Here is a 284,620-nt window from a genome sequence, read left to right as displayed (position 1 = left end):
CCTCTCACACACACACACACACTTACCAGATCTTCCTCCAGACAACTCTACTTCCTGTGAAAACGAAAGCAGAAGAAAGGGAGGGGCCGTTCTCAGAAGCCCTTTCTGCTTCCTGCTTCTTGCCCAGCCTTAAAGGGGCAGACATTTTGCAAACGGCTCAGGAGCTCTACAACATGAAGCCTAAAGGTATGTTCTCCCCCCCCCTCCACCCCCACCCCCGCTTCCAGAGTTTTGAAGAGCGGGAGATGAGGCTGCGAACCCAGAAGTCTCCCGCCAGAGCGGGAGGTTTGGGAAGCCTAAGCCCACCAGGGGAGGGCGGGATATAAATTTGATTAAATAAACAAATAAAATAAAATACATGCAGAACAGATACCTCCCCGCAATATGAACACACAAGCAAGGAAAATGAAATTGCAGAAAGGCCCAGAGTTAGGCCTGATTGGGGGTGGAATTTTAGCAGGAGCTGCTTTGCGTATTAGGCCACACCCCTCTGATGTAGCCAATCCTTCTGAAGCTTGCGGTAGGCCCTGTAAGAAGAGCCCTGGAAGCTCTTGGAGGATTGGCTGCATCAGAGGGGTGCGGCCTAATATGCAAAGGAGCTCCTGCTAGAATTCCGCCTCTGGGACGGATCCAATAAGAATATCACTTGTCTTCAGACCACACATGAAGGAGTAACCAAATTAAATAATCCTCTATATCATTATGAGTATTTTAATTTTCAATTGTTGTTTTTTCTTTTTTAAAAAATAAAACTCTCCTTGCTTGTTCTAGCCTAGGCATCTCCCTTACAGTCTAATTTTCTTCATGCAGGGAAATCCTACCCCCTCCCCGCAAGGAACTTAAAAAAAAAAAGACACATCTGTAGAGTAGTACAGTCGAGGCAACGTTTTATCATGTGATCTGCTGTGTGGTGGCTTTCGATATCCCGACAGCCCCTTGGCCCATTTATTTTATTTATTTACTTTCGATTTACATCCTGCCCATTCCAAAACGGACTCAGGGCGGCTAAGAGTCATAATAAAACCAAGGCCTCAGTTGCAGGTATAAAACGATAAAACATGACCGATTTACAATTTTAAACGAGATATCGGTGCTATGCAGAATCTTAAAGCGCAGGCTGATCAGATTGTATTGGATCTTCTATTTATCTGTTGGTGGTCCTTCTGGTGGCGTTGCCCAGCAGCAAAGAAGCGTTAGCCTTCTCCCCTAGTTGTTATTAAAAAAAAAAAGGTAGTCCCCTGTGCAAGCACCAGTCGTTTCTGACTCTGGGGTGATGTTGCTTTCACGTTTTCACGGCAGACGTTTTACACGGGGTGGTTTGCCACTGCCTTCCCCAGTCCTCTACGCAAGCTGGGGACTCCTTTGACCGACCTCGGAAGGATGGAAGGCCGAGTCAACCTGGAGCCGGCGACCTGAACCAGCTTCCGCCGGGATCGAAATTGTTATAGGCCTGTTTAAAAAGTTCGGTTTTACAAGCCATCTTGGAAGCAGCTAATCTCACTCTCCCCTCACACACTCCTGTTCCCTCTCCAGGGATTCTTCCGCAGAAGCCAACAGAATAATGCCACCTACTCTTGCTCGCGCCAAAGGAACTGCCTCATCGACCGGACCAACCGCAACCGATGTCAGCACTGCCGCTTGCAGAAATGCCTGGCCTTGGGAATGTCCCGGGACGGTGAGTCTTCACTTCACAGGGGAGGGCATAGAAATGCTCAGTTGTTCCAGAAAAGGGGTGGCCTAACTGTGGCTCGGGAGCTGTATATGGCTCTTTCACACATCTTGTGTGGCTCTCAGAGCCCCCACCGCTCCATCAGCCAGCCTGGAGAAGGCATTTCTCTCTTTATATCACACTGGCTCAGTGAATGCACCTCTCTCTCCCTCCCTCCTCCCCACATATTTTCCTTCCTTCCATCCTTCCTTCCTTCCTCCCTCCCTCCCTCCCTCTCTTCCTCTCTTCCTTTCTTCCTTCCCTCCCTACTTCCTTCCTTCCTCCCTTCTCTCTCCTCCCTCCCTCCTTTCTCCCTCTCTCCCTTTCTTCCTCCCTCCTTCCTTCCTCCCTCCCTTCCTTCCCTCTCCCTCCCTCCCTTCCTTCCCTCCTTCCTTCCTTTCTCCCTCCCTCTCTCTCTTCCTTCCTCCCTCCCTCTCTCTCTTCCTTCCTTCCTCCCTCCCTCCCTTCCCTCCTTCCTTTCTCCCTCTCTCTCTCTCCCTCCCTTCCTCCCTCCCTTCCCTCTCCCTCCCTCCCTCCCTCTCTCTCTTCCTCCCTCCCTCCCTCCCTCCCTCCCTTCCTTCCTTCCTTCCTTCCTTCCTTCCTTCCTTCCTTCCTTCCTTCCTTCCTTCCTTCCTTCCTTCCTTCTTTCCTTCCTTCCTCCCTTCCTTCCTCCCTTCCTTCCTTCCTTCCTCCCTTCCTCCCCTCCCTTCCCTTCCCTTCCCTTCCTTCCTTCCCTACTTCCTTCCTTCCTGTCTTGCAGCTCTCAAACATCTGATATTTATTCTATATGGCTCTTACATTAAGCAAGTTTGGCCACCCCTGTGGACGGTGGCTCAGTGGCAGATCATCTGCTTGGTAAGCAGGAGGTCCCAGGTTCAATCCCCGGCATCTCCAACTAAAAAGGGTCTAGGCAAATAGGCATGAAAAACCTCTGCTTGAGACCCTGGAGAGCCGCTGCCAGTCTGAGTAGACAAGACTGACTTTGATGGACCCCTGAGGATCTGATTCAGTATAAGGCAGCTTAAATGTTCCTATGTTCACCCATGTTCCAAAATATTATCAGATCAACAGAGTTTCCAGACTGTGTAGTTCATATACTGAGAATGTCCGTTTTCTTGGAACACGATAATTAAACAGCTTGTGTATTGGACGGCTTGAGACGCAAGTCCGTAGTCGTAGCTGTGTTTCGGTAGACCATGCCTGCTTCATGTCATTATAACTGGATGGAACCCAGACAGATTTGTGCACAAAAGCGAAAAAGACGGCTTTCTCCGAAAAGCGGCTCTCATGATATTCTTCTGAGCATTTATGTGCCGTACTTACTCCCTGGTTAGTGGCAGGGCTTTTCGGTAGAAAAAGCCTAGCAGGAACCTATTTGCATTAGGCCACACCCCATGACATCACTATAGTTTCACACAGGGCTTTTTTGTAGAAGAAGCCCAGCAGGAACTCATTTGAAAATTAGGCCACACCCCCTGATGCCATGCCAGCTGGAATTGCGTTCCTGCTCAAAAAGAAGACGACGACTGCAGATTTATACCCCGCCCTTCTCTCTGGATCAGAGACTCAGAGCGGCTCACAATCTCCTTTCCCTTCCTCCCCCACAACAGACACCCTGTGAGGTGGGTGGGGCTGAGAGGGCTCTCACAGAAGCTGCCCTTTCAAGGACAGAGTCTCAGAGCGGCCTACAATCTCCTTTCCCTTCCTCCTCCACAACAGACCCCCCCGTGAGGTGGGTGGGGCTGGGAGGACTCTCACAGCAGCTGCCCTTTCAAGGACAACCTCTGCCAGAGCTCTGGCTGACCCAAGGCCATTCCAGCAGGTGCAAGTGGAGGAGTGGGGAATCAAACCTGGTTCTCCCAGATAAGAGTCTGCGCAGTTAACCACTACACCAAACTGGCTCTCTAGTCCTGGTTATTCGTGAAATGACTGAATTAATTGTAGTCCCTGTGTGCACGCTACTGATTGGTGCTTTTCATGCACTATTGTGAGTGTAATGGATGGTATATTAATGTCTGTGAGCACGTCCGGTGGCCTCATAGCAATTTTGCTCAGTCGGTGGTGTTTTTACTAACAGTAATCAGGACTGAAAGGAACATAGGAAAGGCAACAAATTCCTTATTAAAATTGGATTTTATTCTATGGTATTTAACACTCCAAAGAAGAATTACTGAAGTAGTTCATAATACAGTAAAAGGGAGTAGAGTCAAAATAATGAAAGAGCTGCCAAGACAAGTGATAAATGACAGGAAGAAATACAAGAGACTAACAGAGAAGCTGCGTGCAGAGGGCACGAGATACAGATGGATACTACCCGAGGGTTTGGGCTTTGAACAACGTAGAAGAAGGGTTACAATAAGGAACGAGCAAGAGATGTACAGGTTTTTTTTAAGAGAATGAAGATGCTGCATCATAATGGAGTACAAGTTATTATCTTGGTATATAAATTGACTAAATTCACCACAAAAACGAAAAACAACATTTCATTGGATTAAAAAGAAAAAATGTAATATAATTTGTTTACAGGAAGTTCATATACAACAAAAGGATTACAAATTTTTGTGGAATAAACAATTGGGATTGGAATTTTTCTCATTGGCGGATCAAAAGAAAAGGGGTGTGGTCTTTTATATTAAAGAACAATTAGAACCAAAATTGATATTTAAAGATAAAGATGGAAGATATATAGCAGTGGAAGTGATGATGGATGCAAACAAAACGTTGTTATTAGGATTATATGCGCCCAATAGAGCGAAAGATACTTTTTTAAAAGACATTAATCAACAGTTGGATGAATTGTCATATGACCAGATTCTGATGATGGGTGATTTTAATGGAACAATACAAAATAATATAGATAGATTGGGCCAAAAGAGAAATGATAAAGAAGGAAGACTGCCAAAATCATTTTTTGAGTTGGTCAAACAAGAAAGCTTGGAGGATATTTGGAGAAAATTTAATCCTGAAGTAAGAGACTACACTTTCTTTTCAGCAAGACATAATTCTTTTTCCAGAATAGATATGTTATGGGGCTCTAAAAGCTTGGGCCTCATAACTAGAAAAGTGGAGATTCTACCAAAGGTTTGTGCAGATCATAACCCAATATGTTGGATTACAAAATTGCAAAAGAAAACAAGAAGATGGAGAATAAATGAGGACTTGCTACAAGATAAAGATATTGTGACTTTTCTAGAAAAGGAAACTACAGCGTTCTTTCAAATAAATGATACCGATGATATAGAATTCCAGATGGTTTGGGATACTTATAAAGCAGTAATGAGAGGACTATTAATCACATTGAATAATAAAGATAAGAGGGCCAAAGAAAAGCAGATGTTAGATATACAAAATGAAATAAAGAAAAAAGAAGGGGAATTAAGAAAAAGACCAGGGAAAAAGAAATTAATAAGGGAAATTACAATACTACAATCCCAAGTAAGACATTTGTTAAATAAAGAACTAGAATGGAACTTTAAAAGTTTGCAACAGAAATCGTTTGAAGGTGCGAACCAACCTGGGAAGTATTTAGCTTGGCAACTGAAGAAAAAGAAAGAAAATAAAATTATTAACAAAATTGTGGCAAATGGAAAAGAGATAGTCGATCAAGAAGGAATTAAAAGAGAATTTTTAAAATATTATGCAAATTATTTAAAGGTGTGAAAATCAAAAAAGAAAAAATGGAAGAGTATCTACAAAATATTAAGATAGCACCCCTGACTGAGTATATGAAAAAGATTTTGAATGACCCAATAGAAAAAATTGAAATTGAAGCAGCAATAAATGTAATGAAAATAGGCAAGGCTCCTGGGTCGGATGGATATACAAATAAATTTTATAAAACTCTTAAAGATGAGATAGTACCAAAATTGCAAAAATTGTTGAATACGATAAGAATAAAAGGGGAAATTCCAAATACTTGGAAAGAAGCTGTAATTTCGTTGATCCCCAAGGAAGATAGAGATGTCACAAATGTAAAGAACTATAGACCAATTTCATTACTAAATAATAATTATAAGATTTACACAAGAATCTTGGCAGAACGACTTAAGCAATATTTGATTAACTTTATAAAGGAAGATCAAGCGGGATTTCTCCCTAAAAGGCAAATAAGAGACAATGTAAGAACTGTTGTAAATATTGTAGAATATTATGAGAAACACCCAGAAAAAGAGGCGGCATTATTTTTTGTGGATGCAGAAAAAGCCTTTGATAATTTGAACTAGGACTTTATGTTTGCAGTAATGGAAAAAATAAATCTGGGAGAATATTTTATAAGAATGATGAAAGCAATATACACGGATCAATATGCAAAATTGTGTATAAATGCAGACCTTACAAAAGAAATGAAGGTGAGCAAAGGTACAAGACAAGGATGTCCGCTTTCACCATTGTTGTTTATAATGACTCTTGAAATTTTGTTAAGGCAAATACAAGATGATAAAGAGATAGAAGGATTGAAAATTAGAGGATTTTCTTATAAATATAAAGCATTTGCAGATGACATTGTGTTCATAACTGAGAATCCGATCCAAGTGATACCTTTGTTGATAGCTAAGATAAAAGAATACGGAGAAATGGCAGGACTATATATAAATAAAGAGAAGTCGAAATTTTTATGCAAAAATATGCAACCAAATAGAAAGAATTGCAGATTTTGATGGGATGTGAAGTTACTCCTAAAGTTAAATATTTAGGTCTAGAAATAACTATGAAGAATATCGATTTGTATAAAAACAATTATGAAAAGTTATGGTGCAAGATGGACAAAGATATGATGAAATGGAATAGACTTAATTTGTCTTTGTTGGGTAGGATTGCTGCAGTTAAGATGAATATTTTGCCAAGAATAATGTATTTGTTCCAAACTATTCCGATTGTGAAAGATAGCAAACAATTTAACAAATGGCAAAGGAAGATTTCTGAATTTGTATGGGCTGGGAAGAAACCAAGGATTAAGATGAAAATTTTAACAGATGCTAAGGAGAGGGGAGGTTTTCATCTTCCAGATTTAAGACTGTACCATGATGCAGTTTGTTTGACATGGATAAAGGATTGGATAATGCTGTTAAATAAAAAAACTTTTATTGTTAGAAGCTCATGGGAATAAACTCGGCTGGCATGCTTATATGTACTATGGGGAAAATAAGATGGACGGTCTTTTTTCTCACCATTATATTAGAAATAATTTACTAAATACGTGGATAAAATATAAGAAATATGGCGATGAAAAAAAGCCGCTTTGGATAGTGCCAGCAGAAGTAATAAAAATAACAGCTGAATCTGATGAAGAGAGAAGGATGTCATATAACCAACTGCTAAAGATTCAAGGTGATAAAGTTGAATTAAAATCTGCAGAAGAGTTAAACAACAAGTATGACTGGTTTCAAATGCAACAAATAAAAAGCTTGATGGAAAATGATATTAAATCTGTTGGAATTAGAAGTGAGCAAACGGAATTGGAAAGGGTTCTGCTTGGAGATAATGAAAAATTAATATCGAAAATATATAAATTATTGTTGAAATGGTCTACAGAAGAAGTAGTAAAATCTCAAATGATTAAATGGGCAATTAATATAAACAAGGAAATACAAATGGATACATGGGAATATCTTTGGAAGAACTCGATGAAAATATCAACATGTCAGAGTATTAAAGAGAACTGTTTCAAGATGATGTATAGGTGGTATATGACTCCGAAAAAACTGGCAAAGATGAGTAAAAAGATGTCGGATAGATGTTGGAAATGTTAGAAACATGAAGGTTCTTTTTACCATATGTGGTGGACTTGTGGAAAAGTGAAAAAGTTTTGGCAGATGATACAACAAGAAATATCGCAAATTTTGGGATATGGTTTTAAGAAAGTAGCAGAGACTTTTTTATTGGGACTACAAATAAAAAAATTTCCAAAAGAAGATAGAACTTTAATTTGGTACTTGCTCTCAGCTGCTAGGACATTATATGCGCAGTTATGGAAACAAGAAAAAATTCCAGAAAATTGGGACTGGATTGTGAAAGTTTTATCATGGAGTGAGATGGATAAACTAACAAGAATTTTAAGAGACTATGATTTGGAAGTGTTTAAGAGGAAATGGAAGAAATTTAGAGAACATATAGAAAAAGAGTGGAATTTGAAAGGACATTGGGCAATCTTTTAACAATGAATTTAAGAAAAAGGGAAATTGAACTTTGATGGGTTAAGGGTACCTTTATAAGTGAACTTAAGTATATAACATTGGCGGAAGTCTAGAAAAGGAGGGAGGGGGGATTAGAAAAAATATCATATGGGTTAGGGATTGTAACGATATAATTTGACATTGTTACCATATGTTATTAATAAATTGTTTTAAATACTGAAGTAGTTCATAAGAACATAAGAGAAGCCATGTTGGATCAGGCCAATGGCCCATCCAGTCCAACACTCTGTGTCACACAGTGGCCAAAAAAATTATATATATATACACACAGACACACACACACACACTGTGGCTAATAGCCACTGATGGACCTCTGCTCCATATTTTTATCCAATCCCCTCTTGAAGCTGGCTATGCTTGTAGCTGCCACCATCTCCTGTGGCAGTGGATTCCACATGTTAATCACCCTTTGGGTGAAGAAGTACTTCCTTTTATCTGTTTTAACCTGACTGCTCAGCAATTTCATTGAATGCTCATGAGTTCTTGTATTGTGAGAAAGGGAGAAAAGGACTTCTTTCTCTACTTTCTCCATCCCATGCATAATCTTGTAAACCTCTATCACGTCACCCCGCAGTCGACATTTCTCCAAGCTAAAGAGCCCCAAGCCTTTTAACCTTTCTTCATAGGGAAAGTGTTCCAAACTTTTAATCATTCTAGTTGCCCTTTTCTGGACATTTTCTCTCACCTTCCTTGGAGGTTTTTCAACAGAGGCTGGATGGCCATCTGACAGCAATGAAGATCCTGTAAATTTAGGGGGAAGGATTTGTGAGTTTCTTGCATTGTGCAGGGGGTTGGGCTAGATGACCCTGGAGGTCCCTTCCATGATTCTATGATTCTCACTGTCCCCCCCCCCCTTCGTTTCGGATTGCAGCGGTGAAGTTTGGCCGCATGTCTAAGAAGCAACGGGACAGTCTTTACGCCGAGGTGCAAAAACACCAGCAGAGTCAAGAGCAGAGCGGAGAAGCCAAGGAAGAGCCGGAGACCTTGTCTCGAGTCTACACCACCAGCGTGAGCAGCGGCCTCTCCGACCTGGACGACATCTCCATGCTCTCCGACGGCTTCCTTTTTGACTTCCCTTTGACCCCGGATGGGAACAGCAATTACTACAACCTTGACCTCTTGACCTCAGCCCAGCCGTCGCCCGACCAGTCCAGCGTTGACCTCAGCGATGCCAAGTTCATTAAACAGGAATCCATTTACGAGCTGGTGCTGGACCCCGCCTTCTACGCCCACGGCCCCCTCGAGAGCAGCCCATTGGTCTCGGACGTTTCCGGGACGGAGATCGGTAGGGTTGCCAAGTCCAATTCAAGAAATATCTGGGGACGTTGGGGGTGGAGCCAGGAGACCTTGGGGGTGGAGCCGGGAGCAAGGTTGTAAGAAGCATCACTGAACTCCAAAGGGCGTTCTGGCCATCACACCTTTTAAATGCCTCCCCTCCATTGGAAATAGGGTTGCCAAGTCCAATTCAAGAAATATCTGGGGATTTTGGGGGTGGAGGCAGGACCAAGGTTGTGACAAGCATCATTGAACCCCAAAGGGCGTTCTGGCCATCACACCTTTTAAATGCCTCCCCTCCATTGGAAATAGGGTTGCCAAGTCCAATTCAAGAAATATCTGGGGATTTTGGGGGTGGAGCCAGGACCAAGGTTGTGACAAGCATCATTGAACCCCAAAGGGCGTTCTGGCCATCACACCTTTTAAATGCCTCCCCTCCATTGGAAATAGGGTTGCCAAGTCCAATTCAAGAAATACCTGGGGATTTTGGGGGTGGAGCCAGGACCAAGGTTGTGACAAGCATCATTGAACCCCAAAGGGCGTTCTGGCCATCACACCTTTTAAATGCCTCCCCTCCATTGGAAATAGGGTTGCCAAGTCCAATTCAAGAAATATCTGGGGATTTTGGGGGTGGAGCCAGGACCAAGGTTGTGACAAGCATCATTGAACCCCAAAGGGCGTTCTGGCCATCACACCTTTTAAATGCCTCCCCTCCATTGGAAATAGGGTTGCCAAGACCAATTCAAGAAATATCTGGGGACTTTGGGGGTGGGGCCAGGAGGCTTTGGGGGTGGAGCCAGGAGACATTGGGGGTGGAGCCAGGAACAAGGGTGTGACAAGCATCATTGAACTCCAAAGGGAGTTCTGGCCATCATGTTTAAAGGGACCGCATGACTTTTTAAATGCATTCCTTCCATAGGAAATAATGTTTAGGGGCACCTTCTTTGGGGGCTCATAGAACGGGACCGCATGAAACTGTGTACTGGATGCTATGCTGCAAATTTGGTGCCTCTTCTTCAAAAAACAGCTCCCACAGAGCCCCCGATACCCGCAGATCAATTCTCCATTATTCCCTATGAGAATTGGCCTCTATAGGGAATAATGGAATGCCCAGAAGACATTTTCCTCCCCCTTCTTTCTGATGACCCAAAAGCAGGGGGAGGGCCTCTTAACCGGGGGATCCCCCGCCCCCACCTGGGGATTGGCAACCCTAGCGAGAGCAAAGATTTGCAACAGGGACTGGAAGCATCCTAGGGGACCAGGAGGAGCAGGAGCCTCAGCCAACAGAAGGAAGAGAGGCTTGGCTCAGCAGCTTTGCTGTGTGACTGAGAGAGCCTGGCAAAGAAAGCGCTGCTTTTCCCCCAAAAGAGGAGCCTCAGCCAATGGAGAGAACAGAGGTTTTGCTCTGTGGCTCCTGTGCGATTGAGCAAGCGTTGCAAAGCAAACTGTGATGCAGAAGGAGGCAAGATATAGGGAGAAGGAGGCGGGTGACAGGTAGTTGCTCGGGGGGCCTGATAGGAGTCCTCCAGGGGGCTGATTTGGCCCCTGGGCCGCATGTTTGACACCCCTGCAGAATATCTCTACCTGAAAAGACATGAGGTGGGGCTGGCTGGATCTTAGTACCATGTCATAGGAGCCTGACGCTGTCCATGTACTTCCAGAACGCCTAGCCCAGAACGTGATCAAATCACACCTGGAAACGTCCCAGTACACAAGTGAAGAGCTGAAGAGGCTGGCCTGGACGCTTTACTCACAAGAAGAAATCAGAGGCATGCAAAACAAGGTATGTTTTCTCTCCCCGCTTGGAATATACAAGCATGTCTGGGTTTTCCTGGGCTGTTTAAACCAGTGTGCTTTCTCCTGCAGTGTAGATCATGGGTCTCTCACCAGCTAAACAGAGCCAGCCCTTGTGGATTGGTGTAGTGGTTAAGTGTGTGGACTCTTATCTGGGAAAACTGGTTTGATTCCCCACTCCTCCACTTGCACCTGCTAGTATGGCCTTGGGTCAGCCATAGTTCTGGCAGAGGTTGTCCTTGAAAGGGCAGCTGCTGTGAGAGTCCTCTCAGCCCCACCCGCCTCACGGGGTGTCTATTGTGGGGGAGGAAGGGAAAGGAGATTGTAGGCCGCTCTGAGCCTCTGTCCTTGAAAGGGCAGCTTCTGGGAGAGCTCTCTCAGCCCCATCCGCCTCACAGGGTGTCTGTTGTGGGGGAGGAAGGGAAGGGAGATTGTAGGCTGCTCTGAGACTCTGTCCTTGAAAGGGCAGCTTCTGGGAGAGCCCTCTCAGCCCCACCCACCTCACAGGGTGTCTGTTGTGGGGGAGGAAGGGAAGGGAGATTGTAGGCCACTCTGAGACTTTGTCCTTGAAAGGGCAGCTGCTGTGAGAGTCCTCTCAGCCCCACCCGCCTCACAGCGTGTCTGTTGTGGGGGAGGAAGGGAAAGGAGATTGTAGGCCGCTCTGAGCCTCTGTCCTTGAAAGGGCAGCTGCTGTGAGAGCCCTCTCAGCCCCACCCACCTCACAGGGTGTCTGTTGTGGGAGAGGAACGGAAAGGAGATTGTGAGCCGCTCTGAGACTCTTCGGAGTGGAGGGCGGGATATAAATCCAATATCTTCTTCTTCTTCTCCAGGGGAACTGATCTTGATCACTTGCCGATCTTGTAGGGCTGCCAAACTCCCGGGCAAGCAGAGGAAACAAAGCATAAAGCTGCCATGATATTCAACCTCCAAAACATTAAACCAAGAGTCCAAAATTATACAGAAAGTACCAAATACAATTGTTTTCCAGTCAGTTAAGGCAATCCCTTTCAATCCCTCCAAGGAACGATATTTCATCAGGAATCCGATTCCTTCTTCTTAAGCAAACGAATGCCAGATACAAGAAAATTGATAGTGCAATATTATGCAGTCAGCAATCCATAAGGCGTCAGGATTGTACTACTGTTCCTGTTTCGCGTTCGCTTCTTCATACGGCACAAAAAAAATGCATATACATAGCAACTGGAAACATTCACAAAATCACAAAGGTTGCATAATTACATCAATTTCATTTGTGTACATCAGCTTGAAACATACCTTCTCACAATTAATATTCACACACTGGGTAAGAACGCCATACACAGAGTAACACTCCAACAGTGGTAAGATTACAATCCGGTCACAAGCTATATATATACACAGGTGTAGATAATTGACTTTCCTTGGAGGGATTGAAAGGGATTGCCTTCACTGACTGTACATAAGAACATAAGAGAAGCCATGTTGGATCAAGCCAATGGCCCATCCATTCCAACACTCTGTGTCACTCAGTGGCCAAAAAAAATTATATATAAACACACACACACACACATACATATGTATACACACTGTGGCTAATAGCCACTGATGGACCTCTGCTCCATATTTTTATCCAATCCCCTCTTGAAGCTGGCTATGCTTGTGGCCGCCACCACCTCCTGTGGCAGTGAATTCCACATGTTAATCGCCCTTTGGGTGAAGGAGGACTTCCTTTTGCCCGTTTTAACCCGACTGCTCAGCAATTTCATCGAATGCCCACGAGTTCTTGTATTGTGAGAAAGGGAGAAAAGGACTCCTTTCTCTACTTTCTCCATCCCATGCATAACCTTGTAAAACAATTATATTTGGTACTTTTGTATAATTTTGGACTCTTGGTTTAATTTTTTGGAGGTTGAATATCACGGCAGCTTTATGCTTTGTTTCCCTTGCCTTCCTTCTCTGTGATTCTCTAATTTGGTTACACAAACTCTTGGGCAGGCAGCCGTTCTGCCGCCCTAGAGGTCCCCAACCTGCTGGCCCAGAAAACCGACCATGCTGTTCTGAGTCACTAATTACCAGAGCACTGGTTCCAGGTTTAATCTTTCCCAGACCGCGGCTAGCCAGCCGCATAAAGAGAACTGTTTGCCTTGTGAGAAATGATATACACACGTAATGAATTTTTTTTTTAATCTATCCCATATATTACTTTCTACCCACCCCTCCCCCCGTTACTTGACCCCCGCCAGTGTTATATACTTAAAATCTTAATATTAAAGGTACCCTTTATTAATAAGAACCAAAATTGATATCCTCCTCCCTCTTGTACTTAGTCATTATCAAAAATTGTCCAATGTCCTTTTATTTTCCACTCTTTTTCTACGTATCTTCTGAACTTTTTCCACTCCATCTTAAATACTTCTAAATCATAGTCTCTTAAGGTTCTTGTTAACTTGTCCATTTCACTCCATGTTATAACTTTTACAATCCAATCCCATTTCTCTGGTATTTTTTCTTGCTTCCACAACTGCGCATACAATGTCCGAGCAGCTGAGAGCAAGTACCAGATTAAAATTCTATCTTCTTTTGGAAATTTTTCCATTTGTAATCCCAACAGAAAAGTCTCTGCAACTTTAATATACACACGTAATGAATTGAACTGAGCTTGGTTTCAGAAAAATTAGCTTTTGTCGGACAAAGAGAGTCACCATCGAAACACGCGTGTTTTTACCGGAAATGTCATGTTTTGTGTTTTCTGTATAAGAAACTCTGGCGCCGTTGTAATTAACGGTGTGCAAATTATTAATCTCAATTCAGTGGACCTTGTATTTACATGTCTGTATGAAAGTTTGTACAGCTCACAGAGCCGTTGTTTGTACGTTCGCAAAGAAATAGCTTTCTCTTAAGCCCACAGTGGGCTGGCGGAGGGATCCCCACGCGATATCGCTGGTGCAACGATGTCACTCACAAATGATGTCATTGCACTGGCCACTCTAGGAGCTTCCGGTAAACCTCTATGGTTTTCCTGGATGCTCTAGCAATTTGGGAGGAAAACTCTATGGTACTGTGGGGGTTTGGCAACCCGAAGATCTTGTAATGTCAGGAGACCTCCAGGTGCCACCAGGATGTTGACAACCCTAGATCAGGGGTGTCAAACTCTTTTGTTATGAGGGCCGGATCTGACATAAATGAGACCTTATTGGGCCGGACCGTGTGTGTACCTATTTAAGATTAGGCACCAGAGATGCAAAGTTTATAAAGAACACAGACAAGCACAAATATATATCTTTTTAAGAACTTAAAACATGCTTAAAACGTTAGCCCTCGTTGGTCTTAAAGATGCTTTCTTTGTATTTCTCCCATGGGATCCAGGAAACTGGGCAAAGGAAGCTCTGGCTGTTTCCTTCCTTCCCCAGGGGACCGAGAAGGGGGGGAGCCTCAGCCAATAGAAGGAAGAGAGGCTTGGCTCAGTAGCTCCATTGTACAATTGAGAGAGCCTGGCAAAGCAAGCTATTCCTCCCCGAGGAAGGAGCCTCAGCCAATAGAGAAAACAGAGGTTTTGCTCTGTATCTCCTGTGCAATTGAGCAAGCCTGGCAAAGCAAGCTGTGATGCAGAAGGAAGCAAGAGAGAGGGAGAAGGAAGCAGATGACAGCCAGTTGCTCGGGGGCCTGAGAGGAGCCCTGATTTGGCTCCCGAACTGCATGTTTAACACCCCTGCCCTAGATACAGGCAGACTGCGGGGAAACTGACTGACGGCCTTCCCCTGTTCTTTTCGCAGAGCTGCGAGGCTTTGTGGCAGGAATGCGCCCTGCAGATCTCGAACGCCATCCAGTACGTGGTGGAATTCGCCAAACGCATTGAAGGTTTCATGGAGCTCTGCCAGAACGACCAGATCATCCTCTTGAAAGCAGGTGAGAAGAAGCAACGGGAAGAAACCTGACGACTCCCCTTCTCTGAGCAAACGACTGTCGCTAGGATGTGCTGCTTTATTTTCCTGGCTTGAATTTTCCATTAAAAAAAAATCCCAATGCTGCTATCGTACATGAATGCATTGATTTTTACACTGAATACTTACTTCGCTGCTTTCACGTTCACCAGTAAGACCTGGGTGGGCTCCGGAGCCCAGCCCCCGTTCTTGCAAGCAGCTCTAGATTGTATTAAATTAACGAGAGCCGGTTTTGTGTAGCGGTTAAGCGTGCGGACTCTTATCCAGGAGAACTGGGTTTGATTCCCCCCTCCTCCACTTGCAGCTGCTGGAATGGCCTTAGGTCAGCCGTAGCTCTCTCAGAGTTGTCCTTGAAAGGGCAGCTTCTGGGAGAGATCTCTCAGCCCCCACCCACCTCACAGGGTGTCTGTTGTGGGGGAGGAAGGGAAAGGAGATTGTAGGCTGCTCTGAGACTCTGTCCTTGAAAGGGCAGCTTGAAAGGGACCTCTCTCAGCCTCACCCACCTCACAGGGTGTCTGTTGTGGGGGAGAAAGGGAAAGGGTGATTAACATGTGGAATTCACTGCCACAGGAGGTGGTGGCGGCTGCAAGCATAACCAGTTTCAAGAGGGGATTGGATAAAGATATGGAGCAGAGGTCCATCAGTGGCTATTAGCCACAGCATATTGTTGGAACTCTCTGTCTGGAGCAGTGATGCTCTGTATTCTTGGTGCTTGGGGGGGTGGGCAAAGTGGAGGGGCTTCTAGCCCCACTTGTGAACCTGCTGATGGCACTTGGGGATTTTTTGACCACTGTGTGACACAGAGTGTTGGACTGGAGGGGGCCACTGGCCTGATCCAGCATGGCTTCTCTTATGTTCTTCTGTCTGGGGCTGTGATGCTCTGCATTCTTGGTGCTTGGGGGGGCACAGTGGGAGGGCTTCTAGTGTCCTGGCTCCTCTGGTGGACCTCCTGATGGCACCTGGGGTTTTTGGCCACTGTGACACGCAGTGTTGGACTGGATGGGCCATTGGTCTGATCCAATATGTCTTATGTTCTCTGGTGGCCTTTCTGTCTGCATCAGGTTGCTTGGAAGTTCTCCTCATCCGAATGATTCGGGCCTTCAACCCGTTGAACAACACAGTGCTCTTTGATGGGAAGTATGGTGGGATGCAGATGTTCAAATCTCTTGGTAAGCAGATGGTTTTTTCCTTAGCTCTGGCAGCCGTGTTTTTTGTTGGAATGGGATGTTTACCCTTTTCTGTTTTGCCCTGACCTGGAAAGCCAAAGGCTAGCCCAGGGACGGCCAAACGTGTTTAATGTAAGAACCACGTAGAATAAACATCAGATGTTTGAGAGCTGCAAGGCGTGAACGTCAGAGGTTTGAGAGCTGCAAGGGAGAGGCGGAATGCAAGCGACTTTAAATGCCTTCTCTACGTCACCAGCTAGCTTGGCTTGGAGAAGCGATTTAAAGAGAGAAATTTAAAGAGAGAAATTCTTCTAGCTGGTCAAGGGGGCAATGGGGGGCTTGGAGAGCCACACAATATGTGTGAAAGACCCACACGTGGCTCCTGAGCCACACTTTGGCCACTAGCCTGATTTCTTCAGATCTCAGAAACTAATTAGGGTCTGCCCTGGGTAATATTTGGATGCAGGGGTAGGAATTCTAGCAGGAGCTCCTTTGCATATTAGGCCACACCCTCCCGATGTAGCCAATCCTCCAGGAGCTTACCAAAAAGAGCCTTGTAAGCTCTTGGGGGGATTGGCTACATCAGGGGGTGTGGCCTAATATGCAAAGGAGCGCCCGCTAGAATTCCACCCCTGGCCATACCCCCCTGATGTAGCCAATCCTCCAAGAGCTTACTAAAAAGAGCCTTGTAAGCTCCAGGAGGATTGGCTACATCCAGGGGTGTGTGGCCTAATATGCAAAGGAGCTCCTGCTAGAATTCTACCCCTGCTTAGGTGGGAGACCATCGAAGAAGTCCACAGTCACTGTGCAGAGGCAGGCAAAGGTAAATCACCTCTGAACATCTCTTGCCTTGAAGACTCCACAGGGTGGCTATTAGCCAGTGGTGACTTTACAGCACTTTCAACTATCACCATCTTTGCCCTTATAGAGGGTGTGTATCTGTTGTTGTTATAACATAGTAAGGCAATTGGGGAAGGAGAAGTTAATTCTTTCACGCCTTACTTCCTCGCAATCGGACTGTCATGCAAGACAAGGGCTTTTTTTGCAGGAAAAGCCCAGCCGGAACTCATTTGCATATTAGGCCACACCCCCTGGCTCCCCCATTGTTTCGCACGGGGCTTTTGTTGTGGAAGAGGCCCAGCCGGAACTCATTTGCATATTAGACCACACATCCCAATGTTACCATTGTTTCACACAGGGCTTTTTGGTGGAAACAAGCCCTGCAGGAGCTCATTTGAATATTAGGCCACACCCCTTGATGCCACCATTGTTTCACACGTGGCTTTTTTTGTAGGAAAAGCCCAGCAGGATCTCATTTGCATATTAGGCCAACCCCCCCTCGCACTAAAGCCAGCTGGGACTGCATCCTTGTGCGTTTCTGCTTTTTTTTTAAAAAAAGTTTAAAAACCAGGAACTCATTTGCATATTAGGCCACACACCCCTGATGCCACCATTGTTCCATGCAGGGCTTTTTTGGCAGGAAAAGCCCAGCAGGAACTCATTTGCATATCAGGCCACACCCCTTGACTCCACCATTGTTTCACGCAGGGCTTTTGTTGTAGGGCAAGCCCAGCAGGGACTCCTTTGCATATTAGGCCACATCCCCCGACACCAGGCTGGCTAGAACTGCGCACCTGCTCAAAAAAAGACGTTTTTCTCTTAGCCTGGCTCAGTTTCTGGTATCAGCTGCAAGAAAGGGAGTCCACATGAATGCATGAAGCTGCCTTATCCTGAACTAGACGACACCAGTGGTCCGTCAAAGCCAATCTTGTGTACGTGGACCAGCAGCGGCTTCCCAGGGTCTCAGGATGAGGTCTTTCATGGGCTTGGCTCTGGTCTTCTATGAAGGGAAGGCGTGGGTTCATTTGTGGTGAGAAGCGGAGGTGGTTTACCATTGCCTTCCTCTGCAGAGACCTCCTTGGTGGTCTCATTTCGAGAGCTGACAGGATCAGGCCACGCCGTGCCCCCTTCCCTCCCACATGGGTGGGCCGGCCCCTTGAAATGCAGGTGGAAGTGACGGGGGGAGCTTTAAAGGGCTCCGGGAAACAGCCAGCGGTTCCTCCTCTACCTTGCCAGCTTAACACTAGAAACAGTTGGAATTGTGCTGCCAAAAAGATCTCCCCGGGGCGGGAGGAGGAATGAAACTGCAGTCGCCCCCAGGGCTTTTTTTGAGCAGGAGGTTCCGGTTGGCTCGGCACCAGGGGGTGTGGCTGAATGTGCAAATGAGTCCCTGCTGGGCTTTTCTGCAAAAGAAGCCCTGTGTGGAACAATGGCGATGCCAGGGGGTGTGGCCTAATAGGCAAACGAGTTCCTGCTGGTCTTTTTCTGCAAAAAAAGCCCTGTGTGGAACAATGGCGATGCCAGGGGGTGTGGCCTAATAGGGAAACGAGTTCCTGCTGGTCTTTTTCTGCAAAAAAAAGCCCTGTGTGGAACAATGGCGGTGCCAGGGGGTGTGGCCTAATAGGCAAACGAGTTCCTGCTGGTCTTTTTCTGCAAAAAAAGCCCTGTGTGGAACAATGGCGATGCCAGGGGGTGTGGCCTAATAGGGAAACAAGTTCCTGCTGGTCTTTTTCTGCAAAAAAAAGCCCTGTGTGGAACAATGGCGGTGCCAGGGGGTGTGGCCTAATAGGCAAACGAGTTCCTGCTGGTCTTTTTCTGCAAGAAAAGCCCTGTGTGGAACAATGGTGATGCCAGGGGGTGTGGCCTAATAGGCAAACGAGTTCCTGCTGGTCTTTTTCTGCAAAAAAAGCCCTGTGTGGAACAATGGCGATGCCAGGGGGTGGGGCCTAATAGGCAAATGAGTTCCTGCTGGTCTTTTTCTGCAAAAAAAAGCCCTGTGTGGAACAATGGCGATGCCAGGGGGTGTGGCCTAATAGGCAAACGAGTTCCTGTTGGTCTTTTTCTGCAAAAAAAGAGCCCTGTGTGGAACAATGGCGATGCCAGGGGGTGTGGCCTAATAGGCAAACGAGTTCCTGCTGGTCTTTTTCTGCAAAAAAAGCCCTGTGTGGAATAATGGCGATGCCAGGGGGTGTGGCCTAATAGGCAAATGAGTCCCTGCTGGTCTTTTTTCTGCAACATCCCCCCTGGCTGTCCCTAACAGGAGACTTTTTGTGGTAACGTTCCCCTGCCTCCCACCCCCCCCCCCTTTGCTTTTCACGTAGGCTGTGACGATCTGGTCAGCGCCATCTTTGAACTGGGAAGGAATCTTTGCAGGCTGCAGCTCTCCGAGGAAGAGGTGGCCCTCTTCACAGCAGCAGTGCTGCTCTCGCCAGGTGGGTGATCTTAGCCTATAGGAACTTGGCGCCTCCATTCCTGGTCATGTGACCGGCGTACTTAGGCCAGGGGTGTCGAACTCATTTGTTATGAGGGTCGGATCTGACGTAAATGAGTCTTCGTCGGGCCAGGCCACGCATGTACCTATTCAAGATGAGGTAGCAGAGATATAAAGCAGCCCCATGGCTCAGAGTGTTAAAGCTGCAGTACTGCAGTCCTAAGCTCTGCTCGCGACTTGAGTTTGATCCCGGCGGAAGCTGGGTTTTCAGGTCGCCGGCTCGAGGTTGACTCAGCCTTCCGTCCTTCTGAGGTCGGTCAAATTGAGTACCCAGCTTTCCATCTTCTAAAATGACTTTTAATTGGTCAGTACAAAACCGTTAGATTCAGGTACTCTACCTTTTGCTTGATCATTGTGCCTTCGTGGAGAGCCAGTTTGGTGTAGTGGTTAAGTCTGCGGACTCTTATCTGGGAGAACTGGGTTTGATTCCCCACTCCTCCACTTGCACCTGCTAGAATGGCCTTCGGTCAGCCATAGCTCTGGCGGAGGTTGTCCTTGAAAGGGCAGCTTCTGGAAGAGCTCTCTCAGCCCCACCCACCTCACAGGGTGTCTGTTGTGGGGGAGGAAGGTAAAGGAGATTGTGAGCCGCTCTGAGACTCTTGGGAGTGGAGGGCGGGATATAAATCCAATATCTTCATCTACCTCACAGGGTGTCTGTTGTGGGGGAGGAAGGTAAAGGAGATTGTGAGCCGCTCTGAGACTCTTCGGAGTGGAGGGCGGGATATAAATCCAATATCTTCTTCTTCTTCGTGTTGCTAACCTGAAAAAAAGCACCATACGCTGTGATGTATATACAAGAAAGCCTGTCACTTTATTTTAAATTTTTACTGAATTAAGCAGATATTTTAAAATCTAGCTAGCCGCATAACTAATCAGGGTAAAGATTTTATCTTGTATTTTAAGAATATGAAAATGCAGCAAGCCGAAAATTATATTGGGGTTTACTGGCTGTGGACAGATGCTTAATTCCATTTTTATAGATATTTTTAAGCACACTGCTTGTTATTGGAAGTATCCAGCTTGCTGGGAGAAAGTGTAGAGGACTGGGGAAGGCAATGGCAAACCACACTGTAAAAACATCTGCTGTGAAAACGTTGTGAAAGCAACGTCACCCCAGAGTTGGAAAAGACTGGTGTTTGCACAGGGGGCTACCTTTACCTTTTAACCAGAGATATAAACTTTATAAAGGACACAGATGAACACAAAGATTTTTTTTTTTAAAAAAACCACTTAAAATAAAACATGCTTAAAACATTAACACTCGTTGGTCTTAAAGGTGCTTTCTTTGTATCTCTCCCATGAGATCCCAGGAATTGGGCAAAGGAAGCTCTGGCTCTTTCCTTCCTTCTCCAGGGGACCGGGAGGGGGAGGAGCCTCAGCCAATAGAAGGAAGAGAGGCTTGGCGCAGTAGCTCTGCTGTGTGATTGAAAAAGCCTGGCAAAGCAAGCTATTCCTCCCCCCCCTTCCTCCCCATGGGAGGAGCCTCAGCCAATGGAGAAAATAGAGGCTTTGCTCTGTAGCTCCTTTGCGATTGAGCAAGCCTGGGCAAGCAAGCTGTGGTGCAGAAGAAGCAAGAGAGAGGGAGAAGGAAGCAGACGACAACCAGTTGCTTGGGGGCCTGATTTGGCCCCCAAGCCGTATGTTTGACACCCCCGACTTAGACAATTGACTGGTTCAGCTGTCTTAACTATCAGCCTGAATCCCAACAGCTTCTTTTTGGGACAAAGTCTAACATGAGACTTCAGGGGCTTCCTGCTTGTCTCTCTCATGTCACTCCAAATTGGGGACTTTCAACAGTATCTGGGCACAACCGTGGCAACTATACGTCAGCGCCACAATTGCAGAGGGGCAGAGAGCGGTATTGCAGCTTTTAGCTCAGCAAAGATCAGGTAATACAAGAGGCCAATAGAGCTCCACTTGACTAGGCCGTTCTCATAGACTGGGGTGGCCAAATTGTGGCTCAGGAGCCGCGTGTGACTCTTTTATACGTATTGTGTGGCTCTTGAAGCTCCCACCACCCCATTGGCTGGCTTGGAGAAGGCGTTTCTCTCTTTAAATCGCTTCTCCAAGCCAAGCCAGCCAGCAGCATGGAGCATACATTTAAAGTTAAAGTTGCTTTCTTTCAATTTCTCCCTCCCATCTATTTTCCTTCCTTCCTTCCTCCCTCTCTTCCTTCCTTTCTTCTGGCGTTCATGTCTTGCCGCTCTCAGACATCTGACATCTCTAGTCCATGTCATATTTGACTGTAAAGCTTATAATGATCATCGAGAAGTACTCCCATTTTCCACGGCCATACCTTTTACCGGTAGCCAAAAATTGCAAATCCTTAAGAATCTTCTCAGCAATAGGAACCCTGAGGTTACATACAAATTAGCAAAATTTGGCAGGCTTGCCACAAGAATAAGGGAAACTCTAATGATTCAGTCAGGAAATGGCTAAATATCTTTGCCAATCTGTTGGCTGGGACTGCCATGTTTTGTTATATTTGTAGTTTTATAACAGTATTTTATACCTTTTTATGTATGATTTGATGGACAATCAGTTTTAATTTTGTATGATTTTACTGCCTTAAATGCCGGCTTAGGCAGTGAATAAGTAATTTATTTATTAAGGGAAGAAACAAAGAGGTCTAGACAGGGTTTTTAGTTTATCCTTGGTTTTAACATTAATTTTACATCTTCGGCGGTAGCGTCTTAAAGTATTCGTATTTTATGTATATTTTAGGTGGTATCATATTTTAGTATATAATAATTATTTATATCACCTTTTATCGGTAATGAATTATACTTTTATGTATTGTCTGCTGGTCTATAAATAAATAAATAAACTTTTATGTATTGTCTGCCGTTATAAATAAATAAATAAACTAAAAAAAAAAAAAGACATCTGACATTTATTCTATGTGGCTCTTTTGTTAAGTAAGTTTGGCTACCCCTGCTATAGACATTTTCCCCAAATGTGTCTTGCTCTAATGGCAAGTAGTTTTTAAAAAGTGCTCTTTTTTTTTTTGTAAAGCTGGTTTTGCAATCGAAGCGGTGCCAAATGATCCCTTTGGTACTGTATATTTCAGATCGACCCTGGCTGTCGGAGTCCAAGAAAGTCCAGAAACTCCAGGATAAAATCTACTTGGCTCTCCAACAAGAAATTCAGAAGAAAAACTCCAGTGAAGACAGACTGTCCAAGGTAATAAAACGGGGCATCGGATTATTGTGGATTCTAGGTCAGTTCCTGGGTTTGGGGAACCCTAGGTAAGTTACCTTCCTGTGGTTTCTCTGGGAATGAACATATGAAGCTGCCTTCTACTGAATCAGACCCTCGGCCCATCAAAGTCAGTATCGTCTTCTCAGACTGGCAGCGGCTCTCCAGGGTCTCAAGCTGAGGTTTTTCACACCTATTTGCCTGGACCCTTTTTTGGAGATGCCAGGGATTGAACCTGGGACCTTCTGCTTCCCAAGCAGATGCTCTACCACTGAGCCACCATCCCTCCCCTGTCTTAATGCTGTCTTATTGTGCACTTTGCGCGTGTGCGTACAAACTTAACCACTACATCAGTTTGTGGTGTGCCGACTCTTATCTGGGAGAACTGGGTTTGATCCTCCACTTCTCTGCATCCACATGCTGATGCTCTGAGACTCCTTGGGGCAGGGAAGGCAAACTCACATGGCACATGCACAGAGTATGATTCCATCTAAACATCTTTCTCAAACTCGGGGAACCCTCTCTCCATCATCTAATTCCTCCGAATTGTAGGAATATTCCAGAAATCACAGTGATGTGATTCCTTTCAGAAAACCCTCCAAAACTTGGGACCCACTAAAATAGCCAATGGCAAGCTACAAAGGTTGTACGGGAAGGAGAGTTTTCTGCTTCTGTCCTCCCAGTATGATAAGCAATCTCATCTACCAACAGCATTTCACTGAACGTGATCTCCACTTCTAATATCCCTCTACAGCCAGCGAGTGTTTTTCTTCTCCTAGTAGGTGCCCCTGTCATAAGAACATAAGAGAAGCGATGTTGGATCATAAGAACATGTGAACATATATGAACATATGAAGCTGCCTTCTACTGAATCAGACCTGTATTGTGAGAAAGGGAGAAAAGTACTTCTTTCTCTACTTTCTCCATCCCATGCATAATCTTGTAAACCTCTATCATGTCACCCTGCTGTCGACGTTTCTCCAAGCTAAAGAGCCCTCAGCGGTTTAACCTTTCTTCATAGGAAAAGTGTTCCAACCCTTTAATCATTCTAGTTGCCCTTTTCTGGACTTTCTCCAATGCTATAATATCCTTTTTGAGGTGCGATGACCAGAATTGCACACAGTATTCCAAAAGAGACCGCACCATCGATTTATACAGGGGCATTATGATACTGGCTGATTTGTCTGAACGACCATGTGCTTATTGCTTCAAATGGTATGTTTTTTGGAAATTGTGGGATTCTTTGTATGAATCTGTGGATCCAAATACTTGGTTCTAAGAAGCATTAAGCTGTGAAAATTTTGTGATATTGATAAACTTCAGGAATTGTGACTTTGCTAAGACATATTAGTGAACACAGCTCTCTCCAGGCTTCTCACCTGGGGATTGGCAACCCTATCAGGCAGTTGGCAGGAACATTGCCGGGGAAGTCGATCTCATTACAGAAAAAGTCAGCCACTCTTGCTATATAACCAGGGTCCTGCACGCCTTAGGGACCGCCTTTCCCTGCACATGCCCCAGCGAGCACTTCGGTCCAGGTCTTAAAACCTCTTGACAGTCCCCAGCGTCAGAGAAGCGAGGTTCAAAATGACGGGCAGGGCCTTTTCCGTTGCTGCCCCTAGCTGGTGGAATGAGTTGCCGGAGGAGGTTGGGGCCCTGCGAGAGCTTTCACAGTTCTGCACGGCCTGCAAAACGGCACTCTTCCACCGGGCATTTGCATGATGGAGAGCCAGTTTGGTGTAGTGGTTAAGTGTGTGGACTCTTATCTGGGAGAACCGGGTTTGATTCCCCCGTCCTCCACTTGCACCTGCTAGCATGGCCTTGGGTCAGCCATAGCTCTGGCAGAGGTTGTCCTTGAAAGGGCAGCTGCTGTGAGAGCCCTCTCCAGCCCAACCCACCTCACAGGGTGTCTGTTGTGGGGGAGGATGGAAAGGGAAATTGTAGGCCGCTCTGAGACTCTGTCCTTGAAAGGGCAGCTTCTGGGAGAGCCCTCTCAGCCCCACCCACCTCACAGGGTGCCTGTTGTGGGGGAGGAAGGGAAAGGAGATTGTGAGCTGCTCTGAAACTCTTCGGAGTGGAGGGCGGGATATAAATCCAATATCTTCATCTTCTTACATGATGGTAACATCTGCAGCGACGGGACTGGCCCATAAGAACACCACCAATGGCCTAACTCAGGGGTGGCCAACGGTAGCTCTCCAGATGTTTTTTTTTTGCCTACAACTCCCATCAGCCCCAGCCAGCATGGCCAACGGCTGGGGCTGATGGGAGTTGTTGGCAAAAAAAAAAACCATCTCGAGAGCTACCGTTGGCCACCCCTGGCCTATCTTATCATGCTACGGCGATCCTGAGACCTCTGAGCGCAGCTGGCCACCAGGATTCAATCGCTGCCTGAAACTATTATAGGAGCACATGCAAAATGTTTTAACCAATTGTTTTTAAGTTTTGACTGTTGTCTACTTTACCGGTCACACTAATGTGTTTGCGTCGACGTTCTGTTTGTGAGCCGCCCCGAGCCTGCCTTCAGCGGGGAGGGCGGGATATAAATTAAGTAAATAATAATAATAATATAGGGCTTCTTTTTGAGCAGCCAGCAAATTCTCTGACACGAGGGGTTGTCTCTCTCTCACTTTTTCTGCAGATGGTCTCAAAGCTGCCCTTCATGAAGACAATTTGCAACCTGCATTTGGATAAGCTAGAGTTCTTCCGTCTCGTCCACCCGGAGACGGCCACGAATTTCCCGCCCCTTTACAAAGAGGTCTTCAGCTCCGAGCTCCACTTCGGCAATCCCCAGGAGAGCTAAGGGTCCTTAAGAGGCTTCCGGGACCGAGCTGAGCTTTTTCCTGGAAGTCTGGAAATGGACCAAAACTTTGGAGGCTGGTTTGGGGCAAGGGAGGGGAGAGACGCCCCCCTGAGAGGTTCATTTGAAACCAAGTAACTGAACTTTGCAGGGCTTTGCAAGACAATAGCTATTGAATGTATTTGCACCTTGGCGGATCCACAAACGCTGACTTGTTCACACTGTTCTGGTGAAATGAATGTGAACCGCCGTTCGGTAAGAAAGATACCCTGGTAAGCAAGCGTGGCCACTTTTCCCGTCCTTAGTTCTACACGTATTCCAAGTGAGGCGCACCCCGTTTTCCTCGTTGCGTGAGCATGCCCACGAAAAACCCCACAGAGCCAGCCCGACACCCGCCTGCTGACGACGCTGTTCCCACCTCGTTTAAAACAATCTGTGTATTGTTGCTGTTGTGATTGGGATGTCTCTGTGTGCATGTTTGGTTTCCGATGGCCTCGGCGGAATGGAAACTGGCCAATATGGACTTGTTTCATCAGAGGGAGAGAATCTGAAAGGCAGGTACCGGAATGGCAAAGAAGAGAAGTGAGTTGGGGGAGTTTAGCAAATTCTGTACAAGTAACTAGGGCAGGCGAAAAGCCAAGGTCAGAGGGCTGGAACCTCTAATCGGACAGGGGAAGAAGAAATTGATCAGGGATCTCCTCCGCATTTCTTTCTTCGAAACAACACTGTAAAGAGAATAACAGTATAAAAGTATCTCCCTAGGATGGGGATAGGTCCCAGAGAGATTCAGATATTGATGCTCTTTAGGGGGGTCTCTTTTCTTTCCACATGGAGGGAGATTCAGTTTCCCAGTAGCTGTTTTGCATTTTTAAAAAACAAGAGCAAGTTCCTAGTCCTCATTGTTTGCAGAGAGGTCAGCAAAAGGCTCCTGGGTTCGGGGGGGGGGGGTGCACTTTGCGTTCTCCGTCCTGTTTTGCAAAAACCAAAGGTGATTGTAAGAACATACATAAGAGAAGCCATATTGGATCAGGCCAATGGTCCAGCCAGTCCAACACTCTGTGTCACACAGTGGCCAAAAAACCAGGTGCCATCAGGAGGTCCACCAGAGGGGCCAGGACACTAGAAGCCCTCCACTGTGCCCCCTCCCCCCCCCCCAAGCACCAAGAATACAAAGCATCACTTGCCCCAGACATATAGAACATAAGAGAAGCCATGTTGGATCAGGCCAATGAACCATCCAGTCCATCACTCTGTGTCACACAGTGGCCAAAAACCCCAGGTGCCATCAAGAGGTCCATCAGTGGGGCCAGGACACTAGAAGCCCTCCCACTGTGCCCCTACTACAAGCACCAAGAATACAGAGCATCACTGCCCCAGACACAAGAACATAAGAGAAGCCATGTTGGATCAGGCCAATGAACCATCCAGTCCATCACTCTGTGTCACACAGTGGCCAAAAAACCCAGGTGCCATCAGGAGGGCCACCAGTGGGGCCAGGACACTAGAAGCCCTCCCACTGTGCCCCCCCAAGCACCAAGAATACAGAGCATCACTGCCCCAGACACAGAGATCCAACAATACGCTGATGGACCTCCGCTCCATATGCTTATCCAACCCTCTCTTGAAGCTGGCTATGCTTGTAGCCGCCACCACCTCCTGTGGCAGTGAATTCCACATGTTAATCACCCTTTGGGTGAAGAAGGACTTCCTTTTATCCGTTCTAACCCAACTGCTCAGCAATTTCATCGAATGCCCACAAGTTCTCGTATTGTGAGAGAGGGAGAAAAGGACTTCTTTCTCCACTTTCTCCATCCCATGCATAATCCTGTAAACCTCTATCATGTCACCCCTCAGTCGACGTTTCTCCAAGCTAAAGAGCCCCAAGCCTTTTAACCTTTCTTCATAGGGAAAGTGTTCCAACCCTTGAATCATTCCAGTTGCCCTCTTCTGTGCTTTTCCCAATGCTAGAATACCATTTTGGAGGTGCGGTGACCAGAATTGTACACGGTACTCCAAATGAGGCTGCAGCATCGATCTATACAGGGGCATCATGATACTCGCTGATTGTACTTTTTTTTTTTGTCTGCCTTGGAAATTGCCACACTCCAGCTGCCAAGGGATTGCTCCAGAAAAGGAAACCGAGAAGGCAATGTGGAAATCAACAGACCCCCCCCCCCCAAGTGAAATTTACGGGAAGAGCTCACTGCGAAAGGCAGGGGTTTCTGTTCTCCTCTCTGCCTCTCCGCTGGATGCTGGAAGCCAATCCTTCAGCCTAGGTAGCCAATTCCGATCCTACGTTTATTCCTGCCATGACTAAAGTTGGGGTAAAATGGCACGGGGGTGGGCACGTCAAAGGGGATGACGCTGAGAACTTTTTGCATCACTTCTGGTGGGACGGACGCACACATACCCTGCCCCTGGAATTGTGCCAAGTCCACGTCCACGCGTTCTAGAGCCGGTCTTGCCATGGACAGTGTTGCCGCTCTATACCAAGGAGTCCTCAACCTTTTTGAGCCTGCGCGCACCTTTGCAATTCCGACAGTGCGGTAACCCCAAAATAGCTACCACAAAAATGGCTGCTCCAGGAGGCGGAGTCAGCTGCAAAATGGCTGCCGTAGTTGACCTTCAGTCATACAGTGAAGATTCTTGTTGCTGTAGCGGAAGCTGCCGCCAAGACGTTAACCCCACCCCCCCCCCCCCGCACATCCAATCAGAAGTCTTGCTGGGCATGAGCTCCACCTGGCCCCGCCCACTGGGTGGGGGCCAGCAAATTTGTAGATGAAGGCATGTCGCTCCTCCAGTTACCATGTTGGGGAGCCGCTACTCTGTATTCCTCTCACATTTTCTTCTATACTCCTGTCTGGCTTTTTCTACCCAACTCAACAGCCTGTGCTTGTAGGAACCATCCCAGTCAGTCATAGCCAGGGCTGGATTAACAATTAGGCCTGGTAGGCACTGGCCTTTAGGGGCCCCAGGCTGGCTCCCCGCCCCGCCCCAGTTTCCCCCCTGCTTGCAGCCCTCCCAGCCTGCAACCCACCCACTTTGCCCAACTTGCCTGGATTGGCTGTTGCTGGCGTCCGTCGCCAAGTTTGCGGGGTGTAAATCTGCAGTCTTCTTTCTGCCACCCACCCAATGATAACATCAGTTTTCCTCACGGTGTTGGGCTGAGGAAGCCGAAGGAAAAGAGCAACTGGATTTCCCCGTGTTGCTGTCCGGAACAGGAAAGTGTGATTTAATGTAATTCTTCGATCTTGTAGAGACCAGTGCCCTGCAGGGCTGGGGAGAGGCGACCGTACACGAGACACAGGACGAGACTCAGTTACTTCGTTTCATTCTCCTAAAAGCCAGGAAGCTGGAAAGATAGAATCCTTGCTTGCTGAATTCTGGGCCACGCCCCCCTGCAAATATCACCGTTCTGTGTTTTGAATAAAGCACTTTACGAATCTGGAGCGAAACCCCAACTAAGTTATAGTTTCAAGAAGGGCAATTTATTTGACGGTGGGGTTTGCCACGTTGTCATTTTCCTCGCTTGTGTCCCTGTTGCTTCAGGGGTCTTCACCACCCACCCAGATCCACAGATGTTTTGCTCCCTCTAGTAGACGATTTGATATTTCACTGCTATATATCCGGAGGTATGCCGGACATAAAATGATGTAATATTGAATCGACTGGTCGAGAGAGCAAAACACACGCAGAACAGAAAAGAACCCCAAAGCAACAAAAACCCACAAGTGAGGAAAATGAAGACTGCAGATTTATACCCCGCCCTCCTCTCCGAATCAGAGACTCAGAGCGGCTGACAATCTCCTATATCTTCTCCCCCCACAACAGACACCTGTGAGGTGGGTGGGGCTGAGAGGGCTCTCCCAGAAGTTGCCCTTTCAAAGACAGGGTCACAGAGCAGCTTACAAACTCCTTTCCCTTCCTCCCCCACAACAGACACCCTGTGAGGCGGGTGGGGCTGAGAGAGCTCTCCCAGAAGCTGCCCTTTCAAGGACAACTCTGCTAGAGTGATGGCTAACCCAAGGCCATTCCAGCAGCTGCAAGCAGAGGAGTGGGGAATCAAACCTGGTTCTCCCAGATAATAAGCACTATACCAGACTGGTTCATGATAATGTGAGAAAGCCCACTGTTTAAACAAAAATCCTACAGTGGTACTGAATTATTGTTATAGTATAGTAAGCACACAAGGACGGCATCCGAGTTCCTGGAGGGCCCAAAGAGAAAGAGAGACACTTTAATCGTGCACTTTCCCCATTGGTTTCGAGTATGAATAAAATAAACTATGCTGAGCGGCTCCTGATTTTAACGGCTGTGTAAAGTAATTATCGTATTGTTTAATCAGCGCTTTCAGTATAGTGGGGTCCGTTAGATGTCTCTCTTGGAAGAGCAGAGTTTTATGTTTTGTTCTTCACCTTAATTAGGATCCCCGTGTCCTTTTAATGAAAACTTCAAGTTAGAATTCTAATAAGAATCTCAACGGCAAGAGAATGAACGGTGGGTTTGAAACAGTACAGGACAATCAACATTTTTATTGTCAAAGAATTCCAGGAGCATGAAGCAACACGGGGGTTGGAGGTGGGGGGATGTAACATGTGACCTTAAATTTCATAGTTGAACTCATTTAGCGGCCATTCTCTTGCCCCCAAGGAACTCTGGGAACTGGGGTCTCTAATAAAAATCAGGGCACCCTGCTATACTACAATTCCCACAATTCCTTGGGGACGCCACGACAGGCGATCCAACTGAAGTATGTAGTGCAGAAAGAAGTCTGTTGTTTGCAAGAATACACATGGGATTCTGAGAAATCAAGAAAGCAGAGAATTCTTCAAGCAGAGAATTCTGCATCCTGAGAATCCTTATTTTAAAAAAAACCCTACAAGTTTTCATTCCTCATGGCTCTGAGGATGCACATGGGAAAGGAACCAGACAGGGAACCAGGCCTGACCCAAGGTAGTCAGGAAGACAAGACTTCCAGGGGTTTACAGCGAGAGAATCAGGAACAAAATGAAACCAAGCAATGAGGGATCATGCTTTTTTTAAAGTGATGATCAGCGTTAACTGCGTTATATATAATCTATATAATATTTTTTTTTGGAGCAATGAAAACTTTAGATGTATATTTATCACCTCGAAAACCCTCACGCTGTGTATGAAAAGGAAAAAAAAAAAGAATTGGTTAACGATGTATTTATTATTCTTGTGAATGTCAGTGCAAAAGAGAAATCTAAAAAAAAAAAGCTGTCTGTTTTATGTTGTTTTTATGTTCGGGGGAGAGAGAAGAAACGGAATGCATTTATTTAAACACTAACACACCCTTGGCGTTAGGGAATGGACGGGGTTTTTTTTGGGGGGGGGGGGCTGACCTTTTTAGACTTAGGATAACAAAACGGCTTCTGTTTGCATTGAATGTTTTGTCGTGTAAAGATTGTAATTTCTATTTTTTTAAAGAAAACAAAAACGGCCCCGAAATTTCCTGTAGGGGACCAGCTTGCTTCGATGATGCGAAGAGGCAAGCTGGGAAAGGTCTATTTAAAAGAGAGAGGGGGAGATGAATTTTTCGAAAACTTTTGAAAAGTAATATAATGTGTATTAAAATCGAACCTTAACGATGAGATGTATTCTATAGAGAGAGATGTATATTGCACAAGATCTCATGGGGCAAACACAATAAAGTGTTTTACAGGGTGAAAAAAAAATAATAGACTGGGTGTCTTTTCTCCTAGCAAATAGACTTTTAAAGCATGTTGCTAAAGGGTAAAGGTAGTCCCCTGTGCAAGCACCCAGTTGTCACAGACCCATGGGGTCACGTCAGGACGTTTTCTTGGCAGATTTTTTATGGGGTGGTTTGCCATTGCCTTCCCCAGTCAAGCATATTGCTACAGCTCGGGACATCCCAAATTCCCAGCAATTAATCCCAAATTGCAGCAATTATATGTCAACAAATGGGGGGGCCTGTGAGACTCACTGGGGGGGGGGGAGGAATCTCCTCTCTCCCCCCTTCGAGCGGCTCCCAGCATCCTCTGCTGTGACAAAGATGGTGAGGGGTCTGGAGACCAAGTCCTATGAGGAAAGGCTGAAGGAGCTGGGCCTGTTTAGCCTGGAGAGGAGGCGGCTGAGAGGTGATAGGATCACCATCTTCAAGGACTTGAAGGGCTGTCTTAGAGAGGATGGTGTGGAATTGTTTTCTGTGTGGCCCCAGAAGGTAGGACCAGAACCAACGGGTTAAAATTAAGTTTCCAGCTCAACATTAGGAAGAACTTCCTGACCATTAGAGCGGTTCCTCAGTGGAACAGGCTTCCTTGGTGGGCTCTCCTTGGAGGTTTTTAAGGAGGGCTAGATGGCCATCTGACAGCAATGAAGATCCTGTGAATTTAGGGGGAGGTGTTTGTGAGTTTCCTGCCTTGTGCAGGGGGTTGGACTAGATGACCCTGGAGGTCCCTTCCAGCTCTATGATTCTATGGACCCAACCTGCAGCCTCTTCTAGCATCCTCCACCATGGCAGCCAGACCCAGAGCATTCTCCCTCCCTGGTCCATGAACTGCTGCCTTGTATCGACAAGGACAAGGGCCTTCTCAGTAGTGGCCCCCGTCCTGTGAAACCAGCTGCCTGAAAAGGTGCATGCCTTGCAGGACCGCCCTAGATTCTACAGGGTATGCAAGGCTGCTCTTTTTCATGAGGTCTTTTGGGGATTGTGATCCACCACCCTGTGACCAGTAGGCTTCAGCTGTGTCTTTACCATCCACACAGCCTACCCTGCTGGATAGGGGATAATTTCAATGAGGATAGATGTTTAATCGCTTTATAAGGTTTATTTACTGTATATTGTTTCTATCAGGCGTATTTTGTATACTGTTAACCACCCTGAGTCCCATACAGGGGAAAGGACACATGAACATATGAAGCTGCCTTCTACTGAATCTGACCCCCCTCGGTCCATCAAAGTCAGTCTACTCAGACTGGCAGCGGCTCTCCAGGGTCTCAAGTGGAAGTTTTTCATGCCTATTTGCCTAGACCCTTTTTAGTTGGAGATGCCGGGGATTGAACCTGGGACCTTCTGCTTGCCAAGCAGATGCTCTACCACTGAGCCACCGTCCCTCCCCAACATATATGAACATATGAAGCTGCCTTATACTAAATCAGACCCTGGGTCCATCAAAGTCAGTCTTGTCTACCCAGACTGGCAGCGGCTCTCCAGGGTCTTGAGCTGAGGTTTTTCACGCCTACTTGCCTGGGCCCTTTTTAGTTGGAGATGCCGGGGATTGAACCTGGGACATAAATAAACCTTATAAACCTTACCAAGCAGATGCTCTACCGCTGAGCCACCGTCCCTCCCCAACTATAGCCACAAAATACCCCAGAGTACCAGTGGCGGACTGGGTCTAAAAATATTGGTTGCTAGGAGACATAGGGGGCCCACCCACAACTATAAGGCTATCATTTAATTTTTGTAAGAAATACTATAAAAGAAATACATAAGTGGAAAAAAGGTGCAATTAAAGTTTTTGCAAAATAAATATATATATTTAGCAATTACAGTGTACATATATTGTACATGTTACTGGCAGTATACGGTAGATCAGGGGTGGGGAACCTTTTTTCTGCCAAGGGCCTTATGAATACTTATAACATCATTCGTGGGCCATAAAAATTATCAACTTAAAAAATAGTGCTCTGCTGAGGAAGATGATGATGATATTGGATTTATATCCTGCCCTCTACTCCGAAGAGGCTCAGAGCGGCTCACAATCTCCTTTCCCTTCCTCCCCCCACAACAGACACCCTGTGAGGTAGATGAAGATATTGGATTTATATCCCGCCCTCCACTCTGAAGAGCAGCTCAATCTCCTTTACCTTCCTCCCCCACAACAGACACCCTGTGAGGTGGGTGGGGCTGAGAGGGCTCTCACAGCAGCTGCCCTTTCAAGGACAACCTCTGCCAGAGCTCTGGCTGACCCAAGGCCATGCCAGCAGCTGCAAGGGGAGGAGTGGGGAACCAAACCCGGTTCTCCCAGATAAGAGCCCGCACACTTAACCACTACACCAAACTGGCTCTCCTGGTTCATGATAATGATTCAGGCCAGCAAAATTAATGCAAATAATTGTTTTTCTATTTGAAGTCATGTGGGGAGAGCCTAATCTGGCCCACACACACACACGGCCCGCTGCCCTAGACAAATGCATAGGTTTTCTACAAAAAAAGCCCAGCAGGAACTCAGTAGCATAATGTCAGGCGATGGAGACTCAAGGCGGTATTCATTGAGACAATGTAATACTTGAATGGAAACTCATAGCTGGAAACAAAAGTTGAGACTAATACCTGGGAATGGGTGTCTCTTAGTCTTATGGAATCTACATCAAAGCGATATCTAAACAAAGACACTATTCTCAAAACAACAGGGAGTGAAGGTGCAAACTTTCACACGAGAGCTTCTGCTTCTCTCTTTGTCTCTGGGAAGATGCTGGCCAGCAGTGGTATGTATTAACGGTCACATTCATAAGAACATAAGAGAAGCCATGTTGGATCAGGCCAACGGCCCATCAAGTCCAACACTCTGTGTCACACAGTGGCAAAAAATTTTATATACACACATACACTGTGGCTAATAGCCACTGATGGACCTGTGCTCCATATATTTATCTAAACCCTTCTTGAAGGTGGCTATACTTGTGGCCACCACCACCTCCTGTGGCAGTGAATTCCACATGTTAATCACCCTTTGGGTGAAGAAGTACTTCCTTTTATCCGTTTTAACCTTTCTGCTCAGCAATTTCATCGAATGCCCACGAGTTCTTGTATTGTGAGAAAGGGAGAAAAGTACTTCTTTCTCTACTTTCTCCATCCCATGCATTATCTTGTAAACCTCTATCATGTCACCCCGCAGTCGACGTTTCTCCAAGCTAAAGAGTCCCAAGCGTTTCAACCTTTCTTCATAGGGAAAGTGCTCCAGCCCTTTAATCATTCTAGTTGCCCTTCTCTGGACTTTCTCCAATGCTATAATATCCTTTTTGAGGTGCGGCGACCAGAACTGCACACAGTACTCCAAATGAGACCGCACCATCGATTTATACAGGGGCATTATGATACTGGCTGATTTGTTTTCAATTCCCTTCCTAATAATTCCCAGCATGGCGTTGGCCTTTTTTATTGCAGACGCACACTGTCTTGACATTTTCAGTGAGTTATCTACCATGACCGCAAGATCTCTCTCTTGGTCAGTCTCTGCCAGTTCACACCCCATCAACTTGTATTTGTAGCTGGGATTCTTGGCCCCAATGTGCATTACTTTGCACTTGGCCACATTGAACCGCATCTGCCACGTTGACGCCCACTCACCCAGCCTCAACAGATCTCTTTGGAGTTCCTCACAATCCTCTCTGGTTCTCACCACCCTGAACAATTTAGTGTCATCCGCAAACTTGGCCACTTCACTGCTTCACTGCTCCCTTTGCTCCCTTTACAACCTAAACAAAGTTAACACTTCAAATGTCCCCCCTTTGATATGCATGCTAGCTACAATATAACAAAAGGCTGTGGGTTAGTATGGAGAGTCCATTTGGTTAGTATTCTATAATTTCAGTATGATAGAGTTACAGAGCCTGACACATATTAGACCACATCCCCTAATATTAGCATCACACACTCATTAGCATATTAGGCCACACCATCTGGGATAATCAAGTGCAAACTGAACTGTGACGGTAACTTTTCCAGGCCCTGCAGCAATTCTGGCCGGCCAGCCAGGCCCCAGGGAGGCTGCCGCACAGCACATCTGGGCCCTGTGACCCCTGCCTGGCCCTGGGGAGGCTGCTGCACAGCGTGGCTGGGCCCCACGATCCTCGCTGGCCAGCCAGGCCCCAGGGAGGCTGCCATATGGCTCGGTTCAGCCCAGCAATCCCCAAGTGCCACACCAAGTAACCTCGAGGGCCGCATATGGCCCTCGGGACAGAGGTTCCCCATCGCTGCTGTAGAGTTAGATCTACCTAAGATGTTGAGTAAAATTCACCCTATTTTTCATTCTAGTCTAGAATGAAAAATAGGAATGGAAAATAGGGTGAAACTTTGTTGGTCTTAAAAGGTGCTACTGGACTCCTACTTTATTCTGAATAAAAGTTCGTGGGTTTTAGTGTGCATGCACAAGAAAGCTCCCGTTCTGATGAAGCATGCTTCTAGCACGCAAAGCCTTCCATTTTGAATAAATGTGTGGGTCTTAAAGGTGCTCGACTCTGCTTTAATCTGAATAAAAGTTTGCGGGTCTTTGTGTGCATGCACAAGAAAGCTCCCATTCTGGTTAAAAGTCCGCTGGCCTTCGTGTGACGATGAAGTGTGCTTCCAGGACATGAAAGCGTACATTCCGAATAACACTTTGTTGATCTTTAAGGTGCCACTTGACTCCTACTTTATTCTGAATGAAAGCTCATGGGTGTTAGCGTGCGTGCACAGGGCAGCTTCCATTCTGATGAAGTGTGCTTCTAGCGCACGAAAGCTTACATATTCTGAAACTGCATTTTAGTGTATTTTTCTCCTAATGAAAAACTCTATGTACCTATATTGCATGTTAAAAAGTAAATTCGTTGGATGGGAAAACTTCTTTTGGCCCAGTGTCATTATAACCATAGTGTCATTAACAGACACTCTCACATTTTGACACACTACTGTGTTGTTGCTTTTGCGTCCTCGTGCTACTCAGATCAAAGGTTTGCTCCATTTGTTAATTTTACTATTTTGTCGTTGGATCTTATATTTGTACCATTTCGCATTCTAAACCCCTGCCTACCAGATAATTTCACTATTCTGTTCTTGAACCTAAGAACATATGAAGGTGCCTTATACTGAATCAGACCCTGGGTCCATCAAAGACAGTATTGTCTTCTCAGACTGGCAGCAGCTCTCCAGGGTCTCAAGCTGAGGTTTTTCACGCCTATTTGCCTGGACCCTTTTTAGTTGGAGATGCCAGGGATTGAACCTGAGACCTTCTGCTCACCAAGCAGATGCTCTACCACTGAGCCACCATCTCTCCCCTGAGCATATGAACATATGAAGTAGCCTTCTACTGAATCCGACCCCCCTCAGTCCCTCAAAGTCACTCTTGTCTAATCAGACTGGCAGCGGTTCTCCAGGGTCTCAAGCGGATGTTTTTCACGCCTTTTTGCCTGGACCCTTTTTAGTTGGAGATGCCGGGGATTGAACCTGGGACCTTCTGCTTACCAAGCAAATGCTCTACCACTGAGCCACCGTCCCTCCTTCTTGGATCTGAAATCTGTACCATTTTGCATTCTGGGCCACTGCCTACCAGCTAGACGTAGCTCTGCTCACTGTACCGGATTCCTCGTCTGATGGAAGTGTGCTTACAGAGCACACGAAAGCTTACGTTCTAAACCAGGGATGGTCAACGGTAGCTCTCCAGATGTTTTTTGCCTACAATTCCCATCAGCGGCCCCGTAGTGCAGAGTGGTAAAGCAGCAGTACTGCAGTACTGTGGTCTGAACTCTCTGCTCACGACCTGAGTTCGATTCTGGCAGAAGCTGGATTCAGGTATCCGGCCAAAGGTTGACTCAGCCTTCCATCCTCCCAAGGTCAGTCAAATGAGTACCCAGCTTGCTGGGGAGGAAGTGCAGATGACTGGGGAAGGCAATGGCAAACCACCCGTAAAAAGTCTGCCATGAAAACGTTGTGAAAGCAACGTCACCCCAAAGTCGGAAATGACTGGTGCTTCCACAAGGGACTACCTTTACCTTTAAAACGAGCCCTGTGGTGCAGAGTGTTAAAGCTGCAGTACTGCAGTCCTAAACTCTGCTCACAACCTGAGTTCGATCCCCGGCAGAAGCTGGGTTTTCAGGTAGCTGGCTCGAGGTTGACTCAGCCTTCCATCCTTCCAAGGTCGGTCAAATGAGTCCCCAGCTTGCTGGGGGGAAAGTGTAGAGGACTGGGGAAGGCAATGGCAAACCACCCCGTAAAAAGTCTGCTGTGAAAACGTTGTGAAAGCCAACGTCACCCCAGCCGGAAACGACTGGTGCTTCCGCAGGGGACCTTTCCTTTCCTTTCCCATCAGCCCCAGCCAGCATGGCCAATGGTTGGGGCTGATGGGAGTTGTAGGCAAAAAAAACATGAGGAGAGTTACTGATGGCCACCCCTGTAATCTAAACCAGGGGTGGCCAACGGTAGCTCTCCAGATTTTTTTTGCCTACAATTCCCATCAGCCCCAGCCATTGGCCACGCTGGCTGGGGATGATGGGAGTTGTGGGCACAAAAAACCTCAGGATAGCTACCTTGGCCACCCCTGTAGTCTAAACCAAGGGTGGCCAACAGTACCTCTCCAAGTGGTTTTTTTTTTTTGCCTCCAACTCCCATCAGCCCCAGCCAGAATGGCCAATGGCTGGGGCTGATGGGAGCTGTAGGCAAAAAAAAACACACGAGAGCAACCGTTGGCCACAACTGTAATCTCAACCAGGGGTGGTCCAACGGTACCTCTCCAGGTGCTTTTTGGGGGGGGGGGCCTCCAACTCCCATCAGCCCCAGCCATTGGCCACGCTGGCAGGGGCTGATGGGAATTGTAGGCAAAAAAAAAAAAAACACCTGGAGAGCTACCGTTGGCCACAACTGTAATCTCAACCAAGAGTGGCCAACAGTACCTGTGCAAGTGTGTGTGTGTTTTTTTTGCCTCCAACTCCCATCAGCCCCAGCCATTGGCCACGCTGGCAGGGGCTGATGGGAATTGTAGGCAAAAAAAAAACCCTGGAGAGCTACCATTGGCCACAACTGTAATCTCAACCAAGGGTGGCCAACAGTACCTGTGCAAGTGTTTTTTTTTTGCCTCCGACTCCCATCAGCCCCAGCCACTGGCCACGCTGGCAGGGGCTGATGGGAATTGTAGGCAAAAAAAAAAAAAACCTGGAGAGCTACCGTTGGCCACAACTGTAATCTCAACCAAGGGTGGTCAACAGTACCTGTGCAAGTGTTTGGTTTTTTTTGCCTCCAACTCCCATCAGCCCCAGCCATTGGCCACGCTGGCAGGGGCTGATGGGAATTGTAGGCAAAAAAAAAACCCTGGAGAGCTACCATTGGCCACAACTGTAATATCAACCAAGGGTGGTCAACAGTACCTGTGCAAGTGTTTGGTTTTTTTTTGCCTCCAACTCCCATCAGCCCCAGCCACTGGCCACGCTGGCAGGGGCTGATGGGAATTGTAGGCAAAAAAAAAAACCTGGAGAGCTACCGTTGGCCACAACTGTAATCTCAACCAAGGGTGGCCAACAGTACCTGTGCAAGTGTTTTTTTTTTGCCTCCGACTCCCATCAGCCCCAGCCACTGGCCACGCTGGCAGGGGCTGATGGGAATTGTAGGCAAAAAAAAAAAAAACCTGGAGAGCTACCGTTGGCCACAACTGTAATCTCAACCAAGGGTGGTCAACAGTACCTGTGCAAGTGTTTGGTTTTTTTTGCCTCCAACTCCCATCAGCCCCAGCCATTGGCCACGCTGGCAGGGGCTGATGGGAATTGTAGGCAAAAAAAAAAAAAAACCTGGAGAGCTACCGTTGGCCACAACTGTAATCTCAACCAAGGGTGGCCAACAGTACCTGTGCAAGTGTTTGTTTTTTTTTGGCCTCCAACTCCCATCAGCCCCAGCCACTGGCCACGCTGGCAGGGGCTGATGGGAATTGTAGGCAAAAAAAACCCCGAACGCATGAATAGCGGTACCGCGGGCTAAAGAAAACTAAGTTGGTGTGAAAGGCGGCAGCGACGCCTCTTCCCTTCCGAATAAAGCTTCGCCGGCCTCCGGGCTGCCCGCGCCTCTCCCCCCTCAGCGCCGCCATTCTCGTCCCTCGCCGGACGAGGCCTCGTTGCCCCCTCCCGGGAAGGAGGCCGCCCGCCCGCCTTCAGGGCTCTTGCCGCCCCGATGGGCCGCGGCTGCTGCTGCTGCCGCCGCCGCCTCCCCGCCCCTCCCCGGGAGGCGGCGCTCAAGATGGCGGCCGGAGCCGGGCCCGTGGGCAGCCTCGCCTCGCCGCCGCCGCCTCAGGCCGCCAACCCGCCCCCGCCGCCTCCTCCGCCGCCGCCGCCGCCCAGCTGCTCCAACGGCCTCCCCCACGCCGCCGCCGGCCCCACGCACAACCACCCCCGCCGCCACCACAGCGGCAACCCGCAAGCCCCGGAGGCCCCCTCGGGCCCGGCCCTCCAAGCCGCCGCCTCCTCCTCCTCGGCCGCCGTGCTCGTCGTGGCCGCCGCGTCGCCCCTGCCCGGCCGGGAGCCCGTCTACAACTGGCAGGCCACCAAGCCCACCGTGCACGAGCGCTTCGCCTTCCTCTTCAACAACGAGGTGCTCAGCGACGTCCACTTCTTGGTCGGCAAAGGCCGCGCCGGAGCTCAGCGCATCCCCGCCCACCGGTGAGGAAGGCCTTGAGGGGGACAGGGGGCTTCTTGCTGGGGGGAGGCTGATGGGGAAGAGAGGGGCTGAGGGGGGAAGGCCTTGAGGGGGACAGGGGGCTTCTTGCTGGGGGGAGGCTGATGGGGAAGAGAGGGGCTGAGGGGGGAAGGCCTTGAGGGGGACAGGGGGCTTCTTGCTGGGGGGAGGCTGATGGGGAAGAGAGGGGCTGAGGGGGGAAGGCCTTGAGGGGGACAGGGGGCTTCTTGCTGGGGGGAGGCTGATGGGGAAGAGAGGGGCTGAGGGGGGAAGGCCTTGAGGGGGACAGGGGGCTTCTTGCTGGGGGGAGGCTGATGGGGAAGAGAGGGGCTGCAGGGTGGGAAGGCCTTGAGGGGGACAGGGGGCTTCTTGCTGGGGGGAGGCTGATGGGGAAGAGAGGGGCTGCAGGGTGGGAAGGCCTTGAGGGGGACAGGGGGCTTCTTGCTGGGGGGAGGCTGATGGGGAAGAGAGGGGCTGAGGGGGGAAGGCCTTGAGGGGGACAGGGGGCTTCTTGCTGGGGGGAGGCTGATGGGGAAGAGAGGGGCTGAGGGGGGAAGGCCTTGAGGGGGACAGGGGGCTTCTTGCTGGGGGGAGGCTGATGGGGAAGAGAGGGGCTGAGGGGGGAAGGCCTTGAGGGGGACAGGGGGCTTCTTGCTGGGGGGAGGCTGATGGGGAAGAGAGGGGCTGAGGGGGGAAGGCCTTGAGGGGGACAGGGGGCTTCTTGCTGGGGGGAGGCTGATGGGGAAGAGAGGGGCTGCAGGGTGGGAAGGCCTTGAGGGGGACAGGGGGCTTCTTGCTGGGGGGAGGCTGATGGGGAAGAGAGGGGCTGAGGGGGGAAGGCCTTGAGGGGGACAGGGGGCTTCTTGCTGGGGGGAGGCTGATGGGGAAGAGAGGGGCTGAGGGGGGAAGGCCTTGAGGGGGACAGGGGGCTTCTTGCTGGGGGGAGGCTGATGGGGAAGAGAGGGGCTGAGGGGGGAAGGCCTTGAGGGGGACAGGGGGCTTCTTGCTGGGGGGAGGCTGATGGGGAAGAGAGGGGCTGCAGGGTGGGAAGGCCTTGAGGGGGACAGGGGGCTTCTTGCTGGGGGGAGGATGATGGGGAAGAGAGGGGCTGAGGGGGGAAGGCCTTGAGGGGGACAGGGGGCTTCTTGCTGGGGGGAGGCTGATGGGGAAGAGAGGGGCTGAGGGGGGAAGGCCTTGAGGGGGACAGGGGGCTTCTTGCTGGGGGGAGGCTGATGGGGAAGAGAGGGGCTGAGGGGGGAAGGCCTTGAGGGGGACAGGGGGCTTCTTGCTGGGGGGAGGCTGATGGGGAAGAGAGGGGCTGAGGGGGGAAGGCCTTGAGGGGGACAGGGGGCTTCTTGCTGGGGGGAGGCTGATGGGGAAGAGAGGGGCTGCAGGGTGGGAAGGCCTTGAGGGGGACAGGGGGCTTCTTGCTGGGGGGAGGCTGATGGGGAAGAGAGGGGCTGAGGGGGGAAGGCCTTGAGGGGGACAGGGGGCTTCTTGCTGGGGGGAGGCTGATGGGGAAGAGAGGGGCTGCAGGGTGGGAAGGCCTTGAGGGGGACAGGGGGCTTCTTGCTGGGGGGAGGATGATGGGGAAGAGAGGGGCTGAGGGGGGAAGGCCTTGAGGGGGACAGGGGGCTTCTTGCTGGGGGGAGGCTGATGGGGAAGAGAGGGGCTGAGGGGGGAAGGCCTTGAGGGGGACAGGGGGCTTCTTGCTGGGGGGAGGCTGATGGGGAAGAGAGGGGCTGAGGGGGGAAGGCCTTGAGGGGGACAGGGGGCTTCTTGCTGGGGGAGGCTGATGGGGAAGAGAGGGGCTGAGGGGGGAAGGCCTTGAGGGGGACAGGGGGCTTCTTGCTGGGGGGAGGCTGATGGGGAAGAGAGGGGCTGCAGGGTGGGAAGGCCTTGAGGGGGACAGGGGGCTTCTTGCTGGGGGGAGGATGATGGGGAAGAGAGGGGCTGAGGGGGGAAGGCCTTGAGGGGGACAGGGGGCTTCTTGCTGGGGGGAGGCTGATGGGGAAGAGAGGGGCTGAGGGGGGAAGGCCTTGAGGGGGACAGGGGGCTTCTTGCTGGGGGGAGGATGATGGGGAAGAGAGGGGCTGCAGGGTGGGAAGGCCTTGAGGGGGACAGGGGGCTTCTTGCTGGGGGGAGGATGATGGGGAAGAGAGGGGCTGAGGGGGGAAGGCCTTGAGGGGGACAGGCGGCTTCTTGCTGGGGGGAGGATGATGGGGAAGAGAGGGGCTGAGGGGGGAAGGCCTTGAGGGGGACAGGGGGCTTCTTGCTGGGGGGAGGATGAAGGGGGAAAACAGGGGCTGCGGGGTGGGAAGGCCTTGAGGGGGACAGGGGGCTTCTTGCTGGGGGGAGGATGAAGGGGAAAACAGGGGCTGCGGGGTGGGAAGGCCTTGAGGGGGACAGGGGGCTTCTTGCTGGGGGGAGGATGAAGGGGAAGAGAGGGGCTGGGCGTGGGGAAGGCCTTGAGGGGGACAGGGGGCTTCTTGCTGGGGGGAAGATGAAGGGGAAGAAAGGGACTGCAGGTGGGAAGGCCTTGAGGGGGACAGGGGGCTTCTTGCTGGGGGGAGGATGATGGGGAAGAAAGGGACTGCGGGTGGGAAGGCCTTGAGGGGGACAGGGGGCTTCTTGCTGGGGGGAGGATGATGGGGAAGAAAGGGACTGCGGGTGGGAAGGCCTTGAGGGGGACAGGGGGCTTCTTGCTGGGGGGAGGATGAAGGGGAAGACAGGAGCTGCAGGGTGGGAAGGCCTTGAGGGGGACAGGGGGCTTCTTGCTGGGGGGAGGCTGAAGGGGAAGAGAGGGGCTGGGCGTGGGGAAGGCCTTGAGGGGGACAGGGGGCTTCTTATTGGGGGGAGGATGAAGGGGAAGACAGGGGCTGCAGGGTGGGAAGGCCTTGAGGAGGACAGGGGGCTTCTTATGGGGGGAGGATGAAGGGGAAGAGAGGGGCTGGGGGTAAGGAAGGCCTTGAGGGGGACAGGGGGCATCTTGCTGGGGGGAGGAGGATGGGGAAGAGAGGGGCTGGGGGTGAGGAAGGCCGTGAGGGGGACAGGGGGCTTCTTATGGGGGGGAAGATGATGGGGAAGAGAGGGGCTGGGGAAGGCCTTGAGGGGGACAGGGGGCTTCTTGCTGGGGGGAGGATGAAGGGGAAGAGAGGGGCTGGGCGTGGGGAAGGCCTTGAGGGGGACAGGGGGCTTCTTGCTGGGGGGAGGATGAAGGGGAAGAGAGGGGCTGGGCGTGGGGAAGGCCTTGAGGGGGACAGGGGGCTTCTTGCTGGGGGGAGGATGAAGGGGAAGAAAGGGACTGCGGGTGGGAAGGCCTTGAGGGGGACAGGGGGCTTCTTGCTGGGGGGAGGATGAAGGGGAAAACAGGGGCTGCGGGGTGGGAAGGCCTTGAGGGGGACAGGGGGCTTCTTGCTGGGGGGAGGATGAAGGGGAAGAGAGGGGCTGGGCGTGGGGAAGGCCTTGAGGGGGACAGGGGGCTTCTTGCTGGGGGGAGGATGAAGGGGAAGAAAGGGACTGCGGGTGGGAAGGCCTTGAGGGGGACAGGGGGCTTCTTGCTGGGGGGAGGATGATGGGGAAGAAAGGGACTGCGGGTGGGAAGGCCTTGAGGGGGACAGGGGGCTTCTTGCTGGGGGGAGGATGATGGGGAAGAAAGGGACTGCGGGTGGGAAGGCCTTGAGGGGGACAGGGGGCTTCTTGCTGGGGGGAGGATGATGGGGAAGAAAGGGACTGCGGGTGGGAAGGCCTTGAGGGGGACAGGGGGCTTCTTGCTGGGGGGAGGATGAAGGGGAAGACAGGGGCTGCAGGGTGGGAAGGCCTTGAGGGGAACAGGGGGCTTCTTGCTGGGGGGAGGATGAAGGGGAAGACAGGAGCTGCAGGGTGGGAAGGCCTTGAGGGGGACAGGGGGCTTCTTGCTGGGGGGAGGCTGAAGGGGAAGAGAGGGGCTGGGCGTGGGGAAGGCCTTGAGGGGGACAGGGGGCTTCTTATTGGGGGGAGGATGAAGGGGAAGACAGGGGCTGCAGGGTGGGAAGGCCTTGAGGAGGACAGGGGGCTTCTTATGGGGGGAGGATGAAGGGGAAGAGAGGGGCTGGGGGTAAGGAAGGCCTTGAGGGGGACAGGGGGCTTCTTGCTGGGGGGAGGAGGATGGGGAAGAGAGGGGCTGGGGGTGAGGAAGGCCTTGAGGGGGACAGGGGGCTTCTTATGGGGGGGAAGATGATGGGGAAGAGAGGGGCTGGGGAAGGCCTTGAGGGGGACAGGGGGCTTCTTGCTTGGGGGAGGATGAAGGGGAAGAGAGGGGCTGGGCGTGGGGAAGGCCTTGAGGGGGACAGGGGGCTTCTTGCTGGGGGGAGGATGAAGGGGAAGAAAGGGACTGCGGGTGGGAAGGCCTTGAGGGGGACAGGGGGCTTCTTGCTGGGGGGAGGATGATGGGGAAGAAAGGGACTGCGGGTGGGAAGGCCTTGAGGGGGACAGGGGGCTTCTTGCTGGGGGGGAAGATGATGGGGAAGAAAGGGACTGCGGGTGGGAAGGCCTTGAGGGGGACAGGGGGCTTCTTGCTGGGGGGAGGATGATGGGAAAGAAAGGGACTGCGGGTGGGAAGGCCTTGAGGGGGACAGGGGGCTTCTTGCTGCGGGGAGGATGAAGGGGAAGACAGGGGCTGCAGGGTGGGAAGGCCTTGAGGGGGACAGGGGGCTTCTTGCTGGGGGGAGGATGAAGGGGAAGACAGGAGCTGCAGGGTGGGAAGGCCTTGAGGGGGACAGGGGGCTTCTTGCTGGGGGGAGGCTGAAGGGGAAGAGAGGGGCTGGGCGTGGGGAAGGCCTTGAGGGGGACAGGGGGCTTCTTATTGGGGGGAGGATGAAGGGGAAGACAGGGGCTGCAGGGTGGGAAGGCCTTGAGGAGGACAGGGGGCTTCTTATGGGGGGAGGATGAAGGGGAAGAGAGGGGCTGGGGGTAAGGAAGGCCTTGAGGGGGACAGGGGGCTTCTTGCTGGGGGGAGGAGGATGGGGAAGAGAGGGGCTGGGGGTGAGGAAGGCCTTGAGGGGGACAGGGGGCTTCTTATGGGGGGGAAGATGATGGGGAAGAGAGGGGCTGGGGCTGGGGAAGGCCTTGAGGGGGACAGGGGGCTTCTTGCTGGGGGGAGGATGAAGGGGAAGAGAGGGGCTGGGCGTGGGGAAGGCCTTGAGGGGGACAGGGGGCTTCTTGCTGGGGGGAGGATGAAGGGGAAGAAAGGGACTGCGGGTGGGAAGGCCTTGAGGGGGACAGGGGGCTTCTTGCTGGGGGGAGGATGATGGGGAAGAAAGGGACTGCGGGTGGGAAGGCCTTGAGGGGGACAGGGGGCTTCTTGCTGGAGGGAGGATGAAGGGGAAGACAGGGGCTGCAGGGTGGGAAGGCCTTGAGGGGGACAGGGGGCTTCTTGCTGGGGGGAGGATGAAGGGGAAGAAAGGGGGTGCGGGTGGGAAGGCCTTGAGGGGGACAGGGGGCTTCTTGCTGGGGGGAGGATGAAGGGGAAGAAAGGGGGTGCGGGTGGGAAGGCCTTGAGGGGGACAGGGGGCTTCTTGCTGGGGGGAGGATGATGGGGAAGAAAGGGACTGCGGGTGGGAAGGCCTTGAGGGGGACAGGGGGCTTCTTGCTGGGGGGAGGATGAAGGGGAAGAGAGGGGCTGGGCGTGGGGAAGGCCTTGAGGGGGACAGGGGGCTTCTTGCTGGGGGGAGGATGAAGGGGAAGAGAGGGGCTGGGGGTGAGGAAGGCCTTGAGGGGGACAGGGGGCTTCTTGCTGGGGGGAGGATGAAGGGGAAGAGAGGGGCTGGGGGTGGGGAAGGCCTTGAGGGGGACAGGGGGCTTCTTGCTGGGGGGAGGATGAAGGGGAAGAGAGGGGCTGGGGGTGGGGAAGGCCTTGAGGGGGACAGGGGGCTTCTTGCTGGGGGGAGGATGAAGGGGAAGAGAGGGGCTGGGGGTGGGGAAGGCCTTGAGGGGGACAGGGGGCTTCTTGCTGGGGGGAGGCTGATGGGAAAGAGAGGGGCTGGGGGTGAGGACGGCCTTGAGGGGGACAAGGGGCTTCTTACTGGGGGGAGGATGATGGGGAAGACAGGGGCTGCAGGGTGGGAAGGCCTTGAGGGGGACAGGGGGCTTCTTGCTGGGGGGAGGATGAAGGGGAAGAGAGGGGCTGGGCGTGGGGAAGGCCTTGAGGGGGACAGGGGGCTGCTTCCTGGGGGGAGGCTGATGGGAAAGAGAGGGGCTGCAGGTTGGGAAGGCCTTGAGGGGGACAGGGGGCTTCTTACTGGGGGGAGGATGAAGGGGAAGAGAGGGGCTGCAGGTTGGGAAGGCCTTGAGGGGGACAGGGGGCTTCTTACTGGGGGGAGGATGATGGGGAAGAGAGGGGCTGCAGGTTGGGAAGGCCTTGAGGGGGACAGGGGGCTTCTTACTGGGGGGAGGATGAAGGGGAAGAGAGGGGCCGAGGCGTGGGGAAGGCCTTGAGGGGGGCTTCTTACTGGGGGGAGGATGATGGGGAAGACAGGGGCTGCAGGGTGGGAAGGCCTTGAGGGGGACAGGGGGCTTCTTACTGGGGGCAGGATTAAGGGGAAGAGAGGGGCTGCAGGGTGGTAAGGCCTTGAGGGGGACAGGGGGCTTCTTCCTGGGGGGAGGATGAAGGGGAAGAGAGGGGGTGGGGAAGGCCTTGAGGGGGACAGGGGGCTTCTTGCTGGGGGGAGGATGAAGGGGAAGACAGGGGCTGGGGGTGGGAAGGCCTTGAGGGGGACAAGGGGCTTCTTATTGGGGGTGAGGATGAAGGGGAAGAAAGGGGCTGATGAAGGCTGGGGCAAAAGGGGCTTCTTATTGGGGGGAGGATGAGGAAGAGAGGGGCTGGGGGGTGAGGAAGGCTGGGGCAAAAGAGGCTTCTTATTGGGGGTTGATGAGGATGGGGAGGATGGGGAAGAGAGGGGCTGGGGAGGTGGGGAAGGCCTTGAGGGGGACAAGGGGCTTCTTATTGGGGGGGAAGATGATGGGGAAGAGAGGGGCTGGAGGGTGGGGAAGGCCTTGAGGGGGACAAGGGGCTTCTTATTGGGGGGGAGGATGATGGGGAAGAGAGGGGCTGCACGGTGGGAAGGCCTTGAGGGGGACAAGGGGTTTCTTATTGGGGGGGGAGGATGATGGGGAAGAGAGGGGCTGCGGGGTGGGAAGGCCTTGAGGGGACAAGGGCCTTCTTACTGGGGGGAGGATAATGGGGAAGAGAGGGGCTGGAGGGTGGGGAAGGCCTTGAGGGGGACAAGGGGCTTCTTATTGGGGGGGAGGATGATGGGGAAGAGAGGGGCTGCACGGTGGGAAGGCCTTGAGGGGGACAAGGGGTTTCTTATTGGGGGGGGAGGATGATGGGGAAGAGAGGGGCTGGGGGTGGGGAAGGCCTTGAGGGGGACAGGGGGCTTCTTCCTGGGGGGAGGCTGATGGGAAAGAGAGGGGCTGGGGAGGTGGGGAAGGCCTTGAGGGGGACAAGGGGTTTCTTATTGGGGGGGAGGATGATGGGGAAGAGAGGGGCTGCAGGGTGGGAAGGCCTTGAGGGGGACAAGGGGCTTCTTATTGGGATGGAGGATGGGGATGTTGGGGGCATGGCTGGGAAAAAGGGGGACTGTGTGTGGTTGGGTTGGATGAGGGATACCTGCTGGGGGGGAATGCCGGGGGAAAGGGGGCTTGTTATTGGGGTGGGGTGTGGATGTGGGGGTGATGATGATGGAGGTCATGGGGGTAGGGAAGATTGGGGCTATGTGTGTTGGGGAGATGAGGGATGCCTAATGGGGGTGGGGAACGCTGGGGCAAAAGGAGTTTTTTATTTGGGGGTGGGTTCTGATGAAGTTGATATTGATAGAGGTTTTCAAGATTCTGCATGGGATAGAGAAAGGTAGAGAAAGAAGTTCTTTTCTCCCTTTCTCAGAATAAGAAACCTCGTGGGTACTCCATTAAATTACTGAGCAGTCAGGTTAGAATGGATATAAGGAAGTCCTTCTTCACCCAAAGGGTGATTAACATGTGGAATTCACTGCCACAGGAGGTGGTGGCAGCTACAAGCATAGATAGCTTCAAGCGGGGATTGGTTCAACATCTGGAGCAGAGGTCCATCAGTGGCTCTTAGCCACATCGTATTGCTGGAACTCTGTGTCTGGGGCAAGTGATGCTCTGTATTCTTGGTGCTTGGAGGGGCAACAGTGGGAGGGCTTCTAGCCAATCCTTCAAGAACTTACAGGGCTCTTCGTGCAGGGCCTACTGGAAGCTCCAGGAGGATTGGCTACATCAGGGGGGTGTGGCCTAATAGGCAAAGGCGGTCCTGCTAGAATTCCTTACAGGGCTCTTCGTACAGGGCCTACTGGAAGCTCCAGGAGGATTGGCTACATCAGGGGGTGTGGCCTAATATGCAAAGGAGGTCCTGCTAGAATCCCTTACAGGGCTCTTCGTGCAGGGCCTACTGGAAGCTCCAGGAGGATTGGCTACATCAGGGGGTGTGGCCTAATATGCAAAGGAGTTCCTGCTAAAAAAAAATCCCTGGTGGACTATAAAGGAAATAAATAAAATAAAAGGACAGGATGGAGATTGTCCAGTAGGCTAACTCTGTGTGGCCCGAAACCAACCCGATCGGTTACTGCAGCAAATTAACCTGTTTCACTTTGCAGTTCAAGAGTTTGCTGAATTCAGAATCTCCATCCGTATCACTGGAGCTGCCTATAGACTGAGTGTAGAGGAGCAGTGGTGAAAGTAAAGGTCTTGCAAGACCGCTTGCTTGAAGAAATAGAACATAAGAGAAGCTATGTTGGATCAGGCCAATGGCCCATCCAGTTCAACACACAGTGGCCAATATATGTTTGTGTGTGTATAAACCGCACCCCCCCATATAGATAGATAGATAGATAGATAGATAGATAGATAGATAGATAGATAGATAGATAGATAGATAGATAGATAGATAGATAGATAGATAGATAGATAGATATAGATATAGATATATATACACACACACACACACACACTGTGGCTAATAGCCACTGATGGACCTCTGCTCCATATTTTTATCCAATCCCCTCTTAAAGCTGGCTGTGCTTGTAGCCGCCGCCACCTCCTGTGGCAGTGAATTCCACATGTCAATCACCCTTTGGGGGAAGAAGTATGGTACTTCCTTTTATCCGTTTTAACCCGACTGCTCAGCAATTTCATCGAATGCCCATGAGATCTTGTATTGTGAGAAAGGGAGAAAAGGACTTCTTTCTTTACTTTCTCCATCCCATGCATAATCTTGTAAACCTCTATCAATTAGGCTGCAAGTTGGAGGGAGAACCCCTTACTGTCGTGTAACTGTGCTCAGGGGTGGTGCAATAAGTGTCCAGAACTTTCCAGTGGACAGCGTTGGGAGTTACTGGACCAGCAGCATTGCTTCTCCATAACACAGAAAGTCGATGCCCCTGTTTGGTCGACAGACTCTTCAACAGTCACAATCTGCACAGTAATAAAGACAATACTACTATTTTGTCTTGTTTAGAATGCCTGAAGGAACGCCCTTCTTTTGTCCTTATATTAAACAAACAAATCATGCTTTAATGCTGTGTCAGATGGAAGCCCGTTGCGTTTGGTTTTAAGACAGTTAGGAGCATAGGTTTTAACAACTTGACATTTCCAGAAGACTGATTTTCAATACGTTTTTAAACAGCTTTGTATACTGTTGGGTCCGTGTAAGAAACTCAGGAGAGGAAGAAACGATGCATCTTTGTGTGAGTTAGGTCCAAATTCACCCTGGAAGCCAAGCTCCACCCTTCTGTTACAAAGGAGTTGCCACTTACAGATTATAACACCCAGCACAAAGGGGAATAACTTGCATACCGAGAGATCCTTAAAGCCAGAGAACAGAGCTCTGAGACAGATTCAGAAGTGAAAACGGGAGGCTGGAATCCGGCACAACAATCAGGAAATAGTTTTGCTGAGTGAAATATCAAAACCCGCTTAGGCCACCGGAAAGACAGCAAGCGCACATGAATTCCCAAACTACTGCAGGGATCCCCAGCCCTTTTGAGCTGGCAGGCACGTTTGCAATTCCGACACCCCACGGTGGGTGCTGCCGCAAGATGGCTACCGCAGAAGGCGAGGTCAGCCACAAAATGGCTTCTGCAACTTAACCTTCAGTAACACAGCTGCTGCCAAAGCAGTGTTTTTAAAAGATTGCCCAAGCAATCCAATCTCCAATGCCAAAGCAAAAGCTGCCCACTTTCTAGAAAAGAAGGAGACTGCAGATTTATACCCCGCCCTTCTCTCTGAATCAGAGTCTCAGAGCGGTTTACAATCTCCTTTATCTCCTTCCACAACAGACACCCTGTGAGCAGTGTTCCTTTTAAGCTCAGTTAGTGTGAGCTAGCTCACAGTTTTTTAGCCGTTGGCTCATGCATTTTTTGTCTTAGCTCAGGAAAAATGGCCCCAGAACAAACTCATTTATGCCGTGGCTCACAGCTGTAATGCCAGTAGCTCACAAAGTAGAATCTTTGCTCACAAGATCCCACGGCTTAGAGGGAGCATTGCCTGTGAAGGACGTGGACCTGAGAGAGGTCTGACGGAAGCTGCCCTTTCAAGGACAACCTCTGCGAGAGTTATGGCTGACCCAAGGCCATGCTAGCAGGTGCAAGTGGAGGAGTGGGGAATCAAACCCGGTTCTCCCAGATAAGAGTCCACACACTTAACCACTACACCAAACTGGCATGACACAAAACACTTGCCAGGAGCCATGACATTTGTGGGCGCTATGTTGTATGTGGTGGTCAAAATTATTCCCATTTAAATGATTAACGTCTTGGGAAACATGTTGATACGTCTGCGGTGTACGTGAGAATTATCATCTGATGCTGCGGTTTCTCTTGGCCAAGGGGTTGAGCCGGTTCAGCGGAGGTTGAACAGTTATGACAACATCTGTCATTCCGTTGCCCTTTGAAATACAGCGATTGCAAATCCTTGTATCGGGAGGGGAGCGAGCGGCAAAAGCAGAAATGGAGCTGGTCTTCAAGTGAGATGAAGCGAACGCTCATTGCAGTTTTGTTTCCAAATATCAGGTTTGTGCTGGCCGTGGGCAGTGCCGTCTTCGATGCCATGTTTAATGGCGGCATGGCGACGACGTCTACGGAGATAGAGCTGCCGGACGTGGAACCAGCTGCCTTCTTAGCGTTGCTGAAGTAAGCCTCCCTCTTTCATAGAGCTGGTGTCTTTCTAGCTCTGTGTGATCCCTGGACTAGTTTTCCAATCCAGTGCGCTTTCCTCTTTTTCTCTCGCCCTCCTGTCTTTTGTACTGATCAGCATCACTGTGAAGTTACCTTCAGGAGGAGCCTGGAGTGAGACGCGAACTGAGCTTTGCATCTGTGAATGCGTGGCATAGAGCAGGGGTGTCAAACTTTCAGGCCAGGGGCCGAATCAGGCCCCCCGGGGGGCTCCTATCGGGCCCCTGAGCAACTGGCTGTCGTCTGCTTCCTTCTCCCTCTCTCTAGCTTCCTTCTGCATCACAGCTCGCTTTGCCAGGCTTGCTCAATCGCACAGGAGCTACAGAAAAAAACCTCTGTTTTCTCAATTGGCTGAGCCTCCTCGGGGAAGACGCGGGGAAGGTATAGCTTGCTTTGCCAGACTCTCTTATTGCACAGGAGCTACAAAGCAAAACCTCTATTTTCTCTATTGGCTGATGCTCCTCCCTTAGGGAGGCAGGAGAGGAGGCAGAGTTTGCTTTGCAAGGCGCTCTTAATCGCACAGCAGAGCTACTGAGCCAAGCCTCTCTTCTTTTGGCTGAGGCACCCTTTCTCCTGGTCCCCTGGGGAGGGAGGGAAAGAGCCGGAGCTTCCTTTGCCCAGTTCTCCGGATCCCATGGGAGAGATACAAAGAAAGCACCTTTAAGACCAACAAGTGCTAATGTTTTAAGCATGTTTTTTTTAAAAAAAATAATAATAATTGTGTTTGTCTGTGTCCTTTATAAAGTTTATATTTCTGCTACCTAATCTTAAATAGGTACACACATGGCCCGGCCAGACATGGCCTGGCTTGACAAGGTCTCATTAATGTCAGATCCAACACAAATAACACCAGTGTTCCTGCTAAGCTGATGAACAAAGCAGGAGTCAAGTTGCTCCTTTAAGACCAGCCAATTTTTTTATTGAGAATGTAAGCTTTCGTGCACTCTCTAAGCCACTTCATCAGAGGAAGATCCCCTCGTCTGATGAAGTGTGCTTAGAGAGCACATGAAAGCTTACGTTCTTGGTTGGTCTTTAAGGTGCGACTGGACTCCTGCCTTGTTCAACTGCTTCAGACCAACACGGCTGCCCTCTTGGATCTACCCTCTAAGCTGAGTTAGCATGAGCCAGCTCACAGATTTTTAGCCTACAGCTCACAGACTTTTGTCTTAGCTCAGGAAGGATGACCCCAGAGCGCACTGATTTATGTAGTAGCTCACAACTTTTAGTGCCGGTAACTCACAGCTTTAATGCCAACAGCTCACAAAGTAGAATTTTTGCTCGCAGGACTCTGCAGCTTGGAGGGAACATTGTAATCGACACCCCTGGCATAGAGGAAAGGTGGGGACGTTGGAAGTTTTGTTTCCCGGAGAAGAGCGGTATGGAAAGCACGAGTGTTTTTGAGGCCTTGGACAACTCTGGAAGACTGGAATGAAATCTGTACCTGTAAATGGTGGATGGAGAGTTCTGGTGCCAAAGGAGGAAGGCTCTCTCAGCCTCACCTGCCTCACAGGGTGTCTGTTGTGGAGGAGGAAGGGAAAGGAGGTTGTAGGCCACTCTGAGACTCTGTCCTTGAAAGGGCAGCTGCTGTGAGAGCCCGCTCCAGCCCCACCCACCTCATAGGGTGTCTGTTGTGGGTGAGGAAGGGAAAGGGAATTGTAGGCCGCTCGGAGACTCTGTCCTTGAAAGGGCAGCTTCTGGGATAGCTCTCTCAGCCCCACCCGCCTCACAGGGTGTCTGTTGTGGGGGAAGAAGGGAAAGGGGATTGTAGGCCTCTGTGAGAGTCTGTCCTTGAAAGGACAGCTTCTGGAAGAGCTCTCTCAGCCCCACCCGCCTCACAGGGTGTCTGTTGTGGGGGAGGAAGGGAAAGGAGATTGTAGGCTGCTCTGTGACTCTGTCCTTGAAAGGGGAGCTTCTGGGAGAGCTCTCTCAGCCCCACCTGCCTCACAGGGTGTCTGTTGTGGGGGAGGAAGGGAAAGGGGATTGTAGGCCTCTGTGAGACTCTGTCCTTGAAAGGGCAGCTTCTGGGATAGCTCTCTCAGCCCCACCCGCCTCACAGGGTGTCTGTTGTGGGGGAAGAAGGGAAAGGGGATTGTAGGCCTCTGTGAGACTCTGTCCTTGAAAGGACAGCTTCTGGAAGAGCTCTCTCAGGCCCACCCGCCTCACAGGGTGTCTGTTGAGGGGGAGGAAAGGAAAGGAGATTGTAGGCTGCTTTAAGCCTCTCTTCTTGAAAGGACAGCTTCTGGGAGAGCTCTCTCAGCCCTACCCGCCTCACAGGGTGTATGTTATGAGGGAGGAAAGGAAAGGAGATTGTAGGCTGCTCTGAGCCTCTGTCCTTGAAAGGGCAGCTTCTGGGAGAGCGCTCTCAGTCCCACCCACCTCACAGGGTGTCTGTTGTGGGGAAGGAAGGGAAAGGAGATTGAAGGCTGCTCTGAGACTCTGTCCTTGAAAAGGCAGCTTCTGGGAGAGCTCTCTCAGCCCCACCCGCCTCACAGGGTGTCTGTTGTGGGGGAGGAAGGGAAAGGAGATTGTAGGCCACTCTGAGACTCTGGGATTCAGCGTATAGGGCGGGATATAAATCCAAAATCTTCCTCTTCTTCATCTGCAGGTTTCTTTATTCGGATGAGGTTCAGATCGGGCCAGAGACTGTGATGACAACTCTTTACACCGCGAAAAAGTACGCTGTCCCTGCCCTCGAGGCTCACTGTGTGGAATTCCTAAAGAAAAACCTGCGAGCGGACAACGCCTTCATGCTTTTGACCCAGGTATGTTTGCGGTCGTTCTCCTGTTCAGAAGTGTCGGTGGGGGCGGGGGGGCAGGTAGCCTTCCCCTTTCCTCTTCCCCTCTCTGCAGGATGCTCTATGACTGGTTCTAGGACGAGCTGTCCTCTTAGCAATACTCTTGACTTTCCTTGACATGACGCTGACGTGGTTATTCCTGGGGCTCGAAGGTGGGAGGACATTGGGATGGGCAACAGGCAGAGTGCTGCGCAGTGGAAGAAGTAGAGCAGGGGTGTCAAACATGCAGCCCAGGGGCTGAATCAGGCCCCTAGAGGGCTCCTGTCAGGCCTCTGAACAACTGGCTGTCATCTGCTTCCTTCTGCATCACAGCTTGCTTTGCCAGGCTGACTCACTTTCACAGACTGGGGCAGTGATGCTTTGGATTCTGGTGCTTGGGAGAGGGGGCATAGTGGAAGGGCTTCTAGCCCCACTGTTTGACCTCTTGATGGCTCGGGGGGGGGGGGGGGTTGGCCACTGTGTGACACAGAGTGTTGGACTGGATGGGCCATTGGCCTGATTCAACATGGCTTCTCTTATGTTCTTATGTCTGGGGCAGTGATGCTCTGTAGTCTTGGTGCTTGGCGGGGGGCAACAGTGTGAGGACTTTTAGTGTTCTGGCTGCACAGTTGGACCTGCTGATGGCACCTGGGTTTTTTGGCCACTGTGTGATACAGAGTGTTGGACTGGATGGGAAACTGGCCTGATCCAAAATAGCTTCTCTTATGTTCTTATCTGTTTTCTCCATTAGGCCTTGGAGAGGAGGGTGGGGTGGAGGCGGAGGGAGAGGTTGCTTTGCCAAGCTCTCTCAATTGCACAGCAGAGCTACTGAGCCAAGCCTCTCTTCCTTCTTTTGGCTGAGGCTCCTCCCCCATCAGATACTTTAAGCATTAGCACTCATTGGAATTAAAGGTGCTTTCTTTGTATTTCTCCCATGGGATCCAGGGAAGTGGGCAAAGGAAGCTCTGGCCCTTTCATTCCTTCGCCAGGGGACCAGGAGGAGAAGCAGCCTCAGCCAACAGAAGGAAGAGAGGCTTGGTGCAGTAGCTCTCTGCTGTGTGATTGAGCGAGCCTGGCAAAGCAAGCTATTCCTCCCGAAGGGAGGAGCCTCAGCCAATGGAGAAAATAGAGGCTTTGCTCTGTAGCTCCTGTGCGACTCAGCAAGCCTTCCAAAGCAAGCTGTGATGCAGAAGGAAGCAAGAGAGAGGGAGAAGGAAGCGGACGACAGCCAGTTGCTTGGGGGCCTGATTGGAGCCCTCTGAGGGCCTAGATTCATCCCCAAGCTGCATGTTTGACACCCCTGAGGGGCTTTGCCCGTCAAAAGTCGTTTTAGCAAGAGCCATCTTGCTTGTCATGTTCTTCAGTCAATAAATCTTTCTTATAAGAGACGGCGTGTTGAATGTAGGAGCCTTGCAGTGCTTGACAAAAGGCAGGGGCGCAGAGAACACGCCCGAGAGGCAGGTCTTTAGCGGTGGGCCGGATGTAACGTGGAAGGAGTTGCTCATTCATATTCCTGTGCGATTTCTTTCAGTAGAACTCTCCTTCTGCAGCGATGGGAGGGGACAACATGAAGCTCATGAGATCAGTGAAGAACTTGGGGGGCTGTCCCCAGAAACACCCTCCCCCCCCCCCCTTTGATTCTGCATATCTCATTTTTAGGCCAGACTCTTTGATGAGCCCCAGCTGGCGAGCCTTTGCCTGGAGAACATCGACAAGAACACGTCCGACGCCATAAACGCCGAAGGGTTCACAGATATCGACCTGGGTAGGTCTCTCCTTATTGACGGCTCGGTTACCACCATCTCATCTGCCACTTTCCTGTGGCCCAGTTGAGTTCTGGCTGCCCGGCTGCTGGAGTTAAGCGGGGCATCGGAATTCTGCGCAAGCACGGCTAATGCAGAATTGGGTGCCAACATGGCTTTCCAAAGAACCTTGGTTTTCGCTGAAACTTCAGATGGCGAGCAAGCAGTGCGCGGGCGTCGATGCTCATGTGTGCCACTCCCCAGCTCCAAAACCTGTGCGTAGGTTTGTTAATGCACACAAACGATAATTTATTTATTTATTTATTTATATTAAGATTTATACCCCGCCCTTCTCACCTAAGTGTCTCAGGGCGGCTTACAACATGATAAATTAGACAACTTCAGATTGAAACATTTAAAATACAATTAAACTATAGGTTAATAAAAACATGATAAAATAGGATAATTAAAACCGGCGGCCTATAAATACATTTTGTTCCATCCAGGATGTTTTCATTGTCAGTTAATGTCATAGGCCTGCCGGAAGAGGACTGTTTTACAGGCCCTGCGGAATTGCCCTAGATCCCGCAGGGCCCGCACCTCTTCCGGCAGCTGGTTCCACCAGTAAGGTGCCGTTGTTGAGAAGGCCCGGTCCCTGGTGGCCCGGGGACTACCAACAGGTTTTGTGAGCCTGAGCGTAGTACTCTCTGGGGAACGTGTGGGGAGAGACGGTCCCTAAGGTAGGCAGGTCCTAGGCCATATAGGGCTTTAAAGGTGATGACCAACACCTTGTACCGGACTCGGAACATTACTGGCAGCCAGTGCAGACTCTGGAGCCCCGGCCGAATGTGCTCCCATCTAGGGAGCCCTAATAATAGCCGGGCAGCAGCGTTCTGCACCAACTGCAGCTTCCGGGTCCGGCACAAGGGTAGCCCCATGTAGAGGGCATTACAGTAGTCCAGCCTCGAGGTGACCGTAGCATGGATCACTGTTGCCAGGTCGTCACGTTCCAGGAAGGGGGCCAACTGCCTCGCCCGCCTAAGATGAAAAAACGCGGACTTGGCAGTGGCTGCTATCTGAGCCTCCATCGTCAACGAAGGCTCCAACAGCACCCCTAGGCTCTTGACCCTGCCCGACGCTGTTAGCGAAGCGCCGTCAAAAGCTGGCAGGGGGATTTCCCTTCCCGGGCCGCAGCGACCCAAGCAAAGGACCTCTGTCTTCGCCGGGTTCAGCTTCAGCCCGCTCAGCCTAAGCCACCTAGCCACTGCCTGTAACGCCCGGTCCAAGTTTTCTGGGGCGCAGGCGGGTCGGCCGTCCATAAGCAGATAGAGCTGGGTGTCATCAGCATATTGATGGCAACCCAACCCATACCCCCGGGCCATCTGGGCAAGGGGGCGCATATAGATGTTAAATAACATCGGGGAGAGGACCGCCCCTTGAGGCACCCCGCAGTCAAGCGTGTGTCTCCGGGACAGTTCCTCCCCAATCGCCACCCTTTGTCCCCGACCGTCAAGGAAAGAGGAAAGCCATTGCAAGGCCAACCCCTGAATCCCTGCGTCGGCAAGGCGGCACGCCAGAAGCCGATGGTCGACCATGTCGAACGCTGCCGACAGGTCCAACAGCATCAGCACCGCCGAGCCGCCTTGATCCAGATGTCGCCGAAGGTCATCCACCAGAGCGACCAGCACCGTCTCCGTCCCGTGGCCCGGGCGGAAGCCAGACTGGTAGGGGTCAAGGACAGAAGCATCCTCCAGGAAACTCTGTAGCTGCAACGCCACTGCCCTCTCTATAAGTTTGCCCAAAAAGGGCAAATTCGATACCGGCCGATAGTGTGCCAATTCGGTCGGATCTAACGTTGTTTTCTTCAAGAGGGGACGGACCACCGCCTCTTTGAGCGCTGATGGAAAATGTCCCTCCAGTAGGGATCTATTTATGATATCCCGTATAGGATATCTTAGCTCCCTCTGGCAGGTCTTAATAAGCCAGGAGGGGCATGGGTCCAATTTACAAGTTGTTGGGCGTGCAGATAGGAGGATCCTGTCAACTTCTTCCAGGCTGAGGGCGCCGAAGCTGTCCAAAACACAATCCGAAGACAGGCACGGAGCCTCAGGTTCACTAACTGTGTCCAATATGGCAGGGAAGTCGGAACGGAGCGATGCGATTTTATCCGCAAAATAATCCGCAAAAGCCTCACAGCCAATTTCCAATTCATTAATATTTGGTCTGCCCTGTGGCAGCGTTGTAAGGGTCCGAATTATATTGAACAGTTGTGCCGGGCGCGAAGTTGCGGACGCAATCTCTGCCGCAAAGTAAGTTTTCTTTGCGGCCTTGACTGCCATCTCATAGGACTTCATAACCTCTCTATAAGATGTTCGAGTCGCTTCGTCTCGGGTACGCCGCCATTGCCTCTCTAGCCGTCTGAGTCCTCGTTTCAGCCGCCGCAACCCCTGGTTATACCAAGGTGTCGGCCTTGAACGAGGGCGCAGAGGACGCCTAGGCGCGATCTCGTCGATGGCCCCGGTAAGCCTATTATTCCAAGACTCCACCAGGTCATCGAGGGAATCGCCAGGGGGCCAGGGATCCCGCAGAGCCGTCAGGAACCGTTCCGGGTCCATCAGGCTCCGCGGGCGAGCTAAAATAAGCTCGCCGCCCAAACGCGTGAGCTGGAGGCTAAAGCACCGTGACCCAGCTCACACGAACTTAGCTTAGAGGGAACACTGCATACAAAATAAGTGCTAGAGAGCGTTCAGTGGTGTAGCCCTGGTTGAGGACAAACCAGACAATATTGTGCTTCCATTCCCTGTTGGTCATAAGAAGAGTCAGTGGTCTTATCTAGTCCAGCATCCTGTCTCACAGCGGCCAACCAGTTCTTCTGGAGGGCCACCAACAGGCCAAGTCCTCTCCTGATAAGAACATAAGAAGAGCCCTGCTGGATCAGACCAGAGGGTGATCTCGTCCAGCATCCTGTTTCACACAATGGCCAACCAGTTCCTCTTAAGGGCCAACCACAGGGCGTAGAGTCTGAGGCCTACATAAGAGCCCTGCTGGATCAGACCAGTGAAGGTTCATCTAGTCCAGCATCCTGTCTCACACAGAGGCCAACCGGTTCCTCTGAAGGGCCAACCACAGGGTGTAGAGTCTGAGGCCTTCATAAGAACATAAGAGCCCTGCTGGATCAGACCAGTGAAGGTCCATCTAGTCCAGCATCGTGTCTCATACAGAGGCCAACCGGTTCCTCTGAAGGGCCAACCACAGGGCGTAGAGTCTGAGGCCTTCATAAGAACATAAGAGCCCTGCTGGATCAGACCAGTGAAGGTCCATCTAGTCCAGCATCCTGTCTCACACAGAGGCCAACCGGTTCCTCTGAAGGGCCAACCACAGGGCGTAGAGTCTGAGGCCTTCATAAGAACATAAGAGCCCTGCTGGATCAGACCAGTGAAGGTCCATCTAGTCCAGCATCCTGTCTCACACAGAGGCCAACCGGTTCCTCTGAAGGGCCAACCACAGGGCGTAGAGTCTGAGGCCTTCATAAGAACATGAGCCCTGCTGGATCAGACCAGTGGTCCATCTAGTCCAGCATCCTGTCTCACACAGAGGCCAACCGGTTCCTCTGCGGCCTTCCCTGATAAGAACATAAGAAGAGCTCTGCTGGATCAGACCAGTGATTGCTCATTGCCCAACATCCTGTTTCACACAGTGGCTGACCTGGTCCTCTGGACGGCCAACAACAGGGCATAGAGGTCGAGGCCTTCATAAGAACATCAGAAGAGCCCTGCTGGATCGGATCAGTGGTCTATCTAGTCCAGCATCCTGTCTCACAGAAGCCAACCGGTTCCTCTGAAGGACCAACCACAGGGCAAAGAGGCTGAGGCCTTCCCTGATAAGAACATGAGAAGAGCACTGCTGGATCAGACCAGTGGTTGATCTTCTCCAGCATCCAGTCTCACACAGTGGTCAGCCAGTTCCTCTGGAGGGCCAACCACAGGGCACAGAGGCTGAGGCCTTCCCCTGATGTTGCCTCCCGGCTCTGGGATTCAGAGGTTGACTAAACACGGAGGTTCCCTTTAGCCAGCATGGCTAGTGGCCACCAGTACGCCTCTCCTCCATAATTCTGCAGATCAGAATTAGGCCCGCAGGACCAACGAAGCTGCTTGTGCACTTCTCCCTGGGGTTCTGTCGCGGGGGGCAGGAAGGATAACGCATCCTTTCCTTATCTTCCTTTACCCAGAGAAACTGGACATTAACAGAGTAGGGGTCTCTGCAGACTGGTCCCCGTCGCTACCTTTCTCCAGCGTCTCCCCCCCCCCCGCCCCGAACTGGGGGCATGCATGCGAGGAGGTGGGACCAGCCAGCGCCTCTGCGCAGTGCTTGCAATAGCCGGTTTGCTACTTGCCCGAGGAATTCAACTTTAGGAACGGACCTGCAGTGCAACTCCCCTGCAGAAGCGATTCTGCTCCTGTGCTTTCGGCAGGGCCCCGAATCAAACCCGGTTCTCCCAGACCTGCACACTTAACCACGACAGGAAACTAATAAAAATGAAATGCCCAATTGTGTCATCCAGAAACCATCGCACGCACCCACACACCCCGCTCCATGGCAAAATTGTCTTCCACAAAACTGGTCCTCGGTGCCAAAAAGGTTGGGGACTGCTGCTGTACGGCTTTTCTTTCCAGTATGAGAAACCAGATGTTGTGCCAGTGGTGCAAACGGCATTGCATTTCTGGGCAGAGCTATAGGAAAGCCAGCAGATGAGTCTCTGAGAGCCACTAAAGCGGTGCTTTCATCGCCCCGCTCAGCCTCTGCAGAAGATGCGCCCCTTTCCTAAGTTGTGTTGTTGCAAGGAAGTCCTCAGGCTAACGCTGCCGCCGTCCTCTTCCGGCAGACACACTGATCGCTGTGCTGGAGCGGGACACCTTGGGCATCCGGGAGGTGCGCCTCTTCAACGCGGTGGTCCGGTGGTCGGAGGCCGAGTGCCAACGCCAGCAGCTCCAGGTGATTCCGGAGAACAAGCGCAAGGCCTTGGGCAAGGCCCTGTCGCTCATCCGCTTCCCCCTGATGACGATCGAGGAGTTCGCCGCAGGTAACCGGAGCAGGGTTTTTAAAATGAATCAGTCTGGCTACTCTAAGCACAAGTGTCAAACATGCAGTTCGGGGGCCGAATCAGGCCCCCGGAGGGCTCCTATCAGCCCCCCGAGCAACTGGCTGTCGTCTGCTTCTTTCTCCCTCCCTCTCGCTTCCTTCTGCATCACAGCTTGCTTTGCCAGCCTTGCTCAATTGCACAGGAGCAACAGAGCAAAACCTCTATTTTCTCCATTGGCTGAGGCTCCTCCCTTGGGAAGGAAGGGGGGGGATAGCTTGTTTTGGCAGACTCTCAATTGCACAGCAGAGCAGAGGTAGCCACCACTACCACCTGTGGCAGTGAATTCCACATAATCACCCTTTTGGTGAAGAAGTACTTCCTTTTATCCATTTTAATCTGATTGCTCAGCAGTTTTATTGAATGCCCACGAGGTCTTGTATTGCGACAAAGGGAGAAAAGCACTTCTTTCTCTACTTTCTCCATCCCATGCAGAATCTTGTAAACCTCTATCATGTCACCCCGCAGTCGACGTTTCTCCAAGCTAAAGAGCCCCAAGCGTTTCTTTCTTCATAACCTTTCTTCATAGGGAAAGTGTTCCAAACCTATAATCATTCGAGTTGGCCTTTTCTGGACTTTAATGCTATATCCTTTTTGAGGTGCGGTGACCAGAATTGTACACAGTATTCCAAATGAGACCGCACCATCGATTTATACAGGGGCATTATGATACTGGCTGATTTGTTTTCAGTTCCCTTCCTAATAATTCCCAGCATGGCGTTGGCCTTTTTTATTGTAATCGCACACTGTCTTGACATTTTCAGTGAGTTATCTACCACGACCCCAAGATCTCTCTCTTGGTCAGTCTCTGCCAGTTCACACCCCATCAACTTGTATTTGTAGCTGGGATTCTTGGCCCCAATGTGCATTACTTTGCACTTGGCCACATTGAACCTCATCTGCCACGTTGACACCCACTCACCCAGCCTCAACAGATCCCTTTGGAGTGCCTCACAATCCTCTCTGGTTCTCACCACCCTGAACAATTTAGTGTCATCTGCAAACTTGGCCACTTCACTGCTTACTCCCAACTCCAAATCATTAATGAACAAGTTAAAGAGCATGGGACCCAGCACTGAGCCCTGCGGCACCCTACTGCTTACTGTCCTCCATTGTGAAGACTGCCCATTTATACTCACTCTCTGCTTCCTATTAATTAGCCAATTTTTGATCCACAAGAGGACCTGTCCTTTTACTCCATGACTCTTGAGCTTACTAAGGAGCCTTTGATGAGGAACTTTCTGGAAGTCAAGGTAAACAACATCTTTTGGGTCCCCTTTGTCCACATGTTTGTTCACCCCCTCAAAGAACTGTAACAGGTTAGTGAGGCAAGATCTTCCCTTACAGAACCCATGCTGAGTTCCTCAATAACATGTGATCATCAGTGTGCCTACTCATTCTGTCGATAATGGTTTCTACCAACTTTCCCGGTATTGAAGTCAGACTGACTGGCCTGTAATTTCCCGGATCTACTCTGAAAGCTTTTTTAAAGATGGGGGTGACATTTGCTACCTTCCAGTCCTCAGGAACGGAAGGACTGGATCCACAAATTCAACTTTGAGTTCTTTCAGAACTCTTGGATGTATGCCATCCGGACGTGGTGACTTATTAGTTTTTAATTCATCTATCAGTTGTAGGACCTCCTCTTTCTTCACCTCAGTCTGACTCAGGTCTTTCAACACCCCTTCCAAAATTAGTGGCTCTGGAGCGGGCAAACACTTCTCATCTTCCACAGTGAAGAGTCAAGCCTCTCTTCCTTCTATTGGCTGAGGCTCCTCTCCCACGCAGTCCCCTGTGGAAGGAAGGAAGGAAAGAGCCAGAGCTTCCTTTGCCCAGTTCCTCATATCCCATGTCAGAAATACAAAGAAAGCATCTTTAAAACCAAGCGCTAATGTTTTAAGCTTTTTAAAAATATATATTTCATTGTGTTTGTGTCCTTTATAAAGTTTATATTTCTGCTACCAAATCTTAAATAGGTACGCACATGACCCGGCCCAACATGGCTCGGCCCAACAAGGTCTCATTCATGTCAGATCCGGCCCACATAACAAATGAGTTCGACACCCCTGCTCTAAGGGCTACATGTCAGCGGCTCCTGGATCTCAGGGCCAGGAGCTCTGCCAGGCAGCCTGTGAGAAACGAGTCCATTGGCTCCTCTTGGAGCGGCTGGAGGAGAGAGAGAGGCCAGGGATGTTTTCTGCCGATTTCTCTGTCCGTCCGTCATGTGGCTTAGGGTGAATAACGCTTGGGGCTCTTCAGCTTGGAGAAACGTCGACTGCGGGGTGACATGAGAGAGGTTGACAAGAGTATGCATGGGATGGAGGAAGTAGAGGAAGAAGTACTTTTCTCCCTTTCTCACAATACAAGAACTCGTTGGCATTCGATGAAATTGCTGAGCAGACAGGTTAAAACGGATAAAAGGAGGTACTTTTTCACCCAAAGGGTGATTAACACATGGAATTCACTGCCACAGGAGGTGGTGGCGGCTACAAGCATCTCCAGCTTCAAGAGGGGATTGGATAAAAATATAGAGCAGAGGTCCATCAGTGGGTATTAGCCACAGTGTGTGTCTGTGTGTATGTGTGTGCATATATATATAAATTTTTTGGCCACTATGTGACACAGAGTGTCAGACTGGAGGGGCCACTGGCCTGATCCAACATGGCTTCTCTTATGTGACACAGAGTGTTTATTTATTTATTTATTTATATTAAGATTTATACCCCGCCCTTCTCACCTAGGTGTCTCAGGGCGGCTTACAACACAATAATTAAAACAATTTCAGTTTAAACAATTAAACAATTAAAATACCATTAAACCATAATTTAGTAAAAACAAGATAGAGTAAAAACCGGCGGCCTATAGATACATTTTTTCATCCAGGATATTTTGCATTGTCAGTTAATATCATAGGCCTGCCGGAAGAGGACTGGATGGGCCATTGGCCTGATCCAACAGGGCTTCCCTTATGTTCTTTTGTGACACAGAGTGTTGGACTGGATGGGCCATTGGCCTGATCCAGCATGGCCTCTCTTATGTTCTTATGTGACACAGAGTGTTGGACTGGATGGGCCATTGGCCTGATCCAACATGGCCTCTGTTATGTTCTTATGTGACACAAAGTGTTGGACTGGAGGGGCCATTGGCCTGGTCCAACATGGCCTCTCTTATGTTCTTATGTAACACAGAGAGTTGGACTGGAGGGGCCACTGGCCTGATCCAACATGGCTTCTCTTATGTTCTTATGTGACACAGAGTGTTGGACTGGAGGGGCCACTGGCCTCATCCAACATGGCTTCTCTTATGTTCTTATGTGACACAGAGAGTTGGACTGGAGGGGCCATTAGCCTGATCCAACGTGGCTTCTCTTATGTTCTTACGTGACACAGAGAGTTGGACTGGAGGGACCACTGGCCTGATCCAACAGGGCTTCTCTTCTGTTCTTACATGACACAGAGTGTTGGACTGGAGGAGCCATTGGCCTGATCCAACAGGGCTTCTCTTCTGTTCTTATGTGACACAGAGTGTTGGACTGGAGGCGCCATTGGCCTGGTCCAACAGGGCTTCTCTTCTGTTCTTATGTGACACAGAGAGTTGGACTGGAGGGGCCATTGGCCTGATCCAACATGGCTTCTCTTATGTTCTTATGTGACACAGAGTGTTGGACTGGAGGGGCCACTGGCCTCATCCAACATGGCTTCTCTTATGTTCTTATGTGACACAGAGTGTTGGACTGGAGGGGCCACTGGCCTCATCCAACGTGGCTTCTCTTATGTTCTTATGTGACACAGAGAGTTGGACTGCAGGGACCACTGGCCTGATCCAACAGGGCTTCTCTTCTGTTCTTACGTGACACAGAGTGTTGGACTGGAGGGGCCATTGGCCTGATCCAACAGGGCTTCTCTTCTGTTCTTACGTGACACAGAGTGTTGGACTGGAGGCGCCATTGGCCTGGTCCAACAGGGCTTCTCTTCTGTTCTTATGTGACACAGAGAGTTGGACTGGAGGGGCCATTGGCCTGATCCAACAGGGCTTCTCTTCTGTTCTTATGTGACACAGAGTGTTGGACTGGAGGGGCCATTGGCCTGATCCAACATGGCCTCTCTTCTGTTCTTATGTGACACAGAGTGTTGGACTGGAGGGGCCATTGGCCTGATCCAACAGGGCCTCTCTTCTTTTCTTATGTGACACAGAGAGTTGGACTGGAGGGGCCATTGGCCTGATCCAACAGGGCTTCTCTTCTGTTCTTATGTGACACAGAGAGTTGCACTGGAGGGGCCACTGGCCTGATCCAACAGGGCTTCTCTTCTGTTCTTATGTGACACAGAGTGTTGGACTGGAGGGGCCATTGGCCTGATCCAGTAGGGCTTCTCTTCTGTTCTTATGTGACACAGAGAGTTGGACTGGAGGGGCCATTGGCCTGATCCAACATGGCTTCTCTTATGTTCTTATGTGACACAGAGTGTTGGACTGGATGGGCCATTGGCCTGATCCAACAGGGCTTCTCTTCTGTTCTTATGTGACACAGAGTGTTGGACTGGAGGGGCCATTGGCCTGATCCAACAGGGCTTCTCTTCTGTTCTTATGTGACACAGAGAGTTGGACTGGAGGGGCCATTGGCCTGATCCAACATGGCTTCTCTTATGTTCTTATGTGACACAGAGTGTTGGACTGGAGGGGCCACTGCCCTCATCCAACATGGCTTCTCTTATGTTCTTATGTGACACAGAGTGTTGGACTGGAGGGGCCACTGGCCTCATCCAATATGGCTTCTCTTATGTTCTTATGTGACACAGAGAGTTGGACTGGAGGGGCCATTGGCCTGATCCAACGTGGCTTCTCTTATGTTCTTACGTGACACAGAGTGTTGGACTGGAGAGGCCATTGGCCTGATCCAACATGGCCTCTCTTCTGTTCTTATGTGACACAGAGTGTTGGACTGGAGGGGCCATTGGCCTGATCCAACAGGGCTTCTCTTCTTTTCTTATGTGACACAGAGAGTTGGACTGAAGGGGCCATTGGCCTGATCCAACAGGGCTTCTCTTCTGTTCTTATGTGACACAGAGAGTTGGACTGGAGGGGCCATTGGCCTGATCCAACAGGGCTTCTCTTCTGTTCTTATGTGACACAGAGTGTTGGACTGGAGGGGCCATTGGCCTGATCCAGTAGGGCTTCTCTTCTGTTCTTATGTGACACAGAGAGTTGGACTGGAGGGGCCATTGGCCTGATCCAACATGGCTTCTCTTATGTTCTTATGTGACACAGAGTGTTGGACTGGATGGGCCATTGGCCTGATCCAACAAGGCTTCTCTTCTGTTCTTATGTGACACAGAGAGTTGGACTGGAGGGGCCATTGGCCTGATCCAACAGGGCTTCTCTTCTGTTCTTATGTGACACAGAGTGTTGGACTGGAGGGGCTGTTGGCCTGATCCAACAGGGCTTCTCTTCTGTTCTTATGTGACACAGAGTGTTGGACTGGAGGGGCCATTGGCCTGATCCAACAGGGCTTCTCTTCTGTTCTTATGTGACACAGAGTGTTGGACTGGAGGGGCCATTGGCCTGATCCAACAGGGCTTCTCTTCTGTTCTTATGTGACACAGAGAGTTGGACTGGAGGGGCCATTGGCCTGATCCAACAGGGCTTCTCTTCTGTTCTTATGTGACACAGAGTGTTGGACTGGAGGGGCTGTTGGCCAGATCCAACAGGGCTTCTCTTCTGTTCTTATGTGACACAGAGTGTTGGACTGGAGGGGCCATTGGCCTGATCCAACAGGGCTTCTCTTCTGTTCTTATGTGACACAGAGTGTTGGACTGGAGGGGCCATTGGCCTGATCCAACAGGGCTTCTCTTCTGTTCTTATGTGACACAGAGTGTTGGACTGGAGGGGCTGTTGGCCTGATCCAACAGGGCTTCTCTTCTGTTCTTATGTGACACAGAGAGTTGGACTGGAGGGGCCATTGGCCTGATCCAACATGGCTTCTCTTATGTTCTTATGTGACACAGAGTGTTGGACTGGATGGGCCACTGGCCTGATCCAACATGGCTTCTCTTATGTTCTTATGTGACACAGAGCGTTGGACTGGAGGGGCCATTGGCCTGATCCAACAGGGCTCCTCTACTGTTCTTAATATGAGCCGTGCAAGCAGCAGCTGCCTCCAGCAAGAGGGCAGGGACAGGGCCGGCCTTAGGCTGTCTGGTCCCCTAGGCAAGGCTGACATCTGGTGTCTCCCCCCCCCCCCCGGCACTGATAACATCACCAAGTCGCACGGAGGCACCCAGTTTGGCACCCCCAGAAGGCCAGTGTCCTAGGCATTCCCCTAGTTTGCTTCGTGCAGGGATATTTTTTAAAAAATCGGGCGAAAGCGGAAAAGCCGTTCCTTCAGTTGGCCAAACGATACACTGAAGCAGCCATGGGGACTGGTTAGAAGCAGAGTTGGAAGGGACGTCTAGGGTCATCTAGTCTGACGCCCTTGCCTAGGGTGATACAAGCCTCGGCTTGCTGATCTACATTTTGAAACAAACCATTTATTATCCGTATAGATAGATCCAAGCGGGCGGCCGTGTTGGTCTGAAGCAGTAGAAGAAAGCAGCAGTCAAGCGGCACCTTTGAGACCAACCAATTTTCATTCAGAACGTAAGCTTTCGGGTGCTCTCTAAGCACACTTCATCAGACGAGGGGATCAGGTATTGTGGTCTGATGAAGTGTGCTTAGAGAGCACACGAAAGCTTACGTTCTGCTTAAAAATTGGTTGTTCTTAAAACAATGACTCCTAATTTTTTATCCATATTATTGACAGAAAAGCACTACACACGAGATGCCAGATATTGACAACACTGGCAAAATTACAATAGAAGGTTGATGTTACAGCAATGGATGGCCTGGGTCACTCTCCATTTCATTCGCCTTCTTCAGGCTGCAGTACACTAGGGAAAGCCTTGAATTCAATAATGGAATGCCCAGTATTTCCTTGGGTCAGCCATAGCTCTCACAGAAGTTGTCCTTGAAAGGGCAGCTTCTGGGAGAGCTCTCGCAGCCCCACCCATCTCACAGGGTTTCTGTTGTGGGGGGGGGAAGGGAGAGGAGATTGTAGGCCGCTCTGAGAGTCTGTCCTTGAAAGGGCAGCTTCTGGGAGAGCCCTCTCAGCCCCACCCACCTCACAGGGTGTCTGTTGTGGGGGAGGAAGGGAAAGGAGATTGTAGGCCGCTCTGAGACTCTGTCCTTGAAAGGGCAGCTGCTGGGAGAGCTCTCAGCCTCACCCACCTCACTGGGTGACTGTTGTGGGGGAGGAAGGGAAGGAGATTGTAGGCCGCTCTGAGACTCTGTCCTTGAAAGGGCAGCTGCTGGGAGAGCTCTCTTAATCCCACCCACCTCACAGGGTGTCTGTTGTCGGGGGAGAAGATATAGGAGATCGTAAGCCGCTCTGAGTCTCTGATTCAGAGGGACGGGCAGGGTATAAATCTGCAGTCTTCTTCCTTCAAATTTATGCTTAGACACCCTCCAGCTTTCACAATTGTTGCATAGACAGTTGCAGTTGGAGCCTCAGAGATCCGCAGTCTTCCATTAGGGGCTCCCCTTGGTCAGATTCAAAATGTCTCTGTGCTGAGCTCACTTGCAGCCGTCCAACCGCAGCTGGCTATACAACAATTGTAATGGCTGGAGAGTGCCTCAATATAAATCTGAAGGAAATCCTGGGCATTCCATTATTGCATTCAAGACTTTCCCTAGCGTACTGCAGCCTGAAGTAGGCGCATGAAATGGAGAGCGACCTAGGCCATCCATGTGCTGCCGCTGTTGCGGTAACATCCACCCTCTATTGCAATTTTGCCAGTGTTGTTAAACTCTGGCATCCAGTCGGTAGTGTTTTCCTGTCAATAATATTGATACTAAATTTTGTTTCAAAATATAGAGTAGCAAGCCAAGACTTGGATCAACAGTTGTTACTTTTATACCGGGTTTCCCCCCCCCCCTTTTGTTACCATATCACTTTTCTGTATAGCCGTCTCTTTCTGCAAAACAAATGAGTTTGGCAGCCAGTTGTGGCTTTGACCTGTTAAGAGTGGTTCTGCTGGTATTTGGGGCGGGGGGGGGGGGCGTTTCATGCTGTAAGAAGTTGAGCGCATGGCTTTTGTTCGCTGGTGTCGAAATACTGTTTACTGTTGGCAGCTCCCATCTGGGTTTCAGAAAAGAAGCTTCTGGCAATTTGTTTTGTCTTTTCCAACAAACTTTCAGCATCTTAACGAATTACAGGCTTTGGCAATAGCTATTCTGCTTGGGGCCCATTGCAAGGTCCTTCACTTACCAGGGCCAGGGAGGTTTGTCCCTTGGAAGCGAGCTGTCTTTCACAGAATCATAAGAGTTGGAAGGGACCTCCAGGGTCATCTAGTCCAAACCCCTGCACAATGGAGGAAACTCACAAATCCCCCCCCCCCTAAATTCACAGGATCCTCATTGCTGTCAGATGGCCATCTAGCCTCTGTTTCAAAACCTCCAAGGAAGGAGAGCCCACCACCTCCCCAGGAAGCCTGTTCGCTGAGGAACCGCTCTAACGGTCAGGAAGTTCTTCCTAATGTTGAGCAGGAAACTCTTTTAATTTAATTTCAACCCATTGGTTCTGGTCCTACCTTCTGGGGCCACAGAAAACAATTCCACACCATCCTCCATCGGACAGCCCTTCAAGTACTTGAAGATGGTGATCCTATCACCTCTCAGCCGCCTCCTCTCCAGGCTAAACATCCCCAGCTCCTTCAACCTTTCCTCATAGGACTTGGTCTCCAGACCCCTCACCATCTTTGTCGCCCTCCTCTGGACCCGTTCCAGGTTCTTAAAATGTGGTGCCCAAATGTGGTGCCCAAAACTGAACACAAGACTCTAGGTGAGGTCTTACCAGAGCAGAATAAAGCGATACCATCACTTCATGTGATTGGGACACTAGGCTTCTGTTGATACAGCCTGAAATTGCATTCGCCTTTTTAGCCACCGCATCACACTGAGAGGGCTCTCACAGCAGCGGCCCTTTCAAGGGACAACCTCTGCCAGGGCTATGGCTGACCCAAGGCCATTCCAGCAGGTGCGAGTGGTGGAGTGGGGAATCAAACCCAGTTCTCCCAGATAAGAGCCCGCGCACTTAACCACTACACCAAACTGGCCCAGCAAATGAGTTCCTGCTGGGCTTTTTCTGGCAAAAAAAATCCTGACAGAAAGGAAAGGCTTGTCTTTCTCATCTCTTCTTCCCACGCCCTCGATTGAACACAAAAGTACAGTGAACAAGCCATCACAAATGTTTCTCGCAACTTACTGTCCATATGAAACGGAAACTCTGGAATGATTCGTAATACACATCTTCTGAAGGTAGTCCAACGGTCCAATTAGGCAAACTGTTTCGGGTATTAAAATCCTTCTTCTTAGGAGGGCTTATATCTTTATGCAAAATTCAATTGGTCCGGTAGTGCCAGAATAGATCACAGTAGTCTTCTGTATTGATCCAGGCTTTTTCTAGTGTCTGCATATTTTCTGCGGAACGCCGCTGTTAATTACCTTCCATATCAGCATTAAACGCTTCTGGGATTTGGGGTGGCTTATGCACTGTATTTTTGTATTCACTATGTATAATAATGACATATTTTGTCATATATGAGGCTTTTTAAATATATTTTGATAGGTTTCTTTATACTACAGAGAGTAGTGATGTATTTTTTTTCAAGCTTTCTTTCCTCCGTGGGCTCGATATCATACCTTTTTGATAGCCTGCCCTGTAACTTTGCAACAAAAGCCATTTTGTCTTCATTGGTCTCTGTGTGTGTTTGGGGGGGGGGGGGGAGTTTGACTCAGCCTTCCATCTTTCCAAGGTCGGTAAAATGAGTCCCCAGCTTGCTGGGGGAAAGCGTAGAGGACTGGGGAAGGCAATGGCAAACCACCTCGTAAAAAGTCTGCCATGAAAATGTTGTGATGCGACGTCACCCCAGAGTCGGAAACGACTGGTGCTTGCACAGGGGACTACCTTTACCTTTTATTGCATAGTTAAGTTGTTGTGTTAAATATTATACATAGCCATTGTTTTGTCAACGGAGAGACCATGTGTGTTTTTCCCAAGCTGCTTTACCTCTGTGGTTCCGTCTGTTCCTGACATCTTCAAGCTAATGGCCTGTCCTGGAACTTCATTGGTTTGTGTGTGTGTGGGGGGGTGTGTGTGTTTGACAGCCTTCCATCCTTCCGACGTTGGTCAAATGAGTACCCAGCTTGCTGGGAGGAAAGTGTAGAGGACTGGGGAAGGCAATGGCAAACCACCCCGTAAAAAGTCTGCCATGAAAACGTTGTGAAAGCAACGTCACCCTAGAGACGAAAACGACTGGTGCTTGCACAGGAGACTTTCTTTACCTTAGGAGCCCCATGGTGCAGAGTGGTAAAGCTGCAGTACTGCAGTCCTAAGCTCTGCTCACGATCTGAGTTCGATCCTCGGCGGAAGCCGGGTTTTTAGGTAGCCAGCTCGAGGTTGACTCAAACTTCCAGCCTTCCGAGGTTGGTCAAAAGAGTACCCAGCTTGCTGGGGGGGAAGTGTAAAAGACTGGGAAAAGCAATGGCAAACCACCGCGTAAAAAGTCTGCCGTGAAAACGTTGTGAAAGCAACGTCACCCTAGAGACGAAAACGACTGGTGCTTGCACAGGAGACTTTCTTTACCTTAGGAGCCCCATGGCGCAGAGTGGTAAAGCTGCAGTACTGCAGTCCTAAACTCTGCTCACGACCTGAGTTCGATTCCCGGCGGAAGCTGGGTTTTCAGGTAGCCGGCTCGAGGTGGACTCAGCCTTCCGAGGTCGGTCAAAAGAGTCCCCAGCTTGCTGGGGGGAAAGTGTAGAGGACTGGGGAAGGCAATGGCAAACCACCCCATAAAAAGTCTGCCATGAAAACGACTGGTGCTTGCACAGGGGACTACCTTGACCTTTTGCAAGAGCCCCGTGGCGCAGAGTGGTAAAGCTGCAGTACTGCAGTCCTAAGCTCTGCTCACGACCTGAGTTCGATCCCGGCGGAAGCTGGGTTTTCAGGTAGCCAGCTCGAGGTTGACTCAGCCTTCCATCCTTCCGAAGTCGGTGGAAGGAGTATCCAGCTTGCTGGGGGGAAGTGTAGATGACTGGGGAAGGCAATGGCAAACCACCCCGTAAAAAGTCTGCCGTGAAAACCGTTGTGAAAGCAACGTCACCCCAAAGTCGGAAACGACTGGTGCTTGCACAGGGGACTACCTTGACCTTTACCTTTTATTGCGTAGTTAAGGTGTTGTGTTAAATATTATACATTGCCATTGTTTTGTCAACGGAGAGACCATGTGTGCTTTTTCCAAGCTGCTTTACCTCCGTGGTCCCGTCTGTTCCTGACATCTTCAGGCTAATGGCCTGTCCTGTAACTTCATTGGTATGTGTGTGCGTTGAATGTGTGTGTGTGTGTGGTTTTTCTTTTTCTGTCCGTGTAACGCTGTGGTGGCAGAAGCTGCTTCGATGCAGGTGTCGTTGTGTTAAATCCGGAACCATCCCATAGCGCCTCAGTTTCCAGCGAGGCCGAGCGACCCGGTTTGCCGTTCTCGCCGAGAGCATGCTCAGTAAGAAGTTGCTTGTCTGTCCCTCCCCTCAGGGCCGGCTCAGTCGGGGATCCTAACCGACCGCGAAGTGGTCAGCCTCTTCCTCCACTTCACCGTCAACCCCAAGCCGCGGGTGGAGTTCATCGACCGGCCCCGCTGCTGCCTAAGGGGGAAGGAGTGCAGCATCAGCCGCTTCCAGCAGGTGGAGAGCCGCTGGGGGTACAGCGGGACCAGCGACCGTATCAGGTGGGCTTCCTTCGACACCGCAAGCCTGGTTGCCGTTTTCGAGTCTCTTATTTTTTTTTGCTTTGTTTGTAATTCTGCCATTCTTTGCAGCAGAGACCCCAAGCTGCTTACGCCGCTCTCCTCTCCTCCAGTTTATTCTCGCCATGAGAGCAGGGGCCGTTTTGTGGAAAAATAGATGGCGGAGCTCATTAGCATATGCCACCTTCGCCCCCCCAGCCAAAAGCAACCCGATGCAAGAAAAGAGAGCCCCAGGTGAGCGAGGCCTGCTTGGGCTGGCTAGAAATCTACCCAGCCCATGCAGGCCTGGCTCGCCTGGGGCTCGCTTGGGCCACCCCCTCACCTCAATGAAAAGGCCAGCAAGCCAGCCACCACCCAAAATCACATAAGTGGAGATAGAAGATGATGATGATATTGGATTTATATCCCGCCCTCCACTCCAAAGAGTCTCAGAGCAGCTCACAATCTCCTTTACCTTCCTCCCCCACAACAGACACCCTGTGAGGTAGATGAAAATATTGGATTTATATCCCGCCCTCCACTCCGAAGAGTCTCAGAGCGGCTCACTATCTCCTTTCCCTTCCTCCCCCACAACAGACACCCTGTGAGGCGGGTGGGACTGGCGAGGGCTCTCACAGCAGCTGCCATTTCAAGGACAGAGTCTCAGAGCGGCCTACAATCTCCTTTCCCTTCCTCCCCCACAACAGACACCCTTTGAGGCGGGTGGGGCTGGAGAGGGCTCTCACATAGGCTTCCCAACCCTCCCGCCCTGGCGGGGGGCCCCAGGATTTCCACCCTCTTCCCCCGCTCCCCAAAAAAACGGAAGCGGGGGGAGGGGGGAAATGGCGCCGGGGAGCATGGCAAGCCGCCGCATCCCGGAGCGGGCGAGGCCGCCGCGCTGCTGCCGCCCCCTTCCCACCCACCGCAGCTGCTCCTCCAAGATGGGCCCAGGCTGAGCCCATCTCGGAGGAGCAGCCAAGAGGCGGCAGCAGCGCAGGCAAAACCAGAGAAGGGGAGGGTGGAGGCAGGCCAGGAGCATGGCGAGCCACGAATCTGGGCCCTTCTAGGACCCGGACTCGCGGCTCGCCACGCCCCCGGCCCGCCTCCACACCCCCCTTCTGATTCCACCTCAGAGGCGGAGCAGAGCGGGCGAGGCCGCGCCCCCCCCCCCCCCCCCCCCGGCAGCTGCTCCTCCGAGATGGGCTCAACCTGAGCCCATCTCGGCGGAGCAGCCACGGCGAGCGGAGAAGAGGTGGCGGCAGCGCAGCGGCTCGCCACGCTCCCCGGCGCCGTTTCCCCCCTCCCTCCTAGCTCCACCCCAGTGTCTCCTGGCCCCACCCCCAAAGTCTCCTGGCTCCACCCCCAAAGTCTCCAGATATTTCTGGGATTGGACTTGGCAACCCTACTCTCACAGCAGCTGCCCTTTCAAGGACAGAGAGTGGCCTTCAATCTCCTTTCCCTTCCTCCCCCACAACAGACACCCTGTGAGGCAGGTGGGACTGGAGAGGGCTCTCACAGCAGCTGCCCTTTCAAGGACAGAGTCTCAGAACGGCCTACAATCTCCTTTCCCTTCCTCCCCTACAACAGACACCCTGTGAGGTAGGTGGGGCTGGAGAGGGCTCTCCCAGAAGCTGCTCTTTCAAGGACAACTCTAAGAGCTATGGCTGACCCAAGGCCATGCTAGCAGGTGCAAGTGGAGGAGTGGGGGAATCAAACCCGGTTCTCCCAGATAAGAGTCCACTCACTTAACGACTACACCAAAATGGCTCTCTGTTAGAGCTCTGGCTGACCCAAGGCCATTCCAGCTGCTGCAAGGGGAGGAGTGGGGAATCAAACCCGGTTCTCCCAGATAAGAGTCCATTCACTTAACCGCTACACCAAACTGGCTCTCCAAGGGTGATGCAGGCTTCTCCAGGGGTTTATGAGGGCTGCTGGGTGCATGGCAAAGCCCCTGGTGGCTGGCTGGCTGCCCGCTCTCCTAGTCCAGGGATTGTTATGCAGCTGCAGCTGCTATTCGATGGACAAGGTAGGTGGGGAGGAGGAGGGAGAACCCTCAGAAAGGTTCAGGAGCTGCGCTCTTGTGAGCTCCTGCTGAACCTGAGGCCTGCTTGTGAGGCACGTGAGGCAAATGCGTTTGAGTGGCCCAAGGTCACCCAGCAGGCCTCCAGATAGAGCAGGCTTTGAACTCAAGCTTTCCCAGATCCTAGACCAGGGGTGGCGCTTAGCATAAGAGCCATACAGAATAAACATCAGATGTTTTTGAGGACTGCAAGACATGAACGTCAGAAATTGGAAGGAAGGAAAGCAGGCAGGCAAATAGATGAGGGAGGGAGAGGTGGAAAGGAAGCAACTTTAACTTTAAATGTACTTTCCCAGGCCAGCCGACAGGGCGGGGGGGGGCTTCGAGAGCCGCACAATATGTGCGAAAGAGCCACACGCAACGTTCCCTCTAAGCCGCGGAGTCTTCTGAGCAAAAATTCTACTTTGTGAGCTACTGGCCTTAAAAGTTGTGAGCTCCTGCATCAGTTAGTGTGCTCCGGGGTCATCCTTCCTGAGCTAAGACAAAAAGGTGTGAGCTGGAGGCTAGGAATCTGTGAGCTAGCTCCGTTGAGAGGGAACACTGGCCACGTGCGGCTCCCGAGCCACAGTTTGGCCGCTTCTGTCCTAGATTGGCGTTTTGAACACTGCACAAAAGCTCTGCTGGTCTTTGTCGAAGACGGCCATAGGCAATCGCAATTTTAGAAGCGAGGGAGAAGCTGCGGGTTCAGAGAGGATTTGGGCCGCCATAGATGTCGTCTTCCCCAGCCCGAGCTCCCGTTTCCTGCTCGCCCTTGCTTTGATTCTGCCGATTCCCGTTTCTCCCAAAACTCACCAGGTTCTCCGTGAACAAGAGGATATTTATAGTTGGGTTCGGGCTCTACGGATCGATCCACGGCCCCACGGATTATCAAGTCAACATACAGGTAGGACGCCTACGTGGGTTTGGCCGGGCAGGGGCTTGGCATGAAGAAGGCCTGCGGTGCTTGGAGGGTGGAGAGGGTGATGTGGGCAGGTTGAGGAACGAAAGGGGTGGCAGCATAGAAGCCCACCGCCTTCTTGCGCTTGCAGCTGCTGTCGGGAGAATGTAAAACAACGTAGGAGTCAAGTGGCACCTCTAAGACCAACAAGGTTTTATTCAGAATGTAAGCTTTCCTGTCTGCATTTTGCATTCTAAACCACTGCCTGCCATAAGAACAGAAGAGAAGCCACGTTGGATCAGACCAGTGGCCCCTTCAGTCCAACACTCTGTGTCACATAAGAGCATAAGAGAAGCCATGTTGGGTCAGGCCAGTGGCCCATCCAGTCCAACACTCTGAGTCACATAAGAACATAAGAGAAGCCCTGTTGGATCAGGCCAATGGCCCATCCTGTCCAACCCTGTGTGTCACATAAGAACATAAGAGAAGCCCTGTTGGATCAGGCCAGTGGCCCATCCAGTCCAACACTCTGTGTAACATAAGAACATAAGAGAAGCCATGTTGGATCATGCCAATGGCCCATCCAGTCCAACACTCTGTGTCACATAAGAACATAAGAGAAGCCATGTTGGATCAGGCCAATGGCGCATCCAGTCCAACACTCTGTGTCACATAAGAACGTAAGAGAAGCCATGTTGGATCAGGCCAATGGCCCATTTAGCCCAACACTCTGTGTCACATAAGAACGTAAGAGAAGCCCTGTTGGATCAGGCCAGTGGCCCATCCAGTCCAACACTCTAACACATTCTAACCTGACTGCTCAGCAATTTCATTGAATGCCCACGAGTTCTTGTATTGTGAGAAAGGGAGAAAGGGACTTCTTTCTCTGCTTTCTCCATCCCATGCATAATCTTGTAAACCTCTATCATGTCACCCCACAGTTGACGTTTCTCCAAGCTAAAGAGCCCCAAGCGTTTTAACCTTTCTTCATAGGGAGAGTGTTCCAACCCTTTAATCATTCTAGTTGCCCTTTTCTGGACTTTTTCTAGTGCTATAATATCCTTTTTGAGGTGCGGTATTCCAAATGAGACTGCACAATCGATTTATACAGGGGCATTATGGTACTGGCTGATTTGTTTTCAATTCCCTTCCTAATAATTCCCAGCATGGCGTTGGCCTTTTTTATTGCAATCGCACACTGTCTTGACATTTTCAGTGAGTTCTCTGCCACGACCCCAAGATCTCTCTCTTGGTCAGTCTCTGCCAGTTCACACCCCATCAACTTGTATTTGTAGCTGGGATTCTTGGCCCCAATGCGCATTACTTTGCACTTGGCCACGTTGAACCTCATCTGCCACGTTGACGCCCACTCCCCCAGCCTCAACAGATCCCTTTGGAGTGCCTCACAATACCAGCTATATGTAGCTCTGCTCACTGTACCTGATTCCTTGCCTGAAGAAGTGTGCATGCACGTACAAAAGCTTACATTCTGAATAAAACTCGGTCGGTCTTAAAGGGGTGACTCAACTCCTGCTTTGTTCTACTGCTTCAGAGCAACACGGCTGCCCACTTGGATCTATCTCTCTGGAGAATTTATGTCACTGGAAAACTTAACTCGGCTTCGTTTAGCTCTCCCCATGAGAGCTAAAGGCATTTAAGCAATGAAAGGGGACAGGTTTGTGAAGATGGAAGGATGCAGGCTGTGGCTCTCCTGGTAAAGGGAAAAGCAGAGGGCAGGGGTGTTTTCCCTTTAGACCAGGGGTGTCAAACATGCATTTTGGGGGCTGAATCAGGCCCCCGAGCAACTGGCTGTCATCTGCTTCCTTCTCCCTCTCTCTTGCTTCCTTCTGCATCACAGCTTGCTTTGCCAGGCTTGCTCAATCGCACAGGAGCTACAGAGCAAAATCTCTATTTTCTCCATTGGCTGAGGCTTCTCCCCTGAGGAGGAAGGGGAGAGGAACAGCTTGCCTTGCCAGGCTTTCTCAATTGCACAGCAGAGCTACTGAGCCAAGCCTCTCTTCCTTCTACTTGCTGAGGCTCCTCCCCCTCCTGGTCCCCTGGGGAAGGAAGGAAAGAGCCAGAGCTTCCTTTGCCCAGTTCCCTGGATCCCATGGGAGAGATACAAAAAAAAAGCATCTTTAAGACCAATGAGTGGTAACGTTTTAAGCATGTTTTAAGTTTTTTAAAATATATATTTGTGTTTGTCTGTGTCCTTCATAAAGTTTATATCTCTGCTAAAAAGGTGAAGGTAGTCCCCTGTGCAAGCACCAGTCGTTTCCGACTCTGGGGTGACGTTGCTTTCACGGCAGACTTTTTACAGGATGGTTTGCCATTGCCTTCCCCAGTCTTCTATACTTTCCTCCCAGCAAGCTGGGGACTCATTTGACCGACCTCGGAAGGAGGGAAGGCTGAGTCAGCCTCGAGCCGGCTACCTGAAAACCCAGCTTCCGCCGGGGATCTAACTCAGGTCGTGAGCAGAGCTTAGGACTGCAGTACTGCAGCTTTAGCACTCTGCGCCACGGGGCTCTATATCTCTGCTACCTAATCTTAAATAGCTACACGCATGGCCCTGCCCAACTCGACATGGCCCGGCCCAACAAAGTCTCATTTATGTCAGTTCCAGCCCTCGTAACAAATGAGTTTGACACCCCTGTTTTGGACACGTCCTTTCCAAAGCGCTACCTAGAGCACTCCCTCCGTGCTCCACAAAACTGAGCCGTTTCAAACGGGGGGGGGGGGGGGAGGGTCTGACTTGTTTTTTGTTTTGCGTCAGCGGGCTGGGGAAGAACCGAACAGCTTTTAAGCTAAGGGCGGCCCGTCCCCTTTCAGATCATTCACACCGACAGCAACACAATACTGGGCCAGAACGACACCGGATTTAGCTGCGACGGGTCCTCTAACACTTTCCGGGTGATGTTCAAGGAGCCGGTGGAGATCCTGCCCACTGTCAGCTACACGGCCTGCGCAACTCTGAAGGTACTTTTTTTGTGGGCGGGGGGATGCTGAGGAGACTTTAGCTATGTTGCTGGCGTAGTGTTCACCTAGCACACCGGTAGACGCTCTGTCCAGTCTGCTAGAGGCAACGATCCTCTACAGCAGGGGTGGCCAAGGGTAGCTCTCCAGATGTTTTTTTTTGCTTACAACTCCCATCAGCCCCAGCCATTGGCCATGCTGGCTGGGAGTTGTAGGCCAAACATCTGGAGAGCTACCGTTGGCCAACCTTGCTGTAGAGGGTAGACTGTAGACCAGGGGTGGCCAGCGGTAGCTCTACGGATGTTTTTTTGTGCCTACAACTCCCATCATCCCTAGCCACTGGCCATGCTGGCTGGGGCTGATGGGAGTTGTAGGCAAAAAACATCTGGAGAGCCACTGTTCCCCACCCCTGTGTGACTTAGACCATGAAGTAGCCAACGGTAGCTCTCCAGATTTTTTTTTTTGCCTACTACTCCCATCATCCCCAGCCAGCATGGCCATGCTGGCTGGGGCTGATGGGAGTTGTAGGCAAAAAAAATCACATTATTGCTGTAGGCAAAAAACATCACATTGTCCTACTCTAGAAATTAGCCCGCACGAGCAGACTAGTCTGACAGGATCAGGGCTCACTGGGGCAAAGCAGGTCTGCCATTGTTCCGATCTTCTGTGGGTGTTTTGGAGGCTATTTTGGAACAGGATGCAATTGGAGACTTGTTCAAGCGCACCTTCAGACTTCTGGAGGTGTCTTGGGGTGGGGGGGAGCGGAGGCCAGGCTAACGCAGCCTACCATGTCCTGAACAAGACTCCCTTTAAGCCGTGGAGTGAGCAAAAATTCTACTTGGGGAGCCACTGGCATTCAAGCGGCGAGCTGCTGCGTCAATTTGCTCTGGAGCCGTTTTTCCTGAGCTAAGACAAAACGGTGTGAGCCGGAAGGCTAAAGAATTGTGAGCAAGCTCACACTGACTCAGCTCAGAGGGAACACTGGCTCCAAAGCAGGGGTGTCCAGCGTGATGCCTGCCGATACCTTTCCTGGTGTTCTCCGAGTGTTTGGGGGGTTTTAGGACATAGGCAGGGCCAGGCTGTTTCCTCCCCCCCCCGCCAGCGAGAGGTGTCTGATGGACCATCGGAGATTTGATTGGCTGTACAAATGTTTAGCGATGTTGCTTGGGCAGCAGCCGCTGCTACAGCACCAGGATCTTACCATTTGCAGGATTTTTTTTTTGTAGCAGGAAACACTTTGCATATTAGGCCACACACCCCCTGATGCAGCCAGTCCTCCTGGAGCTTACAGTAGGCCCTGCACGAAGAGCCCTGGAAGCTCTTGGAGGACTGGCTGCACCGGAGGGGCGTGGCCTAAAATGCAAAGGAGCTCCTGCTAGAATTCCACCCCTGTAGCCCATCCTCTTGGAGTAGGCCCTGTACTGAGGTTTGGCTACATCAGGGGGTGTGGCCTAATATGCAAAGGAGTTCCCCTGCTACAAAAAAGCCCTGGGTCACACACCCTGATGTAGCCAATCCTCCCAGAACTTACAGTAAGCCCTATACTAAGAGCCCTGTAAGCTCTTGGAGGATTGGCTACATCGGGGTGTGTGGCCTAACATGCAAAGGAGTTCCTGCTAGAATTCCATTCCTGTAGCCAGTCCTCTTGGAGCTTACAGTAGGCCCTGCACAAAGAGCCCTGGAAGCTCATGGAGGATTGGCTGCATCGGAGGGGCGCAGCCTAAAATGCAAAGGAGCTCCTGCTTACAAAAAGGAAAAAAAGCTCTGCCCGTATGACTTAAAATTAAGTTGGAGCAGCCCACCACGCTGCATCAGAATGCTAGAGGTGCTTGCAGGCTCAAAAAAGGTAAGGGACCTCTGACCCAGCTTCAGTGGCATGTTTATCCCACACACTGCATTGGAAACTCACCTTTTACATTACCTAACTTTCTCACAACTGTTCCGCATCGTTGCTGCCCGAAGCATCTACATTTGTTTCGGTGAGCTGAGTTTCGGAGCTTCTGCTGCAGCATTTTTCTCCACACTAGTTTCAATCTGGTCTTTTTCTCTACAGGCGTTTCAAACTTGTAGAAGTTTTCACGTGTTTTAAAAGACTCCTCCAAAAGCCAACGCTTTTGCATGAGAACTGACAGCACTGACAGTAATTTGCATGAGAACCGACAGCACTTGAAATTTTTACATATCATTGCTTGCCTCATCCAGTGATTTAAATCTGTATTGCTTTTGCAGTGTTGACATGATTTCCAAGCAATCTTGGACATTTAACTAAGCACCGGTATTCCGGCTGCCCTCTGCTCAGAGACACCCCCCACCCCAAAATAGAAACGCTTAAATGTAAAAGGAAAATACTGTATTTTTCGCACCATAAGACGCTCTTCCCCCCCCCCCAAAAAAAAGTGGGGGGGAAAGTGTGTGCGTCTTATGGAGCGAAGGTACCGGTACCTACCTTTGGGGGGGGGGAGCGATCCGCTGCCTCCGCGCCTGATCCCGGCGCTTCCCCCGTGCCTGCCTGCCTGGCTCCAGCTCTGACGCTTACAGCAAGCGCCAGGATCGCTCCCTCTGCCCTCCGATCCCGGCGCTTGCTGTAAGCGTCAGAGCTGAAGCCAGGCAGGCAGGCACGGAGGAAGCACCCGCCCCCTCCGCAAACCCAGCGCTTTGCGAGCGCCGGCTGTGGAGAGGGCAGCGTGCTTCCGCCGTGCCTTTCTGCCTGGCTTCAGCTCTGACGCTTACCGCAAGCACCGGGATCGGAGGGCAGAGGGAGCAATCCCGGCGCTTGCGGTACGCGTCAGAGCTGAAGCCAGGCAGAAAGGCACAGCGGAAGCGCCGGGATCGGAGGCAGCGGATCGCCCCCCAGGAGGAAGGTGCGTCCTATCGTCCGGAGCGCCTTATGGTGTGAAAAATACGGTAATTAAAGCAGAACAGTGGCAGGTGGATCAAACTGAATGTAAAAACACCCTAAGTTTCTGAAACCAGAAAGCTGAAAGGCATAAGTAAAGTATATAAGAGAACATTCCACGAGAGCTTTAACTAATACATTGAAAACAATATTTTGAATCACAATATTTCCACATTAATTTGAAATTACTTCACGGCCCATTTTACAATGTACAGTGTTTTTCTTCGTTTGTAGGACTTCCTGAAGTCCAACGCACCCATCCAGGGGTGACTGCAGTTCCCAAACTGGGGTGGCTGCTTAAGTGGGCTGCTGCTTCCGTCCGCTTTCAGAGGAAGCCAAGGACAAAGAGGAATGTGGAGCCAGGCTTGATCCCAGTTTGGTGCAGTGGTGAAGTGCGCGGACTCTTATCTGGGAGAACCGGGTTCGATTCCCCACTCCTCCACTTGCACCTGCTGGCATGGCCTTGGGTCAGCCAGAGCTCTGGCAGAGGTTGTCCTTGAAAGGGCAGCTGCTGGGAGAGCTCTCTGAGCTCCACTCGCCTCACAGGGTGTCTGTTGTGGGGGAGGCAGGGAAAGGAGATTGTGAGCACTCTGAGACCCTGTCCTTGAAAGGGCAGCTTCTGGGAGAGCTCTCTCAGCCCCACCCGCCTCACAGGGTGTCTGTTGTGGGGGAGGCAGGGAAAGGAGATTGAGAGCCACTCTGAGACTCTGTCCTTGAAAGGGCAGCTTCTGGGAGAGCTCTCTCAGCCCCACCCGCCTCACAGGGTGTCTGTTGTGGGGGAGGAAGGGAAAGGAGATGGTAGGCTGCTCTGAGCCTCTGTCCTTGAAAGGGCAGCTGCTGTGAGAGCCCTCTCCAGCCCCACCCACCTCACAGGGTGTCTGTTGTGGGGGAGGAAGGGAAAGGAGATTGTGAGCTGCTCCGAGACTCTGTCCTTGAAGTGGCAGCTTCTGGGAGAGCTTTCTCATCCCCACCCACCTCACAGGGTGTCTATTGTGGGGGAGGAAGGGAAAGGAGATGGTAGGCTGCTCTGAGCCTCTGTCCTTGAAAGGGCAGCTGCTGTGAGAGCCCTCTCCAGCCCCACCCACCTCACAGGGTGTCTGCTGTGGGGGAGGAAGGGAAACGAGACTGTGAGCCACTCTGAGACTCTTTGGAGTGGAGGGCGGGATATAAATCCAATATCTTCTTCTTCTTCTCTGGAGAGAAGCAGAGCCGAGCCAAATTGAAACTGTGTCCCTTGGTGAGCTGCCTGAAGAAGGATTCTCTGAAAGTGGGTAGAAGCAGCAGCCTGGTTATGCAGCCACACCAGTTTGGGAACTACAATCACAACCTGCATTGGTGGACTTCAGGAAGTCCTACGGACAAAGAAAACCATTGAGCCAGCAGACGTGGTGGTCAGTAGGCCCAGCCGGGGCATAGAGCCTTGGGTTCAAGTTCCACCCTGGGGAACCTGGGCCGAATGTCTCTCCCAGCAGTGGGAGAATAAAATGGCGGAAGGAAGGACCTGCAGGCGCTGCCTCTTTGTAGGGAGCTGCTGTTGGTGTTAATTAGGGCTAAAAGGACGACAACAAGGAGGTTTGCAAGATTATGCCTGGGATGGAGAAAGTAGAGAAAGAAGTCCTTTGCTCCCTTTCTCACAATATGAGAACTCGTGGGCATTCAGTGAAATTGCTGAGCAGTCAGGTTAGAACGGATAGAAGGAAGTCCTTCTTCACCCAAAGGGTGATTAACATGTGGAACTCACTGCCACTGGAGGTGGCGGCGGCTACAAGTATAGCCAGCTTCAAGAGGGGTTTGGAAAAAAGTATGGAGCACAGGTCCATCAGTGGTTATTAGTCACAGTGTGTATATATATGTATACATATATAAAAAACTTTTGGCCACTGGGTGACGCAGAGTGTTGGACTGGAAGGGCCACTGGCCTGATCCAACATGGCTTCTTTTATGTTCTTATGTGACACAGAGTGTTGGACTGGAGGGGCCACTGGCCTGATCCAACATGGCTTCTCTTATGTTCTTATGTGACACAGAGTTTGGGACTGGATGGGCCACTAGCCTGATCCAACATGGCTTCTTTTATGTTCTTATGTGACACAGAGTGTTGGCCTGGATGGGCCACTGGCCTGATCCAACATGGCTTCTCTTATATGACACAGCGTATTGGACTGGATGGGCCATTGGCCTGATCCAAAATAGCTTCTCTTATGTTCTTATGTGACACAGAGTGTTGGCCTGGATGGGCCACTGGCCTGATCCAACATGGCTTCTCTTATGTGACACAGAGTGTTGGACTGGATGGGCCATTGGCTTGATCCAACATGGCTTCTCTTATGTGACACAGCGTATTGGACTGGATGGGCCATTGGCCTGATCCAAAATAGCTTCTCTTATGTTCTTATGTGACACAGAGTGTTGGACTGGATGGGCCACTGGCCTGATCCAACATGGCTTCTCTTATGTGACACAGAGTGTTGGACTGGATGGGCCATTGGCTTGATCCAACATGGCTTCTCTTATGTGACACAACGTATTGGACTGGATGGGCCATTGGCCTGATCCAAAATAGCTTCTCTTATGTTCTTATGTGACACAGAGTGTTGGACTGGATGGGCCACTGGCCTGATCCAACATGGCTTCTCTTATGTGACACAGAGTGTTGGACTGGATGGGCCATTGGCTTGATCCAACATGGCTTCTCTTATGTGACACAGCGTATTGGACTGGATGGGCCATTGGCCTGATCCAAAATAGCTTCTCTTATGTTCTTATGTGACACAGAGTGTTGAACTGAATGGGCCACTGGCCTGATCCAACATGGCTTCTCTTATGTGACACAGAGTGTTGGACTGGATGGGCCACTGGCCTGATCCAACATGGCTTCTCTTATGTGACACAGCGTGTTGGACTGGATGGGCCATTGACTTCCAGAAAGCTTTTGATAAAGTTCCTCATCAAAGGCTCCTTAGAAAGCTTGAGAGTCATGGAGTAAAAGGACAGGTCCTCTTGTGGATCAAAAACTGGCTGAGTAATAGGAAGCAGAGAGTGAGTATAAATGGGCAGTCTTCGCAGTGGAGGACGGTAAGCAGTGGGGTGCCGCAGGGCTCGGTACTGGGTCCCATCCTCTTTAACTTGTTCATAAATGATTTAGAGTTGGGAGTGAGCAGTGAAGTGGCCAAATTTGCGGATGACACTAAATTGTTCAGGGTGGTGAGAACCAGAGAGGATTGTGAGGAACTCCAAAGGGATCTGTTGAGGCTGGGTGAGTGGGCGTCAACGTGGCAGATGCGGTTCAATGTGGCCAAGTGCAAAGTAATGCACATTGGGGCCAAGAATCCCAGCTACAAATACAAGTTGATGGGGTGTGAACTGGCAGAGACAGACCAAGAGAGAGATCTTGGGGTCATGGTAGATAATTCACTGAAAATGTCAAGACAGTGTGCGTTTGCAATAAAAAAGGCCAACGCCATGCTGGGAATTATTAGGAAGGGAATTGAAAACAAATCAGCCAGTATCATAATGCCTCTGTATAAATCGATGGTGCGGTCTCATTTGGAGTACTGTGTGCAGTTCTGGTCACCGCACCTCAAAAAGGATATTATAGCATTGGAGAAAGTTCAGAAAAGGGCAACTAAAATGATTAAAGGGCTGGAACACCTTCCCTATGAAGAAAGGTTGAAACGCTTAGGGCTCTTTAGCTTGGAGAAACGTCGACTGAGGGGTGACATGATAGAAGTTTACAAGATAATGCATGGGATGGAGAAAGTAGAGAAAGAAGTACTTTTCTCCCTTTCTCACAATACAAGAACTCGTGGGCATTCGATGAAATTGCTGAGCAGACAGGTTAAAACAGATAAAAGGAAGTACTTTTTCACCCAAAGGGTGATTAACATGTGGAATTCACTGCCACAGGAGGTGGTGGCGTCCACAAGCATAGCCACCTTCAAGAAGGGGTTAGATAAAAATATGGAGCAGAGGTCCATCAGTGGCTATTAGCCACAGTGTGTGTGTGTGTGTATTATATATATATATATATATATATATATATATATATATATATATATATATATATATTTGGCCGCTGTGTGACACAGAATGTTGGACTGGATGGGCCATTGGCCTGATCTAACATGGCTTCTCTTATGTTCTTATGTGACACAGAGCGTTGGACTGGATGGGTCATTGACCTGATCCAACATGGCTTCTCTTATGTTCTTATGTTAACTGGAGTTGTTACAACCCGCTCTTTCCGCATGATCCCGCCCCACAGGGCCCCGACTCCCACTACGGAACCAAAGGGCTGCGTAAAGTGATCCACGAGTCACCCACAACGGGCACCAAGACCTGCTTCACTTTCTGCTACGCCGCCGGGAACAACAACGGCACCTCGGTGGAGGACGGACAGATCCCAGAGATCATCTTCTACACATAGCGCTGCTGCCGGCGGAGTCAAGCGACGGATCAGGCGCTGCTCCTCTCCCGCTGCCTTCCCCCTCCCGCCCCGTGTCCTTCCAAGCTTTAAGAAAAGACAAAAAAAACAACCAACCCACCCCCCAAAACAAATCACCGGCTCACCATTTTGCTCTGCCAGCTGGAAGTACGCTAGCCTGAGTTAGTGACTTAGTGGACGGACACGGCCGGTCATGCCGCGTGGGGGAGACAGCGGCCTCGCTCTCCTCACCAGGGGACATAACGTTGACCAGCATTACCCGCCAGGTCGGCCGAGGCTCCCGACTCCCCCCGTTATTTCCGCCGGTAACCTGACTTTTGACAATTCTTTCACTGTAATGAATGTAGCAGCTTTCACACCCCGGTCACGCTCGCGATGACGGTAAGAGTTGTTTGTAGCGAGGAAGGCTGTTCTGTACTCGGAGAGAGCCCTCTCTGCTCACTACCAGGTCGGGGCGGTGGGAGAATGGGGTTCCGATTGTGGCTTAGCAGGGTTTACCCACAATGCACCTGTGGGGGTAGGAAGGTCAGGGCGGTTCTCCGCCTCCTAGAAATGTCCCGCGTGCTAACTTGCACGGAGAGCGGGAATTCCTCTGACGGAAGCAACATTTCAAGTCACTCCTGGACACTGAACCGATGGGACAAAAAAACGTCTTGCGTTTCTGGACGGAGCCGGAAGGCGCAGCTGGGAAGGGTAGCTTCGACGGCCTGTTTCAGCTGCCTCGCTTCTCTCCCTTTCGTCCTAAGCCGCCTGGGCCGACGAGACAACCGGCAAGCCGGCTACCATCCACCGCTTCCGTTTTGTGGTAAGGAGCCTCCGAGTGTTTCCGCCGCTGTTAATCCAGTGCAACTTAACAATGCATTCTGCTCTCCCAGCCGTTTTCTTCCGTCTCGTTCTGTGGGCGACCGCTTTGCGGGAACGGGGAAGCAACTCGGCGGCTCGGGTCGCAAAAAAGGCTGCTCTGGAACTCGGTAACTTGAACGTTTCCCCCCCCCCTCCCCCCCAAAGCCATCGACGGGGCAGAATTCTCTTTGGGCATTCTTTAAAGGAAAAAATACGCACTTACGGGGAGTGCAGAGGGGGAGGAAAGAAGCACATCTCCCAGCAGCAACAAGTTCTGTGCGTATTTCTGTCCCCGAAGTCGTCGTACTACAGACTGTAGCTGTGTTGCACACTGGTTGCAAGAAGGTGTTTGTTTTTTGGGCCGCTTCCCACTCCAATCCTGCAGCCGGGATGGGGAGGTTGTTGAATCTTTCCTCATAAGGATGAGGAAAGACATCTTCTGGTGGGTAAAGCCTTCCCGAAATGGGTCACTCTCCCAGATGACAAATCTCTTGAGAGGAAGGGTGGCGGGTGCAGGCAAGCTACATTCCTGGGTGCCGCGTTTCCCTCCCCTTGCCCCAGTGCGGGTAGCCCAGGCTTGCCTGATCTCAGAAGCTCAGCAAAGTCAGACCTCCCCGTGCCCCAGAGAGAGGCAGGGTATGCAAACTTATCTCTGAACGTTCCTTGCTTTGAAAGCCTCCCTGGAGTTGCCGTTAAGTTGGCCGCCACTCGGCACCAACGAAGCGCAGCGTCGGCCTGCCCGAATTGAACCTTCCTGGTTTTCTAAGGTCACGCCCCGCGCTTCACTTTTTGGCACCTTCCGTTTCCCAGCTTTGTGCGCGAGGAAATTCTGGCGCCGAGAAGCCCCGCCTTTTGCCAAAGGAAAAGCTTTCCGCCGCTCTGAGATGGAACGTGACCTCGCGCCCGAGCGGCTTCCCATCTAGGAAGCCTCGCTCTCTCTCTCTCCAGCTCCTTTACGCTATTGACTCATCTTGCTGAAGACCCCCCCACCAGGACTCCCTCTAAGCTGTGGAGCCTCGCGAGCAAAATGTCCGCTATGCGAGCCGCTGGCGTCAAAAGTTGCGAGCTGCTGCATAAATTGGTTTGCTCTGGGGGCCATCGTTCCTGAGCTCGGGCACAAAGTGTGTGAGCCGGAGGCTAAAAAACCTGTGAGCTAGCTCCCAATCGCTCAGCTTAGAGGGACGTGTCGCTTCGTGGCTTGAACACCGTGGGGTGGAGTTGTTTCTATAATGGCCAGTATGTGTTATGGGTCCATCTGTCTAAACAGGCAGCTCTTTAGTGGGACAAATCCCCCCCCCCGGTCCCCCCGTTGACGCTGCAGCATGGAGGGGTTGCTCTTCCGCACCTCTAGTCCTACCCTTTTGCTGTGTTACGTAGCACCTTTCCCCTGTGCATAAGCGACGCTTAACGGTTGGGTTCCAAGCGAGAGTCTGTTGGCTACAAGAAGAAACCGCCACTGCTGCAGTTTTCCATTCCCTTTGGATCTCTGGCCCCCGTCCGGCTTAGCTGAGCTGCTAAACCTACCTGGTGTGAAATTCTCTCCCCCTTACTTCTGGGAGGGGGAGCCTCTTTTATTTATTAAAACAGCATCCCCCCAAAACAGATGCATTCTGCAGAACGCACCCCCCCCCCCGGCAAAAGAGGTCCTCTAATGACGAAAGGTTTCCCGCCAAGAGCCAAGGCCGTACACGCTGCTTGTGCTGTATAACGGACAAAAAATAAAGGTATTCCTGACGCTGTGTTTGGTCTTTGCCACTCTCTGTACATAGAAAACCAATAAAGGCAGCCTGGTTGTCTTTAAGCCAATGTCCTTTGTGACAAGAGAGAAGGGAAACGGAAAAAGACTCCGTACACTTCTAGATCAAACGGCCCTGGAGGCTTTTGAGCAGCAGCGATCGTGCGGGGTGGGTGGCGGCTGTTTTGACAAAGCCTTTCTGCAACCTCAGGATTGGGCCCAGGGGTCCCAAAAAGCCCAGGCCCACCCCCCTTCGAGAGGCTGTCATGCAACTTGGAGGTGCAGAAACTTTTGGAGAATCACAAAACGAGCAACACCGAGACCGCCATTGCACACACCAAATAATGCACTTTCGATCCGCTTTTAATGCACTTTCCAGCTGGCTTTTGCCAGTTCGCCCAGTAGACTTTTTGTCAGTTCAGCCAGTATCATCATGCCCCCGTATAAATCGATGGTGCAGCTTCATTTGGAGAACTGTGTACCATTCTGATCACTGCACCGCAAAAAAGATATCACATTGGGAAAAGGGCAACTAGAATGATTAAAGGGCTGGAACACTTTCCCTATGAAGAAAGGTTAAAACGCTTGGGGCTCTTTAGCTTGGAGAAACGTCGACTGCGGGGTGACAAGATAGAGGTTTACAAGATTATGCATGGGATAGAGAAGGGAGAGAAAGAAGTACTTTTCTCCTTTTCTCACATGAGAACTCGTGGGCACTCCATGAAATTGCTGAGCAGTTGGGTTAGAATGGATAAAAGGAAGTCCTTCACCCAAAAGGGTGATTAACATGTGGAATTCACTGCCACAGGAGGTGGCGGCGGCTACAAGCATAGATAGCTTCAAGAGGAGATTGGATAAACATCTGGAGCAGAGGTCCATCAGTGGCTCTTAGCCACAGGATATTGCTGGAACTCTGTCTGGGGCAGTCATGCTCTGTATTCTTGGTGTGGAAGGGGGGGACACAGTAGAAGGGCTTCTAGCCCCACTACTGGACCTCCTGATGATACCTGGGTTTTTTGGCCACTTTGTGACACACAGTGTTGAACTGGATGGGCCATTGGCCTGATCCAACATGGCTTCTCTTATGTCCTGATGTCACCTGGGGTTTTTTGGCCACTGTGTGACACAGAGTGTTGGACTGGATGGGCCATTGGCCTGATCCAACATGGCTTCTCTTATGTTCTTCTGTCTGGGGCAGTGATGCTCTGTATTCTTGGTGCATGGATTGGGGGCAACAGTGTGAGGGCTTCTAGTGTCCTGGCCCCACTGGTGGACTTCCTGATGGCACCTGGGTTTCTTGGCCATTGTGTGACACAGAGTGTTGGACTGGATGGGGCACTGGCCTGATCCAACGTGGCTTCTCTTACATTCTTAGAATCTAGTTGGAAAGCACACCGAAAGCGGATTGAATGTGCATTATTTAGTGCGTGTGATCGCACCCCCAAGGGTTTTCAATTGCCTGTAAAACCAAAGAGCCCCGTGGCGCAGAGTGCTAAAGCTGCAGTCTGAACTCTCTGCTCACGACCTGAGTTCGATCCCAGCGGAAGCTGGTTTCAGGTAGCCGGCTCCAGGTTGACTCAGCCTTCCATCCTTCTGAGGTCGGTAAAAACGAGTCCCCAGCTTGCTGGGGGGAAAGTGTAGAGGACCGGGGAAGGCAATGGCAAAACCACCCTGTAAAAAAGTCTGCCGTGAAAACGTCGCGAAAGCAATTTCAACCCAGAGTCGGAAACGACTGGTACTTGCACAGGGAACTGCCTTTGCCTTTTTAAAAACTGAGTGCCTTTTCTCCCCCATGCTGGAAATACAGCAGGGACGGTTCCTCTCTCTGTCTCTCTCCTCCTCTCCCCAGGAAGGGACGCAGTTGCTAGCTGCCGCTCGCATGGGGTTCGGTAAGCCCATTTACAAAGCCTAACAGGGTACAGACAGAGATCTGTCTCTTATCGAAAGCACTGGAGACCAAAATGTATTAAAACTAAAACAACTTTAATCCCAAGCCAGACAATTAAAAAACCCCCCCGAAACAAACGGGTGGTGGGGTGGGAGGGACGTCTAGGCACAATGCTCAACCTGCTAAAACCAGAGTTTTATCTATAGTGGATCAGTCAAGATCCTGACCTTTATTGGGGGGGGGGGGTGGGAGGGGGGCCTTGGATCCAGTCACTATGCCCACTTCTGCACTTAATCAGACACAAACTATGTGCTATACCAGGGGTGTCAAACATGCAGTTCGGGGGCCGAATCAGGCCCCCGGAGGGCTCCTCTCAGGCCCCCGAGCAACTGGCTGTCATCTGCTTCTTTCTCCCTCTCTCTTGCTTCCTTCTGCATCACAGCTTGCTTTGCCAGGCTTGCTCAATCGCACAGGAGCTACAGAGCAAAATCCTCTATTTTCTCCACTGGCTGAGGCTCTTCCCTTGGGGAAGAAGGGAGGGAGGAACATCTTGCTTGGCCAGGCCCTCTCAGTTGCACAGCACCAGCTCCTGAGCCAAGCCTCTCTTCCTTCTATTGGCTGAGGCTCCTCCCCCTCCAGTCCCCTGGGGAAGGCAGGAAAGAGCCGGAGCTTCCTTTGCCCAGTTGCCTGGAACTCACGGCAGAAACACAAAGAAAGCATCTTTAAGACCAACGAGTGCTAACGTTTTAAGCACGTTTTAATTTTTTTTAAAAATACATATTTGTGTTTGTGTCCTTTATAAAGTTTATATCTCTGCTACCTGATCTTAAATAGGTACACACGTAGCCCGGACCGGCGTGACTTGGCCCAACCCGACAGAACCCGGCCCAACAAGGTCTCATTTACATCAGATCCGGCCCTCTTAGCAAATGAGTTTGACACCCCTGTGATATACCCACACACACAAACACACACGCGCAGCAGAAACGGGTGCTACCTCGCAACCCTCCGCCCCTATGGCTGTACCTCTATGGAATTTAGGATTAGAGGATTTCAGAACACGCTTGTCGAGACACTCCCGCCATTCCGACTCCTAAACGCCGCCTCGCTTTCCACCCGGTCCCCCAAACGCGCTTCGCTGCATGGAAGCAAGCACAAAGGAAAACATCACTGTAGAATTATTTTAATTTTTTTTTTTAATTTTTGGTTTTTCAAGGTTTTTTTTTTTCCTCCCAACCTTTGTGATTTTTTATTTTTTTAAAAAAAGCCCCTAACTTCTATGGCTTCCACGAAGCTTCAGAGAGACTTTATACACCGTTTACCTGTGAGTACTTCTTTTGTGTGTGTGTGTGTTTGTTTTAAAGCAGTTACGTACTAAGACTCACAATGCTGACACTTGCGCTTTCTGCTGCTGGAGCTAAGAACGGTACAAATCCTTGGGTTTTTTTTTTTCTATTCAGGCTTAAGTTACCTGTTTCGTTTGTTTGACGGAAAAGAGACACACAACTTTAATCTGCGTGAAGACGAGCTTCGAATTTCAATCCTTTTCAGGGTGAGGCAGATTTTTGGGAGGGAAGGGGGGTGTTTGGCTAAGAGCCTGGCTCAAAAGGTTCTCTTCCCAACCCCGCGCACACCTCTGTTTGCCATTTCTCTCAAGCTTTCCAGCGACACCTGAAGTTGAAAAAAGAAAACACCCGCCACTGCAGGTCTGTTCCCTACCTGTTCGCGCACCCTCGCAAACATTTTAAATTGAGTTTTGTTTTTTTTTCCTTTTACGCACCTTTCTGGGACTGGAACATTAAATTCTCTCCAGCGCATAATTTAAGGCTGTGTTCTTAGTTTTGCATTGTTGGAGTTTTTCTTTTCTTAAAAAAAACAACATTGCACATACTGAAGCGATCCTAATTTTGAGTGGAAGCCACCGCCAAGAACCAAGGGTTGTCTGTAGACCCTCCCTTCCCTCCTCAATCTTGGTTCCTTTGAACAAAGCAGGCGTCAAGTGGCACCTTTAAGAGCAACCAAGTTTTATTGAGACCGGAAGCTTTCGTGTGCTCTCTAAGCACACTTCCTCAGACGAGGGGGTCAGGTATTGTGGGCTGAAATACATGCAGTTTGTTGACTCATCTGATGCAGCGTGCTTAGAAAGCACATGAAAGCTCATGTTCTCAATAAAACTTGGTTGCTCTTAAAGGCACAATTTGACTCCTGCTTTGTTCATGTGCTTCAGACACCCTGTGAGGCAGGTGGGGCTGAGAGGGCTCTCCCAGAAGCTGCCCTTTCAAGGACGGAGACTCAGAGCGGCCTACAATCTCCTTTCCCTTCCTCCCCCACAAGACACCCTGTGAGGTGGGTGGGACTGAGAGGGCTCTCACAGCAGCTGCCCTTTCAAGGACGGAGACTCAGAGCGGCCTACAATCTCCTTTCCCTTCCTCCCCCACAACAGACACCCTGTGAGGCGGGTGGGGCTGAGAGTGCTCTCACAGCAGCTGCCCTTTCAAGGACAGAGGTTCAGAGTGGCCTACAATCTCCTTTCTTTTCCTTCCCCGGAACAGACACCCTGTGAGGCAGGCGGGGCTGAGAGAGCTCTCCCTGAAGCTGCCCTTTCAAGGACAGAGTCTCAGAGCGGCCTACAATCTCCTTTCTTTTCCTTCCCCGGAACAGACACCCTGTGAGGCAGGCGGGGCTGAGAGAGCTCTCCCTGAAGCTGCCCTTTCAAGGACAACCTCTGCCAGAGCTATGGCTGACCCAAGGCCATGCTAGCAGGTGCAAGTGGAGGAGTGGGGAATCAAACCCGGTTCTCCCAGATAAGAGTCCACACACTTAACCACTACACCAGCTGAGGCACTGTTGTTAAAAAGTGTATAGACTACAAACCCCCATCTACTGAACTGATGGCCTGACTTAAGCCCCTAAATGGACACAAGAACATTGGGGGGGGGGGGGGAGGAAAACTGCACAGCCACTTGTGCTTTGAACACAGGGACCTGAAACAAGCGGCAGATATCCGTACTACAGCAGGAGAAGAGAACCGCCCACATCCCACTCAAGTCCCGTTCACGGGTACCGCAGAAACAAAACGGGTAGGGGGCCCTGCCGCCACTTGAACCCAAGACCTGGAATGCAAATAGGCAGCGGGGAAGCCTGAGGTGCGAGAATTTCGCTCTAGAAAGCGAAGGATGGGGGGAAACTGAAGTGGGGCGGGGAGATTGCCCCAAGAGGTTTAGCCCTTGGGGGTGGGGGAGGCAAATTCCTTAACTCTGGCTGCTGCGCTCGTCTCAATGCCTCCCAGTGTACCCCATTCCAACCATCCTACCCCCTCCCAATACAGCACAACCGAAGTTATAGTGACCAAATGACGAAGAACGTATTGAGACAAAATCCTGCAAATATGTTCAATAGAAGACTAAATAGCAATAACAATTCCCCCAAAGTTTCCCAGTTCCATCCAAGGCGTCCCCATGAATGGGAGGTCGACTTGATTCTTCCTTCTTCGAATCCTCTTCTAGCACAGAGTGCTCCAGCCGCATCTCTCAACGGAAAGTGAAAAGCTCAGGAAAAATATCCAAAGTGTTTCCTGATGCATCAATACGTTGCAAAAAGCTGCAAACCCCACAAGCTTCTTTTTCAGCAGTGCGTCCAAAGACTGCTCATCGAATTCCCAGTGGACAAAGGGGACAAAAAGTCTCCAGGAAGATTTCAAAACGGCACTGAGCTCCAAAAGGCTCGAGGCTTTTGCCTTTGGTTGAGAGATGTCGGAGCACCCTATGCTAGAAGAGGGTTCGAAGCGGGAAGAATCCAGTCGGCCTCCCGTTCATGGGGACGCCTTTGACGGAACTGCGAAGCTTTTGGGGAATCGAGATTATGCATGGGATGGAGAAAGCAGTCCTTTTCTCCCTTTCTCACAATACAAGAACTCGTGGGCATTTCATGAAATTGCTAAGCAGTCGGGTTAAAACACATAAAAGGAAGTCCTTCACCCAAAGGGTGATTAACATGTGGAATTCACTGCCACAGGAGGTGGTGGCAACTACTAGCATAGCCAGCTTCAAGAGGGGATTGGATAAAAATATGGAGCAGAGGTCTAGCAGTGGCTATTAGCCACAGTATATTTGTGTGTGTGTATACACTGTGTGATACAGAGTGTCAGACTGGATGGGCCATTGGTCTGATCCAACATGGCTTCTCGTCTGTTCTTATGTGACACAGTGTTGGACTGGATGGGCCACTGGCCTGATCCAACATGGCTTCTCTTCTGTTCTTATGTGACACAGTGTTGGACTCGATGGGCCACTGGCCTGATCCAACATGGCTTCTCTTCTGTTCTTATGTGACACAGTGTTGGACTGGATGGGCCACTGGCCAGATCCAACATGGCTTCTCTTCTGTTCTTATGTGACACAGAGTGTTGGACTGGATGGGCCACTGGCCTGATCCAACAGGGCTTTTCTTATGTTCTTAACCGTTATTGCAATTTAGTCTTCTTCCATTGAACCTATTTGTACGATTTCATTTCAAGACATTCTTCGTTATTTGGTCACTATAACACTATAGCTGTCTTTGCCCCTCCCAATACAGGTGGTTTATTTTCAAAGTGACATGATTGCAAGGTGAAAGGGGGTGGGTGGGGGGGCACGATCATGCCACTCTTTATGAGTACAACCGCCCCCACCCCCCATCCCTTTGTATAAAAATAGATTTATCTATAAAGAAGCAAAACTGCTCCGTCGTCCTTGTTTGCGGGCGGCTGGCATCCATCGGCGTCTGGCCCTTGAGTGCCCAGGGGGGAAAAGTGGGAACGCAGGTGCCCAGGAAGCTGGGAAAGGAGTAGGCGATGCATAGGGTTGCCAATCCCCAGGCGGGGGCAGGGGATCGCAAGTTTGGAGGCCCTCCTCTCGCTTCAGGGTCACCAGAAAGTTTGATGGGGAGGGAAATATCTGCCGGGCACTCCATTATTCCTTCGGGTGTCCGATTCCCATAGGGCAGGGGTGGCCAACGGTAGCTCTCCAGATGTTTTTTGCCTACAACTCCCATGCTGGTTGGGGCTGATGGGAGTTGTAGGCAAAAAAAAAATCTGCAGAGCTACCGCTGGCCACCCCTGCCATGGGGTATAACGGAGATCTGATCCATGGGTATCTGGGACTGGGGACACTGTTTTTTTAGTTAGAGGCACCAAATTTGCAGCATAGCATCCAGTGCTTCTCCTCGAAACACCCTCCAAGTTTCAAAAGAATTGGACTAGGGGGTCCAATTCTATCACCCCCCCCCCAAAAAAGAAGGTGCCCTTATCCTTCATTGTTTCCAAATGGAGGGAAAGCATTTTAAAGGTGCGCAGTCCCCTTTTGGGATGTCCAGAAATCATGCTCATCACAGCCTTGCTCCTGGCTCCGCCCTCAAAGTCTCCTGGCTCCGCCCTCAAAGTCCCCAGGTATTTCTTGAAGTGGACCCTGCAACCCAAGCGATGCACCAGGTTATTAGTGCAGGGCCACCCCATGTCTTACAAAATGTGGGGGGGGGGGGGGGAGAAGCTCACAGGTGCCATGCAGACCAATGCCAGACACACTCCGATAGACCCCCGAGCCCAGCAACCTCTCTTGGATGTTCCCGAATTTGCAGTCACAAAGCCACGAGACCCCTCTTTTCTCCTTGCAGCTCCCTCTTCCCCCGCCCCCAACAAAACTATACACTGTTTTTGAAGACTGGTGTCACGAGACCTTTCCGTTTCTCTCCACCGAGAGAGGATTTTTGTCAAGCGGTAACATCTCAGATTTCGTGCTGGGGTTGGGCAGGGGAGGGTTAGGAAGAAAGAAGAAAAGAGAAATGTTTTAAAAGGGGGCACTGCATAAAGAAGCAGCGGGGGAGACGTGGGCAACAGATCCCCTTTTTTTGCCATTTTGCAAAGGGCCGTGCGCGTCAACGTTACAGACAAACGGTTTTGCAAACCTCGCAGTGAGAAAGTATGAGGTTGCCGGCGTGGATCTCTCCTTGCAGGGCGTGGAACAACCTCCCAGCTCGCCGCTGTCCAGCCGGATTTCCCTTTGGTCACGGTGGCCCCTCCCCAAATTATTCACCAGACGCAGGGAGGGGGTGGTTCAGGGCCAAGGCCTGGCGCTTTTGGTTTCTTCCAGCCTTGCCTGAGATCCGGCCGCCTCCTTTCACCTTTTTTGTTTCCCGGCCTTTAAGCAAAACACGATTGCTAAGCTTCATGGTGAAGATGTCGCTTGTATTGCTACCTTCCCCCCCCCCCTTTTAAAGTGTAAACGAGCTGGCTGTGCCCCGCTTCGGAGAGGTTGCCAACCAGGTAGCAACGGTGAATTAAGTCCGGGGGGGGGGGGGGGCACAAGAAGAAGCGGAAGTGGCAAGTGGGGAAGGAAACCAAAAGGAGACTTTTTAAAAAAAAATATTGACAGGTACAAGCAAACAGGAAACGACCTACAAAAAAAGAGGACAGGGGAGCAAGGACCCCGATCCTCAAGCACCGGAGACCAAAAAAAAATAATAATAATAATTGCATTTTAAATTAAAACTTGGATGCAGAAGTGAAAGAGAAAGGAGTCTTCGTGGCTGGCTCGCCGTCGTTTTGCTTCTTTTAAAGGAAACGTGTCGAATTCTCCCCCGCCCCCGCACGCACACCCCAACCCCTGCGCCCCTCAAAAAAAAAATGTTTTCTTTCAATATGATTCAAGGAAACCAATTTTGGGCGTGGTGGGGGAGGGAACAGAAAAACCGACAGAAGTGTAGACTGAAGCTTAAATAGTTAATGCTTTTCTGCAGACCAGACAAGGAAAAAAAAAAAAGAAACGAAACGAAACCGGGCACTTGAGAGCGAAAAAAAGTCTTGACGTGCTTTTCTCGGTGAACGGCCCCCGCCCCCCGCACACACACACACCTCCCAAATTCTGTGTTTCTTGGGAAGAAAAGGAAAAAGTCACGAACTGGGGAAGGCTGCCCTCCCCACCCCCAGTCCCCGGGGCTAGCCCCGCGACAGTCACAGCAGCTCCTGCCCGCATCTGTCGTTCCCCCCCCCGGGCAAAACTGAAGCAGAGGACAGGGACGAAGCCCCTTCCCCATCCAAACACGGAATCTCAATCCATTAGCCGGGAAAGGGGCGGGGTCCAGGATGCTCCAACAAAATGTAGTCCCCAAAAGGATCCTGGTCTCTTCCGGCAGCGGGGTGGGCGCATCACTTGTGGCGCTGGATGGTTTTCCTCTTTCTTCTCTTGAAGAAGCAGCAGCACCTGCGGGGAGGGAAGAAAAGAAGCCTAGAGCTGGAAGGGATCCCGAGGGTCATGTAGCCCAACCCCCAGCAGAATACGGGAAATTCGCACCCAACCCTGCCTCCTCCAGTGATCCCCTGGCCCCTATGCCCGGAGGAAGGCAAAGGAATCCCCGGAATCTCTAGCCCAGAGGTGTCAAACGTGCGGCCTTGGGGCCGAATCTGGCCTTCGGAGGGCTCCCATCAGGCCCCCAAGCAACTGGCTGTCATCTGCTTCCTTCTCTTTCTCTTGCTTCCTTCTGCATCACAGTTTGCTTTGCCAGGCTTGCTCAACTGCACAGGAGCTACAGAGCAAAACCTCTATTTTTTCTATTGGCTGAGGCTCCTCCCTTGGGGAGGAAGGGGGGGAGGCAGCGCTTACTTTGCCAGGCTCTCTCAATCACACAGCAGAGCTACTGAGCCAAACCTCTCTTCCTTCTATTGGCTGAGGCTCCTCCCCCTCCTGGTCCCCTTGGGAAGGAAGGAAAGAGCCAGAGCTTCCTTTGCCCAGTTCCCTGGCTCCCACAGGGGAAATGCAAAGAAAGCACCTTTAAGACAGACGAGTGCTAATGTTTTAAGCATATTTTAAGTTTTTTTTAAAAAAAAATCTTTAATTGTGTTTGTGTTCTTTATAAAGTTCATCTTTCTGCTACCTAATCTTATATAGGTACACACACAGCACGGTCCAACAAAGTCTCATTCATGTCAGATCTCTAGCCCAGGGGTGTTAAACATGCAGTTTTGGGGGCTGAGTCAGGCCCCCGAGCAACTGGCTGTCATCTGCTTCCTTCTCCCTCTCTCTTGCTTCCTTCTGCATCACAGCTTGCTTTGCCAGGCTTGCTCAATCGCACAGGAGCTACAGAGCCAAACCTCTATTTTCTCCATTGGTCACAAGAACAGAGTCCCTACCTGCTCTCCTACTCCCAATACTAAATTGGTATTTGGGAAGGTTTAAAAAGACGGTTTAAAAAGACAATATAAAGCCCCTTGGCCAATTCGTTTTGGCAGGTCGCTGAAATCACCAAAGAACTCTCTCACAGGGTTCTCCAACATGGCGCCCACCAAGTGTTTTCAGAAAGTGGGCGGGACTCTTGGCCAGCATGGCTTCTGATTGGCTGTGCAGATTTAATTTACATTATTTTGAAGATGATGATATTGGATTTATATCCCGCCCTCCACTCCAAAGAGTCTCAGAGCGGCTCACAATCTCCTTTCCCTTCCTCCCCCACAGCAGACACCCTGTGAGGTGGGTGGGGCTGAGAGGGCTCTCACAGCAGCTGCCCTTTTAAGGACAGCGTCTCAGAGCGGCCTACCATCTCCTTTCCCTTCCTCCCCCACAACAGATACCCTGTGAGGTGGATGGGGCTGGAGAGGTCTCTCCCAGCAGCTGCCCTTTCAAGGACAGAGTCTCAGAGCAGCCTACAATCTCCTTTCCCTTCCTCCCCCACAACAGACACCCTGTGAGGCAGGTGGGGCTGAGAGAGCTCTCCCAGAAGCTGCCCTTTCAAGGACAGAGTCTCAGAGAGACCTACAATCTCGTCTACCTTCCTCCCCCACAACAGACACCCTGTGAGGTGGGTGGGGCTGAGAGGGCTCTCCCAGCAGCTGCCCTTTCAAGGACAACCTCTGCCAGAGCTATGGCTGACCCGAGGCCATTCCAGCAGGTGCAAGTGGAGGAGCGGGGAATCAAACCCGGTTCTCCCGGATAAGAGTCTGCACACTTCACCACTACACCAAACTGGCTCTCTCTCTTTTGGTCTCAGCAGCTTCTGCAGTGTTGCTTTTTATTCCTGGCTCTCAGCGTGCTGTGTACATTACGTTCCTTCTTCACTGCGCTCTTGACTTTTTCTGGGCGCAGGTGGGGCTCCGCCTCCCATTTTGCGATTCCACCCACACCTCTCGTGGGCTCAAAAAGGCACCTGGCTGCATGCCAGGGCTTCTCAACAAGCCCCTTGGCCCGAGTCCTGCCGAACGGCAAAGCTCACGGAGGCCGGCGCAGCCAAGGTGGCGGCTACTCACTTTGTGTCGTCGGCCACCTCGACTTCGGCGGGGGCGGTGATGGGGGCGTTGGAGTGGCCAGCAGTCGGATCGTCTGTGTTCAGCTCCCCGTTGGTTGAGCTCATGACCTAAGAGGAAAAGAGAGGCAGGCGGGGTCAGCGACTGGAGGGAAAGGTGGGGGGAGGGCTTCAATATAAGGACATGTGACGAGCCCTGCTGGATCAGACCAAGAGTCCATCTCATCCAGCCTCCTGTCTCACACTTCTGGACGGGCGACAACAGGGCAGAGAGGCCGAGGCCTTCCCTGATAAGAACATCAGAAGAGCCCTGCTGGGTCAGACCAGTGAGGGTCCATCTAGACCAGTCTCCTTTTTCACACAGAGGCCAACCAGTTCCTCTGGAGGGCCAACAACAGGGCAGGGAGGCCGAGACCTTCATAAGAACATCAGAAGAGCCCTGCTGGATCAGACCCGGGAGGGTCCATCTAGTCTAGCCTCCTCTTTCACACAGTGGCCAACCAGTTCCTCTGAAGGGCCAACAGCAGGGCAGAGAGGCTGAGGCCTTCATAAGAAGCTCAGAAGAGCCCTGCTGGATCAGACTAGGGAGGGTCCATCTAGTCCAGCCTCCTGTCTCACACCGTGGCCAGCCAGTTCCTCTGAAGGGCCAACAGAAGGGCAGAGAGGCTGAGGCCTTCATAAGAACCTCAGAAGAGCCCTGCTGGATCAGACCAAGGAAGGTCCACCTAGTCCAGCCTCCTGTCTCACACAGTGGCCAACCAGTTCCTCTGGACAGCCAACAGGGCATAGAGGCTGAGGCCTTCATAAGAACCTCAGAAGAGCCCTGCTGGGTCAGACCAAGGAAGGTCCACCTAGTCCAGCCTCCTGTCTCACACAGTGGCCAACAACAGGGCACAGAGGTCTTCCCCTGAGGTTGCCTCTGGGCTCTGGGATTAAGAGGTTTAGTGCCTCTGAATGTGGATGTTCTCCTCAGTCATCACGGCCGGTAGGGCGATGGAAGTTCTAGCTTTTAAAGTTTGATTTTATTGCTTTTATACCCAATGCTATAACTCACCCTGAGCCCATTTGCGGGATTGGTTGGGATAGAAATTGTATTGGATAGATAGATAATGCTAGTGCCTTTGTTTTCTTCAACAGCAGTAACGCAGCTCCAGCTGTGGAATTATCAATTCGTGTGAAGATGATGATACTGGATTTATATCCCCATATTCTGAATCTCAGAGTCTCAAAGCAGTCACAATCTCCTTTACCTCCCCGCCCCCACACAACAGACACCCTGTGAGGTGGGTGGGGCTGAGAGAGCTCTCACAGCAGCTGCCCTTTCAAGGACAGAGTCTTAGAGCAGCCTACAATCTCCTTTCCCTTCCTTCCCCACAACAGACACCCTGTGAGGTGGGTGGGGCTGAGAGAGCTCTCCCAGCAGCTGCCCTTTCAAGGACAACTGCGAGAGCTCTGGCTGACCCAAGGCCATTCCAGCAGCTGCAAGTGGAGGAGTGGGGGAATCAAACCCAGTTCTCCCAGATAAGAGTCTGTGCACTTCGCCGGTACACCAAACTGGCTCTCAAACTGTGCTTCTTTTCCTGTTGGGAGATTTTAAATTGTGGGTCTTTTATGGGTTTATTTTGTCCTTCTCGTTTAGAAGCTGCAGTTAGTGCACATTGCTGCCACTAGACTGCTGGTTTATCGGAAGCGAGTGGCCCGCAACTTCAGCTACTACGTCGGCTGCCGATCGACTTCTGAGCCCAATTCAAGGTGCTGGTTTTGCCCTTTAAAGCCCAAATGGTTTGGGACCGGGCTATCTGAAGGTCTGTCTTTCTAATCACATATTCCTGCCTGGGAATTAAGATCACAGGGAGAGACCCTCTCGACCAGTGGGTTCCCAACCTTTTCGGCACCAGGGACCGGTTTTGTGGAAGACTATTCTTCCACAGACTGGGGGGGGGGCAGGGGGGGGAGCCAGTGGTTTCAGGATAATGCAATTGCGCACTTCATTTCTATTATTACATTGTAATCAATGCTCCCTTGTAGGCTGTGGAGTTTTGTGAGCAAAAAATCCTACTCCGTGAGCTCCTGGCATTAAAAGTTGTGAGCTTCTGCATAAATTTAGTGTGCTCTGGGGCCGTTTTTCCTGAGCGAAGGCAAAAAAATTGTGCGCTAGCTCACACTAAGAGCCCCGTGGCGCAGAGCGGTAAAGCTGCAGTACTGTAGTCGGAGACCTCTACTCACGGCCTGAGTTCAATCCCAACGGAAGCCGGTTCAGGTAGCCGGCTCGAGGTCGACTCAGCCTTCCATCCTTCCGAGGTCGGTGAAAGGAGTCCCCAGCTTGCTGGGGGGGGGGAAGCGTAAAAGACTGGGGAAGGCAATGGCAAACCACCCCGCAAAAAGTCTGCCATGAAAACGTTGTGAAAGCAACGTCACCCCAGAGTCGGAAACGACTGGTGCTTGCACAGGTACTACCTTTACCTTCTTTTTAGCTCACACTAACTCAGCTTAGAGGGAATACTGATTGTAATATATAATATAATGAAATAATTATACACCTGACAGGTTGCTAACAGGCCATGGACCGGTACTGGTCCGTGGTCCGGGGATGGAGGACCCCTGCCCTTGACAGTCTGCCAATCAAAAAAGCTTGTCTTGTGGCATACAAGAGAGGGCCTTTTCGGTGACTGCCCCACGATTATAGAACAACTTTGCCAGGGGGCATATGCTTTTGAGGCACCTGAAGGCAATTTTATATAGGACTACATCTAACAATTTTATTTGCTGGCAGCTCTAACTGGAGATTTTAAATTGTGGTCTTTTTGTGTGTTTTTTACAAGCAGTGTTTTATTTCATGTAATCGTTATTGAGTTTCTTATCATCGTTGGACTGCAAGCCACCTTCCAGTTCTACAAAGTAGAAAGGCAACTGGTGGACAAAAAAAACACCATTGTTTCTACACCAAAGAGCTGAGAAGAAGTTGGAGATCAGCTCTACGGTCAGTATTCCACAGTTGCTGGAAGCCCTCAGAGATGTTTTTGAACACTGGGGCCCAATTTTCCATTTTTCTTTACAAAAGAGAAAGTTGTTCCTAGTCAGCACAAAAAACACACAGTGAAAATCAGCTTAGGAACCACAGAGACTGTCTTTTCTGTTTGTTTGAGAGCCAGTTTGGTGTAGTGGTTAAATGTGCGGACTCTTATCTGGGAGAACCGGGTTTGATTCCCCCCTCCTCCACTTGCAGCTGCTGGAATGGCCTTGGGTCAGCCATAGCTCTGGCAGAGGTTGTCCTTGAAAGGGCAGCTGCTGTGAGAGCCCTCTCCAGCCCCACCCACCTCACAGGGTGTCTGTTGTGGGGGAGGAAGGGAAAGGAGATTGTGAGCCGCTCTGAGACTCTTCGGAGTGGAGGGTGGGATAGAAATCCAATATCTTCATCATCTTCTTGTTTGCTAGCTCAACATTGAGCAGAACATTTTTAGCATGTGCTGAAATGTGTTAACGCCATACACACGTACAAAGACACACAAAGCACTTCTAAATTAACACACAGCTCTCTATTTTGTGGCCCAATTCCTGCTGCCTTAAGAGTTCTGCAAGAAAAACACACAAAAAAATATGTTGTCCCTGATTGTGAGCATTTCATAATTGCACACTAGGAAGACGGGGAGCTTAAAAAATGATACCGGCAGCAGAATGCAGTTACCTGCAAATCCCTGCTTTCCTTTTTCTAAACTAGGTTCCTAGTCCTTATGGCTGTCGTGGATCTGCTTGATAGCTTGGGGTAACACTTGCTGATCTCTTAAATAGACAAGAGGGCTGCAAAAACTCTGTGGCCTTCCGCAGGCCGTGCAAAACTCACAATGAAGCAAGCATGTGATGAAGGCTGCAGGAATTGAGCCAGTCTCATTGAGGGAGCTGGGATGCAGAACTTTGGAGTCCAGAAAACACAGCCTAGCTTCAGGCATGAGGATCACAGTTGAAGCCACAGGACAGAATAAGCCAGAGGTGGCCAAACTGTGGCTCTTTCACATATACTGTGTGGCACTCAAAGCCCCCACCGTTCCATTACCCAGCTTGGAGAAGGCATTTACAGTCTATTTAAGTCACTTCTCCAAGCCAAGCCAGACAGTGGCTTGGAGAATGCATTTAAAGTTGCTTTCCTTCAACCTCGCTCTCCCCTCCCCATCTCCTTCCTCTCTCCCTGTCTTGCGGCTCTCAAACATCTGATGTTTATTCTATGTGGCTCCTACGTTAAGCAAGTTTGGCCACCTCTGGAATAGATGCTGCGTCGAGACTGGAAAAGTGCCGTGTACAGCGGACCACGGGTACTGCAACAGCACGTGCGAGGTACCCACACCACGAAAGCACACACACACACATACGCAGCAAGGACAGCTGAATGCACTTATGCCCAAGACACGGCTCAACGCCCACCAGGAGCTCTGCCACATATTCGCTTCTCTGCAGGTGCCTCAAAGCTAGAAATGTCACAGCACAAGCCTTTATCAGGGCCCAGGCTGGGGAAGGGGGCCAGAGATAAAACAAATGAGGGAAGCAGCCGTGGCTCAGTGGTGGAGCATTCCCTCGGGATGCAGAAGGTCCCAGGTTCAATCCCCGGCATCTCCAACTCAAAAGGGTCCAGGCAAATAGGCGTGAAAAACCTCCGCTTGAGACCCTGGAGAGCCGCTGCCAGTCTGAGTAGACGAGACTGACTGAGGGACCAAAGGGGGCCTGATTCAGTAGAAGGCAGCTTCTTATGTTCATACGTTTAGAGGAGGGATGATGGCTCATTGGTAGAGCATCTGCTTGGTAAGCAGAAGGTCCCAGGTTCAATCCCCGGCATCTCCAACTAAAAAGGGTCCAGGCAAGTAGGCGTGAAAAACCTCCGCTTGAGACCCTGGAGAACCACTGCCAGTCTGAGTAGACGAGACTGACTTTGAGGGACCAAAGGGGGTCTGATTCAGTAGAAGGCAGCTTCGTGTGTTTGTGCAATAAGTTCATGACCGATCTCTTCCAGTCGCTGGGAAAGGAATACCTCCCTCGTTGACGAGAAAGGCTTGGAATTTAAGAGGGGAAATGGAACCTCCGCTTTGGAAAGAGAACGGAAGTGCACCTTCTTTTCAAACTCAGGGCTGGTTCATCAAACTAGATCCCCGCCCCCCCCCCCCCCGCCGTCTTGACAGTTTCTGGGATAACAGAACACACAACGTGGACCACTCACGATCACCCAAAAATTAACAACAATGGCTTTTTTTTGCAGCAGGAACTCCTTTGCATATTAGGCCACACACCCCTGATGCAGCCAATCCTCCAAGAGTTTACAGAGCTCTTCTTACAGGGCCTGCTGTACAGCCAATCTGCACAGCCAATCAAATCTCCAGTGTGTTTCTTGCAGGATCTCCTTTGCCTATTAGGCCACACCCCCTTGATGTAGCCAATCCTCATGGAGCTTGCAGGGCTCTTTGTACAGGGCCTGCTGTCAGCTCCAGGAGGAGTGGCTACATCAGGGGTGTGTGGCCTAATAGGCAAAGGAGGTCCTGCTAGAATTCTTTACAGGGCATTTCGTTCAGGGCCTACTGAGAGCTCCAGGAGGATTGGCTACATCAGAGGGGTGTGGCCTAATAGGCAAAGGAGGTCCTGCTAGAATTCCTTACAGGGCTCTTTGTACAGGGCCTACTGGAAGCTCCAGGAGGATTGGCTACATCAGGGGGGTGTGGCCTAATAGGCAAAGGAGGTCCTGCTAGAATTCCTTACAGGGCTCTTCATAAAGGGCCTACTGAGAGCTCCAGGAGGATTGGCTCCATCAGGGGGTGTGGCCTAATAAGCAAAGGAGGTCCTGCTAGAATTCCTTACAGGGCTCTTCGTACAGGGCCTGCTGTAAGCTCCAGGAGGATTGGCTGCATCAGGGGCGTGTGGCCTAATAGGCAAAGGAGGTCCTGCTAGAATTCCTCACAGGGCTCTTCGTACAGGGCCTACTGTCAGCTCCAGGAGGATTGGCTGCATCAGGGGCGTGTGGCCTAATAGGCAAAGGAGGTCCTGCTAGAATTCCTCACAGGGCTCTTCGTACAGGGCCTACTGGAAGCTCCAGGAGGATTGGCTACATCAGAGGGGTGTGGCCTAATAGGCAAAGGAGGTCCTGCTAGAATTCCTTACAGGGCTCTTCGTACAGGGCCTACTGTCAGCTCCAGGAGGATTGGCTACATCAGGGGGGTGTGGCCTAATAGGCAAAGGAGGTCCTGCTAGAATTCCTCACAGGGCTCTTCGTACAGGGCCTACTGTAAGCTCTGGGAGGATTGGCTACATCAGGGGGTGTGGCTTAATATGCAAAGGAGTTCCTGCTACAAAAAAGCCTAATAATAACAAGTAGTAGTGATAGTTGCTGTTGTTGAGATCCTAAGATTATCCGGCAGCTGAAATTTCTAGCTCTTTTAGCATTATGTGCCACTAGGTGGCAGGCTAGACTTGTCTTTAAGGCAAGAGCTGAGGTGACTTGCCGTTGCCTGCTTCTGCGTCACAACCCTTGGAGGAACGCTCATCTGAATGCTAAGAAAAGGCCGACCTTGCTAAGTTTCTGAGATCTGACGGGCTGGAAATTGTTTCGACGGCACAAGTGCTCCAGCGAGAGTGACAGAAACTGCTACCGGGTGGGAGAGATGCGATAGTCGTGCCAACCGGGCGCTTTTCTTGGGGCCACTCGGCTGTGTTTTTTTCAGCGAGCCGATTTACAAGCGGGGCCCGTTTCGTCCGGCGGAAAATTCGCTCAGAAGGAAGAAACGTCCAAAATTCGACCAGGCTGAAACGCGCAGGCTGTTCCGGAGAGACTGGGCCGGAACGAGCGAACAGGGAACGTGGGGTCTGACGCTCCAGCGGTGGGAGGGGGGGTTGGACAGCAGCTTGTGGGCACCCTCCCCGCCCACCCCCCTCCCCTCCCCACCCCAGCCCTGTCATGTACCTGCACAGAACCCCCAAGCCTGCTGGCTGCCAGAAGAGTTCCTATAGCCTCCTCAGCAGGCCGCCGCTCGGCCTGGGGATCCCATAATCCGGCCCCCTCGGGTGACTGCTAACGACGGAGGCGGGGGGGGGGGGAAGAGAAACAAAAACGAGAGAGAAAGAGACGAGATGGAAAGGGAAGGGGAGTTGCAGGAGCAAAGGAAGTGACAGAGAGAGAGAGAGAGACATGCAAAAGCAAAAAATATGAAGAGGCTAGAATGTAATCCCCCGTTCCCAGGGGAGAAGCACCCATGCCGAGAGCCTCGTCACGTTCCCCCAAGGGTCACTGCGATGTTTGCAAACACCAGGGCTTTTTCTGTAGCAGGAATTCCTTTGCATATTAGGCCACATATCCCTAACGTGTAGCCAGTCCTCATGGAGCCTTGTACGAAGAGCCCTGTAAGCCCTTAAAGGATTGGCTACATCAAGGGGTGTGGCCTAATATGCAAAGGAGTCCCTGCTACAAAAAAAAATAAAGCCCTAGCAAACACACCCCTCCTCACCCCTTGCTTCTTGCAAAGGAGATCTGAAAATGGGGTCCCCCCATACAGTTGCCAGCTCTAGGTTGGGAAATACCTGGAGATATTTTTTTTTGGGGGGGGGGACCTGGGGAGGGTGGAGTTTGGGGAGGGCAGGGACTGCAGCAAAGTATGATGCCTCGGGGTCTGCCCTTCAAAGCAGCCCTTTCTCCAGGGGAACTGATCTTGGCCGGCTGGAGATCAACTCTAATCATGGGAGATCTCCAGGGGCTACCTGGGGGTTGGCACCTCGAGTCCCCCAACCGCAGGTTCACAAGCCCAAACACCCTGATTGGCGCCTTAAATGCCTTTTTTTTTTAATGAAGAAGAAGATATTGGATTTATATGCCACCCTACACTCTGAATCTCAGAGTCTCAGAGCGGTCACGATCTCCTTTCCCTTCCTCCCCCACAACAGACCCCCTGTGAGGTGGATGGGGCTGAGAGGGCTCTCCCAGAAGCTGCCCTTTCAAGGACAGAGTCTCAGAGCAGCCTACAATCTCCCTTCCCTTTCTCCCCCACAACAGACCCCCCGTGAGGCAGGTGGGGCTGAGAGGGCTCTCCCAGAAGCTGCCCTTTCAAGGACAGAGTCTCAGAATGGTCACAATCTCCTTTACCTCTCCTCCTCCCCACAACAGACACCCTGTGAGGCAGGATGGGGCTGAGAGAGGTCTCCCAGAAGCTGCCCTTTCAAGGACAACTCCTGCGAGAGCTATGGCTGACCCAAAGCCATTCCCAGCAGGTGCAAGTGGAGGAGCGGAGAATCAAACCCAGGTTCTCCCAGATAAGAGTCCACGCACTTAACCACTACACCAAACTGGCACTCTGCAGAATGTGTGACCTTCTTTTCTTAAGCACCCAGCCTTTAAGAAGGGGCCCAATACTACAAGAGTCCCCAGGAAAACCCGTTGGCGGAGAGGAGTGGAGGGGGCTCTCAGTTCAGAGGGGTGATACAAGCATACGTAGGTGGTCCCGTGTTTGTTCCACACTGTCCCCTGTAGCAGGGAAGACCCGTGACAGAGACTTCGGAGAGCCATGGCCGACCGCCTCGGACGGTACCAGGCTAGATGGAGAACCGCCAAGCTGGATTCGCACCCAGATCACACACACCTCATGCAGATTCCTGCCACTTTCGGGCTGCCAAGCTGGGCCCTTCAGCTGGGAAGAATCACCTCCCTGCCCCAACCAAATTTGATATCGGTCGGTGCTTTGGCTCATTCCCAGTTTGGCTCCAACCTCTCCCCACCCCTACCCCTCGGAGTCCGGCCGGAACGCTCCCTTGCGCCTCCTACCTGCTGCTTGATGAACTGCTGTGCTTTCTCCCTGTTTGGAGGCGGGACTTGTATGTCACTCTGGATTGTGCCAATAGGAGTCGGCTGCAAAAAAAAGGCAAGAGAAGGGGGCGTAAAGGCCTCGTTGTGTGTAACAGACTGAGAACCCAATGCTGCTGTTGTAGCTTTGAACTTTTGAGTCTGCGTAAGAAATGATTGAAATCAGGTTCCATTTAAACAGCCTGATTAACTGAAGAAGACCAGACTTGAAACGTCTTGAAATTTAGAAGAGACGTCTTGTGAAGGCTGCAACGATTTCCTGGCCCCTCCATTGGAAAGAATTTTGCAAGAAGTTCTGGACTGCGTTATGAACTTTATCGGAGGAAGGATTTCTGAAAATCCCTCTACTGGAAAGTACTGGAACGAATTGTTGTTTGTTAATCATACGTTTTTCTGGAGGGCAGAAATTGGAAATCGATGTTGATATTTGAGTACACTGGTTTGAAGCTGTATATAGGATTCAGAGGTGGCCAATGGTAGCTCTCCAGATGTTTTTTGCCTACAACTCCCATCTGCCCCAGCCACTGGCCATGCTGGCTGGGGCTGATGGGAAAGGTCCCCTGTGCAAGCACCAATCGTTTCCGACTCTGGGGTGACGTTGCTTTCACAACGTTTTCACAGCAGACTTTTTATGGGGTGGTTTGCCATTGCCTTCCCCGGTCTTTTACACTTTCCCCCCAGCAAGCTGGGGACTCATTTTACCGACCTCGGAAGGATGGAAGATTTTTTTAAAAAAAAACCCTTAAAATAAAACAGGCTTAAAACATTAGCATTCGCTGGTCTTAAAGGTGCTTTCATTGTTTTGGCAAAGGAAACGCTGGCTCTTTCCTTCCTTCCCCAGGGGACCAGGAGGGGGAGGAGCCTCAGCCAACAGAAGAAAAGAGAGGCTTGGTACAGTAGAAGAAGAAAACTGCAGATTTATACCCCGTACTTCTCTTACAATCTCCTATATCTTCTACCCCCACAACAGACACCCTGTGAGGCGGGTGGGGCTGAGAGAGCTCTCCCAGAAGCTGCCCTTTCAAGGACAGAGTCTCAGAGCGGCCTACAATCTCCTTTCCCTTCCTCCCCCACAACAGACACCCTGTGAGGCAGGTGGGGCTGAGGGAGCTATCCCAGAAGCTGCCCTTTCAAGGACAGAGACTCAGAGTGGCCTACAATCTCCTTTCCCTTCCTCCCCTATAACAGACACCCTGTGAGGCGGGTGGGGATAAGAGAGCTCTCCCAGAAGCTGCCCTTTCAAGGACAGAGTCTCAGAGCGGCCTACAATCTCCTTTCCCTTCTTTCCCCACAACAGACACCCTATGAGGCAGGTGGGGCTGAGAGAGCTCCCCCAGAAGCTGCCCTTCCAAGGACAGAGAGCGGCCTACAATCTCCTTTCCCTTCCTCCTCCACAACAGACACCCTGTGAGGTGGCTGGGGCTGAGAGAGCTCCCCCAGAAAGGAGATGGTGAGCTGCTCTGAAACTCCGACTTGTGCACTTTATTTCTATTATTACATTGTAAGATATATAATGAAATAATTATACAACTCACGGCTCTGTGGCTAACAGGCCACGGAGCAGTACTGGTCCACGGACCAGGGGTTGGGAACTTCTGCCCTAGGCGATTGTCTAGCATGCCTGGCGGCGGGGCCAGTCTTGGCCCAGTGGCGGAACTGAACTATTTAAAAAAAAAAAACCCTTTTATTTAATTTATTTATTGGTTAATTTATATTCCGCCCCCTTCCCAGGCGGGTTCAGGGTGGATCAGAGGCATAATAAAACAGTTAAACAGTTAATAATATACTAGTAATAATATACTACTGGAGAGCCAGTTTGGTGTAGTGGTGAAGTGTGCGAACTCTTATCTGGGAGAACCGGGTTTGATTCCCCACTCCTCCACTTGCACCTGCTGAAATGGCCTTGGGTCAGCCATAGCTCTGGCAGAGGTTGTCCTTGAAAGGGCAGCTGCTGGGAGAGCCCTCTCCAGCCCCACCCTCCTCACAGGGTGTCTGTTGTGGGGGAGGAAGGGAAAGGAGATTGTGAGCCGCTCTGAGACTCTTCGGAGTGGAGGGCGGGATATAAATCCAATATCTTCATCTACCTCACAGGGTGTCTGTTGTGGGGGAGGAAGGTAAAGGAGATTGTGAGCCGCTCTGAGACTCTTCGGAGTGGAGGGCGGGATATAAATCCAATATCTTCATCTACCTCACAGGGTGTCTGTTGTGGGTGTGGAAGGGAAAGGAGATTGTGAGCCGCTCTGAGACTCTTCGGAGTGGAGGGCGGGATATAAATCCAATATCTTCATCTACCTCACAGGGTGTCTGTTGTGGGTGAGGAAGGTAAAGGAGATTGTGAGCCGCTCTGAGACTCTTCGGAGTGGAGGGCGGGATATAAATCCAATATCTTCATCTACCTCACAGGGTGTCTGTTGTGGGTGTGGAAGGGAAAGGAGATTGTGAGCCGCTCTGAGACTCTTCGGAGTGGAGGGCGGGATATAAATCCAATATCTTCATCTACCTCACAGGGTGTCTGTTGTGGGTGTGGAAGGGAAAGGAGATTGTGAGCCGCTCTGAGACTCTTCGGAGTGGAGGGCGGGATATAAATCCAATATCTTCATCTACCTCACAGGGTGTCTGTTGTGGGGGAGGAAGGTAAAGGAGATTGTGAGCCGCTCTGAGACTCTTCGGAGTGGAGAGCGGGATATAAATCCAATATCTTCTTCAATATCTTCTATCTAGTAAAACCATAACTCAAAATTATACACAGGCGGTAAAAACGTCTCAAAAACATACACTTTTTAAAGTTCGGGGTGACATTTCATATTGATGCCGGTATTCCACGCAGGATTGCAAAACCTCACGTTCGCCACTAGGCAAAATATAGCTGTGAAGAGAAACGCAAGGTGCAGGGGACGGAATCCCCCCTCCCCGGCCGCTACTTACTAAGGGTTTACCCGCCCAGTCGTATTCGTAATCAAAGACAAAGCCGTTCCGATCAAACAGGTCGGTGAAGAGCTTCCGCAGGTAGTCGTAATCCGGCTTTTCGAAGAAATCCAGACGTCGGACGTAGCGAAGGTACGTGGCCATCTCCTCTGCAGAAAAACAAACCAAAAAAAAAAATGGGAGAAGGGGTCAAAACAGCCTTGGAACAAACAAGGCAGAAACTACAGCACCAAGGGTTGTAGTTGCGGTTGTTCTCCTTTCTTTATCGGCAGTGTCGTTAGAATAAATAGTGTGTATGCCCAAACACAATGTGCGACTGCAATAATAATAAAAAAAAAAGACCAGCGCCATGCTGGGGATTATTAGGAAGGGAATTGAAAACAAATCAGCCAGTGTCTTAATGGCTTGGTATAAACCGATGGTGCGGCCTCATTTGGAATACTGTGTAAAATTCTGGTCCCCCGCACCTCAAAAAAGATATTAGTGCTGGGAAGAGTGTAGAAAAAGGCAACTAGAATGATTAAAGAGTTGGAACGCTTTCCCTATGAAGAAAGGCTAAAGCGCTTGGGGCTCTTTAGCATGGAGAAAAGTCAACCGAGGTGTGACACGAGAGAGGGTTACAAGATTCTGCCTGGGATAGAGAAGGCAGAGAAAGAAGTCCTTTTCTCCCTTTCTCACAATACAAGAACTCGTGGGCACTCCATTAAATTGCTGAGCAGTCGGGTTAGAGCAGATAAAAGGAAGTCCTTCACCCAAAGAATGATTACCACATGGAATTCACTGCCACAGGAGGTGGTGACAGCTACAGGCATAGACGGCTTCAGGAGAGGATGTGTAAACATACAGAGCAGAGGTCCATCACTGGCTCCTAGCCACAAGGTATAGATGGAACTCTCTGTCTGGGGCAAGTGATGCTTGGGAGGGGCAACAGTGGGAGGGCTTCTAGTGTCCTGGCCCCACTGGTGGACCTCCCAATGGCCACTGTGTGTCACAGAGTGTTGGACTGGATAGGCCACTGGCCTGATCCAACATGGATTCTCTTATGTTCTTATGTCTGGGGCAAATGATGTCTGGGGCAAATGATGCTCTATATTCTTGGTTCTGGGAGGGGGGTGGTCACAGTCAGAGGGCTTCTAGTGTTCTGGCCCAACTGATGGACCTCCTGATGGCACCTGGGTTTTTTGGCCACTGTGTGACAGAGTGTTGGACTGGATGGGCCATTGGCCTGATCCAACATGGCTTCTCTTATGCTCTTCTGTCTGGGGCAGTGATGCTCTGTATTCTTGGTACTTGGGAGGGGGGCAACAGTGGGAGGGCTTATAGTATCCTGGCCCCACCGGTGGACCTCCTGATGGCACCTGTGTTTTTTTTTTTTTGCCACTGTGTGACACAGAGTGTTGGACTAGATGAGCCATTGTCCTGATCCAACATGGCTTCTCTTATGTTCTTATGTCTGGGGCAGTGATGCTCTGTATTCTTGGTGCTTGGGGTGGGGGCACAGTGGGAAGGCTTCTATTGTCCTAGCCCCACTGATGGACCTCCTGATGACACTGGGGGTTTTTGGCCACTGTGTGACACAGAGTGTTGGACTGGATGGGCCATTGGCCTGCTCCAACAGGGCTTCTCTTATGTTCTTATGTGACACAGGGTGTTGGACTGGAGGGGCCATTGGCCTGATCCAACATGGCTTCTCTTATGTTCTTATGTCTGGTGCAGTGATGCTCTGTATTCTTGGTGCTTGGGGGGGGGGGCGCAGTGGGAAGGCTTCTATTGTCCTGGCCCCACTGATGGACCTCCTGATGACACCTGGCTTTTTTGGCCACTGTGTGACACAGATTGTTGGATTAGATGGGCCATTAGCCTGATCCAACAGGGCTTCTCTTATGTTCTTCTGTGACACAGAGTGCTGGACTGGAGGGGCCACTGGCCTGATCCAACAGGGCTTCTCTTATGTTCTTATGCGACACAGAGTGTTGGACTAGAGGGGCCACTGGCCTGATCCAACAGGGCTTCTCTTATGTTCTTCTGTGACACAGAGTGTTGGACTGGAGGGGCCACTGGCCTGATCCAACAGGGCTTCTCTCATGTTCTTATGCGACACAGAGTGTTGGACTGGAGGGGCCACTGGCCTGATCCAACAGGGCTTCTCTTATGTTCTTCTGTGACACAGAGTGTTGGACTGGATGGGCCACTGGCCTGATCCCACATGGCTTCTCTCATGTGACACAGAGTGTTGAACTGGATGGGCCACTGGCCTGATCCAGCAGGGCTTCTCTTATGTTCTTCTGTGACACAGAGTGTTGGACTAGAGGGGCCACTGGCCTGATCCAACAGGGCTTCTCTCATGTGACACAGAGTGTTGAACTGGATGGGCCACTGGCCTGATCCAGCAGGGCTTCTCTTATGTTCTTATGTGACACAGAGTGTTGGACTGGATGGACCATTGGCCTGATCCAACAGGGCTTCTCTTCTGTTCTTATGTGACACAGAGTGTTGGACTGGAGGGGCCATTGGCCTGATCCAACAGGGCTTCTCTTATGTTCTTATGTGACACAGAGTGTTGGACTGGAGGGGCCACTGGCCTGATCCAACAGGGCTTCTCTTATGTTCTTATGACAGACAGAACATTGGATTAGAGAGCAAGAAGGGAAGTCCAGTATGCTGCCAAGCACGCTGGCCGATGCTGAGTGTCTCCCCTCCCCACTTCCTTGGGCCAGCATCCTTACCGGGGAAGTTTTCACACAGCACTTCAACGGGCGTGGCTCGTTTGGTGTCACCGATCTTCTGATACCGTTCCTTCAGCGTGTCCGCCTACAACAATGGAAAGACAAGAGCTGGTCACCTTTAAGGAGCATGTAACAAATCAGCCCCAGAATACGGCAAGGAAGAAAATCACTTTTCTGACGTTCTGGACTGTTATAAGATCCTGTGCAGCCACTGTACTAACTGCTGTGATGTAACGGAACGTTCATGAACATCCAAAGAGGAATGAGCAATTGCGGAAGTGCTCTGCTCTGCAGGTTTCTGGGCAAGGTGCACCTTGTCAGCTTGTGGCACGCTGAAGTTCAGATCACATATTTCAATTATTGTCATAATATTTTGTCTAAAGGCCTATGTGCTATGTAAAGGTAGTCCCCTGTGCAAGCACCAGTCATTTTTGACCCTGGGGTGACTTTGCTTTCACAATGTTGTCCCGGCAGACTTTTTACGAGGTGGTTTGCCATTGCCTTCCCCAGTCATCTCCGCTTTCCCCCCAGCAAGCTGGGGACTCATTTGACCGACCTCAGAAGGATGGAAGGCCGAGTCAACCTGGAGCCGGCTACCTGAACCAGCTTCTGCTGGGATCGAACTCAGGTCGTGAGCAGAGAGCTCAGACTGCAGTACTGCAGCTTCACCACTCTGTGCCACGGGGCTCTAAAAGGTAAGGGTAGTCTCCTGTGCAAGCACCAGTCGTTTCCGACTCCGACAACGTTTTCACGGCAGACTTTTTACGGGGTGGTTTGCCATTGCCTTCCCCAGTCATCTACACCTTCCCCCCAGCAAGCCGGGTACTCCTTTTACCGACCTCGGAAGGATGGAAGGCTGACTCAACCTCAAGCCAGCTACCTGAACCCCCAAAAATATAGAACACTCTGTGAGAGTTTTTACTAATGCATGTAATACCAAAACAATTTTTTACTAAACAATATTCAATAGTATTCCAAAAATTCTTTTTTACAAAAAAATTGTACAATGTTCTCTTTGTTTGCAGAGCTACAGAAAGTCCAAGAAATTCCAAAATAAATACGACTCCTTCCCAAAGCGGTGTGGCTGCAAATGAACTTTCAAGGGCAGCTCTGTGAGAGCTACGGCTGACCCAAGGCCATTCCAACAGCTGCAAGTGGAGGAGTCGGGAATCAAACCCGGTTCTCCCAGATAACAGTCCGCGCACTTCACCACTACACCAAACTGGCTCTCACAGAAGCTGCCCTTTCAAGGACAATGCGAGGGCTATGGCTGACCCAAGGCCATTCCAGCAGCTGCAAGTGGAGGAGTGGGGAATCAAACCCGGTTCTCCCAGATAAGAGAGCTAGGGCTGACCCAAGGCCATTCTAGCAGGTGCAAGTGGAGGAGTGGGGAATCAAACCCGGTTCTCCCAGATAAGAGAGCTCTGGCTGACCCAAGGCCATTCCAGCAGGTGCAAGTGGAGGAGTGGGGAATCCAACCCGGTTCTCCCAGATAAGAGAGCTATGGCTGACCCAAGGCCATTTCAGCAGGTGCAAGTGTTGGAGGGGGGAATCCAACCCGGTTCTCCCAGATAAGAGAGCTCTGGCTGACCCAAGGCCATTCCAGCAGGTGCAAGTGGAGGAGTGGGGAATCCAACCCGGTTCTCCCAGATAAGAGAGCTATGGCTGACCCAAGGCCATTTCAGCAGGTGCAAGTGTTGGAGGGGGGAATCAAACCCGGTTCTCCCAGATAAGAGTCTGCGCACTTCACCACTACACCAAACTGGCTTTCATACAATGGAAATGATTTTATTGTATATTTTGTTTTTAAAATTTGATGCTGTTTTTATTTTTTTGTTAGCCGCCCTGAGTCCGTCAGAGGAGGGCGGGATATAAACTTGATAAAGTAAAATAAAATAAATCAGGGGGTGGGGCCTAATATGCAAAAGAGCACCTGCTAGAATTCCACCACAAATGGAGGCAATACACAGGAACATTTGCATGCAGCAAACTGGCTGGATGAATTCTAGGGGGCTAGATCCTCACCTTGAGGCCTTGCCAAGGAAGACTCCCACGGAGGAAGTACATGAACATGTGACCTAGCGCTTCCAGGTCATCTCGGCGGCTTTGTTCTGCATGGGAAGAAATGGAGAGCTATGGATATAGGACGAGACACACATGCACGGACACACGCAACTATGTTCCCTGGACTATTAAAACCATGATATATAATTTTGGTTAAGTGCAACTTTTCTTTTCGGTTGAAACGTTCTTGCAATGTCCAGCCAATCGGAGAGAGGTTCCTACAATCTGTAGCATGACCAGTGTTCCCCTGAAGCTGAGTTAGTGCGAGCTAGCACACAGATTTTTAGCCTCCAGCTCACACATTTTTGTCTTAGCTCAGGAAGGATGACGCTGGAGCACACTAATTTCGTAGAATCCTAGAGTTGGAAGGGACCTCCAGGGTCATCTAGTCCAACCCCCCGCGCAATGCAGGAAACCCACAAACACCTCCCCCTAAATTCACAGGATCTTCATTGCTGTCAGACGGCCATCTAACCTCTGTTGGAAAACCTCCAAGGAAGGAGAATCATAGAACCCTAGAGTTGGAAGGGACCTCCAGGGTCATCTAGTCCAACCCCCCGCACAATGCAGAAAACTCACAAACCCCTCCCCCTAAATTCACAGGATCTTCATTGCTGTCAGATGGCCATCTAGCCTCTGTTGGAAAACCTCCAAGGAAGGAGAATCATAGAATTCTAGAGTCGGAAGGGACCTCCAGGGTCATCTAGTCCAACCCCCTGCACAATGCAGGACACTCACAAACCCCTCCCCCTAAATTCACAGGATCTTCATTGCTGTCAGATGGCCATCTAGCCTCTGTTGGAAAACCTCCAAGGAAGGAGAATCATAGAATTCTAGAGTCGGAAGGGACCTCCAGGGTCATCTAGTCCAACCCCCTGCACAATGCAGGAAACTCACAAACCCCTCCCCCTAAATTCACAGGATCTTCATTGCTGTCAGACGGCCATCTAACCTCTGTTGGAAAACCTCCAAGGAAGGAGAATCATAGAATTCTAGAGTCGGAAGGGACCTCCAGGGTCATCTAGTCCAACCCCCTGCACAATGCAGGAAACTCACAAACCCCTCCCCCTAAATTCACAGGATCTTCATTGCAGTCAGACGGCCATCTAACCTCTGTTGGAAAACCTCCAAGGAAGGAGAATCATAGAATTCTAGAGTCGGAAGGGACCTCCAGGGTCATCTAGTCCAACCCCCTGCACAATGCAGGAAACTCACAAACCCCTCCCCCTAAATTCACAGGATCTTCATTGCTGTCAGATGGCCATCTAGCCTCTGTTGGAAAACCTCCAAGGAAGGAGAATCATAGAATTCTAGAGTCGGAAGGGACCTCCAGGGTCATCTAGTCCAACCCCCTGCACAAGGCAGGAAACTCACAAACCCCTCCCCCTAAATTCACAGGATCTTCATTGCTGTCAGATGGCCATCTAGCCTCTGTTGGAAAACCTCCAAGGAAGGAGAATCATAGAATTCTAGAGTCGGAAGGGACCTCCAGGGTCATCTAGTCCAACCCCCTGCACAATGCAGGAAACTCACAAACCCCTCCCCCTAAATTCACAGGATCTTCATTGCTGTCAGACGGCCATCTAACCTCTGTTGGAAAACCTCCAAGGAAGGAGAATCATAGAATTTTAGAGTCGGAAGGGACCTCCAGGGTCATCTAGTCCAACCCCCTGCACAATGCAGGAAACTCACAAACCCCTCCCCCTAAATTCACAGGATCTTCATTGCTGTCAGACGGCCATCTAACCTCTGTTGGAAAACCTCCAAGGAAGGAGAATCATAGAATTCTAGAGTCGGAAGGGACCTCCAGGGTCATCTAGTCCAACCCCCTGCACAATGCAGGAAACTCACAAACCCCTCCCCCTAAATTCACAGGATCTTCATTGCTGTCAGATGGCCATCTAGCCTCTGTTGGAAAACCTCCAAGGAAGGAGAATCATAGAATTCTAGAGTCGGAAGGGACCTCCAGGGTCATCTAGTCCAACCCCCCGCACAAGGCAGGAAACTCACAAACCCCTCCCCCTAAATTCACAGGATCTTCATTGCTGTCAGACGGCCATCTAGCCTCTGTTGGAAAACCTCCAAGGAAGGAGAATCATAGAATTCTAGAGTCGGAAGGGACCTCCAGGGTCATCTAGTCCAACCCCCTGCACAATGCAGGAAACTCACAAACCCCTCCCCCTAAATTCACAGGATCTTCATTGCTGTCAGACGGCCATCTAACCTCTGTTGGAAAACCTCCAAGGAAGGAGAATCATAGAATTCTAGAGTCGGAAGGGACCTCCAGGGTCATCTAGTCCAACCCCCTGCACAATGCAGGAAACTCACAAACACCTCCCCCTAAATTCACAGGATTTTCATTGCTGTCAGGTGGCCATCTAGCCTCTGTTTTATTTATGCAGCAGCCCACAACTTTAATGTCAGTAGCTCACAAAGCAGAATTTATCATAAGACTCTTCTATTTAGAGGGACCATTGATCACGACATGGCGAGGGGTTTTTTGTTATTTTCTAGGGGGGGGGGGGGTTGGCAGAGGCAGGAAGGTAGCCAATGTTGGTCTGAAGAAGAAATTTCCCCCCTCAAGACCAACCAAGCTTTTTTCACAGTACAAGCTTTCTTGTTCAGGCACCCTTCCTCAGATACGATGACATGGAATTTACCAATTAACAATATAGTAAATTATACAAATGGAGTGACGGTATAAGAGCAGTACAATGTAATATAAATGACCCGATGCAAATTGACTGAAGGCTCGATTCCACATGGAGAGAGATGTGACAGAAAATAGATTGCACATGAAATAAAGAAATTGCAACGGAATAAAGAAGATTGGAATATTAATTCAGAAATGAACATATGAAGTTGCCTTCTACTGAATCAGACTCCCTGTGGGTCCATCAACGTCAGTATTGGCTACTCAGACTGGCAGCGGCTCTCCGGGGTCTCCAGCGGAGGTTTTTCACAACTACTTGCTTGGACCCTTTTTAGTTGGAGATGCCGGAGATTGAACCTGGGACCTTCTGCTTACCAAGACAGATGCTCTACCACTGAGCCACCGTCCCTCCCCTAAAGTGAAACAAATTGGACATATGAAGCTGCCTTCTACTGAATCAGATTCCCCTCGGTCCATCAAAGTCAGTCTTGTCTCCTCAGACTGGCAGCGGCTCTCCAAGGTCTCAAGCTGAGGTTTTTCACGCCTACTTGCCTGGACCCTTTTGAGTTGGAGATGCCGGGGATTGAACCTGGGACCTTCTGCTTACCAAGCAGCTGCTCTACCACTCAGCCATCGTCCCTCCCCTAATCACAACATCGCGTCCAGGTATTATTTGATTGACGCTTATGCCACTGAAGAAACTGTGAAACGGAGTAATAAAGAACCCAGGGCCTCCATCTGGGACTGAGTGGGCAGAACTACACTACACGTGCAAGCAATTATTTCCTGAGGAGCCTAGTGTCGGGTCATTTATATTACACTGTACGGAATTTACCAACCCATACATATAAGGCAGAGGTTGAACAACAAACTAGCATAAGATATATGGAAGATTTTTTAATTGATGTAAACAGGATTAACAAGCTGAGTTTATAAGGTCACCATTGTCTAGGGTTGCCAAGTCCAATTCAAAAATATCTGGGGACTTTGGGGGTGGAGCCAGGAGACATTAGGGGTGGAGCCAAGATCAAGGCTGTGACAAGCATAATTGAACTCAAAAGGGAGTGCTGGCCATCACATTGAAAGGGACGGCACACCTTTTCAATTCCTTCCTTCCATAGGGAATAATGAAGGATAGGGGCACCTTCTTTTGGGGCTCATAGAATTGGACCTCCTGGTCCAATCTTTTTGAAACTTGGGGGGTATTTTGGGGAGAGGCACTAGATGCTGTACTGAAAATTTGGTGCCTCCACCCAAAAAAAAACAGTCCCCTCCAGAGCCCCAGATACCCGCAGATCAATTCTTCATGATTTTCTATGGGAATAAATCTCCATGGGGAATAATAGAGTTCCCAGCAGACATTTCCCTCCCCTCCCCTTGCTTTCTGATGACCCTGAAGTGGCGGGAGGGCCTCTAAACTGGGGGATCCCCTGCCCCCACCTGGGGATTGGCAACCCTACCATTGTCTGGATGTAGTTCCATGGAAAAACAGTGGAGCGAATGAGCATATCATAATTGGAGACAGATGTGTAAATATATCCTTCTTAAGTGCGGAGTGCTAAAAGTAATTAACGGAGACCTTGTTGTTACCCTCCATCTGTCTCCTGTCAAGCATGGAAGTAACTAATAGCATCTTTTTCTTTGAGGTGGGGCACAGTGTTATGTCCCCTCTGTTACCAAACCAGAGAAACACATTCCAATATACCAGTCTAATATTCATTGGACTACAATCGCTATTCTAATTTACTATTCAAAATAAGAAATACACTAAAAGAAAGAGGATGTATAGCCCTCCTTGGTGAGAATACAGATGCAAGGAATGAATGCATTTTGCACATGCAATTAAGATTTTTTTTGTGCGCTTTTGCCAAAAGACCCCGGGCCGTCCACGATTTTGCTCTTAGCTGTACCCATCTTCCTTGGCGCTAAATCAACCACAGAAAGAGTAATCTATCAGGAACAAATTTGTTTGTTTCAACATTTTAGCACAGGGGTCCTCAAACTTTTTAAATAGGGGGCCAGTTCACTGTCCCTCAGACTGTTGGAGGGCCGGACTGCCGTTACTGTACAAGGCCGCAGGCCGTCAGTTCTCCGTCTTCTGCATCTCTCTCCCTTCCCCACACCACACACCCCGGCCTGGGAACTCACCTCACCTCGGTATCACCTCACACTCTGTCTCCGCTGCCTCAGCCCAGTGCCGGAAGTGTGCGTTGCTAACGCGAGGTTAGGTCGAACGTCACTTCCGGTCTGATTTTGCCATAACCCGGCGGGCCGCATAAATGTCCTCAGCGGGCCGCATCTGGCCCGCGGGCCGTAGTTTGAGGATCCCTGTTTTAGCACTTTAAAAGCCCGTTAAGGTCCCTCGTACCCTTTCCTTTAAAAAAATCTGCATGGCCTTGAAACCAAATCACTGTTTTTCGCTCAATCGCTGAAACTCTATCACAGTTTTTTTCTCTCTGCATCCCTTCAAGCTATTAAGGGCTGCTGTTTTCATGCATTGTTTGCTTCTGTGCAGCTTTAAAAAAAACATTGTATTCCTAAACCTGCCACTGGGACCACCTTTGGGTCTAAAGGTAGGCAAAAGAAGAAGCAAAAGTTAATTTTAATTCCTCCCCCCATCAACGTTATAAAATAATCCAAAAACTACAACATGCCCCCATGATAATGAATCAACCCCTGGTGGATTAGCTCTACTCATACGTGGAGAACCTGGAAATCTAACAGGCATGTTCTGAACTTTGTTGGCCTCCTGTGAATGTAGTGTAAAGACTGGGTTCCAGTGATAAATAAGCCTCCCAACTGAAGAAAGACGGATGAAACATCTTGATATCTAGAACAGACGACTTTGGAAGGGCTAAATATTGGAATATTGTTACTCCTTTGTGATCGGAAAGACTGTTTTTGAACTGTCTTCTGTGAATGTCTTCTTGCTATGTGCTTTTGTTAATTTCTACACGCAAATAATTTTGTTAATTTGTTAAGTTCTACACGCAAGCCTGGTCAGAACACCACTGATCTCTACATTACACTGTCTGGTTGTTTGAAATGTATGGTGTCTCTTAGTGGTTTTTTATTTACACCACTCATACATGTCGGCAGGACCTTTCTTTTGTAGCAGGAACTCCTTTGCATATTAGGCCACACACCCCTGAGGTAGCCAATCCCCAGGCAGCTTACATGGAGTAGGCCCTGTACTAAGAGCCCTGGAAACTCTTGAAGGATTGGCTACATTAGGGGGTGTGGCCTAATACGCAAAAGAGCTCCTGCTACAAAAAAAGCCCTGTGTGTTGGCTCATACTCCGAGGTCCTACGGTGGGAGCCTGAGAAACCCCCATCAGTGGGCATCCAAAGAGAGGCTGTCTTTTAGCCGCTGCTCCTCTTCTTTGAAGCTTGCTCCTTCCCTTTGCGCTGTGGACGGTTCTCTAGCAACAAGCCAGTGGAAAGAACGCTTCCGATAATCTCAGGTTTCCACATGCAGACAACCTGGAGTCTAATTCAGGGCTTCTGGAATCAAGAAGTTTTCACTCCCACTCAGCGTGCGAACAGAGGCAACACGCAATGTAGGGTGCAGGTGGGGAGCCCCCAGATTTACAGCTCATCCCCAGACTACAGAGATAAGTTCCCCTGGAGAAAAGGGATGCTTCAGAGCAGGGGCGTCAACCTAATTTGTTATGAGGGCCAGATCTGACATAAATGAGACCTTCTTGAGCCGGGCCATGCGTATCATAAAATGTAATGCCAGGTAAAGGTAAAGGTAGTCCCCTGCACAAGCACCAGTCGTTTCCAACTCTGGGGCGACGTTTTATCACGACGTTTTCACAGTAGACTTTTTATGGGGTGGTTTGCCATGGCCTTCCCCAGCCTCTACACTTTCCCCCCAGTAAGCTGGGGACTCCTTTGACCGACCTCGGAAGGATGGAAGGCTGAGTCAACCTGGAGCCGGCTACCTGAACCCAGCTTCCGCTGGGATTGAACTCAGGTCATGAGCAGAGAGCTCGGACTGCAGCACTGCAGCTTTGCCTCTCTGCGCCATGGGCTTCTTTAATGCCAGGTAGCAGAGATATAAACTTTATAAAGAAGAAGAAGACTGCAGATTTATAACCTGCCCTTCTCTCTGAATCAGAGACTCAAAGCAGCTTACAATATCCTATATCTTCTCCCCCCGCAACAGACACCCTGTGAGGTGGGTGGGGCTGAGAGGGCTCTCCCAGAAGCTGCCCTTTTAAGGACAGAGTCTCAGAGCGGCCTACAATCTCCTTCCCCTTCCTTCCCCACAACAGACACCCTGTGAGGCAGGTGGGGCTGGAGGGCTCTCCCAGAAGCTGCCCTTTCAAGGACAACCCCTGCGAGAGCTATGGATGACCCAAGGCCATTCCAGCAGGTGCAAGTGGAGGAGTGGGGAATCAAACCCAGTTCTTCCAGATAAGAATCCAAGCACTTAACCACTGAACCAAACTGGCTTACAAACACAATTAAAGTTTAAAAGAAACTTAAAATAAAGCATGCTTAAAACATTAGCACTCAATAGTCTTAAAGGTGATTTCTTTGTACCTCTCCCATGGGATCCAGGGAACTGGGCAAAGGAAGTTCTGGCTCTTTCCTGCCTTCCCCAGGGGACCAGGAGGGGGAGGAGCCTTGGTCAATAGAAGGACGAGAGGCTTGGCTCAGTAGCTCTGCTGTGCTATTGAGAGAACCAGGCAAAACAAGTTCTCCCTCCCCCCCTTCCTCCCCAAGGCAGGAGCCTCAGCTAATGGAAAAGATGGAGGTTTTGCTCTGTAGCTCCTGTGCGATTGAGCAAGTCTGGCAAAGCAAGCTGTGATGCAGAAGGAAGCAAGAGTGAGGAAGAAGGAAGCAGACGACAGCCAGTTGCTCGGGGGCCTGAAAGAAGCCCTCCGAGGGCCTGATTCAGCCCCTGGGACACAGGTTTGGCACCCCTGCTTTAGATTGTGCACTCCATGGCAATGAACTCTACTGAGGTTCCACTCCTCACCAAAACCTTCTCTCCCCAGGCTCCACCCCCTCCCATCTCCAGGTATTACCCAACCCTATCTCCAACACGATGTTGCTGGCTTTTGGCCAAGTCAAGAGCTTAGTCATCCGCTGGAGCTACAGTGCAAAACCTCTATTTTCTCCATTGGTTGAGGCTCCTCCCTTGGGGAGGAAGGGAGGAGGGACAGCTTGCTTTTCTAGGCTCTCTCAATCACACAGCGGAGCTACTGAGCCAAGCCTCTCTTCCTTCTATTGGTTGAGGCTCCTTCCCCTCCTGGTCCTCTGGGGAAGGAAGGACAGAGCCAGAGCTTCCTTTGCCTAGTTCCCTGGCTCATACAAAGAAGGCACCTTTTGTCACACAGCTCCTCCGCGAGCTGCGCCTGCCGGCTTACCTTTCCCGAGGTGTGTGTTGATGCTCATGTATCGGGCCGTCCCTGTCAGGCTCTTGTGCTCTCGGTAGGGGATGTGTTTTTTGGTCTCGGGGTCAATGTACTCTTTGGCCAGGCCGAAGTCGATGATGTGAATGGTGTGTTGCCGTTTGCTGCCCGGGCGCCCCACCAAGAAGTTCTCGGGCTTGACATCTCTGTAGATTAGGCTTTTGGTGTGAACGTACTCCATCCGTGTGATCTGGATTGGGAGAAAGGGAAAAGGGGCCTTTTCTCAGGGGCTCTAGCATGTTAAAGACAAACAGATCTGGAATCCTAAAGTTATCAACATTTGCTAATGAGACATGCGTATTATAACTGTACCCATTTCACTCAAAAGCCTTTCACGGTTAATGAGAAGCTGGTTTTATTTTTGTTAGCCTTGAGACTCTTTTGTAACTTAGATAGCGAAATGCACAGCTGCTGTTGTTATATACAGAAGGAAAGGAAAGGAAAGGTCCCCTGTGCAAGCACCAGTTGTTTCCGACTCTGGGGTGACGTTGCTTTCGCAACCTTTTCACGGCAGACTTTTTACGGGGTGGTTTGCCATTGCCTTCTCCAGTCATCTACACTTTCCCCCCAGCAAGCTGGGTACTCATTTTACCGACCTCGGAAGGATGGAAGGCTGAGTCAACCTCGAGCTGGCTACCTGAAAACCCAGCTTCCACCGGGGATCGAACTCAGGTCGTGAGCAGAGCTTAGGACTGCAGTACTGCAGCTTTAACACTCTGCACCACGGGGCTCTATATACAGAAACGTCTTGCTTAATAAGCCAGTACTGAAGACCACAATTTGAACTTTTCTCTCTTTTCTTTTTCTTCTTCCTTTGTTGTTTTGTGTAGATTAAAGATATAAAGATGTGGTTTTGTATGATCGCAGACACGATAAATAAGAATCTGGAATTTCCCACTAAATAGTAGGATTTTACAGCAATATCAAAATGTTTGTAGACTTTAAAGGTAATATCTATGTACTACTTTTGAGTACTTGCAGGTATAATGAATTACATATTTTTTTGTTTTTATTGATGTAGTAATAACTGCAATCTGTTCTTTTACTTTCTGCACCTTATCCCTGATCCTTCCCCCAATTCCCTAACCTTCCCTGTAAAAACGTAATAAAACTTGTTTACAAAAATAAAAAAATGAAATCCTGATGCAAGGGGAGGGGACCGATGACACGATGTGTGCGTGAAGGGCCGTCAAGTCATTTTTCATTTAGAAGAAGAAGAAGAAGAAGATATTGGATTTCTATCCCGCCCTCCACTCCGAAGAGTCTCAGAGCAGCTCACAATCTCCTTTCCCTTCCTCCCCCACAACAGACACCCTGTGAGGTAGATGAAGATATTGGATTTATATCCCGCCCTCCACTCCGTAGAGTCTCAGAGCGGCTCACGATCTCCTTTACCTTCCTCCCCTACAACAGACACCCTGTGAGGTAGATGAAGATATTGGATTTATATCCCGCCCTCCACTCCGAAGAGTCTCAGAGCGGCTCACAATCTCCTTTCCCTTCCTCCCCCACAACAGACACCCTGTGAGGTAGATGAAGATATTGGATTTATATCCCGCCCTCCACTCCGAAGAGTCTCAGAGAGGCTCACGATCTCCTTTACCTTCCTCCCCTACAACAGACACCCTGTGAGGTAGATGAAGATATTGGATTTATATCCCACCCTCGACTCCGAAGAGTCTCAGAGCGGCTCACAATCTCCTTTCCCTTCCTCCCCCACAACAGACACCCTGTGAGGTGGGTGGGGCTGGAGAGGGCTCTCACAGCAGCTGCCCTTTCAAAGACAACCTCTGCCAGAGCTATGGCTGACCCAAGGCCATTCCAGCAGGTGCAAGTGGAGGAGTGGGGAATCAAACCTGGTTTTCCCAGATAAGAGTCCGCACACTTAACCACTACACCAAACTGGCTCTCCTTTATGGCGATTCTCTGAATTAATGTCCTCCAAACTATCCTGCCATTCACAGCCTTGCTCGGGTCTTGACAACGGAGGGCTGCAGCATCCTCGACCGAATCAGTCCATCTCCTGCCGGGTCCTCCTCTTTCCCTCCTATCAACTTTTCCTAGCGTTGCAGTCTTTTCAAGCAAATCTCGTCTTCTCATGATATGACCAAAGTACGACTGCCTCCGTTTTGTCGTTTTAGCTTCTAGGGCAGAGATGGTCAAACTCGCTTAACGTAAGAGCCACACAGAATAAAAGTCAGGTGTTTGAGAGCCTCAAGATATGAATGTCAGATGTAGGTAGGTAGATAGGTTCGATTGGATGGACAGACAGAGAGACAGATGACAGCTAGATAGACAGACAGAAAGACAGACAGACAGGCAGACAGATGAAGAGAGAGAGAGAAATGGATGGATGGATACAGACAGACGGACAGAAAGAGAGAGAGAGGGAGAGATGGATAGATGGATGGATAGATAGATAGATAGATAGATGGACAGACAGATAAGATGATAGTAGAAAGATAGATGGATAGACAAGATGATAATAGACAGACAAAGAGAGAGATGGATGGATAGACAGACGGACGGACAGAGAGAAAGAGAGAAACAGAGAAAGAGAGAAGGGGAGAGATGGATGGATGGATGGATGGATAGATAGATGGATAGACAGATAAGATGATAGTAGATAGACAGATGATAGATAGATGGATGGATAGATAAGATGATAGCAGAAAGATAGAAGGATAGACAAGATGATAGTAGATAGATAGATAGATAGATAGATAGATAGATAGATAGATAGATAGATAGATAGATAGACAGACAGACAGACAGACAGACAGACAGACAGACAGACAGACAGACAGACGGATAGATGATAGATAGATGATAGATGGATAGATGATGGATGATAGGTAGATGGATGACAGATAGATAATAGATGATGGAGGGTGGATGGATGATGGATGGATGGATGGATGATAGGTAGATAGATGATAGGTAGATGGATGGATGGATGGATGGGTGATGATAGATAATGGATGGATGGATGGATGAGAGAGAGATATGGATGAATGGATAGATGGATGGATGGATGGACAGACAGACAGACAGATGGGATGGATGTGGGGAGGAAAGGAGAGATGGAAAGAAAGCAACTTCAACTTTAAATGCATTCTCCAAGCTGCTGGCTGGCTTGGCTTGAAGAAGTGACTTAAAGAGAGAACTGCCTTCTCCAAGCCAGCTGACAGGGGGCAGTGGGGGCTTCGAGATCCACACAGTTTGTGTGAAAGAGCCCTGTGTGGCTCCTGGGTTGCAGTTTGGCCACCTCTGTCCTAGAGAGTCCAGGCTTCATTTGATCTAGAATCCGCTTTGCCTTTTCAGCAGTCCGTGGTATCCGTAAAACTCTCCTCCAGCATTGCATTTCCCAACCTAAAGTTTTTGAGGTGAAAGAGGTGATTGGGAGCGCTTTGCGTTCCCTTCTTCTGTGCAGCACTAGCCACGGTTAGATGACACCACAGCACTCCGCTACTCTGCAAACCTTTTGCATGTAACCAAAACTAGTGCTCTCCAGGGCAAGGGAGAGGAATTTTTATGCCATCAGTTACTGAAAGGCTGCTATTGCTTTATCTGCTAACATTACTTGTTATTAATTCTATTTATCGCACATTTTAGCTTATTCTGGGTTTTGACATATGACGTTCACCACCTTGACCCCTTTGGGGAAGGGCGGTCTGTAGATTTAAAACTAAAACAACTTAAAAAAAAAAAAGAATGCAGATTCCGGCCCCCTCTCCGGCTTCTGAGAGGTTTTCATACGTTGCGCTATCAAAAATTATCTTCTAGCAACATAAGGTCTAGAACTGGGGTAGCCAAACCCCCACCACTCCAGCTGCTGGCTTGGAGAAGGCATTTCTCTTTAAATCCCTTCTCCAAGTCAGCCGGCAGCTTGAAGAGCACAGCTTGAAGAAGTTGCTTTCTTTCCACCTCTCCTCCCCATCTTCCTTCCTTCCCTCCCTCCTTCCTCCCCATCTTCCTTCTTTCCTTCCCTCCTCCCTCCCTCCCTTCCTTCAAACATCTGACGTTCATGTCTTGCAGCTCTCAAACGTCTGATGTTTATTCTACGTGGCTCCTACATTAAGCAAGTTTGGCCACTCCTGGTATCAATAAACCCCGCTGAAGTCCCAAAAGACAAGTACCAACTCAGCAAATACTTAAACAGATAACTTTTGCAATGGAGGTGAGTGCGACAAGTCCGTGGCCCAAGCCGGAACAAAACCACACCAAACGTCTCAATTCGGTCCCAGAAACAAACGAACAAAAGAGGAAATAACATCGTGCAAGGTTACTTAATTACAGCTTCTGAATTCAGCTTAGAACCTCTCTTCAGCACAGTCTTCAGTAAAGGAAATACGACTTCACCATAGAGCGTTCCAGGACATGGAGGCAAGAGAGGTTTGTCCCTTGCCCTGCCGGGGAGGGGGAGTGGCCCTGTTACTTGTGGGTGGAGCCGCAAGAAGGCCGCTCACCAATTGGATGGCGATCATGAGGACCGTCTTGAGCGTGAACGTCCGGTCGCAGAGGTCGAAGAGGTCTTCCAGGCTGGGCCCCAGCAGTTCCAAGACCATGGCGTTGTACTTCCCGCACGGGCCAAAGTAGTAAACCTGAGGGATTCCTTCTGCAATGGGGTTGCGAAAGAGGGGAAAGAGAAAGGGTGAGGCGGCAAGCGTGAGAAGGGGGCATCACAAAAGCCACTTCTCTCCTCCCAAGTTTTGATCTAAATCAGGGGTGTCAAACATGCCGTCTGGGGGCCGAATCAGACCCCCCCCCCCCGAGGGCTCCTATCAGGCCCCCGAGCAACTAGCTGTCATTTGCAAAACCTCTATTTTCTCCATTGGCTGAGGGGAAGAAGAGGGGCTCTCTCAATCACACAGCAGAGCTACGGAGCCAAGCCTCTCTTTCTTCTGCTCGCTGAGGCTCCTCCCCTTCCTGGTCCCCTGGAAAAAGGAAGGAAAGAGCCAGAGCTTTCTTTGCCCAGTTCCCTGGATCCCATGAGAGGAATACAAAGAAAGCACCTTTAAGACCAACGAGTGCCAATATTTTACACGTTTTATTTTAAGGGTTTTTTTAAAAAAACGAAAGAAAATCTTTGTGTTTTTAAGAAGAAGATGAAGAAGATATTGGATTTATATCCTGCCCACCACTCCGAAGAGTCTCAGAGCGGCTCACAATCTCCTTTCCCTTCCTCCCCCACAACAGACACCCTGTGAGGTGGGTGGAGATGACAGAGCTCTCCCAGAAGCTGCCCTTTCAAGGACAGAGTCTCAGAGCAGCCTACAATCTCCTTTCCCTTTCTTCCCCACAAGAGACACCCTGTGAGGCGGGTGGGGCTGAGAGAGCTCTCCCAGAAGCTGCCCTTTCAAGGACAGAGTGGCCTATAATCTCCTTTCCCTTCTTCCCCCACAACAGACACCCTGCGAGGTGGGTGGAAATGACAGAGCTCTCCCAGAAGCTGCTCTTTCAAGGACAAAGTCTCAGAGCAGCCTACAATCTCCTTTCCCTTCCTCCCCCACAACAGACACCCTGTGAGGTGGGTGGGGCTGAGAGAGCTCTCCCAGAAGCTGCTCTTTCAAGGACAGAGTCTCAGAGTGGCCTACAATCTCCTTTACCTTCCTCCCCCACAACAGACACCCTGTGAGGTGGGTGGGGCTGGAGAGGGCTCTCACAGCAGCTGCCCTTTCAAGGACAACCTCTGCCAGAGCTCTGGCTGACCCAAGGCCATTCCAGCAGGTGCAAGTGGAGGAGTGGGGAATCAAACCCGGTTCTCCCAGATAAGAGTCCGCACACTTAACCCCTACACCAAACTGGCTTTTATCCTTTCTAATACCTGTTCTACCTAATCTTAGATAGGTGCACACACGGCCCAGCCCGACAAGATCTCATTTATGTCAGATCCGGCCCTCATAACAAATGTGTTCGACACCCTTGATCTAAATCGAGCTTGTTTGGCGGTTCTAGCAGGGGATCGCAGCTGTATACCCTGGACTGAAGAATGGTACACTCCTTTTATCTGGGATGGTCGTCCGTGGCGGACTGGGTCTAAAAATACCGGTTGCCAGGAGACACAGGGGACCCACCCACAGTGATAAGGCTATCGTTTCATTTGTGTAAGAAAATAAATAAAATTTTCAAAAAAAAAATAATACCTAAGTGGGAAAAGGTACAATTAAAACTTTTGCGAAACAAAGGTATATATAATTTAGTAATTACAGTGTACATATAGCGTACATATTACTGGCAGTATACAGTAGATACTAAATGTAAATATAGGCTGCATTTTCTCCAGGGGACTTGGTCTCTGCCAACTGGAGATCAATTTTAAATTGGGGGATTCCCCAGGCCCCACCTGGAGGCTGGCAACCCTAAATACAGTGTAAATTTAAGCGGCATTACAGGAATACTATTGGGACTCCTATTATATTTTCAAGCTACTAAAAGCGTCATTAAGAAGAAGAAGATGAAGAAGATATTGGATTTATATCCCGCCCTCCACTCCGAAGAGTCTCAGAGCGGCTCACAATCTCCTCTACCTTCCTTCCCCAAAACAGACACCCTGTGAGGTAGATGAAGATATTGGATTTATATCCCGCCCTCCACTCCGAAGAGTCTCAGAGCGGCTCACAATCTCCTTTCCCTTTCTCCCCACAACAGACACCCTGTGAGGTAGATGAAGATATTGGATTTATATCCCGCCCTCCACTCCGAAGAGTCTCAGAGCGGCTCACAATCTCCTTTCCCTTCCTCCCCCACAACAGACACCCTGTGAGGTGGGTGGGGCTGGAGAGGGCTCTCACAGCAGCTGCCCTTTCAAGGACAACCTCTGCCAGAGCTCGGGCTGACCCAAGGCCATTCCAGCAGGTGCAAGTGGAGGAGTGGGGAATCAAACCCGGTTCTCCCAGATAAGAGTCCGCACACTTAACCACTACACCAAACTGGCTCTTTTTAACATTTTTAACGTATCGTCTAATGTTTAAGAGGGACCCACTTCATCAGGGGCCTACGGTGCCCACTTGCCACTGGGCAAGCTGACACCCTTGCCAGTCTGCCACCAATGGTCATCTTCTTCCACCAAGTGCGCGGCTTCGGGAGGGACGCGCATGGACCGGCGAGGGAGGTAGGGCGGCAGTCACCAACCTCCAGGCCTTGGACCGGTACCAGTTCGTGGCCTGTTAGCAACCGGGCCGTGGAGCGAGGCTGAGGTGCTGCACCACCCCTTTCGCCCGCCCGGGATCCGGGCAGATGAAAGAGGCAGCGTGGCCTCACTCTGAAACACCACCTCTTTCAACTGCCCGGGTCCCAGGCGGGCAGAAGGGGCAGTGCCATTGCTAGTGTTTTTGGCGCCCTCTAGCGCCCCTCCCCAGAAATTTAAAAAGCAGAGAACTGTAGGAGAAATGAAAAAACACGAAACTATTTACATTTTTTAATTTACAGCTTTTTATTTTAAATTTATTTTTTTTTAAATTGTGAGATTAAGCAATAAAAATTGTGAGAATACTACTTGATCCTTTTAGCTGGAGGTGCCGGGGCTAAGACCTTCACTGGGGAGGGAAGGCAAGCTCCAAGGAACACACATGTGCGCCTGGAGAGAGGGGGAACCTGGTGGCACCCTAGACAGCTGCACCACGACCCCATACTGGTCTGTGGGGAAACTGTCTGTGGAAAAATTGGGCAGCATGCCCCATTTGAAGCTATTTAGGAAGATGGGAGATTTGAACTCGGGTCTTCCTGGTTCCCGGCCAGATCTGCCACCCTGTATTACACTCCCTAGACAAATGAAACCAGAGTCAGAAATCTCAGTGGGTGCTAGCTTACCTTAGGGTTGCCAAGTCCAATTCAAGAAATATCTTGGAATTTTGGGGGTGGAGCCAGGAAACTTTGAGGGGTGGAGCCAGGAGACACTGAGGGTGGGGCCAGGAGCAAGGTTGTGATAAGCAGAATTGAACTCCAAAGGGAGCGTTGGCCATCACATTGAAAGGGTCCGCAACACCTTTTAAATGCCTTCCCTCCACAGGAAATAATGAAGGACAGGGTCACCTTCTTTGGGGGCTCACAGAATTAGACCCCCTGGTCCAATCTTTTTGAAACTTGGAGGGTACTTTGAGGAGAGGCACTGGAGGGTATGCTGCAAATTTGGTGCCTCTACCTCAAAAAAACAGCCCTCCCGCCCCCGATACCTGCAGATCAATTTTCCATTATACCCTACGGGAATCGTTCTCCATAGGGCATAATGGAGCGCCCAGCAGACATTTCCCTCCCCCCTCCCGCTTTCTGATGACCCTGAAGCAGGGGGAGGGCCTCCAAACCGGGGGATCCCCTGCCCCCACCTGGGGATTGGCAACCCTCGCTTACCTGCTTCCTCCCAATAGCATGAGGACTCGGGAATGCCAGCAGACATTTTAAAATTCTCCGCTCCCGCACTCACCTGCATTCCCAAGCTGTTTGTAGAACCGGTACTCCAAGTGCAATTGTGGTGCTCTGGATTTGATTGGTTCCTTTGGGAGCAGAGGGAGAAATGGCAAAACCTCATTCAGCCCCCTCTTGCAAAATCTCGCCCAGAATCAGAAAGCGACGGTTAAATTAGCAGCTTCCTACGACCGCAACTGCTACCGCCATTCACGTACACTCTTCCATCGTTTGCTTTTAGGTTTTGGAGAGACAGCGAGAGCCTGGCTCTGGCTACAACGCTATCGAGTTTTTGGGACAGTTGTTTCTGTATAATTAAGGGTTTCCTAACCCATGGAGATTGAGGAAGAATCGCACTGCTACAGCACCAACCCCAAATCAGACTTTTCCCTGCAGCCACTGTGGCCGGACCTGCCTGTCCCGCATTGGTCTTGTCAGCCACCAGCGAGCCTGCAGCAGACGTGGACTACTGCACCTTTCTTAAATCTTCGTTCGCGAAGTCAAGCCGAGAGAGAGAGAGACAGAGAACCCATGGGTCGCGAAGCCTCTGGAAGTGGGTCGCATGCCAGCCCTCCCTAATGGCCACTGCTCTCTTCATTTATTTTATATATTTTATTTAATTTATAGCCTGCCCTCCCCGCCGAGACAGGCTCAGGGCGGCTGTGTTCCCTCTAAGCTGAGTTAGCGTGAGCTAGCTCACAGATTTTTAACTTTTTTTTTCTTAGCTCAGGAAAGATGACCCCAGAGCACACTAATTTATGTAGTAGCTCCCAACTATAATGCCTGTAGCTCATGAAGTAGAATTTTTGCTCCCAAGACTCTGCAGCTTAGAGGGAGTATTGCTTGTGACCAGTGTTCCCTCACAGCTGAGTTAGTGTGAGCTAGCTCACAGATTTTTAGCCTCCAGCACACACCTAGGGTTGCCAACTCCAATTCAAGAAATATCTGGGGACTTTGGGGGTGAAGCCAGGAGACTTTGGGGGTGGAGCCAGGAGACATTAGGGGTGGAGCCAAGATCAAGGCTGTGACAAGCATCGTTGAACTCCAAAGGGCATTCTGGCCCTCACATTTAAAGGGACGGCACACCTTTTCAATGCCTTCCTTCCATAGGAAATAATGACGGATAGGGACACCTTCTTTTGGGGCTCATAGAATTGGACTCCCTGGTGCCTCTACCCCAAATTTGGTGCCTCTACCACAAAAAACAGCCCCCGCAGAGCCCCAGATACCCGCGGATCAATTCTCCATGATTTCTATGGGAATAAATCTCCATAGGGAATAACAGAGTTCCCAGCAGACATTTCCCTCCCCTCCCCCCCGCTTTCTGACAACCCTGAAGCGGGGGGAGGGCCTCCAAACCAGGGGATCCCCTGCCCCCACCTGGGGATTGGCAACCCTACTCACACCTTTTTGTCTTCGCTCAGGAAGGATGATCCCAGAGCACACTAATTCATGCAGGAGCTCACCTAGGGTTGCTTAGGGAACATCTCACGCCCATGCACACACAAGATATGGGAACCGTTAAAAATCCTAATTCCCCTCCCCTGTTAAAACCAGTATGGCCCAAGAACTGATTGGGGAAATTTTGGAGACAGCAGAGATGGGCCACTTGTCTTTATTACTTGGTGGCAAATTTAAGGAAGAAGAAAAAAAACCACTGGGAGCCGTGGAATATTTGCTGGGACACTTCAACCGGATTTTTTGATTAACATATGAACATATGAAGCTGCCTTATACTGAATCAGACCTTTGGTCCATCAAAGTCAGTATTGTCTTCTCAGACTGGCAGCAGCTCTCCAGGGTCTCAAGCTGAGGTTTTTCACACCTATTTGGCCTGGACCCTTTTTTGGAGATGCCAGGGATCGAACCTGGGACCTTCTGCTTCCCAAGCAGATGCTCTACCACTGAGCCACCGTCCCTCCAACAAGTTAAAACAAGTTGATGTGAAATGCAATGAGCAACCAGTATTTATTTATTATGTACTTATTGAGAATATGATCCATTTTAGATAAGTTTAGGTGTGAACTTCCAAGACTTATATTATATATTGATTACTTAAAGAGTCATTTTTGGAGTCTGTTTTGAATTTAGGGAAATACGTTATGGCCTTTTTCTTTTAAGGTGAATGATGCATAAATATGCAGAATGTACTTCTTTTCTGTTTATATGCTCACTGTTTTTCTTTATACCCTGTACCCTCTTTTTTCTCATTCTTATGCAAACTCAAAACGTTAAAAGCCAAAAACTGCTATGGCCCGGCAGTGAACAAGGGGAAGAGGTTTGAAATCACCATGAGCAACTTACCAGCTTGATCGCTACGTATTCATTCGTGTAGAGGTTCTTCCCTGTATGTGGGGAAACAAAAATAAAAGTGAGCCTAAAGAATAAAACAGCAGAAGTTTCCAAAGCACAGCACTTCAACAAGCCTCAGTTTGGGCGGAAAACTCCGGTTAACCGAAAAGCAGTTAATACAAACTGCAGTTACTGAAATGAACTACTTTTTTGAACCCTGGGCTTTTGGGACCATCTGCATCCAGACATTGCAACAAACTGGTGCTCGATTAAGGGAAGGAAAGGTCCCCTGTGCAAGCACCAGTCGTTTTTGACTCTGGGGTGACGTTGCTTTCACAACGTTTTCACGGCAGGCTTTTTTTTACAGGGTGGTTTGCCATTGCCTTCCCCAGTCTTTTACACTTTCCTCCCAGCAAACTGGGGACTCATTTACCGAACTCGGAAGGATGCAAGGCCGAGTCAACCTCGGGCCGGCGACCTGAATCCAGCTTCCGCCGGAATCGAACTCAGGTCGTGAGCAGAGAGTTCAGACCACAGTACTGCAGTACTGCTGCTTTACCACTCTGCGCCACGGGGCTCGATTAAACCATATTGTAAATTCAGCCTGGGAGACTCTTCCTGTGAGCCTCGCCAATTAACGCCTAAAGCTCACAAGTTCATTCGCGCTAGCCCACAGGCCCAAGCGCGAGTCACTCACAGTGTGGCTCTGGAGGTAAGAAAGAGGGCAGAAAACCAATTATTCTATTCGCACCAGCTTATCTGGGTACAAGACGTACCCTTTCCCGCCAATGGGCAAGCCGTCTCCCTTATGAAGAAGAAGAAGATATTGGATTTATATCCCGCCCTCCACTCCGAAGAGTCTCAGAGCGGCTCACAATCTCCTTTACCTTCCTCCCCCACAACAGACACCCTGTGAGGTGGGTGGGACTGAGAGAGCTCTCACAGCAGCTGCCCTTTCAAGGACAACCTGTCAGAGCTATGGCTGACCCAAGGCCATTCCAGCAGGTGCAAGTGGAAGAGTGGGGAATCAAACCCGGTTCTCCCAGATAAGAGTCCGCACAGTTAACCACTACACCAAACTGGCTCTCCAGTTGGACTTATCTGGACTTATCTGAAGTCTGATCTATGCAACATGGAGGAAAAGGCAGTAGAAAGGATGGTTTATTCCCCCACCTGCCTGGCAGGGGAACCCAAGCGCCCAACAGCGACCATGCCTCTCCCACCCCTCCTGCCGGATTTAAAGAACCCTATAGCTCAGGAGTGTCAAACATGTGGCCCAGGGGGCAAACCAGGGCCCCAGAGGGCTCCTATCAGGCCCCCGAGCTACTGGCTGTCATCTGCTTCCTTCTCCCTCTCTCTTGCTCCTTTCTGCATCACAGCTTGCTCTGCAAGGCTTGCTCAACTGCACAGAAGGTACAGAGCAAAACCTCAAATGTTCTCCATTGGCTGAGGCTCCTCCCTTTGGGTCGGGGGGGGGAGGTAGGACTTGTTCTTCCAGGCTCTCTCAATCCTGCATTCCAAAACAAATAGTGAGAGTGAAGCTTTGTGAAATAGATACGTTGTTTTGTGAATGAGGAAGCTTTCGCTTGGATAAAGAGTGCTATTGGCATTTGGCTGCCGAAAAAAGGAATGTCTGTACGTGGAGCTATTGAAGAACATGATGCCCTAGAAAAAAACAGAGACGCTTTACTAGCAGCTTTGCTTTATTGGTTGATATCTCTTTTAAAACATCGACCTTTATTCAAGCGGTTATTACATGGAGCTTTGTGCTTGTTCTCCAGTTCTCCTTACCACGTGACTCTTTTGGTTGCTCAATCCCCAAGTGCCTGTACTAAGGCAGTCAAGAACATAAGAGAAGCCATGTTGGATCAGGCCAACGGCCCATCCAGTCCAACACTCTGTGTCACACAGTGGCAAAAATTTTTATATATACACACACACTGTGGCTAATAGCCACTGATGGACCTGTGCTCCATATTTTTATCTAAACCCCTCTTGAAGGTGGCTATGCTTGTGGCCACCACCACCTCCTGTGGCAGTGAATTCCACATGTTAATCACCCTTTGGGTGAAGAAGTACTTCCTTTTATCCGTTTTAACCTGTCTGCTCAGCAATTTCATCGAATGCCCACAAGTTCTTGTATTGTGAGAAAGGGAGAAAAGGACTTCTTTCTCTACTTTCTCCATCCCATGCATTATCTTGTAAACCTCTATCATGTCACCCCACAGTCGACGTTTCTCCAAGCTAAAGAGCCCCTAGCGTTTCAACCTTTCTTCATAGGGAAAGTGCTCCAGCCCTTTAATCATTCTAGTTGCCCTTCTCTGGACTTTCTCCAATGCTAGAATATCCTTTTTGAGGTGCGGCGACCAGAACTGCACACAGTACTCCAAATGAGACCGCACCATCGATTTATACAGGGGCATTATGATATTGGCTGATTTGTTTTCAATTCCCTTCCTAATAATTCCCAGCATAGTGTTGGTCTTTTTTATTGCAATTGCACACTGTCTTGACATTTTCAATGAGTTATCCACCATGACCCCAAGATCTCTATCTTCGTCAGTCTCTGCCAGTTCACACCCCATCAACTTGTATTTGTAGCTGGGATTCTTAGCCCCAATGTGCATTACTTTGCACTTGGCCACATTGAACCACATCTGCCACGTTGACGCCCACTCACCCAGCCTCAACAGATCCCTTTGGAGTTCCTCACAATCCTCTCTGGTTCTCACCACCCTGAACAATTTAGTGTCAAGCCCTCAGTTCAGGTGGTGAATCCCCCTACACTTCCCCCCGCACCGCTGGCACGATGACTTCACCCAGAAGTGATGTCATCAAAATGGCGGTGCCCGTGCGGGGCCACTCTAGGCGTTTCCAGGAAAACTCTATAGTTTTTCCAAACGCTCCAGCCATTTGGGAGGGAAAACTCCGTGGTACAATAGGTACCACAGAGTTTTAACCTCCCAAATGGCTAGAGCGTCCAGGAAAACCGTAGAGTTTTCCCGGAAACGCCTCGAGCGGCCCGCATGGGCGCTGCCATTTTGATTACGTCACTTCCGGGTGACATCACTGCGCCTCGTGCTGCGCTTTGCGTGCGCGAATGTCCCCCGCTCTGGGACGCCGGGGACTTTGCAACCCTTGCCTGTACCTCAAAAAACAGTCCCCCCCAGAGCCCCAGATACCCACAGATCAATTCTCCATTTTACCCCTGGGAATCAGTCTCTATAGGGAATAATGGAGTGCCCAGCAGACATTTCCTGTCTGCTTAGCAAGATTAGTAAGAAAAAACAAAACACTGTGTACAGTACATGCTTCAAATCAATGCTCTACACACTTCTCTTACGCATTCCTCATTATAATTCACATCAGTCCCTCTTAACAAAATTTCTATAACTCAGTAAAAGTTCAACGTCCACAAACTGAAACAATATTCCAACTGAGATCCAACACTGGATACTGCAAAGAATAGGTACCAAAATCCTGCTGTCTTTACATCCCTCTTGCTGACAGACGCAGATACTACCAGATGTCTGAATCAGTCCTGAGGTGGCAGTCCTCTATCCAACAGGCGTGGCTACACGAGTCCCAGGTTTAATTCGTGTTTCAGTGGCCACTTCCACTGGCCGCGTATTCTTGAATCAGGAACCCATGCTAAAGCAACCGCTCACATCCACTTTGAACATATGAACATATGAAGCTGCCTTATACTGAATCAGACCCTCGGTCCATCAAAGTCAGTATTGCCTTCTCAGACTGGCAGCGGCTCTCCAGGGTCTCAAGCTGAGGTTTTTCACACCTACTTGCCTGGACCCTTTTTTGGAGATGCCGGGGATTGAACCTGGGACCTTCTGCTTCCCAAGCACATGCTCTACCACAGAGCCACCGTCCCTCCCCTTAGCTTAGCATTTCTGGTTTGCACGAATGAGGAATGCATAAGAGAAGCGTTTATTTGAAGCGTGTAATTTACACAGTGTTTTGTTTTTTTCTTACCCAACTGGATTGGCAACCCTACGCTCGGTTTTTTTCTGCAAAACTCTACGGTTTGAAGCTGAATTCAGCATAGAGTTTTGCCCGAAAACCAGAGTGTCAAACCTGACTGGAAATAGGCTCGAAACCGGAAGTAGGCCCAAAAATGTCCAACATCCCTTCTGTTTCTCAGAAGGATGTCGGGAGGCCCCCACTGACCAGGTAAGTCCACCTGGCCACCCTACTACTCTCCATTCTCATTTCTAGCCCAAATCCCATTCTTCGCATTTAAAAAAAATAATCTCCCTGCAATTTACAGAAACACAACTTAGCGTACCAAGAAGAAAGTCTGTCTACCCCCTGCTGGTCTAGCTTTCTCTTACGGGGAGTTGCTTCCACCTGAAAGAGAACTTTCTGGAAGTCAAGCGCTCTGCTTTTCCTTGCAGCCACGATCAGCTCTACTCCACTTGTAGACACAATGCACTTTTCTCTCTCTCTCTTTTTTTGGGGGGTGGGGGGGTGGGGGTGGAGCTTTGTACCATCAGATTGCATGCTGCAGAATTCTCAGTTAATACATTTAACGTTCATGTATGTCCGTGGCGCAGAGTGGTAAAGCATACAACCGGTACCACAGTACTGCTCACGACCGGAGTTCGATTCCGGCGGAAGATGGATTCAGGTAGCCGGCCCAAGGTTGACTCCGCCTTCCATCCTTCCGAGGTCGGTAAAATGAGTCCCCAGCTTGCTGGGGGGAAAGTGTAAAAGACTGGCTTCAGGTAGCCGGCCCAAGGTTGACTCCGCCTTCCATCCTTCTGAGGTCGGTAAAATGAGTCCCCAGCTTGCTGGGGGGGAAGTGTAAAAGACTGGATTCAGGTAGCCGGCCCAGGTTGACTCAGCCTTCCATCCTTCCGAGGTCGGTCAAAGGAGTATCCAGCTTGCTGGGGGGAAAGCGTAGAGGACTGGGGGAGGCAATGGCAAACCACCCCGTCAAAAGTATGCCGTAAAAACGTCGTGAAAGCAACATCACCCAGAGTCGGAAACGACCGGTGCTTGCACAGGGGACCTTTCCTTTCCTTGCCATGCTCCTTTTAAAAAGCAAAAAGCTGCCTGAGATGGCTGTCTTCCAACAAATCGTGAGCTGCCCTGCAGTTAAATCTTGCATCGATGCTTAGGGTCATCACGCTTTGCAGAGCGACATGGTACAAAGTTCCCCATCCACAAAGTTCAGGCCACCACAGCCTATTAGCTAAGCCAGGGGTCCTCAAACTACGGCCCGCGGGCCAGATGCGGCCCGCTGAGGACGTTTATGCGGCCCGCCGGGTTATGGCAAAATCAGACCGGAAGTGACGTTCGACCTAAACTCGCGTTAGCAACGCACACTTCCGGCACTGGGCTGAGGCGGCGGAGACAGAGTGTGAGGTGATACCGAGGTGAGGTGAGTCCCAGGCCGGGGTGTGTGGTGTGGGGAAGGGAGAGAGATGCAGAAGATGGAGAACTGACGGCCCGCGGCCTTGTACAGTAATGCAGTCCGACCCTCCAACAGTCTGAGGGACAGTGAACTGGCCCCCTATTTAAAAAGTTTGAGGACCCCTGCCCTATATGGTCAAGGACCTGTCTACCTTAGGGACCGTCTCTCCCCACATGTTCCTCAGAGGATACTCAGATCTGGATCGCAGAATTTACTGTCAATCCCCGGGCCGAGGGAGGCGAGACTGAAGGCTACCAGAGAAAGAGCCTTCTCAATTGCAGCCCCCCACTGGTGGAACCAACTCCCAGAAGAGGTAAGGGCCTTGCGGGACCTTGCCCAGTTCCGCAAGGCCTGCAAAACAGTTTTATTTCGACTTGCCTTTAGTTAAACTACAATATAAGTAGATGCCCAACGTCGCTGAACGTAATGGTACCACACTAGAACCCAAAATTGTTTTAAATTGTCTTAAACTGTTGATTGATAACAACTGTTAAATTCATTGTTTGCTTATTGTTCTGTTTGTTTGGGTTTGTTGTTAGCCGCCCTGAGCCTGCTTCGGTGGGGAGGGTGGGATATAAATGCGAGGAATGAATGGATAGATGGGAAGATAGATAGATGATAGAGAGAGAGAGAGAGAGAGGGAGGGAGGGATGGACAGACAGACAGGCAAATGGGGAAAGAAAGCAGCGCATGCCACTCTGACCTTCCTTCTCCACCCCCCCCAGTCAAGAACTACCAGCACCACTGCCGCAGCCATTCTTTTTGCTGTCACTTTTAAATAGGGTGCCTCTGACCATGTACAGAGTGCCTTCCCCCCCCCCAACCAGCCCCACACACTTCGCATCAAGCAGGGGTGGCCAAACTTGCTTAATGTCAGGCCTGTAGTCGGAAAACTTTAGGCGGGAGGCCCAGGGAATAAAATTTTAGATGGAGGGGCCTGCCGCTCTCGCGGCCCCTTCTCTGGTGGCCCCTGATCTCCCTGTCGGTCTGGCAGCCCCCGTCCCCCTCCGTGCCACCTCCCCCTCCCACCCACCAAAGCGCCAGCTCCAGAACTTTTTCAAGGCCGCCTCTCCCGCTCCACCGATCGGTGGGAAAAGCGGCATTGAAGCCAAGCCGCTAAAAAAGATGCCCGCCGCCTCCCCACTTCCTCCCCAAATTGCCGCTTTTCCCAGGATCAGCGGGGGGGGGGGGAGCGGCCTTGAAATTGTCTCGGGAGCTGGCAATTCAGTGGGAGGGAGGGAAGGGGAGGTGCCGAGGAGGGGGACACGAGCTGCCAGAGTGGCAGAGATTGGAGGCGGCTGCAGAGAGAGCGGGGGGCCATGAGAGCGGTGGGGAGAATGGGGCCACCAGGAGGGGACATAAGGTGGAAGGGGCCAGCCCCCCCCCCATGGCTACAGGTCTGCCTGACGTAAGAGCTGCAAAGAATAAACATCAGGTGTTTGACAGCTGCAAGACGTGAACAAATATTACACATACGTCTTTATCAAAACTCTTAATACTTTCTTTGCACGTAAAAGATATAGGTATGCACTTTAGAACACAACCATGCTAGGAGGAGACTTTTTTTTTAAAAAAAAAAGAAATGCTGGGAATAAGAGACCCCATAAAACCAGGATAGGGAAAGGTTAGGGGATTATTTTTTGGCACCAGTGGGAGAAGGAAACACACACGTGCCATATAAATCACTGACCGCAGCTTGCATCATTACACATCTCTCTTTGCCGTGACACCAAAGTTAGTAAATACAGCTCCTGCAAGAGCTATGTAGGGGGAACTCTACACTGCATTCTTTAATTCTATCCCTCCTTGCAGTGGCTCCGTTGGCTCTTGCACTCTTTCCCTGCTCTAGGTCTCCAGGCGACCTCTGTGGTGGAGGAGACGACCCCTGGAAGTCCCTTCCAACTCTATGATCCGGGCCCTGCCCTTGCTTGAGACAACTTCAACTAAATATATATAGATTTTAAAATTACATTATTTATTTATAGATCACGATGGATCGCTGTGTTTGTCTGTCTATAGCTCCGCAGTGAAACCGTCTTCTGCTGTCCACACGATGGCACCACGCAGTTCTTTTTTTTTCTTCTACTATTATGTGCATGCATGCATTATGCGCATATGCGCATAGGTTAAAACATGTGGACAAAGGAGACCCGATAGATGTTGTTTACCTTGACTTCCAGAAAGCTTTTGATAAAGTTCCTCATCAAAGGCTCCTTAGAAAGCTTGAGAATCATGGAGTAAAAGGACAGGTCCTCTTGTGGATCAAAAACTGGCTGAGTAATAGGAAGCAGACAGTGAGTATAAATGGGCAGTCTTCGCAGTGGAGGACGGTAAGCAGTGGGGTGCCACAGGGCTCGGTACTGGGTCCCATGCTCTTTAACTTGTTCATTAATGATTTAGAGTTGGGAGTGAGCAGTGAAGTGGCCAAGTTTGCGGATGACACTAAATTGTTCAGGGTGGTGAGAACCAGAGAGGATTGTGAGGAACTCCAAAGGGATCTGTTGAGGCTGGGTGAGTGGGCGTCAACGTGGCAGATGCGGTTCAATGCGGCCAAGTGCAAAGTAATGCACATTGGGGCTAAGAATCCCAGCTACAAATACAAGTTGATGGGGTGTGAACTGGCAGAGACTGATCAAGAGAGAGATCTTGGGGTCATGATAGATAACTCACTGAAAGTGTCAAGACAGTGTGCGTTTGCAATAAAAAAGGCCAATGCCATGCTGGGAATTATTAGGAAGGGAATTGAAAACAAATCAGCCAGTATCATAATGCCCCTGTATAAATCGATGGTGCGGTCTCATTTGGAGTACTGTGTGCAGTTCTGGTCGCCGCACCTCAAAAAGGATATTATAGCTTTAGAGAAGGTGCAGAGAAGGGCAACTAGAATGATTAAAGGGCTGGAGCACTTTCCCTATGAAGAAAGGTTGAAACGCTTGGGACTCTTTAGCTTGGAGAAACGTCGACTGCGGGGTGACATGATAGAGGTTTACAAGATAATGCATGGAATGGAGAAAGTAGAGAAAGAAGTACTTTTCTCCCTTTCTCACAATACAAGAACTCGTGGGCATTCGATGAAATTGCTGAGCAGACAGGTTAAAACGGATAAAAGGAAGTACTTCTTCACCCAAAGGGTGATTAACATGTGGAATTCACTCTTATGTTATTAAGAACATAAGAGAAGCCCTGTTGGATCAGGCCAATGGCCCATCCAGTCCAACACTCTGTGTCACATAAGAACAGAAGAGAAGCCATGTTGGATCAGGCCAATGGCCCATCCAGTCCAACACTGTGTCACATAAGAACAGAAGAGAAGCCATGCTGGATCAGGCCAATGGCCCATCCAGTCCAACACTCTGTGTCACATAAGAACAGAAAAGAAGCCATGCTGGATCAGGCCAATGTCCCATCCGGTCCAACACTCTTTTTTCCCCTTCTACTATTATGTGCATACATGCATTATGCGCATATGCGCATAGGTTAAAACATTAAGAACATAAGAGAAGCCCTGTTGGATCAGGCCAATGGCCCATCCAGTCCAACACTCTGTGTCACATAAGAACATAAGAGAGGCCATGTTGGATCAGGCCAAGGGCTCATCCAGTCCAACACTCTGTGTCACATAAGAACAGAAGAGAAGCCATGTTGGATCAGGCCAGTGGCCCCTCCACTCCAACACTCTGTGTCACATAAGAACAGAAGAGAAGCCATGTTGGATCAGGCCAATGGCCCACCCAGTCCAACACTCTGTGTCACACAATGGCCAATATATATGTGTGTGTGTGTGTGTATGTATGTGTATGTGTGTGTGTGTATATATATATATATATATATATACACACACACACACACACACACATATATACACACATTATGTGGTTATGCAGTTATACGCATATCACTAAGTATTAAAAAAAAATGGCAACTGTAAACCGGATGTCTGAGGCTCCTTTTGCTCTGGGACAGCCTTCAGATATCCGGAAGTCGGTTAATATTGCAGCAGAACTATCCAGACGAAGAAAACTACGAGGTGAAACTGAAGAACTCAAAAAACACCGCAAAGGAGCAGGGAACAAAATAATTTGGTTCCGAGAAGGATTGTGGCGGGGGCTACCACGAGTTAATACCGGGAGGCAGATGGTCGCCATTATTTCACACAGAGCTTTAAATCCGGAAGGAAACAGCAACAACATCTGATTACACTGTGCGTCTGAACAGGGCCATAGTCTGCCTTTTTCACAAGGACACAAGTTGGATATAGAGTGAGCTGGTACAACTGCAAAAAAGGGGACCATTCAATAATTAATGCATTAAAAGCCACCAGAACAAACTAAAGCAGAGCATGAACATTCACACAATGCATTAAGCTGTACAGGAATTGTACAAAGAAAATCCTAAAAAGCATTAAAACAATTATCAATGCATTTAAAAAAAAAACCCATACATCTGCCACAGAGAGGCATATTAACTTTCAGCCGTGTTATCATTACATGCTCTACAATGGAAACTTAATAAAGGATTCTAGAACAACTAAACGGACACACAAACACACAGTCAATAATTAATACAAACTCGCAGTCTAAAAGTTCACAGGCCCAGTTGCGTGGTGAAAAGTTAAAGGTAGTCCCCTGTGCAAGCACCAGTCGTTTCCGACTCTGGGGTGACGTTGCTTTTACAATGTTTTCATGGCAGACTTTTTTACGGGGTGGTTTGCCATTGCCTTCCCCAGTCATCTCCACTTTCCCCCCAGCAAGCTGGGGACTCATTTGACTGACCCTCAGAAGCCGGCGACCTGAACCAGTTTCCGCTAGGATCGAACTCAGGTCGTGAGCAGAGGGCTTTGACTGCAGTACTGCAGCTTTACCACTCTGCACCATGGGTTTTCTTTTTTCTTTTTTTTAACATAGGATAAGTTTATTTTAAAAATTCCAAGTTTTACAAAATTTTGGTGAAGTAGTATGAAGCAGATGAATTCCACACGTAAAATTCTACTGCGCATAAAGCACTATGGTATATATAACTTTGTAGAACATCTTATTTAGCATTTACGCTAACGTCCAGTTCGCCAATCAATCAGTCAATAGATAAATAAGTACATATATAAATAAATATCTTATTAAGGATAAATTAACTGATAATTGGGCTAGAATTTTTGACTCTTAAGCTAAGAATGCCTTGCTCCATCCCAAGCCAAACAAAAGGGAATATTTAAATAAAAAGAGAAAGAGCGGACAGCATAAGTTAGAATTACAGCGAGAGAAACTGAAGGTAAGCTGTGTTAATAGGCAAGACGTTTTTAGATTCAGTATATTCCAGAAACGGAAGCCAGTCTTCTTCAAAAGATTTGACCTTGGGGTAAATGTCGTACATGGAAAGTTGTGCCGTGATTTTCTCCATGATTAAAATGTCCCAGATTTTTGTAATAATAGAAAAAAGAACCCGACACTAGGCAATGCAAATAAATCAAGTCCCATGCAGTTTTCTGTCTCAGCCCAAGTGGTCCACCAATGTGTGATTCTCTTTCAAGACTTATGTTTCTGTATCTACTTGTGTACCAGCTTCAAATTAAATCAATTATTCTTATTGGAGTCAAGCCAACCTTCCTTATGCTCTCCTTCAAACGCCTTCTTTTTTGTAATATTCTTTTTTCAAATATTCTGTTGCTTTTGCTGACCCTTTTCTATGCTGACACAGTGCGTTACTTTCCCATGGCACACCGTGCTTGGTCTGCCAGTACATTTCTCCCCTGGTCTAATCCAGTGGATCACATTTTGCACTGCCCCTCTGCATCCTGGGCTCCTTTCTTTAAAATGCCCCCCTCCTCAGACTGCAACAGAGGATCTCTGTTCCTATTCATATCCAATGAAGGGGACCTTGACTCTTGAAAGCTCATATCCCCAAAATTTTGTTGGTCTCTAAGGAGCTACTGGACCAGGGGTGGCCAAACTTGCTTAACATAAGAGCCACATAGAACAGATGTCAGATGTTTGAGAGCCACAAGACATGAATGTCAGATGTTTGAGAGACAAGGGAGAGAGGAAGAGAGGAAGAGAGAGAGGAAGGAAGGAAGAAGGAAGGAAGGAAGGAAGGAAGGAAGGAAGGAAGGAAGGAAGGAAGGAAGGAAGGAAGGGAGGGAGGGAGGAAGGGAGGAAGGGAGGGAGGAAGGAAGGAGGGAAGGAGGGAAGGAAGGAGGGAAGGAAGGAAGGAGGGAAGGAAGGAAGGAGGGAAGGAGGGAAGGAAGGAGGGAGGGAAGGAGGGAGGGAAGGAGGGAGGGAAGGAGGGAGGGAAGGAGGGAAGGAAGGAGGGAAGGAAGGAGGGAAGGAAGGAGGGAAGGAAGGAAGGAAGGAAGGAAGGAAGGAAGGAAGGAAGGAAGGAAGGAAGGAAGGAAGGAAGGAAGGAAGGAAGGAGGGAGGAAAGGAGGGAGGAAAGGAGGGAGGAAAGGAGGGAGGAAGGAGGGATGGAAGGAGGGATGGAAGGAGGGATGGAAGGAGGGATGGAAGGAGGAAGGAGGGATGGAAGGAAGGAAGGAAGGAAGGAAGGAAGGAAGGAAGGAAGGAAGGAAGGAAGGAAGGAAGGAAGGAAGGAAGGAAGGAAGGAAGGAACTTTGAATGCATTCTCCAAACTGCCAACTGGCTTGGCTTGAGAGTGTTTTAAAGAGACAAATGCGTTCTTGAAGTCAACCAGCAGGGCAGTGGGGGCCTTGAGAGCCACACAATAGGTGTGAAAGAGCCACATGTGGCTCATGAGCTGCAGTTTGGCTACCTTCGTACTGGACTTGCACCTTCGGCAGGCTTCTTTGGTAACAGATCCACGTAGCAGCTGTGTTGGTCTGAAGCAGTCGAACAAAGTTTGAGCCCAGCGGCACCTTTATGATGCACAGAAAGTTTTTTTCAAGTGTACGAACTTTCATGTGCAGACACGCTTCTTCAGATATAATGGAAATTCATCATCATCATCATTTTATTTATATCCCGCCCCCCTCCCGCCGAAGCAGGCTCAGGGCGGCTGAATTTGTATCTGAGGAAGTGTTCTTGCACACAAAACGAAATAAACAACCAAGCACCCAGAAATGCACACTGGCGGAGCTCAGCTGGAAAGGCCAGAGCAGCAACTCGTGCAGAGATACGGCGGCCAACCTCCTCTGCGGCCAGTGCCTTTAGGTTCATCACAGTTTCTCACCCTGAGCTTCTCTTTTCCACAGCACACAGATTTGGAAAATACTCTCCCAAACCCAAAACAAATGCAGAAGGTCACTCATGGGGGCTGGGGGGAGGACAATTTTTCACCTGCCAGCCCTCCCCGCAGCATTAACCCTTTAAAAAAAATTGCCCTTGCAGCTTGGAAGGTCTTAAACACCTGCCTCGGCACATCACGCTGCCTTCCCCCTGACCTTTTCTTCCCAACACCGTCAAGCATTTAATTTTGGAAAAAAGGAAAACCCGATTGGAGTTTGCAAGCACGACTGGACTGCAAGGAATCTATTCCAGATCTGACACGCACTCCACCAAGCTGCCCTTGAGAGGCGACCCCCTTCCCGCCTCCTCCCAGGAAAAAACTTCCAGCCTCCCTGTCAGGAAGACATTTGCCAAGGGAAGCAACATTCAATATGCCCCGCCCCGCCATGGCATTTCATTTAATTCTGCACACTGGAAGCTGCCTTCTGCTGAATCCGACCAGCGGTCCATGAAGGTCGGTGCAGTCTACACCAAAGCCGAAGTCAGACGCACATCAACTGACGGGATGGGCGCGGATGAAACCAGACGCATGTTGGATTTTATGCGGTTGTCCAAACATCAGCATCTAGCAATGGTCGTCGGCTCGTTCGTGTCCCGCACTGCCATGACAGGGACGTGGACTTTTCTCGATAGTGCGTTTTAAATGCATTTCCCAAGCTGCCGTTCGGCTTGCCTTGGAGAAGTCACTTAAAGAGAGAACTGCCTTTTCTAAGCCTGCCGACAGAACAGAGGGGGCTTCGAGAGCCACACAAGAAGATGATGAAGAAGAAGAAGATATTGGATTTATATCCCGCCCTCCACTCCGAAGAGTCTCAGAGCGGCTCTCAATCTCCCTTCCCTTCCTCCCCCACAACAGACACCCTGTGAGGTAGATGAAGATATTGGATTTACATCCCGCCCTCCACTCCGAAGAGTCTCAGAGCGGCTCTCAATCTCCCTTCCCTTCCTCCCCCACAACAGACACCCTGTGAGGTAGATGAAGATATTGGATTTATATCCCGCCCTCCACTCCGAAGAGTCTCAGAGCGGCTCTCAATCTCCCTTCCCTTCCTCCCCCACAACAGAAACCCTGTGAGGTAGATGAAGATATTGGATTTATATCCCGCCCTCCACTCCAAAGAGTCTCAGAGCGGCTCACAATCTCCTTTCCCTTCCTCCCCCACAACAGACACCCTGTGAGGTAGATGAAGATATTGGATTTACATCCTGCCCTCCACTCCGAAGAGTCTCAGAGCGGCTCACTACCTCCTTTCCCTTCCTCCCCCACAACAGACACCCTGTGAGGCAGATGAAGATATTGGATTTATATCCCGCCCTCCACTCCGAAGAGTCTCAGAGCGGCTCACAATCTTCTTTATCTCCCTCCCCCACAACAGACACCCTGTGAGGTAGATGAAGATATTGGATTTATATCCCGCCCTCCACTCCGAAGAGTCTCAGAGTGGCTCACAATCTCCTTTCCCTTCCTCCCCCACAACAGACACCCTGTGAGGTAGATGAAGATATTGGATTTATATCCCGCCCTCCACTCCGAAGAGTCTCAGAGCGGCTCACAATCTTCTTTATCTCCCTCCCCCACAACAGACACCCTGTGAGGTAGATGAAGATATTGGATTTATATCCCGCCCTCCACTCCGAAGAGTCTCAGAGCGGCTCACAATCTCCTTTCCCTTCCTCCCCCACAACAGACACCCTGTGAGGTAGATGAAGATATTGGATTTATATCCCGCCCTCCACTCCGAAGAGTCTCAGAGCGGCTCACAATCTTCTTTATCTCCCTCCCCCACAACAGACACCCTGTGAGGTAGATGAAGATATTGGATTTATATCCCGCCCTCCACTCCGAAGAGTCTCAGAGCGGCTCACAATCTCCTTTCCCTTCCTCCCCCACAACAGACACCCTGTGAGGTGGGTGGGGCTGGAGAGGGCTCTCACAGCAGCTGCCCTTTCAAGGACAACCTCTGCCAGGGCTATGGCTGACCCAAGGCCATGCTAGCAGCTGCAAGTGGAGGAGTGGGGAATCAAATCCGGTTCTCCCAGATAAGAGTCCGCACACTTAACCACTACACCAAACTGGCTCTCACAAGATGTGTGAAAGAGCCACGTGTGGCTCCCGAGCCGCAATTTGGCCACCCCTGGTCCAGCCGAAGCACTCTTTGATCACAAGGCCTTCAGCTACAATAAAAACATGGTGGTATTAAGGTGCCCAAAGACTGCTTATCTTTCCCGCAAGGGGTTAAAACAATGAACTCTCTGGAACCAGGGTGTCAAACTCATTTGTTAAGAGGGCCGAATCTGACATAAATAAGAACATAAGAGAAGCCATGTTGGATCAGGTCAATGGTCATCCAGTTAAATCCGGACCAAGAATGCTTCCGACGAATCCCGCGCGTACTTTCAATGTTTGAATGCTCCGTCGTAGCCGACTGGGCGCAACGGCACATCCGCTTCCCTGCGAGAGCCCACTCCAAATGAGATCATCGTGCCAGCGATTGTGTGATCGATAAATCTGGTAACTGCTTCTATGCCCGGTAACATGATCAAATTTTTTAAGGGAAAGGAAAGGTCCCCTGTGCAAGCACCAGTCGTTTCCGACTCTGGGGTGACGTTTTTAAACCAGTCCAGAAACGATGTTTTAATTCCTGTGCAATTTTCCCGCTTTTTCCTGCACACATTGTGCTCGGATTTGGAGGTGTTTAAATGGGGGGGAGAGGGCAGATCGCCCGCCTTTGCTGCCTCCCCTCAAAAGCAGTTTCCGGGCTCCCCCCCCCCCCCCTTTAAACACCCAGGCGGGGTGTTTAAATGTGGGGGAAAGGCAGATCACCCACCTTTGCCTTCTCCCCTCCAGGCAGAGAGGGGATGTACTAAAACAAATGACAAGAATGCCCATAGGAAACGATGGGAGAGCATTGGATATAATGGGAGGGAAGACTGCCAACTGACTTACATGGGCTCCATTGAAATACATTGAAGCACCGAAACGGCTGCAACAAAAAACAAGTTTCCAGCTGCCGTCAGCTGCAGAACCCGGAGGCCCAGACTCACTCCCAGGAAGCAGACAGATGCTACCGGGGGCCGGGAACTCCGCGCGCGTATGTTCAAAGGCTGCGGAAAACACTTGTCTCTCCCACGAGACAAGGACCTTTCCGAGCACATTGCGTCAGCCGCTCCAGACGCATGTCTGGGGTTTAGAACACTTCCTGCCTTTGGGGAATTCTCCGAATAGCCAGCCCCAGAGCCCCTTCCCGTCTGAGACGGAACCCCCTGGCCTGGGGGGGGCCTCTGTCTTCCAAAAGGCCCAGGATTCTTCCCCCCCCCAACAAAAAAACCCCAGATGCACACTTTAAAATTTTTAACATCCTCCTTCTGTCCTCCTCTCTGCTGTACCCAATTTATTTCATTCTATTTTATTTTATCAAATTTAAGAACATAAGAGAAGCCATGTTGGATCAGGCCAATGGCCCATCCAGTCCAACACTGTGTCACACAGTGGCCCAAAAAATTATACACACACACACACACACACACACACACTGAGGCTAATAGCCACTGATGGACCTCTGCTCCATATTTTTATCTAAACCCCTCTTGAAGGTGGCCATGCTTGTGCCGCCACCACCTCCTGTGGCAGTGAATTCCACATGTTAATCACCCTTTGGGTGAAGAAATACTTCCTTTTATCCGTTTTAACCTGTCTGCTCAGCAATTTCATCGAATGCCCATGAGTTCTTGTTTGCGTGAGAAAGGGAGAAAAGGACTTCTTTCTCTACCTTCTCCATCCCATGCATTATCTTGTAAACCTCTATCATGTCACCCCGCAGTCGACGTTTCTCCAAGCTAAAGAGCCCCAAGCGTTTCAACCTTTCTTCATAGGGAAAGTGTTCCAGCCCTTTAATCATTCTAGTTGCCCTTTTCTGGACTTTCTCCAATGCTAGAATATCCTTTTTGAGGTGCGGCGACCAGAACTGCACACAGTACTCCAAATGAGACCGCACCATCGATTTATACATCGAATTTCTATCCCGCCCTCCCCTAAAGGGCTCAGGGCAGCTAACAACAACAAAATTAAACGGCACAGACGTTAAATACAAAATGCATAATAAAAGTCATTCATACAGTTTACAATCCTAAAACCAAGATGTGCAGTTCTAATTTCTCTGATGTCCTTGTTTCAGTTATAAAATTCAGTGGGGTTGTTGCTGCTACGGAGTAATAGCTCTCTCCCTTCAACTGTTAAAAGCAAGTTTAAATAATTCAGTCTTACAGGCCCTGCGGAACTGTGGCAGGTCCCGCAGGGCCCTGATTTCTTCAGGGTGGGCATTCCACAGAGCAGGGGCTATTACTGAGAACAGACTGGCTCTGGAGGCCGTCAATCGAGCTTCTTTCGGCCCAGGGATCTTAAGGAGATTTGGAGACCCTGAACGGAGTGCTCTCCGGGGCACATGGGGGAGAGGCGATCCTGAAGGTAGACAGGTCCCAGGCAATATAGGGCTTTAAAGGCTATGACCAGCACCTTGAAGCGAATCCGGAAAGCCACAGGCAACCAATGCAGTGTTTCCAGCACAGGCTGAATGTGCACTTGTACAGGCAGCTCCGTTAACAACCTGGCTGTTGCATTTCGCATCAGTTGCAGCCTCCAAATGTGAGTCAAGGGCAGCCCCATGTAGAGGGCGTTACAGTAGTCAATTCTCGAGGTGATCGTCGCACGCTCTCCCTCTTTCTCCGTTTGTGTTTTCTTCCCTTCCAGCCTCCCTTCTTATAAAAAAAAATTAACACAAGCAAGTTTGGCTACCCCTGGTTTAGCATAATGTAAGAGCCACATAGAATAAACAACAGATGTCTGAGAGCCACAAGACATGAACGTCAGATGTCTGAGAGCTGCAAGACAGGAAGGAAGAGAGGGAGGGAGGAAAGCAAATAGATGGGGGAGGTAGAAGCAGAAAGAAAGCAACTTTAAACGCATTCTCCAAGCTGACTTGGCTCGGACAAGTGATTCAAAGAGACAAATGCCTTCTCCAAGCTGGCCAACAGGGCTGTGGGGGCTTCAAGAACCACACAATATGTGCGAAAGAGCCATATGTGGCTCCTGAGCTAGTTTTGCCACCCCTGTACTAAACAACGCAGCTTCAATCCATCTCAGCGACTGCTTGCATGCGGCTGTTGCCATTTCACACGGCAAAATCAAGTTGCGAAGTACAGTAACAGTGGATTGAAAATGTGCCACTTACTGTGTGCAAAGGAGTGATTAAATGCCAAAGGGCTTTTTTTTGTAACGGAAACGCCTTTGCACGTTAGGCCACACACCCCTGATGTAGCCAATCCTCCAGGAGCTTACAGGGCTCTTCTTACAGGGCCTACTGTAAGCTCCCAGGGGATTGGCTACATCAGAGGTGTGTGGCCTAATATACAAAGGAGTCCCTGCTACAAAAAAAGCCCTGTGCCATGTTCGACTTCACACACACTCAGGGTTTCACACAGCACCTTGTGAACTAGAACCCCCCTCCTCAAACATAGCTATGTATTCTAGGTAAGGCTGCCAACTCTAGGTTGGGAAATTCCTGGAGATCTGGGGATAGAGCCCAGGGTGGGTGGGATTTAGGGAGGGGACGGACCCCAGTGTCCCATCGAGTCCATCAACACTCCCATTGACCCCACCCCTCCAAAGCAGTCTTTTTCTCCAGGGACTCTGATCGCTGCAGTCAGGAGATCTCCAGGCCCCACCTGGAGGCTTGGCAACTAAGCAAGGGAAACACAGCCAAGGTTGAGAACAACGTAGGAGGCTGTGAAAAATTACTGTGCAAAAAAAACCAGTTACAACTCGCGTAACGCAGTTTAATACAAGAACAGAAGAAGAAGACTGCAGATTTATACCCCGCCCTTCTCTCTGAATCAGAGACTCAGAGCGGCTTACAATCTCCTGTATCTTCTCCTCCCACAACAGACACCCTGTGAGGCGGGTGGGGCTGAGAGAGCTCTCCCAGAAGCTGCCCTTTCAAGGACAACTTTCATGAGAACTATGGCTGACCCAAGGCCATTCCAGCAGATGCAAGTGGAGGAGGGGGGAATCAAACCTGGTTCTCCAAGATAAGAGTCCACACACTTAACCACTACACCAAACTGGTTCTCTAGAGCAGCTCTCTCTTGCAGCTCTCAGACATCTGACGTTCATGTCTTGTGGCTCTCAGACATCTGGTGTTTATTCTATGTGGCTCTGTACAGAGACGAGAGAGCACATTCTCTTTGAACGCAAACTTTATCAGAACATTCTCCTATTTTTGACCAATTCGCGAGGAGAAGAGATTTTAGCTTTTATTTAGATAAGATTTTAGCAGAGAGGAACCAGAAAATTACTATGAAGGCGGCAACGTTTGCTGTACAAGCCATAAGACTCTGTAAACAACTAATTGATAAAAACATGTAAATGTTTATGAAATATTTTAATTTACGCTTTATAATTAGAAATGGAAACTGAAGTTTTTGCGTACAATATTTTGTACTGTGCTCAAGTTCAATTATATTACCTTGGTTTTTTTTTTTTTTTAAGTTCCACTTGTTACCTATTTTCTCTTTCTTTGGATGCATCTCCGACCGTATGAAACGCGATTTGATTTGAAGAATTACATGCTCTCCACAAATACAAGTAGTACACACTGCACGATATAATGCTATGCGCCTTGAGCGAGTCATGTAAAAAACTGCAAGCTTTATTTTATGCAACATGAACCGCTTGTTTCATATGAATGTTGTCGTATAAATGAAGTGCCAGAGGCATCATCGCGTGGCCAAAGACGACGACGATAGAAACACACGAAGACAAGAAAACCTAGGAAGCGTGTTACCACGCTATTGAATCCATACACACGAATAATCAACAGAAAAAAAACCTGACTCATTCTTCTAAGCCTACGCTTCATTCAAGCACTGTTTTCTTTGTTGGTCGAGTATACTGCGCTTTGTGTGTTGCATACAGAAGTAATTGCTGTTTAAACCTGGCAAACCCGGCATGTTTTTCTTAGAAGTATTGCTGTTAAAAAGTTGATTGTGGCGTTTCCCCTTTAAATGCCATTAACATAAATACTCAATATATTGCAGAGTACGATTGAGCACCGATATGATGTTGGTGGAGTGTGTGTCATTCTTGTATTAAGCTGTGTTACACGCGTTAAAATTGTTCTTTGCACAGTAATTTTTCACAGCCTCTTACGTTTTTCCTAGGGTTGCCAATCCCCAGGTGGGGGCAGGGGATCCCCCGGTTTGGAGGCCCTCTCCCCACTTCAGGGTCATCAGAGAGCGGGGGAAGGGGGAGGGAAATGTCTGCTGGGAACTCTTATAATTCCCTATGGAAACTTATTCCCATAGGAAATAATGAAGAATTGATCTGAACATAAGAACATAAGAGAAGCCATGTTGGATCAGGCCAATGGCCCATCCAGTCCAACACTGTGTCACATAAGAACATAAGAGAAGCCATGTTGGATCAGGCCAATGGCCCATCCAGTCCAACACTCTGTGTCACATAAGAACATAAGAGAAGCCATGCTGGATCAGGCCAATGGCCCATCCAGTCCAACACTGTGTCACATAAGAACATAAGAGAAGCCATGTTGGATCAGGCCAATGGCCCATCCAGTCTAACTCTCTGTGTCACATAAGAACATAAGAGAAGCCCTGTTGGATCAGGCCAATGGCCCATCCAGTCTAACTCTCTGTGTCACATAAGAACATAAGAGAAGCCATGTTGGATCAGGCCAATGGCCCATCCAGTCCAACACTCTGTGTCACAAAAGAACATAAGAGAAGCCATGTTGGATCAGGCCAATGGCCCATCCAGTCTAACTCTCTGTGTCACATAAGAACATAAGAGAAGCTATGTTGGATCAGGCCAGTGGCTCCTCCAGTCCAACACTCTGTGTCACAAAAGAACAGAAGAGAAGCCATGTTGGATCAGGCCAGTGGCCCATCCAGTCCAACACTCTGTGTCACATAAGAACAGAAGAGAAGCCATGTTAGATCAGGCCAATGGCCCATCCAGTCCAACACTCTGTGTCACACAGTGGCCAAAAAAAATTATATATATATATGTATATGTAATATACATATATGTATATAATGTGTGTATATACACACACACATAAATACACACTGTGGCTAATAGCCACTGATGGACCTCTGCTCCATATTTTTATCTAACCCCCTTTTGAAGCTGGCTATGCTTGTAGCCGCCACCACCTCCTGTGGCAGATCTGCAGGTATCTGGGGCTCGGGGGGGGGGGCTGTTTTTTGAGGTAGAAGCACCAAATTTTCAGCATAGCACCCAGTGCTTCTCCCCAAAATATCCCCCAAGTTTCAAAAAGGCTGGACCAGGGGGTCCAATTCTATGGGCCCCCAAAGAAGGTGCCCCTATCCTTCATTATTTCCTATGGAAGGAAGGCATTTTAAAAGGTGTGCGGTCCCTTTAAACATGATGGCCAAAACTCCCTTTGGAGTTCAATGATGCTTGTCACACCCTTCCTCCTGGCTCCGCCCCCAAAGTCCCCAGATATTTCTTGAATTGGACTTGGAAACCCTAGTTTTTCTCCACCTGGAGGATGGCAACCCTAGGGCTTGGCAGCCCAGGGCAAAGATTCTGAAGCTGCTGGGTGGAAACTTGTATGCAGAAGAAGAAGATATTGGATTTATATCCCGCCCTCCACTCTGAAGAGTCTCAGAGCAGCTCACAATCTCCTTTCCCTTCCTCCCCCACAACAGACACCCTGTGAAGCGGGTGGGGCTGGAGAGGGCTCTCAGAGCAGCTGTCCCTTCAAGGACAACCTCTGCCAGAGCTATGGCTGACCCAAAGCCATCCCAGCAGGTGCAAATGGAGGAGTGGGGAATCAAACCCGGTTCTCCCAGATAAGAGTCCTAACCATTACACCAAACTGGCTCTCCTAATCTGCAGATCTGACACCCTCAGGCTGAGGCTTAAGGAGACCGAGAGCTTAGACCAGGAGCGGCTGGCCGAGGAGAGAAAGTAATTGCCCCTCTTTCAGGCCTATTTGCCTTGCTCTGCCAGTCTGCCACCAGCTGGGAGCGGCCGGCCCCCCCCCTTCCCACGGGATTCTTCCTCCTTCCGGCTGCATCCGGTTTTTATACGTTCTGTGCCGGACTCCTGAGCCCTCCCGCACTCACTTCTTAACTCCCTGTCCCTTCTGTTTGCACCCTCGCGTTCTCCCTTTTCTATTCCTGCTGAATGAGTCAAGCGGATACCAGCGCACGAAAGCTTCTGCCACGATTAAACGGCCACTCTTTTTAAGGTGCCACAAGATGGTTCTTCTGGCTACAACAGGCCTTGTACGGTGGCGAGGGTTGCCGGCAGGGGAGACCCCCACCCCCAAACTGTGGTGTCACATGGTGATGCTTTGAAGGCAAAACTCTATGGTTTTAAGCTGTCCGCACCACAGTGCTGCCCCAAAACCAAAGCATTGCTGTCTCCAGTGTGATGACATCACTTCCGGGTGATGTAATCACAGCGGGGACATCGTGGAAGCCCCCTCTTCCCCCCAAACGCCCTACTAACCCAATGAGGGGACGTGGTAGGGTTGCCAATCGCCAGGTGGGGGCAGGGGATCCCCCGGTTTGGAGGCCCACCTCCCACTTCAGGGTCATCAGAAAGCGGGGGAAGGGGGAGGGAAATGTCTGCTGCACACTCCATTATTGCCTATGGAGACCATAAATGGAGAATTGATATGCAGGTCTCTGTGGGGGGGGGGTTGTCTTTTGAAGTAGAGGCACCAAATGTTCAGCATAGCACCCGGTACCTCTCCTCAAAACACCTTCCAAGTTTCAAAAAGATTGGACCAGAGGGTCCAATTCTATGAGCCCCCAAAGAAGGTGCCCCTATCCTTCATTATTTCTAATGGAGGGAAGGCATTTAAAAAGGTTTGCGGTCCCTTTAAATGTAATGGCCAGAACTCCCTTTGGAGGTCAATTATGCTTCTCAGAACCTTGCTCCTGGCTCCACCCCCAATGTCTCCTGGCTCCACCCCCAATGTCTCCTGGCTCCACCCCAATGTCTCCTGGCTCCACCCCCAATGTCTCCTGGCTCCACCCCCAATGTCTCCTGGCTCCACCCCAATGTCTCCTGGCTCCACCCCCAAGGTCTCCTGGCTCCACCCCCAGGTCTCCTGGCTCCACCCCCAAGGTCTCCTGGTTCCACCCCCAATGTCTCCTGGCTCCACCCCCAATGTCTCCTGGCTCCACAACCAATGTCTCCTGGCTCCACACCCAAGGTCCCCAGATATTTCTTGAAGTAGACTTGACAACCCTAGGACCTGGAAACCTTAACAGCGACCCATCTGGAACCTGACTTGTAATTCTCTGCAAAGATAAGATTCAGAAGGTGTTTAGGAATGCAAAGGCTGTGGACCTCTTTTGCAAAGTCAAGCAAACATGAATTCAGCAACCTGCACAGTTTAACTGACGTGTGCTCTCACTCTGCACAATTTGTGCAGTTGTAACATTGAGGCAAGGCACTGGTGACCACCCTGTTGGCTATTTAAAAAAAAATTTTTTTGAAGTTTTCATGCATATATAAATAACATTATATTCAAGTTTCAAAAACCAGAAGAGGATAAGAGCATAGAATGTTGAACAATGACTCTATGTCGTCTCTCTAGGGAGAGTCGATATACAATAACCTTCGACTTTCCCTCAATATCAGAGGACCACCATGTAAAGTGACATCAGAGACAATACCCACTCTTTATAGCAGGGGTCCTCAAACTGTGGCCCGCGGGCCAGATGCGGCCCGCTGAGGACGTTTATGCGGCCCGCTGGGTTATGGCAAAATCATACCGGAAGTGACGTTCGACCTAAACTCGCATTAGCAACGCACACTTCCGGCACTGGGCTGAGGCGGCGGAGACAGAGTGTGAGGTGATACCGAGGTGAGGTGAGTTCCCAGGCCGGGATGTGTGGTGTGGGGAAGGGAGAGAGATGCAGAAGACAGAGAAGTGACGGCCCGCAGCCTTGTACAGTAACGGCAGTCCGGCCCTCCAACAGTCTGAGGGACAGTGAACTGGCCCCCTATTTAAAAAGTTTGAGGACCCCTGCTTTATAGTGAGGGTTTAATAATACAGTGTCATGGACTACCTTATACTGCAACACAAGAAACCAGAGTTGTACAAATCTGAGGTAATTTTTTTTTAAATTTCAACCTGGACGGCTTCTAAGCAGCGCCCACGCGTTATTAAACTGTCACAAATGAGGAGAACTACAAACTTGCTTTTTTTAAAAAAAGGCTACTGACTTCTGCAAAACTCATAAGAACATAAGAGAAGCCCTGTTGGATCAGGCCAATGGCCCATCCAGTCCAACACTCTGTGTCACGCAGTGGTCAAAGAAACTAGGTGCCACCAGGAGGTCCATAAGTGGGGCCAGGACACTGGAAGCCCTCCCACTGTTGCCCCCCCAAGCATCAAGAATACAAAGCATCACTGCCCCAGACATAAAAACATAAGAGAAGTCATGTTGGATCAGGCCAATGGCCCATCCAGTCCAACACTCTGTGTCACACAGGGGCCAAAAAACCCAGGTGCCATCAGGAGGTCCATAAGTGGGGCCAGGACACTGGAAGCCCTCCCACTGTTGCCCCCCCAAGCATCAAGAATACAAAGCATCACTGCCCCAGACATAAAAACATAAGAGAAGTCATGTTGGATCAGGCCAATGGCCCATCCAGTCCAACACTCTGTGTCACACAGGGGCCAAAAACCCCAGGTGCCATCAGGAGGTCCATAAGTGGGGCCAGGACACTGGAAGCCCTCCCACTGTTGCCCCCCCAAGCATCAAGAATACAAAGCATCACTGCCCCAGACATAAAAACATAAGAGAAGTCATGTTGGATCAGGCCAATGGCCCATCCAGTCCAACACTCTGGTCACACAGTGGCCAAAAAAACCCCCAGGTGCCATCAGGAGGTCCATCAGTGGGGCCAGGACACTAGAAGCCCACCCACTGTGCTCCGTACAAGCACCAAGAATACAGAGCATCACTGCCCCAGGCAGAAGAACATAATTATGTGATGTAAAAGCTAAGAGCACTTTAAAGGGTCTGTAAATTTTAATGCCATTGATTTTATATATGTGTGTTTTTATTGTTGTACATTGCCCTGAGCCTGGCACTAGCTGGAATAGGGCGATTAATCAAATGCAATAAATACTACTACTACTACTAATAATAATAATAGAAGCCATGTTGGATCAGGCCAGTGGCCCATCCAGTCCAACCCTCTGTGTCACACGGTGGCCAAAAACCCAGGTGCCACCAGGAAGTCCATCAGTGGGGCCAGGACACTAGAAGCCCTCCCACTGTTGTCCCCCCTCCCCCAAGCACCAAGAATACAGAGCATCACTGCCCCAGACATAAGAACATAAGAGAAGCGCTGTTGAATCAGGCCAATGACCCATCCAGTCCACCACTCTGTGTCACACAGTGGCCAAAAAACCCAGGTGACATCAGGAGGTCCACCAGTGGGGCCAGGACACTAGAAGCCCTCCCACCCAAGCACCCACCCAAGCACCAAGAATAAAGAGCATCACTGCCCCAGACCGAGAGTTCCAACAATACGCTGTGGCTAAGAGCCACGGATGGACCTCTGCTTCATATATTAATCCAATCCCCTCTTGAAGCTCGCTATGCTTGTGCAAGGAACAAGAACAAGGAACTCGAGCAAGGAACAAAAAACCAAAAACCACAGCGCCTCAGATTAGGGAAAAAGAAAGCAAGAAAAGGAAAGCACAGGATAACATTGTGGACTCACCTAGCCGAAGCTCCCCAAAGTTACCGCAGCCAATCTTCTTCCCGACCCGGAAGTTGGGGCCCACCATTAAGACTCCGGAGTTGGTCCCTGCCGTACGGCTCCCGTGAGTGCTTCGGCCTCCACCTGTTTTAGACATCCTTTTGCTTTCCTCGCTCTCCCCTTTCCCTCCTCTCTTATCAAAATCCATAAGTTTGTGATACCCCGGCCTCTCCACGATTACGTCGATTCCATACAAATCCCAACACAGCGGAAACTTGAGGTGGGGTTGCGGGTTAGGGGGAGGGGAGGAAGATGGAGGGGAAAAGAGAGGAGCTGATCAGAAGCTGACGTCTTCTGGGTTAATAAACCATCACGGGTGGAGGAGGAGGAGGAGGAAGAGGAGGAGGGGAGGGCGCCAGGGGGCGACACTCCACCCGCATGCGCCGTGCTAGTGGGACGTCGGTCCTCTTGCCGGTCCCGCCGGGACTCTGGGTGGCAGCTCCGACGGGGCACTCTTTGGAGAAGACGACGACGACATGGCGGAAGACGGGTGGAACCGGCTGGCAGCAATCCGTCACTTCTGAGCTGGTGGGGAAGAAAGGAGGAGAAACAGCTTCGGTCAGGGGTGGCCAAAGTGTGGCTCTTTCACATATCCTGTGCGGCTCTCAAAGCCCTCACCGCCCCGTCAGCTGGCTTGGAGGAAGCAGTTGTCTCTTTAAATCACTTCTCCAAGCCAAGCGAACCGGCAGCTTGGGGAACACATTTAAAGTTAAAGTAGCTTTCTTTCCATCTTTCCTTCCCTCCTCCCTCCCCTATCTATTTTATTTATTTATTTACTATTTATTTTATTACATTTGTATCCTGCCCGCCCCTGATGGGCTCAGAGTGGCTTTTCCTTCCTTCCTTAACTTAAAAGAAGAAGAAGACGATATTGGATTTATATCCCACCCTACACTCCGAAGAGTCTCAGAGTGGCTCACAATCTCCTTTCCCTTCCTCCCCCACAACAGACACCCTGTGAGGTGGGTGGGGCTGAGAGGGCTCTCACAGCAGCTGCCCTTTCAAGGACAGAGTCTCAGAGAAGCTTACAATCTCCTCTCCCCACAACAGTCACCCTGTGGGGTGGGTGGGGCTGGAGAGGGCTCTCACAGCAGCTGCCCTTTCAAGGACAACCTCTGCCAGAGCTATGGCTGACCCAAGGCCATTCCAGCAGGTGCAAGTGGAGGAGATACACACTTAACCACTACACCAAACTGGCTCTCATACCAATAAGAGGGCTTGCAACCTCAGAGAGAGCTGCGTACAGAGCGTGCAACGAATATACCGACTGGCATCGTAACCTCAAATGCCATGAAACATGCTTGTTGCTGGGACCAGCTTGACCTATTGCAGAACTGGTTGGGACTGGCTTACCAGAACCTTTTTGGGGATTTGTTGGGCCTACTGGAGAACCTTGAAAGACTTCTGAAGAAGATGATATTGGATTTATATCCCGCCCTCCACTCCAAAGAGTCTCAGAGTGGCTCACAATCTCCTTTCCCTTCCTCCCCTACAACAGACACCCTGTGAGGTAGATGAAGATATTGGATTTATATCCCGCCCTCCACTCCGAAGAGTCTCAGAGCAGCTCACAATCTCCTTTCCCTTCCTCCCCCACAACAGACACCCTGTGAGGTGGGTGGGGCTGAGAGGGCTCTCACAGCAGCTGCCCTTTCAAGGACAGAGTCTCAGAGCGGCTTACAATCTCCTCTCCCCACAATAGACACCCTGTGAGGTGGGTGGAGCTGGAGAGGGCTCTCACAGCAGCTGCCCTTTCAAGGACAACCCCTGCGAGAGCTATGGCTGACCCAAGGCCATTCCAGCAGGTGCAAGTGGAGGAGTGGGGAATCAAACCCAGGTCTCCCAGATAAGAGTCCACACACTTAACCACTACACCAAACTGGCTCTCATACCAATAAGAGGGCTTGCAACCTCAGAGAGAGCTGCGTACAGAGCATGCAACAAATATACCGACTGGCATCGTAACCTCAAATGCCGTGAAACATAAAACAGCTGACTGCTTGTTGCTGGGACAAGCTTGACCTATTGCAGAACTGGTTGGGACTGGCTTACCAGAACCTTTTTGGGGATTTGTTGGGCCTATTGGAGAACCTTGAAAGACTTCTGAATCAACAAAGAGACTCCCGAATCAACACAGAGAATCTGAAAGTATCTCGCAACCCATGGCCGGGTTTATTTCAAACCTTAAGGAACACAGCAGCCCTGAAACATTCGCTGAAGGAAATTATTTGGCAACTTTGCTGTAACTGTTGGTTTGACTTTGTGTACACGTTTTGATATATTGAGATATAGACATTTTTCGGTATATTTTGAGTGTTTTCAGTAATTTGGGATTATGATTCCAGCTGGCAGGGCTTTTTTGGTAGAAAAAGCCCAGCAGGAACTCATTTGCATATTAGGGCCCGGAACTGGAAGGACCACCTCGTGTCATCCAGCTCACTGATCAAGATTTGCCTCACCATCCCTTTGCTCAATGCTCTGCCTCCAGAGGGGCAGTAGGTGGCAACCAGCGACTGGGCATTTTCAGTGGTGGCACCATTCTCTAGAACAAGGGTGGCCAAACTGTGGCTCAGGAGCCACGTGTGACTCTTTCACACATATTGTGTGACTCTTGAAGCCCCCATCACCCTGTTTGCGAGCTTGGAGAAGGCATTTCTCTCTTTAAATCACTTTGCCAAGCTAAACCAGTTGGTGGCTTGTAGAATGCATTTAAAGTTGCTTTTTTTCCACTTCTCCCTCCCTCCTTCCACCTCCATTTTTGTTCTTTCTTTCTCTCTCTTTCTCTCTCTCTTTCTCTTTCCTTCCTTCCTTCTTTCATCTTACGGCTCTCAAACATCTGTGTTCATGTCTTGTAGCTCTCAAACATCTGACGCTTATTTTATGTGGTTCTTATGTTAAGCAATTTTGGCCACCTCTGCGCTAGAATGTCTTTTCCCCTGACTCTCACCTCTGATACCTGTGTCTTACTCTCGAGACCAAAAAAGTTCCTGTTCGCCCAGACTTCCAAGAGCTGATTAAAAAAAAAAAAACCCTCTTTTTTGTCTGTAAACTGTTATTTTAAGCCGTCAGTAGTTAGCTTTTACAGTCTACATTTTTACTCTGAGCTGTGTTGTCATTGCCTTTTATTTTTATTTATCCATTGTTTTCCTGTAAGTTGCTTTGGACAGGTTCCTGGAAGAGGAAGCAAATGTTAATAAATAAATAATTTCATGTAGAACGTTTATGTCACCTCTCCAGAGACCTATCCCAGTCAACTCTTTCCGGCCTTTGCCCTGGAATGGAGAGACCAAGATTCAAATCAAGATTCAATTCTTATCCCACCACAAAGGGCTCTTGTGATGGTAAAACAGGGGAAGGGGGGAATAATACAACAGGGACTATAGAGTTTTTACCTCCCAAATGACTAGAGCGTCCGGGAAAACCATAGAGTTTCCCCAGAAATGCCTAGAGCGGCCCTGCACAGGAGCTGCCAATTTTGATGACATCACTTCCGGGTGACGTCATTGTGCTGTGCATGCGCAAAGAGCACACGAAAGTCCCCCACTCCAGGAAGCAGGGAATATGGCAACCCTAACAGCATTGGACTAGATGGGTCGTTGGCCTGATCCAACATGGCTTCTCTTATGTTCTTATTTCTGGGGCAGTGATGTTCTGTATTCTTGGTGCTGGGGGGGGGGGGGAAACAGTGGGAGGGCTTCCAACGTCCCATTCCCACTGATGAACCTCCTGATGGCACCTGAGTTTTTTGGCCACTGTGTGACAGAGTGTTGGACTGGAGGGGTCATTGGCCTGATCCAACATGGATTCTGTTATGTTCTGATGCTCTGTATTCTTGGTGCTTGGGGGAGGGGGAACAGTGGGAGGGTTTCTAGTGTCCTGGCCCCACTGATAGACCTCCTGATGGTGCCTGGGTTTTTTGGTCGCTGTGTGACACAGAGTGTTGGACTGGATGGGCCATTGGCCTGATCCAACATGGCTTCTCTTATGCTCTCATGTCTGGAGCAGTGATGCTCTGTATTCTTGGTGCTTGGAGGGGGGCACAGTGGGAGGGCTTCTAACATCCTGGCCCCTCTGATGGACCTCCTGATGGCACCTGGATTTTTTTGGCCACTGTGTGACACAAAGTGTTGGACTGGATGGGCCATTGGCCTGATCCAACATGGCTTCTCTCTTCTGTTCTTATGTGACATACAGTGTTGGACTGGATGGGCCACTGTCCCGATCTAACATGGCTTCTCTTATGTTCTTGTGCCTTCCTGGTGAAACGTTTTTCGAGACCCTAAAAGAGTTACGTGCCCAGTGGACTTTGCACAAGACAAAAATAATTCAGACACCATTGTTAATCTCTGGCAATTTCCTTTGCAAACGTGGGGGAGAGGAACGAGAGAGAAATTTAATTTGGAAAGAAGATATTTAAAAATAAAAGACTGTAGACTAGAAGCTTATTTCCGGTAATATGTTCCCAGCGTGCCACGATGAAGCAGACAAAAGAAGCTGCTCCATTTGGCAGGAGAAAAGAGGAATAAAAATATTTCACCAAGTAGAAGAAATAATGCTGAACGGGATGATGCTGGAGTGGAGCCTAGTGCTTAGACTGGCGATTACAAAGATAACAGGTCAGAATCATTCCTATTCTATCTTCCAGCATGGAATAAAACACATGGAGAGTTCCAGGGCTTTTATTGTAGGAAAAGCCCAGCAGGAATTCATTTGCATATTAGGCCACACCCCTTGACACCAAGCCAGCCAGAACTGTGTTTCTGGGAGTTCCTGCTTTAAAAAAGCCCTGAAGAGGTCTATCAGGGTCAGCCTCCCCTCATCTGACTGGCAGTGACTCTCCAAAGATCTATTACGTCACCTTCTACTAAAGAGAAAGGAAAGGTCCCCTGTGCAAGCACCAGTTGTTTCTGACTCTGGGGTGACGTCGCATTATGACGTTTTCACGGCAGACTTTTTATGAGGTGGTTTGCCATCGCCTTCCCCAGTCATCTCCACTTTCTCCCCAGCAAGCTGGGACTCATTTGACTGACCTCAGTAGCTCAGTAACTCTGCTGTGCGATTGAGGGAGCCTGGCAAAGCAAGCTGTGATACAGAAGGAAGCAAGAGAGAGGGAGAAGGAAGCAGGTGACAGCCACTTGCTCGGGGGACCTGATTCAGCCCCCGGACCGCATGTAATGTTTTAAATTGTATTTTATTGATTTTAAACTGTTTTATAGAACTGATTGCTAGCCGCCCCAAGTCCGCTCGCAGAGAGAGCAGGATAGAAATTTAAAGTTATAAATAAATAATGTTTGACACCCCTACTCCAAGCCCCATCAGTTCCCCAAGCTGCCTGAATATATTCAGAAAGGTAACCGCCTCTGGGACCACCACACCAAGCAACCCTGTTTTACTTAGAAGAAGAAGAACTGCAGATTTTATACCCCGCCTTTCTCCCTGAATCAGAGACTTAGAGCGGCTTACAATCTCCTATATCTTCTCCCCCCCACAACAGACATCCTGTGAGGTGGGTGGGGCTGAGAAGGCTCTCACAGCAGCTGCCCTTTCAAGGACAACCTCTGCCAGAGCTATGGCTGACCCAAGGCCATTCCGGCAGGCGCAAGTGGAGGAGTGGGGATTCAAACGCAGTTCTCCCAGATAAGAGTCCACGCACTTAACCACTACACCAAACTGGCTACCTAGAAGGAAGTTTATATAGAAATATACAAGGCTTAAAGATAAAGATAAAAGATAAAGATATTGGATTTATATCCCGCCCTCCACTCCGAAGAGTCTCAGAGCGGCTCACAATCTCTTTTACCTTCCTCCCCCACAACAGACACCCTGTGAGGTGGGTGGGGCTGGAGAGGGCTCTCCCAGCAGCTGCCCTTTCAAGGACAACTTCTGCCAGAGCTATGGCTGACCCAAGGCCATGCCAGCAGGTGCAAGTGGAGGAGCGGGGAATCAAACCCGGTTCTCCCAGATAAGAGTCCGCACACTTAACCACTACACCAAACTGGCTGGTGTAAAGGTAGTCCCCTGTGCAAGCACCAGTCGTTTCCGACTCTGGGGTGACGTTGCATCACGACGTTTTCACGGCAGACTTTTTACGGGGTGGTTTGCCATTGGCTTCCCCAGTTTTTTACACTTCCCCCCAGCAAGCTGAGGACACCTTTGACCGACCTCGGAAGGATGGAAGGCTGAGTCAACCTCGAGCCAGCTACGTGAACCCAGCTTCCTCCGGGATCGAACTCTGGTCATGAGTAGAGCGCTTCAACTGCGGCACTGCAGCTTTACCACTCTGCGCCAGGGGGCTGCTCACCTTCCACTAGAACCCTCTTTTTTAACTGGAAATGCCAGGGACTGAATCTGCGACCTTCTGCACGCAAAGCAAACGGCCTTTGAATCGGTTACATTCCTCCACAAGCAATGTGTCCATTGTCCCTATCTGGTGGGTTTTTGGAAGGCCACGCTGGATTTTGTCCAGGTACTGAGCACCGATATGTCCCCCAGTCCCTCCCAGTTTATCCCTCACTAGATCCCCCAGGACAGCCCTCGTCTATATATCTTAATTATAAATTAGATGGCTCCCCGCCCCATGTTATTTCCACAGAACGGGGGCACATGGAGAGAAAAGAGATTTCCCTGCACGGTTGGGGCACTGCGCGCAGAAAAACCTTGCAAAACGCAAAAAAAGCTTACGCTCTGAATAAAACTTCGTTGGTCTTAAAAGGTGCCCTTGACTCTAACTTTGTTCTACTTGCATATTTTTAAAAAGGTATACGGGGGGTACTTAAATGCTCCTAGAAGTCAGGCCTTCCAAAACAAGCTAAGATGCAGAAGGAAGCAAGAGAGCGGGAGGAGCAGATGAGAATAAGTTGCTGGAGGCCTGATAGGAGCTCTCCGGGGGTCTGATTCGGCCCCCTGTTCTAAATGGACAGAGCATCTGAGCCCAGCTTACTGGACTTTCTGGCTTCCGACAGGCTTAGGTCAAATTAATGACTCCTCTGCAGATGAATATTAAGACGTTCCCTTTCCAGCATCGCCGGACCTCAAGGTTTGAAAAAGGCAGCTACCCACCTTTCTAAAACCGAAATCAACGACTCAAGGTAATTGACGTCATCTTGGATTAATCTTTAACTAAGATTGATAGGCATAGACCCCTCCCCCCCAGAAGGGTCTTTCATACCCTGAACAGAGGGGAAAAAAATCCCCCTTATTAGAGGGCAGCAGCTCTGTCTTCCAACCAAACGGGAAGTCCAGCTTACTGGACTTTCTTAGTCCCCTTAGCTCTTCCTGAATTCCCTTGACTCTCCTGACCTCAAAAGAAAAAGGGGCGGAGCCCTACTGCGTACATCACAGAATGCCCGATGCTCATCACAGAGTCGACTGGCAGTTACATTTGGTTCCTATGGATGGGGAAAAGGTATTTAATGTATGAATGTAGTCTCATTCTGGGTTGTCCTGGCCAGCCTCCCCTTGCTAAGGGTTTTGACAGAATAACCAAGGATCCTTTATAAAATTATAGTACACTCTAATTGGGTATTGAAGCAATTTGATCAGTTCTGTATGCTGCAAACTGGAGTCTTGTATGTGCTAATGAATTTACATTTGGGATTGCAGTTAAATAATAAATAAGAGGGGTTTGTTTTTGTCTGTTTTTTAGAACGACTGTCTTGTTTGCTTGATGCAATTGGGAAACCAGCTTCCCAGCAGTTTGGAGGTCCCACCGTGATTGGGATATGCGGAGGCAGGGGTGGGATTTTAGCAGGGGCTCCTTTGCATATTAGGCCACTCCCCCCAATGTAGCCAATCCTCCAAGAGCTCACAAGGCTCTTTTTTGTAAGCTCCTGGAGGATTGGCTACATCAGGGGGCGGTGGCCTAATATGCAAAGGAGCTCCTGCTAGAATTCCATCCCTGCGCAGAGGTGAACTGGTATTTGTTTTTCTCTAGGAATCGGGATGAGAAGGTGAGAACACATTTCTTGATGATTCTGTGAGAACTGTTATTTAATAGCTCAAAAAGGGACCAAGTGCAGAAAGGGAGACAGACAGACAGACAGACTGTGTTTTTTTTTGTTTTTCTGTATTCTACTTTGGTATACGGGATAGTATTTCCAGTAGTAATGTATGGCTGTGAGATCTGGGCCATTAGGAAGGCCGAACGCAGAAGAATAGATGCTTTTGAGATGTGGTGCTGGAGAAGAATCTTGAGAGTCCCTTGGACTGCAAGATCAAATCAGTCAGTCCTAAGGGAAATCAACCCAGACTGTTCCCTGGAAGGTCAGATGCTGAAGCTGAAGCTCAAAGACTTTGGCCACCCAATGAGAAGGGAGCACTCCCTGGAGAAGACCCTAATGCTGGGAAAGACAGAAGGCCAAAGAAGAAGGGGATGGCAAAAGAGGAGATGGCTGGTCAGCGTTACTGATGTAACAAACACAGTTTGGGCAGACTTCGGAGGATGGTGGAAGACAGGAGGGCCTGGCGTGACTTTGTCCACGGGTCGCAAAGAGTCGGACTTGACTGTGCGACTGACCAACAACAATTCTGCTTTGACTGGGAACATGATAAACTGAACTTAGAATGAGGATTCAGTATGCTACACACTCTCTCTCTCTCTAACAAGAATGTGCCCAGCCAACAATACCTACCAAATTTGAACTTGAGAGAAGGGATTTGAGGCTCCAAGTTTCTCAGCCCTTTAATTCCCCCCCCCCCCCCCAAAAAAAAACAGTTGGGAACCAGGCAGGACATTTCAGGCTATGGGGCTGGTACTTGCTAGAACTAACAGCTACATTGGTCTGCAGAGCAGACAGTCCCCCAAAAATAGAAGTCACGGAACACCTTTCCGGGAGCTTGTGCAGCGTGCGGGCACAATGACATCACCCACAATGACATCACGTAATTGTGCCACCATCATTGTGAGGTGATGTACTGGTTCGGGGACAAAACTGTACAGACCAAGCCAGATTTTACTGAAAAGTTTTGCCCCAAAGCTAGACCATCACGATGATGTCACTTCCGGCTGATGACATCATGCTGCAATTCAGGGCAATTGTGGGCGGGGAGAAGTCTGTAAAAGCAATGGAACCCCTAGCCAGACCAGGGGGTGGGGGTGGGCTGGCAACGGTGGTCTCTTAAGATGCTCTTGGGCTTGAATCTACCTGGGCAAAATGGCAGCTCTGCAGAGTGCATTTGATACATTACATCCCACGGAAGTCCCTCCTCTCCCCAAAATCCGCCCTCCTGCAGGCTACACCCCTATCCCAAATCCCCAGAATTTCTCAACCCAGACTTCACAACCGTATATTCGGGCCAACCAAAATGTACTGCAAAAAACAGAGTGCAGGCAAACTCCCCCAGAACTCTACATCACGCTGGATGTCCGTGTTCAATGCAAAAAGAGAAAAGCTGGGATAGCTCACAGCACGGTGTCAAAGGCTAAACTGCATTTGCTAAGACCGGGGGTGGCCAAACTTGCTTAATGTAAGAGCCACACAGAACAAACATCAGATGTCGCAGAAAGGGAGGGAGGGAGGAAGGAAATGATAGGATAGATAGACAAGACGAGATAGACAGACAGACAGAAGATAGAAAGAAGGTAGACATTCAGACAGAAGATAGATAGAAGATTGAGAGAGAGAGAGAGACAGACAGACAGAGAGACAGACAAACAGAGAGAGAGAGAGACAGAGACAAAGAGACAGACAGAAAAACAGAAAGACAGAGAGAGAGACAGAGACAAAGAGACAGACAGACAGCGAGACAGAGAGAGAGGGCGGAGAATGCATTTACTTTAAATGCATTCATCAATCATCAGCTGGCTTGGAGAAGTGATTAAAAGAGACAGCTGCCTGCTCCAAGCCAGCTGAGGGGGGTGGGTGGGTGGGGGGTGGCTTCAAGAGATACACAATGTGTGTGAAAGAGCCACATGTAGCTCCTGAGCCACAGTTTGGCCACCCCGGCTAAGGCGGTCCTGGGCACATAACAGGTTTTTAAGTGGCACCAAACTGCACAGAGAATGGCGGTCAAGGAGATTCATTCTTGTTTTATGGATATGAAAGGGCAGGCTGTGGTCAGATGACTCTGTAGCAAGGAACAACAACATGGGGGGGGGGAACCCACTGGGGTGAAGGCTAACCTGGGCCTTATCAGAATAATCATCAGAATAATTATCAGAATAATGTTTCATATTGACATACTCAAATAAGGGATGTTGGCTATTCATTTCATTACATATACCCAACCCATTTTCATGTTATGTATTCTTGTTTTTTAATGGCAGACTAGAACGATGTTTGTCATAAGAACATAAGAGAAGCCATGTTAGATCAGGCCAATGGCCCATCCAGTCCAACACTCTGTGTCACATAAGAACATAAGAGAAGCCATGTTGGATCAGGCCAGTGGCCCATCCAGTCCAACACTCTGAGTCACATAAGAACATAAGAGAAGCCATGTTGGATCAGGCCAATGGCCCATCCAGTCCAACACTCTGTGTCACATAAGAACAGAAGAGAAGCCATGTTGGAAAAGGCCAATGGCCCATCCAGTCCAACACTCTGAGTCACATAAGAACAGAAGAGAAGCCATGTTGGATCAGGCCAATGGCCCATGCAGTCCAACACTCTGAGTCACATAAGAACATAAGAGAAGCCCTGTTGGAGCAGGCCAATGGCCCATCCAGTCCAACACTCTGTGTCACATAAGAACATAAGAGAAGCCCTGTTGGATCAGGCCAATGGCCCATGCAGTCCAACACTCTGAGTCACATAAGAACATAAGAGAAGCCCTGTTGGATCAGGCCAATGGCCCATCCAGTCCAACACTCTGTGTCACATAAGAACATAAGAGAAGCCATGTTGGATCAGGCCAATGGCCCATGCAGTCCAACACTCTGTGTCACATAAGAACATAAGAGAAGCCATGTTGGATCAGGCCAATGGCCCATGCAGTCCAACACTCTGAGTCACATAAGAACATAATAGAAGCCATGCTGGATCAGGCCAATGGCCCATCCAGTCCAACACTCTGTGTCACATAAGAACATAAGAGAAGCCATGTTAGATCAGGCCAATGGCCCATCCAGTCCAACACTCTGTGTCACACAGTGGCCAAAAAAAATTATACACACGCACACATATACACACTGTGGCTAAAATAGCCACTGATGGACCTCTGCTCCATATTTTTATCTAACCCCCTCTTGAAGGTGGCTATGTCATGTATAGATTGATGCTGATAAGTAAATTAGGTAGCCTACAACCAGGAAATCCATGCCCTTCTGTGATTTGCCAAAACACCAACTGGCAGGAAACTTTGTTACCTTTTATGGCTATCCAGACCAAATGGTCAAGCCGCACTGTTTTTATCATGACCCCAGTTTGCACTCTTAAACAACAAACTGCATGTATTTCAGCCCACAATACCTGAACCCCCCTTGTCTGTTGAAGTGTGCTTAGAGAGCACACGAAAGCGTACGTTCTCAATAAAACTCTGTTGGTCTTAAAGGTGCCACTTGACTCCAGCTTTGTTCAACTGCTTCAGACCAACACGGCCGCCCGCTTGGATCTATCTCCAACCACCCAGGTAACTTCCTTTGAGCGGTCTCGCCTCGTTCATCGGCGCCACCGCAGGCCCCAAACAGAACCAATTTTTAGCGCGCCTATAGAGAAAACCAGTTTCGCTCTGCGGCGGATCATGGCTGCGCTGCGGAGAGCAGGTTGTGTTTTCAGCGTCTTAATCTGTTTCCTGTAACAGGCAGATCCCCAAATTACAGGACTTAAATCTCAGCGTCCACACCAGAACCTTTTAAAAAAACGTAGAAAGGGAGAGAGAATTTTACAAGAGAAGAACCCCCCCCCCCTTTCCCCCAAGGAAAACAGTTTAAATAAAAGGCACACATTTCCATTAATCTGGATTAGAGGCCGCTTCTCTGACGATCCGGGGCGGAGGGGAGGCAGTCAATTCCGAAGGGATTACAGCGAGGCGTGGGAGGCAAAGAAGAAGTATACATGGCGTAACAGGGGACAGAGACGAAAGATTAAGAAGGAACTATTTGGGGAAACCAACCCTGGTATAGGCAGAACATCTCTTTCCTTGAAAAACCCAACTTCCAAAACAAGGTTGAACCACTTCAAATGTTTGGGACAAAAAAATCCTCATTCTTGAACCTGTAGGGCAGGGGTGTCAAACATGTGGCCCAGGGGCTGAATCAGGCCCCCGGAGGGCTTCTACCAGGGCCCCGAGCAACTGGCTCTTGTCCGCTTCCCTCTCTCTTGCTTCCTTCTGCATCTCAGCTTGCTTTGGAAGGCTTGCTCAATCGCACAGGAGCTACAGAGCAAAACCTCGATTTTCTCCATTGGTTGAGACTCCTCCCTGTCCTGGTCCCCTGGGGAGGAGGGAAAGAGCCAGAGTTTCTTTTGTCCAGTTCCCTGGGCCCCAGGGGAGAGATACAAAGAGAGCTCCTTTAAGACCAACCAGAAATGGAAAGTTTTCCGAAACAAGATAGAACAATGGTGTGGTTTCTACTTTCAGCTGCAAGGACACGTATGCGCAGTTGTGGAAGCAGGATAAAATACCAGAGAAACGGGACTGGATCGTAAAAGTTTTGTCATGGAGTGAAATGGACAAACTTACAAGAATCTTAAAAGACTACGATTTGGAGAAGTTTAAGAAGGAATGGGAGAAATTTCAAAATTATGTTGAAAAACAATGGGAAATAAGGGGGCATTTAGTGGTTTTTGCATAAAAGTCGAACGGAATAACGGACTACGGTGTATAATGGGCTAAGTCTGCAAAATGAAGATGAATTTATAAAGTGAATGTTTCTTTCTTTTTTTGCTTTTATTTCTTTTGTATCATTATAAGGTTTTAAAAGGGCGATTCCTGATTTGCTAATTCACCTTGGTTTTTTTCTAATATTTAGTAAACACCGCCGGGGGTCAAACAAAAAAGGGGGGGTGGATTTAATCTTCAGTTGCTTTTGTCTGTGTCCTTTAAAAAAATTATATCTCTGCTATCTAATCTTAAATAGGCACGCACGTGGCCTGGCCTGACGTGGCCTGGCCCAGTTCAACAAGGTCTCATTTATGTCAGATCCGGCCCCCATGAGTTTGACACATAGAACAAACGTCAGATAGTTCAGAGCCGCAGGGCATGAGCACCAGACGTGTGAGAGCCACAGAGAGATGCGGAGAGGTGGAAAGAAAGCAACTTTAAATGCATTCTCCAAGCCGCCAGCTGGCTTGGCTTAGAGAAGTGATTTAAAGAGACAAATACCTTCTCCAAGCCCAGTCAACAGGGGCTTTGAGCCACATAATATGTGTGAGTCACGTGTGGCTCCTGAGCCGCAGTTTGCCCCCCCCCCCCGGGTTAGAATGTGGACCTGAACACAGACTCAAACTCCCCCTGGGCCAGTCACTCTCTTTTCCCCCTTATCTACCTCACAGCGCTGTTATGAGGAATAACAAGGAAGAGAGGAGACTTAAGGTTGCCAATCTCCAGCTTCGGCCAGGGGATCCCTTGGTTTGGAGCTCCCCCACAGGGTTTGAATGTCCGTGGGGCACTCCATTATACTCCGTGGAGACTGGTCCCCATAAGGTATAATGGAGAATTGATCTGTAGCTATCTTTGGCTCTGGGGGGGCTGCTTTTTGAAGTTAGAGGCACCACATTTTCAGCATAGCATCTGGGGCCCCTCCTCAACCCCCCCCCCGAAAGTTTCAAAAAGACTGGACCAGGAGTCCAGTTCTATGAGTCCCCAAAGCCAGTTTGGTGTAGTGGTTTAGTGTGTGGACTCTTATCTGGGAGAACCGGGTTTGATTCCCCACTCCTCCACTAGAACCTACTAGCATGGCCTTGGGTCAGCCATAGCTCTCGCAGGGGTTGTCCTTGAAAGGGCAGCTGCTGTGAGAGCCCTCTCAGCCCCACCCACCTCACACAGGGTATCTGTTGCGGGGGAGGAAGGGAAAGGAGATTGTAGGCCACTCTGGGACTCTGTCCTTGAAAGAGCAGCTTCTGGGAGAGCTCTCTCAGCCCCACCTGCCTCACAGGGTGTCTGTTGTGGGGGAGGAAGGGAAAGGAGATTGTGAGCCACTCTGAGACTCTTCGGAGTGGAGGGTGGGATAGAAATCCAATATCTTCATCTACCTCACAGGGTGTCTGTTGTGGGGGAGGAAGGGAAAGGAGATTGTGAACTGCTCTGAGACTCTTCGGAGTGGAGGGCGGGATATAAATGCAATATCTTCATCTACCTCACAGGGTGTCTGTTGTGGGGAAGGAAGGGAAAGGAGACTGTGAGCCGCTCTGAGACTCTTCGGAGTGGAGGGCGGGATATAAATCCAATATCTTCTTCTTCAAAGAAGGTGCCCCCTTCCTCCATTATTTCCAATGAAGGGAAGGCATTTAAAAGAAGCGCAGTCCCTTTTAAAAGTGATGGCCAGAACTCCCTTCGGAATTCAATCGTGCTTGTCACAACCTTGCTTCTGGCTTCACCTCCACATCCTCCAGGTATTTCCTGAGTGGGACCTAGCAACCCTAAATTACACCCACGGTGGGGAAAAACACACGAAACAAGCAAAGTAATCGGCAAAATGTATACAAAGGGTACACTGAAATGTACATTTGGTGTGGATGTCACCATTGTTTCACACGGAGGGGGGGCGGTTTGTAGAAAAAGCCCAGCAGGGACTCATATGCACATGAGGTCACACATGAGGGCAGACTTTTTACGGGGTGGATTGCCATTGCTTTCCCCTGATGTGAACTGTGTTCCTGTGCCTTCCTGCTCAGAAAAAGCCTTGGTTTTGAGTACTTTGCTTTGAGTACTTTGTAAATGTTGTTCCTGTCTGGAAATCAATATATCTAATGCTCAACCTGGCCAAATCTCTGGATTCTTAAATCCAGAGGTCGGAGCCATGAACAGACAAGACTGATCCTTCTTTACTTAACCGTAAAAAGGTAAAGGTAGTCCCCTGTGCAAGCACCAGTCGTTTCCGACTCTGGGGTGACGGCGCTTTCACGACATTTTCACGGCAGACTTTTTACGGGGTGGATTGCCATTGCCTTCCCCAGTCATCTACGCTCCCCCCCCCCCCCCCGGCAAGCTGGGGACTCCTTTGACCGACCTCGGAAGGATGGAAGGCTGAGCCCACCTGGAGCAGACTACCTGAACCAGCTTCCGCTGGGATCGAACTCAGGTCGTGAGCAGAGGGCTCCAACTGCAGTACTGCAGCTTTACCACTCTGGCGCCCTAGGATAAAGTAACTTTAAAAGTTTGGTGGGAGTAAGGTTTTATTATGAGTTATAATTCAAGAAGCATTTTAAGGTAGATGCTGAGCTGATATCATTTAGTAATAATAATAATAATAATATAATTTTTATTTATATCCCGCCCTCCCCGCCGAGGTGATGTCAGCGGTCTGCAGCATATGCAAATGAGTTGTGTTAATGAGCTTCGGTACCTTTTTTTCCCTATGAAATGACCCTGGTATTAACTGCACAAAAAAATGCAAAACTAAAAAAAAAAAAAATTAAAACAGGAATATTCGGGTAGTGTCAAAATTTACAGACGTTGGTTTTGCTTTTTTTTTTTTAAGAGTCTCTTGAATTGCCCCCACCTAGAAACCTGGACACATTTAAAATACTTTTAGCGGCATATCTTGTTTGAGCCATTCACTGTTTACAGCTTGAAAAGTGGGACAGAAACCATTAATATTGTATTTTTAACGCCGATGTTCCAAAAGTTGCTAATCCACATTAGGGCAGTATGAGACTAGATAAATTATCAGGAAAGGTAAAGGCCGTCCCCTGTACAAACACACCAGTCGTTTCCGACTCTGGGGTGACGCTGCTTTCGCAACGTTTTCACGGCGGACTTTTTACGGGGTGGTTTGCCATTGCCTTCCCCGGTCATCTACACTTTCCCCCCAGCAAGCTGGGGACTCATTTTACCGAGCTTGCTGGTGGGAAAGTGTACACGACTGGGATGGATGGAAGGCTGAGTCAACCTCGAGCCGGCTACCTGAACCCAGCTTCCACCGGGATCCAACTCGGGTCGTGAGCACAGCTTGGACTGCAGTACTATAGCTTACCGCTCTGTGCCATGGAGCTCTTGTAAATGATTAGGGAAAAGGTTTTAAAAATGGTGTGTGGAAAGATATAAACATGGATTTGGGTTAGGGTTGCCAAGCTCCAAGTGGGGAAATACCTGGAAATTTTGGGGGTGGGGCTGGAAGAAGGCGGAGTCTGAGAAGGGACTTCAATGTGGTATAATACCATAAAGTCCACCTTCCAAAGCGGGCATTTTCTCCAGGTGAACAGATCTCTTATCACCTGAATATCAACTATAATTCCAGATCTCCAGCCACCACCTGGAGGTTGGCAACCCTAAACTGTAGGTATAATAAAGGCCCGTGCTATAGTTTTGCTGGTACTGATATACATAAACAGGCTGTCCACACACAAATCCAAACCAGCAACAAGTATTCCCCAATCCAGTTCATAAACCCATCTAGTTCCCCAGAACTAAAGGGTCTCGAGTTCAAATCCCACTTTACTCCACAGCTCCCTGCCTGACATGAACTCAGCCACTGTCTTTGCCTAACCTACCTTGCATGGTCGTCAGGAGTACGAAATGAAAGGAGACGGGAACACTGTCCCGCGATAAAGTGGGAACTGATCTGATGCAGTCTCGAGGGCCAGCAGCTGAAGAAACAGGCTTTTAAATCAGACAAACCAAAATTAAGATGATTTAAAAAAAAAAAATTAGACAAGTTTACCAAGGAAAGTAGACTAAAATGAGAAGCCTCAGTGTTCTGAGGCAGTCTACCTCAGACAAATGCTCTTAATCAGGGGCCAAACAGATGTGAAATATCTACAGTTGTCCCCAGCTAACTGGGCATCCTGATACTTAATTTGTCCACTGAATAGAAAGTGCAGCTGCATAACAATCCTAGGATGAGCTCCACAACCTTTCCCCCCCACAAAACGACCCCTGGTATTAAGAAACCCTTGTTTGGCAAAACTCTGGCTTCACTGCTCCCTTTGTGCCTTCTGGTTGAACGACAGACAGGGCCTGGTTAGAGATGCCACCTCCAGGTTAGAAAATAACTGGAGTTTTGGGGAGTGGGACTTGGGGACAGGGGCGACCTTCATGGGGCACAAGGCCACAGAGTCCGCCCTCCAAAGTAACCCATGATTTCTAGGCGAACTCAACTTGGTTGTCTGGAGATCGACTGTCGTAGCCGGTCTCCAGGTACCACCTGGACAGGTTGGCAAGCCTAGGCCTAGTCCCCCCCCCTACAATCTCTTTTCCCTTCCTCCCACCAATAGACACCCTATGAAGCAAGTGGGGCTGAAAGAGCTCTCCCAGTAGCTGCCCTTTCCAGGACAGAGTCTCAGAGCGGCCTACAATCCCTTTTCCCTTCCTCCCCCACAACAGAGGAGGAACCAAAACCCGGCGAGGGGGCAAGGTGAACCTCCGCCCCACCTCCTATTCCACCGATTAAATTCTTAAATTCTTCTGCTTTGGTGATCGGGACCGACCAAAGGCGTTTAGATCTCCAGGTACCACCTGGACAGGTTGGCAAGCCTAGGCCTGGTCCCCCTAGGAATCAAAACCTGGCAGGGAACCAGGCGAACTTCTGCCCCACTCCCGATCCCACCAGCTAAATTCTCAGGTGCTTCAGGTCTAACCAAAGGTGTTTCTTAAGAAAAAAAACCAATGGGACGATTCCGTTGAAGGATTTCTTACCCCTCCGCTGGTACCTGCACTGAGTCACACTTGGAAAAAAACTGAAATAAACTGGTCGGAGAAAAGCCAAGTTAGTTTGGGGGGGGGGGGGCGCAGCCGGCTGAAATCTGCAAAGCAGCCTGGGGAACTGGACTCCGCTTCCACACACACCCACCTTCTCAGTTTCCTTGTTTCTTCCTACAAGTCATTGGTTGAGCATACATCAGGCAGAAACTAACGCCCTTCAGAGGAGGAGGAAGGGAGGAGAGAAGAGAAAGAGGGCTGGCATCTAGAGAGAGAGAAAAAAAGAAGCAGCCAGGTCGTAAACACAGGAACGCACAAACGCATCCGGCGGGCGGCGCCGCTGGAAGGGCGAGCCATGAGGGCGCTTCTAGGGAAAGAGCGAGGCTTGCAAAGTTGGAAGGGAGGGAGAAGAGGTCGCCGGCAAAAAAGTCTAGATCCTCACTAGGGTTTCCGGATTCAGCTTCGGAAACTCCTAGAGCAGCAGCGGCCAAACTTGCTTAACCTAAGAGCCACACAGAATAAATGTCAGATGTCTGAGAGCTGCGAGACATGGACATCGGGTGCTTGAGAGGGAGGGAGGGAGGAGAACAAGAAGGTGATGATGATGATGATGATGATGATACTGGATTTATATCCCACCCTCCACTCTGAATCTCAGAGCGGCCTACAATCTCCTTTCCCTTCCTCCCCCACAACAGACACCCTGTGAGATGGGTGGGGCTGAGAGGGCTCTTCCAGTAACTGCCCTTTCCAGGACAGAGTCTCAGAGCGGCCTACAATCTCCTTTCCCTTCCTCCCCCACAACAGACACCCTGTGAGATGGGTGGGGCTGAGAGGGCTCTTCCAGTAGCTGCCCTTTCAAGGACAGAGTCTCAGAGCGGCCTAAAATCTCTTTTCCCTTCCTCCCCCTCAACAGACACCCTGTGAGGTGGGTGGGGCTGAGTGGGCTCTCCCAGTAGCTGCCCTTTCCAGGACAGAGCCTCAGAGCGGCCTACAATCTCCTTTCCCTTCCTTCCCCACAACAGACACCGTGTGAGGTGGATGGGGCTGAGAGGGCTCTCCCACTAGCTGCCCTTTCCAGGACAGAGTTTCAGAGTGGCCTACAATCTCTTTTCCCGTCTTCCCCCTCAACAGACACCCTGTGAGATGGATGGGGCTGAAAGGGCTCTCCCAGTAGATGCCCTTTCCAGGACAGAGTCTCAGAGCGGCCTACATTCTCTTTTCCCTTCCTCCGCCTCAACAGACACCCTGTGAGGTGGGTGGGGCTGAGAGGGCTCTCCCAGTAGCTCACCTTTCCAGGACAGAGTCTCAGAGCGGCCTACAATCTCTTTTCCCTTCCTTCCCCACAACAGACACCCTGTGAGGTGGGTGGGGCTGAGAGGGCTCTCCCAGTAGCTGGCCTTTCCAGGACAGAGTCTCAGAGCAGCCTACAATCTCTTTTCCCTTCCTCCCCCACAACAGACAACCTGTGAGGTGGGTGGGGCTGAGAGGGCTCTCCCAGTAGCTCACCTTTCCAGGACAGAGTCTCAGAGCGGCCTACAATCTCTTTTCCCTTCCTTCCCCACAACAGACACCCTGTGAGGTGGGTGGGGCTGAGAGGGCTCTCCCAGTAGCCGCCCTTTCCAGGACAGAGTCTCAGAGCAGCCTACAATCTCTTTTCCCTTCCTTCCCCACAACAGACACCCTGTGAGGTGGGTGGGGCTGAGAGGGCTCTCCCAGTAGCTGCCCTTTCCAGGACAGAGTCTCAGAGCGGCTTACAATATCTTTTCTCTTCCTCCCCCACAACAGACACCCTGTGAGGTGGGTGGGGCTGAGAGAGCTCTGACAGAAGCTGCCCTTTCAAGGACAGCTCTCCGAGAGCTATGGTTTACCCAAGGCCATTCCAGCAGGTGCAAGTGGAAGAGTGGGGAATCAAACCCGGTTTTCCCAGATAAGAGTCCGCACACTTCACCACTACACCAAACTGGCAGAAGGAAGGAAGGAGGAAACGAAGAGGTGGAAAGAAAGCAACTTTAAATGCGTTCTCCAAGCCGCTGGCTGGCTTGGCGAAGCGGTTTAAAGAGAGAAATGCCTTCTCCAAGCTGGCCAAAGAGGCCGTGGGGGTTCAAGAGCCACACCGTATGTGTGAAAGAGCCACATGTAGCTCCCAAGTCACAGTTTGGCCACCTCTGTCCTAGAGGTTTGGAGATAAGAGCTGGGAAGGAATGGGACTAGTGCGATGCCCTAGAGTCCACCCTCCAAAGTATCCATTTTCTCTGGGGCGGGGGGGCGCTGATCTCTGTAGACTGGAGTTGAGCTGTAATTCCAGGGGATCCCCTGGCGGTTGGTATCTCTAATCCATCACACTGGTTGGCTACGTGTATCAAGCAAAGCCCCGCTTTCTGCAGGCTCAAGATATCAAAGGGTGGATGGAAGCTTCTTCTATATGCATTTTATGTTGCATAAAGCAGTAATACTTTCCAAAGAATCACAGGATCATAGAGTCGGAAGGGACCACCATGGTCATCTAGTCCAACCCCCTGCACAATGCAGGAAACTCACAAATACCTCCCCCTAAATTCACAGGATATTCATCGCTGTTGGATGGCCATCTAGCCTCTGTTTAAAAACCGCCAAGGGAGGAGAGCCCACCACCTCCCGAGGAGGAAGCCTGTTCCACTGAGGAACTAATCGTCAGGAAGTTCTTCCTAATGTTGAGCCGGAAAGTCTTCTGATTTAATTTCAACCCATTGGTTCTGGTCCGACCTTCCGGGGCTACAGAAAACAATTCCACCCCATCCTCTATAGGACAGCCCTTCAAGTCCTTGATCCTGTCACCTCTCAGTCACCTCCGAAGAGTAAATGATGATTAGAAAGCTGAATCAGGGTGGGGAGACCCGAGTTCAAATCCCTACTCAGCCATGAAGCTTTGCTGGGTGAAATTAAGCTAGTCACTGTTTCGGCCTACCCTACTGGAGGAGGTCGCTTGCCAGGAAAACTGAAGCAGATCCCGCAGGGCCAGGACTTCCACGGAGAGTTTATTCTACCAGGCAGGGACCAGGACCGAAACGTTCCCCCCCCCCCCATTCTTGTGTTTCGTCCTTACCTCCTGACTGGGGACTGCAAGCCCTCATTGGGAGACCCTCAAAGACCTCCAAGGCTGCAATGCAGAGGAAGGCAACGGCAAACCGCCTCCAAAAGTCTCTTTCCTTGAAAACCGTCTGGGGCTGCCACAATAACAGCTTCTACCACCAGAGGTGTACTGCCGCTACAAAAATGGGATACGACTCCACCAGCACCTTCAGGACTAACTCTTTTGCGTAGTGGCTAAGTGTGCGGACTCTTTTCTAGGAGAACCGGGTTTGATTCCCCACTCCCCCCCCCCACTTGCAGCTGCTGGAATGGCCTTGGGTCAGCCAGAGCTCTGGCAGAGGTTGTCCTTGAAAGGGCAGCTGCTGTGAGAGCTCTCTCAGCCCCACCCGCCTCACAGGATGTCTGTTGTGGGGGAGGAAGGGAAAGGAGATTGTAGGCCTGCTCTGAGACTCTGTCCTTGAAAGGGCAGCTTCTGGGAGAGCTTTCTCAGTCCCGCCCGCCTCACAGGGTGTCTGTTGTGGGGGAGGAAGGGAAAGGAGATTGTAGGCCGCTCTGAGACTCTGTCCTTGAAAGGACAGCTTCTGGGAGAGCTTTCTCAGTCCTGCCCGCCTCACAGGGTGTCTGTTGTGGGGGAAGAAGGGAAAGGAGATTGTAGGCCGCTCTGAGACTTTGTCCTTGAAAGGGCAGCTTCTGGGAGAGCTCTCTGCCCCACCAGCCTCACAGGGTGTCTGTTGTGGGGGGAGAAGATACAGGAGATTGTAAGCCGCTCTGAGTCTCTGATTCAGAGAGAAGGGCAGGGTATAAATCTGCAGTCTTCTTCTTACTCCGGAATTTTAAAAAGTCTAATGCACCACTGGACTCCTGTTTATTGAAGGTAAAAGTGCTTTTAATGTCCTCACCTTTTCCAGTAATCCCCCACCCCAACTGCCTAGTTTCTGCCTCATACCAGCATTCATTTGGAGGAGGGGGCCCCAAAAAGCATAATCTGCACCCGGGTCTGCCACACCGGAAAATAATCCAGAACTGCCCGAAGCCCGAGTTGTCTTTGACATACTTGATCTCTTTCCCAGCCCCGCTCCGAATGCCTGTGTGTTGACTCTGTCCGGACTTCCTGCTTTGCAGCTGTTGTGTCTAAAGCAAGCATTACCTTCCTCCCGTAACCTCCACCACTACCGCCACCCGCAAATGTCTTTAAATCCCATTTTATTGAATGCGAGAATTCGGGCTAGCGAGGGGAAAAAAATTATTGGTGGTCCACTCTCCCTGCCCCCAGAAAAGAACACTTTATCGGGATCCCTCTTGACGGGGAAAGTTAAGAAGGGACGTTTCGAGACCGACATGAAGAGAAATAAACTGTGCTTGAGAAAAGAAGAAAATCTGCGGGTTCTACAGTCCATTTTTACGTAGCGGGGGAGGCAGACGCACATGGCCACTCCAGAGAGAAAGAACGGAGCAAGCTTTGTACAGCGGCTCCTAAAAATCCTTCTACCCCAAGGTGGCAGGAGAGAATGAAAGCGTTTTTCTGTGATACCGGCAAAAAAAAAAAACCAGCAAGAGCCGTCTGCAGGCGTCCACAATCCCTCCTTTCAAGTCAAGCTATACCTGGGATGGAAAATACTACACTACACCCGAGCAATACCAAAGGGAGTAGCGATGTCACAGTGGAAAAAATAATACCAAGGTTTGGGTTTGGTTTTTTTTTTTTTTTCGTCTTCAAATCGTGCCACGGCACAGGGAGTGAAAGGCAGGAAAAGCTAAAAATACTTCCTTAAGAGGGGCGGGAACAAAACGCGCAAGGAAAAAAAAAAAGATGTACAAAAACCAGCCCACAAAATAAATAAAATATGTGCCTGCTAAAAATAAGACGAAGGATTCAAAGAGGGGGGGAAAAGCAAAGAAGGATCGAGACGTCGAGTAGTGGGAAGAAAAAGAACGGAGCGTGTCAGAGACCCGGAGGCGCTGGAAGATTGGGGATTTGGTTGCTGCCAGGAACAAGACACACACACACCCCAATCTCAAGAGATGGTTTAAGTTTTCCCTTCCCAACAGCAAGCCGTAGCCTTTAAAGCAGGGGTGTCAAACATGTGGCCCGGGGGCTGAATCAGGCCCTCAAAGGACTCCTTATCAGCCCCCCCCCCTCCCCGAGCAACTGGCTGCCATCTGCTTCTTTCTCCCTCTCTTGCTCCCTTCTGCATCACAGCTGGCTTGGCCAGACTTGCTCAATTGCCCAGGAGCTACAAAGCAAAACCTCGATTTTGTCCATTGGCTGAGGCTCCTTCCTTGGGGAGGGAGAGCTTGCTTTGCCAGGCTCTCTCAATTGCACGGCAGAGCCACTGAGCCAAGCCTCTATTCCTTCTATTGGCTGAGGCGCCTTCCCCTCCTGGTCCCCTGGAGAAGGAAGGAAAGAGCCAGAGCTTCCTTTGCCCAGTTCCCACAGGGGAATACAAAGAAAGCACCTTTAAGACCCACGAGTTTTAAGCAGGTTTCAAGTTTTTATAAAAAAATCTTTGTGTTTTGTGTCCTTTACAAAGTTTATATCTCTGCTACCTCCTCTTATATAGGTACACACACGGCCTGGCCCGACATGGCCAGGTCTCATTTATGTCAGATTCGGCCCTCATAACAAATCATTTCGACACCACGGCTTCAAAGCATAACTCAGTGTTTTGCAAAAAAAATCAGATAAGCACAGAAATAAGATACTACTCACGAATTAACATATGAAGCTGCAATAATATGGAGTCAGGCCCTTGGTCCAGAAGCTTTCTAAGGCAGGGGTGTCAAACATGTGGCCCAAGGGCCAAATCAGGGCCCCGGAGGGCTACTATAAGCCCCCTGAGGAATTGGCTATTCTCTGCTTCCTTCTCTCTCACAGCTTGCTTTGCCAGACTTCCTCAATCGCACAAGGGCTACAGAGCAAAACCTCTATATTCTCCATTGGCTGAAGTTCCATCCTTGGGGGGGGGGGAAGCATGCTTTGCCAGGCTCTTTCAGTCGAACCGCAGAGCTACTGAGCCAAGCCTCTCTTCCCTCTATTGGCTGAGGCTCCCTCCCTCCTGGTCCCCTTGGGAAGGAAGGAAATATCCAGAACTTCCTTTGCCCGGTTCCGTGGATAGCATGGGAGAGATACAAAGAAAGCACCATTAAGACCAACAAGTGCTAAAGTTTTAAGTATGTTTTATTTTAAGTCTTTAAAATATTTAATTGTATTTGTGTCCTTTTATAAAGTTTATACATGTTGGGCTTCTTAAATAATAAAAGCAATTAAGGAGTTGCTATTCAATTGTCAGAATAATGTTAATAACTAAAGGACTGTGTCTCTTTAAACTGGAGGAGTCAACTAGTGCCTGAATATTATTTAACTGGTTGCTGAAAGTTAGGATATAGGAGAACCATTTTGCCTGTGTAAATGTCGGAATTGATTTTCTTATAATGCTATGAGCCTTGGGTGGAAAGGAAAGGAAAGGTCCCCTGTGCAAGCATCAGTCATTTCCGACTCTGGGGTGACATTGCTTTCACAACGTTTTCACGGCAGACTTTTTACAGGGTGGTTTGCCATTGTCTTCCCCAGTCCTCTACGCCTTCCCCCCAGCAAGCTGGGGACTCATTTTACCAACCTCAGAAAGATGGAAGGCTGAGTCAACCTCGAGCCAGCTACCTGAAAACCCAGCTTCCACCGGGGATCGAACTCAGGTCGTGAGCAGAGCTTAGGACTGCAGTACTGCAGCTTTAACACTGCACCACGGGGCTCTTGAGCCTTGGGTAACATGTAAAAATTGCAACCTTTATTTTATGTAACATGAATGACTTGTATTTGAATGCTGTGTAAATGTAGTTCCAGAGACATAATCACGTGGTCAAAGACGACATTCGAAACATGCAAAGATAAGAAAACCTAGGAAGCGTGTTACCACGTTATTCGAGCTATACATGTGGACAATCAACAGAGAAACAACCTTTGATTCATTCTTCGAAGTCTACGCTTCAATCAAAGACGGTTGTCTTTGTTGGTCTACACTGCAAACTTTGCATGTTGCCCACAGAAGGAATTGCTGTTTAAACCCGGCATGCCCGGCATGTTTTTCTTAGAAGTATTGTTGTTAAAAAGTGGATTGTGTTGCTTCCCCTTTAAACGCCAACATAAATACTCAACGTATTGCAGAGTGCGATGAAGCGCTGATACAATGCTTATGGAGTGTGTCATTCTTCTCATTAAGCTGTGTCACACGCGTTGCGATTGTTCTTTGCACAGTAATTTTTCACAGCCGCCTACGTTATTCCCCACCTGGAGGGTGGCAACCCACAAATGAGCCTTGGATTGCCAAGTCCAATTCAAGAAATATCTGGGGACTTTGGGGGTGGGGCCAGGAGACATTGGGGGTGGAGTCATGAGCAAGGTTGGAACAAGAACAATTGAACTCCAAAGGAAGTTCTGGCCATCACATTGAAAGGGACTGCACACCTTCTCAATGCCTTCCCTCCATTAGAAATAATGAAGGATAGGGGCACCTTATTTGGGGGCTCACAGAATTGCCCCCCCTGGTCCAATCCTTTTGAAATTTGGAGGGTGTTTTGAGGAAAGGCATCAGATGCCATGCTGCAAATTTGGTGCCTCTACCTCAAACATCACCACCCCAGAGCCCCAGATACCCACGGATCAATTCCCCATTATTCCCTATGGGAACTGTTTTCCATAGGGAATAACAGAGTGCCCAGTAGACATTTCCCTCCCCACCCCCCATTTTCTAAAGCGAAGGGAGGGCCTCCAAACTGGGGAATCCCCTGCCCCCTCCCTCTCTCACACCACAGCCAGTTTGGTGTAGTGGTTAAGTGTGCGGACTCTTATCTGGGAGAACCAGGTTTGGGTCAGCCATAGCTCTGGCAGAGGTTGTCCTTGAAAGGGCAGCTGCTGTGAGAGCCGTCTCCAGCCCCACCCACCTCACAGGGTGTCTGTTGTGGGGGAGGAAGGGAAAGGAGATTGTAAGCCACTTTGAGACCCTTCGGAGTGAAGGGCGGGATATAAATCCAGTATCTTCTTCACACACACACACTTACTGGGTCTGGTTCCTCCACAACTTTAGTTGCTCTGAAAATGAAAGCAAAACAAATGGAGGGTCTGTGCTCTGAGGAAACGGCTGCTGACCCTTCCCCATGAAGCACTTCCTGTTTTCCGCTTCCTGCTCAACTTTAAAGGCACAAATTTTAAAACAGGACTTGTTTGCAGTTTCCTAAACCTGCCGGAGCTCTAGAGGTACATGGTGGCTGTGTGGGTGGGGCTTCCCCCCCCAAGCCAGCTGGCAAGGGGTGGGGAGGAAGCCTATAAAACCGGGGGATCCCCTGCTGAGACCTGGAGATTGGGAAGCCTAAGTGAGCCACATCTTGAGGCCTGGCTCTTTTTGTAGCAGGAGCTCCTCTGCATATTAGGCCACACACCCCTGATCTAGCCAATCCTCCTGGAGCTTACAGCAGGCCCTGTACGAAGAGCCCTCTAAGCTCTGGGAGGATTGGCTACATCAGTGGGGCGTGGCCTAATATGCAAAGGAGCTTCTGCCACACAAAGAGCCCTCAGCAACCCCACAAGCCAGGGTGAGTCTTGGACCTAGCCACATTGGAAATGGGGGTTCAGGAGGTAATGGGGCACAGGCTATCACAGCTCAGGAATCAAAACCCATTTGCAAGAGAGTTGTTATAACTTAGGAGGCCAGCCTCCCAGTGGGGAACCCCTCCCATTTAACTGTAGCTCCTCTCCCTACAACAAAAAACACTTCCCCCCGGAAAAAAAAGCTGGATGCTTTGGAGGCATTGTGTCCCTGTCCTCCACAGGCTCCTCCCCAAAATCTCCAGGAGTCTCCCAGACTGGAGCTGGCAACCCTACTCTCCCAGCACCCGGTTATTTTTAACCAAGCCTCAGTCAATAGAAAGAAGAGAGGCTTGGCTCATTAGCTCTGCTGTGCGATTGAGAGAGCCTGGCAAAGCAAGCTATTCCTCCCTTCCCAAGGAAAGAGCCTCAGCCAATAGAGAAAATCGAGGCTTTAGAACATAAGAGAAGCCATGTTGGATCAGGCCGATGGCCCATCCAGTCCAACACTCTGTATCACACAGTGGCCAATATGTGTGTGTGTGTACACACACACACACACACACACATATATATATACACACACTGTGGCTAATAGCCACTGATGGACCTCTGCTCCATATTTTATCCAATCCCCTCTTAAAGCTGCCTATGCTTGTAGCCGCCACCACCTTCTGTGGCAGTGAATTCCACATGTTAATCACCCTTTGGATGAAGAAGTACTTCCTTTTATCCTTTTTAACCTGACTGCTCAGCAATTTCATCGAATGCCCACGAGTTCCTGCATTGTGAGAAAGGGAGAAAAGCACTTCTTTCTCTACTTTCTCCATCCCATGCATAATCTTGTAAATCTCTGTCATGTCACCCCGCAGTCGACGTTTCTCCAAGCTTTGCTCTGTAGCTCCTGCGCAATTGAGCAAGTCTGGCAAAGCAAGCTCTCCCTCCCCCACTTCCTCCCCAAGGGAGGAGCCTCAGCCAATGGAGAAAATAGAGGCTTTGCTCTGTAGCTCCTGTGCGATTGAGCAAGCCTGGCAAAGCAAGCTGTGATGCAGATGGAAGCAAGAGAGAGAGAGAAAAGGAAGCAGATGACAGCCAGTTGCTCAGGGGGGCCTGATTCGGCCCCTGGGCCACATGTTTGACACCCCTGTCATAAAATGCCTCTGCATCTGTGTTAAAGGCTCAATGGTTCTCGTGCCCAGGAAGTCTGGATAGGCTGTAAGGGCAGAGGTCTCCCACCTTTTCGAGCCTGTGGGCACTTCTGGAATTTTGACATGTAGGGCCGTAGCCACTCGAGTGGTCTTATTGGGTCAATTTACTCACAAGTAGCTAAACTTCCAATAACCCAGGGAAACCAAAGGTTCAAGTTTACCCTTTACTATGAAAACCACCTCTGAAAAGCTTATATAGAAAACGCGGGGGGGGGGGGTCTGGGCAGCTTTCACAGCTCCTGGGAGCAGCCACGTTGTTCTGCCTGCTCACCCCGCCCCCCTTCAGCCTTAAAGACACAGACGCACCATCCTAAAAGGAAGCCTTTGCAAGCTTTCTCCTAGCGTTCTGAAGGGGAAAGGCACATGGTAGCTGTGGGGGCGGCCAGCTGGCTGGGAGCAGGAAGGAGCCTGGGAATGTGGGAGAACCCCCGCTGGGACCTGGCAGAATGACAACTGCCGTCACCCCTCCTGCCAATGGCAGGCCCTGCAGAATAGCCAAGTGAGCTGTGGAACTGAAAGAAGGGGCTTGCGTGCCTCCCTCCCTCCTTTGACCGGCTTGAGGGTCTGCTGTGTGGGGGGAATTGCTGCATCCCCCTCGTGCCCTGGGCTTTAGAAGTAAGTGGGTCAACTAGTCTCCTATCAGGTTCCGGGCAGGTGCAGAAGCAGTGGTGAAGTTTCGGTGTTCCTTGGTTCACCTGTGATAACCCTTCACACCTTTTCTCAGTGCCCCCCCTCCCCCGGTTAGGCTGTCCCACTGGACAGAGGGACTGAATTAAAGAGGGCAGCGCCAGGTTCCCCCTTAGTTTCATAGCTCTTGTAGGAGCTGCATTTACCAACCCTGGTGTCGAGGCAAAAAGATGCATCATGATGCAAACCGTGGTCAGTGATTTCTATAGTACATGTGTGTTTCCTTTTTCCCACTCGTGCCAAAAAATAATTCCCTAACCTCTCCCTATGCTGGTTATATGGGGACTGTTATTCCCAACTTTTTTTTTTAAAGTCTCCTTCTAGCATGGCTGTGTCTTAAAGTGCATACGTATGTATTTTACCTTCCTGTGCAAAGAAAGTATTTAAGAGTTTTAATTAAAACGTGTGTAATATTTGTTTAATCTAGGAGCCCCATGGCACAGAGTGGGTAAGCTGCAATACTACAGTCCCAAGTTCTGCTCACAACCCGAGTTCGATCTCGGCATAAGCTGGGTTCAGGTAGCTGGCTCAAGGTTGACTCAGCCTTCCATCCTTCTGAGGTTGGTAAAATGAGTCCCCAGCTTGCTGGGGGTAAAGTGGAGATGACTGGGGAAGGCAATGGCAAATCACCCTGTAAAAAGTCTGCCCCAAAAAAATCCTGATGTGACGTCACGCCATGGGTCGGTAACGACTCGGCGCTTGGACAGGGGACTACCTTTACCTTTTTAAAATATCTGCTTATGTCTTGCAGCTCTCAAACATCTCACATTTATTCTGTCTGGCTTCAAGGCTAAGCAAATTTGGCCGCCCCTGCTATAGAGCATAAGTTCAGATTTCAGAAGGCCAGAAACCAGAGAGAGAGAGAGACAGACAGAAGGAGAGAGAGAGAGACAGACAGAGATCCCAAATTGGACCACTCCCCTACAGAAATAATTCTCTGCAAGTTTCCTACTAGCAGGGAGTAGCTGAAACACTCACCTAAAATGCTGTACGGCTCTTTTTTATCATCTCTGCTGCATGGCTAGACAGGGCCAGAACTCCCATGCCAGGTTGTGGTAGGAAGGGGTGGGGGAGAGAGAAGAGAGAGAGAGCTCAAATTTCCAGCTGCTAGGCAAGGCAGATGTTGGAGCTATTGCCCCCCCCTCCCTTGAAGAAAGCAAGTCGTATACTACTAGTCCTGTCCTCATAACCAGACGGCAGGGGGTCTACCTGGGAAATCTCAAATACCTCCTAGACTGAAATAGACGCTTTCCATTTCCCCCCCTACAAAATGAGGCTTTCAGGAAGCTGGATTCTGTGGCCGATTCTACATCCCTGCTATTTCTCTCCCCTCCGCTCCCCTCCTACAAATTTGCTTGTACCTCACAGCTATAAGTGTAGATATAAAAGCCAGCATACAAACACAAGTCCAGGCCTCTATGAGAAGAAATGGAGGGGGAAACCCACGAGGCACCAACAGCCTACCTAGGAATCAACAGGGATGCCAGAGAAAGCAAAAGGTCTCTAGAACGACAAGTTAAAAGTTCAAGGAGTCTCCAGAGGTACTTGGGTACCGGCAGCAACACACACGCACAACCCCAAGGGGGCATGGAAATTGTGCCACCTAGGGTTGCCAGCCTCCAGGTGGGGCCTGGAGATCTCCCACTTTTACAACCAATCTCTAGCTGGAAGAGATCAGCTCCCCCGGAGAAAACGATCAAAACAAGTGGAACCCGGTGTAATCAATGGAAATAATAGAAAAACCACCACAAGCAATGAAATTTACACAGAAACATGTATAAATACGTTTTAGTGCAAGCTTAAATGAAACTTAAACAAAACAACACTAAGGAACGCTGAGCTTTCAACATATGAATTTTCCCACACAGTCTTTCAGCAGCCCTGGAAATGGGCTTCCTTCGGGTAGACTCAATTGTGGGTGAATGCTTCTTCCCTCAGTGCCCGACTCCTAACAATGCGGAGAGAGTAAGGAAGGAACCGCTTATGAAAGGACTCCTCCTCACGGTTTCGATCACTTCGTCAGCCTCCTTCTCCTGACATTACACTGAGACTCAGCTCAATTTTTTCAACATGGGTCTACACATGCTCTCATCAGTTGCTGCCAGCAATTAACGATTTTTTTAAAAAAAACCTTAAAACATTAGCACTCATTGATCTTAAAGGTGCTTTCTTTGTACTTCTCCCATGGGATCCAGGGAACTGGGCAAAGGAAGCTCTGGCTCTTTCCTTCCATCCCCAGTGACCAGGACAGGGAGGAGCCTCAGCCAATGGAGAAAATGGAGATTTGGCTCTGTAGCTCCTGTGCGATTGAGCAAGCCTGGCAAAACAAGCCGAGATGCAGAAGGAAGCAGGAGAGAGGGAGAAAGAAGCAGACGACAGCCAGTTGCTTGAGAAGACAAGAGTCACTGGGAAAGACAATCATGCTAGGAAAAGCTGAAGGCAGAAGGAAAAGGCGAAGAAACGGCAAATAGGGACAGTACAGGGATCTCACACAGCAAAGGAAGCCACGGCCCTCAGTTTGCAAAGCCCGAGTCTGCAAAAAGGCTGTCAACAATAGGACATTCTGAAGGCTATTAATTCATAGGGTTGCCATAAGTTCGAAGTGACTGGCTGGCACTTAACACACACGGGACGGTGAGGGACGGTGGCTCAGTGGTAGAGCATCTGCTTGGGAAGCAGAAGGCCCCAGGTTCAATCCCTGGCATCTCCAAAAAAGTGTCCAGGCATATAGTTGTGAAAAACCTCAGCTTGAGACCCTGGAGAGCCGCTGCCAGTCTGAGAAGACAATACTGACTTTGATGGACCAAGGGTCTGATTCAGCATAAGGCAGCTTCATATATTCATATATATATAGTCACACACTTCTGAGCAACTTCAGATATCAGGCAAGAAGATACATGACTGAATGCCCCCTCATTTAAAAAAAAAAACAGAAAAACATCCCCGCATGCAGAAATGAACACAGCAAGGTAGCCAGGCTAGAATGCTGGCATGCTAACTTTCTACTTGCAAGGATTTTTAAAAGGGTGAGTAGACGAGCAATAAGTAATGCATCAAAGTCTGGATTTGGGTTCCACAGTTCCAACTTGATCCTGCCATCTGGGAACAGCACATCTTTGATTCCAACTGAATCATAAGAACATAAGAGAAGCCATGTTGAATCAGGCCAGTGGCCCCTCCAGTCCAACACTCTGTGTCACACAGTGGCCAAAAAACCAGGTGCCATCAGGAGGTCCATCAGTGGGGCCAGGACACTAGAAGCTACCCCCCACAAAGCACCAAGAATACAGAGCATCACTGCCCCAGACAGAGAGTTCCAACAATTTAAGGGGAGGTGTTTGTGAGTTTCCTGCATTGTGCAGGGGGCTGGTCTAGATGACCCTGGAGGTCCCTTCCAAGTCTATGATTCTATGAATGTGCTGAGACTAAGAGCCACTGATGGACCTCTGCTCCACCCAGTAGGTCACGCCGCTGTCATTCGCTGGGCAGGGAGCTTGTGCCAACCCACGTGGGCCGAAGTGACTGTCCCCTTCCTCCTTTCAGTTTCTGCGTGCACTGAATTCCCCCCCCCCCCCAAAAAAACCCCTCTCCTCTTTCCTGCTTTAAGAGAAAGACTGAACTATCCCACACACAGTGATTCAGCAGACAACGTATCAGGCAAGCCAGCCAAACCTGAAAAGGTAATTTAAAAAAAAAAAAAGTGTGTGGGAGAGAGAAGAGAAAGAAGAAGAGTCAAACTCTGTAATGTGCGTTTTTAGGTCACAACCACGCGGGAGCTTCGGAGCGCTCCCAGTCGAGCATCACCGACAACAACCTAGAATCATGTTATCAAAAAGTCTTGTACTTACAGCGTAGCTCAGGGGTTTCAAACATGCGTCCCGCGGGCCGAATCAGGCCCCTGGAGGGCTCCTATCAGGCCCCCGAGCAACTGGCTGTCGTCTGCTTCCTTCTCCCTCTCTCTTGCTTCCTTCAGCATCACAGCTCGCTTTGCCAGTCTTGCTCAATCGCACAGGAGCTACAGAGCAAAGCCTCTGTTTTTTTTCCATTGGCTGAGGCTCCTCCCTTGGGGAGGAAAGGGGGAGGAATAGCACGCCTGGCCGGGCTCTCAATCACACAGCAGAGCTACTGAGCCAAGCCTCTCTTCCTTCTATTGGCTGAGGCTCCCCCCCCCCCCAGTCCTCTGGGGAAGGAAGGAAAGAGCCAGAGCTTCCTTTGCCCAGTTCTCTGGATCCCATGGGAGAAATTTATTTATTTTATGATTTATATCCCACCCTTCCCACCAGGTGGCTCAGGGCGGCTTACAACATAAAATCCCACATAAATTAAGTTTTAGGTATTTAAACAGTTAAAATATTTAAAACATTTAAAGCATTAAGAGCAGCAGAAGTCTAATAGAACCACACTTAGTTTCTTGTGCCAGTTAGTTATAGGCCAGCCGGAAGAGGATTGTCTTACAGGCCCTGCGGAACTGAACAAGGTCCCGCAGGGCCCTCACCTCTTCCGGCAGCTGGTTCCACCAGGAAGGGGCCATAACAGAGAAGGCCCTGTCCCTGGTAGATTTTAAGCGGGCTTCTTTTGGCCCGGGGATAACAAGGAGGTTTTGAGTTCCCGATCTCAGTACTCTCTGGGGAACATGTAAAGAAATATAAAGAAAGCACCTTTAAGACCAACAAATGCAAACGTTTTAAGTTTTAAAAAATATATCTTAAGCATGTTTTAAGCTTTTTAAAAATATATGTATTTAATTGCGGTTGTCTGTATCCTTTATAAAGTTTATATCTCTGCTACCTAATCTTAAACAGGCACACACACGGCGCAGCCCAACAAGGTATCATATATGTCACATCCAGCCCTTATAACAAATGAGTTCGACGCCCTTGCGGTCTGGATGGATTTCCTGCGCTCCGGTTCAAATCACGTCTGCCCTAATCACTCCTCCCTTGCAGGCTCACGCCAAACCCCGTTTCCACCTGCAATGCACAAAAGCCCCAGCCTACCTCGGAGGGTTGCCGTAAAGGCCACAAGCGTGGCAAGGTGCGGCTTTGAACGCTCTCGCAAGGATGATTCTTTAACGACCCAAAACACAGTGCTTCAGCATCTGAAACGTGCCACCAACATACCCCCTGTGCCCCACCCTTCGAAGAGTTCATATTTGAGGCCAGCAAATGCCAGGGGCAAAGGCTGCTTCGGAGATCTGTGTGAACAAGGACAAACCAAGAAACGGAGCGCAATGACTTGGCCACAGTAATCCACGCGACAGTCACCTCGAGAATAGACTACTGCGATGCCATCCACACGGGGCTGCCCTTGACCCGAACTCGGAAGCTGCAACTGGTGCAGAACGCTGCAGAAACGGAGCGCAATGACTTGGCCACAGTAATCCACGCAACAGTCACCTCGAGAATAGACTACTGAGATGCCATCCACATGGGGCTGCCCTTGACCCGAACTCGGAAGCTGCAACTGGTGCAGAACGCTGCAGCCAGGTTCTCACTGGAGCTATTTTTACGGGAGCACATTCAACCCGTGCTGGAGATGTTGCGCTGGTTGGCTGTGGCTTTCCAAGCTCGCTTCAAGGTGCTGGTTATGGCCTTTAAAGCCCCGTACGGCCTGGGACCCTGTCTACCTCCGGGACCGCCTTTCACCACATGAGCCTCAGAGAGCACTGCGATCGAGCTCACAACATCTCGTAACGATCCCCGGGGCCAAAGGATGCACAGCTGTCCACCCCCAGAGCAAAAGACTTTTCGGTGGCGGCCCCTACCCCTCTGGAATGCTCTCCCTGGAAACATCAGGGCCCTGTGGGAGGACTTGCCACAATTCCGCAGGGCCTGCGAGACAGAATGGTTCAAACAGGCTTTTAACATCTAAATGGAGGTGACCGGTACTTCACCACCCCACAGCATGAATATCTTAACCCGACCCGAAGTGAATGTAAGGCGCTCGATAAGATTTAATGACATCACGGCAAACAGCGCTAATCAAGAATCACACCACCAACTAGGGGTTAAAACTGTCTACGTTTTGAGATGTTTTAATAATTTACCGTGATTTTATTGCAACAATTTAATTTTGTGTTGTTTTCCATTGCTGTTAGCCGCCCTGAGCCCGTCAGGGGAGGGCGGGATATAAATATAATAAAATAAATAAAATAAAATAAATGCTGATGTAGTGAGCAGTGACTCCTGAAAGCTTCTACCCTGCTACAAATTTTGTTAGTCTTGAAGGGGCTACTGGATTCTCACTCTTTTCTACAGCTACAGATAGACTAGCATGGTTACCCATCTTACATATGAACATATGAAGAAGCCTTATGCTGAATCAGACCCTTCTGGCTTTGTATCCTTCTGAGGTCCTTTCCAAGCTCCACTCCCAAAACTCCAAGGTCGTTTTCGCACTCACCTCCAGCCGGCGCGACCCCCCCCTTCACCGCGCAGGATCTGCGCGGATTTCGCACTAAATGCCGCAGAGCAGCCTTTTGCGCCGGAAACTCCCGTCGCAAAAGCCGCTCAAACGTAAATCGGCAAAAAGCAGTCTGGCGTTTGCGCGGCTTTTGCGACGGGAGTTTCCGGCGCAAAAGGCTGCTCCGCGGCATTTAGTGCGAAATCCGCGCAGATCCTGCGCGGTGAAGAGGGGGGTCGCGCCGGCTGGAGGTGAGTGCGAAAACGACCCAAGAGTTTCTCAGGCTTTTCAAGGGAAGAGACCAACTTCACGAAGTCAAGCCAACCGGCAGCTTGGGGGGATGCATTTGAAGTTGCTTTCTTCACACCTCTCCCTCCCTCCACCCGTCTATTTTGCCTTCTATTTGACAAAAGGGATGCCCACAACAGGAGGAGGTGGTCAATAAAATTTTACAAGCAGCAGAAATGGATATTTTATCCAATCTAATGAAAGGGGTGTCGAAAATGGAAGCTGCAAAGAAGTGGGAAAAACTATATAATTGGTTAAAAAAAAAGTGAGTAAAGGCTGGGTTTATGAAAACATTGAAGAGTCTCAGAGCGGCTCACAATCTCCTTTACCTTCCTCCCCCACAACAGACACCCTGTGAGGTGGGTGGGGCTGGAGAGGGCTCTCACAGCAGCTGCCCTTTCAAAGACAACCTCTGCCAGAGCTATGGCTGACCCAAGGCCATCTCAGCAGGTGCAAGTGGAGGAGTGGGGAATCAAACCCGGTTCTCCCAGATAAGAGTCCGCACACTTAACCACTACACCAAACTGGCTCTCAAGGTACTTCAAGGAGCCCCGTGGCACAGTGTGGTAAGGCTGCAGAAGTGCAGTCCAAGCCCTCTGCTCATGACCTAAGTTTGATCCTGGCGGAAGGTGGGTTCAGGTAGCCGGCTCACGGCTGACTCAGCCTTCCATCCTTCCGAGGTCGGTCAAATGAGTACCCAGCTTGCTGGGGGGAAAGTGTAGAGGACGGGGGAAGGTAATGGCAAACCACCCCATAAAAAATCTGCAGTGAAAACGTTGTGATGCAACGTCACCCCAGATTCGGAAACGACTGGTGCTTGCACAGAGGACTACCTTTACCTTTAATTAATGAGGTTATAAGAGCCCCATGGCACAGAGTGGTAAAGCTGCAATACTACAGTCAAACTCTGCTCACGACCTGAGTTTGATCCCAGCAGAAGCTGGGTTCAGATAGCCAGCTCAACGTTGACTCAGCCTTCCATTCTTTCGAGGTCAGTAAAATGAGTACCCAGCTTGCTGGGGGGAAAAGTGTAGAGGACTGGGGAAGGCAATGGCAAACCACCCCGTAAAAAATCTGCAGTGAAAACGTTGTGATGTGACGTCACCCCAGATTCGGAAACGACTGGTGCTTGCACTGGGGACTACCTTTACCTTTAATTAGTGAGGTTATAAGAGCCCCGTGGCACAGAGTGGTAAAGCTGCAATACTGCAGTCAAGCTCTCTGCTCACGACCTGAGTTCGATCCCAGCGGAAGCTGCGTTCAGATAGCCGGCTCAAGGTCGACTCAGCCTTCCATCCTTCCGAGGTCAGTCAAATGAGTCCCCAGCTTGCTGGGGGGGAAAGCGTAGATGACTGGGGAAAGCAATGGCAAACCACCCCGTAAAAAGTCTGCCGTGAAAACGCTGTGATGCGACGTCACCCCAGATTCAGAAACGACTGGTGCTTGCACAGGGGACTACCTTTTAAAAGGTACTTGCAAATAGGGACAATGCAGGGATTGGGTGGGTGCTCTGGACCCTCCCAGATAGACCCTTAAGCAGAGTGGCGATTAAATGGAGAATTGGGGAGCCATGTATGCCACCTTGAGTTCTGCGATGGAAGGATGGAAAAACTTTGAAAAACCTGTGATCAGTAAATAGTGAAATAAATCCACTTCACCATCGCATCGGAAGGACCCTGGGAGACTCTCCAGCTTGGAAACCACCACCTCATGTTGGATGAAAAGCAACAGATGACACGAAAAAGGTACATCAGAGAGGACACGAGGGATTGTGTGTTTGTTTTCTGTTATATGGAATTTTGATCTTTGTGACTCCCTATAGAACCCTAGTTGGAAGGGACCTCCAGGGTCACCTAGTCCAACCCCCTGCACAATGCAGGAAACTCACAAACACCTCCCCCTAAATTCACAGGATCTTCATTGCTGTCAGATGGCCATCTAGCCTCTGTTGGAAAACCTCCAAGGAAGGAGAATCATAGAACCCTAGAGTTGGAAGGGACCTCCAGGGCCATCTAGTCCAACCCCCTGCACAATGCAGGAAACTCACAAATACCTCCCCCTAAATTCACAGGATCTCCATTGCTGTCAGATGGCCTTCAACCTCTGTTGGAAAACCTCCAAGGAAGAAGAGCCCACCACCTCCTGAGGAAGCCTGTTCCACTGAGGAATCGCTCTAACGGTCAAGGAAATTCTTCCTCATGTTGAGCCGGAAACCCTTTTGATTTAATTTCAACCCGTTGAAATTAAAGAGGCCCGTCTGAAATCCACCAGGGACAGGGCCTTCTCGGTAACGGCCCCTTGCTGGTGGAACCAGCTGCCGGAGGAGGTGAGGGCCCTGTGGGACCCCGGCCAGTTCCGCAGGGCCTGTAAGACAGCCCTTTTCCGGCTGGCCTATAACTAACTGGCATTGGAAACGCTATGGAAGATTGCAGTGTAGTATTCTGATAGATCGCTTGTTTTTATGCTTTATCATTTTACTGTTTTAACGGTGTAATTTGTTGTATTTTAAATCCAAAACCTATGTTAGTTCTTATGTGTTGTAAGCCGCCCTGAGCCACTTCGGTGGGAAGGGCGGGATATAAATTGAAATAAACTGAAACTGAATCTTTTCACACAACCATCTCTATCTCAGTGCAAGCACCACTCAGAGGAGCCACTACGGACAACCTCGCTAACCCCCTGAGGACCAAACCCGGAACTCTCAAGGATGCAGGGCAGTTGTTACCAAACTGGGCGTGCCCAGAGTTCAAATTCCAAGCTCAGTTACATCTACTGTCTAACACAATTAGGTGGACAAGGACATCACGAGGAAATACCTGTCCTTTTGTTTTTACCGAGACTTGCAGCAACAGCTATGAACAGGCAGCTTTTATCACCTTTTATCGCTATCCAGACCAAATGGTCTTCCCATTTCTTACACTATTCTGCCATTTGAGTCTAACTTTGTATCAGTTTACACTCTTAATCCACCAACTACATGCATTTCAGCCCACTGTACCCCATCCCTTCGTCTGAAGAAGCACGCATGCATACGAAAGCTTACATTCTGAATAAAACTTTGTTGGTCTTAAAGGTGAGACTTGACTCCTACTTTGTCTAACGCAATAGCACTGGACTCGGGCCAAGGAGACGCAGGTTCAAATCCCCACTCGCTCAAAAGCCCAGGGAGGGGCATTCACCCCCACCTCAACGTAACCTACCCACCTGACGGGTTTCTTGTTAAGGAATCCAGCTAAAGACGCAACTCTGCCTCGAGGAACTTGAAACCTAAATTTTGAGCAGGGTTGGGGGCAGAGATAACAAAAGAAAGAAGGGATGGAAGTCAACACTGTAACACGATCTGACTGGGAAATGAATTTCAAAGAGCGGCTTTAAAAGAGGGCAAGATAGGGATGCCAACCTCCAGGTGGGACCTGGGGATCCCCTGGAATTACAGCTTGTCTCCGGGCGACAGGGATCAGTTCCCCCAGAGAAAATTGCTTTGGAGGGTGGCACTATACCCCACTGAGGTCTCTGTACTCCCCCCAAGCTCCATCCCCAAATCTCTAGGATGTCCAGAGAGGAGTTGGAGACCCTGGGGGGAAATAATGGCGGTACCACTCAAAGTTTCCTCTAATCCGTGGAGTCTTGCGAGCAAAAATTCTACTTTGTGAGTTGCTTGCATTAATGTTGTGAGCTGCTGCATAAATCAGTTCCCTCTAGGGCCATTTTTTCTGAGCTGAGACCAAAACGTGTGAGCCGGAGGCTAAAAAAATCGTGAGCTAGCTCACACTAACTCAGCTCAGTGGGAACACCGGCCCCACTCATGCAGACATCCCTTTCTGTCCACATTTCAATTATCTCAAGGTATTCCCCCCTGAGAGAGCCCCGTGGCGCAGAGCGGTAAAGCTGCAGTACTGCAGTCAGAGCCCTCTGCTCATGACCTGAGTTCAATCCCGGTGGAAGCCGGTTTCAGGTAGCCGGTTCCAGGTTGACTCAGCCTTCCATCCTTCCGAGGTCGGTCAAATGAGTCCCCAGCTTGCTGTGGGGAAAGTATAGAGATGACTGGGGAAGGCAATGGCAAACCACCCCATAAAACTTCTGCTGTGAAAACACTGTGAAAGCAACGTCACCCCAGAGTCGGAAATCACAGTCCAACACTCTGTGTCACATAAGAACATAAGAGAAGCCATGTTGGATCAGGCCAATGGCCCATCCAGTCCAACACTCTGTGTCACATAAGAACATAAGAGAAGCCATGTTGGATCAGGCCAATGGCCCATCCAGTCCAACACTCTGTGTCACACAGTGGCCAATATATACACACACACACACATATACATATACATACACACTGTGGCTAATAGCCACTGATGGACCTCTGCTGCATATTCTTATCCAATCCCCTCTTGAAGCTGGCTATGCTTGTAGCCGCCGCCACCTCCTGTGGCAGTGAATTCCACATGTTAATCACCCTTTGGGTGAAGAAGTACCTCCTTTTATCCGTTCTAACCCGACTGCTCAGCAATTTCATCGAATGCCCACGAGTTCTTGTATTGTGAGAAAGGGAGAAAAGTACTTATTTCTCTACCTTCTCCATCCCATGCATAATCTTGTAAACCTCTATCATGTCACCCCACAGTCGACAACCTTTACCTTTTTATTTCCCCCTGAAACGCACCCTCCCCGACGGAGACTTATCCTTCCACGATGCCATTTTTTGAAAGAAACCCTGCTTTGCCAACCCCCCCAGCACCATTTTTCGTTGAGAGCTATTTTTGGCTTCCTCAGTAAAGAATGGAGGGATGGGGAAGGGAAGAAAAACCAGATGTACTTCCTGGTTGCCCCCTATTCACACGCTGAAACCATGGCTGGGTTTCAAATGAGACTCTTGCCTCTCCCTCCTTCCCTCCCTCCCACTCAGCTTAGCAAGCAGACAGGGCCAAGGCCACGCCAGGGGTGTGGGTGAAAGGGGCTGCAGGTTGCTTCCTAAAAGACCTGCCCAGAAGATATTTGGTGGTAAAGCTGCAAAACAAGCCACAGGTTAATTTCAGAACCACAAACCACAGAGAATTCCAGTTGCCTTTGCTCCCTCTCTGCCAGTCCTGAAAAGATATTTTGGTTTGAGAGACTTCTCCAGCAAGCCAAAAAGGAAATTTAGCTTTTTATGAAGGGGGAGGGAAGGAGTGACGTTGAATCAGCCACCCCCACCTTGTCGAACAGATCCAGGGAAGATTCGAGCAGATCCAGATGCGACTCACAAAAATGAAAGAAGGTCCTTCGTTTGCGAAGAGGCCAGACAAAACAAATTGGGGGGGGGGGGAGAGGAAGAGGTCTGGGCACAGCATGGACTTTTCTCTGGATTGTTTTTTAAAAAAGGAACACAAAAAGCACCTTATGAAAACAGGGATCGTGACATGGGGGGGAAAGGTTTTACAAAACTACATTGCAACAGTTGGTTAAAAGAGGGTTGGGGGGGGAAGAAGGAAGAAAATCAGAGTGAGTTGCAAACAAATAAAAATGTGTATGTGTTTTTTTTCCCCCACCACCCCCATCAGTCACGCAAGGGGAGAATTTGGGAAACATAGGCCTCATCCGGGCTGGCTGGCCACAGCAGCAAACAGACAGAAAAGAAAAGAAAAGCCCCAAAGGTCAACATTTCATAGCTCCTTCCTTTTGCTTCCCATCTGGATGCTAAAACTGCAAATTCCCCCCTCCCTCCAACGTTCGCAAGGACTGGGGGCTAATTTCAAAGCTCTGGGCTTCCCCCTGAGTTTTCTTCCTCTCTCAGACACCCTCCCCTCCAGAAGCACATCCGTGTTATGGAGATGGTTAACCTGGGGAGAGACACAGAATCCACTGGCAAAAAATCAACCAATTTCTAATGAAACGATTAAGACTTCCAGCCCTGGTGCAACTTTTGTTTCCATCATCATCATTTCCCCCCAAACTCTAATCCAGCAGTTAAAACGACTCACAGTTGCTCTCTCTCTCTCTCTCTCTTCCCCCCATACAGCATAAAGTCCTTTTGTTAAAAGAAACCCACGTTCTAAATATATACCAAAGTAACAAGGTCCAGAGGCTTCCTTCCGCCCCCCCAACCCCCCCCCCCCCAAAAAAACCCAGGAAGAAACAAACACGTTCGAAATGTGAAGAACAATCTCTCCTCCGCCCCACACTGGAAATTCACTTTTTTAAAAACAAAAACAGGAACAAGACTTCTGTTCTTTCATTTTTTTTTTTGTTTAAAAAGACAAACGTGTAAACGGTTTGCACCTCTGGCAAAATGTTGATGACACCGATTCTTTAGAAGCACCCCCAAGCTGTTATGTATTTATACCGATTCTTTAGAAGTACCAAACTGTTATGTACTGAATTTGTACCTAACATCAACTATCTCCCTTTGAAGTCTGCCGTCGTTTCAGAGTATCTAGGAATTGCAGAACTCTGAGTCCATATAACCGCCTCTTTTCGGGGTTTTTTTTAATTTTTTATTTTATTGCAATCATCTGTTAAGGTATTTAAAAAAAAAAAAGATCTTTTCCTAGCGTCTGCGGCCGGTTGCGGAGAGAAAACCGGTTGCACAGACAGATCAGCCATCTCTCTCCAAAGGGAGAGGCCTTCTGCCACAACCACCCTGTAACTGCAAAACATGCACCGAAAGGGATTGCATTGTCTACCAAGAGCCAGGCTCAAAGGACCGGGGCTTGCTGGCACGTTGGGGTGGGGGTGGGGGTGGAAAGCAACCCAAAATAAATGGGGAAGGCTTGGGGAAAGAAAGAACAGAACTGATTTTGCTAAGGGTTAGCTCAAGCCAACAGTAATGCCCCCCCCCCTTAGCCAGACCACCCAAGGGCCACGTTGGGGGGAAGCAACAGGGCACCCAGCCTGCTAACTTTAACTCCCCCCTTGCAAAAAAAAAAAAATCACTTCCTCCTTCTTGCTCCTTCTTGCAAATTCGGTTCCTAAAGGAGGCACCATTTGGGGAAGGGGTTTGCAAGCCCCCCCGCCTCTAGAAGACTGGGAGCAAGTCCCCCTCCCCCATGCAATCCCTTCCAAAAGTGCCCCCCCACAAAAAAAATTAGGATGCAACATTTAAAGGGGAAGCAAGGGAAGAAAAGCAAGGCAAGAAAAGCAAGCCCCCAGGAGACTCACCTTTCCTCCCACCCCCGGGTGCTTCAGAGCTGGGGGCCCCCCCCCGGGGCCTGCCCCCCAGCAGGCCGTCTATGGGCAGCGGCGCCTCTCCCGTCTCTTTAAACCTCTTTCTCTTCCTTGCACGAGCCAAAAAAAAAAAAAAGCAACGCCTTTACTCCACCGGCGTAAGGCGCCGCAGCCCCCTATGGCGCCCGCGTCACGCCGCCGGCGCAAGAGGCGTTGGTGAATCGCGAACTCGGGCAGCTTAAAGGCGACTCGGTCTGGCCCGCCGGAGGGGCCCTCCCGTAAGGGGTTTCGGGCGCATGCGCGCGGCGGACGGAAGAAAGGGAGGGGGGAGAAAGAGGCAGGGCGGGCTGGGAGGCGAGTAAAGGGGCCGCAGGCTCGAGGGTGATTGGATGAAGACTTCCGGCTTCCCGTTGCAGGTTGCCGGAGCTTCCAAGGGAGGGACAAATTGTTTGGAGTGTTATTTCAATTAATTTTATTTTAAATTGAATTTAGACGCACACGCGGGCACATCTTAAAAACACCTTGCCTTAATTCCTATATACGTGTATGTATATAAGACGTGGATTATGTCAAAGTCAAATAAAATAAGTGCTTTTTGATTAAAAGATGCATACGGCACAGCTTTATTTTTTTAATTAAAGATGCAGACATCTTACATGCATACTATGCAGGGGTGGCCAGTGGTAGCTCTCCAGATGTTTTTTTGCATACAACTCCCATCAGCACCAGCCAGCATGGCCAATGGCTGGGGCTGATGGGAGTTGTAGGCAAAAAAACATCTGGAGAGCTACCCTTGGCCACCCCTGCATGCAGCAGTAGTTTCTTCGCTGTTATTTTATTTTAAATATTTAATTTATGTTATTTTAAATTTGATTTAGACGCACACACGTGGACATCTTAAAAACACCTTGCTTTAATTCCTACATACGTGTGTGAATGTATGTATATTAGACGTGGATTATGTCAAAGAGAAAATAAGTGCTTTTTATTAAAGATGCATACGGCACAGCTTTTTTTTTTAAATTAAAGGGGCATACTACACAGCATTATTTTCTTCACTGTTATTTTGTTTTAAACATTTTAAAGACAACCTAAGCAAGCAGATGCTGTTTGACGGAGGAAACTTTTTTTTTTTTTTTTTGGAGAGGAACAAATTACACAGGGTGGTGTTTTGTTATGCCGTGAGCCCCAACAGGTATAAGGGCATAAGAGAAGCGATCGCAGCCTATGTGTCACGCAGTGGCCATAACCCAGATGCCATCAAGGAGTCTACCAGCAGGCCCAGAACTCCAGAAGCCCTCCCACTGTTGCCCCCCAAATACCAAGAATACAGAGCATCACTGTCCCAGACAGAGTGTTCCATCTATACTGCGTGGCTAATAGCCACTGATGGACCTCTGCTCCAGATGTTTATCCAATCCCCTCTTTGAGCTGGCTATGCTTGTACCACTTCCTACAGTAGTGAATCCCACCTGTTAATGACACTTTGGGTGAAGAAAAACTTCCTTTGAGCTGTTCTATGCCCACGGCTCGTTCATTTCATTGAGTGCCCGCAAGTTCTTAGGCAAAAAAAGTACTTTCCCCCTCTATCTTCTCTATCCCATGCATGATTTTGTCAACCTCTGTCATGTCATCCTTCAGTCATCATTTCTCCAAGCTAAAGAGCCCTGGCCTCTTGAACCTTTCTTCATAGGAAAGGTGTTCATTCCCATTCCCTTAGTTATTCCCTTAGTTATTTAGCAGCCCTTTTCTGCACCTTTTCCAATGCAATAATATCTTTTTCGAGGTGCTGTAACCAGAATTGTGCACAGGATTCTGAATGAGGCCATACCATAAAGCTGTAGTCCGAGTTCTCTGCTCATGATCTGAGTTCAATCCTGACGGAAGCTGGGTTCAGGTAGCCGGCTCCAGATTGACTCAGCCTTCCATCCTTCCGAGGTCAGTCAAATGAGTCCCCAGCGTGCTGGGGGGAAAGTGCAGAGGACTGGGGAAGGCCATGGCAAACCACCCCGTGGAAAAGTCTGTGGAAACATCATAATGTGACATCACCCCAGAGTTGGAAACGACTGGTGCTTGCACAGGGGACTATCTTTACCTTTTTATTATGATACCAGCTGATTTGTTTTCAGTGTCCTTAATAATCCTCAGCACAGCATTTGTCTTTTTTACTGCACTTGCGCATTGTTTTGTACGCAAAGGCATGCCTGGACATGTTAGGTGACGTGTCCTGAACTTGAGGAGCAAAACAATAGACTGAGAGGATCCAAAGTTCTGCCTCACGATTGGCCACATACTTCAAACTGGCCAATTGGGAGGCAGTATCAGAAGATCCTAGGTTTTGCCAATGAGGATGCATATTTTAATGAAGGATCCAAAAATCACAGGATGTTTTTGCTTCCTGGGGACTGGGTTTCCCCTGACCCAACTGTATATTGGCACATGTTCTGAGCACTTTGCAGTAGTTTGTAGTTACTTAATAAAGATGCTTTATCACTAATAGTTTGATCACTATGCACATGAACATATGAAGCTGCCTTCTATTGAATCAGAGCCCCCTGGGTCCATCAAAGTATTGTCTACTCAGACTGGCAGCAGCTCTCCAGGGTCTCAAGCGGAGGTTTTTCACGTCTACTTGCCTGGACCCTTTTGAGTTGGAGATGCCGGGGATTGAACCTGGGACCTCCCGCTTACCAAGCAGATGCTCTACCACTGAGCCACCGTCCCTCCTTTAAAACCAAGGTTCGTATGAACATATATGAACCTATGAAGCTGCCTTCTGCTGAATGAGCCCCGCCCCCCGGGTCCATCACAGTCAGTCTTGTCTCCTCAGACTGGCAGCGGCTCTCCAGGGCCTCAAGCGGAGGTTTTTCACGCCTACTTGCCTGGACCCTTTTTAGTTGGAGATGCCGGGGATTGAACCTGGGACCTCCCGCTTACCAAGCAGATGCTCTGCCACTAAGCCATATGCAGCCTGCTGGGTGAACTTGTGATAATTCACAGTTCTATTCTCAGAGCTTTCTCAGCCCCCACCTACCTCACAAGGTGTCTGTTGTGCTGGGGAGAAGAGAAGGCCACTCTGAGACTCCAAGTGAACGGGGAGGGTAACGAAGAAGAAGATATCGGATTTATATCCCGCCCTCCACTCTGAAGAGTCTCAGAGCGACCTACAATCTCCTTTCCCTTCCTCCCCCACAACAGACACCCTGTGAGGCGGGTGGGGCTGGAGAGGGCTCTCCCAGCAGCTGCCCTTTCAAGGACAACCTCTGCCAGAGCTATGGCTGACCCAAGGCCGTTCAAGCAGGTGCAAGCGGAGGAGTGGGGAATCAAACCCGGTTCTCCCAGATAAGAGTCCACACACTTAACCACTACACCAAACTGGCTCTCCAGGTTTCCTCTTCCTCATGCGTCGAACCCAGTATTTACCACGCACTGAGCCAACATCTTCATTGAGTTCTCGACTATGGCTCCAAGGTCTCTCTTCTGGTCAGTTACCATCTGTTGGGACTCCAGCAACACATATTCGTAGTTAAGATTTTTGGCTCCATTGTACATTACTTTGCACTTGTCCTCGTTCAACCTGAGAGCCGGTTTGGCGTAGTGGTTAAGAGCAGCAGACTCCAATCTGGAGAAACGGGTATCATCCCCCACTCCTCCTCCACGTGCAACTTGCTGGGTGACCTTGAGTCAATCACAGTTATTCTCTCAGACCCCCACCTGCCTCACAAGGTGTCCGTTGTACTCTCACAATGTTTCATCCCCGGACATGTAGTCTCAACCAACTTCAGACAGGCACCAGGCTCGGAAATGGCTCAAGGCCTGTTTGAGGTTAGTTGAGACTCGATGTCCTTGGATGAAACATTGTGAGATTACTTTAGTGTTCTATGGAAGAGGTTGCTGATACTGATTAACTGTGAAGCTGTACGATTTGTGGTTCGTGGATTATTCGATTTGAAGGAGAATGGAGCAGAGCTTTCTGTTGCTTGAAGATTTGTCGAAACAGGAGCTACAAGTCGGCTCCCTGCTCTGCTATCTTCCATGAATGCGCTCTCTGAGAGTTTTGTCCATGTCTCTATGTATTTGTGTAAGAACATAAGAGAAGCCATGTTGGATCAGGCCAATGGCCCATCCTGTCCAACACTCTGTGTCACACAGTGGCAAATATATGTGTGTGTACACACACACACATATATATATACATACATACATATAGAAACATACACACACACATATATACATACTATGGCTAATAGCCACTGATGGACCTCTGCTCCATATTTTTATCCAATCCCCTCTTAAAGCTGGCTATGCTTGTAGCCACCATCACCTCATGTGGCAGTGAGTTCCACATGTTAATCACCCTTTGGGGGAAGAAATACTTCCTTTTATCCATTTTAACCTGACTGCTCAGCAATTTCATTGAATGCCCACAAGTTCTTGTATTGTGAGAAAGGGAGAAAAGGAATTCCTTCTCACCAGTGTATCACATTATTATATTGTTATATAGTCTTAGTAATTGTTGGTCACTATAACCATTTGTGGTTGTGTGTTTATTCAATCCCCAGGTGGGGGCAGCCAGGGGATCCCCTGGTTTGGAGTCCCTCCCCCCCCCCACTTCAGAGTCATAAGAAAGCAGGGGTGGTGGAGGAAAATGTGTCCTGGGCACTCTATCAGGGTATAATGGAGAATTGATCTGTGGGTATTTGGGGGTACTGGGGGGGAGGGTCTGTTTCATGAGCTAGAGGCACCAAATTTTCAGCATAGCATCCGGTGCCTCTCCTCAAAATACCCCCCACGTTTCAAAAGCATTGGACCAGGGGGTTGCCAGCCTCCAGGCGGGGCCTGGAGAGATCAGCCGCTAGTACAGCTGATCTCTAGCTGTCAGAGATCAGCTCCCCAGGAGAAAATGGCTGCTTTTAAGGGTGGACTCTAGGGCGTTGCACCATGCTGACGCCCTGCCCCTTCCCAAACCTCGCCCTCTCCTGGATCCACCCCCGAAGTCTCCTGGAATTTCCCAGCCCGGATCTGGCAACCCAAGTTTCCAAGTGCATATGAATCGCACGGGGATCGGAAGTGAAGATGGCGTAGCTTTCCACTCGGCTTTCTTTTTTTCTACCTCTTTGGAAAGAGGCGGAAGAGATGACGTAAAGCGCGCTAGAGAGTCCGGCAGCTGGGAGGGGGAGGAGCGAGGCGGGAAAGCGGGCTGGGTGAGTTTTGCGACAGTCGCGAGTCTCACGTACGGCGGCCGCGTTAACTGTTTCGTGCCCGTTCCATTGCTTCTCCCTTAAGGTCTTCTCTGGCTCTGCTTTAGAATAAAATCCAGCGGGTAGAGACCCTTCCCCAATTCATAGTAATCCCCTCCCGCTTTGTCCTCACTCTGGCTGTGCTAATCGTTACCTATTAGAGTTGCCAAGTCCAATTCAAGAAATATCTGGGGACTTTGGGGGTGGAGCCAGGAAACATTGGGGGTGGAGCCAGGAGACTGGGGGGTGGAGCCTGGAGCAAGGTTGTGACAAGCTTACTTGAACTCCAAAGTGAGTTCTGTTCATCACATTGAAAGGAACTACGCTTTTTAAATGCCTTCCCTCCACTGGAGATAATGGACAGGGACATCTCCTTTGGGGGCTCATGGAATTGGACTTACTGGCCCAATCTTTTTGAAACTTGGAGGGTATTTTGGGTAGAGGCGCTGGCTGCTATGCTGCAAATTCGGTGCCTCTACCTCAAAAAACAGCCCCCTCTCTGCAGAGCCCCAGATACCCATGGATCAATTTTCCATTATACCCTAAGGCAGGCGTGGCCAAACTGTGGCTCTGGCACACATATTGTGTGGCTCTCAAAGCCCTCACCACCCCATTGGCTGGCTTGGGAAAAACAACCAGGGAATTCCCCTCCCCCCCCCAAAAAAGCATAACATTTAAAGATAAAAAATCAAATATCCTATTATGGAACATTTGGGCCTGGAGTCTAAGGCAGCGGTGTGAAATATGCAGTTTGGGGGCTGAATCAGGCCCCCAAGCAACTGGCTGTTACGTGCTTTCTTTTCGCTATATCTTGCTTCCTTCTGCGTAACAGCTTGCTTTGCAAGGCTTGCTCAATTGCACAGCAGAGTCACTGAGCCAAGGCTCCCTCCTTTCTATTGGCTGAGGCTCCCCCCCTCCCCCCCAGTCCCCTGGGGAAGGAAGGAAAGAGCCAGAACTTCCTTTGCCCAGTTCCCTGGATCCCACGGGAGAAATACAACGAAAGCATCTTTAGGACCAATAAGTGCTAACGTTTTAAAGCATGTTTTAAGTTTTTAAATATATATATATGTTTGTCTGTGTTCTTTATAAAGTTTCTATCTCTGCTACCTAATCTTAAATAGGTACACAAATGGCCCGGCCTGACATGGCCCGGCCCAAAAAGGTCTCATTTATGTCAGATCTGGCCCTTATATCAAACGACTTCGACACCCCTGACCCAGCTCTTGACTGGGAAATTTTTGGAGATTTTGGGGGTGAAGTCTGGGGCAGGGAGAAGACTCCAGCATGTTATAATGCTGTACAGTTCACTTTCTAAAGCAGCTGTTTTCTTCAGGGGAACTGACCTCTGCCACTTGGAGATCACATTCTTCTGGTAGGCAGATAATTTTAGTATTGGATCTTAAATTTGTACCATTTTGCATTCTGAACCACTGCATATCACCTATGCTCACTGTACCGGATTCGTCTGATAAAGTGTGCTTGGAGCACACAAAAGCTTATGTTCTGAATAAAACTGTTGGTCTTAAAGGTGCAACACGACTCCTGTTTTGTTCCCTGAGTTAGTGTGAGCTAACAGATTTTTAACCTCCAGCTCACACATTTTTGCCTTAGCCCAGGAAAAATGGCCTCAGAGCACAATAATTTCTGCAGTAACTCACAACTTCAATACCAGTAGCTCACAAAGCAGAATTTTTATTCACAAGTCTTTGCAGCTTCGAGTGGACATTGGCCATAACTCTTTTGAGCTGCTCTGCTCAAGAACAGTTCTTGGAGAGCCCCACCTGCCTCACAGGGTTGTCTGTCGTGAGGGAGGAAGGGAAAGGAGATTGTAGGCCGCTCTGAGACTCTGTCCTTGAAAGGGCAGCTTCTGGGAGAGCTCTCTCAGCCCACCCATCTCACAGGGTGTCTGTTGTGGGGGAGGAAGGGAAAGGAGATTGTAGGCCGCTCTGAGACTCTGTCCTTGAAAGGGCAGCTTCTGGGAGAACTCTCTCAGCCCTCCCACCTCACAGGGTGTCTTGTTGTGGGGGAGAAAGGGAAAGGAGATTGTAGGCTGCTCTGAGACTCTGTCCTTGAAAGGGCAGCTTCTGAGAGAGCTGTCTCAGCCCCACACGCCTCACAAGGTGTCTGCTGTGGGGGAGGAAGGGAAAGGAGATTGTAGGCCGCTCTGAGACTCCTTCGGGTAGTGAAGGGCAAGGTATAAATCCAATCTTCTATTAGCTGATGCCAAAGGGCAAGGGAGGCTGGTACCTTGAGAAGGTGGGCATGCCCCTATTCGGTTCTAGCTAGAGAAACCCTGCCCTTAACAGTGTCCAGAATCAAACAGGGAATGAAGCAGGCTTTGAGCTTTGGGCAATGCCAGCAAGCCCACATTTGGGGTGAAGTGAAACTTCTGAACAGGGTTCAAAGGCAATACCAGGAGAACGGCACAACAGCAGTCTGGCCAGGATATTCCACAGGTACAGGCGGTCTGTCAAGTACTTTTTTTACTTCCCTCTTCCTCTGAGAAGCAAAGAACAACACATGTGGTTATCCCCCCCTTCCGCCAGTGTATCTTTACAACATCCCTGCATGGTAGGCAAGACTGAGGGAGAGCAAAAGGCCCAAAGTCACACAGCGAATTTCATGAAGAATCTGAATCTCTGCACGCACACACAGCTTTCCTATTATTTATTAACTCTGTATCCCATCTTTCATCCCAACGGGGATGAAAATTGGTTGATATCATTGAACATAGGAACCTATGAAGCTGCCTTCTACTGAATCAGACCCCCCTGGGTCCCTCAAAGTCAGTCTTTTCTACTCAGACTGGTAGTGGCTCTCCAGGGTCTCAAGCTGAGGTTTTTCACACCTACTTGCCTGGACCCTTTCTAGTTGGGAGATGCTGGGGATTGAACCTGGGACCTTCTGCTTACCAAGCAGATGCTCTACCACTGAGCCACTGTCCCTCATTCTCCTCTTCTCCATTTTATTCTCACAGCAACCCCATGAGGTAGGTTAGGCTCAGAATGTGGGACTAGCCCAACGTCACGTCACCCACACAGGTTCCAGGACACAAGTGAAGATTTAAGCCAAATCCTAGTTGGACACTTAAGAATGCAAAAGCCCTGCTGGGGCAGACCAGGGAGGGTCCCTCTAGTCCAGCCTCCTGTCTTACACAGTGGCCAGCCAGTTCCTCTGGAGGGTCAACAGGGCAGAGATGCCGAGGTCTTTCCCTGATGTTGCCTCCTGGCTCTGGGATTCAGCTGCATTCAGTCCCTGTGAGGGATCCAGGGAACACTTTCTTCCCAAAGGCTTTTCTGCATTCTCGCTTTCCTTGTGTGTTCCTGTTGCTTTGGGCTTCCTTACTGTTTTGTTGGCTCCCTCTACTGGCCAGTTCTATATTACATTGTTTGACATCTGGCATAAAAATCTGCCATTCAAATAACAGAGAGAGAGGCCATGTAGTATCAAATCAACCCACAGAGAAAACAGAAAAGAGCCCTGAAGAAAAAGGGATACCAGTGAAGGAAATGAGAATGTTAAGAACATAAGAGAAGCCATGTTGGATCAGGCCAATGGCCCATCCAGTCCAATACTCTGTGTCACACAGTGGCCAAAATTTTTATACACACACACATATATACACACTGTGGCTAATAGCCACTGATGGACCTCTGCTCCATATTTTTATCTAACCCCCTCTTTAAGCTGGCTATGCTTATAGCTGCTACCACCTCCTGTGGCAGTGAATTCCACATGTTAATCACCCTTTGGGTGAAGAAGTACTACCTTTTATCCGTTCTAACCCGACTGCTCAGCAATTTCATTAAATGCCCACGAGTTCTTGTATTGTGAGAAAGGGAGAAAAGTACTTCTTTATCTACCTTCTCCATACCATGCATAATCTTGTAAACCTCTATCATGTCACCCCGCACTCGACGTTTCTCCAAGCTAAAAAGCCCTAAGCGTTTTAACCTTTATTCATAGGGAAAGTGTTCCAAACCTTTAATCATTCTAGTTGCCCTTTTCTGCACTTTTTCCAATGCTAATATCCTTTTTGAGGTGAGGTGCGGTGACCAGAACTGCACACAGTATTCCAAATGAGACCGCACCATCGATTTATGCAGGGGCATTATGATACTGGCTGATTTGTTTTCAGTTCCCTTCCTAATAATTCCTAATAATTCCCAGCATTCCTAATAATTTTACTGCAATCGCACACTGTCCTCGACATTTTCAGTGAATTATCTACCACGACCCCAAGATCTCTCTCTTGGTCAGTCTGCCAGTTCACACCCCATCAACTTGTATTTGTAGCTGGGATTCTTGGCCCCAATGCGCATCACTTTGCACTTGGCCACATTGAACCTCATCTGCCACGTTGACGCCCACTCACCCAGCCTCAACAGATCCCTTTGGAGTTCCTCACAATCCTCTTTGGTTCTCACCACCCTGAACAATTTAGTGTCATCAGCAAATGTTAATGTTTTAATTCAGGTTCAGTTCTTTCACTAATAGCCTACCTTCCAGATTTTTTGTAAGGTTTACAAAATCATGTAAGATGCAATACTTTGGACTGGGGTGGCCAAACTGTGGCTCGGGAGACCCAGTTTGGTGTAGTGGTTAAATGCATGGACTCTTATCTGGGAGAACCGGGTTTGATTCCCTGCTCCTCCACTTGCAGCTGCTGGAATGGCCTTGGGTCAGCCAGAGCTTTCACAGAGTTGTCTCTCAGCCCATCCGCCTCACAGGGTGTCTGTTGTGGGGGAGGAAGGGAAAGGAGATTGTAGGCCACTCAGAGACTCTGTCCTTGAAAGGGCAGCTTCTGGGGGAGCTCTCTCAGCCCCTCCCACCTCACAGGATTTCTGTTGTGGGGGAGGAAGGGAAAGGAGATTGTAGGCCGCTCTGAGCCTGTCCTTGAAAGGGCAGCTTCTGGGAGAGCCCTCTCAGCCCCTCCCACCTCACAGGGTGTCTGTTGTGCGGGAGGAAGGGAAAGGAGATTGTAGGCCGCTCTGAGCCTCTGTCCTTGAAAGGGCAGCTTCTGGGAGAGCCCTCTCAGCCCCTCCCACTTCACAGGGTGTCTGTTGTGGGGGAGGAAGAGAAAGGAGATTGTAGGCCACTCTGAGACTGTCCTTGAAAGGGCAGCTTCTGGGAGAGCTCTCTCAGCCCCTCCCACCTCACAGGGTGTCTGTTGTGGGGGAGGAAGGGAAAGGAGATTGTAGGCCACTCTGAGCCTCTGTCCTTGAAAGGGCAGCTTCTGGGAGAGCCCTCTCAGCCCCACCTGCCCCACAGGGTCTGTTGTCGGGGGGGGGGGGGAGGTAAAGAGATTGTAGGCCACTCTGAGACTCTGTCTTTGAAAGGGCAACTGCTGTGAGAGCCCTCTCAGTCCCACCCACCTCACAGGGTGTCTGTTGTGGAGGAGGAAGGGAAAGGAGATTGTAGGCTCCTCTGAGACTCTGTCCTTGAAAGGGCAGCTTCTGAGAGAGCTCTCAGCCCCACCCACCTCACAGGATGTGGTGGAGGAAAGGAAAGGAGACTGTAAGCCGCTCTGTCTCTGATTCAGAGAAGGGCGGGGGATAAATTTGCAATTCTTCTTCCACACATATTGTGCGGCTCTTGAAGTCCCCACTGCCTTGTCGGCCAGCTTCGAGAACGCATTTAAAGTTGCTTTCTTTCCACCTCTCCCTCCCTCCCCTCCATCTATTTGCCTTCCTTCCTGCCTGCTCTCAAACATCTGAAGTTCATGCCTTGCGGCTCTCAAACGTCTGACGTTCATCCTTACGCGGCTGTTACAGAAAGTCTAGCCACTCCTACTTTGGACTCTTGCCGAACCTATTAACATAAAAACACAGGAACGTGGGTAGAAGCAATCTTTCCATAGGCAAACTTAGATTTATTTTCAAAGAGGGCAAGGGGGAGCATTAATAGATCACACCACAATGCGGAAGAAAAATAAATTCCAGAACACCATCGAGATATTTTTTAAAAAACACACATGCACATGGCTCAAAGTTGCGTTAATTCCTCCCAAGATTTAGTAATCGGTGCCTTTGCATCCAAATGTAAACATGAGACGTGGTTTGAAGAATCGTCACTCTATGAAGACAACGGTCAAGGCAGTGATTCCAGTAGGCAACTTCTTAAAATGGAAGCGATTGGTCCAACGGTGGGAGAAGCAGAGCACGATGGGATGTGGGGGTGGGGTAGGCGTTACAGTCGTGAATAAGGATTTCCAAGGGGGGGGGGGAGGGGAGAAGAGCACAAAGTCGCAAGAATTCACACAGCTTCAAAGCCGAGTTGAAGAAACGCCTCCAAAGAATCCCACCAAAGCACTTTTGGCAAACCGTTTTCTCATTCTGCTCGCTTGCCTTGACTAGAGATGTGCAGAAGAGAACGGAAGAGAACCCCTCCCCCCCAAAAAAAATCAGGCAAATTTGCTTTTTGTAAACACAAATGGATGTCCCACCTCCTCCAAAACATGACAAATATTAAAAATTGCAACGGGTGGCCTGAGAGATGTAGCCCCCCCCCCAAATGGCTGGGTTTCTCGCATCTACCAAAACACGGCAAAGTATTGGCTGAGCCAAGGGGCACCTCCTTCAAAATATTGACAAAACATTAAAGATAGCAACCGGTGGTGGTCTTGAGGGATGTAGTTCTCCCAAAAAGGCTGGATATCCCACATCCACCAAAATACAGCAAAGTATTGGCTGATTAGAGGGAGCAACGAGGTGAGCCAAGGGGGCAAATCCAGTTCTCTCTAAAGGTGACAGGCCCACTTCTCGGGGTCTACTCCAAGAGCAACGGCCTTCTCTCCCCTTCCCAGAAGCGGGCACTTCCAAAGTCATCACCGCGGGAAGGACAAGAGAGCGAGACGTCACCGAGAGAGGGACAAGGAAGGAGCTCGGTTTGGTATCTGGGGGTGGGGGGGGGATGTGTGTCGTGGCTTAGCAGAGGACATGGAGAAGGCATTGGGCAGGAAATGGTCAGAATCCCGACCTTTCCTCGTTCGGAAAATTGTCCTGGCTGCCACGTCTGACCGCTAGCCACAATCGGTTCCGTACAGCGGAAAGCAACGACTAAAGGGACATCCCCGCTTCCAATGAGGGATCTCTCGGCAACCTGAGGGCATCGAAACGACACCTCTTAAGGCAAAGCGACAGCAGGAAAGCAGTTCTAGAGAACGGGGCCGCCCAGCTGCCTTCAGACTTCAAAATGGCAGCACCCCCTAGGGACGGGAGGGGGGGGGGAGACTGAATTGCACACACCCCACCCAAAAAAACAAAATTAAGGACTCCGTGAAACCCAACGCTGCATTTGGAATGTTTTAAGAGCTCTTGGGAGTCTCGTAAACAAACTGACTTTGGGGCATGAGAGAAGAGAGGCGCCCCAGGAAAAAAACCCCTATTTTTCAAAACAAGGCGCTCAAAGAGATTTTGGCTTCTAGCGTGAACAGATACCGTCCTGCGAAGTGTACAAAACCTACTTGAGACAGGGACTATTCCCTTCCCTGTTACGTATATCTTGGGCGGGGGAGAGGGTTGAAGGAATAGGGAAACGCTTCCAGTATAAACCAAGCGAGATGATGGAAAGCTGCAAGAGATTCACCTCTGGTAAGGCACACATCACAACCGTCCCCGACAGGCACTCATTTCTCCTTCCTCCCATTTCTCCTGCCCCAAAGGGATAAGGAAGCCAGTTTTCACATTTGCAGTTTTCTCCAGTTCGTCGCCCCTCGACCGCACAAAAATTTCTCAGCGCTGACCCCAGAAAAGAAGAGATTCGAACTCTTGTCTCGTGGGAATGGCCACACTGGGAGGCAAGCGTAGGGGGCTGGTCGTGACTCTGAAAAGGCAAGCGCCCACGCGTTTGAAGAAGAACCGACCCACGCTGCACTCGAAACACAGCAAGGGGGAGTCATCCCTTAGAATACGACTGTTTCGTAAATGCCTGAAGTCGGAGTTGCACCGTTCGTCCCTCGGCGAAGACAATTCGGGGTCAGGAAACCAAACCCAGGGCGGACTTCTGGAGCCACTATACCAGCAGCTGGCGGAAGTGGATTCTGTCTTCTTTGGAAGACACCCTGTGCAAAGAACGCTGATCAAAGATCACCGCGCCAGGTTTCCTGTAAGGCATTTGAATGCCAAGAGCTAAGGGCTTCCAGCCTCACAGCACCTCACCTGTTGGGGTGGGTGCTAGAACCTGCTATAGGTCAAGGAAAAACTGGGACCTGGGATACCAACAGTTCCCCAGGGAGGGAGAGGCAAAAATAAAAACTTCCAGACCTCATCTAGCCCCCTCACCCCAGTCTACACTGGAGGATCAAAGAACTGGAGAAGCCCGCCTGGGACATGCCAACAAGCAATGTCAGAAACCCATCTCTGGAACTGCCGAACAGACCCTCCCAAAGCTATCGCTGGTTTTGTTTTACAACATCGCTTTGGGCATGATAGAAAGAGAAAGGAAACAGATCGGACCGGGGCTTCTTTGCCCAGGTACATGCAAGGCAGAGACTGTTCAGGGTTCCCGTTTTAGCAAGCAAAAGTTAAGTTTCAAAGCAAAAGCAGCTCCAAAATTAGGATGCCGAGAAAAGGAAAAGTAGTGCTTGGAGCGGGCAGCTCGAAAAGCAGATCGCCCGAACGACGGCAATCTCTACAAATGGCACAGCCACGAAGGTTCCAGACCGCGTTGCTTGCTTCTCCCCACCCACCCGCCCGCATCAAGTCTCAAGTCTGAAATGCTCCCTTGTGAAACGAGAACCCTCACACATGGGAAAACCAGCATCTCAGGAGAACCTGGAACTCATCTCCCTGAGGGGATAGCTTTCAACTTGCAGGAAGAACGTTTTCTTTTAATCAGCGGGGGAAAGAATCGCCCCGTGCAATTCTTTCCCTGAGGCAATCTAATGTAGTTCAGTCCAAGAACACTTCGGGAGCTGCGCCGTATGTGTCGATTACTGGTCAGTAAACAGTTTCTCCTCTCCTAAGAACCAGTACAAGAGGTCAGAAGACCTTCGGGGTGTAAGAGAATGAGCTAAACCGCCAATGGGGTGGATCAGGAGAAGGAAGGAAGGATAAGTCTCTTCCCCACGGAGGAACGTGGCAGTGGACTGCTGATCTACGTAAAACGACTATGTCCCTAGAAGTGTCCCTAGAAGTTCTCCCGACCATCCACTGGCAAAAGCAGGGAGGGGAGCAGGCCGTGAATAGAAATTGCAGGCCCTTTCCACAGAATTAGGCCAATATTGGCAGCCACCATCTCGTGGCTATTTCTCAGAGATAAGAGGCCAAGAACGTAGGACAACAGTAGAAGAACCTGATCTTCTGCAACTGCTGACAGGGGGAATGTTAAAAAAAACAACTGAGCAAGGGGGGTAAAAAAACCCCGGGAGACTATAGATTATTCTACCTCAACACCCTCCCCCCCAAAGTACCAGCGACATATTTTTGGGATGACCCTGGATAATAAAGAATCTGGGGGCAGGTCGGCGCTAACGGCTCCGGGCGGGGTAGCTGGGGACAGTTGGGTACTCCGGGAGGCTGTTCCCCGAAAAGTTGTTGAACTGAGCTTCCCGAGTCGGCGGGTTCCTCCACAGGCCACTGTGCCACTCTTCCTGGGCTTTCTGGAAACTTCCGCCTCCACCACGGTAAAGCCGGTGGACCTGAGGAAGGCGGGGAGGAAAAAAAAAACGGATTGATGAGGCTGAAAACAGACTCTGAACCAACTGACCCCTGCCCAAATGAAGAAGATGACATTGGACTTGTATCACACCCTCCACTCTGAATCTCAGAGTGGCTCACAATCTCCTTTACCTTCTTCCCCCTCAACAAACACCCTGTGAGGGAAGTGGGGCTGTGAGAGTTCTCCCAGAAGCTGCCCTTTCAAGGACAGAGTCTCAGAGCGGCCTACAATCTCCTTTCTTTTCCTCCCCCACAACACACAACCTGTAAGGCGGGTGGAGCTGAGAGAGCTCTCCCAGAAGCTGCCCTTTCAAGAACAGAGGCTCAGAGCAGACTACAATCTCCTTTCCATTCCTCCCCCACAACAGACACCCTGTGAGGTGCGTGGGGCTGTAAGAGTTCTCCCAGAAGCTGCCCTTTCAAGGACAGAGGCTCAGAGCGGCCTACAATCTCCTTTCCCTTCCTCCCCTATAACAGATACCCTGTGAGGCGGGTGGGGCTGAGAGAGCTCTCTCAGAAGCTGCCCTTTCAAGGACAGAGTCTCAGAGCGGCCTGCAATCTCCTTTCCCTTCCCTGTGAGGTGGGAAAGGAGATTGTAGGCTGCTCTGAGACTCTGTCCTTGAAACAGCAGCTTCTGGGAGAGCTCTCTCAGCCCCACCTACCTCACAGGGTGTCTGTTGTGGGGGAGGAAGGGAAAGGAGATGGTAGGCCGCTCTGAGACTCTGTCCTTGAAAGGGCAGCTGCTGTAAGAGCTCTCTCAGCCCCACCTGCCTCACAGGGTGTTTGTTGGTGGTGGGGGGGGGAGGTAGAGGAGATTGTGACCGCTCTGAGACTCTGAGATTCAGAGTATAGGGCAAGATATAAACCCAAAATCACCTTCAAAAAAATTCCGCCCTCCCCACACTTACCCGAAGGAGACAGACGAACATCACAAGGGCCGACAGCGTAAACATCACAGCAGGAAACAGCATGACCACGCCCGCCCCAGCACTGGTGCCGAAAAAGTTTACGGCTGCCAGCCACCCGCTGGAAGAGAGGGCAAGAAAACAGGAGAAATTACTTAGTGACGCTAGAGGGAGCAGATCCACTTCTAAATTATGAGTGCTTTCTCCGGGGGCGGGCTTAACATAAGCTGCTTTATAGACAGAGGGAAGACAGACAGATATCCAAAAAGGAAGAGTTTGTCATTCAGCTCAGGTATTGCAAGTATCGCCAAATACGCAGTCCAGACTGTAGCTTCGGAGGGTAAGGCGTGCTGGGCCGCAGTAGAAGAGATAGATCCGAGTCCGGTCACACCTTGAGAGCCAGTTTGGTGTAGTGGTTAAGTGCGCGGACTCTTATCTGGGAGAACCGGGTTTGATTCCCCACTCCTCCACTTGCACCTGCTGGAATGGTCTTGGGTCGGCCACAGCTCTGGCAGAGGTTGTGCTTGAAAGGGCAGCTGCTGTGAGAGCTCTCTCAGCCCCACCCGCCTCACAGGGTGTCTGTTGTGGGGGAGGAGGGGAAAGGAGATTGTAGGCCGCTCTGAGACTCTGTCCTTGAAAGGGCAGCTTCTGGGAGAGCTCTCTCAGCCCCACCCACCTCACAGAGTGTCTGTTGTGGGGGAGGAGGGGAAAGGAGATTGTAGGCTGCTCTGAGACTCTGTCCTTGAAAGGGCAGCTTCTCTCAGCCCCACCCACCTCACAGGGAAGGGAAAGGAGATTGGAGACCGCTGTGAGACCGCTGTCTTTGAAAGGGCAGCTTCTGTGAGAGCTCTCATAGCCCCACTTCCCTCACAGGGAGTTTGTTGAGGGGGAAGAAGGTAAAGGAGATTGTGAGCCACTCTGAGATTCAGAGTGGAGGGTGTGATACAAGTCCAATGTCATCTTCTTCATTTGGGCAGGGGTCAGATGGTTCAGAGTCTGTTTTCACCCTCATCAATCCGGTTTTTTTCCTCTCCACCTCCCTCAGGTCCACCGTTGTGTCTGTTGTGGGGGAGGAAGGGAAAGGAGATTGTAGGCTGCTCTGAGACTCTGTCCTTGAAAAGGCAGCTTCTGGGAGAGCTCTCTCAGCCCCACCCACCTCACGGGGTGTCTGTTGTGGGGGAGAAGGGAAAGGAGATTGTAAGCCACTCTGAGACTCTGATTCAGAGAGAACGGCGGGGTATAAATCTGCAGTCTTCTTCTCTTAAAGTGCCCACATATTGCCAACAAACCTTCCCTGATCAAAGGAGCTAGAAACTTTAAGCAAATCAAAAACACACAAGCTGCGATACAGGAAATACATGTTTCTTCACCTGGAACCAGGGCAGTAGGCAGGAACTGAGGGGAGGAGGTGCTGGGGCAAACACGAATTAAATTAAAACTGAATTAGTTTATAAAGCATCGAATCACATTGGGTCGCACGGCCAAGACGAGTACGAACCATATAGGGAAAAGCAAGGACATCAGCCTAGCAACCGGACGCAGATTAGTCTGTGCTATTGTGTTCCCCATAGCAACCTATAGCTGCGAAAAGTCAGACCATGAAGAAGTGAGACAGGAGGAAAACTGACTCATCTGAGCTATGGTGCTGGAGAAGGCACCCTTGGAGAGCAAAGGTGGCAATCAAGTTTTGCAGGGGTGGCCAATGGTAGCTCTCTGGATGTTTTTTGCCTACAACTCCTATCAGCCCCAGCCATTGGCCATGCTGGCTGGGGCTGATGGGAGTTGTAGGCAAAAAAACATCTGGAGAGCTACCGTTGGCCACCCCTGAAGTATTGGAATTGGAGATGAACGTAAGAGAAGCCATGTTAGATCAGGCCAAAGGCCCATCCAGTCCAACACTCTGTGTCACACAGTGGCCCCAAAAAAATTATACACACACACACACAGTGGCTAATAGCCACTAATGGACCTCTGCTCCATATTTTTATCTAAACCCCTCTTGAAGGTGGCTATGCTTGTGGCCGCCGCCATCTCCTGTGGCAGTGAATTCCACATGTTAATCACCCTTTGGGTGAAGAAGTACTTCCTTTTATCCGTTTTAACCTGTCTGCTCAGCAATTTCATCGAATGCCCACGAGTTCTTGTATTGTGAGAAAGGGAGAAAAGTACTTCTTTCTCTACATTCTCCATCCATGCATTATCTTGTAAACCTCTATCATGTCACCCCACAGTCGACGTTTCTTCAAGCTAAAGAGTCCCAAGCGTTTCAACCTTTCTTCATAGGGAAAGTGTTCCAGCCCTTTAATCATTATAGATGTGATGGTCTGGGGGAAAAAAAAACACAGAAAAATTCGGGGGGAAATCTCCGCCCTCCCCCCCGTTTTTTTCCTTATGTCTGTTTTTTCCCCCTGAAAAATTGAAAAAAGAAAAAACTGATTATGGGACATTTTATTTTAACACGATAAAATATTTTAAGACAAGGTGTTCAAATCGTTTCCAAACCTTTTCTAAAAAATATGTCCGGTGTTAGATTATTCTAATTTCTGTGCACTGAGGACAAGCAAGTCTGGGGTCTTGCCCCCATCTGAAACTTAGTCCTACACTCCCTTCCTCACGCTCCTCCCCCCTTTAGTTCTTCTTAGGAGAATGAGGTTTTCATTTTTATTTAATACTGTGGAGAGGAAATATGAATAATTGTCACTTCTGGATTTTTAAAAATGGTTTTGAGGAAGTCTTTTTGTCTGTTCCACATAAACTAGTAAGCGGTTAGGAGACTGTTGCTCCATTTGTTACAATTACAAATAAACATTACTTAAAAAGTAACTGTTTGTCATAATTGTTTGGACACACTATATTTTTTAATATGCTAGTGGGGATGATTTCATGCCAAGTAAAATTGTCCATAGTCATACTTTACGTTCCTAAAGGAACAGAACGACTTTCAGTGTGGAAAAGAAAGAAGCGCTAATGTAGCACTTTTTTTTTCAAAGTTTCCGGAAATTTCCGGCTTTTTCCGGAAAAAAACCTGGTTTTTTCCCCGAACTTCAAAATTTCTGGAGATTTTACATCTCTAACTGGAACGCATAAAACTAGACATCGGGGGGGGGGGGGGGGGGGAGGGAGCAAAAATTACAAAACTGCAAGTGACTTATTTCGGCCGTTGTCACTGGAAGAGCTTATTAGAAAAAGCAATTATGCTTGGATGGTTTAGCGCTGGGGTGTCAAACTCATTTGTTAGGAGGGCTGGATCTGATATAAACGAGACCTTGTTGGGCTGGGCCATGTCTGGCTGGACCATGTGTGCAGCTATTTAAGGTTAGGTAGCAGAGAGACAGACTTTATAGAGGACACAAACAAACACAATTAAATATATATTTTTCAAAAAACTTAAAATATGCTTAAAACGTTAGCACTTGCTGGTCTTAAACTGGGAACTGGGAAAAGGAAGCTGTGGCTCTTTCCTTCCTTCCCCCAGGGGACTGGGGGGGGGGAGCCTCAGCCAACAGAAGGAAGAGAGGCTTGGCTCAGTAACTCTAATGTGTGATTGAGAGAGCCTGGAAAAAACAAGCTCTGCCTACCCCTCTTCCCCAAAGGAGGAGCCTCAGCCAATCCCAAAGGAGGAGCCTCAGCCAATAGAGAAAACAGGGGTTTTGCCCTGTAGCTCCTGTGCAAGCCTTGCAAAGCAAACTGTGATGCAGAAGGAAGCAAGATATAGGGAGAAAGTAGCAGATGACAGCCAGTTGCTCAGGGGCCTGATAGGAGCCCTCCGGGGGCCTGGTTTGGCCCCCCCCCCGACTGCATGCTTGACACTCCTGGTTTAGCGGCAAAAAAGGAAACCAGGCCGCCAAGGAACACAGCGGCCAGACACCACAAAAGTCAACACCAGCCTGAGCGTGGAACAACTCGAAGAAACAGTACAGGATCGGAAATGCGGGGAGAGCTGGCCCGTAGAATCGCCGAGAGTCCGACGCCGCCAAATGCTTAACGACAACAAAATCAATTTAAACTGAGCACGCCTTGCAAGTGAAAGCGGCGGCACCAGGAGAATCGGGCCCACAACAGGCAGTCTGCCTCCTCCCTCCAGTCCCTCCCTCCACCTTCGGCCAAGGGGAGGAGTAGCTGCCGGCAGCTCTGCAGAATCCTCTCCCTGCAAGCAAGGCTCCCTCTAAGCTGCGGAGTCTTGTGAGCAAAAATTCTACTTTGCGAGCTACTGGCATTCAAGTGGGGGGAGCTCCTGCACAGATTAGTTTGAGCCTGCCGAGTCAAGCCTCTTTTCCTTCTACTGGCTGAGGCTCCACCCCCTCCTCATCCTCTGGGCTGGGAGGGGAAAGAGCCAGAGCTTCCTTTGCCCAGTTCCCTCGATCACATGGGAGAGATACTAAATCTTTAACTGCGATTGTCTGTGTCCTTTATGAAGTTTATATCTCCACTATGTGGCATTACATTTTACGATACACACGGCCCGCCCCAGCGAGGTCACATTTATGTCAGATCCGCCCCTCATAACAAATAAATTCGACACCCCTGCTTCTACTGCAGCCTGGCCCAGCTTACCCTCTGATGTTACAGTCCTGGGTGCAAATTTTGTGTTTCTTGTTTTAAACAATTTTATTGATAACGTATGGTAACAATTTTCCGTTAATAACTTCTTTTCATCTATCCCATATGCTTCTTTCTAATCACCCCTCCCCCCCGTTACTTGACTCCCACCAGTGTTATTTACTCAAAATACTAACATTAAAAGGTACCCTGAATTCCTAAGAACTAAAATTAATATTCTTTCTTCTAAAGTTTAATCATTATCAAAAATTGTCCAATTTCCTTCTACTTTCCACTCGTCTTCTACTTAACTTCTAAATTTTTTCCACTCCCTTTTAAAATCTTCTAAATCATAGTCTCTTTAATACTCTGACATGTTGAAAGTTCTTGTTAATTTGTCCAACTTTTACAATCCAATCCCATTTTTCTGGTATTTTTTCTTGCTTCCACAACTGCGCATATAGTGTCCTAGCAGCTGAAAGCAAGTACCAAATTATAGTTCTATCTTCCTTTGGAAATTTTTCCATTTGTAATCCCAACAGAAAAGTCTCTGCAACTTTCTTGAATTCATATCCCAAGATCCTAGACATTTCTTGTTGGATCATCTGCCAATACTTTTTCGTTCTTTCACAAGTCCACACATATGGTAGAAAGAACCTTCATGTTTTTCACATTTCCAACATCTGTCTGGCATCTTGTTATTCATCTTTGCCAATTTTTAGGAGTCATATACCATCTATACATCATTTTAAAACAGTTCTCTTTAATACTCTGACATGCTGAAAGTTTCATAGAGTTCTTCCATAAATATTCCCATGTATCCATCTGTATTTCTTTATTTACATTTATTGCCCATTTAATCATTTTGTGTTTCTTGAAATTTTTCAGCTAAAAAACAAACCTTTCCTTCATGGACGCACACACATATTGAAAGCAGTTTATGTTATGCCCCCCACACTCCCAAGAAAGCACTCATAATTTAAAAATGAAAAAAAGTATTTTACAAGCTTCGCTTTTCAACCTGAGGGCGAGAAGAAAGGTTATAATCGAACTTCCAATCTCAACAGAAAAGACAACAACTGCCGTCTGAATAGATAAACACATTTAAAATCCATGAATACATCTTCTGAAACATAACCTACGATGCGGCTGATTCAGTCAATATTTATTACGGTCGAAGACAGAAGTTCAACGTCTCTCTGAAAGCCATCTAAACATCCACAGAATTCAGAACTTTAGAGCAGTTCCTCAGTGGAACAGGCTTCCTCGGGAGGTGGTGGGCTCTCCTTCCTTGGAAGCTTTCAAACAAAGGCTAGATGGCCATCTGACAACAATGAAGATCCTGTGAATTTAGGGGGAAGTGTTTGTGAGTTTCCTGCATTGTGCAGGGGGTTGGGCTAGATGACCCTGGAGGTCCCTTCCAACTCTAGGATTCTATGACTCTTCAGGAGGTGGTGGGCTCTCCTTCCTTGGAGGTTTTTAAACAGAGACTAGATGCCCATCTGACAGCAATGAGGATCTTGTGAATTCAGGGGGAGGTATTTGTGAGTTTCCCGCATTGTGCAGGGGGTTGGGCTAGATGACCCTGGAGGTCCCTTCCAACTCTAGGATTCTATGACTCTTCAGGAGGTGGTGGGCTCTCCTTCCTTGGAGGTTTTTAAACAGAGGCTGGATGCCCATCTGACAGCAATGAGGATCTTGTGAATTTAGGGGGAGGTATTTGTGAGTTTCCCACATTGTGCAGGGGGTTGGACTAGATGACCCTGGAGGTCCGTTCCAACTCTATGAGAAGTGAGAACCAAGGACTGAAAACCGTCCACAAGGATCTCCTGAAGCCACAAGGAGGACTTCATCTGATGCCAGGGAAGACAGATCCAAAGTTTTGGTGCCGCCACTAAGAACGCTCTGCTTTGAGGAGAAATGCTCTATTCCATTTAAAAAACAACCGTATAAACTCATCTAACTTACACAAAGCCAAAGTAATAAGAGATGGGAGCGGAAGTTCCCCCACTTACCATGCTCCCCACCCAGGTATCCCAATCGCTTGGATGACTGCCAAGACGAATTGCGCTCCAAAGATGAAGAAGAAGACCATGAAGTTGAAAGAGCTGTCTGACCTGGGAAGAAGGAAGGAAGAGGAGAGAGATGGATTTAACCGGTGTGGCACAGCGGTTGACGCATCAACCCGGGGGGTGAGACCTGAGTTTAAGTCTCTGCCTGGAAGCTCACTGGGTCACCTTGGAGTTCTGGAAGCCTACTGAGTCGCCCCACCATCTCACCCTTGGCCTCCAGCAGGCAACCTTTGCGATCGTCGTGACTAACGGGGGAGAGAAAGCAGAATTCGGGGACCGTGTCCTACCTAAGCCCCGTTATCTCACACCACATTCCCTGTGTTGAACTGCTATCCCATTCTCACTGGGTAAGGGAGGGATAAGAAGAAGAGTTGGATTTATACACTGGCCTTCACTCAGAGCGGCCTACGATCTCCTTTCCCTTCCTCCCCCACAACAGACAACCTGTGAAGTGGGTAGGGCTGAGAGAGCTCTCCCAGAAGCTGCCCTTTCAAGGACAGAGGCTCAGAGCGGCCTACAACCTCCTTTCCCTTCCTCCCCCACAACAGACACCCTGTGAGGCGGGTGGGGCTGAGAGAGCTCTCCCAGAAGCTGCCCTTTCAAGGACAGAGGCTCAGAGCGGCCTACAACCTCCTTTCCCTTCCTCCCCCACAACAGACAACCTGTGAAGTGGGTGGGGCTGAGAGAGCTCTCCCAGAAGCTGCCCTTTCAAGGACAGAGGCTCAGAGCGGCCTACAATCTCCTTTCCCTTCCTCCCCCACAACAGACACCCTGTGAGGTGAGTGGGGATGTGAGAGCTCTCCCAGAAGCTGCCCTTTCAAGGACAGAGTCTCAGAGCGGCCTACAATCTCCTTTCCTTTTCTCCCCCACAACAGACTCCCTGTGAGGCGGGTGGGGCTGAGAGAGCTCTCTCAGACTCTGCCCTTTCTAGGACAGAGTCTCAGAGTGGCCTACAATCTCCATTCCCTTCCTCCCCCACAACGGACACCCTGTGAGGCAGGTGGGGCTGAGAGAGTTCTCTCAGAAGCTGCCCTTTCAAGGACAGAGTCTCAGAGCAGCCTACAATCTCCTTTCCCTTCCTCCCCCACAACAGACGCCCTGTAAGGCAGGTGGGGCTGAGAGAGTTCTCTCAGAAGCTGCCCTTTCAAGGACAGAGTCTCAGAGCGGCCTACAATCTCCTTTCCCTTCCTCTCCCCACAACAGACACCCTGTGAGGCAGGTGGGGCTGAGAGAGCTCTCCCAGAAGCTGCACTTTCAAGGACAGAATCACAGAGTGGCCTACAATCTCCTTTCCCTTCCTCTCCCCACAGCAGTCAACCTGTGAGGTAGGCGGGGCTGAGAGAGCTCTTTCAAGAGCTGCTCTTGCGAGAACAGCTGAGAGAACTGTGACTGGTCCAAGATCACCCAGCTGGCTGGACATGGAAAGAGATGGGGAATCAAACTCGTTTCTGCAGATTAGAGTCCACCGCTCCTACTCACTACACCAGAATGGCCACGGATAAGTAGGTCCCAATAAGACAAATCAATGGAGTCACACAGAGGACAGCCAGTGATCGTGAAAATCTGGTGAGCCTCAACTCTGACATTCAGAGCAGCAGCCAAGACCATAGCGGCGACCAGGGGTGGAATTCTAGCAGGAGCTCCTTTGCATATTAGGCCACACACACCTGATGTAGACAATCCTCCTGGAGCATACAAGGCTCTTTTTTGTAAGCCCTTGGAGGACTGGCTACATCAGGGGTGTGTGGCCTAATATGCAAAGCAGCTTCTGCTAGAATTCCACCACTGGCTAAAGCTGATTGAGGGGCAAAACGACCCCAATTCTTGGGACCCTTTGACTGGAGATATCAGGGACTGAACCTGAAACACTTCAGGCAGGTGTTATACCACTGAGCCACAAGGACCAGGGAATGTGCGGATCACCTGCGTACCGCACCTCTGTGAGAGTCCCTGCTCTAAGCTTGCCTCCTCGACGCAGGAATCACACCTGGAAACGGGATGGTTGACTTCACATCCTACAAACGAGGTGTGGCCAAACTTGCTTAATGTTAAAAGCCACGTAGAAAAAAATGTCAGATGTTTGAGGGTCATAAAACAGGAGGGAGGGAAGGTGGAAGGCAGGCAAACAGAAAGGGAGGGAGAGGTGAAAAGAAAGCAACTTTAACTTGAAATGCTGGCTTGGCTTGGAGAAGTGATTTGAGAGAAATGCCTTCTCCAAGCCAGCCGATGGGGCAATGGAGGCTTCGAGAGCCACACAATATGCATGAAAAAGCCAGTTTGGCCACCCCTGCTACAAACCCTTTTAAGGAAGCAATTTTAATTGAAAGAACTGAGGCGGAGCAGCGTTCTTCAGTTGTCTACCAACTCAGGATCTTGGCTCTCCTCTTTGAGAGCGCCGGTTTGGTGTAGTGGTTAAGTGCGCGGACTCTGAGTCAGCCATAGCTCTGGCAGAGGTTGTCCTTGAAAGGGCAGCTGCTGTGAGAGCTCTCCCAGCCCCATCTGCCTCACAGGGTGTCTGTTATGGAAGAGGAAGGGAAAAGAGATTGTGGGCTGCTCTGGGACTCTGTCCTGGAAAGGGCAGCTGCTGTGAGAGCTCTCTCAGCCCCACCCACCTCACAAGGTGTCTGTTGTGGGGGAGGAAGGGAAAGAAGATTGTAGGCTGCTCTGGGACTCTGTCCTTGAAAAGGGCAGCTGCTGTGAGAGCTCTCCCAGCCCCACCCGCCTCACAAGGTGTCTGTTGTGGGGGAGGAAGGGAAAGGAGATTGTAGGCCGCTCTGGAACTCTGTCCTTGAAAAGGGCAGCTTCTGTGAGAGTTCTCTCAGCCCCACCCGCCTCACAGGGTGCCTGTTGTGGGAGGGGGGGGGGTAGAGAAGACTGTGACAATTGTGAGACAACGGTGACAACTGTGAGATTCAGAGTGAGGGGTGGGATATAAATCCAATATCATAATGTTCTTTGGCATCACTGTGCTGAGCTGTTCCGAGTGCGAAGGAGACGAGATTTTTCCTCTGTGTCTCAGCGGCTGGCTTGTCGTCATCCGCTCGCACGCTTCTTGGGCTAAAGGGATGAGCCGGCAGTAATCTGGCTTTGGAAAGAGATTATCAGGGGAAAGAGCTCTCTGATGCCACGTCAGAAGACCTCTGGGGTCTGAAAAGAATTTTCTTTTTTAAAATGGGTAGAACGACGCCGGAAAGGAAAGCCACCTCACAGGGGAAAACCCCGGCCAGGTTTTGGTGGGGACCAAACAGCAGGTCGCAAGTGTACCAGAAAGGAAGATTTCTTCCTGACCTTATGGGCAAAGGATAGATTCCGCAACTCTCCAACACTCTCAGCTGTTGTAGATTCTGCCGGCTGTGTGGCCGTGGTCTTGGGATTGGGAGACCTGACGTTTCGCCAGCGACTGTGACTTGGCATCCTCAGAGGCGTAACCCAGAAAACTGGAGTTCTCTCTGGGTCAAAGTGAGAAGAAGATGGTAGGCAGGGAATTTAAATCGACTCAGGCACGTGGGGTAGGGCCGAGCCTGTTTGGTGTAGTGGTGAAATGTGCGGACTCTTATCTGAGAGAACCGGGTTTGATTCCCCACTTCTCCATTTGCAGCTGCTGAAATGGCCTTGGCTCAGCCACAGAGCTCTCGCAGGAGCTGTCCTTGAAAGCACAGCTGCTATAAGAGCTCTCTCAGCCCCACCCGCCTCACAGGGTGTCTGTTGTTGGGGGAGGAAATATAGGAGATTGTAGACCGCTCTGAGCGTCTGTCCTTGAAAGGGCAGCTTCTGGGAGAACTGTCTCAGCCCCACCCACCTCACAGGGTGTCTGTTGTGGGGAGAGAAGATATAGGAGATTGTAGGCCGCTCTGAGAGTCTGTCCTTGAAAGGGCAGCCTCTGGGAAAGCTCACTCAGCCCCACCCACTTCACAGGGTGTCTGTTGTGGGGGAGGAATGGAAAGGAGATTGTAGGCCGCTCTGAGACTCTGTCCTTGACAGGGCAGCTTCTGGGAGAGCTCTCTCAGCCTCACCCACCTCACAGGGTGTCTGTGGTGGGGGAGGAAGGGAAAGGAGATTGTAGGCCGCTCTGAGACTCTGATTCAGAGAGAAGGGCAGGGTATACATCTGCAGTTTTCTTCTTCAAAGCCCCTTTTGCCAGATACAAAACTGCACTGCACCTTCACACCCTAATTCTAATCTTGGCAACACTCATCCCACCTTCTGACTGTGATATATATGGCCTCAGCTCAGATCCCCGTAACCTTGTTAGTCTCTAAGGGGCTGCTGGATTCGAACCTTGCTCTTCTGCAGCAAGCTATCACAACCACCCGCCTGAAGCTATCCTCAAGAATAGACAGACAGCAGAAGATCCTAAGCGGCTCTGAGACTCTGATTCAGAGAGAAGGGCGGGGCATAAATCTGATGTCTTCTTCTACACCGCCCCTAATACATTCTCCTCAGCACAACAATGGGGCCTGTTGCCTTTTCAAACTTTTTGTTTGGGGCCTGATAAACCCCCAACGCCAGGCTTAGTAAAGTTCTCTTCACAGCCAGAAAGAAGGACAAACTGGGTAGATTTCTGAAAGGAGAGAGAGAATAATAGCACTTACCGGAAAGCTTTGTAGATGGGCCGAAACCAGCAGACATAACTGCAGGGGCTGAAAAGGACGAGCCAAAGGATGGCCAAGCCAAAATTCACACCTGAACCACCGCCGATCCACCAGGCCAGGCAAGCAATGAGATTAACACCCAACGTGACCGAGTAGACTGCGGAGGAGAAAGGAGGAAGTCTGAAAGTGGGCAATACTAAGGTCTACTCGGAGACACACAGCTCCTGCACCCTGTGGTGGAGCCATACCTCAGAGAGACAGAATGTGTGTGCTCGCAATGGTGGCATCGAATTTGACTTCAGCATCCCCATTTTGAGGGGTTGAGGTTCTTAGAAAACAACTGGAAGAGGCATAAAGGCACCCCCTCCACCCCGTCTCTTCTCTGACAACCCATTTCTGGCTAAATGCCTCCAGGAAACCCACACAGAGCCCTCCCCTCTTGTCTACGGCATCTCGAGTTGTAAGATACAGCGCCTCAGAGCATGGAGGCTCTACAGAGCCAGCAGGGTTACCTAAATTGCTTTCCCTCATCCAATTCTTATTTAGAGCCGTGGCTAACAGCTGCCACACAGGTTACTGGATGGTGCCTAGGTCAGGGGTGAGCACTTGCGGATTCTCCTGGATGCCTCTCTGATCCTGGAGGCCTTGGTTACCACCACTGCCAGATCTGCCTTTTTCCATCTGAAGCAGGTTCGACAGCTGGTTCCATATCTCACCTCCCCCCCCCCCGCCCTCCAGTGACCTGACCACAGTTGACCCATGCAACGGTCCCTTCCAGGCTAGGTTACTGTAACTTTCTCTGCATGGGGCTGCCCTTGACCCTGCTCCAGAAACTTCAGCTGGTGCAGAACACTGCTTCACAGACGCTGACGTCGTCGCCTGCATGGACACAGATCCGTCCTGTGCTGTGTGAACTGCACTGGCTACCTATTGAGCGCTGGTACTTATGTTTAAAGGTGCTGGTGCTTACGCTTAAAGTCTTATACGGCAAGGGGCTAGCACACCTGCGGGACCGCCTTTCCCTTACGAGCCCCGTAGGTCTTTACGATCAGCAAGCCGACACCTTTTGGTGATACCCGGCCCCAGAGACACCGTCTCACCTTAAGAGAAGCCATGCTGGATCAGGCCAATGGCCCATCCAGTCCAACACTCTGTCACACAGTGGCCAAAAACCCAGGTGCCATCAAAAGGTCCACCAGTGGGGCCAGGACACTAGAAGCCCTCCCACTGTGCCCCCCCTCAAGCACCAAGAATACAGAGCATCACTGCCCCAGACATAAGAACATAAGAGAAGCCATGTTGGATCAGGCCAATGGCCCCTCCAGTCCAACACTCTGTGTCACATAAGAACATAAGAGAAGCCATGTTGGATCAGGCCAGTGGCCCATCCAGTCCAACACTCTGTGTCACACATAAGAACATCAGAGAAGCCATGTTGGATCAGGCCAATGGCCCCTCCAGTCCAACACTCTGTGTCACATAAGAACATAAGAGAAGCCATGTTGCATCAGGCCAGTGGCCCATCCAGTCCAACACTCTGTGTCACACATAAGAACATCAGAGAAGCCATGTTGGATCAGGCCAATGGCCCCTCCAGTCCAACACTCTGTGTCACAGAAGAACATAAGAGAAGCCATGTTGGATCAGGCCAGTGGCCCATCCAGTCCAACACTCTGTGTCACATAAGAGAAGCCATGTTGGATCAGGCCAGTGGCCCATCCAGTCCCACACTCTGTGTCACATAAGAACATAAGAGAAGCCATGTTGGATCAGGCCAGTGGCCCATCCAGTCCAACACTCTGTGTCACATAAGAACATAAGAGAAGCCATGTTGGATCAGGCCAGTGGCCCATCCAGTCCAACACTCTGTGTCACACATAAGAACATCAGAGAAGCCATGTTGGATCAGGCCAATGGCCCCTCCAGTCCAACACTCTGTGTCACAGAAGAACATAAGAGAAGCCATGTTGGATCAGGCCAGTGGCCCATCCAGTCCAACACTCTGTGTCACACAGTGGCAGAAAAACCCAAGTGCCATCAGGAGGTCCATCAGTGGGACCAGGACACTAGAAGCCCTTCCAGTGTCCCCCCCGCAAGCACCAAGAATACAGAGCATCATTCCTCAGACGTAAGAGAAGCCATGCTGGATCAGGTCAATGGCCCATCCAGTCCAACACTCTGTGTCACACACCGGCCCCAAAACCAGGTGCCATCAGGAGGTCCATCATTGGACACTAGAAGGGACCAGGACACTAGAAGCCCTCCCACCGTTGCCCCTCCCAAGCACCAAGAAGACAGAGCATCACTGCCCCAGACAGAGCTCCAATAATAAGCTGTTGCTAATAGCCACTGATGGACCTCTGCTCCAGATGTTTATCCATTCCCCTGTTGAAGCTGGCTGTGCTTGTAGCCGCCGCCACCTCCTGTGGCAGTGAATTCCACGTGTTAATCGGCCTTTGGGTGAAGAAGGACTTCCTTTTATCAGTTCTAACCCGACTGCTCAGCAATTTCATTGAATGCCCACGAGTTCTCTTATTGTGAGGGAGGAAGGCCCTGGCCCCAGCCGGGTGAAATGAGCTCTCCTTTCAGCTAAGTCAATGGATGTCACTTGCTATTGGCTTCCTCCCTTCTATTCCCTCTCGGGACTGCAGGACCGGCTGGGCGCACCCGCGAGGCAGAATTTGTCATTTTTAACTTCCAATGTTTAATTCTGTAATTTTAGATTTTGTCTAATTTTAATTTGGTTTTAACTGTTGACTGTCTCTTTCTATGAGGTAACCCGACCCCCGGCCTGTTCTACGGGAAGGGCGGGCTATAAACTGAATAAAATACATAAATCAATATTCTATTCTACGCTTCATCTACGTTTACGAGCTGCCTCGAGCCCCACGGGGAAGAAAGGCCGCTAACAGAAGTTCGAAACAAATAAATTAAATCATTCGTGAGGATGCCAGCGATTTCTACCAGGGCCGGGACTTTTTCTACCAGGGGCCGGCCTGGTAAAATCAGCTCCCAATGGAGATCCGGGCCCTACCTGGCTTATTAGCCTTCCGTTGGGCCTGTAAAATGGAGCTGCTCTGCCACGTCTTTGAATGAGGCAGCGGGCATCCTTCTATTCGATCGGTTGGCCTCCCCCTACGCTCTTATGGCCCGCTGCGTCACTGTATTGTGGAGCTATGCCGTCTTGCTTCATACCACCTTGCTGAACTGACTTGCCGCACTTATTGAACGTCGAATTTGTTTCCTTATTATGATCTTATTGTGATTTTAATTTAAATTGTTGTGCTCCCCTCTGAGCCCCCCGAAAGGGGGAAGGGGCAGAATAGAAATAAACTAATAATAATAATGTTTACCCGCAAAACACACTGCAAATGCATCACGGGCCTGCATCTTTACACCCCTGGGATAGGATCCCCCTCACAATATTGAACTATTGCTGCTTCGAATGAATTATACCGGTTCTGCAAGGGGTGAGTAAATGAAGCACTGAAAGGTTATTCAACAACCCGGAAGGGGCAACTGAAATTCTGGTAGGAATCGCTTCCTACAATTCCAGGCATCTTTCCGCCGTCATAAGGACTAGAAACTTGCTGCCAGAGGATGGACGAAACAGTTTAAAAAGAGGATTACATAGGTTCATGGAGGAGAAGTCAATGGCTACTAACCAATGTTCCCTATAAACTGCAGAGCCTTGTGAGCAAAAATTCTACTTTGTGAGCTCCTGACATTAAAGCTGTGAGCTGCTGCATGAATTAGTGTGCTCCGGGGTCCTCCTTCCTGAGCTAAGACAAAAATCTGTGAGCTAGCTCACGCTAACTCAGCTTAGAGGGAACACTGATACTAACCATGGTGACTGAGAAGAACCTCCACATTCAGAGGCACTAATCCTCTGAATCCCAGAGCCAGCAGGGCTCTTCTGATGTTCTTATGAAGGCCTCGGCCTCTCTGCCCTGCTGTTGGCCCTTCAGAGGAACTGGTTGGCCACTGTGTGAGACAGGAGGCTGGACTAGATGGACCACTGGCCTGATCTAACAGTGCTTTTCTGATGTTCTTATGAAGGCCTCGGCCTCTATACCCTGCTGATGGCCCTCCAGAGGAAGCGGTTGGCCACTGTGTGAGACAGGAGGCTGGACTAGGTGGACCATCACTGGTCTGATCCAGCAGGGCTCTTCTGATGTTCTTATGAAGGCCTCGGCCACTCTGCCCTGCTGATGGCCCTCCAGAGGAAGCGGTTGGCCACTGTGTGAGACAGGAGGCTGGACTAGGTGGACCATCACTGGTCTGATCCAGCAGGGCTCTTCTGATGTTCTTATGAAGGACTCGGCCACTCTGCCCTGCTGATGGCCCTCCAGAGGAAGCGGTTGGCCACTGTGTGAGACAGGAGGCTGGACTAGATGGACCATCACTGGTCTGATCCAGCAGGGCTCTTCTGACGTTCTTATGAAGGCCTCAGCCACTCTGCCCTGCTGATGGCCCTCCAGAGGAAGCGGTTGGCCACTGTGTGAGACAGGAGGCTGGACTAGGTGGACCATCACTGGTCTGATCCAGCAGGGCTCTTCTGATGTTCTTATGAAGGCCTCGGCCACTCTGCCCTGCTGATGGCCCTCCAGAGGAAGCGGTTGGCCACTGTGTGAGACAGGAGGCCGGACTAGGTGGACCATCACTGGTCTGATCCAGCAGGGCTCTTCTGATGTTCTTATGAAGGCCTCGGCCACTCTGCCCTGCTGATGGCCCTCCAGAGGAAGCGGTTGGCCACTGTGTGAGACAGGAGGCTGGACTAGATGGACCATCACTGGTCTGATCCAGCAGGGCTCTTCTGATGTTCTTATGAAGGCCTCGGCCACTCTGCCCTGCTGATGGCCCTCCAGAGGAAGCGGTTGGGCACTGTGTGAGACAGGAGGCTGGACTAGGTGGACCATCACTGGTCTGATCCAGCAGGGCTCTTCTGATGTTCTTATGAAGGCCTCGGCCACTCTGCCCTGCTGATGGCCCTCCAGAGGAAGCGGTTGGCCACTGTGTGAGACAGGAGGCTGGACTAGGTGGACCATCACTGGTCTGATCCAGCAGGGCTCTTCTGATGTTCTTATGAAGGCCTCGGCCACTCTGCCCTGCTGATGGCCCTTCAGAGGAACTGGTTGGCCACTGTGTGAGACAGGAGGCTGGACTAGATGGACCACTGGCCTGATCTAACAGTGCTTTTCTGATGTTCTTATGAAGGCCTCGGCCTCTATACCCTGCTGATGGCCCTCCAGAGGAAGCGGTTGGCCACTGTGTGAGACAGGAGGCTGGACTAGGTGGACCATCACTGGTCTGATCCAGCAGGGCTCTTCTGATGTTCTTATGAAGGCCTCGGCCACTCTGCCCTGCTGATGGCCCTCCAGAGGAAGCGGTTGGCCACTGTGTGAGACAGGAGGCTGGACTAGGTGGACCATCACTGGTCTGATCCAGCAGGGCTCTTCTGATGTTCTTATGAAGGCCTCGGCCACTCTGCCCTGCTGATGGCCCTCCAGAGGAAGCGGTTGGCCACTGTGTGAGACAGGAGGCTGGACTAGATGGACCATCACTGGTCTGATCCAGCAGGGCTCTTCTGACGTTCTTATGAAGGCCTCAGCCACTCTGCCCTGCTGATGGCCCTCCAGAGGAAGCGGTTGGCCACTGTGTGAGACAGGAGGCTGGACTAGATGGACCATCACTGGTCTGATCCAGCAGGGCTCTTCTGATGTTCTTATGAAGGCCTCGGCCACTCTGCCCTGCTGATGGCCCTCCAGAGGAAGCGGTTGGCCACTGTGTGAGACAGGAGGCTGGACTAGGTGGACCATCACTGGTCTGATCCAGCAGGGCTCTTCTGATGTTCTTATGAAGGCCTCGGCCACTCTGCCCTGCTGATGGCCCTCCAGAGGAAGCGGTTGGCCACTGTGTGAGACAGGAGGCTGGACTAGATGGACCATCACTGGTTTGATCCAGCAGGGCTCTTCTGATGTTCTTATGAAGGCCTCGGCCACTCTGCCCTGCTGATGGCCCTCCAGAGGAAGCGGTTGGCCACTGTGTGAGACAGGAGGCTGGACTAGGTGGACCATCACTGGTCTGATCCAGCAGGGCTCTTCTGATGTTCTTATGAAGGCCTCGGCCACTCTGCCCTGCTGATGGCCCTCCAGAGGAAGCGGTTGGCCACTGTGTGAGACAGGAGGCTGGACTAGATGGACCATCACTGGTTTGATCCAGCAGGGCTCTTCTGATGTTCTTATGAAGGCCTCGGCCACTCTGCCCTGCTGATGGCCCTCCAGAGGAAGCGGTTGGCCACTGTGTGAGACAGGAGGCTGGACTAGATGGACCATCACTGGTCTGATCCAGCAGGGCTCTTCTGATGTTCTTATGAAGGCCTCGGCCACTCTGCCCTGCTGATGGCCCTCCAGAGGAAGCGGTTGGGCACTGTGTGAGACAGGAGGCTGGACTAGGTGGACCATCACTGGTCTGATCCAGCAGGGCTCTTCTGATGTTCTTATGAAGGCCTCGGCCACTCTGCCCTGCTGATGGCCCTCCAGAGGAAGCGGTTGGCCACTGTGTGAGACAGGAGGCTGGACTAGGTGGACCATCACTGGTCTGATCCAGCAGGGCTCTTCTGATGTTCTTATGAAGGCCTCGGCCACTCTGCCCTGCTGATGGCTCTCCAGAGGAAGCGGTTGGCCACTGTGTGAGACAGGAGGCTGGACTAGATGGACCATCACTGGTTTGATCCAGCAGGGCTCTTCTGATGTTCTTATGAAGGCCTCGGCCACTCTGCCCTGCTGATGGCCCTCCAGAGGAAGCGGTTGGCCACTGTGTGAGACAGGAGGCTGGACTAGATGGACCATCACTGGTCTGATCCAGCAGGGCTCTTCTGATGTTCTTATGAAGGCCTCGGCCACTCTGCCCTGCTGATGGCCCTCCAGAGGAAGCGGTTGGGCACTGTGTGAGACAGGAGGCCGGACTAGGTGGACCATCACTGGTCTGATCCAGCAGGGCTCTTCTGATGTTCTTATGAAGGCCTCGGCCACTCTGCCCTGCTGATGGCCCTCCAGAGGAAGCGGTTGGCCACTGTGTGAGACAGGAGGCTGGACTAGGTGGACCATCACTGGTCTGATCCAGCAGGGCTCTTCTGATGTTCTTATGAAGGCCTCGGCCACTCTGCCCTGCTGATGGCCCTCCAGAGGAAGCGGTTGGCCACTGTGTGAGACAGGAGGCTGGACTAGATGGACCATCACTGGTTTGATCCAGCAAGGCTCTTCTGATATTCTTAAACAGAGTTGGTGTCTACTCCCCATTGTGTACACACACACAGTCCTATCTGAATACCAAAGGCACTGTATTCTGCGCCCAGGTGCCACCCACCCATATCACTCCCCCCCCCCCCCGCCCGCCGAAGCAGCTGTACGTTTAACTTACAGATCCACAAATGATAGATCCTCCTCACCAGTGTCTGGTGATCAATTGGAATTTCATCAGCAAAGTTCTGGTAGAAGCACGGCTTCAGGGGGATAAATTTAGGGAGCGGGGGGAAGTTGTTTACTTTTTCTGCAAAGGAAAAGAAGCAGAGTCAGAAAACAGCATGGGTGAAAGGACCGTCGGCTGACAGAACTCAACAAGGTGGGAGAAGAAGATGATGATATTGGATCTATATCGCACCCTATACTCTGAATCTCAGAGCGGTCAAAATGTCCTCTTCCTCCATCCCCCACAACAGACACCCTGTGAGGTGGCTGGGGCTCAGAGAGCTCTCCCAGAAGCTGCACTTTCAAGGACAGACGCTCAGAGCGGCCTACAACTTCCTCTCCCTTCCTCCCCCACAACAGACACCCTGTGAGGTGGGTGGGGCTGAGAGAGCTCTCCCAGAAGTCGCCCTTTCAAGGACAGAGTCTCAGAGCTGCCTAAAATCTCCTTTTCCTTCCTCCCCCACAACAGACACCCTGTGAGGTGGGTGGGGCTGAAAGATCTGTCCTTGAAGCTGCCCTTTCAAGGACAGAGTCTCAGAGCGGCCTACAATCTCCTTTCCCTTCCTCCGCCACAACAAACACCCTGTGAGGTGCATGGGGCTGAGAGAGCTCTCCCAGAAGCTGCCCTTTCAAGGACAGAGTTTAAGAGCAGCCAACAATCTTCTTTCTCTTCTTCCCCCACAACAGACATCCTGTGAGGCAGTTGGGGCTGAGAGCTCTCCCAGAAACTGCCCTTTCAAGGACAGAGTCACAGAGTGGCCTACAATCTCCTTTCCCTTCTTCCCCCACAACAGACACCCTATGAGATGTGTGGGGCTGAGAGAGCTCTCCCAGAAGTTGCCCTTTCAAGGACAGAGTCTCAGAGCAGCCTACAATCTCCTTTCCCTTCCTCCCCCACAACAGACACCCTGTGAGGTGGGTGGGGTTGAGAGAGCTCTCCCAGAAGTCGCCCTTTCAAGGACAGAGTCTCAGAGCAGCCTACAATCTCCTTTCCCTTCTTCCCCCACAACAGACACCCTATGAGGTGTGTGGGGCTGAGAGAGCTCTCCCAGAAGTCGCCCTTTCAAGGACAGAGTCTCAGAGCGGCCTAAAATCTCCTTTCCCTTCCTCCCCCACAACAGACACCCTGTGAGGTGGGTGGGGCTGAAAGATCTGTCCTTGAAGCTGCCCTTTCAAGGACAGAGTCTCAGAGCGGCCTACAATCTCCTTTCCCTTCCTCCGCCACAACAAACACCCTGTGAGGTGCATGGGGCTGAGAGAGCTCTCCCAGAAGCTGCCCTTTCCAGGACAGAGTCTCAGAGCGGCCTACCATCTCCTTTCCCTTCCTCCCCCACAACAGACACCCTGTGGAGTAGGTGGCGCTGAGAGAGCTCTCCCAGAAGCTGCCCTTTCCAGGACAGAGTCTCAGAGCGGCCTACCATCTCCTTTCCCTTCCTCCCCCACAACAGACACCCTGTGGAGTAGGTGGGGCTGAGAGAGCTCTCCCAGAAGCTGCCCTTTCCAGGACAGAGTCTCAGAGCGGCCTACCATCTCCTTTCCCTTCCTCCCCCACAACAGACACCCCCATCACCAGACAATCAACTCCAGAGGTCCCCAACCCTTTTGAGCCTGCAAACAGATTTGGAATTCCGACATGATGTACCGGACACAGCAACAAAACGGCTGCTGCAGGAGGCGGAGCAAGCCGCAACGTGATTGACACAGCCTCACTCCAGTCACACGATGCAGATCCTGGTGCCGGGGCGACAGACGTTGCCAAAGCAATGTTTGACGAAACCTGCACAACCAAGCCGATCTCCAAAAGCCAATCAGAAGCTATGCTGGGCAAAAGTCCTTCCTGGCCCCGCCCACTGCCTGAAAGCACATGGTGTGAGCCCCAGAAAAGGTGCCCATGGGCACTATTGTGCCCACGAGCATTGTGTCAGGGAGCCCTGCTCTCCTCTGTCACCCACAGTACATGTTGGTTTTGCTGTTACTCACAGGTGTGCAACATCCGGTCCATCTAAAGAAGTTAGAGATTTGGGGGGGGGCAGGGTTTTTACAGCAAAAAGCCAGGCCTGTAGTCACAGGAGTGGGCCTCTGGGGGCACTGCCCTCTGACATCCAGGCAGCGCCCCCCCCCCCCGACTTCCAGGTGACCTCCAGCGTGCAGTCGGCTTTTTTCATTTTCTTTTTGCCATGGCTGAGCCGGCAAAGCGTTATCAGCGGCAGCCAGAGCCAGGGACGCTGAGCAAGGCAGCAGAAGCAAGAGGTGGAGAGGAGGAAGGCGGAGGAATGGGCTGGGGAAGGGAGGATGGATAGAGCCGCTGGCTGCAAAGTGCCAGGGTGGGAGAGAGGGAGGGGAAGGGAACCGCCCCCCCCCGCCCCAGCTAGCACGCAAGGCGCAGTCTCTTCTTCACTCCGAAGTTTTAGGGTTGGCTGTCTCAATCTGGCCACATTCAGAGCCTCTGGCTTTTGCCCCTACCCTACAAAGTTTCTGAGAAGTGGCAAGCCCTTTAGAGAATGAGAAAGTGTGCCCCCTGACTTGTGAAACCCTGGCTACGGCCCTGGGGGGGGGGGAAGCCCAGCAGGAACTCATTTGCATAACAGGCCACGCCCCTGACATCACCATTGTTTCACACAGGGCTTTTTTGGAGAAAGTCCAGTAGGAACATATTTGCATAACAGGCCACACCCCTTGACACCACCATTGTTTCATACAGGGCTTTTTTGGAGAAAGTCCAGTAGGAACATATTTGCATAACAGGCCACACCCCCTGACACCACCATTGTTTCACACTGGGCTTTTTGGTAGAAAAGGCACAGGAGGACAGATTTGCATATTAGGTCACACCCCCTGACACCACCATTGTTTCACACAGGGCTTTTTTGGAGAAAGTCCAGTAGGAACACTTTTGCATAATAGGCCACACCCCCTGACACCAAGCCAGCCAGAACCGCATTCCTGCTCAAAAAAAGCCCTGGGGGGGATTTCTCTCCAAACCAGCAGGGCTGCCTTCCATGTGAGGCTGCTTTGGCTTCATTACCTGCCATTTCTTCCGTAGGGGCCACTCACAGGCTGGGGTTTTCCCTTGAGGAGGACCTAGGAAGGGAAGAAAGAAAAAATTGCAAAGGTGGGGCAAGTTGCCATCTTAAGAGGGCAGACTGACAAGCTTAAGAACATGAGAACAGAAGAGAAGCCATGTTGGATCAGGCCAGTGGCCCATCCAGTCCAACACTCTGAGTCACATAAGAACAGAAGAGAAGCCCTGTTGGATCAGACCAATGGCTCATCCAGTCCAACACTCTGTGTCACATAAGAACATAAGAGAAGCCCTGTTGGATCAGACCAATGGCCCATCTAGTCCAACACTCTGTGTCACATAAGAACAGAAGAGAAGCCCTGTTGGATCAGACCAATGGCCCATCCAGTCCAACACTCTGTGTCATATAAGAACATAAGAGAAGCCCTGTTGGATCAGGCCAATGGCCCATCCAGTCCAACACTCTGTCACATAAGAACATAAGAGAAGCCCTGTTGGATCAGACCAATGGCCCATCCAGTCCAACACTCTGTGTCACGTAAGAACATAAGAGAAGCCATGCTGGATCAGGCCAATGGCCCATCCAGTCCAACACTCTGTGTCACGTAAGAACATAAGAGGAGCAATGTTGGATCAGGCCAGTGGCCCATCCAGTCCAACACTCTGTGTCCCATAAGAACATAAGAGAAGCCATGTTGGATCAGGCCAGTGGCCCACCCAGTCCAACACTCTGTGTCCCATAAAAACATAAGAGAAGCCATGCTGGATCAGGCCAGTGGCCCATCCAGTCCAACACTCTGTGTCCCATAAGAACATAAGAGAAGCCATGCTGGATCAGGCCAGTGGCCCATCCAGTCCAACACTCTGTGTCCCATAAGAACATAAGAGAAGCCATGCTGGATCAGGCCAGTGGTCCATCCAGTCCAACACTCTGTGTCCCATAAGAACATAAGAGAAGCCCTGTTGGATCAGGCCAGTGGCCCACCCAGTCCAACACTCTGTGTCACATAAGAACAGAAGAGAAGCCCTGTTGGAGCAGACCAATGGCCCCTCCACTCCAACACTCTGCATCACACAGTGGCCAAAAACCCAGGTGCCATCAGGAGGTCCATCAGTGGGGCCAGGACACTGGACGCCCCCCGCCCCAAGCTCCAAGAATCCAGAGCATCACTGCCCCCAGACAAAGAGTTCCAGCAAAAAGCTGTGGCTAAGAGCCACTGAAGGACCTCTGCTGCAGATGTTGATGCAATCCCCTCTTGAAACTGGCCTTGTTGGCACCCGTCACCACCTCCTGGGTACAAAGGGGGGGGGCTCTCTCTTAACAACTGGCAGTTGGCATCCCTTGGACCAAATCCAGCCCCTAGAAGAAAAAATCTTTTAAGAGTGGAAAGAAGAAGACAAAGATATTGGATTTATATTCCGCCCTCCACTCCGAATCTCAAAGTGGCTCACAATCTCCTTTCCCTTCCTCCCCCACAACAGACACCCTGTGAGGTGGGTGGGGCTGAGAGAGCTCTCCCAGAAGCTGCCCTTTCAAGGACAGAGGCTCAGAGCGGCCTGCCTCTCTTTCCCTTCCTCCCACAACAGGCACCCTGTGAGTCAAGAGGGGATGAGAGAGCTCTCCCAGAAGCTGCCCTTTCAAGGACAGAGTCTCAGAGCGGCCTACAATTTCCTTTCCCTTCCTCCTCCACAACCGACACCCTGTGAAGTGGGTGGGACTGAGAGGGCTCTCCCAGAAGCTGCCCTTTCAAAGACAACCTCTGCCAGAGCTCTGGCTGACCCAAGGCCATGCCAGCAGCTGCAAGCGGAGGAGTGGGGAATCAAACCCAGTTTTCCCTCGTAAGAATCTGCACACTTAACCACTACACCAAACTGGCTCTCAGGAAACTGGCAGCCTTTAAAGATTTATTTAATTCATTTCTATCATGCCTTTCTCTCCAATGGAGACCCAAAGAAGTTGGCATTACACTCACCTCCATTTTATTCTCACAACAACCGTGTGAGGAAGGTTTGGCTGAGAGAGAGTGACTTATTTATTTATTTCTGCAGGCTTCTAATTCTGCCCTTTCCCGTAAACGGGCTCAGGGCAGATCACAACATAAATTAAAACAACTAAAAACCTACAGATTAACAATACAATAAAACCAGTAAACCGAGAAACAATAAAACAGAGTACACATCATAGGAGGCCAACGCCACGTTCTACAGATTAAAACAGCTATCGGCCCATGACTGCCCCAAAGTCACCCAACAAGCTTCCATGGCGGGGGAGGAGGGATTCGAACCTGGGTCTTCCAGACACTAGTTTGACCCTCTTAACCAAGACTCCACATTTCATATTGTTCAGTGGTTCAAAAGAGCTCTCCTCCTTCTCCCTTAAAGCCCCAGCCCTCTGTGTCAATTCTTCAATAACCAGCCCTAAATGAAGCCTAAAGAATGACAAGTAGTCCTTCATTTCTCTCCCCCTTTGTCAAATCATAAGAGACTGACCCTTTAATTCAGGGATGTCAAACCCATTCGTTACGAGGGCCAGATCTGACATAAATGGGACCTTGTCGGGCCGGGCCATGTGTGTCATGAACTTTAATGCCAGGTAGCAGAGATAAACTTTATAAAGAACGCAGATAAACACAATTAAAAGATTTTTTTAAAAAAAACCTAAAATAAAACGTGCTTAAAACATCAGGACTCTAGCAACGTTCTGTTTATTTAACAGTGTCTGATAACTGGCACCTCTTGTTCTGAATTATTGCATCAAAAACTGGAGACAGTGTCTGTAACATAGCAATCTTGAGTATGCTGTCCAGGCGTTGTTCAGGTGTGTATCTGGAGAGCCAGTTTGGTGTAGTGGTTAAGTGCGCGGACTCTTATCTGGGAGAACCGGGTTTGATTCCCCACTCCTCCACTTACAGCTGCTGGAATGGCCTTGGGTTAGCCATAGCTCTCGCAACAGTTGTCCTTGAAAGGGCAGCTTCTGGGAGAACCCCCTCAGCCCCAACCACCTCACAGGGTGTCTGTTGCGGGGGGAGAAGATATAGGACAGGGGTGGCCAACAGTAGCTCTCCAGATGCTTTTTGCCTACAACTCCCACCAGACCCAGCCAGCATGGCCAATGGCTGGGGCTGATGGGAGTTGTAGGCACAAAACATCTGGAGAGCTACCGTTGGCCACCCGATATAGGAGAATGTAAGCTGCTCTGAGTCTCTGATTCAGAGAGAAGGGTGGGGTATAAATCTTCAGTCTTCTATCTTTAAGTTGCAAACCTACTTTTGCTTTGCTTACAGGCCTGGTAGAACCGCACGTCTGACATCCCTGCTTTAATTGATTGAGAGTGGATCCTTTCCGTCTGCGGGGAAAAATCCCGTATAGATTGAGGATACCAGACACTACTACGCTGATGCAGAAGCACAGATCCTTCCTTTCGGGGGCTCCATCGAGCACGAAACCCCCACCCGTAGATTTCTGCAGCAGCTCACGCAACCCACACAATCTGTCCCGGCAATAGCTGCCGTAGTTTTCCACTCCAGCAAACGGACAAGAGTCTTCTTGTGCCAATTCAAGGAGATCTCTCTCCCTCCCCCCGCCCAAATGCAGGAGGAGACAAAGAGACAAGTGTCCATTCTCAACACCAGCCCAGTTGGCGAAGAAATGTCGGCCAGAGATCAATAGAGCAGGGATGGGCAATGTAATTCTGTGAGATAAAAACCAGGCACGGACAAAACAGCGAGCGTTTTCTATGCTGGTTTTCAAGAGCGCAGAATTCAACTACGTACGTGTTTAACCCCCAACCCAACAAGTTTCCAGCCCAGACTAGACACAGATTCAAAAGGTTAATATACAGTAAGGGCCAAAAATTAAAAGCAGAATTTAAAATAAAATCATAACCAAAAACACATGTATTACAGAAAGAATTTCTGTGCTGGTTTTCAAGAGCACAGAATTCAACTACGTACGTGTTTTAACCCCCAATCTGACAAGTTTCCAGCCCAGACTGGACACAGATTTATTGATTGATTGCTTTTATTGATTTATTGTATTTTGTAATATGAGCTTGCATGTGTATAGATTTCTTTGACCTCTGAAGAGGACCATTTAAGTGGTTTGCCACTGTTTTATGATTTTACTAAGAAAGGAGGCTAATGGTAAAAAGGTAAAGGTAGTTCCCTGTGAGAGCACCACTCGTTTCCGACTCTGGGGTGATGTTGCTTTCACATCGTTTTCATGGCAGACTTCTTACAGGGTGGTTTGTCATTGCCTTCCCCAGTCATCTACACTTTCCCCCAGCAAGCTGGGGACTCATTTGACAGACCTCGGAAGGCTGGAAGGCTGAGTCAACCTCGAGCTGGCTACCTGAAACCAGCTTCCGCTGGGATCGAACTCAGGTCATGAGCAGAGGGCTTCAACTGTAGTACTGCAGCTTTACCACTCTGCGCCCCGGGTCCCTAAATGCGGCCCCGTGGCGCAGAGTGGTAAAGATGAAGATGAAGAAGAAGATATTGGATTTATATCCCGCCCTCCACTCCGAAGAGTCTCAGAGCGGCTCACAATCTCCTTTACCTTCCTCCCCCACAACAGTCACCCTGTGAGGTGGGTGGGGCTGGAGAGGGCTCTCACAGCAGCTGCCCTTTCAAGCACAACCTCTGCCAGAGCTATGGCTGACCCAAGGCCATTCCAGCAGGTGCAAGTGGAGGAGTGGGGAATCAAACCCGGTTCTCCCAGATAAGAGTCCGCACACTTAACCACTACACCAAACCGGCTCTCCACACTAAAGCTGCAGCACTGCAGTCCAAACTCTCTGCTTATGACCTGAGTTCGATCCCGGCAGAAGGTAAAGGTAGTCCCCTGTGCAAGCACCAGTCGTTTCCGACTCTGGAGTGACGTTGCATCATGACATTTTCACGGCAGACTTTTTACGGGGTGGTTTGCCACTGCCTTCCCCAGTCCTCTACACTTTCCCCCCAGCAAGTTGGGAACTCGGAAGGATGGAAGGCTGAGTCAAACACCCCCCCGCACACACACACACTCAACACACACACAGACCAATGACGTTACAGGACAGGCCATTAGCTTGAAGATGTCAGGAACAGACGGAACCACGGAGGTAAAGCAGCTTGGAAAAAACACACATGGTCTCTACGTTGACAAAACAACGGCAATGTATAATATTTAACACAACACCTGAACTACGCAATAAAAGATAAAGGTAGTCCCCTGTGCAAGAACCAGTCGTTTCCGACTCTGGGGTGACGTCGCTTTCACAACGTTTTCATGGCAGACTTTACGAGGTGGTTTGCCATTGCCTTCCGCAGTCTTTTACACTTTCCCCCCAGCAAGCTGGGGACTCCTTTTACCTACCTCAGAAGGATGGAAGGCTGAGTCAACCTTGAGCCGGCTACCTGAACCCAGCTTCCGCTGGGATCGAACCCAGCAGAACTTCGACTGCAGTACTGCAGTTTTACCATTCTGTGCCACTGGGCTCTTAGACAGGCAATGGCAAACCACCCCGTAAAAAAGTCTGCCATGAAAACATCACGATGCAACGTCACCCCGGAGTCAGAAAAGACTGGTGCTTGCACAGGGGACTACCTTTCCCTCCCCTCTACCTTACGGTATCAAAGCAGCTTTCCTTCCCTACAACAGATGCTCTGTGAAGCAGGTGGGGCTGAGAAAGCTGCTTTTAAGAGAACTGCTCTGAGAGAACCAGGACTGACCCAAGGTCACCCAGCTGGCTGCATGTGGAAGAGTGAGGAATCAAACCTGGCTCTCCCAGATTAGCGTGTGACCCTCTTAACCGTTACACCACACAGGCTCTGAGGAAGACAGAGAGGAGTGTGTGTTCATTCAGACATAGGGGGCAGCCAGAACAAAAGAGGAGACACATTTAAGACCGAGGAAGCTTTAGGTTTCTACTGGATACTTAGCAGGATGGGACGCAGGCACAGAGTCGAGGAGGAAAAGCACATGCTCACAACTAGAAAAGCAAATGACAGGAAGTCTAGGGGGGAAACACCCACCCACCCAGCAATACAACCTGGTGGGCTTTCGTGCAAAGCATTGGGATAAGAATATCCAGGCCAGACAACAGCAACAAAGACACACATTCACAGAATCATAGCGTTGGAAGGGACCTCCAGGTTCATGTAGTCCAACCCCCTACACAGTGCAGGAAACTCACAAACACCTCCCCCTAAATTCACAGGATCTTCATTGCCGTCAGATGGCCCTCTAGCCTCTGTTTAAATACCTCCAAAGAAGGAGAATCGTAAAATCCTAGAGTTGGAAGGTACCCCTGGGGTCATCTAGCCCAACCCCCTGCACAATGCAGGAAACTCACAAACACCTCCCCCTAAATTCACAGGATCCTCATTGCTGTCAGATGGCCATTTACCCTCTGTTGAAAAACCTCCAAGGAAGGAGAGCCCACCACCTCCCGAGGAAGCCTGTTCCACTGAGGAACCGCTCTAAAGGTCAGGAAGTTCTTCCTAATGTTGAGCCGGAAACTCTTTTGATTTAATTTCAACCCACTGGTTCTGGTCCTACCTTCTGGGGCCACAGAAAACAATTCCACGCCATCCTCTATAGGACAGCCCTTCAAGTCCTTGAAGATCCTATCACCTCTCAGCCGCCTCCTCTCCAGGCTAAATATCCCCAGCTCCTTCAGCCTTTCCTCTTAGGACTTGGTCTCCAAACCCCTCACCAGCTTCGTCGCCTTCCTCTGGACCCGTTCCAGCTTGTCTTTATCCTTCTTAAAATGGGGTGCCCAAAACTTAAGACAAGACTCCAGGTGAGGGTCTTACCAGAGCAGAGTAAAGCGATACCATCACATCACGTGATCTGGACACTCCTCCCGTTACAGTAAAAGTACTCACGCACGTAACGGCCGCGCAAAAGCAGGTGCGAAGTAAACAGCCGGAGTCTGAATCAATGCATCTCCTCTCTGTGCAGAACGTCTCAGCCAAAGCGTGCCTGCCAACACAACCAAAGTCAGTTTTCTACACTGGAAGGAAACAGAGATCCCTCTGTTCTCCCCCCACCCCCACGACAGATCCTCATCTGGGGAGGAGGCTTCGATTTGCGTTTCTCCAGAAAGACAAGAAAGACACAAGACGACTGATGCTGCCTTCACCATTACAACGGGTAAAAGACCCTACTTGAGCCCTATCAGTTTGGTGTCGTGGTTAAGTGTGCGGGCTCTTATCTGGGAGAACCGGGTTTGATCCCCCACTCCTCCGCTTGCACCTGCTGGAATGCCCTTGGGTCAGCCATAGCCCTGGCAGAGGTTGTCCTTGAAAGGGCAGCTGCTGTGAGAGCCCTCTCAGCCCCACCCACCTCACAGGGTGTCTGTTGTGGGAGAGGAAGGAAAAGGAGATTGTGGGCTGCTCTGAGACTCCGTCCTTGAAAGGGCAGCTTCTGGGAGTGCTGTCTCAGCCCCACCCGCCTCACAGGGTGTCTCTTGTGGGGGAGGAAGGAAAAGGAGATTGTAGGCCGCTCTGAGACTCTGTCCTTGAAAGGGCAGCTTCTGGGAGAGCTCTCTCAGCCCCACCTGCCTCACAGGGTGTCTCTTGTGGGGGAGGAAGGGAAAGGAGATTGTGAGCCGCTCTGAGACTCTTCGGAGTGGAGGGCAGGATATAAATCCAATATCTTCATCTACCTCACAGGGTGTTCTGTTGTGGGGGAGGAAGGGAAAGGAGATTGTGAGCCGCTCTGAGACTCTTTGGAATGGAGGGCGGGATATAAATCCAATATCTTCATCTACCTCACAGGGTGTCTGTTGTGGGGGAGGAAGGGAAAGGAGATTGTGAGCCGCTCTGAGACTCTTCGGAGTATAGGGCGGGATATAAATCCAATATCTTCTTCTTCTTCTAACATTGAGAGGAGGGGGTGTTTCTGCCAAATCCTTTGGCCCTCAAATGAGAAGGGAGCACTCCCTGGAGAAGATCCTGACGCTGGGAAAGACGGAAGGCGAAAAAAGAAGGGGACGGCAAAAGAGGAGATGGCTGGACAGCGTTACTGATGTGACTAACGCGAATTTGAGGATGGTGGAAGACAGGAGGGCCTGGCGGGACTTTGTCCATGGGGTCACAAAGAGCCCGACTCGATTGTGCGACTGAACAAAAGTTTTGCCACATTTCGTCTCTGCACGCAGACTGCGGCCGCTTCCTGTTTGCTCCCTACTGTTGCTTCGTTTCCTGCATCCTTGCACTACTATCGGGACACACACACACCCCCTTACTTCACAACTCAGCAGTCAAAAGGGAACATCTCTAGTGTCGCAAACCCTCCCCCCTCCCTCATGCTGCTAATGGGATTCTGCATCTTGAAATTTCCCTCAAGTGTGCGTGGGGGGGGGGGGCGGGGGGGCAGCTGCTTTTCTGTCTTCAATTTACAGCCGCGGTTGTAGCAGAGACCCTGCCAAAAAAATTAAGGCATCAATGCATCCTCTCTTCTACTTCCCCTTGTGTTCCTTCCTGCTCGTGCATTTGCGTGGTCACCACTGGCAAGCAGAAAATGATCTTAGGCGGCCACACCCCTGATATGTCACAGAACGTCCAGCGGGTCCGACCTTTTAAACCAGGGGTGTCAAACATGTGGTCTGGGGGCCGAATCAGGAGCCCAGAGGGCTCTTATCAGGCCCCCGAGCAACTGGCTGTCATCTACTCCCTTCTCCCTCTCTCTTGCTTCCTTCTGCATCGAAGAAGAAGAAGAAGAAGAAGAAGAAGAGAAGAAAAGAAGAAGAAGAAGAGAAGAAAAGAAGAAGAAGAAGAAAAGAAGAAGAAGAAGAAAAGAAGAAGAAGAAGAAAAGAAAAAGAAGAAAAGAAGAAGAAGAAGATGATATTGGATTTATATCCCGCCCTCCACTCCAAAGAGTCTCAGAGCGGCTCACAATCTCCTTTACCTTCCTCCCCCACAACAGACACCCTGTGAGGTGGGTGGGGCTGAAAGGGCTCTCACAGCAGCTGCCCTTTCAAGGACAACCTCTGCCAGGGCTTGCTCAATCACAGAAGAGCTACAGAGCAAAACCTCTATTTTCTCCATTGGCAGAGGCTCCTACCTTAGGGAGGAAGGGGGGGGAGGGAGAGCTTGCTTTTCCAGGCTCTCTCAATCACACAGCAGAGAGCCAAGCCTCTCTTTCTTCTATTGGCTGAGGCTCCTCCCCTAAGTCCCCTGGGGAAGGCAAGCGATGGCGTTTCCTTTGCCCAGATCCCTGGATCCCATGGCAGAAATACAAAGAAAGCACATTTAAGAGCAACAGGGTATAAATCTGCAATTCTTCTTCTTTTTGGAAAATATATATTTAATTGTGTTCTTTATAAAATTTATCTCTCTGCTACCTAATCTTAAATAGGTACACAGATGGCCCGGCCCGACATGACTCAGCCAAGCCAACATGGTCCAACCCAACGAGGTCTCATTTATGTCAGATCCAGCCCTCATAACAAAGGACACCCCTGCAGGGTCAACCGACTTCTTATGAAGCCGCCGAGCTAGAACTTTGGCTTTTCTCCCGTTTTGTTTTGCAGAACAACTTTGCAGTTTGCTTGTCGAGATGGACAGAATCAGATGAAGAAGACTGCAGATTTATACCCCATCCTTCTCTCTGAATCAGAGACTCAGAGCGGCTTACAATCTCCTGTATCTTCTCCCCCCCCCCCACAACAGACACCCTGTGAGGCTGGTGGGGCTGAGAGAGCTCACCCAGAAGCCGCCCTTTCAAGGACAGAGACTTAGAGCGGCCTACAATCTCCTATATCTTCTCCCCCCACAACAGACACCCTGTGAGGCGAGTGGGGCTGAGAGAGCTCACCCAGAAGCCGCCCTTACAAGGACAGAGACTCAGAGCAGCCTACAATCTCCTTTCCCTTCCTCCCCCACAACAGACACCCTGTGAGGCTGGTGGGGCTGAGAGAGCTCACCCAGAAGCCGCCCTTTCAAGGACAGAGACTTAGAGCAGCTTACAATCTCCAATATCTTCTCCACCCACAACAGACACCCTGTGAGGCGAGTGGGGCTGAGAGAGCTCACCCAGAAGCCGCCCTTACAAGGACAGAGTCCCAGAGCAGCCTACAATCTCCTTTCCCTTCCTCCCCCACAACAGACAACCTGTGAGGTGGGTGGGGCTGAGAGAGCTCTCCCAGAAGCTGCCCTTTCAAGGACAGAGACTCAGAGCGGCTTACAATCTCCTATATCTTCTCCCCCCCACAACAGAACAAGATAAACAGAATCAGAATTGAGGAGCCCTCTTGGAAGAGGTCTCAAACCCCACAAAACAAAATACAGTTCTGTGGCATCTGAAAGGTTAAAAAAGGAAAGGCAGCTCAGGAAACAGATAAATCACACACACAGTTGTGTTGTTATTAAGTGCTAACTTGGGGAAGGGCCCTTTGTTTTGCTGCTGGTTATTTGGAACTCCCAAAAGCATTACCAGAAGTCCATTTTGCATCTTGCCATTTTTCTCTGAAGTTACAGGTGTTTTTTTTTTAAACCCAATAAAACCCTACTTTTTTCTTTTTATTTCTCAGTTCATTTTGGTCTTGAACACCAGGGATTTTTCATTTGTCATATCTAAAGTCTGAGATCAGAGAATGGACTCCCAATGAATCCCCCCCTTTCATGTATAGAGAAACGAATACTGTTCGTATCTCTTCCACGAAACAGTTGACTGAACAAATCATTTTAACATTCGAATGCTAACGAAAATGACACAGTAATCATCACACACCTTGAGAATTATTTTTTTTTTTAAAGTACTTAACTTATTACAAAAGCAGGATGCCTTCATATGGTACAGATATAACTCAATTGTTTTAATATGTTGGGTAGTGTTCCCTTTAAGCTGAGTGAGTCTCCGGCTCACACATCTTTGTCTTAGCTCAGGAAAAATGGCCCCAGAGCAAACTAATTTATGCTGCAGCTCACAACTTTAATGCCAGTAGCTCGTGAAGTAGAATTTTTGCTCACAATACTCCACAGCTTAAGAACATAAGAACGTAAGAGAAGCCATGTGGGATCAGGCCAATGGCCCATTCAGTCCAACACTGTGTCACACAGTGGCCAATATACACACACACACACACACACACACACAGTGGCTAATAGCAACTGATGGACCTCTGCTCCATATTTTTATCCAATCCCCTCTTGAAGCTGGCTATGCTTGTAGCCGTGGCCACCTCCTGTGGCAGGGAATTCCACATGTTAATCACCCTTTGGGTGAAGGAGGACTTCCTTTTATCCGTTCTAACCCGACTGCGCAGCAATTTCATCGAATGTCCACGAGTTCTTGTATTGTGAGAAAGGGAGAAAAGGACTTCTCTCTCTATCCTCTCCATCCCATGCATAATCTTAGAGGAAGTATTGGTTAGGGGAGTTTTCTATAAACAGAAGGCATTCGCAAAACCACGGCTTTTAATCTAGAACAACCTAGTAACAAAAACAAAAAGCAAAGCAAAAATAGAAAGGAACTGTTTTCCAATGTCAGTTGATCGAAATTTACAGGGAGCCTAATACTTTGCGTTTGAAGAAGCCTCCGGTTTTGACAGGTCACAAAAGCCCGACAATTCTTCCAACAGGACCTTCCAGTAGGGCTATCATCTTTTGAAAAGCAAAAAAGAGGATCGTCTGCCTCAAACAAGCGATCGCTATAACGCACCTCTTTTCAAATACCCCTACTATTTAAGCTGTGATAGTTGTTACCAGCTAGGAACATTCCTAACCTTTGTATCCGTTAAAAGAGCTCAAAAGAGGACAGACACAAATGAGACACAAAAGAGAACACGCACGATCGAGGCCCAGGTCACATTGGCCACCAAATCAGCATTTTTTTTTCATCTTTGGCAGGTTGGGCAGCGAGGTCCCTACCTCTCATCCTGCGACTCAGCTGCTGCCATCCTTGCAAAGGTCACTTCCAGATTAGACTACTGTAACTCCGTCTACGTGGGGCATACCCTTGCGCCTGATTCCGGAAGTTACAGCTAATACAGAAAGCAGCAGAGCAGATCTGCTGTCTGAGATGCCACTGCAGACAAGCATTCAGCCAGTCCCCCGCAGACTGTACCGCCTGCCGATAAAAGAGTTCCAAAGCTGGTTGAAGGGGTTGGGTTTTAAGAATACCCAGGGACCAACCTACTTGTGGGACCTCCTCTTCCCATATATCCCCAAAGGGCCCGAAGATCGGGCGATCAACCGGCAATCTCCAGCCCAAAAAATGTCCATCTAACCTCAACTAAGGTCAGGGCCTTTTTGGCCCTGGCCCCGACCGGGTGGAATGAGTTCTCCCTTGAGAGCAGGGCACTGCAGGATCTGTCACAATTCCCTACGGCCTGGAAGACGGAGCTACTCTGCCAGGTTTTCAGTTGTGGCAGCGGATTTCCAATAGGACCAGCTCCTCCTGCTTAAACCTGCTCAAACCACCATAAACCTCTACCAATTTGTATCCATCAGCATTCAGTTGCGTACTGAATGCTGACAGATACACATTGGCTGAGGCGTTCCATGAATAAAAATTAAAAAAGAACTTAAGGAAGCCAGGAAATTTTGGCATTGCTCCAACACGTATGGCAAGACAGTCCCTTGAGGAAGGATAGCACATCTGAAACGGAATTGGACCGGTTCTGTCTTTTCGTCAGACTCGCCGCCCTGAGCCGCTTAGTCGGGGAGGGCGGGATACAAATAAAATGTGATTGATTGATTGACCATAAATCATCATGCATTCTGGACAGTAGCTACATTGTGCATGGGATAGTTTTGTGACTGCATTAGTGTATTGCTTATTCAAGGTGTTGTGGTGAATGCAGTTTGTATTACATATTATTACTATTTTGCAAACAGAGAGAGTGTGTTTCTTTCTAAGTTTCTGTACCTCCGCGGTCCCGACCATTTCTGGCTTTTAGTTGAGGCAGATATCCAATAGGAACAGCCCTTCCTTGTTTAAACCAGCTCAAACCATCATAAACTGTTTATCTAGATTGCTGGCTTAAAACCATCATGGAGCAGACTTATTGAATTTCTGACCAGACCCAAGGAACTAACGCTTGCCATTTTAATGTTAACTTACATGCTTTAAAGCAGCCCCATGGCACAGAGTGGTAAAGCAGCAGTACTGTGGTCTGAAATCTCTGCTCACGACCCGAAAGCTGGATTCAAGTAGCCGGCCCAAGGTTGACTCAGCCTTCCATCCTTCTGAGGTCGGTGAAATGAGTCCCCAGCTTGCTGGGGGGAAAGCGTAGAGGACTGGGGAAGGCAATGGCAAACCACCCCGTGTAAAAAGTCTGCTGTGAAAACGTTATGAAAGCGACGTCACCCCAGAGTCGGAAACGACTGGTGCTTGCACAGGGCACCTTTCCTTTCCTACATGCTTTAAATCCGGGGTGTCAAACTCATTTGTTTCGAGGGCTGGATCTGACATAAATGGGACTTTGCGGCCTTGCGTGTCATAAAATGTAATTCCAGGTAGTGGAGATACAGACTTTAACAAGCAAACAAAGATTTTTTAAAAAAAAAATTAGCACTCTTGCAATATTTTGTTTATTTCACAGTCTCTGGTAACTGACAACTCTTGCTCTGAGGAGCCTCAGCCAATAGAAGGAAGAGAGGCTTGGCTCAGTAGCTCTGCTGTGCGATTGAGAGAGCCTGGAAGAGCAAGCTCTGTCTTCCCCTCCCTTCCTTCCCAAGGGAGGAGCCTCTGCCAATGGAGATAATAGAGGCTTTGCTCCACAGCTCCTGTGCGATTGAGCAAGCCTTGCAAAGCAACCTGTGATGCAGAAGGAAGCAAGAGAGAGGGAGAAGGAAGCAAACAGGCAGTTGCTTGCGGGCCTGATAGGATCCCTCTGGGGGCCTGATTTGGCCCTTAGTCTGCATGTCTGACACCCCTGCTTTAAATTGATGTATTTTAGTGGGGGGGGGGGGGTTGAGACAATTCATTATATTATGTACTTTATTGTAAGGTTTTACGTTTTAACCCGCCCCGAGCTCGCTTCAGCAGGAAGGGCGGGATAGAAATAGCATTAATAAAACAATAAAATACATCAAAAGGGAGGAAAGGACATGTCCTCTTAAAGGACATCTGGCAACCATACTTCCAGGGAAATATCACAGTCAAACAACAGGCAGTCGAGCCAACAACATCTGGACAATATACTCATACACCAAGCCCTAGTTTTTAATTAAGGTGTTCTCAGGCACACTGAATACTGCGCTTTCAATCCCTTTTCAGTGCACTTTGCAGATAAATTTTGCAGCGTGAAAGGGTAAAATCCACTCACAAACAGTTGCTGGAGTGAATTTAAGAACATAAGAGAAGCCATGTTAGATCAGGCCAATGGCCCATCCAGTCCAACACTCTGTGTCACACAGTGGCAAATTTTTTTTGTGGCTAATAGCCACTGATGGACCTCTGCTCCATATTTTTATCCAATCCCCTCTTAAAGCTGGCTATGCTTGTGGCCGCCACCACCTCCTGTGGCAGTGAATTCCACATGTTAATCACCCTTTGGGTGAAGAAGTACTTCCTTTTATCTGTTTTAACCTGTCTGCTCAGCAAATTTCACCGAATGCCCACGAGTTCTTGTATTGTGAGAAAGGGAGAAAAGTACTTCTCTACTTTCTCCATCCCATGCATTATCTTGTAAGTGAAGTGCGTTATTCAGTACGGGCAAAAACAATAGGGACCTGTTTATCTGTGGGACCGCCTTTCCCCATATATCCCCCAGAGAGCACTGCGTTCAGGGACAAAAAATCTGTCCACCCCTGAACCAAAGGAGGCCAGGTTGCATTTGACACGAGCCAGGGCCTTCTCAGTGGCAGCACCAGAGTTATGGAACGCTCTCCCGGAGGCCATAAGGGCCCTGCGGGACCTTCCTACATTCCGCAGGGCCTGTAAGATCGAATTGTTTCGACAGGCCTTCGATGCTTAAACTGAGAAAGAGCTGCCCCCGGACATCAGCTGGAGTTTCCGGTGACCAACCGTCTGAAAAACAGAACCGCCAACATAGTAACGGTACAGCACCGTGAAATAGTTTTTAAATTTTAATTGTATTCATGTTTTATAGATTTTATTGACTTATTGTTTCAAATCGTGTAAACTCATGTTGCGAGCCGCCCTGAGTCCCTTTGCGGGGAGGGCAGGATAAAAGTTTCATGTAAATAAACAAACAATAGTAAGGCTACAGGTAAAGACGTAAACATTCCCCCCACCCTATTCACAGACCCATCTTAAAATTCAGTAGTAGCTCACAAGAGCACAGCGCCTGAACCTTTCCGACATCCCCCCTCCTCTTCACCTACCTACCTTGTCCATTGAATAGTAGGTGCAGCTGCATAACAACCCCTGGATTAGGAGAGCGGTCAGCCAGCCCGCCACCAGGAGTTTTCCCATGCCCCCAGCATCCCGCATTAACCCCTGGAGAAGCCCGCACCGCCCTTTCTCTGCTTCTTATGTGATTTTGGGCAGTGGGTGGCTTGCTGGCCTTTTGACTGTGGGGCCAAGCAGAGCCCCAGATGAGCGAGGCCTGCTAGGGCTGGGTGGATCTCTAGCCAGCCCAAGCAGGCCTCGCTTGCCCAGGGCTCTCCTTTGCGTTGGGTTGTTTTTTGGCTGCTGGGGGGGGGGCGGCATGTGCTAATGAGTTATGCTACTGAGCTCCGCCACCTATTTTTCTACAAAACGACCCGATAATGTGCATGCGCTCCCTACACTCACAAGTCAATATTCCGCATACACCAGTTTGTACCCATTCATGCCTTTAGTCTAAACTTCCCAAACCCTCTCCCCTGTAAATCCCCATGCTCAAAGACAGCAAGCCACGTTCATAAGTTCTAGGCAGGCACGCAAACAAATCCCAAACAATTCCACGCCTCTTCTGCACATCTCTAGGAGGCTCCAGTCAGACACTCACGCACAGAAAACCTCGCACACGGCTACAAAATATGGGCACTGATCTTCCTTCCCAAAGCCAGCCTGACCTCTCCCGGCGCCTGGGAGACTGAACAGGCAATTCTATACATTTCAGAGGATGCTCTGCTCAGCTTAAAAAAAAAAACAACCGCCAAGCTCCCAATGTGCGAATCCTAACTTTGAACCATTGGGTTTCAAATTTATTTTCTGGCTGGACTTATGTTTTTGGAACAAACGGTTACTGGAACTTTGTAAACAAATATTGAATGTTGTTGTTCAGTCGCACACGCGAGTCCGACTCTTAGCGACCCCATGGATCAAGTCACGCCAGGCCCTCCTGTTTTCCACCATCCTCCGAAGTCTGCTCAAATTCGTGTTAGTCACATCAGTAATGCTGTCCAGCCATCTCCTCTTTTGCCGTCCCCTTCTTCTTTGGCCTTCTGTCTTTCCCAGCATCAGAGTCTTCTCCAGGAAGTGCTCCCTTCTCATTGGGTGGTCAAAGGATTTAAGCTTCAGCTTCAGCATCTGACCTTCCAGGGAACAGTCTGGGTTGATTCCCCTTAGGACTGACTGATTTGAATACCGTACCTGTAAACCTAACTGATGATTGTATCGTAAATGGAATTTCTGATTATTTTTGCATTGGGATTTAACTTTGATTACTGAAAAGAAATAAATAGGATAATAGGAAATAAACACACTAACTGGGTTTAAAATAGGGTATATTGGAAGGTCAGATGCTGAAGCTCAAATCCTTTGGCCACCCAATGAGAAGGGAGCACTCCCTGGAGAAGACCCTGATGCTGGGAAAGACAGAGGGCAAAAGAAGAAGGGGACGGCAAAAAAGGAGATGGCTGGGCAGCGTTACTGATGTAACTAAGATGAATTTGAGCAGGCTTAAGAGGATGGTGGAACACAGGAGGGCCTGGCGTGACTTGGCCCAGGGGGTTGGAAAGAGTCAGACTTGACTGTGCAACTGAACAGCAAAAAAAATATTGGAAAACGGTATTACAGCCAAAATTCCTTTTCTATATTTTGCTTATGTGCTGTAATCCTTAAAAATATTCTTCTAAACTCCAGAAAAACTCCAGCATGGCAGAGAAGCAGCAAAGTTCTGGCAGGAAAAGTTAAAGCCAACGGGGAGAAAAGAGACTGAAAACCTAAGGGTGGTGCACACCTGAGCACCACATCTGTTCTCTTTGATTGACAGCAGGGCACACCATCGGTTCTGACCATCAGTTCTTTCTCCCACGTTGGATAGGTGCAAAGGGAGGAGGCGAAAGCTCTCCTGGGGGGAGAACCCAAGGGAAGAGCCTTCCCATCAGCTTAGCCCAGGGGTGGCCAAACTTGCTTAATGAAAGAGCTACACAGAATAAATGCCAGATGTTTGAGAGCTGAAATACATTAACTAACATATAATGTTTGAGGAAGGGAGGCAAACAGATTGGGAAGGGAGGGAGAGGTGGAAAGAAACCAACTTTAACTTTATATAAGGAACGGTGAGGGACGGTGGCTCAGTGGTAGAGCATCTGCTTGGTAAGCAGAAGGTCACAGGTTCAATCCCCGGTATTTCCAACTAAAAAGGGTCCAGGTAAATAGGTGTGAAAAACCTCAGCTTGAGACCCTGGAGAGCCGCTGCCAGTCTGAGTAGACAATACTGACTTTGATGGACCAAAGAGGGTCTGACTCAGTAGAAGGCAGCTTCGTATGTTCATGGGAAAGACAGTGGCTCAGTGGTAGAACATCTGCTTGGTAAGCAGAAGGTCCCAGGTTCAATCCCCGGCATCTCCAACTAAAAAGGGTCCAGGCAAGTAGGCGTGAAAAACCTCAGCTTGAGACCCTGGAGAGCAGGGGAGGGACGGTGGCTCAGGTGTAGAGCATCTGCTTGGTAAGCAGAAGGTCCCAGGTTCGATCCCCGGCATCTCCAGCTAAAAAGGATCCAGGCAAAGAGGTATGAAAAACCTCAGCTTGAGACCCTGGAGAGCTGCTGCCAGTCTGAGTAGACAATACTGACTTAGATGGACCAAGGGTCTGATTCAGTATAAGGCAGCTTCATGTGTACATTCTCCAAGCTGCTGGCTGCCTTGGCTTGAAGAAGTGATTTAAAGAGAGAAATGCCTTCTCCAAGCTGGCTGATGGGGCGGTGGGAGCTTCAAGAGCCACACAATATATATGAAAGAGGCACCTGTGGCTCCCGACCTGCAGTTTGGCCACCCCTGGCTTAGCCCAACGGCTGGGGGAAGGAAGCCGCTTGCAGTTCCAAGCATCCCTCGGGCATGTCACTCTCCTCGGCCTCCTCAACCACGCCACAGGTGACAGGGTCAGCCTCCTCCACCCGGCTGCTGCAAGGCTGGGGCCGAGGGAACAGACGTCAAGGAGCAGGGGGGGGGGGGGGAATCCCAGGCTGTACGATGGAAATGCAAAAAGCAAAGCAACCAACTGCAAAGCTCAAAATCACCAGCGCCATTTGGAAATAAGGAATACATACATAGTAATATGATAACAATGCAATGTATGCAATACATATATATTGCTCTATTACTTGACTTGCATTCAAACCAACTTCACACTAAAAACCACACTAAGAACACTAGCATCATTTGGAGATAAAGAATACATACATAGTAATATGATAATAATGCAACGTATGCAATATATATATTGCACCATTAGTAGATTTGCATTAAAACCAAATTCATACTCAAAATCACCAGCGCCATCTGGAGATAAAGAATACATCCATAGTAATATAATAATAATGCAATATATATATTGCACTATTAGTTGACTTACATCAGGGGTGAGGAACCTCTGTCCCGAGGGCCGTAAATGGCCCTCGAGGTCAATTGGTATGGCCCTCGGGGATTGCTGGACCGAACCGAGCCATGTGGCAGCCTCTCTGGGGACGGCTGGCCAGCAAGGATCGTGGGGCCCAGCCACACTGCGCAGCAGCCTCCCCAGGGCCAGGCAGGGATCACAGGGCCCAGATGTGCTGTGCGGCAGCCTCCCTGGGGCCTGGCTGGTTGGCCAGAATTGTTGCAGGGCCTGGAAAAGTTACTGTCACAGTCCAGTTTGCACTTGATTATCCCAGAGGGTGTGGCCTAATACGCTACTGAGTTCCTGCTGGGCTTTTTCTACAAAACAGCCCTGGACCTATGCCTAGGGTGGCAGGCTGAGTATGTTTGTGTGTGTGTGTGGGGGGGGGGGCAGATTAGGCTCTCCCCACATGACTTCAAATAGAAAAACAATTATTTGCATTAATTTTGCTGGCCTGAATCATTCTCCCTCGGCGGAGCACTGTTTTTTAAGTTGATAATTTTTTATGGCCCGCAAATGGTGTTATAAATATTCATATGGCCCTTGGCAGAAAAAAGGTCCCCCACCCCTGACTTACATTAAAACCAAATTCACACTCAAATTTACCAGCGCCATTTGGAGATAAAGAATACAATCATAGTAATATTATTATAATAATGCAATATATATATTGCACCACTAGTAGACTTGCATTAAACCCAAATTCACACTCACCACGCTCCCCTTCACAAATCTGCTCGCGCGTACAAAAACACCCACTCCCCTTGTATTAAATGCTTGTGCAAGCCACGCCCCACCCCTGCCAGCCAATCAGCTTCCTCCCTGGCCTAACGGGCCGAGCGGGAACCCTCCCCCGAAATACGGCTCAACCTACCCCACGCCAGGCTTATTTGAAACGTTATTTTTGCACCGACGCCGCTCCCAGCGCCCGCAACGCTTGCCGCTGCCCTCCGCTCTTTCGCTGAAGCCCGGGCCCACTGCCGCCCTGCGCCATGGGAGTTGTAGTTCATTGGAAGGCGCTGTCCGTAGGCTACAATGGGACCAAGGACTACAACTCCCGTCGTGCCCGGAAAAGTGAGCGTTTAGAGTCGACTGACAGTCATGTGATCATGTGCTAATGGAGGCGTGGCGGGTCAGGCGGCCGAGGGATGAGGCGGAGGCTACGGTGGCCTGCTTGGGTCAAAAAAATAAAAGAGATTTTACAGAACGTTAACGTAAGTTGTAGCTCGTTGGAAAGAATTCCCCTAGGGCCACTAACTACATCAGTATCGTCCTAAGCCTAATGATTACTACTAGTAATGATTACTCTCTCTCTCGGCTTGGCTTCGCGAACGAAGATTTAAGAAGTAATGATTACTACTGTGTTTGTAATCCGCCCTGAGCCCGTCTTTGGAAAGGGCGGAATATAAATCTACTAAAATAAATAAATAATAGTAGAGTCCTCTCTAAGCACTATACATCCTATGTATTTTTATGCATTCCTATATCACCATTGTTTCATATACGGCATTTTTTGTAGAGGCCCTGCCCACTAGGAATTTATATGATCATATAAAGCTGCCTTATATTGAGTCAGACCCTCAGTCCATCAGTCAGTATTTTCTGCTAAGATTGGCAGTGGTTCTCCAGGGTCTCAATTGGAGGTTTTTCTTGCCTACTTGGCTGGACCCTTTTTAGTTTGAGATGCCGAGGATTGAACCTAGGACCTTCTGCTTACCAAGCAGATGCTCTACCATTGAGCCACCATCTCTCCTTAAAGTCAGTCTTGTCTCCTCAGACTGGCAGCGGCTCTTCAGGGTCTCCAGCTGAGTTTTTTCACACCTACTCGCCTGGACTCTTTTTAGTTGGAGATGCTGGGGATTGAACCTGGGACCTTCTGCTTACCAAGCAGATGCTCTACCACTGAGCCACTGCCCCTCCCTATTTGCATATTTGGCTACGCCACCTGACATCAAGGCAGCTGGTACTGCGTTCCTGCTCAAAAAAAGCCCTCATATGAAGATGTGTTTAGAGAAAGATGAAGATGTGTTTAGATTGGCTGTATTTTGGGATCAAGAAAAGAGCTTTCCCCACTCTTAACAAAAGGCACTGTTCCAGCCTTACATACTGTGGGTGCTCACAGTGAAAAAGCAGATGTGTCCAGCAGAGGTTTCAGCTTACTTTTGCCATCACAAGAGTCACCGAAATTCCGCACTAGACCTTTAATTGTGGTTTCAACCCTATCCCCAAATTGACATTCTACACTTGAATAATGGAATCACAGAAATCAACTTTAGGAGTTTATGATTCTATTATTCTAGTGTAGAAAATCAGTTTGGGGGACAGGACTGAACCAGGATTAAAGATCTAGTGTGGAATTGGTATATAGGCCACAAACAGACTGCTAACAACTCGGCTTTGAATGCTGCTGCTGCTGGAAGGAAGGGGTGGTGATAGGGACGGTGGCTTAGTGGTAGAGCCTCTGCTTGGTAAGCAGAAGGTCCCAGGTTCAGTCCCCGGCATCTCCAACTAAAAAGGGTCCAGGCAAGTAGGCGTGAAAAACCTCAGCTTGGAGAACTGCTTTCAGTCTGAGTAGGCAATACTAACTTTGATGGACCAAAGAGGGTCTGATTCAGTAGAAGGCAGCTTCATATGTTCATATAAAGGAAGGAAGGAAGCTAGCTCTCAGTTTGAGAACTGCTAGATTCTAATTCAGGGGTGGGGAACCTCTATCCTGATGGCCGTATATGGCCCTCGAGGTCACTTGGTGTGGCCCTCAGGGATTGCTGGGCCGAACCGAGCCATGTGGCAGCCTCTCTGGGGCCTGGCTGGCCAGTGAGGATCGTGGGGCCCAGCCACAGTGTGCAACAGCCTCCCCAGGGCCAGGCAGGGATCACAGGGCCCAGATGTGCTGTGCGGCAGCCTCCCTGGGGCCTGGCTGGCCAGTCAGACTTGCTGCAGGGCCTGGAAAAATTACTGTCACAGTTCAGTTTGCATTTGATTATCCCAGATGGTGTGGCTTAATATGCTAATGAGTGTGTGACCTAATATGCTAATATTGGGGGATGTGGCCTAATATGCTACTGAGTTCCTGCTGGGCTTTTTCTGTAAACTCTACCGTGTGTGTGTGTGTGCCAAATTAGGCTCTCCTCACATGACTTCAAATAGAAAAACAATTATTTGCATTAATTTTGCTGGCCTGAATCATTCTCCCTCGGCGGAGCACTGTTTTTTAAGTTGATAATTTTTATGGCCCACCAATGGTGTTATAAATATCCATATGGCCCTTGGCAGAAAACAGGTTCCCCAGCCCTGCTTTAATTCAATGGCACCTTTAAAGACCAACGAAATTGCCAGGGTATAAGCTTACAAGAATCAAAGCTCCCTTTGTCACATCTGAGTCTTTTTAGCCCAGTCAGAAAATGGGAGGGTGATTGTGTACAGAATGCTTACAAAGGATGCAAAGGAACCGTGTTGAAATCAGCTTGATGAGAGCAGAGGGGAAATGTCTGGAGGACAGAAAATTAACATCTTTCCTGCGATAAAGAATCCTACATCCTTATTCAGCCTTGCAAGGAGGGGGTGCGCATCCATTGTTTTGAGCTTGTGAGTGAACTGAGGTTCAGTAATCTTGCATTGTAATTTCCCCTTGACGCTTCTTTCTTTGAAGACTGCTATGGTTGCCAGCCTCTAGGTGGGGAAAAACATAGGACTATACTGTAGGAAATGATTTCCTTGTAATGCTATGAGCCTTGGGTGAGTAGAAGAAGAAGATGATGAAGATATTGGATTTATATCCCGTCCTCTACTCCAAAGACTCTCAGAGCGGCTCACAATCTCCTTTACCTTCCTCCCCCACAACAGACACCCTGTGAGGTGGGTGGGGCTGGTGAGGGCTCTCACAGCAGCTGCCCTTTCAAGGACAACCTCTGCCAGAGCTATGGCTGACCCAAGGCCATTCCAGCAGGTGCAAGTGGAGGAGTGGGGAATCAACCCCAGTTCTCCCAGATAAGAGTCCGCACACTTAACCACTTCACCAAACTGGCTCTCCAACATGTATAGATTGCCACCTTTATTTTATGTAACATGAATGGCTTGTTTCATTTGAATGTTGTGTAAATGTAGTTCCAGAGACATCATCACGTGGTCAAAGAAGAAGACATTAGTAACACGCGAAGATAAGAAAACCCAGGAAGCGTGTTACCACGTTATTGAATCTATACATGTGGACAATCAACAGAAAAACAACCTTTGATTCATTATTCTAAGCCTATACTTCATTCAAGGATTGTTGTCTTTGTTGGTCAAGTACACTGCAAACCTTGCATGTTGCATCCAGAAGTTATTGCTGTTTAAACCTGGCAAATCTACATTTCCCTGGAAGTCATAAGACAGGGGTGTCAAACATGTGGCCTGGGAGCTGAATCAGGCCCCCCAGAGGGCTCCTATCAGGCCCCAAGCAACTGGCTGTCATCTGCTTCCTTCTCCCCCTCTCTTGCTTCCTTCTGCATGATAGCTTGCTTTGCAAGGCTTGCTCAATTGCGCAGGAGCTACAGAGCAAAACGTCTTTTTTTCCTCCATTGGCTGAGGCTCCTCCCTTAGGGAGGAAGGGGGGGGAGGAAGAGCTTGCTTTGCCAGGCTCCCAAAATCAGAGCACTAGGGTTGCTCAGAGCTACTGAGCCGAGCCTCTCTTCCTTCTATTGGCTGAGACTCCTCCCCCTCCTGGCCCCCTGGGGAAGGAAGGAAACAGCCTGAGCTTCCTTTACCCAGTTCCCCTGGATTGCAAGGGAGAGATACAAAGAAAGCACCTTTAAGACCAACGAGTGCTAATGTTTTAAGCATATTTTTTTTAAAAAAATCTTTAATTGTGTTTGTCTGTGTCCTTTTAAAGTTTATCTCTCTGCTATTTAATTAAAATAGGTACACACATGGCCAGGCCCAACATGGCTCAGCCCAACAAAGTCTCATTTATGTCAGATCCAGCCCTCATAACAAATGAGTTCGACACCCCCGGGTATCAGTTACCATGACATCATTTCCCAGGGCATACAATTCCCAAGATGCCTTGGGAGGCCTCTACTCCCTTCATAAAACCACGCCTTCCCCGACCAGTACGCATGCGCACTGACCATTACGTCTTCCTCGACTTTCCAGTGGATGCATCTATTACTAATAACATTACGGGGGGAGAAGGCAAAGCCACCTTTGGCTAATGGCCAGTCTCCAAAGAGCGTTATCCCGTTTCCTTTATCGAGAAGAAGCATAAAAAGACCCGTATAGGCAAGGAAAGGCGCCCTGTGAATCCAGACTCTATCCGTCTCCCCCTCACGTCTTGGTAGCTTTGGTTCAGTCCGCCCGATAGTCGTGCCGCGACCTGGCAGAAATTGCGCAGGCGCGGAAGGGACTCAGGAGCGCGTGCGGCTTGGCGTAAGTACGGGTGGCAGGAAGGAGGGGGTTCTGCGTTCTGTTACCATGGAGACGGGAGGGAAGGGGGTAGTTGCTGGAGGGGCTGTTGCCGATCTGCATTAGGGTTGCCAATCCCCAGGTGGGAGACCCTCTCCTCCCTTCAGGGTCATCAGAAAGGGAGGGAATGTCTGCTGGGTGCTCCATAATGCCCTATGGAGACCAGTTCCCATATGATATAATGGAGAATTGATCGGGGGGGGGCTGTTTTTTGAGGTAGAGACCCCAAATTTTCAGCATAGCATCTGGAGCCTTTCCTGCAAACACCCTCCAAGTTTCAAAAGGATTGGATTAGGGGGTCCAATTCTATGAGCCCCCAAGGAAGGTGCCCCTATCCTCCATTATTTCCAATGGAGGGAAGGCGTTTAGAAGTTGTGCAGTCCCTTTAACTGTGATGGCCAGAACTGAGTTCAATTGTGCTTGCCACAATTTTGCTCCTGGCTCCACCCCCAATGTCTCCTGGCCCAACCTCCAAAGTCTCCTGGTTCCACCCCCAAAGCCCCCAGATGTTTCTTGAATTGGACCAGGCAACCCTAGTGGGAGGGAAACGAGGTGTTACGAATTTGAATGTATTTGCATCTGTGTATTGTTATAGGATTGCCTGGTTCAGGTTTGGAAATTCCTGGAGATTTTGCATGGTGGAGCTTGGGGGGAGGGTATAGTCAGCAGGGGTGGGCAAACTTGCCTAATGTAAGAGCTACATAAAATAAACGTCAGATGTTTGAGAGCCTCAAGACACGAATTTCAGATGTCGGAGAGCCGCAGGATATGAACATCACATGTTGGAGAGCCAAAAGGCAGGCAGGTAGGCAGACAAATGAATGGGGGAAGGGAGTGGTGGAAAGAAAGCAACTTGAACTTTAAATGCCTTCTCCAAGCAGACCAACAGGGCAGTTGGGAGGGGGGCAGGTTCAAGAACCACCCAATATATGTCAAAGAGCCACATGTGGCTCCTGAGCCACAGTTTGGCCACCCCTGGTATAATATGTCTCTGGGGTATAATGCCACAGAGTTTACCCTCCAAGGCAGCCCTTTTCTCGAGGGGGAACTAATCTCTGTCATCTGAGGACCAGTTGTAATTCTAGGAGGTCTCCAGGTCCCACCTGGAAGAAAAAGAAGAAGATATTGGATTTATATCCCGCCCTCCACTCCAAAGAGTCTCAGAGCGGCTCACAATCTCCTTTCCCTTCCTCCCCCACAACAGACACCCTGTGAGGTAGATGAAGATATTGGATTTATATCCCATCCTCCACTCCAAAGAGGCTCAGAGCGGCTCACAATCTCCTTTCCCTTCCTCCCCCACAACAGACACCCTGTGAGGTGGGTAGAGCTGGAGAGGGCTCCCACAGCAGCTGCCCTTTCAAGGACAACCTCTGCCAGAGCTATGGCTGACCCAAGGCCATGCTAGCAGGTGCAAGTGGAGGAGTAGGGAATCAAACCCGGTTCTCCCAGTTAAGAGTCCATGCACTTAACCACTACACCAACCTGGAAGTTAAGGAATAAAAGTGGTAGCACAGTAAGAGACAAGAAAAAACAAAACCATTGTGCTGGAAAAAAAACTCTCACTCAAAATATCCAAATTTAAATCAATTCAAAAGTATAAACAACAATGCAAAACCATATAAGTGACAATAATCAGCACAGCACCACAGAAAAATAAATGACTCCAAAAATCTCCTGCAGACAGAAATATCTGGTGGGTTGGAGTCTTTCTAATGGATTGTGATCTCTCTAAAGCTGCCAGCTGTCGAGATCTATTAGAAAGTAAGACTGGCTCTTGTTCGCTCCTAGCCATTAGCTCTGGCTACTAGTCCAGGTGTGGCCAACGGTAGCTCTCCAGATGTTTTTTGCCTACAACTCCCATCAGCCCCAGCCAGCATGGCCGATGGCTGGGGCTGATGAGAGTTGTAGGCAAAAAACATCTGGAGAGCTACTGTTGGCCACCCCTGGACTAGTCTATTGGTTCTCTGGTTTAGCAGCTTACAAGGTTTTGTAGTCTGGCTAAATGCTCTATTTTTCCAAGCAAGAGTGAATTCTTCAAAGCACTGTGTCCTAGAAAACAGTTTATATTTTTCCAAGGCCGTGATACTAGCTTCTAAGCCTAAACACAGATTACGCAGCTACTGAGGTATCCCGGATGAAGTATATATCTAGAGCAGGGGTGGCCAAACTTGCTTAACATAAGAGCCACATAGAATAAATTTCAGATGTTTGAGAGCTGCAAGACATGAATGTCAGATGCTTTAGAGCAGGAAGGAAGGAAGGAAGGAAAATAGATGTGGGAAGGGAGGAGGGAGAAAGAGATGGAAAGAAAGCAACTTTAACTGTAAATGCATTCTCCAAGCTGCTGACTGGCTTGACTTGGACAAGGGATTTAAAGAGACAAATGCCTTCTCCAAGCCTGCTAACGGGGTGGTAGGGGCTTTTGAGAGCCACGCAAAAAGTGTGAAAGAGCCACATGTGGTTCCCAAGCCACAGTTGAGCCACCCCTGGTCTAGAGCCTCACAGACAATACAAAGATTAGTGTTTGACGAGGTGCCAGAATAGTCTGGGGCTTCTTGCCCATTCCATTAACACAGGCAAAGTTCATGCTTGCTGAATGGGGGAGGGGCTGGATTTTTATCAAACACATGAGATGTACATCAGGGGTCTAAGAGAGCCAGTTTGGTGTAGTGGTTCAGTGTGCGGACTCTTATCTGGGAGAACCGGGCTTGATTCCCCACTCCTCCACTTGCACCTGCTGGAATGGCCTTGGGTCAGCCATAGTGGTTAAGTGAGCGGACTCTTATCTGGGATAACCGGGTTTGATTCCCCACTCCTCCGCTTGCACCTCCTGGAATGGCCATGGGTCAGGCATAGCTCTGGCAGAGGTTGTCCTTGAAAGGGCAGCTGCTGGGAGAGCTCTCTCAGCCCCACCTACCTCACAAGGTGCCTGTTGTGGGGAGGGAAGATAAAGGAGATTGTGAGCCGCTCTGAGATTCGGAGTGGAGGGTGGGATATAAATCCCGTATCATCATCATCAACATCATCTTCTAATTGACGGCTCTATAGAGGGCAAAAGAGTATTTAACGTCTGGATCTTCTGTTGATCATTGTTGTTTGCCAATCACCCCCTTTATGGATCTTGACAAACAACCAGGATACACACCAGGGGTGGTCAAACTCCCTTAACGTAAGAGCTACATAGAATACACGTCAGATGTTTGAGAGCCGCAAGACAAGGAGGGAGGAAAGCAAATAGATGGGGGAAGAAGGGAGGAGGGAGAGGTGGAAAGAAAGCAACTTTAACTTTGAATGCATTCTGCAAGCCACCCACTGGCTTGGAGAAGTAATTTAAAGAGAGAAACTTATTCTCCAAGCTGGCCAGCAGGATAGTAGGGGCTTTCGAGAGCCACACAATATGTGTGAAAGCGCTACGGTTTGGCCACCCCTGACATATCCTATAAACTACAGTGCACTCTGTATCAGGTATTTCAGGGGTGGCCAACGGTAGCTCTCCAGATGTTTTTTTGCCTACAACTCCCATCAGCCCCAGCCATCGGCCATGCTGGCTGGGGCTGACGGGAGTTGTAGGACAAAAAACATCTGCAGAGCTACCGTTGGCCACCCCTGACTGGTATTTCATTAATTTTGCATGCTGCGTACTAGAATGTTACGTGTTTGAGAGTTTCTGCATTATGGTTTTGAAGTTCAATCTGTAAGAGATGCTTTGGAACAACTGTCTCTCCCTTGAATGTAGTCAGGGCCCCTGCCAGTCTCTCTCCCTTTTGGGAGATGGGTGTGGCAGGGAAGGCTCCTAATTCCCTAACACCAGCTGTCCAGGGAGAGGTCAAAAGAGAATGCGTCTTCCTTTACAATTTTCTTTTAGTGTGCTTGATTTAATCTGGGTGCAGCGCCCAGATCCTTTCCTGCAGGTTGGGATGTGTGTGTGAGAGAGCTGTAATTGTTAGGTGCCAGAGCGGAGGAGTCACCGTTTAAAACAGGCTTTCTCTTACAACACACTCGGCTTCAGCGAAGCCACCTGGGAGCACAGGTCTTACAAGAGGATCGCTCCCAGTAAGCTTTTAAAAGCTGCAGTGACAGCGAGGGATGGTTGCGTCTGAGAGGTCAGGAACGGAAACTTTGCAAACCTGGTTTCCCACTGTGCATGTATTTATTTAGATGTTTTAAACCACCTTCCCCTATGGGACAGGGCTCAGGGCGGTGTATATCAAAATGTGACACATATAAGAACATAAGAGAAGCCATGTTGGATCAGGCCGATGGCCCATCCAGTCCAACACTCTGTGTCACATAAGAACAGAAGAGAAGCCCTGTTGGATCAGGCCAATGGCCCATCCAGTCCAACACTCTGTGTCACATAAGAACATAAGAGAAGCCCTGTCGGATCAGGCCAATGGCCCCTCCAGTCCAACACTCTGTGTCACATAAGAACATAAGAGAAGCCCTGTTGGATCAGGCCAATGGCCCATCCAGTCCAACACTCTGTGTCACATAAGAACATAAGAGAAGCCATGTTGGATCAGGCCGATGGCCCATCCAGTCCAACACTCTGTGTCACACAGTGGCCAAAAAAACCAGGTGCCATCAGGAGGTCCATCAGTGGGGCCAGGACACTAGAAGCCCTCCCAATGGATCCCCCCCTAGCACCAAGAATAGAGAGCATCACTGCCCCAGGCATAAGAACATAAGAGAAGCCATGTTGGATCAGGCCGATGGCCCATCCAGTTCAACACTCTGTGTCACACAGTGGCCAAAAAAACCAGGTGCCATCAGGAGGTCCATCAGTGGGGCCAGGACACTAGAAGCCCTCTCGCTGTTGCCCCCCCCCGCCCAAGCACCAAGAATACAGAGCATCATTTGCCCCAGACATAAGAACATAAGAGAAGCCATGTTGGATCAGGCCAATGGATCAGGCCCTTTCAAGGACAGAGTCTCAGAGCAGCCTACAATCTCCTTTCCCTTCCTCCCCCACAACAGACACCCTGTGAGGAGGGTGGGGCTGAGAGAATTCTCCTAGAAGCTGCCCTTTCAAAGACAGAGGCTCAGAGCAGCCTACAATCTCCTTTATCTTCCTCCCCCACAACAAACACCCTGTGAGGTGGGTGGGGCTGAGAGAGCTCTCCCAGAAGTTGCCCTTTCAAGGACAGAGTCTCAGAGCGGCTCACAATCTCTTTTCCCTTTCTCCCCCACAACAGACACCCTGTGAGGTGGGTGGGGCTGAGAGGGCTCTCACAGCAGCTGCCCTTTCAAGGACAGACTCTGTCAGAGCTATGGCTGACCCAAGGCCATTCCAGCAGGTGCAAGTGGAGGAGTGGGGAATCAAACCCGGTTCTCCCAGATAAGAGTCCGCGCACTTGACCACTACACCAAACTGTCTCTCTCTAGGAGCCCTCTGAGGGCTTGATTCGGCTCCTGGGCAGCATGTTCGGCACTCCTGTTCTAGAGCATCACTCAGTCCTCAGGATGTTTTAATTTCCCCCCTTTTGTTTCATTTACAAAGCCATCTTTTTCTGCATACTGGGGGGAAATCCCCTCCGACTACATGGAAACGCCCTACCTTGGGCCCTAATTTTGCTCCACTTAAGTCCAACTCAAACTACCCAGCTTACTGTTACATATAGCGATGTAATTGCTGTAATTGCCTGTACCCTACAAGTAAAATTGGGATTGCCCATACCCTTCAAGTAAAACTTGAAGAACATAAGAACATGGAGAAGGTAGAGAAAGAAGTACTTTTCTCCCTTTCTCACAATACAAGAACTCGTGGGCATTCAATGAAATTGCTGAGCAGTCGGGTTAGAACGGATAAAAAGGGGTACTTCTTCACCCAAAGGGTGATTAACGTGTGGAATTCACTGCCACAGGAGGTGGTGGCGGCTACAGGCATAGCCAGCTTCAAGAGGGTGTTAGATAAAAATATGGAGCAGAGGTCCATCAGTGGCTATTAGCCACAGTGTGTGTGTGTGTGTGTGTATGTGTATATAAAAATTATTGGCCACTGTGCGATACAGAGTGTTGGAATGGATGGGCCGTTGGCCTGATCCAACATGGCTTCTCTTATGTTCTGAAAACTGTAATTGCTTGTACTCTACAAGTCCAGCTGCGATTGCCCGTACCCTGCAGGTCCAGCTGCGATTGCCCGTACCCTGCAGGTCCAGCTGCGATTGCCTGTACCCTGCAAGTAAAATTGACATTTGAGCTTAATACCCCAAAAGATTTCCAGACGCCTGCCTTAATGGAGGGGTGGGGGGAATGTCATTTTCCTTCTGCTTTTGGAAATAATATAATTGCAGAGTCCGTTTCTGGAGGGGTAGAATTCTCACAGCATCCTGTCCTTGGTTCTCCTTTAGGTGCCTGCCGAGTCTTGGCATAGGTGTCCTCCCAGGGACACCTGGATCTGCCCCGCCGGACCCAGCATGGTGACGGAGAAGGAAATCGAGCTGATCGGCAAGACCCTGGTGGACTCCGGCCGGCCCTTGAAGAGCCGGTTCCGGGCCCTCTTCACCCTGCGCAACCTGGGGGGGCCGTCCGCCATCGAGTGGATCAGCCGAGCCTTTGGGGATGACTCCGCCCTTCTCAAGCACGAGCTGGCCTATTGCCTTGGGCAGATGCAGGACGAGCGAGCCATCCCCATCCTGCTCCAGGTGCTGCGGGACACCTCTCAAGAACCCATGGTCCGGCACGAAGCAGGTGAGAAGGTGATGATAGCGGATGCATATCCCGCCTTATACTCTGAAAGAGTCTCAGAGCAGTCACAATCTCCTTTCCCTTCCTCCCCTGCAACAGACACCCTGTGAGGCGGGTGGGGCTGAGAGGGCTCTCCCAGAAGCTGCCCTTTCAAGGACAGAGTCTCAGGGCAGCCTACAATCTCCTTTGTCTTCTTCCCCCACAACAGACACCCTATGAGGCAGGTGGGGCTGAGAGAGTTCTCACAGCAGCTGCCCTTTCAAAGACAGAATCTCAGAGCGGGCTACAATCTCCTTTCCCTTCCTCCCCCACAACAGACACCCTGTGAGGCAGGTGGGGCTGAGAGAGCTCTCCCAGAAGCTGCCCTTTCAAGGACAGAGTCTCAGAGCGGGCTACAATCTCCTTTCCCTTCCTCCCCCACAACAGACACCCTGTGAGGAGGGTGGGGCTGAGAGAGCTCACCCAAAAGCTGCACTTTCAAGGACAGTCTCAGAGTGGCCCACAATCTCCTTTCCCTTCCTCCCCCACAACAGACACCCTGTGAGGTGGGTGGGGCTGAGAGAGCTCTTGCAGCAGCTGCCCTTTCAGGGACAACTCCTAGCAGAGCAATGGCTTACCCAAGGCCATTCCAGCTGCTGCAAGTGAAGGAGTGGGGAATCAAACCCGGTTCTCCCAGATAAGAGTCTACGCTACACTACATTACTGGCTCTTAGGGAGGCTGGGGGCTGCAAGGGGCTTCTTCTTTTTGCCCCAGAACCCTTTTAGTAACACCCAGATTGTTCTAGGGCTTTAGTCCCTCAGCATTACAGGGCAGATTCAGGCGGGTGGTCATGTTGGTGTAGTGCTTAAGTGCGCGGCTCTTATCTGGGAGAACTGGGTTTGCTTCCCCACTCCTCCACTTGCAGCTGCTGGAATGGTCCTCTACTCTGGTGTTTGCCCAACTCATACAAACCACCCAGAGTTTCTTCCCTGTTGCTAATTCTCTTCCTCATGGCTTCTAATTTCTTTCCGGTTCCCTGTAGGTGAAGCTTTGGGAGCTCTTGGGAACCCCGAAGTGCTCAGTGTCTTGAAACTCTACTCCAAGGACCCTGTTATTGAGGTAAACAGCATGGGAAGGATCCAGGGTTGCCAAGTCCCCCACAGCCTCCAGTGAGGGACGTTCTTCATGCATGCAAATGTTGGCGCAGCGTGATGACATCACCGGGAAGTGATATCATAATGCCAGCGACGCCGCACGTCAGCCGCTCTAGGCATTTCTGGGGAAATTCTATGGCTTTCCCGGACGCTCTAGCAGTTTGGGAGGGGAAAACTCTGTGACACCCATTGTACCATAGAGTTCCCCTCCCAAATTGCTAGAGCATCCGGGGAAACCATAGAGTTTTCCCAGAAACGCCCAGAACAGCGGGTGTGCACCAGTGATGTCAGGGGAGGTTCCCCCCACTGGACCAATGTGGACCAGCAGGGTGGGAACCTCCCGGGTGGGAGAAACCCTGCCTGGACCGGGGCCTTGGCAGCCCTACCAGGATCTGAGGACAGCCTCGCCCTACTAACGGGAAGGAAACCTCTGCAGAAAAGAAAAAAAGAAGGGTAGGAGGCAATGTTCCCTCTAAGCCATGGAGTCTTGTGAGCAAAAATTCTACTTTGTGAGCTACGGCATTCAAGTGGTGAGCTGTTGCATCCGTTAGTTTGCTCTAGGGCAGGGGTGTCAGACATGTGACCCGAGGGCCAAAGCAGGCCCCTGAGCAGCTGGCTGTCGTCTGCTTCCTTCCCCCTCTCTCTTGCTTCCTTCTGCATCTCAGCTTGCTTTGCCAGGCTTGCTCAATCGCACAGGAGCTACAGAGCAAAGCCTCTGTTTTCTCCATTGGCTGAGGCTCCTCCCCCTCCTGGTCCCCTGGGGAAGGAAGGAAAGAGCCAGAGCTTCCTTTGCCCAGTTCCCTGGACCCCCTAGGAGAAATACAAAGAAAGCACCTTTAAGACTAACGAGCGAATGTTTTGAGCATTTTATTTTAAGAGGTATTTAAAAAAAAAAAAAAAATCTTTAGTCGTATTTGTCTGTGACCTTTAAAAAGTTTATATCTCTGCTACCTAATCTTAAATAGGTCCACACATGGCCTGGCCCAGCCCAGCTCAACAGGGTCTCATTTATGTCAGACCCAGCCCTCATAACAAATGAGTTTGGTAGCCCTGGAGCCATTTTTCCTAAACTGAGACAAAAATGTGTGAGCCGGATGCTAAAAAACTGTGAGCTAGCTCACACTAACTCAGCTTAGAGGGAACACTGGTAGCAGGTACCAGAGGTCCGAAGTTGATAAATGGAAAAATACCGAAAGTGCATCTATAATCACATCACAGAGACTACATTGCAAAGATATGAGGATTAACTGTAATTACCAAATGCGTGAAAAATTAATTATAAAGATTTTAAGGCATAAAACTGTGCCACAGCAACATTGAAGGAGATATTTTTTGTTCTGCTGTTGTGTTTATACACACCGAGCGCTGTGGTTGTAAAGAGCAAAAAGCCCCTCAGCTCAGTATTTTTCCATTATCGACTTCCAGGGCTTTTTTTTGAGCAGGAACGCAGTTCTGGCTGGCTTGGCTTAAAGGGGTGTGGCCTAATATGCAAATGAGTTCCCGTCCAGTTTTTTTTTTCAAAAAGGCCCTGTATGAAACAATGGTGAGGTCTGGGGGTGTGGCCTAATATGCAAAGGAGTTCCTTTTGGGCTCCTACAAAAAAGCCCTGCGTAAAACAGTGGTGAGGTCACGGGGTGTGGCCTAATATGCAAAGGAGTTCCTGCTGGGCTCTTACAAAAAAAGCCCTGCATGAAACAATGGTGAGGTCGGGGTGTGGCCTAATATGTAAAGGAGTTCCTTTTGGGCTCCTACAAAAAAGCCCTGTGTGGAGCAATGGTGAGGTCAGGGGGTGTGGCCTAATATGCAAAGGAGTTCCTTTTGGGCTCCTAAAAAAAAAGCCCTGCGTGGAACAATGGTGAGGTCAGGGGGTGTGGCCTAATATGCAAAGGAGTTCCTTTTGGGCTCCTTAAAAAAAGCCCTGTGTGGAGCAATGGTGAGGTCAGGGGTGTGGTCTAATATGCAAAGGAGTTCCTTTTGGGCTCCTACAAAAAGCCCTGCGTGGAACAATGGTGAGGTCAGGGGGTGTGGCCTAATATGCAAAGGAGTTCCTGCTAGGCTCTTCCAAAAAAGCCCTGCGTGGAACAATGGTGAGGTCAGGGGGTGTGGCCTAATATGCAAAGGAGTTCCTTTTGGGCTCCTACAAAAAGCCCTGCGTGGAACAATGGTGAGGTCAGGGGGTGTGGCCCAATATGCAAAGGAGTTCCTTTTGGGCTCTTACAAAAAAAGCCCTGTCAATTTCCGTCAGCCTTGCCCTGCCAAAGGTCTGTGAGCAACCGTGGCTCAGCATCTGCTTGGCATCCAGAAGGTCCCCTGTTCAATCCCCCTCAGCCCTGGTTAAGGATCAGTAGACAAAAACTCACTGCAATAAACAATATTTCCAAATGATCTTATTGAAATTTTCTACAAACCATTTCATACACAATGTAATAATCACAACATGTGTAGCTATATCAGTCCATGAATAATAGCTTTCTTAGTCCTGTGGTGTACTGTCTCTTTAAATAGAAAGACTTCCAAGTTCATTCCACATTTGTAGTTTTTGAAATTGTTCTGCGTTTCCTTACTAATGGTCACTAAAGGCTCCAAACAGCAAGAAAGAAACAGTAGGTACACAGGAAATAAAAATCAACTCCAGAAGAGAATGAGAGTACTCACCAAATCTAGACTTTTATGGCAGTTTCTAGATTTAGTGAATACTCTCATTCTCTCCTGGAGTTCATGTTGCAATAAAAAGACCAATGCCATGCTGGGAATTATTAGGAAGGGAATTGAAAACAAATCAGCCAGTATCATAATGCCCCTGTATAAATCGATGGTGCAGTCTCATTTGGAATACTGTACAATTCTGGTCACCGCACCTCAAAAAGGATATTATAGCATTGGAAAAAGTCCAGAAAAGGGCAACTAGAATGATTAAAGGGTTGGAACACTTTCCCTATGAAGAAAAGTTAAAACGCTTGGGACTCTTTAGCTTGGAGAAATGTCGACTGCGGGGTGACATGATAGAGGTTTACAAGATTATGCATGGGATGGAGAAAGTAGAGAAAGAAGTCCTTTTCTCCCTTTCTCACAATACAAGAACTCGTGGGCATTCAATGAAATTGCTGAGCAGTCGGGTTAGAACAGATAAAAGGAAGTACTTCTTCAACCAAAGGGCGATTCATATGTGGAATTCACTACCACAGGAGGCAGTGGCGGCTACAAGCATAGCCAGCTTCAAGAGTGGATTGGATAAAAATATGGAGCAAAGGACCATCAGTGGCTGTTAGCCACAGTATATTACTGGAACTGTCAGGGGCAGTGATGCTCTTTATTCTTGGTGCTGGGGGGGGGGGGCAAAGTGGAAGGGCTTTTAGACCCACTTGTGAACCTCCTAATGGCACTTGGGTTTATTGGTGGGTTTTTTTTGGCCACTGTGTGACACAGAGTATTGGACTGGATGGGCCATTGGCCTGATTCAACATGGCTTCTCTTATGTTCTTATTTTTATTTCCTGGGTACCTACTGTTTCTTTCTTGCTGTTTTGGAGCCTTCAGTGACCATTAGTAAGGTAACGCAGGACAATTTCACTCCCTCTAAGCTGTGGAGTCTTGTGAGGAAAAATTCTACTTTATGAGCTACTGGCATTAAAGTTGGCTACTGCATACATTAGTTTGCTCTGGGGCCATTTTTCCCGAGCTGAGACAAAAAAATGTGTGAGCTGGAGGCGAAAAAACTGTGAGTCAGCTCACAGTAACTCAGTTTAGAGGGAACACTGGTCTATACTCAGTTCAATCTTTAATGGGTGAATTCAGAAAAGGAAGGGAGTCGAGAGAGAATCATAATTTGAAGGAAAATGAAGGAACAGACCCTGTACTTTTATCCTGTAGATTCTCCTGTGATTTACATGCATCTTATCTGGATCATATATTGCAGGGGTGGCCAACGGTAGCTCTCCAGGTGTTTTTTGCCTACAACTCCCATCAGCCCCAGCCATCAGCCATGCTGGCTGGGCCTGATGGGAGCTGTAGGCAAAAAAAACATCTGGAGAGCTACCGTTGGCCACCCCTGATATATTTCAATCCCTGGAGGATAAATCTGACGAAAGCAAGATAGTAAGTTTACTAGCCTCGAATAAGGCTGAAACTATCAAAGTGTTGGCAAACTTCTTTTACTGAGGAGAAGTCTGTTTAGAATGTTTAATTAACCACTTCACCCCCCCGCCTGCTTCCTTGATCTAATACTGTTATGCCAATAAAGGTTCTGTGACTGTGAATCATGCTTTGTGTTAAACCTTCCACAGGTAGCCGAGACGTGCCAGCTGGCTGTGAAGAGGCTGGAGTGGTTCCAGATGCACAAAGCGGAGCCCTCGACCGGCCCCTACAGTTCCGTGGACCCGGCCCCCCCTGCGCCAGAGGAGGATGTGGGGAAGCTGAGGGAAGCCCTGCTGGACGAATCGCGGCCGCTCTTCGAGCGCTACCGGGCCATGTTCGCCCTACGGAACCTCGGGGGAGAGCCCGCCGTCCTCGCCCTCGCTGACGGTGAGCCTTCGCAGTTCTGTTCCCAAGACAGGGAGCTGGGACAGGGCTTGCAGCTAAGCAGTGGCCGGTAGGAAAGTCATGGGTTCGAATGTTAAGAACATAAGAAAAGCCCTGTTGGATCAGGACAATGGCCCATCCGGTCCAACACTCTGTGTCACATAAGAACATAAGAGAAGCCATGTTGGATCAGGCCAATGGCCCATCCAGTCCAACACTCTGTGTCACATAAGAACATAAGAGAAGCTATGTTGGATCAGGCCAATGGCCCCTCCAGTACAACACTCTGTGTCACATAAGAACAGAAGAGAAGCCATGTTGGATCAGGCCAGTGGCCCCTCCAGTCCAACACTCTGTGTCACATAAGAACATAAGAGAAGCCCTGTTGGATCAGGCCAGTGGCCCATCCAGTCCAACACTCTGTGTCACATAAGAACATAAGAGAAGCCATGTTGGATCAGGCCAATGGCCCATCCAGTCCAACACTCTGTGTCACATAAGAACATAAGAGAAGCCATGTTGGATCAGGCCAATGGCCCATCCAGTCCAACACTCTGTGTCACATAAGAACATAAGAGAAGCCATGTTGGATCAGGCCAATGGTCCCTCCAGTCCAACACTCTGTGTCACATAAGAACATAAGAGAAGCCATGTTGGATCAGGCCAATGGCCCATCCAGTCCAACACTCTGTGTCACATAAGAACATAAGAGAAGCCATGTTGGATCAGGCCAGTGGCCCCTCCAGTCCAACACTCTGTGTCACACAGTGGCCAAAAAACCCAGTTGCTATCAGGAGGTCCACCAGTAGGGCTAGAAGCCCTTCCACTTGCCCCCCCCCCCCCCAAGCACCAAGAATACAGAGCATCACTGCCCCAGACAGAAGAACATAAGAGAAGCCATGTTGGATCGGGCCAATGGCCCATCCAGTGCAACACTCTGTGTCACACAGTGGCCAAAAAACACCCAGGGTCCATCAGTGGGGCCAGGACACTAGAAGCCCTCCCACTGTGCCCCTCCAAGCACCAAGAATACAGAGCATCACTGCCCCAGACATAAGAGAAGCCAGGTTAGATCAGGCCAATGGCCCATCCAGTCCAACACTCTGTGTCACAAAGTGGACAAAAAACCCAGGTGCCATCAGGAGGTCCATTAGTGGGGCCAGGACACTAGAAGCCCTCCCACTGTGCCCCCCCCCAAGCACCAAGAATACAGAGCATCACTGCCCCAGACATAAGAACATAAGAGGAGCCATGTTGGATCAGGCCAATGGCCCATCCAGTCCAACACTCCGTGACACACAGTGGCCAAAAACCCCAGGTGACATCAGGAGGTCCACCAGTGGGGCCAGGACACTAGAAGCCCTCCCACTGTGCCCCCACAAGCACCAAGAATACAGAGCACCACTTGCCCCAGACACAGAGTTCCATCTTTACCTTGGCACCCCTGCTCTACGTGCTGCAGATGGTTCTTAGACTTGCGTGCTCTGAAAGTGCACTTTTTTGTGTGGTGTGGGAATGCAGCAGTGTTAGGAAATGAGCACCTCTCAGAAATTTTGGCAATGCTGCCTGGAGACCTTTGAACTCGCAGCAGGATAAGGCCAATATTCAGGGCTTTTATTTTCTGGAAAAAGAGATACCGGAACTCTCAAGAGGGAAATGAAGGAGAAACACACAGGTGCCCCTCATGAACGTTTAGACTTTTTTGGAGAATTTCGTTTCCGTGAAGAAGTTCCACCATGTCCCCTCAGGGGGGGGGGAAAGCCCTGCCAATATGTGCCTGCGTTCTTCTGACCCTGTTCCGTTTTTCATGGGATTCGCCCCTTCTGGCATCACTCTGCACTACAGGGAGCAGCGACTGCTTGTGTGGAGAGGCACCAGTCCTCTGAATCCCGGAGCCAGGAGGCAACATCAGGGGAAGGCCTCGGCCTCTCTGCCCTGTTGCTGGCCGTCCAGAGGAACTGGTTGGCCCCTGTGTGAGACAGGAGGCTGGACCAGATGGACCCTCCCTGGTCTGATCCAGCAGGGCTCTTCTGAGGTTCTTATGAAGGCCTCAGCCTCTCTGCCCTGTTATTGGCCGTCCAGAGGAACTGGTTGGCCCCTGTGTGAGACAGGAGGCTGGACTAGATGGGCCCTCTCTGGTCTGATCCAGCAGGGCTCTTCTGAGGTTCTTATGAAGGCCTCAGCCTCTCTGCCCTGTTGTTGGCCCTCCAGAGGAACTGATTGGCCCCTATGTGAGACAGGATGTAGGACTAGATGGACCCTCCCCGGTCTGTTCCAGCAGGGCTCTTCTGATGTTCTTCTCAGGGGAAGGCCTCAGCCTCTCTGCCCTGCTGTTGGCCCTCCAGAGGAACTGGGTGGCCACTGTATAAGACAGGAGGCAGGCCTCTCTGCCCTGCTGTTGGCCCTTCAGAGGAACTGGTTGGCTTCTGTGTGAGACAGGAGGCTGGACTAGATGGGCCCTCCCTGGTCTGATCCAGCAGGGCTCTTCTGATGTACTTATGAAAGCCTCAGCCTCTCTGCCCTGTTGTTGGCCTTCTAGAGGAACTGGTTGGCCTCTGTGTGAGACAGGAGGCTGGACTAGATGGACCCTCCCTGGTCTGATCCAGCAGGGCTCTTCTGATGTTCTTCTCAGGGGAAGACCTCAGCCTCTCTGCCCTGCTGTTGGCCCTCCAGAGGAATTGGCTGGCCACTGTGTGAAACAGGAAGCTTGGCTAGATGGACCACTGGTCTGATCCAGCAGGGCTCTTCTGATGTACTTATGAAGGCCTCGGCCTCTTTGCCCTGTTTTTGGCCCTCCTGAGGAACTGGTTGGGGGCCACTGTATGAGACAGGAGGCTGGACTAGATGGACCCTCCCTGGTCTGATCCAGCAGGGCTCTTCTGATGTTCTTATGAAGGCCTCGGCCTCTATGCCCTGTTGCTGGATGTCCAGAGGAAGTGGTTGGTCACTGTGTGAGACAGAATGCCGAACTAGAAGGATCGTTGATAATATCCAGCAGGGCTCGTCTTCTGTCCTCTCACTGAATCTCACAATCCCTCTCTTCCAGGCCTAAAGTTGGGCAGTGCCCTCTTCCGTCACGAGATTGCATACGTCCTGGGTCAGATGCAGCATGAGGCCTCCATCCCACAGCTCACGGCTGCCCTGGAGGACGCAACTGAGAGCCCCATGGTGCGCCACGAGTGCGCTGAGGCCTTGGGATCCGTCGCCAAGGCTCCCTGCCTAGCCACTCTGCGGACGTACACCCAGGACAAGGAACGGGTGGTCCGGGAGAGCTGTGAAGTGGCCCTGGACATGTACGAATACGAGAACGGGGCGGACTTCCAGTACGCTGACGGGCTGAGCAAGCTGCAGGCCTCAGACTGAGGGGAGGGGGAGGTTGCTTGCCGCCGTCCCCTCCCTTGGCCGTCCCCCTCTCCCCGCTGATGCCTGTCATTCCACCATCGCTTGCCGTTCCACGGTCCCAGTCTCCGCACAGGAGGCCAGCCTGAGTCATTAAATTATTTCAGCTTTTTCTGTCTCGTTTTCCCTCTTGGCTGGGTTGGTGGCACAGGGTGTGTTCTGTCAGGAGCTTTGTGGTAGCGGTCCCCAGACTTTGGGGGCCACGCTCCCTCTAAGCCATGGAGTCTTGCGAGCAAAAATTCTACTCCCCGAGCTACCAGGATTAAAGTTGGGAGCTCCTGCGTACATCACCTTGCTCTGGGGCCGTTTTCTTCCTGAGCTGAGACAAAAATGTGTGAGCCGGAGGCTAACGAGCTGCGGGCTGGCTCACGCTTCCTCAGCTTCGAGGGGACGCGGTTTGGGGGCCCCACGGCGCAGAGTGCTAAAGCTGCAGTACTGCAGTCGAAGCCCTCTGCTCATGACCTGAGTTCGATCCCGGCGGAAGCTGGTTCAGGCAGCCGGCTCAAGGTCGACTCGGCCTTCCATCCTTCCGAGGTCGGTCAAATGAGTCCCCAGCTTGCTGGGGGAGAAGTGGAGATGACTGGGGAAGGCAATGGCAAGAAAGGAAAGGAAGGAAAGGTCCCCTGTGCAAGCACCAGTCGTTTCTGACTCTGGGGTGACGTCGCATCACGTTTTCACGGCAGACTTTTTACGGGGTGGTTTGCCATTGCCTTCCCCAGTCTTTTACGTTTTCCTCCCAGCAAGCTGGGGACTCATTTTACCGACCTCGGAAGGATGGAAGGCTGAGTCGACCTTGGGCCGGCTACCCGAATCCGGCTTCTGCTGAAATCGAACTCAGGTCGTGAGCAGAGAGTTCAGACCACAGTAGTGCAGTACTGCTGCTTTACCACTCTGTGCCACGGGGCAATGGCAAACCACCCCATAAAAAGTCTGCCATGAAAACGTTGTGAAAGCAACATCTTCCCAGAGTCGGAAACGACCGGTGCTTGCACAGGGGACCTTTCCCTTTTTCCTTACCTCTTGAACAGAATCTTCATGGGAGACGGAGATGGAGTTGGGTCTCTCTGCCCATCAGTGCCCTGGTAAATCCTGGGAGCCCCCGGGCAGGAATGTCATGCCACACAGACGGCTGGATACACCCTCCCTCTCCCCACAATTTGGCGCAACAAAGGCATTTGGCAAAAGGGCCGTTAAGGTCCTTCGTGGTCCTTCCTCTTTCTTACTCCACTCCAGGGGGGGTGCCCAGATTTGTTTAACAGAAGAAGAAGGTATTGGGTTTATATCCCGCCGTCCACTCCAAATGCAGTTTAATTTTTAGATCTATATCCCGCAAGCGGGCTCGGGGCGGCTCACAACAATAAAACAACAATTAAAAACAATGCCACAAAAACAGATCATACGAAACAGGAGCAGCGCAGCAAACAGTCCTACAAGCACAGGCGGCAAACAGCACGTGACTGATGGCCGGCAGCACAACATAACACCACAATGGCGAAATACTGGGGGAAGCGAGGACTTTCAGAGGACGCCCGCCGGGTCCATCAAAAGCCTGGCGAAAGAGCTCCATCTTAAAGGCCCTGCGAACCAGGATAAGTCCCGCAGGGCCCAGATCTCCAGCGGGAGCTCCTTCCACCAAGTGGGGGCCCAGACCGAAAAGGCCCTGGCCCTCATTGAAGCCAGCTGGGAGTCCTTAGGAACAGGGGCTATGAGAAGATGTTATGCAGCAAACCTTAAAGCCAGGGGGGGTTCATATGGGGAGAAGATATGCAGGCCCCCAGCCGTAAATGGGGTAGAGCGAGGAAAGCTACATACAGTTGGTGGGGTTCAGAATGCAAAGTGGTACAAAGTTAAAATCCAATAGCAGAAGAGTAAAATCTCAGAGTGAGTAGCTGACAGTCTTCTTGACCTCCCCTCCCCCCCCCCACACACACAACAGGCACCCTGTGAGCAGAGTATTTGCTTGGTGTGCAGAAGGTCCCAGGTTCAATCCCCGGCATCTCCAGTTTAAAAAGGACCAGTCAGTAGATGGCGCCCAAGACCTTGGAAAGCGGCTGTCCGTCCGAGGGGACAATACCGATTGCGACGGACAAGGGTCTGATTCAATACGGTGCAGTTTCATGGGTGTAACCCCGGGGCTGTCCCCCCACTCCAGGGGTATCAGGCAAAGTCTTTGGGATGCCCCAGTTACAGGGGTGCTCTGCGACTGAACTTACGGTCAAGAGAACAAAGCAGGAGTCAAGGAGCACCTTTAAGACCAACAAACCTATATTCAGAATGTAAGCGTTTGTGTGCATGCAGACTTCTTCAGATGAGGAAGGCGGTACAGTGAGCAGAGCTACAGATAGCTGGTGGGGTTTAGAATGCAAAGTGGTACAAAGTTGGAGCACAGGTCCATCAGTGGCTATTAGCCACAGTGTGTGTGTATATATAAATTTTTTTGCCACTGTGTGACACAGAGTGTTGGACTGGATGGGCCGTTGGCCTGATCCAACATGGCTTCTCTTATGTCCTTATGTGACAGAGTGTTGGACTGGATGGGCCGTTGGCCTGATCCAACATGGCTTCTCTTGTGTTCTTATGTGACACAGAGTGTTGGACTGGATGGGCCGTTGGCCTGATCCAACAGGGCTTCTCTTATGTCCTTATGTGACACAGAGTGTTGGACTGGATGGGCCGTTGGCCTGATCCAACAGGGCTTCTCTTATGTCCTTATGTGACACAAAGTGTTGGACTGGATGGGCCACTGGCCTGATCCAACAGGGCTTCTCTTATGTCCTTATGTGACACAAAATGTTGGACTGGATGGGCCATTGACCTGATCCAACATGGCTTCTCTTGTGTTCTTATGTGACACAGAGTGTTGGACTGGATGGGCCGTTGGCCTGATCCAACAGGGCTTCTCTTATGTCCTTATGTGACACAAAGTGTTGGACTGGATGGGCCACTGGCCTGATCCAACAGGGCTTCTCTTATGTTCTTATGTAAAGTTAAAATCCAATAGCAGAATAGTAAAATTAACAAATTCAGAAAACCTTTGACCTGGGCGGCATTCGCGTGGGAAACCAATAAAACAGGAACATGTCAGCAGGGCTTTTTTGGTAGAAAAAGCCCAGCAGGAACTCATTTGCATATTAGGCAACACTCCCTGACACCAAGCCCTACATGTGAGGGTGCCTGTTAATTATTCTATTGCTAATTATTCTATACGCCTGGGTCAAAATGAGGGCATTTCTTATTATGGTCAAGGAGACCACCGAGAATCCTTTTAGAGGAGGGCCACAGAGGCAGTTTTTAGCCGCTGGATGATGCACTCTGTATTCTAAGGGACGCAAGAAGAAGATACTGGATTTATATCCCGCGCTTCACTCTGAGTCTCAGAGCAGTCACAATCTTCTTTTACCTTCCTCCCCCACAACAGACACCCTGTGAGGCGAGTGGGGCCGAGAGAGCTCTCCCAGAAGCTGCCCGTTCAAGGACAGAGTCTCAGCGGCCTCCAGTCTCCTTTCCCTTCCTCCCCCACAACAGACACCCTGTGAGTCGGGTGGGACTGAGAGAGCTCTCGCAGAAGCTGTCCTTTCAAGGACAACTCTGTGAGAGGTATGGCTGCCCCAAGGCCATTCCAGCAGGTGCAAGTGGAGGAGTGGGGAATCAAACCCAGTTCTCCCAGATAAGAGTCTGCACACTTAACCACTACACTAAACTGGCTCTCAGACCTGCCATTCTTCACTTCCTCTTTTTGCCTATGCCCTGGAGTAGAAGAAAAAGAAGAAGAAGATATTGGATTTATATGAATTCGACACCCCTGCGCTAGGCTTCCCAATCCCCAGGTCCCAGAGAGGGATCCCCCGGTTTTACAGGCTTCCCCCCTCCCCCAGCAAGCTGGCCGGCGGGGGAAGCCCCACCCCCAGAGCCATCATGCACCTCCATGAACGATTCCCATAGGGAATGATGGGGAATTGATCCACGGGTATCAGGGGCTCGGGGGGGGGGGGGGGCTGTTTTTTGAGATAGAGGCACCAAATTTTCAGTATACCATCTAGTGCCTCTCTCCAAAATACCTTCCAAGTTTCAAAAAGATTGGACCAGGGGGTAGCGGGTGGCTTGCTGGCCTTTTGACTGTAGGAGGGGGAAGCCCAGGAGAGCCCCAGGTAGGGTTGCCAATCCCCAGGTGGGGGCAGGGGATCCCCCGGTTTGGAGGCCCTCCCCCCGCTTCAGGGTCATCAGAAAGCGAGGGGAGGGGAGGGAAATGTCTGCTGGGAACTCTGTTATTCCCTATGGAGATATATTCCCATAGAAAATCATGGAGAATTGATCCGCGGGTATCTGGGGCTCTTAGGGGGGGGGGTGCTGCTTTTGGGGGTAGAGGCACCAAATTTTCAGTATAGCATCTAGTGCCTCTCCCCCAAATACCTCCCAAGTTTCAAAAATATTGGACCACGGGGTCCAATTCTATGAACCCCAAAAGAAGGTGCCCCTATCCTTCATTCTTTCCTATGGAAGGAAGGCATTTAAAAAGATGTGCAGTCCCTTTCAATGTGAGGGCCAGAACTCCCTTTGGAGTTCAATTATGCTTGTCACAGCCTCGCTCTTGGCTCTGCCCGTAATGTCTCCTGGCTCCACCCCCAAAGTCTCCTGGCTCCACCCCCCAAAGTCCCCAGATATTTCTTGAATTGGACTTGGCAACCCTACCCTGCGCAGATTTCTTTTGTGCCTTATCTCACCCACTGCGCACGTCAGAATTCCAAAGGTGTCCCCACAGGCTTAAAAACACTGGGGGCTGCTGTTTTAGCAGTGCCGGTTCGGGCCCTGTGGGGTGCCTGCCAATGAGATCTTT

At 49.9% G+C, this 284,620-nt stretch overlaps 5 protein-coding genes across 8 annotated transcripts in view; 3 read left to right on the top strand and 2 right to left on the bottom strand.

The window, feature by feature from the left end:
• Nucleotides 1–25,666, top strand: part of LOC132567445 (nuclear receptor ROR-beta-like) — a 48,175-nt gene extending 22,509 nt beyond the window's left edge. Inside the window, exons 3-10 of the mRNA XM_060233121.1 lie at nt 1,534–1,675; nt 8,774–9,187; nt 10,839–10,960; nt 14,724–14,856; nt 15,953–16,060; nt 19,219–19,329; nt 22,459–22,571; nt 25,228–25,666. Coding sequence (XP_060089104.1) covers nt 1,534–1,675; nt 8,774–9,187; nt 10,839–10,960; nt 14,724–14,856; nt 15,953–16,060; nt 19,219–19,329; nt 22,459–22,571; nt 25,228–25,389 — 1,305 coding nt within the window. The 3' untranslated portion in view covers nt 25,390–25,666. The remainder of the gene's footprint in view (nt 1–1,533; nt 1,676–8,773; nt 9,188–10,838; nt 10,961–14,723; nt 14,857–15,952; nt 16,061–19,218; nt 19,330–22,458; nt 22,572–25,227) is intronic.
• A 13,918-nt stretch (nt 25,667–39,584) lies between these two features.
• On the top strand, nt 39,585–88,386 carry BTBD2 (BTB domain containing 2). Its single transcript, XM_060232773.1, has 9 exons — nt 39,585–39,768; nt 50,851–50,970; nt 53,618–53,774; nt 55,446–55,551; nt 60,411–60,608; nt 72,283–72,475; nt 75,348–75,435; nt 78,259–78,405; nt 85,563–88,386. Exons 2-9 carry the CDS (start codon nt 50,888–50,890, stop codon nt 85,722–85,724), a joined length of 1,134 nt encoding a protein of 377 aa, XP_060088756.1. The 5' UTR covers nt 39,585–39,768; nt 50,851–50,887; the 3' UTR covers nt 85,725–88,386.
• An 8,186-nt stretch (nt 88,387–96,572) lies between these two features.
• On the bottom strand, nt 96,573–202,663 carry CSNK1G2 (casein kinase 1 gamma 2). 3 transcript variants are annotated; one of them, XM_060232770.1, is made up of 13 exons: nt 202,391–202,663; nt 160,251–160,814; nt 134,798–134,838; nt 132,513–132,582; nt 128,560–128,708; nt 124,046–124,280; nt 115,973–116,058; nt 113,948–114,032; nt 111,222–111,370; nt 108,258–108,341; nt 106,410–106,517; nt 99,480–99,586; nt 96,573–97,443 (listed from the first exon to the last, which is right to left on the bottom strand). In XM_060232770.1, exons 2-13 carry the CDS (start codon nt 160,435–160,437, stop codon nt 97,389–97,391), a joined length of 1,356 nt encoding a protein of 451 aa, XP_060088753.1. In that variant the 5' UTR covers nt 160,438–160,814; nt 202,391–202,663; the 3' UTR covers nt 96,573–97,388. The 3 variants fall into 3 exon arrangements, with proteins under 3 accessions (XP_060088753.1, XP_060088754.1, XP_060088755.1); XM_060232771.1 differs by having other exon boundaries at nt 160,251–160,809; XM_060232772.1 differs by lacking the exon at nt 106,410–106,517 and having other exon boundaries at nt 202,391–202,658.
• Nucleotides 202,664–213,491: 10,828 nt separating this feature from the next.
• SCAMP4 (secretory carrier membrane protein 4) lies at nt 213,492–259,351 on the bottom strand. The gene is made up of 8 exons (XM_060232769.1): nt 259,319–259,351; nt 246,768–246,864; nt 239,902–239,957; nt 236,830–236,958; nt 229,408–229,564; nt 224,759–224,860; nt 218,208–218,325; nt 213,492–217,280 (listed from the first exon to the last, which is right to left on the bottom strand). Exons 3-8 carry the CDS (start codon nt 239,906–239,908, stop codon nt 217,110–217,112), a joined length of 684 nt encoding a protein of 227 aa, XP_060088752.1. The 5' UTR covers nt 239,909–239,957; nt 246,768–246,864; nt 259,319–259,351; the 3' UTR covers nt 213,492–217,109.
• Nucleotides 259,352–263,973: 4,622 nt separating this feature from the next.
• DOHH (deoxyhypusine hydroxylase) lies at nt 263,974–279,897 on the top strand. 2 transcript variants are annotated; one of them, XM_060232768.1, is made up of 6 exons: nt 263,974–264,010; nt 264,795–264,851; nt 270,400–270,739; nt 271,759–271,835; nt 276,153–276,390; nt 279,434–279,897. In XM_060232768.1, exons 3-6 carry the CDS (start codon nt 270,466–270,468, stop codon nt 279,748–279,750), a joined length of 906 nt encoding a protein of 301 aa, XP_060088751.1. In that variant the 5' UTR covers nt 263,974–264,010; nt 264,795–264,851; nt 270,400–270,465; the 3' UTR covers nt 279,751–279,897. The 2 variants fall into 2 exon arrangements, with proteins under 2 accessions (XP_060088751.1, XP_060088750.1); XM_060232767.1 differs by lacking the exon at nt 264,795–264,851 and having other exon boundaries at nt 263,978–264,010.
• Nucleotides 279,898–284,620: the final 4,723 nt, after the last annotated feature.

The sequence above is a fragment of the Heteronotia binoei genome, chromosome 2 (genome assembly GCF_032191835.1).
Source record: "Heteronotia binoei isolate CCM8104 ecotype False Entrance Well chromosome 2, APGP_CSIRO_Hbin_v1, whole genome shotgun sequence".
NCBI lineage: Eukaryota > Metazoa > Chordata > Lepidosauria > Squamata > Gekkonidae > Heteronotia > Heteronotia binoei.
Note: the sequence above shows the minus strand (reverse complement) of the source record. Positions and strands in the feature narration are given on the sequence as shown.

Excerpts from the sequence above, each read along its gene's own strand:
- BTBD2 (XM_060232773.1), top strand. The coding sequence starts at position 50,888 with ATGTTTAATGGCGGCATGGCGACGACGTCTACGGAGATAGAGCTGCCG. Across the intron at positions 50,971-53,617 it reads GCCTTCTTAGCGTTGCTGAA|GTTTCTTTATTCGGATGAGG; the intron begins GTAAGCCTCCCT and ends CTTCATCTGCAG. Across the intron at positions 75,436-78,258 it reads ATTATCAAGTCAACATACAG|ATCATTCACACCGACAGCAA; the intron begins GTAGGACGCCTA and ends GTCCCCTTTCAG.
- CSNK1G2 (XM_060232770.1), bottom strand. The coding sequence starts at position 160,437 with ATGGATTTTGATAAGAGAGGAGGGAAAGGGGAGAGCGAGGAAAGCAAA. Across the intron at positions 116,059-124,045 it reads CAACACACACCTCGGGAAAG|AACAAAGCCGCCGAGATGAC; the intron begins GTAAGCCGGCAG and ends CTTCCCATGCAG. Across the intron at positions 99,587-106,409 it reads GGCTTGGGGGTTCTGTGCAG|GTCATGAGCTCAACCAACGG; the intron begins GTACATGACAGG and ends TTTTCCTCTTAG.
- SCAMP4 (XM_060232769.1), bottom strand. Across the intron at positions 224,861-229,407 it reads CCCATCTACAAAGCTTTCCG|GTCAGACAGCTCTTTCAACT; the intron begins GTAAGTGCTATT and ends CCTTCTTCCCAG. Across the intron at positions 217,281-218,207 it reads TGTTCGTCTGTCTCCTTCGG|GTCCACCGGCTTTACCGTGG; the intron begins GTAAGTGTGGGG and ends CGCCTTCCTCAG.
- DOHH (XM_060232768.1), top strand. The coding sequence starts at position 270,466 with ATGGTGACGGAGAAGGAAATCGAGCTGATCGGCAAGACCCTGGTGGAC. Across the intron at positions 270,740-271,758 it reads CATGGTCCGGCACGAAGCAG|GTGAAGCTTTGGGAGCTCTT; the intron begins GTGAGAAGGTGA and ends GGTTCCCTGTAG. Across the intron at positions 271,836-276,152 it reads CCAAGGACCCTGTTATTGAG|GTAGCCGAGACGTGCCAGCT; the intron begins GTAAACAGCATG and ends AACCTTCCACAG.